Source organism: Dermacentor silvarum, chromosome 8 (genome assembly GCF_013339745.2).
Source record: "Dermacentor silvarum isolate Dsil-2018 chromosome 8, BIME_Dsil_1.4, whole genome shotgun sequence".
In the NCBI taxonomy this organism is placed as follows: domain Eukaryota; kingdom Metazoa; phylum Arthropoda; class Arachnida; order Ixodida; family Ixodidae; genus Dermacentor; species Dermacentor silvarum.
This window is the reverse complement of record NC_051161.1, coordinates 152,739,990-152,999,194: the sequence shown is the minus strand read 5'-3', so window position 1 is coordinate 152,999,194 and position 259,205 is coordinate 152,739,990. Positions and strand designations below refer to the sequence as shown.

Sequence of the window (259,205 nt, the reverse complement as noted above, 5' to 3'; positions counted from 1 at the left end):
GACCGAGTTGTCTACTATAGGCTAGACAGCATCCAGCAGCAAGTCATTTATTTGGGGCAGATACCAAATGGCCCATGCTGTGTGCTCGCAATAGGACGGATAGGTGGTCTAGTGGTGTTATTGCATTCTCGTAAAAAGTCTAGAACTTGTAAAACGCAGAATTGTTATGTCGTGCCTATGCTTGGGGGGCTTTTGGGAGAAAAAATGCATGAGCCATTTCACTCTGTGAAGGTGGATGATCAGCGAAGCTGTTTAGCGCACGACAAAGAGGTGACACAAAATTTGAACAAAGGTACCAAGAAATTTATTGTCTTGATCGGTGGTCATCGGGACTATAGGTACGCACACAAGATTCGCGTATCACCTCTGTTATTAAATCGGTCCGTCACGTAAGACAATGAATGGCTCATACCACCGTAAACGGGGCCTCCCCATTACGACGATAAAAGAGAAGTGAAATTATACGGTGGAATGATCAGCGGCATAAGCTCTGTAAGGAGACGACGACGACGAATGCGTGAGCAGTGGCACGAGCGCATTCGCGCGGTTGCGCCGAGGGACGCCAGCGAGCCATTTCGCGGGTTGTTCACGGACGACGATTTTGCCATATACAGCCTCACGGTAAAAAGTTTCATGCATCAGGTGAGCACTAGTTTCGAAATGCAAGTAGATCGCTTAAAGTCTGCGGGGTGTACTGTGCCCCTCATCACATCGTTTTGTGAGCAGCTCATGCGAATTGTAAATAAAAAACTGTCAGCCCTTCACAGGGGTGGAGATGGAAGACCAGCAAGCTGTACTATGGTGGGCATTATGTATTTCCTAGTTATGACTATTAAGATGTGATGGTGTAATTGGTTATTTGAACTATTAAATAATGAGAAATATATATGACCCGGTGGTTTTCATTTATTTAGTGACCACAGGGACCATGGGCTTATGGTCGCGACGGTACACCGCCATAGGGTGTACGGCAAAAGTTGGCACGTTCTTCATAAACACGTCACCAACGCCGCGCGCGTTCAGTGCGAACGCGGGCAAAACGCCGCCGCCGTCGACAACAGTTCTGCGCATTGTTGTGTGACAGCACACGAACCGCTGTCAAAACGCTGGCGTGAGCAAGCGCGCCAGCTGCAGCGAGCGAAGGTTAATCCGGGTCTATCGTTCAACGGAACTGAGCGGCGAAAGCACAGCGCATGCAAGGTTAGGAGCTGTTGTTGCAGATCGCTTTGAAGATACGGTGCGCTCGACCCGCGCGGCGCCGCGCAAGTACAGTTCTCGCGGAGCGGAAGCCGCCACCCCTCCCTCCCACGCTGCCTTCCCGCTGTCCCCCTTTCGCGTGGGAGATTGAGTCGCCAGTTCCTCTTGCGCCCGGTCGCAAGATACGCATTTGGTGCCGCAGCAAAACGTCGCCTCCCCTCCCTCCCGTCCCCCCCAGCCTTTCCCGCGACGGAAGAAGGCGTGTTTGCTCTCCACCGTGCGTTCGCTCCCAGTGAAAGCGCGCGTCCCTCGCGCGTTTTCACTCGCACATACAGCATACGGCCAATGGGAGTTTTCTTCTACATCCGGACGCGACCATCGAAGGCAGGTTCCCTTAAAAGCTTCGCTGACCATTCTGAACTGACAAGTGCAGTGCATACAATACGCGCTAGGGATCGTGTCTGCTAAGTATTACATCAATGGGCGCCGCGGAAAGAGCTTAAATTTCAAACCAAACGCCGTTTGCCCTTCTCGCGGTTGCCGCGCTCCCGGCCGGAGAGCCGACGTCAGTCAGTCGCACAAGTGCCCCTACGTACATGGCAGTGCTGTGACGTCACCCAGAGTGACACGTGACTTCAAGAATTATAATTGATGGCCCCATATCAGTTATTGTTTAATCTGTTGCTTCAATAGACCAATTATAGTTTGAAGAAATAATAAAACATGCAAAACCGAATGTCAGCGTGTTTCTGTTTTACTTCGCACCATAAGAAGAGAGATGTACACGTACTTCCGTTTCGTCTGTATGTTCCCACGCTTGCGCACAGAGAACGGAACTATGCCATTTTCTACCGTGTTGGCGGCGCCGCGATCATGCTCTTTCATCCTCTCGCGTGTGACTGTGGCAGTGACGTCTACCGCTAATCAGGTGTTCTCGTGCATAGCTTGAAAAATCGTCCGCTGCACGAAAGAAGACAAACCTAACAGCTCGCGCGTGAAATGTGCCACTCAGCAAAAACGCAAAAAAAAGAAAAAAAAAAGAAGGCGGGGCCCATGACGTAACCGTCTCGCGATCCTCCGGTTCTGTTATGGGAGAACGCTGAGAAGGAATTTCGCTTGCGGAGGCTAGACGGGGAAAGTGGAGAGAGTGTCTGTGCTGGCGGTGATGCTCGCCTCCTTAAATCATGGGGTCACGGCACTTCAATGCCAATTATAGTACAATACAGCATATCTCGAACAAAACCGATGAAGTCATTAGGTTACTAAGGAGAATTACCAACAGACACAGAGGCTTGGGGGAAGACAGTGCTTTGAGGCTAATACATTCTTTTGCTTTGTGTCACTTCACTTACGTGGCCGGATTATTCAAATGGAAACAGGCAGAACTTTACAAACTCAATGTCATGATCAGGAAACTTGTTAAAATAGCCCTAGGGATACCGAGTACCGCTGCAACTGACAAGCTCATGAGTCTAGGAGTCCACAACACAATGGAAGAAATCGCTGAGGCGCAACAGCTAGCGCAACACGAAAGATTGAAAAAAAAAAACACGAGCAGGCAGAAAGATATTACAGACAATAGGTGTAGAACCTAATAGATCAAGGAGCCCAATAGAGGCTGAGGTGGAATTAAATACTGAAGTTAGGGATAGGATCAGAACCAACCCTCTACCCAGAAACATGCATCCAGAATAATATCAAAAGGAGAAAGGCAAGAGCTAAAGCACTCTTGCAGGAGATAGAACAGCAGAACCAACTGGCAGCTATAGTAGATGCTGCCTGGGTGAAAGGTAACGAAGCCTATACGGCCATTGTATCAAATTCGCAAGGAAAGGTGCAAGACGCTATCACTATTTTTACCAAGGAACCCATGGTAGCGGAACAAGTGGCAATTGCTCTAGCCATCAGGAGTAATAAGTGGGCCTTCATTTACAGTGATTCAAAAGCCGCTATAAAAAGTTTTGATAAAGGCTACGTAGCTGGAGTTGCAGCTAAACTATTTGAAAACATTAGGATTAGGAGAACAGAAATCCAATGGTTTCCTGCACATATGGAGAAAGCTGACGAGACTCGGGTAAACCTCAACGTTGTTGCGCATGAGTTGGCACGAGGACTTGCTAACCGTGACAGTCATAACCGAGTCGTTCACCATCAGGCCGGGGAATATAGAGATCATTTAATAACTTATAATGAGATAACCAAACACTGCTATCTAGGACGCAGGCAATTACCATTGCCACACTCAAAGCTAAACAGGGCTCAGGCAGTCTCACTGCGCTTATTGCAAACGGGTACATACCCCACGCCGTACCACATTACCAAAATATATCCAGAGAGGGAGATTAGGAAGGAATGTAATGATTGTAATGGAATCATTGAAATCAAACATATGCTCGCGGGGTGCCCCGAAACTCTTCCGAGCCTCCTGGAAGAATGGACTCGATGGCAAAAAAGAATCCAAAGCCCATTGCTTCAAGACCAACTATGGGCTGTCCAGGGGGCTCATGATGTCGCTGAAGGGCTTGGCCTGACAGTGCCAACGTGGGAGCGGCCCGCCTCGGCTTAAGTCGAGCCTCCGGACCTCTTTAAATAAAGTTTACACACACACACACGGCACTTCAAATATTTCTATATCTGCTATTAAAGAACTAACTTGAGAAATTCTTCCGGTAAAACGCTCCTTAGAGAGCACGTAACAACTTCCATCTTAATTTGCTATAAACTATAATTTGCTGCGTGCATTGGTAAGTTAGGTTTTCGAGTGTCGTGGTGGAGTCGCACCACAGACATCTATGGTGGGACTCCACTGCGAGAAAATCTTGTAGAATCCATGTTAGTGTGGGTAGGTGTTTGTCTATGAAAGCGGTTTGGCGTGCGGGTGGTATTTTCTGCTTCCCACAAACCCAGCCGCATCTCTTCCCTCGTGCACAGAAGGGCACAGCGCACGCCAGTGGGTAATGGGAAATATCGCCTAAAGCATGTAAATTGTGTTGTCGAGTTAAACTCAGGAGTCGTCTATAAAATTCGCCTTTCCTGTGGACGTATGTGCACGGGCCAAATAGGTCGATGTTTTAATATATGCCCCAGATAACGTCTAAATTAATTAAATAACGTACCCTGCTCTCAGCTTGCGCCACGTTACCAATCATGACATTTTAAACGCCTGCTCAAAACCAGAATAATTTTGTTCCAGCACCCCGACCAGGCCACGAAACAAATCTCCGAGACCCGTCATATCCCCGAGAATGCCGTTCTATGCGTAAGCCTGCAGTCACCTTTGTTAGTACATGACAGATAATTCAACTTCACTGATCAATGCTACACACTTGCCTTTCATGTTTGTTTGTTTTGTAGCGTTAGCTACACTGGCCTAGCCAAGCCCGTTTCGCGTGGCACATCAAGAGCCTTGCTGCGCATGCGCAAGGATCAGTGATGTCACACGGCTTGCGCATCACCGGAGCCACCGGCCGGCACCTCTCGCGCACTCCGCCGCCGCCGCGCGCGACTCACCGTCGCCGGTCTGCGCATTCCAGAGGAGTGACGTCGTAGCCGTGGTAGACGCACTGGCGCCGGCGCGCGTTCGCTCGCTGTGCAGTCGCCGTCTGACACTGCGCTGGAGCCGCTGCGCTTCTGACTGGCGTTTGCCAGTGTGGTATAGCCATGGAGAAGGAGAGCGCAAATGCTGCTCAACAGCGCAGAAGAACGGAGAAGCTTGACTCATCGGATCCCGAAGTAGTTGCCTGGCAATTAGCGGTTGAGCGTAGGAGGAATGAATACATGTGCCACATAATACGTATACCGCGTGTGTGTCATTGGAGCAGCAGTAAGCATGACAATCAAGCTAATGCCTTGACAATCTAGGCAACCAGGAAAGCTAAGAATAATCAGCTGAACCTTTGCTAACGCTACGTATATCCTGGCATAGCCGAGCTAAGCCACTGCAACTTTTTTTAGCTCGGTGTATCTGTGTAATACATTTTCTCGTTGGCGCAGTAAAAAAATTCGTGGGGCCACAACATCCATATGGGGACCGATTTCCAGCGAATCTGTTTTGGCTGCATACATGGGCTGCATACATGGGCTGCATACTTTATGAAATAATCCATTTTTTTTTTTTCATACGGCACCACACTACGCCGACGCAAGCGCCACCGTGGTCACCGCACCTCCCATGCATCTGCTGCAACCGTTGCTGCACACACGCCTGCACCTGGGAGTCTCGGACGCGCATGACGTTATAACCACAGAAGCGCAGGCCTCGTGGTAGGTAAGTGGTTCTTGAGGGAAAGGGAAAGGTTGGCGCTATCTTCTGCAGCCCTTGAGGGAGCACGGCTCAGCGCCAACGGGGAGGGGTAAGTGGGAGCGAAAGAAGGGATAGAGTGGAGACGCCATGGCTGGGCGAAGCAAAACCGGCAGGCATAGGCGGCACGTATCAGGCCGAGATGGAAGGCCTTGGCGTGCTGCAGAGTCTGCAGGGGTGTTGTGCCAGGCCGGTCAGGCCCGGGGTGGAGTGGGAGGCCGTGAGGCCTTCCCGCTTGTAGAAATGTCCTTAGAGGCGTGCGGAGAGCCCTGACGAGTCAAGGAACTCCACGACGCCTCGAAGTGCAGAAAGGTGGTGTCGGCCGGGGAAGAGGAGATCTTCCTCCTTGCCACAGGGGAGGCCCAGGCGGCGGAACTCCTGCAGGAGTGGGCCCCGCTGCTGGAGGTACGCCGGGCAGGCCAGCAGGAGATGTTCGATCGTCTCCGGCTCCCCGCAGGAGCTGCAGGCCGGGGACGTCGCTCGTCCCAGTCGGTAGCTGCGTGCTGCCGTCCAGCTGCAGCCGATGCGGAGCCGGAGAAGGAGCGAGGTCTCCCTGCGAGCCAGGCCTCGCTGGGGGAGTGGTCGTGGGGGGCATCCCAGTGCCACCCGTTTGTCTGGGTGGTGGGTCGCCAGGTGTCGCCGCAGCCTCAGTCCTGTGAAGTCGCCCTCCGTCACGGCCCGACTGAGGGGCACAGTGGTGTGGTGGGCGTCCTTCGCCAGGGTGTCGGCTGCCTCGTTGCCCGGGATCCCTACGTGGGCGGGGATCCAGTGCAGGGACACCGGGTGGCCTGCGTCCTGCAGCGCTGTCAGCCGGGTAGACAGCAGTGCGACTCCAAGGCTGGCGCTTTCTGGCCTCTGCAGGCCGAGGAGGGCTGCCCTGGAGTCGCAGAGGATGGCCGCTGGTACCCCAGGAAGCTCCTCAGAGAGTAGGTCGACGGCCAGGTGGAGGCCTGCCACCTCCGCTGCAGTCGAGCTGGCGTGTCTGGGCAGTCGACACTGCCTGCTCTTCTGCAGGGCTGGTGCCGTGCAGGCCGCCGTGGCAGAGCCGGTGTCCGGTACCACCGAACCGTCGACGTACACCAGGAGGTGGTCTCCGAGGGTCTCGTCCAGGAGGCAGGCGGCCGTCTGCTGCAGGGCGCAAGCGGGTGAGCGCCTCTTCGAAATCCCGGGCAGCTCCGTGGCGATGGGGACAGGAGGCCTCTGCGGTGGGGGCAGCTGTACCGCATTCGGCGGTGGGTTGCCAACCACCTCCTCGTAGAGGCGGCACAGCTGACCCATCCTTGAGGAAGGCCGGGACTGGAGGCGACGCAGCAGGCCTCTGCCATCAGGAGCATGGTGGAGGCGGTCGACGTGCCTCAGCCCCTGCTGCAGGAAGAGGAGCGACAGGGGCCATGCTCCAGCCTCCGCAAGGGTAGCGGCAATCTGGGAGCTCCGGGGGACGCCCAGGCAGAGTCGGATGGCCGCCCGGTGCTGCAGCTCCAACTTTTCGAGGCGGCGTGGCGGCAGCGCCACCAGCGGGAGGGCGTACCGCAGGCGTGATGTGGCCGCCGCCTCGTAGAGCCGCAGGGCCCACTTCACCGAGCAGCCCTCTCCATGAGCAAGGAGCTGCGACACGGCCTTGCGGACCCTGATGGTCTGGGTCTGCATGGCCCCGACTGCCGGTCGCCAGGTTAGCCGGTGGTCGATGCGCAGCCCAAGGTACGACACAGTCGTACTCCATGGGATGCGCACGCCTTCCAGCTGCAGCCGGGGAGCTGAGCGCCGTGCCGCTGCTCTCGGGTGGACGAGGAGGGCCACCGTCTTCCCCGTCGAAACCGAGAGTCCGATGCTTCCCAGGTAGGCGGCCGTGGTGTCTAGGGCTCTCTGGAGGGCCAGGCACACGTGGCGGCTTGACTGTGGCGGTCCCCGCACCCACAGGGCGATGTCATCCGCGTAGATGGAGCACTCCACCTTGTAGTGAGGGTCGGTCGGCAGTGCAGCAGGCAACCGGGCCAGGGCGAGGTTGAAGAGAAACGGGCTCACCACTGACCCTTGTGGTACGCCTGCTGCGACCGGACGGGGAGTGCTCCTTGCATGGCCCACGCGGACCCTGAGGGTGCGGTCGTTCAGGAACGATGACAGGAACCGCCGCAGGTTGCCGCCAATGCCCAGGAGGTCCAGAGCCTGCTGGACGACCGCATGTGGGAGGCCATCGAACGCCCCCTTGACGTCGATGAGGAGGAGCATGGCGAGGTCTCCGCTGGCCCTGGCGTCCTCCAGGGTGGAGACGACGTCTGCGATGGAGTCCGCAGTGCACCTTCGGCGCCGGAAGCCTGTCTGCTGGTCCGCGAGGAACCCGCAGGCGCGGGCCACCCATTCGAGCCGTGCCAGAGCAATGGCCTCCATCACCTTGCAGGCAGCGGAGGTGAGAGAGACCGGTCGGTATGAGGACAGCTCGTTAGCCGGCTTATTGCTCTTCAGAATGGGGGCCACGATGGCTGTGCGCCAGGCCTCCGGCACCTGTCCTGACCACCAGATGTTGTTGTAGCAGTCGAGCAGGCGTCGTTGCTCACTGGTGGCCAGGTTGCGGAGCATCTGGAGTGTCACTCCGTCTGCTCCCGGTGCACTGCGACGCTTGCCCCTCCTCAGGGCCATCTGCAGCTCGTGGAGAGTCAGTGGGTCCTGGCAGATGGCCGCGATCTGGCTGGTCGCCCATTCCGGATGCAGCTCCAGCAGGCAGGTAGGCGGATTGGCAGGGGGAAGTCCGACCGGCAGGATGGCCGCAGCGAGGGCAGCCGGGGGGGCGAAGTGGTCCGCTAGCAACTCCGCCAGGGCCGCCTCGCTGATGCCCAGCGAGATAGCCACCGCGAGGACGGGGTGGCGGTTGACCTTCCTGCTGGTCAGGGACTTTAGGAGGCGCCAGGCCAGGGGGCCCTTGGAGCGGTTCTCGATGGTGGCGCAGAGGCTCCCCCAGCTCTGGCTCCTTCTGCGCCTGGCCTGTCGTCTGCAGCGGGCATCCGCTCTCCTGTATTCGGTCCAGTGCTCTGCATTGCCCGTCCGGATTGCTCGGCGCTCCACGCGTCGCCTGGACGCACGGAGGTTGAGCAGGAGCAGATCCGGGGCAGGAGTATCGGGCAGAGCAGAGCACTGGACTGTGGCTGCCTGGGCGCACTCCATGATGGCACTCAGGAGGTCACAGCCATCTTCCAACTCACTGCAGCGCTTCCTGAACAGGGACCAGTCTGTGACGTGGTATGTTCGTGACCTCGGCCTTCTCCCACACCCGGGGGTGATCAAGATGGGGAAGTGATCAGATCCCCAAGTGTCGGGAGTTGTAGCCCAGTCATAGGAGCGCTGCTCGGTGGTGAGGGAGAGGTCGATGGCTGTGCTCACCCCACGGCGGACGTACGTGGGTCCTCCTTTGTTGAGTACCACCAGGCCTGCTCGGCTGATGGCGTTGCAGAGGTCCCTGCCTCGGCGGGTGCACCTGCGGCTGCCCCAGTCGGTGTGGTGGGCGTTGAAGTCACCGCACAGGACTGCATGTCCGCCGAGGCGTGCTGCAAGCCGCACCAGGCTGGAGGGGTCCCACTGTTGTCCAGGACGAACGTAGACGCTCGCCACAGTCGTGTCCTGTCTGTCAAGGGCCTCGTGCACAGACGCCGCCACCCTACTCTTTCCCTCTCTCATTGTTCGTCAAACAGGATTTACAACAAATAAAGCGCATGGAGGCCAACTTGCTACACTATGTGCACTTTTTATCGACAAGGTGTTTCAGCAAACACTTTCAAAAAATTTTAACGGTTGCCTGTGGCAGATAGCACAATTCTAGTTCATGAGTGGGTCTACTCGAAGAGGTGGACATTACTTGCACAAAAAATTGAAATGCATAATCTACTAACTAACAAATATTCACTAATTAAGCTTTTAACTAATCATCTTATGACCCATATTGCAATATACAAATTCTAGCCGTTGAGTTCGCAAGGCGGATCCACTTGAAACGAATTCTCAAGACGACACCGGTTTCGAGATATCAATTCCCGAACTTTGCGGAGAAATGTATTGGCGTTCCAGTCACTAAGTTCTTAACAAAACGTAGTTTTATGCATCGAAGCACAAAAGTAACTGGAACGCCAATACATTTATCCACAAAGTTCGGGAGTTAATATAGGCTCCTATAAATCTTTGAAAAGTATCTACTGCTGCCGGCAGTGTCTCCTGGGCCGGGATTTTGTAGCGATGCCTTTCCGGTAATAATGCCTTTTCGCGCTTATCGCGCTTTGTTAGTGGTCAGAGCGACGGTCCTCTCGCATTATCAACGGAATCAGCAGGCCGTGAGCGGTGGATGATAAGACTAGTATATGGAATAAGTCATAAGTCATCGCTACAAAATCGCGGCCCTGGTTTGTGCTACGAGAAAAAAAAATAACAAAAAAAGAAAAGATAGGATTTTCGTGCAACTGTCGCGCCGGTTACCTTGAGCCGTACGTGTAACATTAGGCGGCTAATCCTGGAATGCGGCGTCGTTTTTCAAAGCCGTTTGCTCTTTCGCGTTTGCGAGATCAAGTGTAGAACCCGCGGCAACTGCAAATTCAGTTATCGTCGCGAGCGATATCTCGATATCCTGCGATATCGCGGCACGTACCTGCGCGCGGCTTGAGAACAGAGGACGATGCGCGCGATGCGTGCGTCATCTGCTATCATATCATGGCCTAAGCCAGGCGGTGCGCGGCAGTTATCGTACAATCGAGTCGCTCAGCGGCGAGATCAAAGCCTAGCTACTTTTCAAAGATCCATGGGCTTTAAACCGCACGGCATGTCAGTGTGTTATAACGGCGGGATCGGCGATAGCATTTATGGTATGCGCAAGCGCGAAAAGCAATTTTCAATGTAAGTGCAATTGATCTGCTAGGCTGTTCGCTTCAGGAGTGCACTCACCGTGCCTTTGTTGCAAACGACGCGCCATCGCGCACCGCCACAAACAGACAGGCCACGCAGTTAAAAATATTTGCAGTCACCGCTTGCGTTCTTTTTTCCTTTTTATATTTAGGACAATACTTTCCCGGTGCTCATAAATTTCCTTTCTTCGTTTATCTTTATACCCTGGCGGATGTGCGGGTTATACGAAGAGAACAATGGAAAGCGCATCGCAGGTGAAACATCTTAATCTACATCTATTCTTCCACCTGCTTTTCACAAACAGAACTGTACTGATAACACTGGCAGGGCGTTCTATAGAACAGAATTGGAAGAAGTAGCAGGAAACTCAGCGGGGAAACTTGTGATATACCTTCGACTGGTTCCTACCATGTTACGACACCATTCACACGGTTGCGGAGACCTTTCAGCATTAACGCAAGAGAAAACATGCCCAAGATTCAACTCAAGTTTAGCTCCTCCAAAAGCAATCGGAGGAGCCACGTGGTGGCAATTCTTTGTTTTTTTTTTTTTGTATCTCGCTTGCGCTCCCAACCTGAAGCTGAGAGAGCATCGAAGCACTGTGAGCTGGCGCGCGGCGCTCTGAAAGAACCAGCTGAATGCATTTGAAGGACTCGATTTTGTAAAACTACTCGATTTTACATTCGACGAAGGACTCGTCATATGTAAACTGTCCCGCGAGAGTACTATACACCTACACCACGGTGCTATGTCACGAAAATGCAGTGGCGCTGTCGTCGGAATTTAGCTTCGCATGGTAGGCCCTCCGCCGCCGAGCCGCCGCTGGGTTTCGCGGGATGTTATGTGGTTCCATCTGTGAAGTCTTTATTCTATGATTTTACAACGAAGGAAACGCAGTATGTAGACTAGCTGAGTAGCGTCGAAATACGCAAGAGCCCAAAGTTTTCACAGGTTTCCTGTTGACGAAAACCGGCGCAAGCGGGCCGCCGCGGTTAAAAACGAAAGTTGGATTTCGATACCAGATCGAGATCATCCATTATGCGCAAAACATTTCGTAACCACTAAGCCTCTCCTATATTTTGAGTGGCGTGCATTAGCCAACCTATGACCTTAGGATCGTTATTATTGTGTCATTACAATTTCTTGCAGCACTGTGGAAAAGCTAGATTAGGATTAGCCTTGAATGTAGGCCGACCGTAGTAGGCCCCACAATGCACGTCACATTCAAATTTATTTTAATCTCAAAGAATTGAGCCACCTGCAGTGTAGATATCCTACCACACGTTCACATACGCAGGCAGCATGGTCACAGCTGCGTTAATTGCAGTGTGGATTAGAGCACTGCACGGGCTCGGGCTTACCCGAAAGCGCGGGTTCGGCCCGGCCCGTGGGCCGGGCCGGGCCGGGTAGAACAGTTTTTTCATGGGCTCGGGCCGCTCTCGGGCTTTCTGGTGATGTGCATGTAACGTGCAGCGAGTTATTCTCGTGCGTCTCAACTCTGAAAAACATTATTTTTCGGTCTCGGGCCGGGTTCGGGCCGGTTTCGAGTCGGGCTCGGGCCGGGCTCGCGCCTAAGGTAAAGGGGTGGCGGGCCGGGTCGGGCGGGTAACGTAGATTATTTCCGGGCCCGGGCCGGGCCCGGGACTCGCCATAAATGTTTTGATCGGGCTCGGGCGGGCAGCCCAACGTAAAAACGGGCCCGGGCCGGGCCGGGCTGAAAAAATTGGCCCGTGCAGTGCTCTAGTGTGGATGTCATAAACGCGCCTAAATGTGTCAATCAAATTTCGAGCGCGAAATAAAATGTACAATGTTAGTACAGAGTTGGAGCGATCGGACGGCCGTGGCCAACAGCTCAGATTGCGCGGGCCTACACAGGTGGCGTCGCCGTAGGGCCGGTATAAAACGGGGCCGGCCGTACCTCGCCTGCCCGATCACCGAGGCGATCGCTTCTATCGCCGCTCACGGCGACGTAGAAGTCGGCTACAGCTTGTTATTAACATGAAATAGTGCTTAATAGAAAAAAATATATCGAATTCGCACGTGTGAAGCAGCGCCCAGTACTAAACCACTGGCGCGATCGGGAGCAACGACCCGACGGCATTTCGTCTCGCAAACGGAAACCATGGCACCGGCTGTCTCAGCGAGGCGGCTCGGCTGGCTTGCAAGTACTACGTTTCGTTTGCTATTTTCACCAACGACAGCGACAAAAGCGATTTATGTAAGCCCACGTTAATCGTGTTGGCAAAAATAAGCGCACTATGATGAGCTGCAGGCCAGGTCGCGAGCGGTGTCAGCCGTCACTGCGGCGGTCAGCGAGCTAGGCTTAGCGTCTCGTTCGACTGCATTCCGATGGGGGCGAAATACAAGAACGTGTACTGGGTATCTCACGTAGTGAAATCCTGCGCCCCCACTACCGTGTGCTTCATAATGAAATCATGATTTTAGCACCCCCCACCGTCATCCAATAAAAAAAAAGGAAAAAAAAAATGCGCCATCCGCGCATGCAAGCGGAGGCGGCGAACGTGGGCAGAGCCTACGCGACGTTGCTATATATAGGGCCTAAAATATATCAATGGTGCCTACCCCTGTTCACAAACATGGTGTAGGTCTATAGAGCGCTTGAAAGGGACCAATAGAGAGTTTTGTAGCGAAAGCTACACGGCCGCATTCTCGCCGTTTCGCTGTGGCCGGTGCAGCGCCGCGCGAGCTGAGCCGTTGCCTATAGCAACCACCGCAGCTGGCAGCGTTTCTTTCTCTGTGGTCTGACCACCCCGCGGAGTCTTACCGGCATCTGACCAAGTCGCAAGCGGCGTGTGTCTTTCGCCCGGCGAACTGCTTCAGTCGAAAGTGTCCGGAATGCCAAGCAAGCGAAGCTAGCGTCGGAGACTGAGGAAGAGCTAGCCGTTTGGCTCGCAAAACGCTTGGACTTGTCGGCTTATAATTTATACTTGGCTTATAGCGATGAGTGTATACCTAAGTATAATAATTACTGCTAAATCAAAGGCTAACCAAGTGAAACGAAGACCTAACCAGGCTAAACCAAGCTTTCGCTTTGCATATCCAGGGTTAGCTGAGCTAAGGCGCAGCCAATTTTTGTTGTTTAAGAAGGCACATAGTTGAATAGAGTGTATACTATTAGTCATTGACATAAGGACCAAGTACTTGTTGTAGCATTCCTAACTAGACCGGCTATACAAAAGACATAATCTCAGTGAGACGGGTGTCGTCCGCTATTTAATCTCACTTCTTTATCCTCACTTCTCCCCTAGCCCCCCTCTTGGTCTTCTTTCATGCATCCAGCGCAGACCGATTCACTATTCCGGACTTCTTAAAAAATTATGGGGTTTTACGTGCCAAAACTCCGGACTTCTTTTGACTGGTGTAATACTTGAATGTGTTTCCAATAGAGACGCACTCCATTTGACTCGATGCTTCAGTGTACCACACGTTCTTCAACATTCTATTCTGGGATGCGGTCTTAACCACTTGAAATGGTCTGTAAAATTTGGAGTTTGAAGGTACAGCTCATTTCCCTACAAAGACGTAGTCTCCAGGTTGTATGTCAGGTATCCCGCAGTTGTGCCTTTGAGGTACTTGTAGACCTCATGCGGCACTTGTAGACCTCCTGTTCTTTTACAGGAGGTCTACAAGTGCCATAGACCTCCTGACTTCAGTGAGGTTGAGGTTTTCTAGGAGGCCTAGCTCACTATCTGCAGGAAGTATGGGCGCTGTGTCCGAAGAGGCAAAATGAGAACTGCAGCCTAAGCCAGTGGTGAACGATCTGTTGTGATGTTTCGCAGCGACCTCGAGGCAGTCCTTCCAGCCGCCTGCAAAGCCTGAATACATCTTCAGAAATTGAAGTCTCGTATGGCCGCTAGGCCGTTTTCTGCCGGGTGGTATGGAGTAGGATACTTGATCGTTATCCCGTGCTCTTGTGCCCACTTTGATAACTTCGCACTCCAGAAAGCCGGCACGTTGTCGCAGACTGTCGTCTTTGTGTGTTTAAAACATTCAGCCTTCAGGATATCGATAACGCTGTTTACATCTTTACCAGCTTTAGCCGAAATCGTCCTTGAGCAGTCATCTAAGGAAAGCAGGAAGGCTTGCGTTTCTTTGACTCCTTCCCCCTTCGTCTTGAGCTCCGCGAAGTCCAAATGAATTCCAAGTGAATGAGAAGAAAAAAAATTGCCTTCACTTACCATATATTTTCACTGTAAGAGAGAAAGAGAGCGTGCACGGCTCATTTCTCTCATGTAGAAAAAGAGAATTTATTACATCGGAGCCAATCGAACCTGTATCACTCGTAGTCGCTTTCATAGGCGTTTTTTGTCGATGACAACAGCCCAGAGCATCTCATTTTCTGTGCCGTCCATTGCGCTCGAGATGCCGCATGTCTTAAAAAGGCCTGCAGACCATTACATCCTAACGAGCCTACAGAACGGCCACAAGCAATGTCGCATCAACCACGACTCCTGCCATTGCAGCCGACGTGTTCATTGGATTGGATATTTGTAATGACAATTGATTGTCAGTATTTTCAGTTTGTAACTCTATTCTAACACGCATGTCATATTTTAAAGAAAAACTGTCAGCCCTTCCACTGGGGTGGAGATGGAAGACCAGCGAAGCTGTACTATAGTGGGAATTATGGATTTCCAATTATGACTATTAAGATGTGATGGTGTAATTGGTTATTTGAACTATTAAAGAAGGAGAAATATATGTGATCCGGTGGTATTAATTTATTTAGAGACCGCAGGGACCATGACCTTATGGTCGCTACGGTACACCGCCATAGGGTGTACGGCAAAGGTTGGCACGTTCTTCATAAACACGTCACCAACGCCACGCGCGATCTGTGCGAACGCGTGCAAAATGCCGCCGCCGTCGACAACAGTTGTGCGCGTTGTCTGTGTGACCGCACACAGCCGCTGTCAAAACTCTGGCTACGTGACGGAACGGCTAAACGCCATTGTTGACACTTTAAGGGCCGTTTAGAGTCCGAAGTAGCGCACACGTTCTTCTTCTTCTTTCTGGGGTTTTACGTGCGAAAACCAGTTCTGATTATGAGGCACGCCGTAGTGGAGGGTTCCGGATTAATTTTGACCACCTGGGGTTCTTTAACGTGCCCTACAACGCAAGCACACGGGCGCTTTTGCTTTTCGCCTCCATCGAAATGCGGCCGCCGCGGCCGGGATTCGATCCCGCGACCTCGTGCTGAGCAGCGCAGCGCAACGCCTTAGCTGACTGAGCCACCTCGGCGGGTCGTAACGCACGCTGCGTCACGTTGGCGAAAACGACCCCTCTACAGTCGGGCGCACCGACGCCGCCAACGCTACCGGCGGCTTCCTACGCACCCCGACGGGCCCGGCGCCGAAATGGCTCCGGAGCTATTCGCGCGCCTTGCAAAGGAAATGGTTATGCGCAAACAAAACACGGACACAGTAATGGACGCGGAAGAGCGCAAAGTATGAACCAACTCGCCCAGCAGAAAGTTTTACTATTCGTGCGTCGGAGGTGACGGCACCGTCAGCCCACAATGCATCGCGCTCAAAGAAAATGGCCGCTGCCTGTGACAGAGGAGCGATTAGCGCGAGCGGTACAAACGTGATGTCTGACCCCGACAACAATGTTGAGCGGCTGCCAGAAGCCATTAAACAACACTCTTGTGTGTATGACACAAAACGGCTAGATTTCCGCGACCAGCAGCGCAAGGCAAACGCTTGGGAGGAGATCAGGCAGAGCAGCGGTCTCGCCACAGGTGAGCTGTTTACGACTGCTTGTGTTCGCCTTTGCACGTTTCGCGCCCAAAGCGAGTTTTCTTGCGGCATGCACCGTCATGTTTGCTTTTTTAGGGGCGAAGCTCCTTATAGCGGCACCCGTTCGTCCCCGTCGTCGTAGTAGTAGTGTGTAACCAGTCCGAGAAAAATGAGAAAAAAAATTCCTAAGTTGTGTCCGTAGCACGGAATCGAACCAGGGACCCCTCGCTTCCAAGCGCGCGGCGTTAGCCCACTACGCCACGAAGCGGACATGGGCACACGCACCACGATGGCAATAAATACCCAACATTAACGAAAGGCCGCGTTTCTAGCGCGTTTCTAACGCGTTTGTGCTAGCGCGTTACGGCCCGTGTAAGAAGCTGGTGTAAGACGCTGTGGCCTCTCCGCCTTACCTTCAACGCGTTTCGAACGCGCTGCCCAAAGCGGTGGCAAGTCAAGTTCAAGTCGAGGAGCGTTTATGAATACGGGGGGTATACTCTCTCAGCAGTCATGTGATGGCGTCGGCAAACGCGGTGCACGTTCCGGCATGTGTAAATGGCTGCGTAAGACGCTGTGGCCGCTCCCCCTTACTAGAGAGTACTGCACGTTTCTAACGCGTTTGTGCTAGCGTCCCCTTAAGCGGGAGATCCGATGATTCCCTCCGGAGCTTCGCCCACTCATCATCATTCACCCCGTGGATATGCTGTGATTTTTTTTTTTTGTGTCCCCGTTGCGGTTTGTAGTGGAAGAATGCCACAAGCTGTGGAAGCGGTTGAGGGACCGGTTCACCCGCGAGCTCAACGTAATCGAGCTCGCGACGAGGAGTGGCAGCGGATACGTACCGAGGCAAACGTGATAGTTCGCCACTACCATGGAATTTTACAAGAAGTGTGGTCGTCCTTGAAAGTGAGTAGTTGTTGGATGTGCCAGCTACGTTAGGGTGGCTGGAATTCCAGCCACCCTAGCTACGTGGAGTTACCGGCCAGTGTTGCCACTGAGTTTGAAGTCAATGTTGCCAGACGACGAACAATACGTCGACAAAAGTAGCCATTTTTTAAAAATTTCGCCAGAAACGTCGCCACACTAGATATGTACGGCAATGGGCGTCTTGCGCTGGAGTTTGAGGCATAGTAGCGGCGCCTAGTGGCGGCGAAAAACGTCATCTGGGTAGTACCAGCTTGGGTAGTATTGAGCCCTGGCTGTGGCGAAGCACGTTTCTAGCCGGAGTTTTGGGTCGATTCGCACTTCTTTCTGCCCTGTTGCGAGTGCGAAAAGGCTCGTCACTTCTCACAGACCACGGCGACCACGCTGCGAGCTGGCCACAGCCTATAGTTTAACGAAAACGGACTCTCCGTGTGCCGTGGGACGTAATGTTTGAAGCAGACGAAATCGGCGACACCGATCCGGAGAGACCTAGCTCAGCCTCGAAAACGCGTCATGGCAGCGTACTTCTGCGTCGTACGCTGCCATGTACAAGAAGGCCTGATTCTACCGTTTTCCTTCAAGGCCCCACGAAGCGGAGCTTCGGGCGCGCTGGATAACTGCAGTTCGTCGCGCTGGATGAAGTGGTGAAGTGACCAGGTGTGTGCAAATGACCACAAATGGTCGGGCTTGATTCGGTGATAATTCACTATCCTACTACGAGCAGCACAGGTTAGAGAGTTAAATGTGCTCATCCTTGACCTCAAGCCAGCACGTTGAGGCAGCGCAGCAAGGTAGTATTGATTACAGCACGTCGATGTTCGAGCGCTGTCATTAAAAGCTACATCAAGCGAGTAGCGCACGAGCTCGCGTTAAAGCGCGATTCGCATGTACGTTACTGCGAGGTCATATGCATTGCATCACTTATATATTTATCACTTGCTAAAGGGACAGATGGCCGCTACTACAGCGCAGGCGTAATTACTTGTCAAGCGGCATGCAGTACAAAGAGTGCAGGAGGCCCGCGGTTTCGCGGCATGTCGAAAGACCGCTGCCGTCGCGGCGCGTACGATCGTGCGCTCGAGCAGTTCCGTATACATGATGTCTGCTTATCGCTGCTGTGAATTCATTCATAACAAGAATTTCCTCGCGTTTGTGCGCCTGAATCTAGCAGCGTGCAAACCTTAGCCGATGTTCAACTTCGTACGTGACTCGCTTCACTTGCGATTGACATCGCACTAAAACTTCGCCGCTAATTTCTTGAACGGCTACACGTATTCGGCGTTGCATAATTTCTAGCCTTTACGCAGCGTGCCACCCCTGAAAAAATCTTCGGCGCCCGATATTCGCTGCAAGCCGTGGTACAACACAACCGAAAGTGGCAGGTCCATATTGTAAACGTGCTTTCCGAAGCAGACGACCGAGCTTGGAACTACCCAGTTTAGGACAGAGGGCGCTTCTTAGCACCATTTTAGCAGTGGCTCCTGGGCAACGCTGGAGCCCCATACCTAGTAATAAATGCTTCCAATTTTGTATAACCCCGTAGAATACAGTACCACCCAAAACCGTAAAATTACATTGACGTTTTTCAGTGCCAGTTGCATCGCCCGCTTCACAATGGGAGTGCTCGGTACGCCTGGTTCGCCGACTAACCGTTAGATGACGCCGTAATGCCACGACATGTGTATGGCTTAGAGCATAGAGTTTCTAAATTTATGGCTTAGAGTTACTGTATACGGCTCGAGTAACTCTAAGAACATGGAAGGACGTGTCCACCCGTTTCAAAGGGAGAAGCCCCATCACCATCGGCTCCACCGTGCTAAAATCTCCATGAAATCTCCACTGGCCATTTATTAATGTCACAAATATCTCCATGCGTCTATCTGATGCGTCTGAGGCATATAATAAATGAACAGGTTAACAATGTAAATTGTCTTAAGCAATTGTTTTATTGCACACACGCAACGTAAAGAATTGAGAACGTCTTAAGCAATTACTTTTATTGCACACCACCACAGCGTGTATCAGCCTCTCGGCCGTAAATATCCGCCCGTGACCGCGAAGCGCTTTCGCAGTTTCATGGGAGGAACTAAGCCCCATAATAGTTTGCAGTCATTTTGCAAAGCACTTCCTCCGAAACCCGTAGTTTGACGATGTCCTTTGCTTCAGACGAAGGCCAAACTTGATCTTTAAGATGGACTCCAAAAGGTCCATCTTCATCTTATCACGAAGTTCCGTTTAGATTACATGAGAAAGGACTCTCCGCTTCGGCATTTGAGACCGGAACTGTCAGGATCCTAGCTAATGGCTCCAGCGGCGCATTCTGGGAAGTGACATACACCAGCAGCGTTTACTGGTGAATCTGAAACCATGAAAACTAGAGAAAATGTTGTCGCCCGTTTGTTTGGAAAACACTGAGCTTAGAACCCATAACTCAACCGAGACCTTAGCCGAAAATTGCAAAAATTCGCCACGTTGCCATTCATAATTTTTGGTCGCCACGTGCCCCTCAAGTTCGCCAATTTGGCGAAAAGTAGCCACCAATGGCAACCCTGGTAATACTGGCACGCGCTGGTATTACCAGCGCGTGCCAGTATGCGTGCGTGCGTGTGTGTTACGTGCGCGTGTGTGTGTTGCGTGTGTATGCGTGTGCGTGTCTGTGTTGCATGCGCTTGTGTTTGTGCGTGTGTGTGTTGCGTGTGCGTGTTTGTGCGTGCGCGTGAGTGTTGCGTGCGTGTGTGTGTGCGTGCGCGCGCCGAGGCACGAAGCTCACGCGCTTGCTGCCGAGAAGCATACATTTCACGGGTCCTATGCTCTTCGCGCGCGCCGAAAATAATCTGGCGCTGCTTATTATATTCAGACGCTGTGGCGCCTTCGTAACAGCGCATGAGGCCTTCGCCTACAATTTGTTTCGCTCCTTGCAATTGCTGCGCTTTATTACAATTAGCACTAGGAGAAAGCTGTCGACATTGCTCGCCTTTTTTTTGGGGGGAAATTTCATAGCTTTTATGCAGCTGTTATTGGGGAGACCACATCAATAGTGTAATCGGATTAAACTTAAAAACGTTTTATCTAGTACGTAATGCTAAAGCTATACCAACAATGTCATAGAACAAACTTGTGGGACTTTCAGACATCTGGTGCGTGAATTCTGCAGCTTTTGATGCTTAGACAATTGTGCTGTTGCGTGTGATTTTGTGGGTGGATTTTTGGATCTTGTGGTGAGGTAGCCGGTGCTTCTGGATGATGGAGGCTTTACTCACCGAGGCTTCATGGAGGCAGCACCAATATTTTCGCTTTGTGACAAGGGTGATCATGTGGAGGGTTCGGCTAGTTGGTTCATCATTTTGTGGATTCGAACAGCTCTACTCACAGGGATGATGACAAACTAAATGCATGCATGCTGTCAGTTGAATTTGAAACATCAGTTGAAATTCAGCACCTGTATGTTTGTCTTGCTTTCGTCTTCGTCCCTTTGTGTAGCACTGTTCCACTTGACAAAAAGGCACTGGCACTTTTTTTCCCAGTACAATAAATAAAGTGAGAAAGAAGACAAGACGCAAATTAACTCAATTCAATCGACAGTTTTTTTTAGAACAACCAGCAACGTGGGCTCAGCAGGCCTACCAGGAGAGGAAGATAGTGCCTCCACTCCAGAGGCAATTTTTAATACATTGCAAGATGGAACGACAACGCCACCACCCACCGACAGCAACGACATTAGCCTGGAAGCCCCAGCAGCAAATCCTTGGGAACCTGCTTGCCAGGGAGATCGCACGGTGGGCGAGCCACCCTCAAAACGACCCAAAAAAGTCGCAAAGTTGCGACTATACTTTGAGCAGCAACTCCTCTCCCAACTTGGCAAGCAGATGACTGAAAATGAAGCATTTGCGCAGTCTATAGCGATGAGCCTTGACAGAATGGCAAGGGGTGTTGCTTCTAGGTGCAAGGCAAGAATAATGGCGCTCATCGCCTAATTTGATGAGTTTTAGTTTTAAACCATGCCTTTTTGTGCTGCAACGAAGTCATTTGCACTGTTCGTTTCTTTTCATATCCTGGAAGGTATTAGTGAAGGAGCATCACAAGGGACAAGAGAAAAGGACTGAAACATTGAGACACATGGGCCCATGTGTGTCTTTCCATGTCTCAGTCCTTTTGTGTTGTTTTTTTCGATGTTCCTGTACCAATTCCCTCCAGGCTGCGAAAGAGAACAAAAAGTGCAGATGAATTCGTTGCCCTTCACCACATAGAACCAACTAGCCCTGTCAAATCGATCTTGCGGATCTCTGCAAGGCCGATTTGCTTTTGTGATACCTTGCATACAGTGGCGTAGCCAGAAATTTTGTTCGGGGGGAGGGGCTCAGGTGGCTGCGCAGCCTCCTCCTTGTAGAATTTGTCGAGGGATCAAATACATTAATAATAACTGCGTTGCCAATGCCATTGTATATTAGATGCTGCAAACGAATTATTGAACGCTATGCACTGTCAAGTAAAATATGTATTTTTTCATAGAAGAATATATTGGTATGGCCCAAAGATTGTTGCAGAAACAACTGATATCACTGCTGCCGCATTTTTTTGTCTATTTAATAAGTAAAGAAAATATCACACGAACTTTAGAACTATATCAGTTCGAAATCAGCAAAGCAGTGCATGCAGCTGATAACAAAAACGTAAAAGCCATGAAATCAATAAGTTGAAGACAAATATTTTGATGAATCTTCGTCATTCAAGAACCTTGTTTACATTTTTGCACATATGCAACTGCCAGGAAAAAACCTCATTGACGCTGTCCTTCGTTGCAATAGATTGCGTAGGAGCAGCTGTCACCGGTCGTGTATTGTAATTACACCGAGATTATAGTCGCAACAGTGAGTATAATTAAAAGCAGGATTTCTGCGAAATATACATTAGAAATGCGAAGATAGAATGGAATTTACAAATGCGAAGATACAACTTGATAAAGGGCAAAAAAAAGAGTCGGTGGAAAGAAAATTCACTGCTTGTATACACAAACCCTCGCAACAAGACATTTAAATATACGTATAAGTCTCCAATAAATCTACGTATTTAAGCAACCGTCACTGTATGTACGTCACATCTGTCACCGATTCGCAGTCGGCGCGAAGTCGATCGACGGGGTATACAAGCTGGTTGGTCGTTCCGTACTCAAGCGAACACAGTGAAAAGAGTCAGAGTCGGGAGTAAACAAAAAACAAGATATTTACCTGCTGATAAATATGCACAAATGAATAAAATAAAATAATAAAAACACAAGACAGACTAACACACCTGAACTTAATTCAACACAATGATGAAGAAGAGCAATTAACAGTAGATATAAAAATGTAACAATGCGAGGATCAAATACACAAGAATACACTTAACAGTATTTCACTAAAACAAAGTTCAAAAGAAATCAAAGTTCAAAAGAAAACAAACGAAGTCATACGCGTGGCCGGGCAGCAGCAGCAAGTCCATAAACCATGAAGTCGACGCGCAGAGCTTTCCCGAAGAATGCTGGCAGGCCGATCTTGTTGAGGTGGATGCGAATTGCTGGGCTGGGTTTCCCGGGAGTCTAGATTTGACGTCTTCTCTCAAGCAGGTGGAGCTAACATAAGGCGAACTACCGTGAGCTTCGTTGCAGACGCTGGTTTGACGTCTCGTACGTCAAGTTCCTCAGAGTTTCGACGTGGCCAGGCGGCCCAGGCGATACTGGACGGCACTGTAATGCGTCAAAAAAGACAAATAAACTTGTTGCGCAGTCACAGATAGTAAGCTTTACGCACAGAAAGACAGACGATCCAGGCAAGAACAAAAATATGATCGCAGAAATCATGACATGTACTTGGGCCATGCAGCGGTTGTGACAGCACCATAAGGGTAGAATAATAGAGAAATAATGCAGAAATCATTACGAAAATGTGTAATTTAACTACCTGCACAGCGGAAACAATTATTCTGCACCAAAAATTAAAGAAGGGTATTGCTTCGTTTCAAAAAAGAATCAAAAGCAGGTAGCTAAAAAAGGAAGAAAAGGCCAAACGAAAGCCACAGATGATGCGGCAAGTTGAACTACCAATATCCGAGTGTGTTTTTGGCAAACGCCGCGTGGGCCGGGCTTTCAATGACCAGGTCGGTCAAAATTGGTTATTGATGTCCTCGTAATTTTCGTATTCGCATGATAATTTGTATTCGCATGATGCATTGTGAATGGCATTTGGTTCAAGGAGAAAAAAAAAACGGAAAAAAAAGATTGCAATGCTGAAGTTCCCAGCATGTATTTATTCAGGGAGCACACATTCATTCACATATCAAACATCCGGTGCGATATAGTCCGCATCACCTTCATGTGTTCAAACGAAACATTAAACTTGAAAGCAAGTCTTTAAAGGGGTAGAGACAAAATTTTTCTTTATATATTCCTGCTTTATAATTATGCGTAGGGCATGGGCCATCTCATAATCGGCTGTGGTCAGTAACTAATTTACAATTGAATTTCTTCTCCCATGCGGTTTCGGTGCCAGATTGCCGAACGATGTTTCTGAAGTCACAAGCGAGTATGAGATCATGTGAGGCGCACAAAAAAGTGGAATAGCTGTTTGCCCAGTCACTGTCATTTCGACTTCTAGAAAAGTTTAATGCAAGCGTTGGTATGAATTAAAACTACAAAGCAGCCAATATATGAAATGCGAAGCATTTCTTGGCGAACATTTGCTACTTTGACATTATCTATCTATATAGCCGTCTACGTCTTTGTGCTCTCATGGTCGTTTCGTCAACTTGGTATCTACCAAAATTGGCATACTATGAAAAGAGCACATATCGAAAATATATGATATGTCATGACATGCGTGTCATGTAGGTCATGAAACAGCCGCTTACGTCTTGGTGCGCTCATGGTCGTTTCGTTAACTTGGTAGGTACCAAAATTGACATAGTACGACAGGAGGGTATGACGAACATAATAGGTCATGACATAAACATGCGTGTCATGTAGGTCATGACAATGACCAATCGAAAAAGATTAACTCTCAGAAACCACTGAAATGGGTTCTTACGGGGGTACTAAGTGAAGGAAACACTAAAGGATGGTGGTAGAAGTCATGGTCATGAGCATGACTCTGCAGAAATGCCAATGACTCAGCGACAAAAGATTAACACTCAGAAACCACTGAAATGGGTTCTTACATGGGTACTAAGTGAAGGAAAAAGCTAAAGGTTGATGGTCGAAGTCATAGTCATAAGCATAACTAAGGCTTTCGCCTTAAGGTCTCTTAGGTGTAGTTAAAGGGACTCATGACATGAATGTCATGAGATGCGTGTCATGTAGATCATGAAAGAGCCACCTACGTCTTGGTGCTCTCATGGTCATTTCATTAAATTGGTAGGCTGCCAGCACACTGCTTCGCATAACATCAATTCCCACAGGGCGTGGGATGTGCCGGCTTTTTCATTTTTGTACGTATCCCGTGATCACATACTCACTTGGGACATCACAACCATCGTTTAGCAACCTGAAACTGAAGCTGTATAGATGAAATTAAACTGTAAATAATTTACTAACTGGAGGCTAATTTCACGTGGGGATACGTGTTCACTGATTTCTTACACAAAATTATTAAGCAGGAATGTACTGAGAAAAAATTTTGTGTCAATCCGTTTATTATGGTGTACAAAACGAATACACACCTTCTCGTGGTATGCTTCTACAGAAAGCAGATGTGCAATGACCTAGCATGAAGGAACACAAGTGTTGCAAGAACGCCCACCCTTTGTAAAAAGTTTAGAGCCTGAAGGGTTTGTTTGTAAGCAGTGTGGTGGGGCTGCTGCAGCACTCGTGGAAGACCTACACAGTGGAACTGGCAGGACTAAATATCTTCTTATCTCCACGAGATTTGGAATGCAGGGGATACACCATGAGTCACATAGTGTGCCGCAGAAGGAAACCCCTGGGGTCTGAACTTTCGACGAAGGCTGTATATGTGATATGTCGCTAGTGCAATACAGCTGAATCTCGTAAATACAGTGATCACCAGATTGTTAATAAATGTTCATATTTGACCTGACTTGCGATTTTTGCCTACATTGAAGGGAAAAGAAATAAGCTTGCAGACAGAGAGTTAACAAGTTCATACTATGCATTAGCACCGCATGACCACTATCAGCTGCCATGGTAAGGAACCTGTTGGCGACATGAACTAATCTGCCAAGGTGTCCCGGGTTTGCGTGGCGTCTGCAGCAGAGCGGCTGCCATTGCCAGCACTCTAATGGTTTACATGCGCTATGGTCTGCCTCCAGCCGTCTTCTTGGATTCTATCACCAGCAACCCTGTCACCATAGTCATTTGGGCAGTAGGCATTGTCAGACAGCAGAAAGTTGTGCAGGCAAACCACCGCCTTAACCATGTCTGTGAGCAACTCTACGTCACCGCTGACAGTTCCGAGGAAGCAGTGCCATCGAGACACTAAAATTCCAAACGCGTTTTCGACGCAGCGACGTGCAAGTGACAACCTATAATTAAACACTTTTCTCGTTTCATTCAACTGTCTGCCGGGGTAGAGGCGCATTAAGTAGGGCCTTAGTGGAAATGCTGCGTCTCCAACGATGCAGAGCGGCAGACCATTATGACCCGAAGGCAAGACAAGCGTGTCATTTTCAAAATTTTTTCTGATATCACCTTTTCTGAAGAAAGAGCCATCAGACAGTTGGCCCTGGGCACCAATGTCAACCAATATTCCGTAGCGTTTAGACGCAACCAAGGACGGAAAAAAATCAGGACAGGAAAGAGCGTCACTTGCAACTAATTTATTGAAAGCAGACAAGGGTCAAATTTAAAGGAGAAGATGACCTTGTGCGAACGAACATTTGCGCACGTAATTCAAAGTTTGCATCGTTACCCAATCATATAGTGCAGAAACTGGCGTTCAGTGCTGCGTAAAGCCACAGACGTACACTCTAAGAACAGTTGCACCTATTGGGGTGCATTTTTGCCACACAACAATAATCGTCATCTGTCTTGCTTGCGTTTCCTACCTTGAAAACTCTGCACTTGCTACTTTCCTGTCGAGAACGCTGTGTCACGCTGATAACGCTCTTGTCGTTCGTGACCGAGAAGTGCCGGGCACACAGCGTTAAAGAAAGGAAAGCCACGCAAGTCAGATGACGATTATTGTTCTGCGGCAAAAATACGCCCCAAAGGGTGCAACTGTTTTTAGAGTGTATCGCTGACACAGATGTCACGTTTCATAGCGATTTCCTGTCCTGATTTTTTTTCGTCCTTGGTTGCGTCTAAACACTACAGAATAAGATGAACCAACTAGCCCAGCAACAAGTCCTGATAAGATCAACCAATATGAAGCGATAGTGTGCGTCTGCAAGAGCCAACATGATCAATGGAGAAAAGCCCTTATATTGTCAAACTCTGAACCACTGCCATCAGGGCAAGTAATAGCAAACTGTTTGCCGTCTATACACCCCACAGCATTCGGAAAGTTCCACTTGGAATTGAAGTCCTTTCTAATGACCTCCCATTCATCTTTGGTTGGCTGAGTACAACTGGGGAAAGGCAGTTCCAAATAGCAGGTAAACTTTCCTTCAGGATCCCGGACACTATGGACACATGCATGCGGTAACTGAAAGCTATTTCCAGCATGGATGCGCCGGTTGTCAGAAACCTGTGAAGAATAAGCAAAATTGAAGTTACAATTATGGATGCGATTTGGGCAAGTGGGCACTTATTTATGTTTGTAACAGCGTGGAAAAAAAGCATGCCGGACGAAGAGCACACAACACAAGTGCTGACTCGCAACACCCATTTTTATTCAGAGAAACAACACTTAAATGTTTCTCTGTTATAATGGAACATTGCTGTTCATTTGAAGAAGCACAACTCTTGAGGATGGTAGCACGATTGTAAACTGCGACTCAGTTGACATATATAGTTTGTTGATATACAATCGGGATGGCTCAGCACTTCAATTAGGTTCAACTGTGGAATCGTTTGCAGATCGTTTAGACAAGACTTGAGCGTAACGTGTAACATGCAGGTGGTAAGAAAAAAAGTACGAACTACGCAAGTCAACTAAAGAACAGACAACTGGGCTAACCGGTCAGAGTGCATTTAGAAAGATCAGTGCTACAAGTGGAGAAACTGCACAGAGTCGTCTTTCCCAGCTACTGTGCTGGATAAGGAAAGAACATTCGAAAAAAAAAATCCTAAACCTTAACTGTGTCTGTCTTCGGCTTGGTTAAAAGTCAAAGCAACACACTGCGGTGACCCCGTAGGTCGAGCGTCATGCCAGATAAGACGCTCAACGGTGAGTACTGTGACTGAACGCAAATGAAATCCCGAATATTTACCGTATCGTAACTGCTAGCCTTTCTGCTGGGCAGATTGGGTTCCTGTAGTTTGGCGGATCGATGATGCGGTCGTAGTTCAAAAATTTGTCAAAAGAGGCCTTGGTCATCCTCCGGGGAAAGTGATTTGAAGTTAACATTTTTTGAAAATAACGCTAAGCAGGTTCAGAAGAGTACCGAATCTCATTTGAACAGGTTGTAGTACAGCAAAATTTAACAAATGGAGAACAAAACAACACGACGGAGTGTGAACACACTCGGTGATGCAAAGCATAATACGCAGTCATTTTTTTCGTGCATTTTGATAAAATTCTCGTGCGCAAACTACTGGCCTAATCGGGCGCTAACACTGCTCATATTTAAGGTAGCATATTATGATCTGTGTTTGAGATGTAATTTCACATCGGTACTTGCCTATGTTTTCTGATTAAAAAAATTAAGGTGAGAGTAAACTTTATTGTTCTGATAAAAGAGGTTGTTGGGGTTTTTAGTCCAGTACCCCTGCGGCCCGAGCTATCAGCTAGGCCCGGTTGACGAACTTTCGTTAATTGAATCGTTAATTACAGAACATCCAGGCACGTACCGATGGTGAACGATATCTGAAAGAATGTAGACAATAGTATGCTATTTTATGAGCGGTGTTCGCTCTCCAATAGGCCGGTAGTTAGCGCAGATGATTTTTTTATTGTTTGAAGTCCGGCACCCAAATACGGTAATCTCAAACAATGAAAAGAGCGGCTCACATACTTCACAGCGAGCTACAAGGGGACATGCAATCTCAACAATAATAAAACACACCCTTTGTGCGAAGTGCGGCTACTTGAAATATTTGAGATGGTACTCAGGGTCTTTCTGCCGCAGTTCTTGAACTAGCTGGTGGTAATCGCCGACGGTTCGCCTTTTCTCGAAAATTTCGCGAGCGTACTATCGCGATGGAAAGAAACGCGAACAAGGGAACGCATGGCCGAAGCATAACTGAAGGTATAGTGCGCGCCGTCCTGTCATCATCATTGACAGGCGGGCACATCAGGTTTTATCGCGCTGTGCGATTGCGCGCCCCCTACCCTGCAATATTTTTGTTTCTGTTCTGCTTCTCTTTTATTTGAAAACGAGGAAAGGTGACGGCACAGTAATGATGACAGCGCAAACTGTACTATCGCGATGAAAAGAAACGCGAACCGCGGAAAGCGTGGCTTTTGGCACGGAATATTGGCAAGGAAAGCTTATCATCTGCCAGTCATATCTGACACTCGGAACGCACACGCGGTGCGATATCGCCAGCCGGAACAAGATCCTAGCGCTACTGTGGCGCCCGCTGACAGCAGCGACAGCCAAAGCGTATGGGAGCTGGACCCATATGCTCGCACTAGCGCTGACTGTGTTCAGAAGAGTACCAAATCTCATTTGAACAGGTTGTAGTACAGCAATGATGAGGACAGGACGGCGCGCACTATGCCTTCACTTATGCTTCGGCGACGCGCTCCGCTGTTCGCGTTTCTTTCCATCTCGATAGTATATGGAGCGCCTGTGCTTCCGTCGCAGATGGTGCATTAATAACGCAAGGGCAAGCTTCTGTCGCGCGGAATATCGCCAAGCCATGTTTCGTTCGACAGGCGCGAAACTGATCCGACTGCGAAGAAAAAGGCGTAAACGCAACTTCGCAGACGGCTTTTGCGGGCCGCGCGCGAGTTGGCGATCGTTCTGCGCATGTTCCGAAGACAGCAGCCGATGGCGCGCGCGTTGGAGTATAGAGGGGATGGCATCTCGGCTGGCGCAGCGCAACCGACGTAGCGTGACTGGCTTCAAACTACTACTGTGCTACTACTACTACTACTACTACTACTACTTCAAACGACGCTGGCCCGCGCGCCGGTAACGTCGGACTATAAACGGGCCTTAAGGGGAGAGGCGGGCGCGAATACCCAGAGAGAGTCGGCGGCACAGGCCGGCAGGGCTGCGCGCATGCGCCGCAGTGGAGGAGCGGGCACACACATGCAGAGTCTGCCTCACGGTGTAAGAATAAGTTGAAGAGGGTGACGCAGGACTTGGTCAGCAATGGCTACCCCCACCAGTTTATGAAGACTGAAGAAAAGCGTGCCGCTGAACCCCTATCAGGCCGATGAGAACAAGGAAACGGGCGTCTCTCCCCTATGCACGAGGCGTGAGCGAGTCAATGTCAAGAATTTTCAAAGATTATGATGTACAAATCTGCCACGTCCCTTCAAGCACACTGAAACAACAACTCGTCCGAGTCAAAGACAGCCTCGAAAAAGAAAAATATCCCGGCGTCATCTACAAAATTCCTTGCCAGGGCTGCCAGGCGTGCTACGTAGGCGAGACGGGAAACTTGAAAAGAAGGCTACAGCAGCACCGCAATGATGTAGCCAAAGGACACACGGTTTCCAGCGCCCTAGCAGAGCATCACGAGAAGACTGGTCACAGTATTAACTGGCATTCGGCTTCCATCATCGAAAGAGAGAAGAAATTATCATCGCGATTGCTTCTCGAATCATTTTGCATACAATCTACGACTATCACAATAAACCGGACACGGGGCCCCCTCCCTGAGTTGTACGCAAGCGCCTTAAGTCTACCGCCGCATATATAATAAAGATCACCATGCATTCGTTCATTGTGAACAAGGCAACCGTACTGGGCGCCGAAACGTCAATCTGGGGCGCGATCTTGTACGTCGAGCCACACACGATTGGTCAACTTGAACGTCGCGGTTGAAATTGACCAATCGTGTGCGGCTCGATGGAACGGAACGCCTCCGTTCCATTTTGGAACGCGTACAAGATCGCGCCCCTGTTGTTTTTGTGTTCTTCAGTTGGTGAGTGTACGTTTATACAGCCAAGAATAATCAAGAGTCTGCCTCGATACCCTCCTCGCCCACCGCTCGCCTTCCACTGGGAAGTCGCGTTTAGCCTGCCGGTTTTGCTTCGCCCAGCCATGGTGACTCCACTCTATCCCTTCTTTCGCTCCCACTTACCCCTCCCCGTTGGCGCTGAGCCGTGCTCCCTTAAGGGCTGCAGAAGATAGCGCCAACCTTTCCCTTTCCCAACGAACCACTTACTACTACTACGTTTGCTATCCGCCGTGCGCTCGCTTCACGTGAAAGCACGCGTCCCTCGCCCTCGCGCGCTTTCACTCGCACGTAAGTCGCGTTTGCTCCAAACAAACAAACAAACAAACAAACAAACAAACAAACAAACAAACAAACAAACAAACAAACAAACAAACAAACAAACAAACAAACAAACAAACACCTTCGTTAGAATGTGGTAAATATGAGCCGGTATTTTGTAGCGATGCCTTTCCGGTGCTAATGCCTTTTCGCGCTTATCGCTCTTTGTCAGTGGTCAGAGCGACGGTCCTCTCGCGTTATCAACGGGATCAGCCGGCCGTGAGCGGTGGATGATAAGAATAGTATAGAATAAGGCATAAGGCATCGCTACAAAATACCGGCCATGAAATGTACTGGAATGGGCTCGGTTCCTTGCGCCACTTTTGAGGAAGGTCTACTTGCGTGAGAGATAGAAAAATGAGATGCGAAAGGCTGGGAAGGTTAACAAAAGGCAAACATCCGGTTTGCTACCCAGCACTGGGGACAGGTACGGCGAGACAGAAAGATGGAAAAGCCCCCGCCCAGAGAGTGAGAAATAAGGAAGACATATACACACGCACAGACATAGAACAAGAACTAGAGAGTGTTACAATGGTTACAACAATGTCGCTTGAACAAAGGAACTTCAGTAGTGCCATCATCGCTTTCTGGTGCGAAGACTAACAAGCCGGTATTCCAAGCTTATCTGCTCAGCAAACAGCCCGTCGTAGAGGCGCCACAGCGCTACATGTCGCAAGCCAATGTCTCTGAGAAGGCCTGCTTTGTTGCTATAAATGGTCATTAGTCACTGCTGTTTGTTTTGCCGCCTAAATGGGAGTAAAGAGTACAGAAAATAGGTGTAATGCATGCTGAGACTATAGGGAAAGGAAGAGATACAGAATCAATCAGCGCTCGTCGGGGCCGTCGGTGCTGTGTCTGAAAGAATTTACATGTACGTAGATACTTAGACACTGTACGCATCTTGTACCAGATACAAGATGAATTGTTTTGTTCGTTTGGTTGAGGTAATTAGATGCCGCTTTCCAGAAACCAGCCAGTACGTTCGATTCCTTGTCAGTAGAAGAACCCGCCTCGGGTGTCAGTACGCTCAAATGGTCGGCGTCAATGCAGAGGTTCGTCACGAAACCGTTTCTTCCCACAGTTTGAGGGAGAATACAAGACTAAATAACATCTGTGTTTTATCATGACTGAGATTTACAGGGGCTAATTAGTGTGATTCCACACTGTGAACTTACAGCGCAAGGAACATGGACAAAGATTGTTGTCTGTCAGTGTTCGTAGTCTTTTCATTTTTGTCCGTCTTATTTTATGCTGTTATGTCACAGCACGGAACTTCTGTGTTGTCATCACTTTTTACTGCGAACCTCCAGTTACGCGGCCAGTGCGGGGCAGAGTTGGGGAGGGCGCACTAAGTCTAGTCGCGTCATGGTGCCTTCTCTTATGCCCTAATGTCCAACACTTCTACTATCACTCTTCTTATTCCATTTAAAGAAAGCGACAAACGCTTTCTTTATACTTCGGCAACATTCGAGAGCTGCAAAACAGGGTTTGTTCTGCCCATCCATCCGTGCGTACTCTGCGAGATGTGTCGTCGTGCTCTGGTCCAAACATAGTTTCATGAATATGCATACACATACGAATACCATATGCAACAATTCGCTGCGACAGAGCTTGTTCCGTCCATCCCGTGAGTCGGCGGGGTGTTTCGTCGTGCCGTTACCGTATGGTGATGCTGCTGTCACCATCATGTTGTCGTTGCATACAGTATAGGGCGTTTTCACAGTATTGCAGTTAGTGTGGTCAAAGTTGGGACTGAATCGAGAGTATCACTGCTCTCGTAGCAATTTAGTTAACAGTCGTAGGAATTACTTAAACCAGCCGATGTCTATTTTATTGTGATAGCGATTATATGGACGCTCCAAGCGAAGGTTCCGTATAGAATCCAACGGCGATGAAATCGTCGCCGCGCGCCGTATGCTGTATGTGCGAGTGAAAAGCGCGCGAGTGATCGCGCGCTTTCACGGGGAGCGAACGCACGGCGGAGAGCAAACGTGACTTCTTCCGCCGCGAAAAAGGCCGTGGGGGGACGGGAGGAAGGGAGCGGAGGCGACGTTTAGCTGCGGCACCGAATGCGTATATATATATATATATATATATATATATATATATATATATATATATATAAACGTTGCGATGCGAGAATGTGGTAAAGATTTCCGATGCTGCTCGACGAGTATCCCGTTCTGATCTCGTCGAAAACCTCCGAGCCGCCCCCCGAGGCACCGGCAACAGTCACCAACGCCGCGCGCGTTCGGTGCGAATTCGGGCAAAACGCCGACGGCGTCGACAACAGTTCTGCGCGTTGCTGGTGCTGCCGCATGTCGAAGTTTATATACAGCTGATAAACCTACTATCCTTACTCCGTATAGCTCTCTACTAATTTGCTATCGCAATTGATGCTTCGCCTTTCGGGTGAAACTGCGACATTTTTTATCCGCTGACACTGCATGCTGGCCGGATTCCCCTCAAAAGCTACAAGTTGCACGCTGAGCTGTCCCGTCCTTGTCTCAGCGAAAACAGCACAAAGCGATGCCTTTGACCGCTTGGCTGCAGACCAGCACGAAATACGATATCCCCGGCGACCTGCGTTTGGCTGGCGTTGGCAAGTCTGGCTTTTACCACTGCCGATTAGGCACGCTCTTCTCTTCAGTCCCGAAGGTTAATCGGGAAGGGGCCGAGGCGCGTCGCGCGTTTCACTGCCAGGCTAATATAAGAATAAAAAGATGTAAAGGCTATGCGGATAGCATAAAGAGAAGCGTCGTGTGCATATCGCGTAACATCCGTTTCGCATTATATCGATCTTCACGGCGTATGTGGCCTCACAAGTGGAGGCTGCACTTTGTGTGATCCGGTTTTGCACCGCACACACGAAAGTAAATATGCTCGTGCCCCACTGTTTGAGGCGCTGTCTGCCGCCCTCCTTTCGTACATTTCTTCCCTCGCTACGGCTGCCATAGCTACCTGGTCCGGGCTCGTCGGTGCTGTCATACAGGTTGTCCCAACTATCATGCAGTAAGATTGAAAAATATGCAAATGCCAAGTAGCTGGACAGAACCAAGGTAATGTTGTTTGCCATGACCTGGGGATGCTCAGAATAATTTCATGCCTTCCACCTAATTACATGTTTAGTCTTAATTAATTCTCGAACATTATATGATTAGATGAAAAGCGTTAATGAGAAAATTGCAGAGCAAGATGGAAAAGTCCCCGATACTGCTTTCTGTTGCTCAATACGTGTTACATAGAGGTGTTTTCCCAGCGTGAAAGAAGCCCGCGAATACACGCAAAGTGCCTCGAGCGGCCAGTCGCACGGCAATTCTGCGTGTATTTGCGGGCTTCTCTCACGCTCGGAGAAACACTTTTATGTAGCACGTATTGAGCAACAGAAAGCTTTATCGGTAGTTGTGCAGAGCCGCAAAGCGAAGAGAAGGAACACTAGGACGTCTTCATCGTCAAGTACGGAAACAGTAAGACAGACGCAAAGGCCGGACGCCAATACCATCATATTTGTGCCCGTGCTTCCTACCGCTAACATGAACCTACTCAACAGACAATCTGCATCGATGTTACTGCAAGCCTTGGTGCCCAATGAAATATCGGACATTCGAGTGAACACCCGAAAAAATCTACTAGCGGTCGATGTCCAGCACGCGGGTGCTTTGACCACTCTACACAGCGTAACCGACCTTGATGGCATTCAGGTGCGCTCCTACATCCCTCTGGGATTTGATATAGTCATTGGCGTTATTTACGACGTCGACGTGGCCATCCTTAACCACGACTTGCCAATTCTTGTCAAGCCAGCTAACGACGAGGTCATTGTTGATGTTATTCGGACAGGCAGTTCACGCTGCGTGAAGGTTGCATTCAAGGGTGACCATCTACCCTCGCATGTTAAGGTGGGACACTTCAGACATGCTGTGCGGCCTTTCATACCGAAGCCTCTTCAATGCCGCAAATGCATGAAACTGGGGCACGTGAGCAGTGTCTGTGAAAACCAGGCAACATGCCCCCGCTGCGCGGAGCCCCACGATGCAGATAAATGTGGCGCCACTGTAATGAAGTGTTCGAACTGCAGTGGGTCACATGAGGCTTCATCGAAGAATTGCCCACATATTAAAACGGAAATGACCATCTTGAAAGAAATGGTCAGAGATCATTCAACTCACCGAGAAGCCGCCGCTAAGATCAGGAGGCAACGTTCCCGTCGCCGACGTTCTTCAAGGAAGGCTGTTGCCTCTACGGCGCGCTAGCCACTTACTATGACATCACCTCCTCCTCTGCCGCCCAGACCATACAATGCGGAAAGGAACACGAAGGACAAGGCCACTGAGAAGACGACATCTGCCGAATCTTGGCCGGCTCTACCAAAACGACAGCAAGCACCAACAGGATCGCGGCAAACTTCTGAAGGACAACCCTCGGCGTCTACTGTCGGTGATTTGTCCCACCAGGACAGGCAAGTGACTGTAATGCTGCAGTCGCTAATTAATTCAATCCGGATAATCCTGAACAAGCTACAAACACCGCAGCTCTAAGTGCTCTGCAAATACTGGATGCACTAAATCCAGTGCTTGCTAGCATCGTCTAAGCACCATGGCTCGACCGATAGTCGCCTTCCGCACTGAAGTTAAAGGTGCGTCGATCTTCCAGTGGAATGCCAGAGGTCTCAGGACCCGCATAGCAGACTTTCGCCAATTCGGTTTTACAAATCGCTTCCCCATACTGGTCATATGCGAACCAAATACATCGACTCCACTCAGACTGTCTGGTTACGAACCTTTCACCTCGTCCACATGCGGACCATGAAGCAAAGTAATCGTCTACATCCGCACTGATCTTACGTATGTCGCTCACGTGGTAGAGTCACATGATGACAATCAATATGTCGGCCTGCATGTAAAAAAGAAGACTGTGTCATTTACACTTATTGCAGCCTACATATCCCCAGCGGGTCACTTTGATGGCAAAAGGCTCAAGAAAATATTGCAAATGAGCAATGGCCCCTGGGTTATCACAGGTGACTTTAACGCGCATCACCAGCTATGGGGAAGCACTAAAATTGATTCCAGAGGCAGGAGTCTTGACTCCTTTGCTGCCGACCATGATAGGTGCTGTGTGAATGATGACAGCTCTACATTTCTGCGAGGCATGCACGACCTATAGTAGCTGCTTAGACTTGACTTTGGTGTAACGCGGCTTCGACTGACATAGAGACACATGGAGGCGACCATATTCCATCATACATCAAGATTAGTGAAGTTGGGCAATGCTCCTCTACACTCTTGCGTACAGTTGAGTGGTCAAGGTTTAAGGACCATATGGATGACGCATGTCGGGAAGGCCTTTCACACAATATAGAAGACGAAATCGCGGACTCACTGAAAGCATTCATGTGCTCGCTCACAAGGTCAGCGAGGAGAACACACTTCGACACAGAACTGGAGAAGCTGCGTGCGGAATGCCGACAGGCGGAAAGAAGGTATCGGCGCACGATATCTGTTCTAGACCTGAGGGCTTCACGACGCATACAAAAGAAAGTTCGGCGTCGTATGGATAAATTGGAAGACAAGCGATGGAAATATTTCTGTCAGACGCTTGATCCCCGAAGATCGCTCTCACACGTATGGAGAACGGTTAGGGGTCTTCTCTCATGCCCGCATCAAAGGAAGCCCTTTGCTGCTCTGGCCCTCTACCAACACCGCTCGCAGTTCGAAGTGGCTGAAGAGTTCTGTGTGCGGGTTGCTGGATCCGTGATCATCCCTACTGACGCGGCACTGAATGGCGTCCCTGAGGCACGTGTACCAGAAATGAACGTGCCATTTTCACCTGAAGAGCTCGACGCTGCGTTAGCGACCTGCAGGCGTTCTTCGTCACCAGGACCAGATGGCATCACGTACGCTGCCCTATGCCACCTTGGACATGACGCACGTAGTGAGCTGCTAAACTACTACAATGAGTCTTGGCGAAACGGCGTTGTTCCTAAACAATGGAAATCGAGCCGCTTGATCCCCATTCTTAATCCTGGAAAGTCTCCGCTTGATTTATCATCATATCGTCCGATTGCGCTTTCGAGCTGCGTCGGCAAAGTGATGGAAAGAATGATTCTTGCTCGCTTGGAATGGTACCTCGAGCGATTCAACATCTATCCGAATGCCATGGCTGGCTTTCGTCGAGGTCGCTCGTCCATCGACAATGTTATTGACCTCGTTACCTGGGTCCAAGAACAGAAAATCCTCAAGCGCCTACCAGTTGCACTTTTTCTCGATGTCAAAGGAGCATACGACAACGTCGCCCATGAGGCCATACTGAACTCACTTGAGGCTGTGGGAGTTGGTGGCCGGATGTATCAATGAATTCGGGACTATTTGACCGAGAGGTGCTTTTTCTTACAGACTGAAGACGGCCCAACTTTGGAACATTACATCTGCCGTGGTGTGCCGCAGGGTGGAGTGCTGAGCCCTATATTGTTGAACCTCGTCTTGGTAGGACTTGTTTAGTATTTACCGCGGACAGTTCATGTCTCCATAGACGTCGACGACATTTGCATCTGGGCTTCTGTAGTGATTCGGCCTCAGGTGCGGGCCAGGCTTCAGTGGGCGGCAGCCATGACGGCGTCTTATCTACGAGAACAAGGCCTCAATGTGTCTACAGAAAAGTGCGCATTGGTTGGCTTTACGCGCAAACAAATGTCACTGTATCCCGTTTCAATCAATGGTCAAGCTGTGTCCTATGTTAAGACGCATCGCTTTCTGGGTGTCATCATCGACCGTAACCTCTCGTGGACCCCTCACTGCGTCTACCTGAAGAAGTTATTTGCTATTGCTCAGGTATTTAAATTTCTCTGCGGGAAAACTGGGGTGCACCAGTCCATTCTATGCTGCAGCTGTACAGGGTACTGTTCCTGGGACTCCTTCGTTACAGTCTGCCAGTTTTGTCAAATACCTGCAAGACGAACATTCGCGCTCTGGAGAGCATACAAGGTCAAGCCCTACGCACGTGTTTAGGGCTGCCTCGGTGCACCTCAACAACAGCAACAATAGCCATCGCGAGAGACCATACGATCCAGACACACGTAGCTGGCGACTCCCTCAGAGCACACATTCTTCATCTGTCAAGGATCCCCGACCATCACTTAGCTTCCCTACCAGCGGAGAGACCTCAAGCGACCTTTTCAAAAGTGATTAGCGCCCATCAAAAGTGTATACCGTCATCTTTTACACCGGCGTCGAAGCCTTCATCTCCCCTGTGGTGCCTGAGACAGCCTCGAGTGAATTTTACTATTCCTGGAATCACCAAGAAAGCCAATCATCCATCGCTGGCTCTGAAGCAACTGACGCTCCTATTAGTGCACCAGACATATCATGACTACATACATATATATACCGACGGTTCGACCTCATCTACCAGCTCAACTGCCGCATTCGTCGTTCCAGCCAAGCAAGTTGCAGCTAAATTCAAATTGTCACATATGACTACATCTACGTCGGCAGAACTTGCAGCCGTCCATGCAGCTGTGACCTATGTCGCAGAAGAGCCGGCACAGAAATGGGTCATATTCTGTGACTCTAAGGCAGCCCTTCACAGTATCAAGTCAGCCTTACATCACAGAACTTACGAGCAGATGATATCCGACATCAGGGAAGTCCATCACCATGCTCTGGAAACAGGGCACAGCATAGTCTTCCAGTGGATTCCTGCTCACTGTGGCATCATCGTCAACGACATTGCTGACAGGGCTGCCCAATCTGCGCACGAAGACACCCAGATGCGTACAATACCTTTGGTGAGGACGGACTGCCAGGGAACTTCGTCTGCTTGCACGCAAAACGTCACAAGTTTTATGGAATTCAAGTGCCTTCAATTGCCGATTGTATAAGTTGAACCCCTTGCTACGTCTACAGCTGCCATCTAGCTTTTCCCGCGGCGAAGCAACCTTGCTGTGCCGCTTCTGGCTGGGAGTGGCGTTCACGAACGCTTACTCACATCGTATGGGAATGGCCGAGAGCCCGATGTGCGACTACTGTATGTGCGAGGAAACCATCGAGCACCTATTGTGTACCTGTCCTCGCTACGACGTACAACGCCTCTCTCTCAGGACAACTTTAAACCAGCTGGACTCGAGACCGTTCTCTGAGTCAAAGATACTCGGACCGTGGCTACACCCGTCACTGGCACAAAAAGCGTTGCGTGCATTATTACAGTATTTGAAGTGCACCGGTTTAAAGACCTCCTATAGTGTCCCTGTACATCGTCCCACGTGTACTCAGTGCTCATTCTCTCCCTATTTTTCTTTTTCTATTTCCTCTTTCCCTTACCCCTAGTGCAGGGTAGCAAACCGGATGCTCTTCTGGTTGACTTCCCTGCCTTTCCTCTCCTTGCTCTCTCTCTCTCTTTATCGGTAGTTTTTCATGTTGCTCTGCAATTTTTTCATTAATACTTTTCATCTACTTATAATATTTGAGAAGTTGATTAATTAAGAGTAAACGTGTAATTAGGCGGAATGCAAAATAGTAATCTTAGTATCTCCAAGCGACGGCAAACAACCTTACCTTGGTTCTGTGCAGATACATGGCATTTGCATATTTTAAAATTTTAGTGCATGATAGTTGGGACACACCTGTATGTACTGTCATCTTCACTGTCGCAGTGCGTTCCGCATTCGCGACAGTGAAGATGCACGGGAAGAGCATTTTCCGTTTGTGAAAACACTTCAGATCACGAACGAGGGTCTTTAATTAGAGTCATTGACCTGTGCTCAACGCTACTTGACAAGCGCCAGCGGGATCAAAACTATAGGCAATAATTATTATAGCTACTTCAACTTAAAAAAAGAAAAACTAGGTGGTCATAGAGAACTAAAAGATGAGACAGTAGCATTTTACAAGGCCCAGGAGAGATCACCTGATAACAGCTGCATAACACGTAGTAAGACCATGACTAGCAAGTTGAAATTATGTCGAAGTTTGTATCGAGTAATTGAGGAGGAATAGCAAGAAAGACAGGGATGTGAACCAGAAAATTCGCCTCATTAGATACGAGTATATGCTCTACGCTGGCGGAAAGGAAAAGGGGAACAGAATTTCTTTATTCCTTTTTAATTTGTTTCTTTTTATTCATTTGGTTTTAATACTGCGAACCTCCAGGGTCCAAGCTGGAGGGGGTACACAGCATTGCAGAACACACAAATACAGAAAAAATGGCACATAGCATTAATACATGCAGTAAGAGGAAAGTATACCACAAATTTAATTGGGTTCATAATGGCAGGTAATACACAATAAATGGAATAATGTTAGGCGGGACAACATAAACAACATGAGTTAGTAAGGGTGAATTGTGTGGCAAGGAATTCCAATCGGCTAAAGTCCGTGTAAAAATAGAATTTGTACACGTTTGTGCGTGCAAATACAGGTTTAATGCCCAGGCCATGTTTATGACGGAGCGGCCTAGTTGAGTCTGTAACGATAAAATCCTCCGGATGAATAACTAATTATGAAAAATCAAGGGAATACGAGAATTTTTACGAAGCAGCATTTGCGCCAAACACTCAAGATTTGCCAATACCAACATACAGGTGGGGGAATCTCGACTTTTAAGCCGATTATAAATAAACCGAGCGGCCAGTCGCTGCAGTTTTTCAATTTCATCTAGACATCTGCTGCTGTGTGCGGCTCCCGCACAATAGTGGCGTATTCCGGAGGTCTAACTATAGATTTGTAGGCCTTCAAACGTAATGTTGGGGAGGAACTGCGTAACTTGTGTTTTATGTACCCCAGTTTTTTCTAAAGTTGAAGCAGACATTACTTATAAGTTCTGACCATTTTATTCGTGAGGTTATAGTTACATCAAAATATTAATGCTCGTCGACTTGTTTGAGAACTGTTCCACGGATTTCGTAGCTATGCATCACTTTTTTCATTTTTGCTCGTGATGCACAAGTAAATAGTTCTAAGTTTATTACCTTACACCACTATGCTTCACGCCAGTGTGCCAGGAGCTGAAGGTTTTTGTTTAAAGTAAGCTGATCCTCTGTGGAATTAACGTGATGTAAAATCACGCAAGATGAGAGAGAAAGTGGAGAAAACACGCATTGAATTCGCACACGTGCTCGGACGATACGCCGCGTCGTCCAAGGCGTTCTCACGAATCAGCAATTTTGTAAAGGCACGAAATTACCTTGACGGCCTTGTGGTCCGACGAGCGATGGGGATGGGATTCGCATTGGGCCTGCACAGGACCTACCCGTGAAAAAATAGCGCGAAATAAACGCGCGCAAGGGAGGCACACAGAAAAAGCGCTGTCTTTGCTTCCAACTACACTTAGGGTTATTGTGCAAATACACAAATATATCTTGCAGCTTGCAGCTGCGCATGCGCCAAGTGAGCTCGTCAGAATGAAACTAAAATAGGTATCTAACTGCATGGACAGTGGCCAATCGTGCAGTCGTCGCATGGCGTTGGAGAGTGGTTGTCTTTCTCATTTAAATCAAGGACAGTGACACAGTGAATGTTCGATGCTGTCTTCGTACACGCAGACGTCGCACGCAGCACTGTACACTAGAACACCAATTTGAATTGGTGTTCTAGTGTAAGCCTTCTGAAGCCACCTTCAGAGCGCTGTAGTGCTCACTCACTAGCGCTAAGAAAATGCACTCAGTGTATGTCCTATGTCTAGGTTTTTTGGAGCCCTTGCTTTGAACCATGGAATATCACCAAGCCCAGACGTCCACACTCGTGAGCATCTCCTAACCACAACCGACACAGAGGTGATGTCTTACATTGGTGAAGAAGAGGAGAAGGTGGCGGAGTTGCGCAGTGAAGGGTTTGGTTTTTGCAGTGGGGAGCGCCATACATTGAACGTTTGATCCTTTAACAGCTAGTGACTGAGATACAAAAATGAACTGCTACCAACTACAGGAACAAAAAATATCAAGCGCAATACACACGAGATGTATGCAATACAAAAGGTGTTTCCCACGGTTCGGTCAAAGATGGCCGGCGTTTGAGCTATACTGCCGTTGTTAACCCTACGTAACCTCATCGTTGTGATGTAGATGCTGAGCCGGCTACTGCTGTTTAGTGCGGCACTTAACGTTCTATTGCCAGTGGCACGCTACATATATTGTTTCGTTATCTATGCCTTTAAGAATGCCCAGAGTAAACAATGTGTGGGAGACAATCAATTCATAACGTGCATGAGCAGGTGCAAACTTGCAAAAGATAGCCAACCTTATCAGCTCAGGCTTGTTGAAGCCTTGTCTCAGCGCTTTAGAGAAGCACCGATAATGACGCGTTCGTCACTTATGCATATCGCACAGTGCCGAGGCCACTTCCGAGATAGCTTTGTTGATGTTGTCAACTTGATAAATTCCCCAGTGGGTTAATTATGCGGAACACCGTGGTGGGGGGCTCTGAAACATGTTTGACAAGCTTGAAGTTTTTAACATGCATCCATGCATGGCACAGGAGCGTTCTTACATCCCGCGACCGTCGGAATGCGGCGGGGAAACTAACCCACCGCCTCTGTGCTCGGCAGCGCGACGTCGTAGCCACTGAATCACCGCTGCGGCCAACAGATGTGGTGGTAAGAGGACTTCTCGTGCGTCCATGAGTGTGTCCACATCTGTGTGTCAGAGAGGTGCATGAACTCGGCAAAGGACCAGAAACCGTACGAAAAACCGCAGGGGTGGCTCAGTGGACACTGACGCTAGCTCTGATGCTGAAGGCGAGGTAGCGGGGTCGATCGATGAGGTAGACGACGTAGCGGGGCGGCCATATTCCAATGGGAGTGACACAAAAAGAAAGAAACTTCATCTGCCCAACTTGGCGTGCACGCTAAGGAATTCTCGGCGGTGAGAGGTGATGTCGATACCTACACTATATGTAGCTTTCGGATGTCACAATCTCAATAGACCTCTGCTGGGGTACGTCACATCGCACCGGCGACGTCACAGCGTGACGTCACCGGCACACGTGCGGTGACCCTGGTTGGCAAAAAAAAAAAAAAAAACAGCCGCTGCCGGCTTTCTGCGCGGTGCAGTCGTGCTTTAGTTGGTGTAGGTGGGCGCCACGTGGACGCGGGAGCAGTGGCACGAGTGCGTGCCGAGCACGAGCGCAACCCGAGGGGCGCCAACGAGCCAGTTGCTGAAGAAGACGACCACGCTCGAGCCAATGCTAGTTGATGATAGTTTTCTGCACACAGTCGACGGACAGACGGTTTTTCGTTTCGCCTAGCCGTATAAAGCGTGGCTTTATTAAAAAAAGCATTGAATTCAATTCAATTATTGTGTGACAAAACAGGCGTACAACGCTAGTCTTGAAGTGGTGCTACCACTGCTGCGTAGAATGGCTGTCCCTGAGAAGCGACCCTTCATGCAGCAAAGTGAGCTACCACATGTGCCACATTATCTCCTGTCTTGCTTTCTCTTTCTGCATGCTCCTGCAAGCAGTCATTCACGCAACGTTACAGTGTGCCCAATGTACACCCTAACGGGATAGCGCAAACTACTAGTCGGGAACACGGAGCCCATGGATAGCGATAGATGGAGATACAAACCTTAAGGATATGCCTGAGATTTTAGCCTGGCTGATCGCACGTGACATGCTACTGCAGGCGCCGGGCGGTTATTACGATGCACAAATTCATCACATAAACACACAAGCAACCCTCACAGTCACAGGTGCACACACACACACAATAATGCTATTCACAATTTGCCACATATAAAAACGCCAGCAGCACTTTCCTGGCGCAGGTGACGCTATTCAACGGGCCAAGAATGTACCGCGGTTCAAAGGTCGAGTCACGCTGCAAATGTGGCGCAAGTTGTATATACTGACCCTTCCCGCTAATTAACGGTTGAGAATATTTACAAAGGCTGAGACCTACAGGTCGTGAACGGGGTAAAGCAAGACGGCTGTTCGGAGGAGGATCACAAAGATACGATTCCACACCTAATGAAACGTGAATAAATACGAATTAAACGCCCGCTACATCATTAACTGCGGCGTTATAGCTTGTATCACCAGTGCCCGTGACGGGGCCGCAGGAGGATAATAAGTGGGAGGGAATGGAACGGCCCGCGTCCATGCCCTGCCCCACATTTTGTGATTCAAGAGAGTAAAATGGACTACTCTATCATTTAATGAGCGACAACAACAACAATAATATTAATAATAATCAATCAGTCAATCATTCATTCATTTGCCTGTATTTGTTGTGTGAAAGTCATGACTTTGGTCTTAGCAGCAGTCAAGGTTAGATTATTATCTGTGCACGACTTAGAAAAAGAAAACAGGTCAGACTGCAGGATGCGACAGTCATCAACGGTTGCATCATATTGTTACGCGAAGGACGAGTCAGTAAGACTACCAACTATTTACACGTTGTATTTACAACAGCGGTTGCAGCGCTGACCGCTTAGACTCACAGCGCGAGCCCAGCTCCTTCTTTCTCTTCTTTTCTCGAGTGATGGCGCCCGCGCGCATCGTTCAAACAACCAAATACCACACGCGCGTAGCATAATCCCCCGGCGGCAGAAGCGACGCCCCGGAGCGTCTAAATGTCATCAGTGGGGGGGGGGGGGGGGGGGACCGTGATACTGCTTCAGTCGTGTAACGTGCACGATATCACTGGACTGGGAAGCAGATGGGGCGTCAGGGGCGATCTCGTAGGTGACGGGAGTCACGGCACGAAGCACTCGGTAGGGGCCTGTGTAACGAGACAGCAGTTTTTCTGACAGGCCGACCTGACGCGACGGAGACCATAGAAGCACCAAAGAACCAGGCGGGAAGTGCACGTCGCGGTGTCGCTGGTCGTACAAACGCCTTTGACTGTCTTGGGAGTGCAGAAGGCGGTCACGGGCAATTTCCCTTGCGTGGGCAGCGCGGGCGACGGCATCAAGTGCATATTCACTGGTGGGCGCTGCGTGAACAGGGAGGGTTGTGTCGAGGGGCAGTGCTGGTTCTCGGCCGAACAGAAGGAAAAATGGCGAATAACCGGCTGTGTTGTGGCGCGAGATATTATACGCAAAGGTGACAAACGGTAGAGCGAGGTCCCAGTCAGTGTGGTCGGAAGAGACATACTTCGCGAGCATGTCTGTGAGAGTGCGATTAAGACGCTCCGTGAGGCCATTCGTTTGCGGATGGTATGACGTGGATAGCTTATGCCTCGTGGCACAGGACTGCAGGATGTCCGCGATAACTTTTGACAGGAATGTCCGGCCACGGTCTGTGAGAAGTTGTCGCGGAGCTCCATGTAATAAAATCACGTCGCGGAGAAGAAAATCGGCAACATCTGTGGCGCAGCTTGTAGGGAGCGCTCGGGTGATGGCGTAGCGCGTGGCGTAATCTGTGGCCACAGCGACCCACCTGTTCCCAGAGGTAGAAAGAGGAAAAGGACCAAGTAAATCTAAACCAACCCGAAAGAATGGTTCCACGGGAATTTCAATTGGTTGAAGGTACCCAGCAGGGAGCGTCGATGGTGTCTTGCGTCGCTGGCATTTCTCACACGCTGCTACGTATATTCGAACGGAGCGAGCAAGCCCTGGCCAAAAGAAGCGTCGGCGGAGCCGGTCGTAAGTACGAGACACCCCGAGGTGACCGGCAGTGGGGAGGTCGTGAAGTTCATGGAGAACAGCCGAGCGAAGATGTTTAGGGATCACAAGGAGTAATGCTGTGCCGTCGGGGTGAACGTTGTGGCGGTAGAGTACGCCATCTTGAAGTGTGAATAAGCGAAGGGAGCGGTCGGCAAGTGACGATTCCAGGCGGTCAATGATGATACGCAAGGACGGGTCACGGCGCTGCTCGTCAGCGACATGGACCAGTGGAAAAACAGAGAGAACGCAGGCGTCGGTGTCAGGTTCAGACGTAGAGGTCGGGTCTTGGACTGGGTAGCGAGATAGGCAATCTGCGTCCTGGTGTTGGCGTCCCGACTTGTACGTCACTGTGTAGGGATATTCTTGTAGTCGGAGAGCCCAACGAGCGAGCCTGCCTGTAGGATCCTTGAGCGACGAAAGCCAACACAGCGCATGATATTCTGTGATTACTGAGAAGGGCTTGCCATATAAATATGGGCGGAACTTTGAAACAGCCCAGACGAGAGCAAGACATTCGCGCTCGGTAATCGAATAGTTGCGCTCTGCAGCTGTCAGGAGCCGGCTAGCGTAGGCTATAACACGGTCGTGTCCGTGTTGCCGTTGCGCTAAGACTGCGCCGATCCTATAACCACTCGCATCGGTTCGGACCTCTGTAGGTGCGGACGGGTCAAAGTGGGCCAAGATCGGTGGATTGGTCAGAATCGTGATAAGGCGTGAAAATGCGGCAGCCTGAGGGGAACCCCACGTAAAAGACACGTCTTTCTTCAGAAGTGCAGTGAGTGGACGAGCGATTGCTGCGAAATCTTTCACAAACCGTCTGAAATAAGAGCAGAGCCCCACAAAACTCCGGACGTCTTTGACAGAGTGAGGTACAGGAAAAGCTGTTACTGCTCGAACCTTCTCCGGGTCGGGTTGTACTCCGGAAGCATCGAAGAGATGGCCGAGCACTGTAATCTGTCGGCGCCCGAAGTGGCACTTCGATGAGTTTAATTGGAGCCCAGACTTGCGGAAGACGTCAAGGATAGCTGCGACGCGCTCAAGGTGCGTCTCAAACGTAGGAGAAAACACAAGGACGTCGTCAAGGTAACAAAGGCAAGTTGACCATTTGAAACCTTGAAGCAGAGAGTCCATCATTCGTTCGAACGTGGCGGGGGCATTGCATAAACCAAATGGCATAACCTTAAATTGGTAGAGGCCATCTAGAGTGACGAAAGCGGTCTTTTCTTGGTCTCGCTCATCGGCGGAAATCTGCCAATAACCAGATCGAAGGTCAATGGACGAAAAGTATTTGGCACCGTGAAGACAATCAAGAGCGTCGTCAATTCTTGGTAACGGGTAAACGTCCTTTTTAGTGATTCGGTTTAGGTGGCGGTAATCAACGCAGAAACGCCACGTGCCATCTTTTTGACGAGCACGACCGGCGACGCCCAAGGGCTCGACGAGGGCTCAACAATGCCTTTGGCGAGCATCTTGTTGACTTCCTGCTGAATAACTTGCCGCTCTGCCGTGGACACGCGATACGGTCGGCGATGAATGGGAACAGCATCACCAGTGTTTATCCGATGCTTAAACAGGGACGTCTGACCAAGTGGGCGATTGTCAGTGTCAAATATGTCGCGGTACGAAAGCAAAAGGCGATATAGGGCGGCTGCTTGGCCAGGGGCGAGGTCCGGAGCGACCATTGGACGTAATGGGCCGTCGAGGTTCAAGGCATCCTGCGGGTAATCAGGAGGACCTGGAGACGCGTCGGCTGCAAAAGCAGTGACGTGGTCGTCTGACACTGACCGGAGCGAGGCCACCGCTATGCCTTCAGGTAACACTTGCTTCGTCAAACCAAAATTGACAACCGGGAGGCACATCCGATTAGCGGCAAGGGTAACGATGGAGTGTGGCACAGAGATGTCGCGCGCCAGGAGGACATCACGAATAGGGGCGACGACATAGTAGCCATGAGGCACGGGTGCCGTTGAGGCCAATTCGACGAAGGTTAGGGCTTTGGGAGGTAAGCGAACAAACGCTGTAGTGCATAGGGTGTTCGGTTGTGCGGGGCGAACGTCGGAAAGAAGAGGAAGCTCGAGACACAGCGTACCGGTGGAACCGTCGATGAGGGCAGAATGCGTCGTCAGAAAGTCGAGCCCGAAGATTAGGTCATGAGGGCAACTGGTCAGCACGGAGAACAGGACGGGAACTTGGCCTCCTACGCGAGCAGTGCACATACCACAGACGGCAACAGTGGCGCCATTGGCGACGCGTACGGTTCGAGTGACGGCAGGCGTAAGAACTTTTTGGAGGCGATGACATAGGTTAGCACTCATTATGGACACTTGAGCTCCAGTATCAATCAATGCCGTCAACGGGACACCATCTACGTCTACTTCAATGAGGTTCGTGTGCGGGAGGAGCGGCAACGGAGGATTTGGACAGGACGAACGTGATGCAGCACTACCTCCAAGAGCTGCATGGCCTAGTTTTCCGTCCGGCGGTTGGACGAGGAAAAGCGGCGAGGTTGGGGTAACGGGGAGCGACGGCGTTGAGGCGACGTCGATTGTCCGGAGGAGCGGCTGTCATGGGCATCAGAAGTAGGGTACGGACGGCGAGGTGAGTAACGGCGAGCGTCGGCGTATGGGCGAGGAGCAGGGAATGAGCTCCAGGACGGCGGCATCCAGGTGGTGCGGCAGTGGCGGGAGATGTGACCAACTCGGTGGCAGCGGAAGCAGATCGGTTTGTCGTCAGGTGTTCGCCATTCAGCAGGATTGCGTGATCTGGGAGCGAAATACTGTCCATTAAAGGTTGAGGACATAGGAGAGGGTGCCGAATCAGGTCGGGAGACAGAGCAGGCGGTAGGGATGCCAAGGTTTGCCATTTCTTGCCGCCGAACCGCTTGGATAACGGAAATAGTAGGGGCCGCTGGGTCAAAGGTACCGTTGAGGGGTCGAGGATGAAGGGGGGCCGGACTCGCCGCTTCAATCTCACGGCGAACGATACGCGTGACGTTCTCTTAAAATGGTCGTGTTGGAGGAAGAGCGGAGCAAGAGGACGTGGCTGGGGTGTTTGGGAGCCGGGAAAACTGTGGGACGACGCGGCGGCTTTTGGCTACCTCGAAGCGGCGGCATTCTTTGACGATGGCTTCGACAGTAGAAACGTCATGATAGACGAGCAAATTGAAGGCGTCGTCCACGATGCCTTTTAGGATATGGCCCACCTTGTCAACCTCGGTCATGTGCTCGTCGACTTTGCGGCAAAGCGCGAGCACTTCCTGTATGTAGGCGACATACGATTCTGGGGACAACTGGACACGGGAAGCAAGCTCTTGTCGCGCAGCCTGTTGGCGACCTGACGGGTTGCCAAATAGGTCACGAAGCCTCTCTTTGAAAGTGTCCCAGCTGGATATCTCAACCTCATGGTTGCGAAACCAGACACGCGGTGTCCCGTCCAGATAAAATAGCACATTGGCAAGCATGATGGTAGGGTCCCAGTGGTGGCTTCGGCTAACACGCTCATACATGCTGAGCCAGTCGTCGACGTGAACGCCATTTTGGGCGGAGAATGTCCCAGGATCACGGAGACTAGGAACCGTAACGTACGTTGTGGTTGGCGCCGCAGGTGTAGGTGGCGACGAGGTGTTTCCATCGGAAGCCATGGCCGAGAAGACGACGGTGCGGCCGCTTCGGAGCTCCGTGGCGAGGACGGGGAACGTTCCACCTCCACCAGAATGTTACGCGAAGGACGAGTCAGTAAGACTACCAACTATTTACACGTTGTATTTACAACAGCGGTTGCAGCGCTGACCGGTTAGACTCACAGCGCGAGCCCAGCTCCTTCTTTCTCTTCTTTTCTCGAGTGATGGCGCCCGCGCGCATCGTTCAAACAACCAAATACCACACGCGCGTAGCAATATAATAATAATAATAATAATAATAATAATAATAATAATAATAATAATAATAATAATAATAATAATAATAATAATAATAATAATAATAATCAATCAATCAATCAATCAATCATGTTTATTTAACGTGCCCAGGAACAACCCTAAGGTCTGAGTGCTGGCGCACGCATACATTACAAAGCAAAGACAAGACACTCAGGGAAAAATCATTAAAAAATAAATGAATAAAAATAAAAATTCTGAAAAGAAGAGAGTACGGACAACAAAGCGCAAAGTAAATACAAAAGAAAAAGGAGGAGAAGGGCGCTTGAACAATACATGAAATTATAATACAAGGCAAAGCTCGGAAAAGAACGATGACAAGGAATTATGAAAGATATCAAGTTCACGAAAGTAAGCGTTATAAAGATTCTGTATTCTGTGGACAGTTGAGTGTAATAATAATAATAATAATAATAATAATAATAATAATAATAATAATAATAATAATAATAATAATAATAATAATACTAATACTACTAATAATAATAATAATAATAATAATAATAATAATAATAATAATAATAATAATAATAATAATAATAATAATAATAATAATAATAATAATAATAATAATAGCCTTTATTGCGAGTTCTTTGGTACATGAATTTTTTGTGAGGTCTGCCGAAGCCTTCCAAGGGCTTGTGTGGCAGAGACCTGACAGTCGCGGCAAAATCACTGAGTATGTAGTATTATTATTAATAATAATAATAATAATAATAATAATAATAATAATAATAATAATAATAATAATAATAATAATAATCTTTATTATCAATCAATTTGTACATATCATTGTGCGAGGTTTGCCGAAGCCTTCCGTGGGCTTGTATGGCAGGAACCTATAATAATAATAATAATAATAATAATAATAATAATAATAATAATAATAATAATAATAATAATAATAATAATAATAATAATAATAATAATAATAATACTTTATTTATGCACAACTAAAAGAAATGCATGGCAGGCGGGCCTTTCGAAGCCTGAATGGCTTGTGTGACTAGGCTCGGCAGCATCGGCAACAACGATAAGGTCGGAGTGTATACAGGCGTCGCCCCAGTGCAGTCAAGACGTTATGCAAAAAAATTATAGATGTTGATCCAACGTAGAGCGAACATTTTTTCACGCGTATATAAACATACAAGTCAGGGCAAATAAAAAACATCAAATAATAAATACACATGTAACATACAAATGAAAACCTCAAATAATAATAATAATAATAATAATTTTTATTTATACACCACAAGAAGCAACACACAGGAACGCGCCTGTCTAATTCTACAAAGATTTGTGTTGACTGGGCCCGACAGAGTTGGCTGCAGTGGTGTGGTTATATAGTGAAATAGAAGAAAAAAAATTACAACGCTCAGACAAGACATTCCTAACAGCGCATTAACATGCAACGGAACAAAGAAAAGTAGAAAGAGAAATTAAGCAACTCTACCAAACAATAGCCAACTCAAACGTAATTCATAAAGTAGCCAACATCTTCTTCAACTGCTTTTTTAACTCACCGAAAATATATCTCGTTATAAATCGTCACACACTTTAGGAATAAGCACGCATCTCGCTCCAGCGAGTAGAGAGCAGGGCACTGCGAGACGCCATTTACGCCTCAACCGGTCGCGGAGCAACATAGGCAACATCAGTACTCCAACAGAGGCGAAGAATTACAGTGCTGCAATGCAGAAAGTCCTAGTTTATGAGAAACGTTATTTGCATGTCGTATGCTCCCATGAACAACACTTTTTAAAGCGAAGCTTTCTCTGGCTGTTACTTCTACTTTTACACTGCTGCTGCTGTCGTGGTCTTGTACGCCACGTCGGTAGGTGGTTCAGGTGAGCATGGCAGAGAAGAAAGGCGACGCGAGAAACTCGTTCGGACATTTCCATCGTGTCGAATGTGCACAATGCCCTCTGGAGCTTTCCGCGCGTCGCCACAATACCACTTTGAAAGCTGTAATTACCCATGACTCTTCGCTAAAGCATTGCAGAAACTGCAGCGCTTACCCTTCTGTTAACCTGCAACAGCCCCGAGAGGAGGTAAAGAGAATCGTAGAAAGCTGGGAGGGAGGGCGGGAGCCGGAAACGGCGACGTCACAAGGCATGCAGACGCTACTACTAGATATGACCGCGCTTGCAGAGAAACTGGATGAATTTAAGTTAAGGTACGGTACTGTAAGTTCTTGTTATTTCTGAAAAATAAACACTGTGCAGTATTCCCAAGCGGACAACTGACACAGGGCCTGCGGAAGCAGTTTAGTAGTGTGGCTGCAGTGGTGTCTCCCTGGTTTGCTGTGCCAGTTGGTGCATGAGGACAATTTCTCATCAAACATCTTATAAAAAACTGTTGAAAAAACATCTGTAAACTCTCTCCTAGTAGGGCAGCATGCTGCCTGCAGTCTGGTGCAAAAAAAAAAAAAAGTAGCGGGCTCCAACAATTACAGATGCGAGCACAAGAAAAAGAATACAACTGTGCGTTTCTTTTTCTTGTGCTCGCGTCTGTAATTGCTGGAACCCCCTATACTGCAGAAGCGAAGCCGTATTAAATCGCACCGTATAGGGTCTAGGTGACCCTACGGAAGCGGTCGCACGTCAAATACACACTTCTGTGCCCGCCGCGGTAGCTTTGCAGCTATGGCGTTGCTCGAGGTCGCGGGTTCCATGCCAACCGCGGCAGCCATATTTCGATGGGGGCGAAATACAAAAACGCTCGTGTACTTGGATTTATTTATTTATTTATTTATTTATTTATTTATTTATTTATTTATTTATTTATTTATTTATTTATTTATTTATTTAACATACCCTCAGGGCCAGAGGCATTAGAGAGGGGTGTGGGTTACATGTGAAATAGTATACATATATACATAACAAAGAATGAGCAAGCACATAAAATTCTAATTATACAATGTTAGCTAGGGTGTTCTTGAATAGGTGGTGATTTCTGATGCTGATTACATCAGAAGGAAGGTGATTCCACTCTTCGGATGTCCGTGGTAAGAATGACTGAAAAAAAGCGTCAGTTCTGCAAAAAGGAATTCGAACTTTTTGTGCGTGATTTAAGCGAGATGAAACATACTGAGGAGGTGATATAAGCTCATGGTGGAGCTGAGGATGATGAAATATGGAGTGGAAAAGGTTCAAACGAAACAACTTACGACGGGATGCAAGGGTTGAAAGGTCAAGACTTAATTTCATGGCATATATGCTTGCTGTTCTGTTGTAGTTAGAAAGAATGAAACGCGTGGAGTAATTTTGAACCATTTCTAGTGACCGAATTAGGTTTTCATGGCTTGGATCCCAGACGGAGGCAGCATATTCTAGTTTTGGGCGAATGAGCGTTTTGTACATGGTTAATTTTATGGATGAATATACTTGTGCGAAGTTACGACGGAGGTACCACAAAATTCGATTAGCATTGCTAATTACATACGAAATGTGGTCTGCCCAAGAAAGGTTTGATGTAATGTGAATGCCAAGGTATTTGTATGAGGACACGGTCTCCAAAGAAGTACTAGCGATGTGGTAAATGGACGAAACAGATGATGTTCGAGATATGCGCATATGCTTGCATTTCCTTATGTTAAGTTCCATCAACCAAATGTTGCACCATTTGTTAATAGCATCAAGGTCGGACTGAAGGGCTTTAGTATCATCAACGCAGGTTATTTCGCGATAGACAACACAATCATCGGCAAAGAGGTTAATATACGAGGAAACACACGAAGGTAAGTCATTAATGTAAATAAGAAAGAGTCGAGGACCCAATACCGTCCCTTGAAGAACCCCAGATTGAACAGCAGTGTGCTCTGAATTTACGTTATTTGTCGACACAAACTGAGAACGGTTAGTAAGAAAGATTTCTAGCCAAAAGAGCAGTTTAGTGTCTATGTTAAGCTGACGTAGTTTGTAGAGAAGCAGTTTATGACATACCTTGTCAAACGCTTTAGAAAAATCTAGGAAAATGCAGTCAATAAGAGAAGAACGATCAAGGATGGCATGAAGTTTGTGAGTGAAAGATATTAGTCGGGTTTCACAAGAATATGATTTCCGAAAACCATGTTGTGATGGCGAAAAAAAATGAGTTTGATTCGAGAAAGTTAGCAAGGTTTGAAAACAAAATATGCTGAAATATTTTGCAGAGAATGATTGTGAGGGAAGTGGGCCGGTAATGATTTCGGAATGATTTAGGTGCACTCCGGAATAATTTCGACCCCAGGGGGTCGAAATTATTCCGGAGTCTGCACTACGCCATGCCTCATGATCCGATCGTGGTTATGGCACGTGCCGCCCCAGTTAAAGTTTAACACTTCTGCCACGATGCGATGTGCCGTGTGAGGCAATGGCTATGCAAACTTTCTCGGAGCTTATGAACAATGGCGCACGACAACGCCTCAAGCAAGCACGTCTCCCTGTGTGTTCTGTGTACTACGCAGACAAACAGCAGTGGCGCATGCATGGTAACGTTTAACATCAATTCACCACTCTCGTATTGGACTAAACATTGAACATTCGCCATCAACATCACCGCTGATTATCGTCAATAAAAGCAAACAGCACAAAAAGCTTTGCTTACATAGATTCCCACAGCGCGTGGGACCCGAATTATGCTTTAATATACTTTTTTAGTAAATCTTAAATTTGTTTTTTTCAGCGCTCTGAGCAGAAGGCGAAAACCGTAATGCTGTATCTAAGCACATTGTATGCTTGTGCATGTACAATAAATTTCTTTACTGAGAGGGGCACCAGACAGACCTTTGATGTTAAAGAAAGAGAGAGAGAGAAACAGAAGAGAGGAAAGGCAGGGAGTTTAACCAGATTTTGGGTTAAGATGCAGCCATACGGCACTCACAGCTTTCCACAAATAAAAACCATGCTACTGTCGAAATGTACGAGGTGCTACCCAAAAGTTCCGGGAATTCAGTCGTAAAAAATGGTTTCACCATAACGCCTAATCAGCACTGTCTCATTAAAAGTAGTCCCCTTGAGCATGTTTACAGTGATCCTAGCGTTTCTTCCACGATTCCATGCATTCATGGAACTCTCCAGGCGACAGTGTGTTGAGGACTGCCTGCGATTGCGACTCGATCTCTTCAACAGCGTGAAACCAACGTCCTTTCAGCCTCAACCTCAACTTTGCGAACAAGAAAAAGTCACCAAGGGTGAGGTCAGCTGAATAGCGGGAGGGAGAACGCGGAAGTACAGTGATCTGTTTGGAAGTCAGGAACTGTCGAACAACGAGTGATGTGTGAGCGTGCGCGTTGTCGTGATGAAGAAGCCAGCTGTTCTTCCACTTCTCCGGACGTTTGCGACGAATGCTCTCTCTTAAACACCTCAAAACGTCACAGTAAAGCTTGCTATTCACGGTTTGTCCCGGACGTACAAATTGCTTTTGGAGAATTCCATGGAGGTGCAAAAAAAAAAGAAAAAAAAAACACAAGAAAAAAAAAAAAAAAACGACGAGCATGGAGTTCAGATTGCCGCGAACTTGACGCGCCTTTTTAGGCCGCGGGGAATTTGGCGATTTCCATTGCGACTCATCATCATCATCATCATCATCATCATCATCATCATCATCATCATCATTTATTAACCCTTAAGGACCCTTTACAAGGCATTACATAAGGGGGAGGGGGACAGTATTGAAATGACATATAATGGAGCGAATGCTATTTCACAAAGGATAAACTACGTTACAAGTACAGAGCGCGCACACACACACAAAAAATCTTTTGCCATTTTGTTCACTTATAATGGAGTACGGTAATGAGAAGTGGAAAACACAAGGCAAAAAAGAGATCAAACACAAGGATGGGATTGAGCAAGTAAATAGTAATAAGCTAACAAATGAAGAGATACATTATAGTATGAGATTAACACCCAACCGGACATTTAAATGCAAGTCAAAGTGTCCAAAGCAAAATGGAAATCAATATCTTTTATTGGACAACGCCTGTAACACAAATGGTGCGAGAAAACAAAGAATGCGTAGTTCAAGTTATTTAACAAGGTAGTTAAGGACTGCCTGAATGTTTCTGGATTTCTCTCAAGAGAAATCAAGATGCTTCGGGTAGGCAATTCCAGTCTTCAATGGCTGCGGGAAGAAACGATTTGTTGAATGCAACAGTCGAACCACGAAGGCGTTGGATGCTGTTAGAGTTGAACAGGCGGCGAAAAGTTCGAGCGGGTGGCAGTAACAGTGTACCATGCAGGTGAGAAAAGTTGTGATATAGCTTATGGAACAGACTGAGTCGTGAGATTCTGCGTCTGACTGCTAAAGAGATGATTTAATGTGGGTTACGCTGACGTGTGTATTATAGTTTGATGAAATAAATCGGGCAGCACGAATTTCAGACCGACTCGAAAGAGGTAATTAAATAATCTTGGTAGGGGCTCCAAATGGGAGAAGCATATTCGAGTTTGCTCCTAACGAAGGTTTCATAGGCTATTTTTCTAACTTCCGGGGGGGGGGGGGGGGGGGGGGGTAGACGTAGTGTTCTTTTTAAGTAGCCTAGTGACCTTGAGGTATCAGTTACAACATTCGAGATATGCTCCGACCATGTCAGTTTACTGTTAATGAGAACGCCTAGGTATAGGTAAGAGCTAGCATGTGCTAAAGCTGTAGAATTCAGGGAATACTGACTGGTCAGATTAGTTTTTTTTTGCGTGAAACCACCATGTATTTTCACTTTAACGTGTTAGGCTCCATCAACCAGCGTGAGCACCACGTTTCGATTAGGTTTAGGTCACGTTGTAATAATGATTGATCACTACTGTTTGAGATTCGACGATATACAACGCAATCATCCGCAAAGAGGCGAATAGATGACGTTATTCCAGATGACAAGTCATTTATGAAGATAAGAAAGAGAAGCGGACCATGAACTGATCCCTGAGGGACGCCGCCGGATACTACTGTTGATAGCTGTTGATGTTGCTGTTGATAGCTTACCGCCAATGACTGTGAACTGAGATCGTGCTGTTAGAAAGCTTTTGATTCATGACAAGGTAAGCGGGTCAAGATTAAGACAACTGAGTTTGGCCATGAGACGACGATGAGCTACGCGATCAAATGCCTTTGAAAAATCAATGTAAATGACATCGGTCTGACAAGACGAATCCAAGTTCAAGTTTGGTCTGTAGTGAATTCGAATTATTGTGTTTCACATAATTTCACTGCTTTTTTGTTTCAGGATCGTAGCCATAAAACCATGTCTCATCCCCGGTTATTACACTGGAGAGGAATGTGACATCTAAGCTGCCTACCATCAAACAACTATATATCTTCACTGATTCTTTAGCGGCTATTCAGGAACTGAAGAAGGTTGACAAGGCGATGGAAATCTGCGAGACAATACACACTATGACTAGAAAAACAGCTACTTGCGTCAAGGTACACTGGATTCAAGGCTATGCAGCGAACCCTCACAACATTGCTGCTGACCAGCAGGCACATTGCCCTCCTAATCCAGACCTTCCGTCTATTCCCCTCCCACCTCAACCCCTTAACTCGCTCCGAGCCCATAAAAATTTTCTCCGGCAGGACACACGCGCTCTTATCCCCCCGTGTGTCTGCTCCCTCTCCCTTCACCTTACTAGGGCGGAGAAAGTTGTGCTTATGAGGCTTCGGGCCGGGGTGGCCCTTACACCGGCTGTGATCTCAAGGTGGAACTGGTCGCATTTACCACTGGGTGCTACGTGTCCGTACTGCTCCGTCCCTGTGATGGAAGCAGATGCATACCATCTAATATGGACATGTACTGGTTTACAATCGGAACGCTCGCGTCTCCTACTACAAGCCGGCCTCCGCTACAGTGTGACAACCAGCTATGACCGCTGGATACACGATAACAAATTCCACAAAACACTGCTTCAATTTATACAAACACAGGCCTCACAGCACACATATAATACACATACATATCAAGAATTATGCCTTAACGGAAAGTCTTTATCGCAAAAAAAAGAGAGAGAGAGATCGTCTGTGACTTGTTGCTTCAGTTCCGTACAGACAGAAACATGGTGTTCGTCACTGAGCAGTCTTGGAGCGAATTTTGCAGAAATGCGCCTCATGTTCAAAACATCCGACAAAATTCGCTGAACTGTGCCGTACGATTATCCTACAATGTCGCAGACATCCTTTATAGTTAGCCTGCGATTTCCGAGGATAGCCTTACGAACTTCCGCTATCGTTTCCGGTGTTGTGCTCGTTGACGGGCGTCCACAACGTTCATCGTCGTAAACACACATTAGACCGTAAAAGTACTGAAAGTTGGGCGAGTTGGTAGATATTCATCTTGAAACTGCAGCGCGCACAAAATAAACGAGGATAATAAGGCAAAGGTAACAAACAGCGCCTGTCTGTTACCTTTGCCTTATTGTCCTCGTTTCTTGTGTGCGCGCTGCAGTTCCAAGATGAACACATTCGACCCTCTTTGAAGCGTTTATGCCATAAAAACATCCTAATTTGCCTCACGTCGTCCTCATGGCGTCGACTCCAAAAGCGTCCTCTAGCAAACGATGAGTTTCTGTGGCAGTATCGCCAAGTTTAAAAGAAAATTTGACGCAAATACTTTGCCCCTTGAGGTCTGTCATATTGGCACTAAGAAATGTGCCAAATCGGTGGAACGTTGCGTTGCAAAACAACACTTCGCAAAATAATACTTCTCCTTAGATGCAAGTCGTTCAACACACAGATCCATAAGGCATACTGTTAGCTATAGCTAGCGGCGGATATATGTACCACACTCAGTTTGCCCGGGCTTTTCAAAATCCCGGAACTTTTGGGTACCACCTCATATACGAAGGTATCATGATAGTTTCCAAATATTCAACTGCAGTACATTTACATGTAGCGTACTGCTCATCACGCATAAATATTTTAAAATTTATTGTTTGGATCTTCAATCAAGGGAAAACTCAAAAGAAAACGTTTTTTTCAGAAAAACTTAATGATTTGCAGTTTCAAAAGCGTTTTCCTTATTTAAGAAGAGAGCACAAGTAAACCGATTCTTTTCACACACTGAGTATACTTCATCGGCAAATTCTATATTTCAATTATCAACAAATGGAAATCACCTTGATGTTAGAACCCAAAATTTGTGCAAAAATGATGTCATGCATTGAAGTAGAAATTTTTCAAAAATCTTGGACAATATGGGCAAAATAAAATGGGCATGTAATTTTCAATATTATTGTTTGACCTCCTTTGCATAGCGACTTCACAATAGCCGTCTTAAATGCTTCCGGAATCAATGTGGTAGTTGGAAAACCGATCAATATTAAAATCAGTATGTCTGCTACTGCATTAAATTTCTTCGCAGTGCACAAACAGGTAATCCTGGCTGCCTTGCTGATGTTACGTATTCGGCGGCTCGACGCCGAGAGCGGCAGGACGACCGGCCCAAGGAACAGACGACCCACGCAGTGCCAGGAAGACAATCACGTTTATTCTTTCAGCGACGCGCTTTTTGTGCGCTACGTAGCCAATCGGGGTGTGGCAAAAATAAAAAGAAAAGATATCGCGGCAAGCGGGGCAATCTTATCTGCAGGCCCGAACGTAGAGTGCGACCAGCACTGCGAATGTTACGCTGAGTCGAAAACAAAAAAAATTATCCTACTCAGGTTTTCTTTTGATAGCGTAGGCGAAAAAGCAGTAGGGACAAATTGCTTTCAAGCAATTGAGCCGTAAATGCAGCTAATTATTAGAAGCATGTGTGAAGAAGCCGTTGACGTTGTAAACCACCGAAGCTGGCTTTTTCAGAGGAGTCCGCTCGTTTACCCCTGATATTGTTTATTATTAACAAAGTCTTCGCCGAGTATTTATACGACTGGTTAAAATTGTACAGAGTGTCGCCGTTTCGCTGATCTTAGAAAGGCAACGACCCTATTCCTCGCAATTTTGTGTTAGGTACTCAAATCTTGATTTAGGTGCGTTTGCACCTTTACCACAACCAGCATCTTTAAGAAATAGCTCTCATATCGGCAGTGAACGACGAATATTTTTTAAACATGTTTCAATTACAGTGTACTGTACGTTTATGAGCGTTCAAACTTCAAGCTTTTGCAGACTTTGGAATAGGCCGCTCCCCCAATCACTCGCACTCAATCAGACTGTGCGACCGAAACTGATCAAACATTTTTGTGCTGGTGATCCTAACTTCATGCCGGTTGTTGTTATTTACTTTTTCAGCATCATTTTTGTTTCGGAGAGGGCAAGGATATGCTAAGGCGGCATGCCAAAGAATAAGGATTGGCTATCTTTTGGCTGCACGATAACACAAATGAATAAGGAATAATTCGGTGCGCTTATTGAAATGTCGTCAAAACAGGATCGACGATACAGGTGTGTCCTGTATGAGCTCTTCCATAGTGGGGGCGTTTATAGTAGTCTGTATACGACGCACGTTGACAAAATTGACAGATAATCCGATACATTAAATGTTGTATTGTATGGTATATTGATGTTTAGGTCTCCTGCCAAGTATATCTGATTCACTGAGACATGCCGTTCTAACAGTTCCTCCATTTCAAACAAAACTCATGCCACTTGGAGGATGATATTGCTACACGCTTGTGGTATTTGGTTGTCTTCCGACCACACTGACTGGGACCTCGCTCTACCGTTTGTCACCTTTGCGTATAATTCCTCGCGCCACGACACAGCCGGTTATTCGCCATTTTTCCTTCTGTTCGGCCGAGAACCAGCACTGCCCCTCGACACAAGCCTCCCCGTTCACGCAGCACCCACCAGTGAATATGCACTTGACGCCGTCGCCCGCGCTGCCCACGCAAGGGAAATTGCCCGTGGCCGCCTTCTGCACTCCCAAGAGAGTCAACGGCGTTTGTACGACCAGCGACACCGCGACGTGCACTTCCCGCCTGGTTCTTTGGTGCTCCTATGGTCTCCGTCGCGTCAGGTCGGCCTGTCAGAAAAACTGCTGTCTCGTTACACAGGCCCCTACCGAGTGATTCGTGCCGTGACTCCCGTCACCTATACGAGATCGCCTCTGACGCCCCATCTGCTTCCCAGTCCAGTGATATCGTGCACTTTACACGACTGAAGCAGTATCACCCTCCCAGTGATGACATTTAAACGCTCCGGGACGTCGCTTCTGCCGCCGGGGGATTATGCTACACGCGTGTGGTATTTGGTTGTTTGAACGAGGCGCGCGGGCGCCTAGACGAAGAAGACGAACTGCTCTGGGCTCTCGAGCTATCGGCTGATCTGGCCAGCGCTGCAGCTATCATTTGTAAATATACTTGTAAATAGTCTCCTGTACTTAGTCCTTCGTTCGCGTAACAATATAGAGCTATCATAAGTAGGTCAGTGTTCGGAAGCGTTATTTTCACTTGTAGGCATTCAGCATGTCCAAAGGAAATCAGCATTAGAAAAGCGTAAAATCTTGTTCTAACAAACACGCTATCCAGCCTCCCCGTTTTTTCGGCCGCGATAGATATTAGGATCGGTAACCATCTAATACAAACGTGTCAGAGCTGCAATCTGATGCATTTGTTTCTACTATAATAAATTAATCGACGGATTTTGAGGCAGATTCAGCCATTTCCCTGAACTCGATCCTTACAGTATTAACGCAGGCTTCTATTATCGATGCTAACTATGATGAAGGTTGACAGCAAATGAATCTTTAAGGTCACTGAAATTTGGGACCGAATTAAAATTATCCGCCGTAGTTCTTAAGCAATCTTAGCAATAGCCGCTAGACTAGTCACTCGGATGAGGAGCACATTTTCGTCCATGGCGAAAGTTTTCCCGATCTTCACTCATGCAAATTTGCAGCCCTTTTCTTTTGATGCTGTTCTTGCTCGTTAGAACAAATTTCAGTTTAATCCTGTCACATTTTAATTAAAGAAAATTTTCGGCAGCTGCCCATTTTGTTGCAAGCGTGTCAGGCTTCCACGTGCATCAAACCACGCCTCCCTTGTAGTCACAGAAATAAAACGAACTAGAACCGATGAATGATATGGTTGTTCGGCAAGCGATGCCCAGCCTCAGTATCGGAGCTTGAAAATTCTGATAGCCCCAATTTACTTGCCACGTCTGATAAGATTTGTTTGAAGTTGTTCTCGTGTTCGACCGGTAGCACTTCAATTTCCATGCTCGCCTTTCTGCTAGTACTGTTCGCTATCGTTTAGTTCTGTTGAGACCGAACTACTTGCGCTTCAAGCTGCGTTTTCAAGTCAGCAATTTGTGCTTCACGCGCAGCTTCCCGTTCTTTATTACTGGCCGACAGCTGTTCTATCCACCACGTTGTACGACTTTGACATGAATGATACTGCCTCTTCTAGATCCTTAACTGTCATGGTTAACTTCATGAACTCAGTCTTCAGGGGAAGCAAATAATCCCATTTTCCGTGTAAGGTCAGCAATCATATTATAATATAATTAATATTCGTGAGCTGAGACATTAGCGGAACATCTAAAGAAACTTCTGCCATCGGAGTACCTGCCGACTTCGAGGCTGACCCAACACGCTGCCTCGTTGTACGGCAAGTTCTGCACCACCAGGTTTCTGGCTTACATTCTGGGAATGTAAAAGTTTTTTTTTCGTGCCACACCTGAGCACTGCTGTCCCAAATGATAATCATTTCCGCAATATACGCATGCTAAAAAAACGACTACCGCGACTATCATCAGGCAACCGTTCGAGACGAGCAGTACACATATCCATAATGCTGAGCGACAGAAACACTCTGCAGTTGGCGGCAAATCAGGCATCAAACCGTCAGAGTTGGGCCATTGAAACGCCGCCGGCTGCAGATTGTCCGATGATGCGCGCTTATCAAGTAGGCATTCTCTCTGTCAGGGCTTTCAGAAAAAGCTGGTTTTGCCTCGAATTCTTGCGCAATGACGTGGCCAACGGCTATGGCCCGCACCAACCAACGACGATTCCGTGTACCGCGCGCCGAGAGGCCCAGAGGTAGACAAGGGATTCTGGGATTTTACGTGCCAAACCACGATTAGATTATGGGGCACGCCATAGTGGGGGACTCCGGATTAATTTTTACCACCAGGGGATGTTTAATGTGCCCCCAATGCACGGCACATGGGCGCTTTTGCATTTCGCCACCATCGAAATGCGGCTGCAGCTCCCGGCGATTTGATCCCGTGACGTCGTGCTTAGTGCCGCAACATAGGCGCTAAGTCACCGCGCGGGTGCCCGGAGGTAGAGAGCACGAGCCTCAAAGATATACAGCGGAAGAGCTTTGCTGTTGAGTTGCCACCGACTCCATAGTAGTGCTAGTAATAATAGTATTAATAAGTGATACAGTTTTATTTCTCACATATCTGTGGCGTTTTTTAAGTATGAAGCACACCTTCAAACATTTCAATTCCCCAGGATTGCATGGTTGAATCATGAAGATTACGCAGCTGATGAAAATCATTAACTTATGCTCGTTGCAATATGGGGTGCGATCGAGCAAACAGCTCGCTTTTCCGTTCCTTCGCTTGCCTTCTAGGTCAGACTTATGATTGCGTCAGCGGCCGTCAGAGACAGCGGGGCGGTTGCGCAGCTTTGCCACTTTGTGACGTAGCAGTCAAACCGAACGTGCGGAAAGCGACCTGTTTGCGCTATCGCACCCTTGGTCGCTATATGAACAGTGAATATTTTATATACTTTATTTTTGCACATTTTCACTGGGCAAGTTCACTGCAATTTAATAGATTTGACTAATGCAATGTGAATAATGTTGATAAAAGAAAAGAGCTGCGGCCTATAGATAATTTTACATAAGCGTTAGGTTGCCGCCATCTTGGGCTGTTAACGCTGCTATTTTCTGTTTTTAACGACGAAGTGTACGTTACTACAGCCGATTCGCAAGCATAAAAATAGTTGTATAAATGCGTTCAGCGTTTCATGACCATGTTACATCACTTCGCTTCTCATAAAACTTGAAAATTGTTTATGTAACAGCCCAATATGGCGGCGGCCGTGAATCGAATATAAAGTAGTCCATTGGAGGGCATCTGTTGCTTCAAGGCCCTGCAACGTTGATAGGAAAGAAACGGCGGGGTCACAGGAGTTCCGATCCGTAGTCACGCCACCCATACTGTCTCTGCGGATTTCACCAGAAACAAAGGGAATAATCTCGTCGCGACCAACTCTGTTTGTGCACTTGGGCACGCAGCACGTTGGCTGACTATTGTAGCTCTGGACCATCGCACTAGCAAAAGGGGAAGACAAATGCCCTCGGCACGGCAGGTGTTGGTAGGGTGTCTCGATGTACTCCTGGCTCACCGAGCGGGTGAGGAGGAGCGCACACCCTAGGCGCTTGCACAGCCGCCCATTTGGCGCTAAGCCGCGCTCCCTCAAGGGCTGCATAAGATAGCGCCAATCTTTCCTTTTCTCATAACGAAACACTTAGTAGTAGCCGCCCGGACCCGCCACGTGGAAACGTGGCCGTACCGCGTGGTCATCAGCTGATTGTCCTCGTGGCGTATCTCTGCTTGATCCCTGCATGGCGCTACCGTCTACGGACAAAGCGATGCCACTCGTGTTATCTTATACAAGACCGTAAATATCAGGTTCTTCCCCTCGTACGGAGACGGCGAGCTCTGCTCACTGCTGTTGATGTGGGAGGGCGTTGTTTTGCTGTCGAGCAATTTGTTCGGGAAGCACGACACTACCATGACTTCTTTATGTACAGTAGTTGTACTTATTAATATTACATTTAAATGTCTCATTTACGTCAAGGTAAGGCATTTACAGATGTTGAATTCCGAGCGGATAGACTAACCAACCGCTAGACCAAAGCCAATCTTTATCCTCCAAGAAATGCCTGCGGTTTGGCCCATTCGTCACGGCCTCCCCACGTACGCGACACATCGCTTAAGGCGTTGCAGGCCAATATATTTCAGGCAAAGGCGTAAACACGTGAACCCGCCATGGTTAGGCGCACAAAGGTCAAAAGCTTTTTTCTCAAGCGCATTCCTCGTAGGGGTGGGGAAGACATTTCCTTCGTCTATCCTTTTTAGGTGTGCCCAGGCCGAGAGAAGGCCTCACACTAGCTAAACAGTTTGTCAAACTGCTAAAACAAAACAAACTAGCTGAACAGTTTGTCATCCTTATGAAAAGCAAGCTCGTCCCGGAGAGCTTTTTTTAGACAGGAATGGACGGGCTCTGCGCTCGGCCAAAGTCGCGACCCTCTCGCTTTTGTCCATTTCGTGATGTGTCTCACGCGTCGCGCGCTGGTTGGGGCCGCCGCTGGTGTTGAAATCCAATCTGGCGGCTGAAGCCACTTTCGTTGATGGGCGCGCATTCTCCCTTCCCGCCGCATCAACGGCAGCTTTCGTCACGTCTGCAGGACGGCAGATCTGGTTTCAGTGTGGCGTAGCTCGCGTCGGCGGCATACATTTGCTCAGCTACGCTCTTATCTGACAGGGACATCCCTTCCGATAGACGACGATCGGAGCTCGTGACGTTGAGTTGATGCGGTGAGTGAGGGGGGGGAGTATAGATAGCGTGACGCGCCTGTTTTCGACCTCGTGGGTCGTGCGTGTCTGTGCGAGGCCCAATCGCTGAGCTGACGAGCCCCCCCCCCCCCTCCCCCCCCCTTCCCCACTGAGTGCGACGGCACAGCAGCTGTCAAGAGGCGTTTATTTGTCAGGAGGAACCTCTTCAGGACTACAAGAAAGGCGCCTCTCGAAAAGCACGGTCGCTGCACTATCGTTCGCGCTTACAGGTGATACAGCCTTATCTCGACGATTGATCACGAAACTGAGCTTACAGGTGAGTATTATTTCGTTTTGTTCCTAATTCTGGCAGCGGACCTACTATATCGCCCATCTGTGTCCACAATATGAAATATTACTCATTATTATGTAAGCTTAGAGGCATCCACATTTCAGTTTGGAGCGCTTCGGCAATGCAGTGGTGAAAAATAAAAAGCATGCAAAAGAAATTAGTGTTAAAAGAATGATGATGTTCAGGACTATTCTTTATACGAAGAGAGAAAGGAAAATGCTAGCCACAGTAATGAAGGCCAACCTGATAGCAGTCAAAGACAGAGCGGAACAATTCCCGCTAGAGTTAAGGAACTAATAGGATTTGGCTTAGAGGTCACGATTAGGACTTTAGCGGAAATAACTTCAGAAAAGGCAATCAAAGTCGCAAGTAAGACACAAAGACAAGAAACGGGCAAGCTCTCTCAAAATGCGAAAGACCTCATTAAAAAAAGTGACTGAGCTTAAGTCTGCAACTCCAGAAATCGCGTCAAATTGGACGAAATATCAGAGCTAATCATCAAGCGGAAAAGTAGTTACCTTCAAATTTATCAGGTTCGAAGGAATAAGGAAGCAGTATAGAGTGGGGCAAGAAGCACATGCTCTGGCTGTTTAATTTCTCTCTCTTCAAAAAAAAAAAAAAAAAAAAAAAAAGCCATCATGCAGCGTATTCCACGCTCGGCGGCAACCGGTAGGCGCGCAGCTGATTTTATGTAGATGCTGGTGTAAATTAAAATGTGTTGGCTACGTGACTACGTTATTGTAGACACTACGTGACGTCTTGTAGATGCTGTGTTGATGTAATGCATGTGCTCACATTGTTTGTGTTGAGGTAATACACTAAAATGAATTAATTTGGCCTACCGATCATTTAAACAAAGTAAATAATGGTCACTGCTTCACATGCGACCACATCTATATATACAGGCAACGGCTTCCATCAGAGTTGGTCTTGTGGTGCAGATATAATAGTATATTGCAGTGTACGTGTTGAAAAAAATACGATACGCAATGTTAAACGGTTAACGCGTCTACACAAACGCGTCGATTTCGCCTCCCTATCGAGACGTTGGCAATTGGCCTTTGGGGTTGTACTGAATTGCACGAACAACATTTGTGGCGTGTACAAGCCAGCGGCACGACGCAAGCGCTTTCTGTTGAAACTTCTCCGCGCTAACGTCATAGTAGAGTTAGCGTGGATGCCTTTATGGGAAAATATGTGGCCGGTGCATTTTGTTGCAAGTGAGGGGACTAATAGATAAGAACTAGAGCTATTCTTCGAATTGCTGCTAAATGGAAATGCTTCGGGTGCAGGCGACCCTTAAATAAGCAATTGCAGAAAGTTTGGCAATGTTGACAATTAAAGTTAGTTCTGTTAGTGATTCTCGCAGAATCTTTCAAATTCCTGACTACTACAAATCTTGGGCGACAAAAAAAAAAAGAAAAACATTTTGCCTCAAATCTCTTGTCCTTAATTCTTTATGACAGCGACATCGTCGGTGAAAACAATCAGCACATTTCAACGAAAAGCCTGCGTATAGGTTCCATTCGCCCTACTTGTGTTTCTGTCTTTCGTGATTGTCATTTCTTTAGATATGCACAAAACACCCGTCACGGTTACTGAGTGGTTACGGCGTTCTGCTGGTTAGCACGACGTCGTGGTCGGCTGAGCACCGGCTGCGGCGGCGGCATTTACATGGAAGAGAAACGAATAAACACTTGGTGCACGTCAATTTAGGTCCTTGTTAAAAAGACCGTTGTGTTCGTCTCCTCCTATCCCCGTCTTTAGGGTCGCATTCCTGACCGTCACGATGCGCCGGCCTCGAGCAAATGAAGAGAAAGCGATTTTAGTTGTTGTTGCGAGAACAAAACAACGAGGGAACTTCTGCTGGCCGGACCTTAACTGCCGTGCAGTGAGCCAGTAGCTAAACACAGGCCAACAAGGGGATAGGGTAAGCAATGGACAGCCTGAGAGAGAACAACACAAGAGAAAAGAAGCTATGTAAAGTGTTCGTATGTTTATAAATGTTGTAAAATGGCCGACAGCTGGGCGAGTAATTTAGTAAGGCAAAAGGAAGAGCGCGCCAGGACGTCACGGAGAGATGAGCGCCATATCCAACATAGGGACGAGCTTGTGCCGTGTAAGATGGGCGTAGTTTATCACGTGCCCTAAACGTGTGGCAAAAGATATATCGGGGATAGCGGGATGTGTATTAACGTGAGATTAAGGGAGCATGAGGGATCGCTTTCCAACAGCCCAGGTTTACATTTTCCGATGCACTGCCGCGAGTGCGGTTGCATAGGCCTGTTTTCGAGGACGCGGAAGTTATTTCCAGGGAAAGCCGATTCATCGGCAGTAAGATAATAGAGGCTTTCCATATCATGACAATGGGAGGTCGTTGTATTAGCCACCCGTCGATTAACCCTTTGTTTCCCACGGACATTGCACATAGTGCACGTAACCAAAACTGATATTTTTAGGTTGTTTTTGTCGAAGTATCAATCAGAAAAAAACACGCAAGAGAATACATATACATTTTATTGAAGTTTTGTTACTGCCACAAACGTGGCACTCAGGAATGAGAAGGTGAAAATAGGAAAACAGGTATTGATTTCTGGCGGCTCTTAGGAAGTGTGGAAAACTTGAAACTAGTTGATCTTTTCAGTATCTACGCATACATCAAATCAAATCAAAATTTATTCCAACATAAAACTGATGTTGAGGACCGTGGACAAAAAGCCAGCAAGGCTTGACGTGGTCCATGGCACTGTTTTAAAGGCAGCAAAAAAAATCAAAGGATAAACACAGTTTAACACAAAATAAAAAAAACACAGTTTAGCACAAAATAGACCAAGCATTTCTTGCAAAAGAATTGGGTGCGCCTTTTGCATGAGCTCAACTTGCACATGGGGGCATTTTTTTAGCCACTTTCACCGGCCAGTGGCCAACTATGTGACGCCTCACAGACAACTCTACATAGTATGCTCTTTTCGATACTTCGGCGTTACCTGAGACTGATGCCTCTGGTAAAGACGCCTCTGAAGAAACCATGACGGGTAAAAGTTCAGTACACTCATTGTTCGATTCACGCATGCCTTCTAACGAGTATTTACATTGGAAGGACGCAACTGCGCTTTTCTTGTACCCTACGTCTGTTTGACCCAAAAGGGAGAAACTCAATCATGACCTGATCAACAAGCTTCAGAAACATATTCAAAGGGCTTCTCACTTTCTCCAAGCGATCTGTTGGCCTCAGGAAGATATTATTCACCGCAGTTAATGTTGATGTCCTTTTTTACCCAGTGCCATATTTTTTTTTTCGCTGGTTCGTCTGAGTCGATGTTACCTGCATTTCTTGTTCACTGTCTGTAAAGCTTTCGCTGTCACTGCGTGACCGTCTTTGCTACAGAGTGTACTGTTCGTCGCAATCATTTCCCTCCAAGTTTTCATCGGCGCTTCCACTTGGATATTCAGACGGAAAAAGAATTGCTTGGATTTGTTCCTCTGTAAGGCGCTGCCTGCATAGTCCACAACAATTTTTTTTTCATACGTCAACGTAAAATAGACTGACAGCGAACAACAAGCGCGGAAGTTATTTGACGGCAAACGAACGAAAAAAAAAAAAAAAACATTATTGCAGAGCCCTAGACACGGCGTTACACTTATCGCCGTTTATCCGCAAAACAGGACCGCATGGTCCTGAGTGCCACAAACGTGTATGCAAACCAAAACTATACTAAAATAAGCGACAACGAGTGATACTTTAATAAAACTGCTTAGGCGCGTTCCGCAGACATTGTACAAGAAGATGTCGGTGTTTTCAACTTTATATTCCAGAAAGTAAACACAGAGAAGCAAGAAAAAGCAGCACACTCACTGTCTTTGCCGGCCGCACGTGGAAGCAATGTTTGCAAAACAAGAAACGCCCTTCTGTGGTAACCGTAGCGTCATCTAGAGATCGCAAGTGGAAGCATCGGCATCCACATTTGTGGTAGCTACGAATTAGGGGCTATGCGATTGAATTTTTTAGATAAAAATTTTTCGAGAAAACTGCCACAAACGTGGCACCTGGGATACAAAGGGTTAATCTATCTGACACAAAGTAGGCGCATCCAAGTTATACGTACTACCATTGACTCCCGCGGCCTTCCACGTGTCAGCAGTTCTTTTTCTTTTTTTAAAGGTTTTATCTAAAGGTTTTTCTTGCTACGTTGTTAACATTGATGGTGACGCGCCACCTAGGCTGGGCACTATTTAAGGTGGATTACGTGCTTTCAATAAGTCAGATTTTAGTCTGCACTCGTCTGTCTCCCTTCTTTCCTCGTGTCCCGTCCCACCGCGAAGTTTGTTAAAATATACAGGGTGTCCCAGCTATCACGCAGCACGATTTAAAAAAAGAGGAACGGCATTACGCGAAGCAAACCTAGTGCGTATTGTTTCCAGTACAGTGGAGCAGCCGCCAGTAATTTTTTCGTTACTGAGATTTAATTAGGTACCTGTAATTAATTATCTAACTCGAGAAGTACTCTCCTAATTATCAAAGTGTCAATGAGAAAGTTGTAGAGCACATGAAAAACTATTCAGTTATGAGGCACACCGTACTGGGGGCCTCCTGGTTAATTCTGACCACTAGGGGATCTTTAACCTGCACCCAATGCATGGGACACGGCCGTTTTTGTATTTCACCCCTATCGAAATGCAGTCGGGATTTCATCCCGCGACTTCATGCTAGCAGAGCAACACCGTAAGCCAGCGCGGCGGGTGTGCGGTATTCGCACATTCTCACCTCGACACTGCAAAGGAAGGACAATAATGAACGTTTCGATTAGAAATGTACCAGGCATGTAGCAAGGATTTTTGTTCGGAGGGGGCGCTATTGTTTTTCCTTTTCGTGTTGTATCTGTAGCATTGGGACAATGCTTTTTTAAAAGGGGGATTAACACAGTCAACCACAAAAGTTCATGGACCACGAGATCCCAGGAAACGTTCAATTTCCAAGCAGCCTGTAACAGTAGTCTGTAAAACCGAACATCACAATGTTATACATGTACAGGGTGTCCGAGCTATCATGCACCAAGATTTAAAAATATGCAAATGATACGTAGTGGGCCAGAACCAAGGTACTATTCTTTGCCTTCGCTTGGAGATTCTCAGATTATTTTTTGCATTCCGCCTAATTACATAATTAGACCTAATGAAATATTCAACTTCTCAAATATTACAATTATATGAAAAGTGTAAATGAGAAAATGGTACAACAACATGAAAAAATTGGTCGGCCTTTTCACTCCGTGATGATGTTTAACCAGCGAAGCTGAAACGTGCGGCCCCGGTGTTTATCACTGGGTTAACCCGAGGGTTCATTAAAGTATTTCTCAAATATGAGGTTACACACACGTTCGGCTGCTACGAGAGAACGACGTCACTGACGGTATGCCCGCAGTTCGGAGTTGTCGCTTGCGTTCGATGTCTCGAGTTTGCTCGGCGGCGTGGTTAGCAGCATTCGCCCGCCATTGCCGCTTGGGATTCTTCGCAATTAAGTTGCTTCAAAATTAAATCTGTCCGCTACGTAAGACAAAGAATGGCTCATACCCGTGTTTACACGGCCTCCGCATTACGACGACAGAGAAGAAGTGAAATTCCACGCTTGAATAAGGGCGCCAACGAACCAGCTGTGGAAGAAAATGACGACGCTCGAGCCAGTGCTGACGACAATAGTTTTCTGTACACAGGCGATTCCGCCTAGCCATATACGATTTCGCCTAGGCATATAAAGCTTCGCTTTAAAAACTCCCGGCACAGCTTCCTGCTGCTCAATACGTGCTGCACGAAAGTGTTTTTCTGAGCGTGAAAGAAGCCCGCGAATACATGCAAAGTGCCTCAAACGGCCAGTCTCGAGGTAATTTGGTCCAGGCATATACATATGTTGACGGTGAGCGACCACAATGGCACAAAGCAGGGCACGAAACTATTTATTGGGCCCTGAACTTGATCCCAGCTAAGCGAGTAAAACTCAACACAACAATAGCGGCGAGAACACTCGACGATCGCCGAAAACCTGATCAGTGGGTCAGACGACGTCGACTAGTTATACTTGACTCGCGGAATGTTCCAGCGCAATCGCTGGCGCGCACACAAGTTCTAGAATGCGCAACGCTATTCACGTCACTCGTGCAATCTGATTACAAAAGGTTAAGCGACAACACAGACAGCAGATAGAATCGACCACAAGAATCGAGAATGCTCTGATATACATGCAGGTACGTCCTGCGCTGAGCGGTAACGTTTAACATTTTTTAGCCGGTGAAAAATCTGTCACCAGAAAAAGATAAACAAGTACACGTGCCAATATACATATTAGTCATGAATGGGACGAGTGGCGCATCGGATCGCTTTTCTCGCGCATCGCCTTTGTGTAAACGGCGGTGATGTGACAGGAGAGGGTAGTTCCAGACGGGTTAAGCGACAGGTCTTCTGTCGCGGTGCATGTAAATGTTGGCGTGTCGCATTGACGGAGAGAGATGGCTGCCGCCGTGTGCTGGTCCCCACTCGCCGTCTGAATCGCCTGAAACAGGTTTCGGACGAGGGTGGATGCACCACATGTAAACGCTCTCGCGTAGCTATTGCCGTGATGCGCTAAAGAATGCGACACGCTACTGTCGCATTTATGTAAGCGTAGCTATAAAGCCAACGGGCCTTTGCTTGCTGCACAACTTATTTAAGAAAAGAAGGCATGGCCCATTGAAACGTTGCGTTGCTCGACGTCTGGACCGGAGGACCGGCTTTTTTCAAAAGTGTAGATGAGGTTACATGAGGACATTACTTATACAGTTTTAGCTGTGGGCGGAGCCAGTACACATCATCAGTCATGTTTGAGATCGTGAAATAAATGAAGAAGGTGCTTACGACGATAGTTGAATAAGATGGAAAAAATGAGAAAAGTGTACTAACAGGAGAAAAAAAAACTGAACAAGAAAGGTCGATCAAGCAACCGTTGCCTTCAAGGACCGTGGCTTTGAGTTCAAGGAACGGGAAACATGAGTGCGTTGCAGTACGGCTAACCGCGCCGGAGCGCAGAAAGGAAAGCAGGAGCGGACTCTTGTTCTGACGCAGCGTGGTATGCACGGTGTGCAAGCTGCATTGTGTTGGGATTTCTTGACGCTTCACGGCTCATTTCTGTTCGTCAGTATTTCAAGGCTCTACAGAGTGCCAGAGTTTTTGTTCGAGCCTGCCTTGAGAGTGTTAAAATTAAAGAAGTAGGATTCTGCTTATAAATCTTTACACCGGAAAGGACTGGCTCGGAGGCCTATACAGGGGAGTGGGGTAAATAAAAGCGGAAGATCACATACGAAGGTCAATCCCGGCCTCGTGTGCAAAGTCCCAGAGGGACAGCAGCGTTGTGCGAGCTCGACCGTCACTACTGTGTAATGTATAATTTGTCTGTATATACACGGCGGTTCCTTTTGTTAGGTGCACCAAATTTTCGAAAATTGCCCGTGGCCGATCGCCCAATTGTAACCCTTGATTTAAATAATTCTTTGAAGCGACCATTGCTTCTAAGAAATATCAAAATGTTTGATTAAATAATTAACATAGCTGTGCTAATTACTGTATTAATTATTCACTTCACGGCACATATTTCGATCAATGAATTGTCCCTAGTCACTATGCGAGGCATATGGGCATAGAATGAATACTGCCTATTGCATCTGTTTCGAGATATGCAGCATGAAACTTGCGCTAAACCGCACGGTTGCTCAAATTACTTTTTGTAGCGTTAGCTACACTGGCCTAGCCAAGCCCGTTTCGCGCGGCACATCAAGAGCCGTGCTGCGCATGCGCAAGGATCAGTGATGTCACACGGCTTGCGCACCGGAGCCACCGGAGCCGGCACCTCTCGCGCACTCCGCCGCCGCCGCGCGCGACTCACCGCCGCCGGTCTGCGCATTCCAGAGGAGTGACGTCGTAGCCGTGGTAGACGCACTGGCGCCGGCGCGCGCTCGGTGTGCAGTCGCCGTCTGACACTGCGCTGGAGCCGCTGCGCTTCTGACTGGCGTTTGCCAGTGTGGTATAGCCATGGAGAAGGAGAGCGCAAATGCTGCTCTCAAGCTAATCCTTGACAATCTAGACAACCAGGAAAGCTAAGAATAATCAGCTGAACCTTTGCTAACGCTACGTATATCCTGGCATAGCCGAGCTAAGCCACTGCAACTTTTTTGATAAAACGCCGTTTTATGCAGTGAAGCACCAACCTAACTGGAATGCCAATGCATTTAGTCAGACATTTTGAAAATGAATATCGCGAAACTGGCGTACATCTGAGAAGTCACTCTAAAGCAATGTGCCGTAAAGTAATTAGTGAAAAAGTTGGTGCAGTCATGTTAATTATTCAATTCACCATTTTAATGTCTGATGCTCCTTACCAAATCTGGCAAGGAACATCTTACATAGATTGCATAATTATTTGCACCTGTGGTTTGTCGTTCTGTTGATAGCTTTGTTTTTGACGCACCAGAAAAACTCGAAATGTACAGAGGGGTCCACTGTTAAAGGGAACACCGGAGCGCGTGGCGTCTGCTGGGCGCCACCACCGGCTGGCGGCTGCAACAAGTTTCGCGCAGGCGCAGCGAGTTTCGCGCAGACGCCGTGAGCACTGTGGGCGGTGCTCTTTTGTCGTCTGCTACCGTCGGCTGCCGCGCTTCGGATAGTAGCGAAGCAAGCCGAGCACGCCTTTTTAATGTTGGCCGGTGAGTGCATGGTCGCACACTGATAGCCAGCCGTTGCAAAGGCGAAAGAAAATTAGACGAGGCAAAATATTGACACGCAGGTATATTCGCCGTTTCAACTTACAAGACAAACGTGATAATTTTTTTACGGACGTCTCTTTGTGGCACAGCTATATAAGAGAATACTCCTCCATGTGTAGAGGCCATCTCATTTGTGCTACTGCATATTCGAGTCGCTGCAGTGCAGTGCGTAGACTGCAAAAAGAATCCACAAGCGCCTTTAACGAGCATATTAAGTTATAAAAAGCTATCAGACGAGTTATCATTGAATCATGGGAATCGACGTGCACAGTAAAAAAGTTGGCGCAGTTTCACCCGAAAGGCGAAGCATCAATTGCGATAGCAACTTAGTAGAGAGCTATACGGAGTAAGGATAGTAGTTTTATCCGCTGTACAAACTTGGACATGCAGCAGCACCGGCAACACACAGCACTGTTGTCGACGCCGTCGGCGTTTTGCCCGCGTTCGCACAAAATGCGTGCGGCGTTGGTGACTGTTGCCGGACCCTCTGATATAAATAGGCACTTGGTGCCGCAGCTAAACGTCGCCTCCCTTCCCTGCCCCCCCCCCCCCCCCCCCCCCCCCCCCCGTGGCCTTTCGTGCGTCAGAAGAAGGCGCGTTTGCTCTACATATATGGTGATTGTAAAGGAGGAAAGAGACGCCTACTTCTGCAGCCCTTAAGGGAGCACGGCACAGAACGCGCGTTTGTTCTCCGCCGTGCGTTCACTCCCCGTGAAAGCGCGCGTCCCTCGCGCCCTTTCACTCGCACATACAGCGTTCGGCGGCGCGCGGCGATGATTTCATCTCCATTGACGTCATACGGAACCTCACGGCGACGGCAACGGCGACGGCGACGCCGACGGCAGAAATCTGCTTTGGAGTGTCCATATAATTGCTATCGCAATAAAATTTTTTGAAGCGGGCAAATCTTTATGAAACGAGACAGCGAAGAAAAGACGGCACGGTCACTGTTGCTGATGTTTAGGTCATTTATCTGATAATACATATATTCAGTCACTTTGCTTCCAGCTGGAAGGAATGGGCCTGCGTTCAAACAGAGATTACGCAAGCCGCTTGCTTCGCGACGATCCGAAGCGCGGCAGCTGACGGTAGCAGACGACGAAAGAGCACCGCCCACAGTGCTCACTGCGTCTGCGCGACACTCATTGCGGCCGTCGACCGGCGGTGGCGCAGAGCAGACGCCACGTGCTCCGGTGTTCCCTTTACCAGTGGACCCCAATGTACAACAGGTTGGTGAAACGTGGAGCAACAGGACGTAACGACAGCCATAGATGTGGGTTCAAGCTCCACTATACATACATAGTACTTTATTGAGCGATGCGGCAACGTATACACTTGCAGATTTAGGAAGCATACGATTATTCAATGAGAAGACGGAATGGTGATTGTATTGCGCCAAGCCGTCTCCTACCTACGTGTTTTTAAAAGTAATAATAATAATAATAACACTGATTTTAATACAGTTCCTTTTTTGTCAAAGATGTCGTTTTGTCCCTGGTTCGAATATTTGCTTCACACCGCGATTTGATATTCGTACGCCGGGGCTTCTCCCTAAACACGGAGATAACTCCGTCGAGGCTGGCTGGCACCCGGTGAATGCTTCATGAGATCCAGCTGATTAAGCCACTCTTAAGCCGTCATGTTCCGCAAATATGTCTTTACTCGCATCAGTGTCGACCACTGTCAATATTTTGACGCGTGTGCGAACTTTTGGGGGCAGGTCTCCCACACATTCAACTCGAGCGTCCGTGGCATGGGAGTAGAGCTGCAAAACCAGAAGCAACTTTTAAATTCAAAAGAGTAGCGTGGGAGCTTTTTGCAGGGCCTGCCATTGGGACTTCCATATAGCACTTTATTTTTGAGATAGGGACACGTGACCTCAAAGGATAACTGTGCAGACTTAAGGTTACCTGGCGACGTGCCTTGGCAGGACTAATTACAAGCTCTGTATATATAATGTTGCTGTCCTATGTCCAGTGGTTTGCAAAACGGCGCTTTAGAGAGGCTCACAGATTGTCGATATAGGAGATGTACGATGCTCGCCTGTTGTGTTCCTATGCAGAACTAGAAGAATGATTGGCCCGATATTTATATGCGTGCCGACTGCGCACCCGAGGTACTTCACAGTTCCCTCCGAACCCGGCCACTCTGCATGGATCCCAAGTGAAATTGCCCTTCTTGTATCGAGGGGAAAAAGAAACCGCGAGACTGACATTAGACTCTCTTGCCCGAGTGGGAGCAACGACCTTAGAGATAATGTTTATGCCTGCCTATGACAATACGTTGGAGAAGTTGGCTTATTTGCAAGTGACCAGTTGCTTATCTCTTGCGGGAAAGAAATGGTGGGATCACTGCTTGTACATGTATTCCGCTTTCGCTTGCGAAAATGGACGGAGAGTTTAGTTTCAGCGAAAGGGGGGTAGGGGGGGAGGTGTGGCCCTGGGCCCTTCCTTGAATACGTAACTTAAATGTACCTTATTAGAGATGCCAAAACGTTGTAAAATTGTACATACACACCTCCTCCTCTTATCATTATCATCCATCAGCCCTTTTCCTCCCCGTCCCTTCTCCCCAGTGTAGAGTAGCAGGCCAGAGCAAGTTACAGCTCAGGCCGACCTCTCTGCCTTTCTGTAAATAAATTTCTCTCTCTCTTTTAAATGTACCTTATGACATTACCAGACCCCCGTCTCTAAAAATGGCACGTGTAACAGACGGAGTGGAAATTTAGGCAGCATTTTACTTTTTTTTTCTCTCCCAGGACGTCGAATTTAGCTCTTCAAGTCTGTGTGCCCAAACGACGGAAAACCAAACTGATGTCCACCAAGAAATTGATAGTACAGAGCACATATAGTAAGCATTAATATTTATTTTAAGTTGGGTCAATGCTGGTAGCTCAAAAATCTGAGTAGCGACAATCAGGCAGCCAAGCAATACACGATATCACCAGGCCTTCTGCGCCTGCGTACGCTTTTCTTAAGTTTCCTTTCCGCCGGTGTTCGAACACAACGGAAAGGCCTTGCGCGATGTTTGTCGATTTGGCCTCTTCGCCAATAGAAGTTTTGTGGAAGCACTGGGGAGGGCCCCGTAATGGAGTGCCTAGTGAATGATTCAATATTTAATTATGAGGTTTTACGCGCCTCATAATTTTACGCTGTAGTGGGGGACTGCGGAATAATTTCGACCACCTGGAGTTCTTCAACGTGCACCTAAATCTAAGCACACGGGTGTTTTCGCATTTCGCCCTCATCGAAATGCGGCCGCCGTGGCCGGGATTTCATCCCGCGAAGTCGTGCTTAGCAGCCCAACACCGTATATCCACTAAGCAACCACGGCGGGTGATTAAATCTTCTCCCCGGTTGAGGTGCTGCAGACGTGAAAAAGTTTATTTCACGATGTTAACGGCGCGCTTTCTTGAAAACCTGCATTTGTTATCATCATCAACATCATCATCAGCCTACATTTATGTCCACTGCAGGACGAAGGCTGTGATCTCTGTGATCTCCAATTACCCCTGTCTTGCGCTAGATGATTCCAACTTGCGCCTGCGAATTTGCCAACTTCATCACCCCACCTAGTTTTCTGCCGTCCTCGACTGCGCTTATTTTCTCTTGGTATTCGTTCTGTAACTCTAATGGTCCAGCGGTTATCCATCCTACGCATTACATGGGCTGCCCAGCTCCATTTTTTCCGCTTAATGTCAACTAGAATATCGGCTATCCCCGTTTGCTCTCTGATGCACACCGCTCTGTTCCTGTCTCTTAACGTTATGCCTAACATATTTTGTTCCGTTCGGCCGAACATATGTCGTACCGTACCTTGAACCCGTGTGAGCAAAGAGGTGGCACGAATGTTATTCACTCGCTTCGCGACTGCGTCGGTTCTACCCATTTTACACCTCCTCGCCCCCCTCCTCTCTACCATTCTATCAAACTTCCTTCTGAACTTGCACGTTAGTAGAAAGGCAAGCGCTGCAACTTCTCCAGTGCTATTGAGGGAGGTCCCGGATACTTACAGCTGTCAAGAGGCTGTCAAAAGGCTTACAGCTGTCAATATAGTGATGCCCGGGAAGCTCCAGAGGGCGTTTTGCGCATTCGACACGGTGCAATGGTCCAAAAGAGTTTCTCGCATCGCCTTTCGTCTCTGTCCCTCATGTCACGTGTACACACGCTCTGAAACAATCCACAACGCGGTGTGCCAGACAGCAAGAAGGGTGACCGCCTCCTTCCTGTTCGTTTCTGTGTGTCTTGCCTCACGATTTTTCTAGCTATTGTTTCCGTTTGCTGGCATACCCTTACCATATCTCGAAACACTCTCGACCCTAACTTGCGACTTTGCCTGCCACCTGGACTCTCCTGTCTCGAAACAACTTTAATGCGTCGCGCGTGGTCGGGTGTCGCATTTCCAAATTCTTATAGTCATTCCTAATACGAATGGCCAACAGCACGGCGTGCAATTTCAGCGGGTGCGATGAGACTCGCGCGTAGCTTCTGTGTCGTTGCCCAAACTTTGACGCTAAACGACTTACTGCACAAGCTAAACTCAGCCTATTAGATGATAGAGTGTTTGCTCTCGGAGGAAAAGATCCTGGGACCATTACCTATGCATTCTTGCATGCGAAAGGCCACGAAAGCCCTTCTGCACTTCTTGAAGGTGACAGGGCTGTATGAGCGCTTGTGACAGTCGACATTCTTCTGCGGCTGGCTCTGTGAATGACTGACTCTTTAATATTAATATTATTCTCGCTCCTTCTTATCTATTCTTCTCCTTTCCCCCTCCCCAAGCGTAGGGTAGCCAACCGGGCACGTCCTTGGGTTAACCTCCTTACCTTTCCCGGTTCGTTTAAATCTCTCTTTGTGCGAACCTCAGAATTCATTCAAGGTAGATATGCCTTGCAAGCTCACCCGCTACAATTCGTGAATGACAATACGTGCCCTAAATCAATTAAGTAAAACGTTAATTACCGATTTTTTTGTGAATTAGTCTATTATGCGTTTAGATTTCTCGTGCAAATTATGTCCACCTCTTGAGTAATCCAGCTCTAGGACTGTAATTACGCCATCTACCACATGCAATCTTTAAAAATTCTGAATGATCTAAAAAAAAAAAAATAAAACACCCTGTATAGGCCAAGCGCTGTTGCGTATAATTTTGCTGATCAGCAAGCCAGAAGTTCAAGTAAACTGCCCGATCTAGAGATTACTACGATTTGGCTATATTTTCTACGCTTGGATATGTGGTTAGCGCTATCAGCAGCAAACGAGTGCAGGCAATCAGGCCAAGCAACACGTGTTCGTTCTTTTTTACGAGAGCGCAGACTGGCCGCGGGATCAGCAGATTAGATTGAACGCTCGCGTGTCTTGAGTGTCTGAACATTATCTGTTATTTGAGACGTCAAATTTGTGGCTTGCGCGTTCTTTGTTTCAAACGATTCTTATTGCTCCAGGAAGTGATGCACACTCGAAGATTCATATATTCTCGGTAAATAATTTAATATCGCATTATTTATGTGAAGGATTTTCGGTTACTGGGCGCCGAGTTCGACAGTGACGTCACTGTCTAGGAAGCTTGGTCACGTGGGCCCCCAAAGCTGTGACGCACGCACTATTGCATCGTCTACTCGCACGCACGTTCTGTACCAGCGCAGGCAAATAAAACCACGCCGACAGTTGTCATGGCTAGCTGCGGCAGCTCCGATACCGACTTCGTCTGCGTCCGATTCGGTTCACTGCACTCTAGACTCGAGGTTATCTAGGCTTGTCCGGTTTGGTGGGTTAGCGCTCATTGTACGTCACTCTAATGCGGTATGACGTCAAGAAAACTGTCGTTACGCTTCCAACACAGTGACGTCGGTGTCAATGGCGCTAGCGATGGGTCTCGATTGGGAAAACGAGAATTTAGGCACTCTTTGGAAGCGAATTAAAATGTATTTTAAACGTATGCTGTGTTGACTGTGCTGTGCTGCGTTTGCTGTGCTGACTTCGTGTTGACTGTCCTTGCATACAGAGGAAGCCTACAGCAGGCTTTTTATAGCCTAAACATTTGGTGTCTGTACCCCTTGTACTTCAAAGCCACCTAACTCACTTGAAAATACTGCTAAGAATTCACTGCACACGAGAGGGCGGCAGAGATATCATTGAAATCACTACCCGCCGCTACACAGCCGAGTGGTGGCGTTGCGCTGGCGTTGCGATGCGGAGGTTGTGGGTACGGATCCCACCGACTGCAAGTTATCGTGCACTTTAATTTCCCCCTTTTCCTCATTATTTTCTGCATTTCAGTTTAAACGATAGCTGATTTTTCGTATGCTTCCCTTGGCCTTATGTAGCTCTGACGCGCACGAATTTCGGATGCATTTACCGCTTATGTGAAATCATTACGCTGTGTGCAAGTGTTTTGTAAATATGCTACTCACAATTTATTGGCATATTTCAAGGTGGTGCATAATGTATCGAGTTCGTCTGCTTTAGATATATTTTTAGATGCAGTTTAACCAACTGTGCTATTGTTTTTCATTGCAGAGTTAGAGCTAAACTTGTCAGCGGTGTTTTCTTTCTTTTTATTTTGCATTTTTCAAGAATGCTAGTAAGATAACCGACGATCTAAATAAAACATCTGCTTCGCAGGGTCTCAAGATTTCTTTCTCTTTTATTTGCAACAAATCTCACCAAAACGGATGCATTGGTTGCTGAGAGAAACGCTTCCTCGTTTCCCATGTGCTTAGATAGGAGCCTCCTAGCTAATGATAGTAAACAAAGCGCTTGCCGGGGTTGGGCCTGTGATTAGCTGGGACATATTCTTCTTGCACTTTAATTTCAACGAAAGTTACTGCCACCTAGTGAATATTCACTCGCACTTATAGTGCCGTTGTGCTTGTTGCAGTGTTCGCGTGCCCGACCAGCGAGGGACCATGAAGTTGTCCCCGCTGACACTGATGCTCCTCGGTGCCTGCTTCTTTGTACCGAGCCACCGAAGCGCACCCACGCACCTTCGCTGGGGCGCGCTGAGGAAATTCCGGGGAGGCGAGTTTCTGAAAACTGAATGGCTTACCCAGCACCTTGAGCAGGTAAGCATGGGTGTCCAACCACCGTTGTGGGTCAGTCACCATTTTCACATTTGGCTGGCGGAAGTTCTGGCTGGATTGTAGCTTATACTGGGTTATCGGTCGGCGCAGGACGCACGTACTCCATAAAAAATTTCTGCGATAATTTCGCTAATTACACAGCATAAGAAACTTACTTATTCAGATTGTAATCCCCATGCGGGTTGTACATTCTCGACTGCCGGGTCACCAGCGATTACTTTCAAATGTACAGCATTATGATACGTGTATGAGTAGCGGACATACTTCATACGTGAGCTGAGACTTAAAAACTGTGATCGACGCTATCATTGTCATTTTAGTTTTATTTATGTTTTTGGGCACCAATTACGTTCGTCACTTCCTAACCGACAGAAAGGCAAAGATCACCGTGGCGGACCTCATCTCGGAAGAGATTGAGATTGGTAGCGCTGGCACACCACAGGGGTCCGTGATATCGCCGATGCTATTTAATCTGGCATTAATCGGATTACCAGCAAAACTACAAGAAATTGGGGGCCTTAACCATACTATATATGCCGATAACATTGTCCCATGGAGGAAGGAGGGTAATGATGGGCAGTTAGAACAGACACTCCAAAGCGCGATTGAAACAGTCAAACGATACCTAGAGGGAGCCGGATTGGTTTACTCGGCGGAAAAATCAAAATTATTATTGTACAGGCCGACTCGCAGGGTCCGTAAACCAAACAGCTACAGGGGGCCGACAATCTAGAAACGGACATACAATTGAAGACTGCCGATAATGAACCCACACCTAAGGTTGATAATATCATAGTTTTGGGACTGCTCATTGAAACAAAAGGCAATAATGGAGAAACCATTAGGAAGTTGGAAGGGACAGTATCTCAAGTTATGAGGTTGATCAAAAGGATAGCCAATAGACACAGTGGAATGAAGGAAGGAAACATGATCAGACTGGTACAGGCGTTCGTTATCAGCAGGATCGTATACGTCGTACTCTACCTTAGATTGTACGCTGCAGAAAAGATTAAATTAGAATGCCTCATTAGGAAAATTTATAAACAAGCCATAGGACTACCAATCAGCACTAGTACTGACATGCTATTAGAATTGGCTGTATAAACGTGCACTCGCCCACTGAAGAACACAAAAACAACAGATTGACGTTTCGGTGCCCAGTACGGGTGCCTTGTTCACAATGAACGAATGCATGGTTAATGCATAGTGATATATGCGTCGGTAGACGTAAGGCGCTTGCGTACAACGCCGGGAGGGGGCTCCGTGTCCGGGGCCCCCTCCCTAAGTTGTAGTAGGCCTGCCCAACACAAAGACGAGCTCATAGAGGCTCAGCGAGCGGATAGTGCAGTACGAACGCCTTTCTAAGACCAAGACAGCAAGACATATACTAGAAAGACTAGGTATTGGGTACCATACTCAACACGGAACCAAAGTGAACATCCCGAATGGTGTCAGGGATACGATAACCATTCCCTCATTACCAAAGAACATGCATCCCGTGTGCCATAAAGGCAGAAGAGAACGCGCAATGGTCATACAAAAGACATTTGGGAATAGTAAAGACTCAGTATTTGTAGACGCTGCTAGATACAAGCACAGGCGCGGCTTTACAGCCGTCGTAATTGATCACGAAAAGAAGTGCAAAACATGCGTTACGGCAAGCACAGCAAACATCTACACTGCGGAGGAGATAGCTATTCCGCTAGAACTATCACAGACCGAAGCGGACGTAATAGTCAATGACTGTCAGGGTCAGGGTCTCAGGGTCAAAGTGTCTGTGCGTGAAGTGAGGGAAACCGGTCACGTGGTAGAGGTAGAGGGCATGAGAGAGCTTAGAAAAGCGTATATATATATATATATATATATATATATATATATATATATATATATATTGTGAGCGCATTTTGCGCATATCGTCGTCGTCATCTGTACAAACGACTCATCATCTTGTGTGAGCGCTATTTGTGCATATCGTCGTTGTCATCTGTACATACGACTCATCATCATCTTTTGTCTCGTGCGGTGCTTCGTCTCTGACTCGGGCGACTGCTCGGAAATAAAGGCATCGCATAGGTCGACGTCTCACAAGTGGTGGAGCGTGCTTCGATTCCCACGTCCTCTTACTTTCCCGATTCCCCTGGAGCTCCGGTCCGGTCGTCGTTTGCTCTCGCCTACCAGGGTGATGGCAGAAACCAACCCATCCACCAGTGCTGCTACCACCTCTGCTCAGCCAGCTGGGCCTACCTGGACGGTGAACACCACACACCGCGATCCTCCCGTCTTTGCGGGCCTCCGCGGCGACGACGTGGACGATTGGCTCGATCACTACAACAGAGCCAGCGACGCCAACCATTGGGACGACACGCACAAATTGCGGTATGTCTCCTTTTACCTAACCGAAGTTGCGAAGACGTGGTTTTTTAACCACGAAAGTGACTTTTCGGACTGGCCATCGTTCACCCAGCAATTTCGCCAGATATTCGGCATGTCGTCTGGACGCTCCGCAATCGCGAAACAGAGGCTGGCAACACGCGTACAAGACAAGGACGACTCCTATACATCCTACATTGAGGACGTCCTCGCTCTCTGCCGCCGTGCACAGAGTGACATGGCGGAAGCTGAACGCGTTCACCACATACTCAAGGGCATCAACACAGTCGCCTTTAATGCTCTCGTCATGCAGAGCCCAAACTGCGTTGGTGATATTATCACAGCATGCCAACGTCTAGACACGCTCCAGTCTATTCGCCTGCCACGCGCCTCTTGCGACCCTCGTCTCAACGGTGATGCTGAGTTGCGATCCCTGATACGCACGCTCATCAGGGAGGAACTTCACGGACATCTTTAGGGACCTGCGACGCTTGCGACCGTTCGCCCCGCTCCTTCTGGACTGCGTGACATCATCAAGGACGAACTGGCGTCGATGACAAACGCCCAAATGGACAAGTCTACTGGACCATGTCGTCCAAGTTATGCCGAAATTGCCTCCCGGCCTACTTCGGCCGTTCAGTCTCCACCTGCCGAAGGTTACCGCGACCCCCTAGCTTCGCTGGCAGCGAATACTCCTGCACAGCCGTACTACTCTCCGTGGCGGTCGTCGCGCCCGGTTTGTTTCTACTGCGGTATTCGCGGCCACATTTCTCGCTACTGCCGTCGGCGTCAGCAGGATGAAAGGCGGGGCTATGCTACCTTTGAGCGAGACAGCGCACCTAGGTTTGATTACTACGTTCCCGGGCGTCACCCAGGTGAAAGGCGAGGCTACGCCAACTGTGAGCGAGACAGGACACCAGGGCCAGATTCCTACGTTCCCGGACCGTACACAACCTCCTCTGGTCGCTCTCCTTCACCTTCCCAGGACATGGCTCGAGCATCCCGCTCGCCCCGGCGTCGCTCTCCTTCACCTTACCGCCGTTCCTCATCCCCCTTGCGCGCTGCTTCCCATGTTGTGGACACCCGCTCGGAAAACTAGAGGCTGCAGTTTTTGGAGGAGAAACTGCATCGTGTCGGACTGGCTTAATTCCTCCTGCTCGCCCCGCCAATTTGCTCTCGGTTTGTTTGGAAGATGTTTCCGTTGACGCCCTAGTAGATACTGGAGCCGCTATTTCTGTTATACATCGTGAACTGTGCTTTCCTCTGCGAAAAGTGCAAACGCCGTATGTTGGTCCGGTCCTATGTGGTGCCAATGACGTTCCCATCGTTCCTACCGGACAGTGCACAGCTCGCGTTCTGATAGACGGTATTCGTCATCATGTGCAACTTGCGGTGCTTTCGACGTGCGCTCATCAGATTATACTAGGATGGGACTTTCTGTCCGCTGCTTCTGCACTAATTTCGTGCGGCGACCCAAGGATTCACATCAGCGACACCGAGACTTATCCAGTTTTCGATTCCCCGTGTCCCAACCTTACTGCAGCAGCGGATTTTCTTATCCCACCAGACGATGAACGTATTCTTACCGTTGGGTCAACAGGCATTGTCGACGGAGACGCAGTGGTTGTACCTTCTCAGCGTTGCATTTCTCGAGGACTCGCGATCGCTTCTTGCTTGGTCCGGTTCTCGAGTGACTATGCCAGCCTCTACTACTGCCGAAAGGGTCTACCGTCGCCAAGCTCGCCGACGCTGCGCCGGTATGTGTCGTCAGTGTTTCGCCTGCCACATCTTCCGCGCATTGTACGCCCGCAGAAGGCCACACTAGTGCTATTAAGGCCACCTTGAGTGCAGATCTCAATCCGGCCCAGACCAATGCACTCCTCACCATTTTAATGAAGCATGAAGCTCGTTTTGACGTTTCTTCGCGAGGCCTGGGTCAGACCACTGTAACTACTCATCGAATTGAAACGGACGGCTCTCGCATCATTCGCCGTCGCCCGTACCATGTGTCACCTTCGGAGCGAAAAGTTATAGAAGAACATGCTGACACGCAACATTATCAGGCCTTCAGCAAGCCCTTGGTCTTCTCCTGTTGTGCTTGTTAAAAAAAGGATGGTTCTGTGCGCTTTTGCATCGATTATAGGGCGCTAAACAAGATTACCCGTAAGGATGTTTATCCAATGCCTCGTATTGACGATGCTTTGGATACCTTACAAGGTGCCGAGTATTTCTAGAGCCTCGACTTGCGCTCCGGATATTGGCAGATTGCCATGCATGAGCCAGATAAAGAAAAGACTGCGTTTGCTACACCTGATGGCCTTTTCGAATTTAACGTGATGCCTTTTGGACTGTGCAATGCACCAGCTACGTTTGAACGTATGATAGATACAGTACTCCGTGGCTTAAAATGGAAGACCTGCCTTTGTTACTTGGACGACATTGTCATCTTTTCGTCGAGTTTCTCCCAGCACCTACAACGTCTAGACCAAGTTCTCGCGTGTCTAGCAAAAGCTGGTCCCCAACTCAATACTAAAAAGTGTCGCTTTGCAAGCCGAAGCATTAAAGTATTGGGCCACATCGTCAGTAAGCATGGCATCCAGCCTGATCCCGATAAAATCGCTGCAGTACTGCAATTTCCGACACCAACCACACTTAAAGAACTTCGCAGCTTTCTAGGACTGGCGTCCTACTTCCGCCGCTTTGTCCGTGACTTCGCCACCATCGCCGCTCCTCTACAAAAACTTCTGACTTCGAGCGCGTCCTTTGTGTGGTCGAACGACTGTGAAGCCGCCTTTCAGACCCTCAAACGAGTTCTCACGTCAGGGCCCGTGCTCCGTCATTTCGATGCAACGGCCCCGACTATTCTACACACTGATGCCAGTGGGCATGGAATTGGCGCTGTCCTGCTGCAGCGGAATCAGAAGTCCGAAGAGCAAGTCGTGGCTTATGCAAGTCGTGCTCTTTCTCCTGCTGAGCGCAACTACACGATTACAGAACAGGAATGCCTCGCCATCGTGTGGTCAATAAAAAATTTCGTCCCCATCTCTACGGCCGCCATTTCACAGTTGTGACCGACCATCATGCTCTTTGTTGGTTGTCGTCGCTGAAAAACTTGTCTGGACGCCTCGGCCGTTGGGTACTGCGCTTACAGGAATATGACTTCACTGTCACGTATAGGTCCGGCAAACAACATCAAGATGCCGACGCTTTGTCGCGCTGCCCGCTGTCACCAAACGCCCATGCTTCACCTTCGGTATCCACGTCACCATCTAGCCACACGTCTCAGCATACGCCCAGTAGCCCGGGACAGTCAGTTGCCTCAGTTGACTTTCTTCTGTCTACTGACCTCGTCTCACTCCAACGTACTGACCCATACTGCCGTACGCTGATCGACCGACTTACTGGCTTGGCACGACCCCCCAACAGTCGCTTAAGTCGACAACTTTCGCGTTTTAAGCTTCAAGGTGGAGCGTTATTTCGATCAATCTACCATCCTTCCGGTAACCGATGGGTACCAGTCATACCTCGCTCACTTCGACTCCAAGTATTAGAAGCATTTCACGACGACGCGACGGCTGGCCACTTGGGCTTTCATAACACCTACGACCGCATCAAAACGCGTTGTTTCTGGCCGGGCCTTTCCACCTCTGTCGCCAAATACCTTGGATCCTGCGCGTCATGCCAACACACAAAACGCTCGACATATTGTCACGTAGTAGTGACGCTGAAGAAAACAGTCGTAAAACTGTGTACAACGAAACTGGTTGTTTATTGGGCGAACCTGTGCCCACAAAAGCAAGGTACACTCAAAGCACAACGATAACGGCGAACACAGTCGGCGATCGTCGAAAATCTGATCAGCGGCGAAACGCGTCGGCTTTTATACCTGAGTCATCGAAGGTTCTAGATTAATCCCTGATGCCCGCGTGTCTTCCAGAAAGTTCTAGAGAATTCGCGTCAATCATGCAATCAGATAACATAAGCGTCGGTGAAAACAGGCAATGGAAAGAAGCATCGATAACGTTCTAGAAACTTCCGATACAGGCGCGTCCTGCGCCGAGCGATAACGTTTAACATTTGTTAGCCGGTGGAAAGCGGCCACCGGTGAAAGATAAACATCTATACGTGTCAATACCCTCCCCTTAAAAAGCATCGTCCCGATGCTACAAACAAATGTGAAAGCGAAAACAAAACCACACGTAATAAAAAAAATAAAGTAACAAAGTACCTAAGTTCGTCAGCGGGCGTAGAAAGGCTTACGACGCACCACATGGACGACTTCGGGTCGTGCGCGGCGCCGCTGTGATTGCGAAATGCCGTCTGGCACGACCTCATAGTCCAGTGCGCCAATACGTCGGATGATCTTATATGGTCCGAAATAGCGACGTAAGAGTTTTTCGCTAAGTCCTCGTCGGCGTATCGGAGTCCAGACCCAAACACGGTCTCCGGGCTGGTACTCGACGTAGCGTCGTCGAAGATTGTAGTGTCGGCTGTCGGTCCTCTGCTGGTTCTTGATGCGCAGGCGGGCGAGCTGTCGACCTTCTTCGGCACGCTGCAAATAGGTGGCAACGTCTAGATTTTCCTCATCGGTGACGTCCGGTAGCATGGCGTCAAGCGTCGTTGCCGGGTTCCTTCCGTAGACCAGGTTGAACGGCGCCATGTGCGTCGTTTCTTGCACGGCCGTGTTGTATGCGAAGGTCACGTACGGAAGGATGGCATCCCACGTCTTGTGTTCGACGTCGACGTACATTGCCAGCATGTCGGCGATGGTCTTATTTAGGCGCTCGGTGAGGCCATTCGTCTGCGGGTGGTAGGCGGTGGTCCGGCGATGGCTTGTCTGGCTGTATCGCAGGATGGCTTGAGTTAGTTCTGCCGTAAAGGCCGTGCCTCTGTCGGTGATGAGGACTTCTGGAGCACCGTGACGCAGGAGAATGTTCTCAACGAAGAATCGGGCTACCTCGGCGGCACTGCCTTTGGGCAAGGCTTTTGTTTCGGCGTAGCGGGTGAGGTAGTCCGTAGCTACGACGATCCATTTATTCCCGGACGTCGACGTCGGAAAAGGCCCAAGTAAGTCCATCCCGATCTGCTGGAATGGTCGGCGAGGTGGTTCGATCGGCTGTAGAAGTCCGGCTGGCCTTGTCGGCGGTGTTTTGCGTCGCTGACAGTCTCGACATGTCCTTACGTAATGGGCGACGTCGGCAGAGAGGCGAGGCCAGTAGTATTTTTCTTGTATCCTCGCGAGCGTGCGGGAAAAACCGAGATGTCCAGCCGTTGGGTCGTCATGGAGAGCTTGCAGAACCTCTGGACGCAACGCTGAGGGCACCACGAGGAGGTAGTTGGCTCGGAGAGGCGAAAAGTTCTTCTTTAGGAGAATATCGTTTTGCAAGAAAAACGACGCCAATCCTCGTCTGAACACCTTCGGCACAGTGACGGTCTTGCCTTCTAGGTAGTCTACAAGGCTCCTTAGTTCCGGGTCGGCTCGCTGTTGTTCAGCGAATTCGTCGGCACTGATGGGTCCCAAGAAAGTGTCGTCATCCTGGTCGTCCTGTGGCGGCGGTTCGACGGGGGCGCGAGATAAGCAGTCGGCGTCAGAATGCTTTCGGCCGGACTTGTAGACGACGGTGATGTCGAATTCTTGAAGTCTCAGACTCCATCGTGCGAGGCGACCTGAAGGATCCTTCAAGTTAGCTAGCCAACACAAGGCGTGGTGGTCGCTTACAACTTTGAAGGGCCTGCCATAGAGGTAGGGGCGAAACTTTGATGTAGCCCAGATGATGGCGAGGCACTCCTTTTCTGTTGTGGAATAATTTGATTCCGCCTTCGATAGCGACCGGCTAGCGTAACTTACAACCCGTTCTATTCCGTCAGTCCTCTGCACAAGCACGGCGCCGAGTCCTACGCTGCTTGCGTCGGTGTGGACTTCGGTATCGGCGTTTTCGTCGAAATGCGCAAGAATGGGCGGCGATTGCAGGCGTCGCTTCAGTTCTTCAAATGCTTCGATTTGCGGCGTCTCCCACTTGAACTCGACGTCGGCCTTCGTGAGGTATGTCAGTGGCTCGGCGATCCGTGAAAAGTCCTTGACGAAGCGCCTGTAATAGGCGCACAGGCCAAGAAATCTACGCACTGCCTTCTTGTCGGCGGGCGGAGGAAAGTCAGTGATGGCCGCCGTTTTCTGTGGGTCAGGGCACACTCCAGACTTGTTGATGACATGGCCCAAAAACAAGAGCTCCTCGTATGCGAAGCGGCACTTTTCTGGCTTCAACGTGAGTCCGGAGGTCTTGATAGCTTGAAGAACTGTTTCAAGGCGCCGGAGGTGTTCCTCGAAGCTTGAGGCAAACACAACGACGTCGTCCAAATAGACGAGGCAAGTCTGCCACTTCAAGCCTGCCAGTACTGTATCCATGACCCGTTGGAAAGTCGCAGGTGCCGAACAAAGACCAAACGGCATGACCTTGAACTCGAACAGTCCGTCTGGTGTTATAAAGGCAGTCTTCTCCCGGTCTCTCTCGTCGACTTCGATTTGCCAGTAGCCGGTTTTGAGGTCCATCGACGAAAAATACTTTGCGTTGTAGAGTCGATCCAAGGCGTCGTCAATCCGTGGGAGAGGGTATACGTCCTTCTTCGTGATCTTGTTGAGGCGACGATAATCGACGCAGAAACGTAGGGTTCCATCCTTCTTCTTCACTAACACCACGGGGGACGCCCACGGACTCTTGGACGGCTGGACGATGTCGTCGCGTAGCATTTCGTCGACTTGTTGCCTTATGGCCTCGCGTTCGCGCGCCGAAACTCGGTACGGGCTCTGACGGAGTGGGCGGACATATTCGTCGGTTATGATGCGGTGCTTGGCGACCGGGGTTTGTCGAACTTTTGACGACGACGAGAAGCAGTCCTTGTATTGCAGGAGCAGAGCTTTTAGCTGTTCTTTCTTATGCCAAGGAAGGTTCTGATTGACGTCGAAAGTTGGTTCAAGTACTACAGTCTTCGTTGCAGGTGCACTAGAATCCGTGAAGGCAAAAGCACTGCCGGCTTGTACTATTTCGTCGATGTAGGCGACCGTTGTGCCTTTGTTAATGTGCTTGTATTCGTCGCTGAAGTTCGTGAGCATCACTCTTGCTTTCCCTTCACGTAGCTTAGCTATGCCTCTAGCGACGCAAATTTCACGATCGAGCAGTAAGTGATGATCGCCCTCGATGACGCCCTCCATATCTGCAGGCACTTCGGCACCGACGAAAATCATTACACTGGAGCGAGGCGGAACGGTGACTTGTTCTTCTAGCACATTCAAGGCATGGTAACTGATGTCTGTATCCGGTGGTATCGCGTTGTCCGTTGAAAGCGTTATTGACTTGGACCTTAAATCGATGACTGCACCATGTTGGTTTAGAAAGTCCATGCCTAGGATGACGTCCCTGGAGCAGTGCTCCATGATTACGAAGCTCGCCGGGTAAGTGCGATTGTTAACCGTGACTCGCGCTGTGCAGATTCCAGCCGGCGTTATTAGGTGGCCTCCCGCTGTCCGGATATCAGGTCCTTGCCAGGCCGTCCTCACCTTCTTCAACTTGGCGGCGAACGGGCCACTGAAGACGGAATAGTCAGCTCCAGTGTCGACGAGAGCGGTGACGCTATGACCATCGATTACCACGTCTAAGTCGGTAGACCGTCGTCTGGCGTTGCGGTTAAGTCGTGGCGTCGGATCACGGCTACGTCGGCTTGCTTCGCTGCTGCTACGTCGCGTCGGTAGGTCTTCTTTCGGCGGCGAAGTGTTGTCGTCAAGGCTCTTGCTAGGCGGTGTGCTGGTACCTCGTTGTGATGATGCGTCGTTGTGATGATGCGTGAGATCTTCGGTATTGCGTCGTACAGCAACCGCACCTCCATCGGTTGCTGCCTTTAGTTTCCCGGATAGGGGCTCACGGACCGGCCCCGCGCTGGACCAGTGTATGGTCGGCGCTGCGGCGACAGGTAACGTCCTGGTGACGGCGAGCGTGAGGGTCGTCGTGGTTGGAACTGGGCTCCGGCGAGGTAGTCAGCGATGTCGCGTGGTCGCTCGCCAAGCTGTGGACGTGGCGCGTTGACGGCGAACCCTCGTAGGCCCATCTCGCGGTATGGGCATCGGCGGTAGACATGGCCGACTTCCCCGCAGTGATAGCAGAGCGGGCGGTGGTCGGGGGCGCGCCAAATGTCCGTCTTCCGCTGGTAGCTGCGCTGGGCGACGGGCGGGCGTGCTGGCGGCGGCGGCGGCGGTGGACGACGGAACTGCGGCGTTACGGGGCCCTGGCGCGAGCGCGGAGGGGGGCCGTGACGACGGGCGACGGCGGCGTAGGTCAACGCTTGCGGCTGTAGTCGAGGCGATGCCGGAGCTTCTGGCACTTCCAGAGATCGCTGAACCTCTTCTTTAACTATGTCGGCGATTGAAGTCACCTGAGGCTGCGACCTTGGGAATAATTTCTGTAGTTCTTCCCGTACAACAGCTCTGATCGTCTCGTGCAGGTCATCGGCGCCTAGAGCTTGAGCTTCGGCGTAGTTTGTCAGCGCACGGCGGTTGTATTGTCTGGCTCGCATTTCAAGCGTCTTCTCGATGGTTGTCGCCTCCGAAACAAATTCTGCCACAGTCTTGGGCGGGTTGCGCATCAATCCAGTGAATAGATGCTCTTTGACGCCCCGCATCAAGAACCTAACTTTCTTTTCTTCAGACATGTCGGGGTCGGCGTGGCCGAAGAGGCGAGTCATCTCCTCCGTGAAGATCGCGATGCTCTCGTTCGGCAATTGAACTCTGGTTTCCAGGAGAACTTCAGCCCTTTCTTTTCGTACGACACTCGTGAAGGTCCTCACGAAGTTCTCGCGAAATAGGTCCCAAGTCACCAGGGTGGTCTCCCTGTTCTCAAACCATGTCCGAGCAGCGTCATCCAACGAAAAATAGACATGGCGCAGCTTGTCATCGTCGCTCCATTTGTTGAATGTCGCGGTCCTCTCGTACGTCTCCAGCCATGTTTCAGGGTCTTCAGCTGATGAACCACGGAAGGTCGGTGGCTCCCGAGGTTGCTGCAGCAGGATGGGGGACGCTGGGGCTGCCATTGAGGTCGTTGACTTGGCCTTGATCGCTGTGGTCTTCTCGGGAAGAAGTCCGTATTCTGGCAAAAGACCTTGCTGCCTACGGCTAGCTCGCTGGTCCTTGGCGATGTTGGTCTCGTCCTCCGGTTTCGGGCTTGGGTCGCGGCTTTGCGGGGGTGTCCGCTGCATGGACACAAAAGCACCTCCACCAGATGTCACGTAGTAGTGACGCTGAAGAAAACAGTCGTAAAACTGTGTACAACGAAACTGGTTGTTTATTGGGCGAACCTGTGCCCACAAAAGCAAGGTACACTCAAAGCACAACGATAACGGCGAACACAGTCGGCGATCGTCGAAAATCTGATCAGCGGCGAAACGCGTCGGCTTTTATACCTGAGTCATCGAAGGTTCTAGATTAATCCCTGATGCCCGCGTGTCTTCCAGAAAGTTCTAGAGAATTCGCGTCAATCATGCAATCAGATAACATAAGCGTCGGTGAAAACAGGCAATGGAAAGAAGCATCGATAACGTTCTAGAAACTTCCGATACAGGCGCGTCCTGCGCCGAGCGATAACGTTTAACATTTGTTAGCCGGTGGAAAGCGGCCACCGGTGAAAGATAAACATCTATACGTGTCAATATCTTCCAGCCGGTCCTCTGCAGCCTCTACCATGCCCGTCCGCCCCCTTCGAAATTGTGGACATCGACTTGTACGGGTCCCTCCCACTCACACCCGCTGGTCACCGCTGGATCGTTACCGCAGTGGATCATCTAACGCGGTAGGCTGAGACAGCTGCTCTTTGCTCTGGTACTGCCTCCGAAGTCGCCGAGTTTTTCGTGCACAGTATTGTTTTGCGCCACGGCGCACCTCGTGTCCTCCTGACTTACCGTGGCAAGAAGTTCCTATCGCATGTCCTACGTGAAGTCCTCCAGGCCTCGGACACCGCCCATAAGACCACATCATCGTACCATCAGCAAACAAATGGTCTTACGGAGCGTTCTCATCGAACTTTGTCTGACATGATGTCAATGTATGTTCGACCCGATCACACCAACTGGAACACCATCCTACCTTTTGTGACGTTTGCGTATAATACTGCCGTCCAACGTACAACCAATTACAGTCCCTTTTTCCTTGTGTATGGTCGTGCGCCGTCTTTCGTCTTGGACACTACACTCCTTTCCGCACCTGCTGCTCCATCCGCGTCTCTTCCTGAAGAATTTGCAGCTCGCATCTCCCGGTGCCGTGAAATTGCCCGCGCCAACAGCGCTACCATCCAGGACAAAAGAAAACTTCGCTATGATGCGACGCGTCACGTTGCTTCGTTCCGCACAGGCGACGAAGATCTTTTGTGGACACCTGTACGCGCACCGGATCTCTGTGAAAAATTTCTCCACAGATATCTCGGCCCCTACACCGTTTTGCAACGAACTTCTGCGGTTAACTACCGCGTCACTCCTGTCAGCTCAGCTAGTGACCGCCGCCGCCGCACTACGGAAATCGTTCATGTATCTCACCTGAAACCCTACATGCGCCGTACCTACCCTTTCTAGCCTGCGGTCTTGCTGACCGCTTTCCTGAAGGGGGGGAAGTTATTGTGAGCGCATTTTGCGCATATCGTCGTCGTCATCTGTACAAACGACTCATCATCTTGTGTGAGTGCTATTTGTGCATATCGTCATTGTCATCTGTACATACGACTCATCATCATCTTTTGTCTCGTGCGGTGCTTCGTCTCTGACTCGGGCGACTGCTCGGAAGTAAAGGCATCGCATCGGTCGACGTCTCACAATATATATATTAAATGGACGGAACCAGACCAAATGCTGACATTAGGTGAGGCCACCGATAGGACCCGCCAAGAAGAAGATCCGGGATGATGATGATTAGATGAAAACGATTAAGGGTGCTAAAAGCGCTGACTAATATATATATATATATATATATATATATATATATATATATTGTGACGCAAAAGCTACGGAAGGACAGAAGAGGAGAACGAAGTGCGCTTATCTTTGGAGCGGCTCGGTGTCGGCGCGGCAACCTTTTGCCCCTTTTCATCGATTCATCATTAAATAAACGCAGCCCATCGTAACAGTTTTAGTGAAGGTGCGGGGTAAAACAACGGTGCCCCCGAAGAACGACAACGAACCGACCGCTGAGGCGCAATCCGTGGAGCTTCGACGAAGTCGCAGAATTGCCGGTCTGCCACCAGAGATGGCTTCTGACGGCGACAATCCGCCACCTTCTACCAGCGTTTCATGGCAGCCCTACATCGAGCCACGCACCTTCGCTGGGAAAGACGGAGAAGACGTGGACGGATGGCTCAGCTTCTACCAACGAGCAAGTCGGTTCAACGGCTGGAATACCACCGCCCAGCTTAACAACGTCGCCTTCTTCCTCAAGGGAACATCGTCTGTGTGGCTTGAAAACCATGAAGATAGCTTGACAACTTAGGAGAAGTTCGTAGACGAAATTAAGAAGTATTTTGGAGATCCGACAGCTAAAAAGAAGCGTGCAGAGCAAATGCTAATGCAGCGAGCTCAAGTCCCCGGCGAAACTTGCACTACGTACATCGAGGAAGTGCTTAAGTTGTGCAAGGCCTTGGACCCTCAGATGTCAGAAGAGGATAAAGTTGGCCATCTGCTGAAAGGGATCGCTGAGGACGTGTACCAGTTCCTCATAGGAAAGGACCGTCTGGAATCCGTAACGGACGTCGTTCTGCACTGCCGCACATTTGAAGCGCTCAAAGCACGGCGTATCACACCGAAGTTCGGTCGCCTGGCCAACGTGACTAACGTCGCCACTGTTGACGTGGTCCCAGCTCCATCCGACCTCGCCTCAATGATTCGGCAAGTGGTGCGGGAAGAGCTTGACCGACGCCAGGCGGTTTCCCTCTCGACTCCTCGGGTTCGAGAGCCTTTCTCTTCCGGCGACTTTGGTGAGACGTCCATTACCGCCGCCTCCGTAGATGCCTACAACTTCGCGCCTCATCCAGGAGTGTCAAACCATAGTACGAACGCGCATCCCAGTTACCAGTTTCACAACGGTTACTCACGCAGACCACCTGCAGTTCCTCAAGAGTCGGACGGCCGTGCCAGTTATCCTCCTACTGACAATTTCAGTGCGTCCCGGGAACGCCCCATCTGCTTCCAATGCGGCATTCGCGGTCACGTCGCCCGATTTTGTCCTCACCGCCGTCGCACGTCACCACCGTCCTATGAACGACCGCGTACTTTTTATCAGCGGGGCAACCGACAAGGTGACGAGACACGTTGGTCCTCTGATTCTGATAGCAGGACGCTCTACCAGGCGAATTACCGTAGCGACTCACCAGCTTCTGTGCGGAGCTTGACGACGCCGCCTTCACGCCAGCGCAGGTCGCCATCTCCGCGACGGCGTCTCACGTCACCGCCGCCGGGAAACTAGGCGGCGCGACCAATGGAGGTGCGGTCGCTAGTCATCTTCAGCTACATGCCCCTATGCCTCCGCCAGTCGCCATGTGTCATAATAAGATTCGTGTTTTAGTGGACAATGTTACTACTATGGCCTTAGTGGACACAGGAGCGAGTGTCTCCGTTATCAGCCAACATTTCAAAACCCGACTAGGCCGTAAAGTGATGTTTCGCTGGGACACCTCTAATACTTTTCGTGCTGTGAGTGGCGAGTTGCTCCGTCCTATTGGTGTGTGCACCGCGAACGTTTACTTCTCCGATAACGTGTATCAAGCCGAATTCGCAGTGCTTGCTAAATCCACTCACGACGTAATTCTTGGCCTCGATTTCCTACAACAGTGTGGTGCCACTGTTGACTGCGGTACCGGCGAGTTTTTCCTCTCTCCTCTTGCTGACCAACCTGCTACATGTTCACGCACTCTCGCCGTCATTGAAGATACTGTCTTACCGGCCCGTTCCTTATCCAAAGTACGAGTTGCGGCTTGTGGTGTCGACGCCGATACATTTGATGCAATTGTTGAGCCTGTGCCTTCGATGGTTGTGAAGAAAAGTGTGCTCGTACCTCGATGCGTCCTCTCTATGGCCTGCGGAACAACTACACTGTGGGTGTCAAATTTAGCCTCCCAGTCTGTTGTGCTACCCAGCGGTATCCGACTTGCCTCTTTTGAAGTGGATACCAGTCTCAGCATAGGCGCTTTAACTGATGACACGTCCCATGAATCCCAAGAGCACGGTGCTGAAGACTCGTTGCCGTTTCTAAAAATGATCAACAAGTCATTGTCGTCAGAGAAGAGTCAAGCCCTGGTCAGCGTCCTTCGAAAGCATGCGTCATTGTTTGATTTCGCGCAGAACGCTAACAAAGTTCGCGTTCCAACTACGCGGGCTCGCCACAGGATCGACACAGGGCACGCGCATCCCATAAGGCAGAAGCCTTACCGCGTGTCCGCGTCAGAGCGCAAGATCATCGCTCAACAGGTCGACGACATGCTAGCCAAGGGCGTCATACAAGATTCCTCTAGCCCTTGGGCTGCGCCGGTCATCCTCGTGAAAAAGAAAGATGGGTCCTGGAGGTTTTGTGTCGACTACCGGCGTCTCAATTCTGTGACGAAAAAGGATGTGTATCCACTTCCCCGGATCGATGACGTTATCGACTGTCTTCATTCCGCATCCTACTTTTCATCTGTAGACCTCAGATCGGGCTACTGGCAGATACCCATGCATTCAACTGACAAAGAGAAAACCGCTTTTGTGACCCCAGACGGCTTGTTTGAATTCAACGTCATGCCGTTTGGTTCGTGCAACGCGCCTGCAACATTTGAACGGTTTATGGACACGGTACTGCGCGGCCTGAAATGGGAGATTTGTTTATGTTATCTTGACGACGTCGTCATTTTTGGCCGCACCTTTGCAGAGCACAACCATCGACTGGACGTTGTTCTGACGTGCCTTGAACAAGCTGCCCTTACCCTCAACTCAAAGAAATGTCACTTTGGCCAACGAGAGGCGCTAGTACTTGGACATCTAGTGGACAAGCAAGGGGTGCGACCAGACCCACAGAAGGTCGCTGCAGTTACCGGCTTTAAACAACCGCAGTCACAACGCGAGCTGAGGAGCTTCTAGGGTCTTTGCTCGTACTTTCGACGTTTTGTGCCCAACTTTGCCGATACTGCCTACCCTCTGACTTCATTGCTGCGCAAGGATAACCCTTTCACCTGGACAGCAGATTGCGATTCCTCGTTTCGTCAACTGAAGTTCCTGCTCTCTTCCGGACCAATCCTTCGCCATTTTGACCCCTCTGCCTCAACAGAATTGCACACCGACGCGAGTGGAATCGGCCTCGGCGCCGTCCTCGTACAGTGTTTTGGTGACGCCGAGCATGCCATTGCCTACGCCAGCCGTTCTTTGAGCAAGGCCGAACAGAATTACACCGTCACTGAGCAAGAGTGCCTCGCTGTCGTCTTTGCAGTCCAGAAGTTCCGGCCATATCTCTACGGGCGCCGCTTTACGATCGTTACTGATCACCATTCACTATGTTGGTTGGTTGGTCTCCGCGATCCGTCTGGCCGCCTTGCTCGATGGGCGCTACGTTTGCAGGAATTTGACTTTGCAGTCCGTTTCAAGAGTGGCCGGCATCATGCGGACGCCGACTGTCTTTCGAGGCTCCCTCTAACGACAAGTGAATGTGACGCCGACAATTTCGATGAGTTTCTGGCCGCCATCGACGACATTCTTTTTCCCGATCTGGCCACCTTCCGGGAAGAGCAGCGTAACGACTGGATGGCCTCTTTGCCTCAGCTGCTCAGCCAACAGGTAAAAATGGCTTCGTCAACCAAGATGACCTGCTCTACAAGAAGAACTACGCGGCTGAGGGTGCCCGTCTCCTCTTAGTGGTCCCTAAGAATTTGAGAAACCACGTACTCCGTGCTATGCACGACGACTCCACCGCTGGACACCTGGGTTTTACCAGAACATACCACCGCATTCAGGGTCGATTCTATTGGATTGCTATGCGACGCGATATAGAAAAGTATGTGGCCAGTTGTAACAAGTGCCAGCAATTCAAGCGCCCTAATACTGCGCCGGTCGGACTCCTTCACCCTGTGGCGCCAGCATCATCTCCTTTCGAAATGGTTGGAGTTGATCTTCTCGGCCCATTCCCACGCTCACCCAATGACAACCGCTGAATTATAGTCTGCGTCGACCACCTGACGCGTTATGCGGAAATCGCAGCGATGCCAACGGCCACGGCTCTTGATGTTTCGAGCTTCCTCCTGTCCTCCGTTATACTGCGTCATGGACCCCCTCGTGTTATTGTGAGCGATCGCGGTCGCCAGTTCGTGGACGACGTAGTCGAAGAGCTGTTGCGTCTCTGTGCTTGCCAGTTTCGCCACGCGACCCCGTATCATCCGCAGACAAATGGTCTCGTCGAGCGCACTAACAGAAATTTGACCAACATGCTTTCGATGTACGTGGATTCCAGGCACAAAAATTGGGATGACATCTTGCCTTTTCTCACATACGCCTACAACACCGCAAAGCATGAAACTACAGGCTACAGCCCTTTCTATCTTCTTTATGTTAGACCACCCCGCAACTTCATTGACACCATTCTACCTTTTACTCCTCATGCGGACTCTTCTCTTGCCCAGACTCTCTGCCGCGCTGAGGAAGCACGCCGCATAGCTCAGCTCCGTACGTTGGCACCCCAGGACCACTCCAAGATCCGCTATGATGCACGACATAAGAATGTGTCATACGAGAAAGGGGACATAGTATGGCTTTGGACACCACTTCGCATGCGCGGCCTGTGCCAGAAGTTTCTGGTTCGTTACACCGGGCCTTTCGTCATCACCGAGCGCCTCAGTGATGTAACCTACTTGATTGCTCGCCTCGTGTCCAATGGCTACCGGTCTAAGAAGACGCAGCTTGCTCACGTCGCTCGCCTAAAACGCTGTCATCCACGTGACTCAGAGTGGACGTAACAGTTACTCGCCCAGCGGGCTTCGTCTGTGAAGGGAGGAATGTTACGCAAAAGCTACGGAAGGACAGAAGAGGAGAACGAAGTGCGCTTGTCTTTGAAGCGGCTCGGTGTCGGCGCGGCAACCCTTTGCCCCTTTTCATCGATTCATCTTTAAATAAACGCACCCCATCGTAACAATATGTATTGCGACTGAAGGTGATCTGCTTCGGACCACATTCAGTTGCACTTCACTCCTAGAAGATGTGGGACATTTGTTCAGTAAGCTCCTGAACAACACTTTGCAATATGGTGAACGCGCTTTACATCGTGGATACGGGCGTTAAAGCGGTTCACCTTAATGGCAGTGCATTTCTCTCGCATTTACCGCTAAATCTGCATCGAATCTTTGCAGACGTTTTAGCCGCATTGAAGTGTAAAACGCTGAGGGCCAGGAGAAATTACAAGGCGCTTTTTCGACGGCGCACGCGTTTACAAGCGCTCTCAATGCGAAGCATTTTGGGATAAATCTCCATGTTTCTACATCTGTAAGGCCGGATGGTGTGGTTCAATGTGGACCGATAAATCAGTGTTAGTGAGCGCGTCTGTTCTATCCGTAATCAAGCAGCAAATCACACCATAAAAACCACCAGCTACAGATACCTATCACGCCAGCTAATACGTATCTCCAAGACACACAGACGTCTTAACGGAACAGCTCATGGTATTTAACGGCTTCTTTGATTAACCCAAATTACGTATATTTGGGCCACCCGATTCTTGAGTCACTGCTGTGTGCTGCTGGATATATGAGCCCCAGTGCTGTCCGGGCTCACACACTGGGCCATTCTCACTAGTCCTCCAGATTGAGCTTGTACCTGGTGACAAAAGGGGCATAGAACGCTGAGATAAAATTATGTATATGTTGCACTCAGCAGTCAGAACTGGAATAAGCTGTGCGACCAACTTCAAGGCACACTCAGCACAAAGACGACCTGGCATATACTGCGAGCCCTTCTAGCTACCACCAAAACCAAGACACAACAAAGACATGACCTCAAGAAAATCATTCACTGCCATCCAGGAACTGAGAAACAAATTTTGGAAGAAATCAAGCGTAAGCTTGTCGGAGACGATTCGCCCAAGATCCCGCATCCCCGACCGTACAAAGGCGAACCAAACCTGATCCTCGACAGCCCTTTTACGCTTCCTGAACTCCACGCCGCTCTTGCCAAATTGACCCGTAACACGTCGCCAGGAAATGACAAGGTGACCAGCAGGATCCTACGAAACCTCCCGGACAAGACCCTAAATGGACTCCTAGACTACATGAATAACTACTGGGAAGGAGGTGAGCTCCCGGCAGAATGGAAGCACGCAGAAGTCTTTATGATTCCAAAACCCAACAAGCCACTACAAATCAGCAACTTAGGCCCATCTCCCTGACTTCCAGGGCTGGAAAGCTTCTCGAACACATGGTTCACGATCGCCTCACCGCATACCTTGAAGATTCAGGACTCATGTGTGACACAATGTTTGGCTTCCGACAGCTCCTCTCAGCACAAGATATACCCTTACAGCTCAACGAAGACCTCTTAGACTACCTAGAGCGCCACAAAAAAGTTCTCTATCTTAGCAATAGATGTAAAAGGAGCCTTAGATAATGTGAAGCATGATGCAATCCTCCAGATTCTCCAAGACACAAACTGCGGAATCCGGACCTACCAATACGTACAGGACTTTCTCAAGGATCTCACGGCTACGGTGGGAATCGGCAACATCCGAAGCGACAAATTCTAAATGCCCAACAAAGGCACTCCACAAGGGCCAGTCATTTCACCTTTGCTGTTCAGCCTCGTTATGATTAAGCTCCCGCAACAACTCGATGACATCGAAGGTTTAAGCCATGCAATATACGCCGACGATATAACGTTATGGACAAAAGCGTCGACAACCGGCCGACAGCAAACTATCCTCCAAGAGGCAATTGATCTGATAGAACAGTACCTATCAAGATGCAGGTCTCCAGTGCGCCCCCGAAAAATCAGAGCTACTTATACTTAAGGCAAGAACCCGGGCAAGACCACCAGCCTACGTCGACCCAGATCCCAACGTCACACTAAATGGAATCGATATACCTCAAGTTGACTCCCTCCGCGTCCTTGGCCTCACACTACATAAAGATGGTTCTGATGCAGCTACACTTCCGAAGCTTCAGGAGACCCTAACACAACCAACTCATCTCATTAGGCGTATACGCACTCAAAGAAGAGGACTTAAAGAGCAAGAAATCTTCCAAATTATCCAAGCACTCCTTATAAGCCGGATCGCATATGGCACCCCGTATCTACTCCTCAAGAAAGCTGAAATTGAAAAACTCAACATCGTCATCAGAAAGGCAATCAAGAGCGCACTAGGACTTCCCAGTACGACCTCAACCACGACAATACTCAAACTTGGCCTTCATAACACCTGGGAAGAAATGAGTGAAGCGCACAGGGCCAGCCAGCTGGAACGTCTTAAGCTGAATCAAACAGGAAGAGCAGTACTTTGCAAACTCGCATACAGCGAAAACTTTACAGCAGACTCAGACGTGAAAGCCCTATTGCCGCCACTTTTCCGTGACTCTATCTCAGTCGCTCCAATACTTCGAAACATGCATGCACCACAAAGACAGAACATGCACCAGAAATACGGAAGACAAGCAAGAGTTCGAGCGCTAAGCAAGAAATACTCAAGGAACCCCAACACGAGATATACAGATGCGGCAAAATACCCAGGTAGAAGAGCCTACGCAATTACCGTGACCAACAACAAAGGGAATGAGCTTGTCGCTGCACCATATCGGCCAGAAATCCAGAAACGGCGGAGGAAGTGGCCATCATCCTCGGCATCGCCACATGCAAGGACACAGCAATCATCTTGAGCGACTCGCAAACGGCATGTAGAAACTTACAAAAAGGCCGAATCTCTGCCGCAGCCATGAAAATTCTAAAAGAGCTATCAAGACGCCAAGAACTGCCCGAAACCTACGTCGTATGGACCCCAGGCCACGAACACCTGGCAGGAAACGAAGCAGCACATGCTGTCTCTCGAGAGCATACCAGCCGGGATTTCCTGCCGCAAGGGATCCAGAAATCGACGACGGTGGAGGACATTCCCATCAACTACGCCGCAATACTGCAACATTACCGACTTGAAAGAAGAGAATATCCTTTACCACATCCAAGATTAAGCAAGTAAGAAGCCACCGCCCTCTGCAGACTACAAACGAATATATATGTCCATGGAATTATCATGCACCGGATGCACCGCACTAAATTCCCATACCTATGCCGATACTGTGATGTACCAGACACCCTCCAACACATGGTGTTGGTGTGCCCACACCGCGAGAAAAACAGTCAAGACGATGCCTCAGAACCGATACAAACCACCGAAGAAACGTGGGAGGCAATGTTAACGGCACAGAGCCTGGAGGATCAGCGAAGTCTGTTGGACCGGGCCCGGGCTGCGGCATTAGCCAACGGCTTTCTGGACTCAGAGAGCCGCCCACCTAGGGCGAGGAAATAACACTTTCTCGCTGTTTCTAGCAATAAACGTTCATTCCTCCTCCTTGTACTTCTTCATGCTCACACCTCTCATCCACCGCCATTATTTCCCTAAACAACGCTCATTTATAGCCTTAGTGCTGCTTCGACGTCTCACGCTGTGGATTCATTTTACCTGGTGTTTTCATTTCGACACACCTATGCGAACTGTGTACTGCATCAACAAAAACATAAACCAGCGCGGCACAACACCATAACGTTTCATAGCCGTAGTGCAACAAATGATTCGCCATGCCGTCCTTGTCTTGCTGGTTTCGTCTGACACATGCTCGCGTCGGACACATTTTCGCTCCCATTGCGCAAACAAGCTCGTATGTCTGGTAACGCCATGCAGAACCGAAATGAAGTTGCATAGCCAGATACCTTCAAAATGTTTGTCACATTAGATTGGTTGCCAGATTGCGTAATTTTTTTTTTTGTTATGGACCCAAAGCTTGGTGGCGTACTTGATTTAGGAAGTCTAAGTAATGGCCACTGTCCTATTGCAAGAAGAAACTCACATGCCGCATAATCGGAATTTTGAATAATGTCACATGTATATTAGGTCATGCGCTACCGATAAATGAGAATCGCACAATTTACAATGCGTTCAACCTTCCTGATTTACGTACTGCTGCTTCGTCTGGTCAAGAACTACACAAAAAAAGTTAAGGTCTCTTCAAACACTTCGAAGCCGTGCACTGCGCGCAATGGGAAACTTAAGACTTACTGAGTCTACTAAACCACAGTATAACAAATAAAATGTACTAACAATGTCAAAAATTCGCACTCAGGAAAAAATATTTCTGGAAATTTTGCAGCAATTTCGGGCAGAGAAATATGTTTTCCAAAGCAAAGTAAATATCATGGTAAAATGACTGGCTACTACATTAAAAAATCATGATAGTTAAACCACAATCCAGAACAACATGCGGTGATCAGAAAATGAATACCCCATACTATTGGACCTTCTACATTTTGGATTTTCTAGGCAACATTTTAGAAAGACTAGAGAGAGAGGAATAAATGAAGTTTTAATGAAAAGGATAGCTCAGTGACCTAAGCAGGGGCTAGTGGGGGGGGGGGGGGGTCATGAAATAAACTGAGAAATATAAATGAAACTAAACGTCTATAACCTGCCGGTCAAGCCGGCCTCTCACACAAACTGCCTTAAAGAGTTGACAGTTCGCCGGGCATCGGCCTGAGAGGGTGGCGTGGCCCATGCCTCCAGTGAGGTAATGCCACGTCCCTTGTGTTTCTTTCTTAATATCGCGAAACCATGACGGTCCCACAATAGGTGCCTGACTGTCGGACGAGCACTGATGTATATAAAAGAACTGTAGTTATCAAAAGGCTGATACAAATGCTAACCTACGACTATAAAATGTTTCATATGTGTTTCATTTGAGTGTCAACTCCTTAGCACACTATATCAGGAAAGCTTTTTTTTTTCCTTTCTGTTTTTCGTGTGCGATGTATTGAAATATTTAGAGACATTTGTTCTAAGTTAAGTTTCATTTGTGCTTTGCTGAGTGTCTTTCTGCCGCTTTGCCATACTGCTGCTACTGTACGGGTAGCACCGCCCCTTCGGGAAAGTGTTTCTCTGTATCCGTGTCACCTATAAGTCAATCTGTAATACTACCTTAGATAAATCAACAAAGTAATAAATAAATAAATAAATAAATAAATAAATAAATAAATAAATAAATAAATAAATAAATAAATAAATAAATAAATAAATATGTCGTGTAGGCACTCCGCTTTTGCTTTCATTTAAGTTTCTTCCCAGTCCCTCAATATCATGTGTATATCATGTATTTATAATCAAACATGGGGTTATACGTAGCATTTTGTATGGTCATATGCCGTGAATCGATGTAAAGGTTCCAATGCACATGTTTTCCCCCTTTTAATGGTTTTTCAGGCTTTTTAAAGTAAACCGATCACTGCAATGACTCTCTGGTTGCTTGATCTCAGTACTACGAAGAACAACTGTGCTGACCACCTCTTTAAGTGGTCTTCCTACTTGCCATTTCATCTGTCTCCCTCTTTTTATTGTGAGCCCACGTTATCTCCGATGCAACTCTTCTCTGTAGCCAATCAGGATTGTGTGCTATGTTTAATCGACGGTATTCGCTACACTACTGCACAAAAACTAACGTTTACTGATCTAATAACTTTGCTGATTCTGACAATGTACGAAAAGTAGGAGGATGATTTAACAATGCGCACCATTTTCTTGTGGTATTCGGAACAACAGACTTTCATGATTATCGTTGGTGCGCTCATTTATAACAAGCGCTTGAGGTCCAGCATAACGGCAACATTCTTGATCAAAAGGCCTGAATACTGAACATGGTCAGAGAACGTATATTTTCCGAGCATAAGGTAATGAAACTCTGACCTAATACGTTGTTTTATTCGTCATGTAAGTCACAACGAATGCAAATGATGTAGACAGGGACATCGGTATTGCAGAGCGACAAGCAAGCATTGCCTCGTTGGCGTAAAATAAAATTTGCTGGCGTGATGGACTGAATAGTAACTTTACGATTGTGATTTCTCTGTCGTTGGCTCTCTTTCTGCTTTGGGCGTGTGAAGGAGCAGATGAACTGGAATACCTGCCTACCACGCTGTACTGTGTACTTATTCCACAGAAAAATGATGCAACTAAATTGGCAGATAAAGGAGGCGGCCCAATATTACCTTGCATCGCTGTCAATAATAAAAAAAAAAAATCCCAGGACACCTAAGCACTCCTTATGCGTTCTTTATTTGCAACACATTTTACAAAATACGAAAGCATTACTGGACCCATAGCCATTGGATAGTCCCAGGTCCATAGAAAACTTAGGGTATAAAATGCAGCACGCGAGCAAACAGAAACAGCAGACATAATACATAATAGTAATATTAACATACATAACTCATACTCGAAGGTAGATATAAACTCAGTGTTCTTTTATCCTTCACGCACGCGAGCAAACAAAACAGACAAAATACATAAAAATTAAACTGAGCAACAACTTAAAGGGAAGCTAAAGGGCATATACTAAGTCAAGCTAAAATAATGTATTAATGCTCGAGTATCTCTAAGGTGTCAATATTATCACGAACAGAGCCTTAGTAATAGAGAAATTGAGGTAAATGCAGAACACGATTAGAGACTGCCCCGGGACATTTAAGTACTCGCCCGATGACGAAGGCACTCATTTAAATTCTGTCTCTAGTACTGAGCCACTCGTTATAAAATCATTCATTGTATTCTATTATAAGAAGAAAGAAAATACTACTTCACCAGTTCTATTTCCCTTTTACAAAAAAAGAACTCACTGACATTACACCGTTGACAACGACGCGAGCGGTCAAAAGGTTTCGCTTTCGCTCGACTCTGCGCCGCTCGCGCTTTCGCGTTTCAGTTGTTCTGTTATCGTGTAGTGCTGTGCAGGTTTTTCTGGCTCGCGAACCTCGCACTAACTGCAAGTAGCAGAGAATCCGCCTTTTTCACGGCCCGACGGCGCATGTGCCCTGCCCTGGCGGATTAGTCGCGAAACGTTTTGGAAGGGTTGCGCGCGCGGCCGTGCGGCCCCATTTCTGGGAAACGTCTCCCGGAAAAAAAAAAAAAAGCACTCGGACGCGCGCTACTGACAACTCGTGCCGTGTACCGCGTTGAAACTCCACTGGTAGCTCGACGTCAGTGCAGTACTGAAAGTGTGCGTAGCGTAAGACTGACTTTGGAAATGTGACGGGCTTTCTGGTCGACGGCACCGATAAAATCACCGTGCCTATACCATTGTTCGACCGAAACCCGCGCGATAGGCCGTTGAACCGATAACGCGATAGCCGCAACGACTTCGCTGGTATATATAAATAATCGCGCTCAAAGTGAGTCAAAACATGCCTACGAAGTTGAAAGGTTGAAATGCGCAAGGCTTCGACCCTCTCAAGCCGTGCACATGAAGATTGAGCCAATGTTGATTTCAGCGAAGCTCCGTCGAGTTCGTGCACCCGCTACCGGCGGACCTGTACTGAAAAGTAAGCAAGTTAGGACGAAAGAAACTGCTTTTATAGTTCAGTTCTAGCCTTAGCGATTTGGAATTAACCACTCTTCGCTTCGCACGGCACGTACACAATAATCTGCAAGCGGCGACACAGCGCTGTGCCCAACGGCTGTGCCAACATACGTAGGTCACCGTTCCCGTAGGCTGTCGCTCGTATTCGCAACGTAGATGGGTCGGTTTGTACGTGTTGGTATGCTCACGCATTTCTTAATTCCTGAGATGTACTGTTTATCTCTGCGCCAAACGCGAAGAAAGAGACGGTACATTCGGTACAGCAGCATAAACAGCCGCCTCGCTCATTTATATAACATCGGTGTCAGCGATGGCATCCGCGTTTTTGCGGGAGAACAACACGGCCTTTAAATGAGCGCTTATGTGAGCACATTTTCCTCTAATTATGATTTATTACACGCGCAAACTAAGTATAATGAAGTTAAATAAAAGCGAGAATCAGTAATAAATAAACAGCCCAATATTTGTAATTAAGTCGCCGTTGTAAGTGGCTCAACCGCTCATACTGACTCGTCTCACGGTGGAACAACGCGGCTCATATGAGCAGGTATGTTTGTTTTATTCGACATTTTGACATTTTTTTTTCTGTGGCTGTTTTTCAGTGGCGATCTGTGGCTGTAGATGTCGATGTAAACAAGCGCACCACTTTCCTAAATCCGACGCGGAAGGCTGCGCGCTCGAAAATTTCTTATTTATGCAAAATGTCTAAAGAATGTGCAAAAAGAATTGAAAGAAAAGCGAGGTGCAAGTGCAGGAGTCAGCGACAACAAACTCCCAAGCAGCCGCGCCGGCAGAGGGTACTCAGCGTACATTTATAGGTCACACTATAAACAAAGCAGCGCTATCACGCCTGCTCACCCTATATATATAGTTGGTGAGTGCTACATGGCTTCCAGGAACGACATGCTGCCCCGCAGAAGCCATTAATAATTATTCGCGATCCACGAAATGCACAACCGATGCGCACTCAACAAGGGCGCAGGTTCACAAATCAACCGGCGAAAGCGCCGGCACCCTACCAAAACGTTTCCGGTGGCGTGCGGCAGAGGGCAGCACAGGAAAATGAAAAAGGCGGATTCCACTTCCATGTGACGTCGCAGAATGACCGAACGGTCTACGGCGCTCGACCAAAATCAGCTGCAGCGGCGCACCGTACCGCCGTCTGTCGGGCGCCGTTTCACTGTGGTGGTGACAAACGCTTGCCCTGCGTCAAAAGGGATCAGGACCACTCACTCACTTACTTACTTACTTACCTACTTACTCATTAACGGCAGCAAAGGGCGGCAATGGCGTATGCAACGTCACCACTCCTCTGTTAGCTTGGCGGGAGAATTGAATTGCCGTAAAGGTATTTTGACCCTTCAGATGCAATTTTCTCGTAAACTAAATCTTTTCTTTGCGTGAGACAAGCGTATCGAGGTTTTTGGAAAGGTATTTAAACAGTCCACGTCGACTTAGTATTTGCCTTTAGTGTCCCTTTAAGCAATTGACATGCACAACTTAGGAATGCGTTAGCATTAATCTCTAGCTTAACGCCACTGAGCGGTCCTTCCAGTTATGAACTCTTCGTAGGCAAGCGAGCGCGTTGAGACGCTCCTAGATAGCACAGGGCCGGTGCACTTTGATCCGTGACGTCATCCTACCTTGCCCGACTGCCACAGAATCTAACGGGGACTCTCCCGAGTAAGCTGCCGTAATTTTGACGTCACCGCTGTCGTCACGTCCGGCATGGCAATCGAAATTTCGATCCAAGTGGCATGATGTCATAAACTAGAGGCGCTGGTTTAGCCCAGTCGGTAAGACACAAGGATTGTGAGCGTGGGTACGTAGGTTCGATATTCACAACCGCCGGCGTTCTTCCTTTCGAATTTATTCTGTTTTTCTTTTATACGTAAATTTCCTTGTAGCGATTACCGAGGCAAAATTAGAACGCAGGGGAGAGTTTGCGCGGATAACACAGACTCGCGACAGCGAGGGTGACGTGGCGTCGTGGCGATGCCCTCTCCCCTCACGCAACACCTGGCGCGTTAACGATCCAGCTGTTGTCGCCTTTCGCCCGCTCTGCTCCATCGAGGTGCGCACGTGACGTGGCGTCGCAGTCAATGAGAATTTCGAACCAGGTGCCGCGTCACTGCTAGAGACGCCGTTTTTTTTCGCGCAGTGGGCGTCTTGCGCTGGAGTTTGAGGTATTGTAGCGGCGCCTGGTGGCGGCGAAAAACATCATCTGGGTAGTACCAGCTTGGATAGTATTGAGCCCTGGCTGTGGCGAAGCACGTTTCTAGCCCGCGTTTTGAGTCGATTCGTACTTTCTCCTGCCCTGTTTCGAGCGCGAAAAGGCTCGTAACTTCTCACAGACCATGGCGACCAGGCTGCGAGCTGGCCGCAGCCTATAGTTTTACGAAAACGGACTCTCCGTGTGCACGCCGTGGGACGTAATGCTGGAAGCAGAAGACATCGGCGACGCCGATCCGGAGAGACCTAGCTCAGCCTCGAAAAAGCGTCACCGTCGTTACTGCTGCGTCGTGGGCTGCCAGGAACACGAAGGCCTGAATCCCAACATCAGATTGTACCGTTTTCTTTCAAGGCCTCACGCTGCGGAGCGTCGGGCGCGCTGGATAACTGCAGTTCGTCGCGCTGGGTAAGCGAAATGGAAGACCGACATAGCAGCAGGCATGGCTGGTGATTCACGATTCGAGACCCGGCCACAGCGACAATTAACAATTCGACCGGTGAGAAGTGGTGAAGTGACTAGGTGTGTGTGCAAATGACTACAAATGGTCGGACTGATTCGGTGACAATTCACTACCCCACTACGAGCAGCACAGGTTAGAGAGTTGAATGTGCTGATTCTTGACCTCAAGCCAGCACGCTGAGGCAACACAGCAAGGTAGTATTGATTACAGCACATCGATGTTCGAGCGCTGTCATTAAAAGCTACATCAAGCGAGCAGTGCACGAGGCCGCGCTGCAGTGCGATAAGCTCGCAGTAATAAGCTCGCAGTAACGTACGTTACTGCGAGCTTATTTATCAATTGCTAGACAGATGGCCGCTACTACAGCGCAGGCATAACTACTTGTCTAGCGGCATGCAGTCAACAAAGATTGCAGGAGACCCGCCGTTTCGCGGCATGTCGAAAGACCACTGCCGTCGCGGCGCTTACCGTCGTGCACTCGAGCAGTTCCGTACACATGTCTGCTTATCGCTGCTGTGAATTCATTTATAGAAAGCATTTCGTCGTGTTTGTGCGCCTGAATCTAGCAGCGTGCAAACCTAACCTGAAGTTCAACTTCGCACGTGCGTGACTCGCTTCACTTGCGATTGACACCGCGCGAAAACTTTGCCGCTTATTTCTTGAACGGCGTACAGGTATTCGGCGTTGCATAATTTCTTGCCTTTACGCAGCATGCCACCCATGGAAAAATCTTCGGCGCCCGATATTCGCTGCAAGCCGTGGTACAACACAACCGAAAGTGTCCATATTGTAAACGTGCTTCCAGAAGCAGACGACCGAGCTTGGTACTACTACCCAGTTTCGGATTGAAGTCGCTTTTTAGCACCATTTTTTCAGCGCCCCCTGGGCAACGCAAGAGCCCCATGGGCCATGCGACGCTTTCTCATCACTGATGCGAATATATTAAGCATCTTCAGGCTTTCGAGTTGTGAACTCTTTGCGGGCAAGCGAGCACATTGAGGCGCTTGGCCACCTGGGGTTCTTTAACGTGCCCTACAACGCAAGCACACGGGCGTTTTTATATTTAACCTTCAGCGAAATGGGCCGCCGCGGCCGGGATTCGATCCCGCGACCTCGTGCTCAGCAGTGCACCGCCTTCGCGAACTGAGCCACCGCGGCGGGTCTGTCAGCTCTCGAGGTATAAGAACTTGTAGCGGCAGCAGCATCGGCGTCTCATGAGAATTACGTAGACGCTAGGATATCTGTAATGCAGTGATTTGGGCTTGTTGGTATGACATCGTGAGGCTTATAGCGCATGAAAAGACAAGGACGAACGAATAGCGCCTGTGTGTGTCACCTCTTCGTTCGTCCTTGTCTTTTCATGCGCTATAAGCCTCACGCTAGGATATCGAGTGTCGGATTTAGGGGCGAAGCTCCTTAGGGTCGAGCCTTGTCCGCCGTCGCGCCGTTGTAGCCACGCTGGTACTCGGCGCTCCCGCTAGAGGCGCAGCTGTGCTCTCTTTCTCTTTCTCTCTCGTTGCCAACGCGCGCGCTCTCTCTCGTCCGTAGGTAGGGGCGCTGCTCTCTTTCTCTCTCGTTGCTGACGCGCGCTCTCTCTCTCTTCCGTAGCCAGGGGCGCTGCGGTGAACAAGGGCATTCGTTCCCGACACGCGCTCTCTTTCTCTCTCGTCCGTAGCTAGGGGCGCTGCGGTACACAAGAGCGTTCGTTCCCGACGCACGCTCTCTTTCTCTCTCGTACGTAGCTCTGGTTTACCCGAATGATCCCCTGGGGCTTCGCCCACTCAATATCATTCACGTCGTGGATATGCGGTGATTTTTTTGTTCTCCCGTGAGAGCCCGCGACTTTACCGGTCTACGTGATCGCTCGTCGCCACAAACTGATCATTAATACGACTCACCAAGGCTAAATATATTAACAGCGAAGCTGTTTGAGCCAGCCGTAATTTGTGGTGCGTGCCAAGAAACTGCCGCGCCGTAGCCAAGGCAACCCGGAAAATGAGGAGGAGGAGACCGCGTGCATGCGCGCGCGGCCTCCTCCTCGCCAGCTCCCTGCCTTCCCGACCCCGCCTCTCTTCTCTCCGCGGTGCGCTGAGCCAGGAGAAAAAAAAAAGCTGGCCGTTTGATATCGAGCGGCTAGCCTCCAACGTGTTCGGCGCCGGCAAGCAACAGCGTTCTTGGTTAGCCTGCCTGCGTTTATGGCATGCCAGGAACGCTGTCGCTCGTAGGCGCCGACGCATCCAGCGCTACTCACGCGAAATGTCGCCAACGCGGTTGGCGTCGGCAAGCAACAGCTTGTTGGCTCTGTGACAACCTTGGTTAGCCTGCCTGCGTTTGTGGCATGCCAGGAACGCTGTCGCTCGTAGGCGCCGACGCGTCCAGCGCTAGTCACGCGAAATGTCGCGAAAGGGAAGGTACCTCCGAATACGTCCTACATGCGTAGTTAAGGTAAACCAAGTTAAGACCTAGCAGCAGTGAAGTTAATACCTAGCAATTGCAGCCAGTAAGAGTTGAGGATCGACAGTTTCTCTGTGCCTAAGCTTTGCACGACGGAGTGCAAACTTGGCCGTTTTTTTTTTCATGGTTGTCTGTCCGAACACACTTATCTGGGGGCATCGATGAGGCAAAGTGTTCATTCCTCCTCTTATCATTTTTGTGATTGAAAGCCTTACGCGCAGTTTCTGAAAGATCCCAACTTTCATCGACTTATTATTCCAACAAATGGAGATTGACGTTCCCGCATGTATACTGACGACGTAGTCATTCCTGTGAATACAAGAAAAACGTAGAGGCCGCCGTATTGATTACTCAACCATATCGTGCGGTTTCTAGATCGAATATCAATATATAGAACAGCTCGGCGTTCTACGGTGATCTACGGTGCATGAAGTAAACCAGTATTTCACGTATCCTGTAAAGCGAGGGTCTCAGGTAGCTATAGACGCAAAGCCTTTGTCAAAAGTATACGGGATACTCTCTGTGCCTAAACTATATCTTTGGTTCGGCTGTGTGGTACAGTTCCAGTGGCGCTCTTAACACTCCAGATCTCTGTATGGTGAGCATGCAAATTCCTTTAAATTCCCAGGTACGTTGGGACTGACGACACACCAAAGGAACTCCCTTAAGCAACCTGTAGTCTGCGGTAACGCAGCCCGTATATACTTTTGACAAAGAAAGTGCCTTTCTCTCAGTGCTGAAAAGTCGAGTCTCATGTGGTAAGCGGTATCTGCAAAACAACGCCTGGAAGTGGCGGCCCTTGTGCAAATTACACTGTGTCTAACTTGATCGTAATATTTTCGAGATTATAATGGCTTTAATTAGTAATACTACGCTGACAACCCTCCGCAGGATCGGGCGCCGCTGAAAACTGGCAGTCGCATTCCGTACTGCAGCGCCTGCAAGCTATCGACAGCCGTGGTGCGGGAGTACTTGCAAGCAGGCTTGCCGGAGTCTATCATCATCACCTTCCTGCAGGGAGCTTGCCACAATCTGAGCATCGAAACTCCTCGCGTCTGTGCCGGACTCGTCGAGCGTTTCAAGGTAGTGTATATAGGGAGAATACGACAACAACACTGTTCTGTGTCTTGCGACAGTGGTGCACTAGATGTGCTCTTATCGGACGATCTGGGTGTCCTTGAGCGTGATTTGAGTAGTGAAGCAAGGCGCTCAACCTCTAAATAACGTTTTCAATTCCAGCGCCTGTCACGCCTACATCGTGCTCTGCTGCATTTCTTGTTCGCATTTTTTGATGAACTACCTTAGCATAAACATTCACGAGGCCAGGGAAACATTAGCGAAAGTATAGTTCGTCTACGATATGTGAAGTTGAGAAATATTGCGCGGTGGTATAATAGAGTGTTTTAGTTGAGCGTCTTTACGGTCTGCTCCGCTCAGAGTTGCCCCGCTAAGCCATAGCGGAGCGGCAGGCGATTTTAATGTTTTAGTTATGCGTGTAGCGTAGCGGAGCGTACCTTTCGTAGTTGCAGCGCCCTCTGGCCAAATTCAGGGTAGTGAAACAAAATAAAAAAAAACTGTTTTGTCACTTTTACAAAGTACAACGAATATATATAACTTATTTGTTCATGAAGTATCTAGACGGGTGCTTGTAATGCGTTACCGGTCCATTTTATCGAGTGGAAAATGAAGCTTCGACTTGGTGAACCCCACGTGATAGCCAGCAAGGTTGCACTTCGAATCCAATCCGATCCTTTGTGGCACCAATGCGCAGGCGACGTTTTTTGCTAGCTGTGCGGTTCACTTTATTTCCTTAAAGAACAAGTTGGAGGTGTATTACACAAGTTATTCGCGCTCGCCCGACTGGTGCATCGATGTAAGGTGCTTCGTTGCACGCGCGAGAGAGGGCGCGTGCATCGCCCACCCTCGCTAGCGAAAGACGGCAGCAACGCTCGCCGCTCCACTTAGGCAGCTTGTAAGCGGACCGTAATTCCCTCTCCGCTAGCCCGCTTGCGGCTAAGCGGAGAGCGCATGCGAATTCGTGCTTCCGCTCCGCTCAGCAGCTAAGCGGAGCGTAAAAACGCTAAACTAAAACTGTCTAATATTTGGATTTCTTGATGTTCGTGACAAAAATCCCCATTGCAATTTAATTACAAAATTGGACTTAAGGAAATTCGACGAACCATGAAGATGAAATATCTGGGTGTTACCATCACACATAATTTAAGCTGGAACGAACATGTTGCTAACATTTGTGGATCAGCACAGCGAAAGCTGGGAATGCTTCGGCGGAAATTAAAGCAAGCGTCCCCTGACGTAAAGCTGAAGGCTTACACTACGATTGTTCGACCTACCCTGGAGTACGCGAGTATAGTGTGGGACCCGTATCGACGAACTCTAATAAATCAGATCGAGCGTATACAGAGTCTTGCTGTGCGCTTTATTTTTTCTAAGTACGAGAGAACTGAATCTGTTACCGCATTGATTGATAAGGCAAACCTTCCAGATTTAGCTTCACGAAGGAAAATAGCCAGGCTAAAATTTTTTTATCAATTGTACAATGGCATGTTAAACCTAAATCCCGGACTCTACTTGCGGCCTCCTGGCAGAGTGTCACCTCGGTCCTGTCACCCATACGTTGTTAGACCTTAAGTGCCTAGAGTCGATGTTTACAAACATTCGTTTCTGGTCAGAACTATAGAAGAGTGGAACCAACTTAACTCAGAAATATTTGATGGTATGAATTCGCTTGCGAATTTTGAGACAAACCTAGAATCATTATATGTTTAAATTGAATGTTTTTTGGCATTGTACTGCGAAATTTCTGCTGCTGTTTTGTTTATGCTATTGTATGGTGTTTATACATTTTTACTTTCAGTTTTCATTGTGTTGCTTGTATTACACTGTTTGTATATTCGCTCTTAGTATTGTGAATTATCCCACCCTGTAACAGCCCGATAGGGCTCACAGTATTGAAAATAAATAAATAAAGAGGGAAAAAAATTCGGCAGAACCCAACTCATGATGACTGTGGACGGTAATGCGTTAGCATTGAATCATTATAGTCATGCAGCGTATTGCCACCATCGAAACGAGTTATGCATGAGGCGCGTAAAGCAGCGGGACTCCTCTTTCGCGCTTCCCTAAGAGCAATAAGCGGTATTCTAGCGCCACCGCTGTGAAGCCTGGGGTGGCATCCGAAATGCATTGCGCGCCAGTGCGTGCGAACGCTGAGAAACGCGTCATGTGGCAACTGGGCTGCTCTCTCTCGCTTCTTTCTGAATACGCTACGCCATCTGGTGGCACTGCCCAGAAGTCAGTGTGTAGCCTCCGAGACGGGAAGCGCCGCTGCCTGCAAACGCTGACGACTGTTCCCTCCTTGCCGTACACTCAATGGCACATACTTAGTGACCCAACTTGGCGAGAAGTTCATTGAAGAGCGTCGCATACAGAGTGCATTTGTGGCGTAACAGTGCTAATGCGTCAGGTTGATGTCCTTGAGGATCCATTGTGACTTCGACTCGATTCCGCTCAGCATCGGAGATATTTAAGGGGATAGTTTTCGTCATTGTAGAGTCGCACATACCTGATAACACATACCCAGTTACCCGAGTCTACATCAAAGAGTTTCTTCGAACAGCGGTGCCCACCCCGTCCTGCATCTACAGTGACCCATATCCGCGTGAAAGGGGTTCGTCGAAGACCGGCACATATCTCGCCGCATACTCAGTGAACCCAAGGTGGTTCGACGGTTGGTGTCTGTTCGCTCAGCACAGCAGCCCGACGCGCTACCCATTCGACCACGGACTACCGAGTGAGCCAGGTAGGCGGGAAAACGGTTAGATACAAACAAACAAACAAAGAAACAAACAAACAAACAAACAAACAAACAAACAAAAACAAACATACAAAGATAGCCCCGGAAAGTGCTTGAAAGAGCTTAATTAGTGCTAAGTGCATTAAAAAACATTCAGGATAGTAAAGACGACGTGGTCTAAACACGAGTATACTTCACGTATGGTGTTTTCGACCAATAAAGGTACCACAGCGGCAGTCATGTTTATGTCTTTCTCGGCCGCGGCAGTGTTCTAGTGGTAGAGCGTCCGCCGCGTATGCGGCAGGTACTTGGTTCAAGTCATGGTACCGCTTGCTAAACACAGGTTTTTCTAATGGGTACAGTTATCTCCCGGTCTGGTTCTCGGCTACTTGTGGGGTTCTCATCTCGAAAGGGATTTCTATAGCGATTTCAACGCATGGTGTCTGGATGCCCTTGTCCAGCAACAGGCAGCCTTGTTGTAAAGTTTGTATGTTTCGGGTTTATCTTGACCACAAGAAATATTCGTTATAACTGTTATCCTAAATATTGGCTATCTGTCTTGTGTGTCTTTCTTTTCTTTAACACGGGACGTCCGGTACTTTCAGGTCACGAATGGCATGCCTTATCAGGGTGAGACAGCATTCTTTACAGGAAAGTCGCGAGCGCTGAGTTTTCGAGAAAGGAAACTCAAGCAAGACCAATGATGATTATTTTTTGGGGACAAGGTACGAATGTCCCAAAAGGTGTTGTTGTTGTTGGAAGATTTTTTTTCAATTTCGAAAGCTTGCCCTTAGGCATAATACAAAGCATGTCAAAAATACACGAACATACTTAACTCATGCCAAAAATCTAGAAATGAACGATGATATGGTCCATGAATCCAACATTCAAGGTCGGGTGGGCGGCCAGACCGAAGACCTATTGCCTGTAGGTGGCATAGACGGCTTAGATGAAGTCGGGGGCACGTCCATAATCCGTCGTCACTGTCACATTTTGAATTGTCGTGTCACAAAATGGGCATGATGTATCATAGGGACCGTGGTACTGTTCTGCCCAGAGAGCGGTCACAGACGGGGTGAACGCGACCCCGACACGCAGCCTCCGTAACGTAACCTCCTCTTGGCGAGTTAATCCACCAGGGAGGTCTGATCCACACGGAGTTATAAGAGCTCGTGTGGTACGTCGTAGGTTTTCTTTTTCCCGGAGCAGTTGTCCGCAGGTGTCTTCAGGAAAATGCAGAAGTGGGTACGTTGTGTTCTCTGGGTGGGTTGCCGAATGTGCTTCAAGTAGACCCGGCAGGGCTGCTCGAGGCACCCACTGGACGCGTATCACTAAATTCGCAGTGGTAGCCATACGGTGAATTGCTATCCGAGAGAAGAGAGGGCCGAGATACTCTACGTATGTCGTGGATGGCTTGAGTCGAGTCCGTGTGAATGATGAGCTGAGAATATCGAGCAGCTTGAACAAAAGGGAGCAACGGGGGCAAGCTCGGCAAGATAAGCCAACGGTGCAGGATCGGCAACATACGAGCACGTCTGGCCGGCCTCTGGTATCAATGGGCACACGAGAGCTGTGTGAATCATTGTACCATTAACACTGGCATCAGTGTATGCTACGAGTGTCGCAGCGTCTTGATTATCATCGGTGTGACGAAGTATGAAAACTTGAGCGTTCGCCGGGCGAGGAACCGGGCTATGCAGACGACCAAGAGACTTATTGTCACTTAAATGTACCCTGTTCCACGGAGCTACATCGGGTGTTGTAGAAGCTGGATTGTCTATTTCATGTCAGATGTAGCGGGCCAGTGCAGCAGCCGAGCATAGCTTCGATGGCTTAAGGGTGCGCGCCCATCGACGTTGGCGCACCAGTTCTTCAAGAGTGTTGTGTTGGGACTCGGCCTGTAAGGTTGGCAGTGGAGTTAGACGTGGTAGTCCCGTTATGGCCCGCATTGCTTCCTGATTAATGATCTGAAGGCGAGCCCATTCTGTCTTGGTGAAGTGTTGAAACTGGGCTCTGTAGACGAGTCGTGGTCGCAGTACGGAACGGACAAGAAGGCGAGCCATGTCGGTGCGCGCTCCGTCAGATTTCTTCGCAATCCGACGTATCAACTGTATCGTTTCTGCGGTTTGTTGCTTTACCTTCTTGACCCATGGTCCCACAGATCCGCAGGCATCCATTTTAAGGCCGAGTGCAAGGAGAGTTGAAGCCTCGTGTAGTGGCTGCTGATCCACATTTAACAGAAGTGGCTGGAGTACCAGTAGACGGCGCCCATACTTGTTCGCTACTGACACGTAGGTTGTCTTGTCCTTGGAAATTTCAAGCCCTATCTGAGCACACCAGCCGTGTGTTACGTTCAGGGACTCTTGAAGCGCTTGTTCTTGGCGGCAGATTTCAGGATGAACTGACCAAACTGTGATGTCATCTGCATACATTATGTATTGTGCGTTACGTATCATCGCTAGCTTCCAAGCTAGAGGAAGGAGGGCGATGTTGAAAAGGACTGGTGCGAGTGCAGATCCCTGTGGGACACCCCGATGGGCGACAAACTGACCTGCTGCGTGGCCAGCCAGGCGAATGGAGAAGGTGCGAGCGTGCAGGAAGGCGTCGACGAATGAGCAGACACGGCTAGGGAACTGAAGCCAATGGAGAAGTCAAACAATTGCTTTGTGACTGAGATGGTCATACGCTTTGCGGATGTCCATGGCCAGAATAGTGCGAATTCTTCGGGAGCGGCCGCCGATGAGAACCATAGAAGAAAGGAACTCGGTGCCCAGATAAGGACGGAACCCAATTTGGCTATGATGATACCAGGAGTATCGCTCAAGTCACCATGTAATACGTGTCGCGAGCATACGCTCCATCAGCTTGCCTAACGTTGAGGTTAGCGCTATTGGGCGCATATAAGCGATATTGTCCTGGAGCTTTCCGGGTTTGAGAATAGGGACCATTTCTGCATGACGCCAAGAATCAGGAATGGCTCCAGTAGCCCAAGCTTCGTTTATGGCACCTAACAGCACATCGAGAACCTTGCCTTCCATGTTTTTATACAGTTCATACGGTATGCCATGCGGTCCTGGTGCCTTGCCTGGCTTCGACAGGTCTATTGCCGCTAAACATTCCCCCATAGTGAAGGCAGCTTGTATACCCTTGATGGCGGCGAGCGTAGGCGGCGTGCTTGCGTCCGTGAGAAGGCTGTTTTGAACAACGAAAGGAGGTGGTGCTGTGTCCAAAGCAGGAAAAAAGCTGTGGGTGACCGTTTCGGCGAATACTGCTGGTGTCTGGCCAGATGCTAACAGCGCGCAGGCTGCAAGTTCTGGAGGGCGCCGACCGCGTTCTATTACACAGAAGGTGCGCCAAATAGAAGCATTGGACGACGAAGAGCCGAGGGAAGAGCACCAGTCTATCCAGCAGCCCCGTTCTAAGCGGTGTTCATGGCGCCGAGCTACTGCAGTAAAGCGTTGGGCTTCCAACCGGAGGGAATTTGATGAAGGGTCACGTTCTTTTGCAAGTTCTGCTTGGCGGCGCGACACGCAGAGACGCAGAAGTTGCTAATCTGGAGCGGTTCGCGATTCATCAACCCACGAAGCACGGGTTGCTTCAACTAGTGAATAACCATAAGTTTCCGCCCCCAGGAAGTGGATCCATCAGGCCGGGGGAGGAGTAAAGGAGGAGGTTAGTTCAAATATTAAATATTATTGATCATTTTAGAGTCTTGTAGAAATTGAAGTAATGACTCAGATATCAGGCGCCGTCTCTCGGGGGGACCAGTGGGAAGGTGCCAGGCGTTCAAATCCTGAGGCCTCAGAGTAGGGGGTAGGGTGGCTATCGCTCTTCTCTGGTGTTCGACGAGAGCCGAGCAGCCCCAGAGTATATGTTGCTGATCCAGCAGCTGGTTCCCTGGACAGGAGCGGCACGTGTCTGATTGCCAGTTCTGGAGGCGCATCCTGGCGCGGCGGACTGGTGTCGCTGCTGTAAAGGTGAAAACATTCCTTAGAGCGTATGGCACCCACCGCGGTTGTGGGAATCAGACCAGACCTACAACGGAGTACCTACCTTACACTAGGAAAGGGGTGTATCTCCCATACCCGAGGACGTCCTCACGTAATACGTGCTTTGGGACGTCACATGGGAAATTGCTGCCATGTCGCAGGCTCTTTTTATAGCGTTTTATTGTGCTCACAGAGTTCGACGGCACTTGCAAAGCGCGGGACCCTTCCCCAGGACAGGTCAGTCCTAGAGAAAGCCGAGAAGTCGGGCCGAGGACGCCTGTGCCCATTTGGGTAACCGTCGACAGCCTTGTTTTTCACAGCGAAGCTGTTTACCTCAAGCCTGGAGGAAGGAAAAAAACTGAGGAGAGGCCCTACCCTCTCCGCGCGCTAGCAGAAAAGTGTGGATGGAGTCACGTGGTATATTTTTGCTGTAGCGGCCATGCTCTCGGTCCACAATGGCGGCTTTGTAATGGTTGTGTGCGGTCACACTTGTTGCTCCGTAGGGTTCGTACCACGGCAAAGGCGTCGTGCGTGCAGGAATTCGTTATTCTCATGTTTTGTTACGCTGTGTTATCTAAACCGGGCTCTCCCAGCTGTTGTTAGGGCCAGGTGGGACTGGAAGAAGTAAAAAGCGAGAAAGGAGCACGCATGCGACGCCGTACACCGCGTACCATGGACGCCACGGACGAAGGACGACCTGGGAATATATTTGCCGTCTTCGGTGGATTCATGGTAACGTGTCATCACACACTGAAACAGCTGTGCTTCAGAATATGTACGAACGATGAACTCCTTGCACGTCAGAGACAGCTGTGTCGTGTTCCTGCTTTTGACAGCGGACGGCATCGTCCGCTGTTTGTGGCACGTAAAACAGCCATGTGGACGATGGGAAAGAACGGGCTGCTGTGAGTAACAAAGGGACGAATTCCCTTTACAGCAGTAATCTTATCTGTGTGCTCGAGGGGTGCAGGGGAGTCAAGGTTGGCGGATGCGGTGTAAGAGTGAACAAGGCTCGACATAAGAACGCACGCCTGTGCGCACATCAAACGGCTGATGGTCGCCCGCAGGTGCAGTCAACCCACTAGGCGCACGCACACATGCTCACTGTTCGGCACCGCAGAACTTTGCGTGAAGCTTCAGTTACCCTGAGAACAATACCTCAGGCCGCAGTCGGTGTATTTAAACGCGTAACGACGTTCTCCTCTGCCGGACTGTTAGTCGGCACGTTGTGGCTCGTCACATCTCCGCGGTGCGTGGCCGCCCGAAACGTGTTCAATAAAGCAAGACGATTCCTATAATGCTATGACCAGCTTATGTGTTTGTTGTTTGTTCCCATAAACTGGAGATGGACTTGCCATAGATCGTATCGCGATGGAATACACCGTGATTGGATCCCTTGGTCCGTAAACGCGAGATGAGAATCTGGCCCGACATGATGGCGGATTACACCGACTTCCGGCGTGACTTAGCTTCACAAAGAGTGACGTCAGAGCCCCTCCTCAGTTTTTACTTCCTCCATGACCTCAAGTCTCCGTGTGCATCCCCTGTATGCGTTCCCAAGGTGAGGGTGGGGATGTACCCTGGGCGGCTTATATACGTATCGGGAATACGGCGCGTGGACAGGAATGGAGACGGGTAGGGGGAGAGGGCGAAACAGTGTGGTGACGGCGCCTGTGCACGTGGCCTGCGCTTATGTGGTTATAATGTCGCGCATGTCGGAGCCGCAGGCGCGGCTGCAGCAGTGGTTGCTGCAGATGCATGGGAGGTGCGGTGACCGCGGCGCCACTTGTGTCGGCGTAGTCGCGTGCCGTAAGAAAAAAATGTATGATTTCATAATGTATGCAGCCCATGTATTCAGCCTAAACAGCTTCGCTCGTAATCCGCCGCCATATGAATGTTGCGGCCCCACGAATTCTTTCGAACCCGCGTTGTCGCGAAGCCGAGGTGGACACTCAACCAACCACGTGGGCACGGCTGCTTTCTCGACTATATGTGCGCATACTTGTATTTCAAGCTCACCTTTAGAGTTTTGGCTAGCGCTGCTCGTACTCGTAAGGCGATGACAGATGTGGAACATTCCTGTAACCGATGACAACACGTAGAACGTGGACCAGTGACCAGTGATAGGATGTTATACGCATGGTAGGAAGGCGGTTGTCCGTGCGATGATTATGTTTAGTTTCAAATTGTTAAGAAATTGATGGCGGCCGTTCCGTAGCGAATCGTTCATGATGATGATGACTGCACAAGTATTGCTGTTAAATTGCGGTGAAAGTACCGCCTCCTAACTTCTGTATGAATATTGCTGGTGTATTTATTAAGAACGTAATATATCTAAATGCAATAAATCTACCAGTGTAGACTGCTATAGTTAGAGTCCGCTGTAGTTCCTTGAAGCGTTTGACATGTTCCCTGTCCAAAATGTTTTCCTCGGCATTATGCATATTGGTTTTTAATATTTATTTTGGTAGAGTGGCGTATTTGGAAAAAAGGACGTTCACACACATTTGAATGATAAGGACGTACACATTCGCTGACTACTATTTAATTTTTTCTACCTACATATTTTACGTGGTTTCCGAATACTCATGGCGCGCCTTTGCTTTTCCTATGTTTTTCGGAGACCTAGCGATTGTTTTTGCTTTCAGTTCTCTGCAAGACTACGTGCTGCGCTTCCACTTTTTCCGTCGATTTCGTGTCTCTTTTTTCCCACGCGCCTTTTCTGAATGCCTTGGTGCTTTTCGACTCCTTTCCTTTTTTCATGAATTCCTCCATGTACTCGGTTTTTTCTTGACTTTCTGCAGGACATTTTGTTTCTCTCACTTACTTTCACAACCCGACCGTTCCTGCGTCCACGACATTGCCAGTGTATTGATGGCTTAGATGATAACAGCTACGCTGGCTGTTCGTTAGTTTTTCAAATGCAATTTGGTGCTTTGTGCGCGTGCGTCTCCTCTTTGTTCTCACAATCGACGCCAAGTGGGCAGACCTTCGTGGTCTGCACATTTTTTAGCTCCTTGTTGGTCTAATAACGCCTTAGACAACCTTATGTGTATTTCTTTCTATATGAAGGCGTATGAATAGGCGACCGCCTCTACTGAGACTACCACATATACATCACATAATGTAGCGTGCGCGCGCATGCATCTCTTGTTCTTACTTTCCTTTTTCTTTTTCGACTCGGTTCTTCTTCCACCAGCATGTAATAAATAGTAAACCAGGTGCAAACCTGGTTAGCTTCCTTGCCTCTTCTTTCTTTTTAACGCGTTAGCGTTATTGGGGCAATTCGCGCACTTTCCAGTGGTCATCTATCTACTTCTGTATCTAACCGTTTTCCCGCCTACCTGGCTCACTCGGTAGTCCGTGGTCGAATGGGTAGCGCGTCGGGCTGCTGTGCTGAGCGAACAGACACCAACCGTCGAACCACCTTGGGTTCACTGAGTATGCGGCGAGATGTGTGCCGGTCTTCGACGAACCCCTTTCACGCGGATATGGGTCACTGTAGATGCAGGACGGGGTGGGCACCGCTGTTCGAAGAAACTCTTTGATGTAGACTCGGGTAACTGGGTATGTGTTATCAGGTATGTGCGACTCTACAATGACGAAAACTATCCCCTTAAATATCTCCGATGCTGAGCGGAATCGAGTCGAAGTCACAATGGATCCTCAAGGACATCAAACCGACGCTTTAGCAGGCGGCGCCATGAATTCACTGAGTATGTGCCGTTCGTCGATGAACATAATTTCCAACGTAGATCACTAGCCTTGCGCCACCTGGTGTGCATCGAGCGAGGGAACAATTCGCAGCGTTGGCATGCATCACGCTCCTCACTTCTGAGGTCATGAGCGGATTTATGGGCTTGTTGTTGGCCCTAACACCATTCGTGTCGCTAAGACTCTGAGTAATGCTTCGTAGTATCTATTGCTTACAGCCACGTCAACCTCCTAATGAAGCTGCCGCTTCGGCTCGGATTCAGCTGCTTACAGCTTTGCTCAGCAAACAGGTGAAATAGACGCCATAGCGAGCGAAGCCATTCCTGAATCCCATACCTCGCAATTTCCTGTTTCTGTTCCCCACTTTGAAGTAACTTGACACGTGAAGGTTAAAAAGTTAAAAACCATTAACAAAAGGGGAAAGAAAGCAACCACAAATGTTCTTGTGTCCTTGTTTTCCAAGTTTAGCTTATTGTGGTATGAAAACTGAAAAGCTTTTGCTCAGTTTGATCTCGTTATTCCGTGTGACCACTCGACGGTAAATAATTTTCGGAGCACGCCTGCGTACAGTGGCTGCAGTAAATGGTACGGAATGATAGTGACTTCTTGAATGCACCACTGGGCCCTGATGTGCTGATTATACAACAATATATAAAAAGTATTATGTTGGAGAATTTTGACAAGCATGAAACTAAAAGAGGGGATCATTGCTGTTAAATGTCATTGAGCTAACTACTTGATGCAAAGGAACATGGTCGTGAAACTTAAGTGGAAGGGCGTGAAGGTTACAAAATTCGCATTTGTTTTTTCTCCTCGGGATCAGTTTATGGTGGCCTTTTAATGGAGACGTTCTATAATATTCACTACGCAGGATGAGTTCTTCTACGTGCTAGGACACACAACAATGAGCCCGGCTGAGATTTGCGGGATAGTCTTGCCGGACGAGTGTCCACCGGCTGGTGTCCTCAACTGGACCGTGCCATTGCCACCGAGCCCCAAGCCCCCCGTCACGCCCGTGCCGCTGCCAAAGGTTTGTATAAACGTTTTTTGGACACGCTCTGGAACAAAGACAGTCCCCTAAAGTGTATTTACGGGTGTGAAGTTAAAAATGAACAATCCTGAAGGCTAATAAAAAATTTCATTCATGGATTTTACTTGCCAAAACCACAATCTGATTATGAGACACGTTATAGTGGGTGCTCCGAAATAACTTTGACTTCGTGGGATTTTGGGACGTGCTTCTAAGTACATGAGCTTTAGTGTATTTTGCACGCATAGAAATGCGGCCGCCGTGGCCTGTATTGAGCTCGCGGCCTTACTTAGGCTCAGTAGTGCAACGTCCTGCCACTGCCTTACAACGACCAGTCAACCCAAGGCTGCACATTGCATAATACGTTTAATATGCACAATACGCTTCATAAGTCACTGTTGTAGTAACTGCATGAAACGGACCCTCGTCAAATTTTATTCCGACATTGAGCGCGTTGAAAAGCAGGAGAAAAAAATGTCTTTTGACTGACGGGGCAACAGATAGGGTGCTACCGGACGCTCCACATAGCCAGGTAAAGGCGGGTGCTAATAATAGACCCCGCGCTGACTCGGTGACTGCTTAGCTGGAGGTCGCCGGTTCTATTCTCAAATACCACAGCTGCGGTCACGGTTGTGCGCAATCCAAGAAAATGTTGTATACTCAAGTTACTTACCATCAGCAGCAGGGCCCCAAACAATCGGTCCCGACTGACATCCGTAGCTGGATCCACACAGACCCAATTCCTAGAAATATGCACCCTGAATATAACAGGGCCCGGTGCCAAGCTCGGGCCGGAGCAATCATAAAAGCCTTTGCTCGTGTACCTGGCGTTACATTTGTTGATGCAGCCCAATGGCACACGATTTGTGGCCGTCGCCACACGCGATGGAGTCCTACACCACGCCTCCAGCGTCATTACTCCCACTGCCGAAACGGCTGAAGAAGTGGCCATCGCCCTGGCCACTCTAGATCCCACCTGTCACACCATCGTGTGTGACTCGCTCAGCCGTCACTAACTTCAGCAAAGGCCGTATTTCTCCTTAAGCTCTTCGTATCCTCCGCCAGGCACCACACTCTAAAGAAAGCATGATCTCCCTGACATGGATCCCGGCCCACGCGGGCCCTGTCCACCCACACCTCCCCAACCTCAACGAGGTCACCCACTCCATTGCGCGAGGACTAGTCAACCGCGCCGGAGACACTGGAGACGAGTTGGACACCAGGGACAGTCTGACTACTTACAACAATCTCGTTAAGGCATTTTACCTTAGTCGCCGAACCTTCCCCCCACCTCACCCCAAGTTCAGCCGGGCGCAGGCTACCACCCTGCGTCTGCTACAAACAAATACGTACCTTTCACCCGCCCGCCTCCACCTTATATTCCCTGAAGTTTACAATACCCCCAACTGCCGGTGCTGTGGCACTCACCCGCCTACGCTTCCGCATATGCTGTGGGAGTGCCCAGCACAGTACACACACATTAACACCACGACCCTCTCGTCGAGGTTGCGTGAGGCTCTGCGGAGCTCCGCCCTCGACGACCAAACCTGGGCGACCCAGCACGCCCGTGAGGCGGCGGCGAGGCAAGCCCTCGACGTCCCCTCATGGGAGGCTTAGGCCCGGCCATCTTAAAGTGCTGGTTCCGCAATAAATGTTTATTCCTCCTCCTCCTCAAGTTATGGGCACGTTGAAGAACACTAAAATAGTCGAATGTAGTCCGCAGCCCACCACTGCCGTGGCATCCACAACCCAGGTGTCGATTATAGGATTCATTCATTCATTCATTCAGTCACCAGATAGTACTGGATGGCTACCTGGGCTAAAAGCTGTGTAGACAGCTTGACAGAGGCCCAGGTAGCTGTTACAAGACATATACGGTGGAACAGCAAAAACAAGATACTTAGCAACAATACATCAAGTGGAAATTTAAGCATATATCATAAACAAAGCCAACAAATAAAAAAGAGTATAGTATCAAAAATAAAAAGGAGTGCGTCATCAATACACAAGAAATAGATATGTGAGGATTATATTAAAAATAAATTCATACAACAAAACATTTATTACAACACTTTTACAAAAATGCTCCGCAACTGCGACTTCGACATGTATTGCGTTTCTTTGTATTTGTTCAGAAGTACAGGAAGGTTGTATTGTCGCAATCAATCCAATCAATCAATCATACAAAATGTCACCGATTGAGCTTTCTGGTGGCGTGCACACTCATGCTTGTAAGCTATCAATCTTTACACGAATGTGTTTTTCGTTATCCATGCTTTCAGTTGAGCCTTCGTTCTGCGCGCCGAGATATCCTTCCTTTCGACAGTGTCGTTGTTCTACATGGGACCAGCCCGCCGTGGTGGCTCAGTCAGCTAAGGCGTTGCGCCGCTGATCACGAGATCGCTCGATCGAATCCCGGCCCCGGCGGCCGCATTTCGATGGAGGCGAAATGTAAAAACGCCCGTGTGCTTGGGTTGTCATCATCATCATCATCATCAGCCTCTATTTATGTCCACTGCAGGGCGAAGGCCTCTCCCTGCGATCTCCAATTACCCCTGTCTTGCGCTAGCGTATTCCAAGTTGCGCCTGCGAATTTCCTAATTTCATCATCCCACCTGACTTTCTGCCGTCCTCGACTACGCTTCCCTTCTCTTGGTATCCATTCTGTAACCCTAATGGTCCACCGGTTATCCATACTACGCATTACATGGCCTGCCGAGCTCCATTTCTTCCGCTTAATGTCAACTAGAATATCGGCTATCCCCGTTTGTTCTCTGATCCACACCGTTCTCTTCCTGTCTCTTAACGTTAGTCCTAAGATTTTTCGTTCCATCGCTCTTTGTGCGGTCCTTAACTTGATCTCCAGTTTCTTTGTTAACCTACAAGTTTCTGCCCCATATGTTAGCACCGGTAGAATGCAATGATTGTACAGTTTTCTTTTCAACGACAGTGGTAAGCTCCCAGTCAGGATTTGGTAATGCCTGCCGTATGCACTCCAACCCAATTTTATTCTTCTGTAAATTTCTTTCTCGTGATCAGGGTCCCCTGTGAGTAATTGACCTAGATAAACGTACTCCTTCACAGACTCTAGAGGCTAACTGGCAATCCTGAATTCTTGTTCCCTTGCCAGGCTATTGAAGATTATCTTTGTGTCTGCATATTCGTCTTCAACTCAATTCTTACACTTTCTCGATCAAGGTCCTCAATCATTTGTTGTAATTCGTCTCCATTGTTGCTCAATAGGACAATATCATCTGCAAACCGAAGGTTGCTGAGATATTCGCCGTCGATCCTCACTCCTAAGCCTTCCCAGTCCAAGAGCTTCAATACTTCTTCTAAGCATGCAGTGAATAGCATTGGAGAGATTGTGTCTCCTTGCCTGACCCCTTTCATGATAGGTAACTTTCTACTTTTCTTGTGGAGAACCAAGGTTGCTGTGGAATCCTTGTAGATATTTGCTAAGATATTCACGTATGCCTCCTGTACTCATTGATTACGCAATGCCTCTATGACTGCTGGTATCCCTACTGAATCGAATACCTTTTCATAATCTATGAAAGCCATATAGAGAGGTTGATTGTACTCCGCAGATTTCTCGATTACCTGATTGATGACATGGATATGATCCATCGTAGAATATCCCTTTCTGAAGCCAGCCTGTTCTCTTGGTTGGCTGAAGTCAAGTGTTGCCCTGATTCTATTGGAAATTATCTTGGTGAATATTTTATATACAACACTGAAAGCAAGCTAATAGGTCTGTAATTCTTCAATTCTTTAACGTCTCCCTTCTTAAGGATAAGTATAATGTTGGCCTTCTTCCAGCTCTCTGGTACACTTGAAGTTGTGAGGCATTGCGTATAAAGGGCCGCAAGCTGTTCAAGAGTGATATCTCCTCCATCTTTGATTAAATCTACTGTTATTCCATCTTCTCCAGGCGCTTTTCCCCTGGTCATGTCTTTCAAGGCCCTTCTAACTTCATCGCTAGTTATAGAAGGAGCTTCTGTATCCGGTGCGCCGAGTGTAATGCCTGCGGTGTCGATGATACTATAGAACACCTGCTATGCTACTGATCACCTTTTCAAAATGAAAGACATGACCTCTGCAACGTTCTCAATAGGTTAGATAGAAGACCGTTCACTTTGAGCAAGATCTTGGGACCATGGCCTCGAATATCACAGCTGCAAAAGGCCACAAAAGCGCTGCTGCGATTTTTAAGAACTACAGGACTGAGTGACCGTCTATGACCCGGGCTGATTGATCATCAGTGATAGAACAGAGACCTGTTGCTACGTCGGCGATATCAACAGTGGACTTTCTATTCTTCTCTTAATCTCTCTCTCCCCTTTTTCCTTCCCCCAGTGTAGGGTAGCCAACCGGGCTCAGTCCTGGTTAACCTCCCTGCCTTTCATTAAATCATTTTCTCTCTCTCTCTTCACTGATTTCTGCTGATTTCTGCTGTCTTACTGATTTCATGCTCCTTGGGTTGTAGTGCACGTTAAAGAACCCCAGGTGGTCAAAATTAATCCGGAGCCCTCCACTACGGCATGCCTCATAATCAGAACTGGTTTTGGCACGTAAAAACCCCAGAAAGAAAGAAGTACATGGGACCAGACATTATTAGCCTTATGAAGTCGTTGTCAGCTACCTAAATTGGGGTGATCGAGTTTCTCGGCAAATCATGATTCTATACTGACGCCTCGATGAGAAACAGCTGCGTTACTTATGAAAAAAAATGTCGCAGTTTCGCCCGAAAGGCGAATCATCAATTGCTAAAGCAAATTACTAGAGAGCTATTCGGAGTAGGGATAGGTAGTTTTATCGGCTGCATAAACTTGGACACATTCGCTTACTAACTCGTAGCCTGGTGTCAGCGCGCACAAGCAAACATGAATAGATCACACTCAATGTCTGCAGACAACCACTGTCAAAACGCTGGCAGCAAGCGCAGCCGCCGCAGCGAGCGAAGGTTCGTGCGGTCTATCACTTCAACGGAAACTGAGCGGCGAATGCACAGCGCATACAAAGGTCAGAGCCGTGTGGAGATCGCTTTTAAGAGATGGTGCGGGCGAGCGCCGCAGCCGGGCAAAGTACAAGCGCAGTTGTTGGCAGAGTAGAAGCTGCGCCCCTTCCCTCCCTCGCTGCCTTCCCGGTTTTCCTCCTCTCGCGTGGAAGATTGTGTGGCCAGTTCCCCTTGAGCCTGGTTGCAAGATACGCATTTGGTGCCGCAGCACAGCGTCGCCCCGCCTCCCTCCCTCCCATACCCCCATGGCCTTCCGCGCGACGGAAGTAGCGTTTGCTTTCCGCCGTGCGTTCGCTCCGTGATAGCGCGCGTCCCACGCTTTCACTCGCGCATACGGTGCGCGGCGACGATTTTATTGCCCTTGGACTTTATGCGCAACCCCACGGCGACGGCAGAAATTTGCTTGAGTACACGTGTGTTTTCGCATTTCTCGCCCATAGAAATGCATCCGCCGTGACCGGGATTCCATCCCGCAACCTCGTGCTTAGCAGCCCAACAACATAGCCACTGAGCAACCACGGCGGGTTGCTATCGCGATAAAAAAATGCAGCTGAGCGAACGAGTTGGAATCTATATACAGCGAAGCTTTGTGTGAATGCATAACGAGTAGAAACACCGAGTACACGCACGCACGCACACACGCACACACACACACACACAAACACACACACACACACGCACACACACGCACACGCGCACACACACACACACACACACACACACACACACACACACACACACGCACACACACGCACACGCGCACACACACACACACACACACACAACACACACACACACACACGCACACACACGCACACGCGCGCACACACACGCACACGCGCACACACACACACACACACACACACAACACACACACACACACGCACACACACGCACACGCCCACACACACACACACGCGCACACACACACACACACACACACACACACACACACACACACACACACACACACACACACACACACACACACACACACACACACACACACACACACACACACGACGGACTCCTTGGCCGCATCATGATTCCAGAGGCAGAATGCGTATACGTACGTAGCGCAATTCGAATCCATTCTAATGCACAAGAAGCGTTTACATCCTCATTACTTTGCAGCCGCAGATGCGCAAAGGCAAACTTTCTGATTATTTCTGTGTCGGTCCCCAGCACGGCCGGCGCCGCCGCTGCCGCAGATGCTAGTAGGCAAGCGCCATCTGGTGCTGGTGCAAGGAACCTAGCGGCGCACGTACTCCACTGCTTCCAGCCAGGCCACAGCCACGGTCATGAAACCCGGCGAGGTTCGCGGAGAAAAGCTTGACTTTTAATACACACAAACACGTGTGGGTCTATATAACATATATATATATATATATATATATATAAAGAGAGAGAGAGAGAAAGCTTGAACCGAGCCAAATTTGTTAAACTGCACGTGCACCTTTGTGGTTCCGAAACAAGTTGCTCGAGCGACTGCGTGTTGACGCCCACTTCCTTTTTTTCGCTGCCGTTTTCACTGCGCGTCCGTCGCGTCTCTGGTGACGTTGTGACCCATCACGCGTGACTGCACAACGGTGGTGGCGCGAACGCACTTCCAGTTTCCATAAAATATTCTGAGTGTCTGTCGCAGTAACAAAGTGCGTTCACCCTTTCGCCCTCGCAGGAAGGGGCGCCGACGCTGCGCGTGCTGCACATCAGCGACACGCACGTGGATCTCGCGTACAGCGAAGGCAGCGAGGCGGACTGCAACGAGCCGCTGTGCTGCCACGCCGGAGACGTGCCCGCGTCCAGCGGAGGGCGACGGAAGGCGGGCCACTGGGGCGCATTCGAAACGTGCGACATCCCACCAAGGACCTTTGAGAACATGCTCAAGACGGTCAGGGACACGCAGAAGGTGAGAGCGCGTGTGCGCACTTATATGAGAGGCATTTTTGAAGTGGACCACGCTGCGGTCTTTGCAACATGCTGTTCGCCTGTGAGCACAACCTTTGTCTACGTGCCGAAGCGTCGTGATGACATAAGCATGCCCACTCAGTCTTTTGGTTTACTAAAATAGAAACCTTATCGGGTAGCGACTCGGTTACGGTAGGACTGATGTACATCGATGTTACAACTTTGCAGGAACAATTACACTACAGGCACACATAAGGCCAAGGTGTATGCGGATGTTCAGTACCATCCATTAAAAAGGGCTCATTGCGTGATCCACGTGAGATATATTGCCCAATTCTCTTGCCCGCGTCAGGTCCTTCGCGGTACTCAGTAGGCTTTATTAATGCTGCTACCGAGCAAATTAACGTGTGGCGCCGAGCGCGAAGCGCTAAACCGAAACTACAGAAACGTACACTGGTGGTGAAAAAACGCAGACGCATCCTGGCCATAGGCATACTTACTGGAGGGGGAGCACTTGGCCCACCACAGCCAAAATTGGACAGGCAAAGTATGCCATTTTGCACACCCTGCCCCCATCCGCCCCACACACGCGCCTTGCTAAGTGGGCTCTTTCGGCAGGGTGCTAGAAAATTTTGCGAAACAGCCTAGGCCAAATTTTCGTTCTCAAACAGTGGTCATGAAAGTAATGCTTTTCTTTATTATGTACCTCCTGGTTGGGCAGCGAGGATGGTCTTTCGTGCCTCGCCGGACGCGCTGTAGCGAACGACGCGCGGGATGTGTCATACACGCTCGCATTGCGGAGAAGGCTGGGGCTCCACAAGAAATTTCACCTTGAGCTTTTTGCATCATGCCGAGGTTTTTTGGGATCGGCTATCATATTTGAAAACACAAAATCAGCTTGCTATATTTAACCTAAGGGTGAGGGTACGGGTCGGGATAAAGTATTATTATTATTATTATTATTATTATTATTATTATTATTATTATTATTATTATTGTGATCGTTTAATTCGGGGTTTCTATGTGCACGCCGTATATGAGGCAAGCCGATTAGTTTTCACCACCTGGGGTTCTTTAACATGCGCGTAATGCACGGTGCACGGGTGTTCTTGCATTGCAAGCGACTCCATGCCGGACAGCCTGAAATAGTTCGATTATGAGACACCGCAAATTTTAAATTGCTGTCCATAGATAGTCAACATAGCGTTGCAGTCTCCGCCTCTTATCACCATCAAAAAACAAACAAACAAATAAAACTACTTACAGTTTTGACTATCCCATTTCATTGTGTTACGAAAACTTATACTAGATGGTGTTGGTGAAAACGAGCGTGTCTAATGTGCTCAAACATTACAATACCGTTATAACACTGACAATAGAACGTTTTAGAATGGGGGACCCAAGTGGTTGAGGACCCAAGAAAACTGCGAGCCGCAAGTGTGCCTGCGCAGAACCCAAACCAGTCCTGGGTTCTTGCGTTCGCGCTGACCCAATACCCAAAAATCTAAAACTAGCGTGGGTCCCCAAGCCCGTGTAGGGTCTTCATAACTTCAGCATACTTAGTTCGTTTTACTAACACAGTGATTACCTTTAGTACATTATAAATTGTTTGCCTTTTTTTTGCTCAAAAATTCATTCTGTGTGTTTCCACTTGTACGAAAAGCTTTTCTTCCTTGCTTTCAAGCACGTTTTTATTTCCCCCACTGCCGTGTCCCGAGCGCTAGACCCAACGATGTCTGCGTTTGACCAAATTCTCAAACTCTTCTGCTCCTGTAAACCCAAGATCAGCCCACCCAACGCGGCTTAGGGGTCCAGAGTCTTGGGTCCCCAATTCTAAAGCTGTGTAGTATTTTCTACAAGCATGTGTCACTTCTGACGGTGTGTGTTCATTTCAATTTTAGGCTGTTTCTACATAAGAGTTATACTAGTATATGTTTTCTGGCAGGAGCAAGAACAGCAGAGTTCTCATATTTTGAGGAAATGGGCCACATCTTGACTGACGTAACCAAAAGGTTGAACTGCGTAGGTTACTTAAGTCCTTTGAAAATAATTACTGAACACTAGTCGCCTTCCCCCAATTTTTATGCATCATACAAAGAATTTTCCCGTTTCATCGGTAACCTAAGTGGAAGGCGCGGTGTTCATGTTTCGTTGAAGTAAGAAATATGTTTTGGGTGACGAGCGATAAGTATTTAAAGTTCGTGGGCTCGATAATAGCAACCTTGTTAGAAATTTATTTATTCAAGTGTTTCATCAAAGTTAGGACAGGTCAAAACCATGTGGACTAAGTCCGCTATGCCATTACAATGCCTAACTTTGATGAGCCAGATAGATGCAGAGAATCCAGGGAGTCCTTGCTACTCAACGAAGAAGAAAATGCTCAACGGTAAGTCATCGGTCTCGCCCTGACCGCCACCGCGTCCCAAGGGATCCCGGTCGACGGTTAGGGAGGATGAGTGTGGGTTCAGGCTGAAGCCTCTACCCCGTCATTTGACGGGTGCAAATAAAGTATCTTCTCTCTCTCTCTTCAAGTGTTTCACGGTGTGATAATAGCACGCTTCGAAATGTTTCCCAGACTCCTACAACAACTCAACGAGATACGGACATCAAATTCTGCGAACATTTGGTTCTCTCTATCTTCCCCCAATTTGATGTTTTTGAATGTATTTAACTGTGTAAAGTTCACGTTCGTGCTTTCAATGAAAGCGTTGCAAATATTTATTGAACCCTTGCTTTTTTCCTATTTTCGCACGTCATACAAAGGCCATGGTTTGTTTCTCCGGTATCCTCAGTGAACTAAACAGGGCACCTTGTTTATTTTTAGGGAAAATTAGGGGCATCATATGGGTAATGTGTAGCAACGTTTCAAATGCCTGGGTAAATGCGCCTTTTGGAATGAATTACGTATGCAAGTGGTCCAGAGCGTTATTAGTGTGTTTTACGAGCGGCGTAAAACTTAGACCGCTGCCCTGGCATACCGAGGCCAAATTTTGCGAAAAAAAGGAAGCGAAAGGGAAAATTTTTGTGCGATGTTAAATGCGTGTTGGTCAAATAGAGCTTCTGCGCAAAAATAAATTCTTAAGCAACAGTTGTTCGAAAGTCGTGTACGCTGCCGTTATCAGCCAAGCTAGTGAAGGACTTAAATAGGTCCATATCATGGCAGTCAGATAAGCACGCCTTCCTCACAGCCAGTGACATGCGAGAGGTAGGCAACACTACGCCACCATTCAGCGAGCACGTCTAGTGCACCACAGAGGCAGCCTTGCTTTTAAAAACTTCGCTATGCTGATGTTATTCCAGTGAACGGAATTCGCAAAACCCCGTAAAACTCGAAGCATACCCATCCACCTGTGGCTGTTCGGCAGACGTAGAAAGCACCATACTCGTCCCCCAATAGTGATTGCAGCTTTCACCAATAGTGGCTGAATGCAAAAATGCTCGTTTGCTAAGATTAAGGGGCACGTTAAAACAGCCCAAGGTGTTCAAAATTATTTCGGAGTCTCCCACCACGGCGCGTTTCTTCCCGGCATCCGCTGCGCCTACAGTGAAGCCAAGATAGCAGGATTGCTCGGGAGAGCGGCGGAAAACCTGCCAATGAGCGCCCCCCTACCCCCTTCCCCTGATTTTTGCTACGGATGCTGCAATCTCACTTGTTTGCTCGGTACTCTCCTTTCTCCCTCTTCAGGCAGTTAATACGCGTGGTTTTATAAACAAAATTGCTCCCTGTCAGTGCTGTTAGGGTGCCTTAATTTTTACAGCAGGAAATTCGCGACAAAATACGGGCACTTCTAACACTGTACTCAATTCAAGGAATGAACTGGTCAGCCGAGTGGTCAAACTACAAGGGAGTTTCAGGAAATAGCGAACATGTAGTGGTAGCGAACATGTAACGCACAGTGATCTCACTGGCTCTCACAAACCTGACAGCGTCTCATCCACGTGCCGCCTTACATGCAGATCGACTACGTCATCTGGACTGGGGACATGGTGGCGCACGACGTGTGGAACACGTCACGGGCGGGCAACCTGGACATCATAGAGTACACGGTCAAGTCTCTCGAGAAGTACCTGCCCGGAGTTCCTATCTACCCGGCGCTGGGCAATCACGAGGGGAACCCAGTGGACAGGTGACGCCCTCACTGCAGAAACTTAAAAATGCAGGCTGGCTGTTGAAGCATTATTGTTACTTTTGTTTTCACGAATGAAAAGTTTTTTTTGTTTGCATTGAGCTGCGTTTTGTTATCTACCAGATGCGTAATTTTGTCGTCAAAACGTTTGCTTGAGAGTACAAGTCACTTATAGCTGCACGGTTGAACTGCGGTACAGTCAGACTGCCCTTGAAGCTCAGCTAGTAGCTTCAGAAAGGCACACAAGGACAGGACGAACATGCCGCAAACTTTAGGGTGCTTATTTCGGGTATCGTGCAGACATTTATGCAAGAATTAATGAAGTGCTCTAAAATGTTACAGCGTGACGTGTGTCAAAGGCAAACACTTGAGACCACCATAACTAAAGATACGACACTGACAAGCGCCGACTTTCACATGTAACCCTTTAAACGAAAGACCAGCTCAGCTTGTCAAGTGCGAACTTGCACAAAACACGACGAGGCCAGGTCTTCAAGCACTTTTTTGTTTTTTATGCAGGCCTGAAGACTATTTGAGCTATTGTATTGCTGCGCGCTTTTTAGGATGACAGGCTTTATTTTGTGCTTGTAAAATACCATCTGATGGCGCAAGGACCTGTTGAACGATGAAGCTGGGAGTGTAGACTCACTTGTGTGCAGTCAAGTTCACCTTCGATACAGTGTAAACGTTTTTAGTAAACGTCACCTTTCTGCCAAAAACGTTTTGCATGGTCCTGCATGGTATCATCAGAATCATTTGCACGTGATGTTGGGAGCATACTCCAACTTGTGTGTAGTGAAGAATACTTTTTCAATAGTGTCACACATTTTTTGCTCCACTAATGTTCCATTTTCTGACAGAAGTTTTGGCATGGCCTTGCTTTATATGATGACCGAACTCATTTGCGTGCAAAAAACGAACCGCGCCTTTTTTGCAAGTTTTCCTATTTTTTCTTACCATCCGTAAAGGGTTAATAATACAAGCGAGAAATATACACGTGTTGAGCAGCGAAAACAATAAACAAAGGAATCAGCAAGGAGCAAGCTCTTTCTTATTCATTGTATTCTACAGCACGTATACATACAGGATGTCCCAACTATCATGCACCAACGTTTAAATTATGCAAATGCCCCGTAGCTGGACAGAACGAAGGTAATGCCGTTTGCCGTCGCTTGGAGATACACAGATACTTTTTTTCATTCCGCCTAATTGCATAATCAGCCTTAATTATTAATTAACTGAAATACTATAATTAGATGCAAAGAGTCAATGGAAATTCTAAAGTAACATGAAAAACTCCCTATACAGCTTTCCGTTACTCAATACGTGCTACATAAAAGTTTTTTTTTTAGCGTGAGAGAAACTCTTGAATATACGCCAAATTGCCGCACGACTGGCCGGTCGAGGCACTTGGGTGTATTCGTGGGCTTCTTTCGCGCTCGGAAAAACGCTTACATGTAGCATGTAATGAGCAATAGAAAGCTGTATCGGGAGTTTTTAATGTTGCTCTAGAATTTTCTCAATAAAAAGGCGCGCACCAGTTCTTCATATGCATGGTCGCACTCGTCGCTCTACACAAAGGGAACTTCCTTTTGAGTGAGCCTTGTAAGACACCTGAATGTCGCTGCAAAGTCTTTAATGAACGCCAAAAAAATGTCGTGCCAATCCTAAGAACACACGCGGGGAGGGAACATCGTAGGACTTATGCATTTCCTTGATTCGTTCTTTTGTCGTCCTCGCGAAGCCGTCCAGGACTCTGTCAAGGAACACTACCTTTCTCTGAAAGAATTCACTTTTCTTCTTGTTTATTTACAATTGTGATTTGCTCAATGCTTCTAGTATTTGAGAGACGTGGGAACAGTGCTCTTCCTCAGTACGGGAGTAAATGATGATGTCATCGACATAAACATTGCAGAAATCTCCAATGAAATGTTTAAGTACCCCGTTCATCATGCGCTGAAACCAAGCACCCGAGTTCTTCGAACAGAATGGAAACGGCTGTATTCATATATATCAAATAGTGTTATAAACGCCGTGTACTTCTTTGATTTTTTCTGGAGAGGTACCTGCCAGTAACCTTTGCACAAATCGATTCGTGAGAGCCATTGGCATCATCCAGTATCATTAATGATGTCGTCAATCAAAGGCATAGGGATACAGTTCTGTTTGGGTGTTGATTTGCCGATAATCAGTACAAAGTCACAGTGAACCATCTTCTTTGGGAACAATAGTTATAGGAGACGCAAAAGGTGACGTTGAGTGCCTTTTTATTCCAGCGTTCAGCATTTGTTGCAGCTCTTGTTGCAGCCATACTTTCTTTTCATGAGAAATCCTGTAGGCTCTCTTCCGTACAATAGTGGTGTCGCAGAATTTGAAAGGCACTTCGGGTACAGAAGCTACAGGTGGATATGTATCCAGGCATATAAGTTCGGGAAAAATTGGCCATATATCATTAGCGCATTTGGCAGTCCTCATCTGTGGCGGTGTCTGGACACTTGAAACCAGGGAGTCTAAAGTCACTTCACCTTTCCAATTAATGTTAATTTGTAGCTTCTTCATGTCCAGTCTTGACAGTATAAACAAGAATTTGACATCACGCATAACCAGTGCTTCTACTGTGAAGTCCTCCCCAGCCGAATGTATACTGACTCTTGTCCAGGTGTGCAGTGTTCGAGATGATCCATCGTAGCTCTTAACCGTTACCACTTTACCTTGTCGCAGGTCATCTGCCTTCACCATGGTTTGATTAATCAGACTTACTGAAGCTCCTGTGTCGACTAGGGCATTTACGTCGTTTTCATTAATAAGAAGTGCCGTTTGTAAAACGTTTGATCGGATCAAGTAGACAGGTGGGGCTGTGCACCCACGTTAATTCGTTTTTTGTCTCTTTGACGCCTCGGTTGCTAGGGAAATAGTCAGAAGCTGCGCTTCTGGTGGATGCTGTCATCGCTGTCGCTGTATTATCAGGATGAACTCTGGCTGGATGGATCCTATTGTGCTATGCAACGGGCCCGGGGGCTTCATGGCAAACGTCCTTAAGACACCCCAGTAGGTCTTCAACTGTCCTAGGCGACCTTATTTGCCCTTGCCTTTGGCATTCCTTTGTCATACCATGTATGAGTAACGGTACAATAGACGAATCAAGCAAAGTAGGATCTGCTAACAGTGACAGCCGTCTTTTCACGTAGAAATAGTCAATTTGTGAACTTGAGCGTTGTTTGAAAAATATAGCTTTGTCCAATCGGTCGACGGGGTTCTGATCAAAAGCTGAGATAAAACTTGCTCTCCAGTGATCCCTGGCGTCGTCCGGATGGTCTGTTATGCGGAGCTCATACCATTTCTTGGAATTGTGTAAAAGAAATAGCGCCATATTTTGCACTTTATCCTGTGACGTCACCCAGCAGTTCTTTTCACAAGGGTATTCAAAGAACTTCAGCCAAGTGGTAGCCGACGCAGTCGTCCCATCGATCATGTCCGTCTTCACTAATTCAGCTTTGGGACCATTGTTAGCGCAGAGTCTCTGTTAGCATAGTAAGCATAGCATGTTGCTCAATTTGAGACGCCTGCACTTTCAAGATCCGCTCCATAAGCATAGCAATGTCCTGGCTATTGTCATTACGAAAGGACTTGCTACTTGATAACTGTCTGAAGTGATTTTCATAGTCGAACATTTTCATATTGATCTTCCAAATACCTCGGCTGACGAGATCCACCTCGGTGACTTTAGCCTTACTTGCGATGAACTGGAGCAGGCTCGGTGACGTCGCTGTCTCTTGGACTTCGACTTGTTCTTGATCTTCGGCTTGGTATGACGTGACGTACGGTTGTCCCGCTGTAGTAGTACCAACTTATACTTCTATCCACATCCTGTCGGGCTGCGCCAAATGTAAAATAAAGGATCCGAGATTGATGATGATGATGATGATGATGATGCCTCAATCAATGGCACAACCCAATGTGGGGGATAGGCCACGAACCGGGTGGTATTATGGTAGAAATATAAAATAAATTAGTTCAGAAATAAATGAGTCAGAAAAATTAAAGGAAAATAAATAAATAATTGAAGATGTGAAACGACTGATAATAAAAGAATTAAGTAGTCTATACTAAGTTAGTCAGCCTTACCTAGATAGGAGTATTAATATGAATTGAATAATTAATTAATTACAGTAAAGGATAGACGCAAATCTTAAATAATAATATTAATACTAATATAATTGTGATATTGTGACGCTACTTTTTGAATTTGATAAATCTATAATTTATTGAAGGATAAGTAAATCAATCATGGAAAGATGGAAAAATATTAATGAGGCAATGTTTTTGTGTCACAAAGAAAATTATAAATTGGTCAGCAAACATTCCCGTGGCCATATCCTAACACCGTGGCTCCAAGTGAGAGTATAACTGGACTGCTCAAAGGCAGTCCTAGATTGCGAAGTGGGCTTTCCAAACATTGTTGTCGATGATTAGAAAAATGCCGACACGATAATAAAAATGGATCGATGGATTCTGCTTCATTGCAGAGGTAGAATAATGGGGATGCCGCCAGACCACATCTGTGCAAGTAAAAATTTAGTTGTGGAATACGGCAACGCAGCCTTGTAAATGTTACTTCAAATTGCCGGTTAGGACACCACTGTCGGTTCCAAGAATAATTTAGATGTATAAAAGCTGTAGATTTTGCTAACGCGAGGCTTTTCTTGTATTCGGTCAAAGAAAACTGTCTATATGTGGCTGCAGTGATACGCGCAGTTGCCGGCAGCACAGCTATCGCCGGACCTTTTAAAGAAGCTCGTGCTAAAGAATCAGCTACTTCATTAAGTTGGATGTCTCGGTGGCCTGGTACCCATACTAAATGAACTAACCTTAAGTGGGGTGGAGCTAATGTGTAAAACGTGTTCAAATTTGCTGTCGAATTTGTAGACGCGTTAAGCGCGCTGCATGCAGAAAGGGAATCTGTGACGATAACAACTTTTGTGACATTTAGCGGTAACTTTCGCAATGCAAGAACTATCGCCAGAATTTCGGACTGAAAAACTGATGCGTAATCTGACAGGCGAAGGGAAAAAGACCAATCGAGGGATGGTGAGTAAATTCACACGCCTGCCTTCTCTTCACACGAGGAAGCATCAGTCGCTATTACATTTAATGGGAAATGAGCCAAATAATCCTGCAAAAGGGCATTCAAATAGGTTGGTGGCAGTAGTTTTGCGTTATTGGGCAAAATGTCTGCAAATTCTATTTTAAGAGACAATGTGGACCTATCAAACGGAATGATTTCCCTAATGCGAAGATTTAAAGGTGATAATTGTGTCTGCACAAATACAACCTGCGGGGTATGTAACCGGGGCTACGTGTTCTCAAAAAATAACTTTGGTTCACTAATAAATATATATTCTGTACGTCTAAGAGGAGATTCATAAGTCCTTAAGTCGGTTTGAACCGTAAGCATGCGGAATCTCGTGTGAAGAGAAGGTAATCGTGCTTTCTGGTATAACACGTTATTAGCAACAAATTTAGGCAGACCTATACATAATCGAAGAGCTTCTCTTTCTAAAAGAAGAAGTGGTCTTATTTTATATTTTGCACTTCCGGAAAACAAAACACAGCCAAATTCTATAATCGGTCGTACATACATACGGTAGATCATAATTAATGTGTCACTTCGCATACCAGATCGCCGGTTACTGATTCTACGTAATAAACCTACAGCTCGTGTCCCTTTCGTTGCAATATTTTCTATGTGAGAACGGCACTTAAGTTTTTAATCATATGTGATACCCAGGTACTTAAGCGACTCTATCTGTCTGTGGGATGGTTCTCTGATCATATACTAATGATAAATGTATCGGTCCGGAAAGCGGAAAGACAAGGACTGCACTTTTGTTTACGTTTAGTGACAGGTGAAGGGTGTGAAGCCACGTCTCTAGCAAACTTAGGTACGTTTTCAAGGACATGTAAAGGAAATTTATGTCTCTTGCTGTCGCGAAAAATGCGATGTCGTCTGTATTGACATAGAGATGAACTTCCCGGCGCAGTGGAATTGAACTCATCAAAAGGTTAAATAGTACAGGAGACAGAACAGCCCCTGGGGCACCCCTCTTGTCTGATCGAACTTTGTTGAAGAAAATCCGTTTTGAAAACAATAAAATTTTCTGTTTCTTAGAAATGCATAAATCCATGTCGTTATATATTTCGGAAAATTGTAGGACTGCAATCTGTCCAGTAGTAGTGGGTACTCGACACTGTCATAAGCTTTCGCCACGTCAAGAGTCACTAAAGCACTCAATTCTTTTCTATTCCGAGCAAGTTGAATACGGCTTTCCAAATCTACATGCGCACACCAAATGGAGAGACCTTGTCGGAAACCTATTTGACTTGGGCTCAGTAACGAATTTTTAGATATATGATCCATCATGCGATCATATAGAACTATTTCAATAAGTTTTACCATATTTGACGTAAAAGAAATAGGCCGATTATCCTCAATATTGTAGCCAGCTCCCTGTTTTTTCAGTAGCAGAATTATTTTGACTGTCCTCCATTCTTGAGGAATCCAAGCATTTTTTAGAGAATAATTTACTGTGTTCAGAAGTTCCTCAGGAGACATTGCAAACAAAATTTTTAGCATGGCATTGGAAATGCCATCAGGACCTGGGGCTGAGGCAGGCAAAGATCTAACAATATTGGAAAGCTCCGACATTGTGACTTCCACAAAGTCATCCGCGATGGGAGGTCTTAATGGCCCATTTGGCAAACATGATGTTAAGCGTTGTGATAAGCCATTTGCTATGAATTCTAATGGAGCAGATATCTCGCGTTGAAAGAATTACCGACGCAATATTCGCTGGTGTTGGTATAAACTTTCTATACCGAAGGAATCTCAATAGAGCTTTTTTGTTGTTAGGCTTAGAGAGGAATGCATGATGTTTTTCATCATATTCGTCTTTGGCATGTGATACTGTTCTCTTGAATGTGGCAGCTGCAAACTTATAATCACTCCAGTTATTTGGAGGCTGATTGTAAAGTAGTTTTTTCCAAGCGGCTTTTCGTCGTCTATAATCCCGCGTGCACTCCGAATTACACCAAGGAGAGTGAGTACTTTTATATTTGGTAACATTAAACTGAGACCTTTTATAGGAACTTTTTAATATAGCGTAAAGGCTCATGGCTTTGATGTCATCCGGCACCGTTATCTGGGAGTTGAGGGTCGCTCTTAAGATACTCTGAAATTGATGTAATTGACAAAAATGCATGCCGGAGACTCTAAAGAAGTAAGAGGGCACACAATATCAAACCGAATGGGTAGATGGTCCCTGTTTGAGGCAGAGTCGACTGTAGAACAGGAAGTGACGGACATCCCAGAACTGGCAAATGCCAGATTCAATGGTGATTTATAAAGGCCTTGAATTAACGTAACTGCTTTCGTATTTAGGCAACAAAAATTTTGATTATTAGCCGAATCCAACAATCTCTTTCCACATGAGTGTGTTCTGAAACCCCAAGCCACATGATGCGAATTAAAGTCTGCCGCTATCACAATTTCTTTCCTACAAGATTTTACAACGGTATCAAGAAATATAATGTCATGCACACCTGCGGGAAAATATAAAATAACCAAAGAAAACGAGGAAAAACCAGGAATAGTTACATCTAATGCTAATATCTGGCACTCCGTAGACATATACTGATATATTGTTACGGTTAATGTTGAACCGGCTTTATTTAAAGAACGAGGTTGATGGTCAAGTGAAGATGGCGTCCAGAGGCTGCGCCAGCTAACGTATTTATCCTCTTCTCCTTGCCCTGCTCATGCCGTAGCAATCCCCGGTTGCCAGACGAAGCCGGCTGGGCAAGTCCAAATCACTCGGAAAGCGTGGGGTGAAACCGCTTGATACGAGCAACATGTACTAACTGGGTCCGGCTAGACCAACGACCAGCTGACGTCAAGCGTGCCACCACGTACGTCAAGTCACTCAAGCGATCTACAACGACGAATGGGCCCGTGTACTGGGGTAAAAACTTTTCGCATAAGCCACGCTTACGTAGCGGGGTCCACAACCACACAAAGTCTCTCTTAGCGTACGAGACAGACTGGTGTAGGCTGTCATAGCGCTCTTTCGATCGGTGTTGCGATGCCACAGTACGAAGACGAGCAATACGCCGAGCTTCTTCGGCAAGACAAAGCGTCTTGGCAACAGAGTACTCGCTGTGAAAGTCAAACGGTAATATAGTGTCAATGCAGCTTAGCGGTGGACCTGCGTAAAGGAGACAAAAAGGACTGTAATCGGTCGTCTCATGCTTTGCAGTATTATAAGCATAGGTGATGAAGGGGAGTACATCATCCCAGTCTCTGTGATCGGAAGATACGTACATGGCCAGCATGTGAGAGTTCTGTTCGTACGTTCTACAAGCCCATTTGTCTGAGGGTGATAAGGCGTTGAATGGCGGAACTGCGAACTACAGAGACGAAGCAGTTCTTCTACGGCGTCCGCAACGAATTGATGACCGCGATCGCTAATGATTACACGGGGGGCACCATGCCGAAGAATAACGAAGCGAAGCAAAAACGTTGCAACGGACGCAGCTGTTCACGATGGTACGGCCGCCGTTTCCGCGTAACGGGTCAGATGGTCGACACATACGATCACCCACCGGTTGTCGTTAGATGATCGGGGAAATGGGCCCAGAAGATCAATACCCACTTGTTCAAATGGCAGGCGAGGCGGCGGCAGAGGTTGGAGAAGACCTGGCGGAGCGGTCGTAGGGCGCTTGTAGCGTTGACATTGCTCGCAACTGGTGACATAGTGCTTGACTGTGTCCCGCATTCTGGGCCAGTAAAAATGCTCCTGTGTCCGGTTCAAAGTTCTGATAAATCCTAGATGGCCAGAAGTCGCATCGTCGTGCATGGCTCTCAGTATGTCCGCTCGCAGACTCTGCGGCACCACCAGAATGAAGCGTGCGCCTTTAGCCGAATAATTCGTCTTGTAAAGCAGGCCGTCACGGACACAAAATCGACCGGTGGCTCCAGGACGTGATGCAGCTACAAATGGAGGTTCCAAACTAATACCACTTTCCTGCTCTGCCTTGAAAGTCATCGAGTCTGGGAATGTAGAAGAAATGAGAGCAAAACAGTCATCAAAACTGTCTTCGTCACACTCCGTCATCGTCAGAGGAAGACGGGAGAGACAGTCCGCATCTGTGTGGCGACGCCCAGACATTTAGGAAATAACGGAGTCGTACTCCTGCATTCGAAGAGCCCAACGTGCCAGTCGTCCACTCGGATCACGAAGATTCACCAACCAGCATAACGCGTGGTGGTCGGCAAAGATAGTGAACGGGCGTCCGTATTTATAGGGCCGAAATTTGTGGACAGAGAAAACAGCTGCCAAGCATTCTTGCTCGGTGACAGTGTAATTGCGTTCCGCCTTAGTCAAAGAGCGACTAGTATAAGCCACAACGTGTTCAGCTTCTTGATGACGTTGCACTAGTAGGGCACCAATGCCGATGCCACTGGCATCAGCGTGCACTTCTGTAGGTGAGGACGCATCGAAGTGACGCAATATGGGCCCTGACGTTAGTAGAAATTTTAGCTGGTGGAACGCGTCGTCGCAAGCGGATGTCCAGTTGAAAGGGACGGCTTTTTGGAGAAGACATGTTAGGGGGTACACCACGTCGGCGAATCTTGGGACGAAGCGACGAAAATATGAACACAGGCCCAAGAAACTCCTCAACTCCCGCACTAACTTCGGTGCTTCGAAGGAGCTGACAGCCTCAATTTTCCGTGAATCTGGCCTCACGCCGTTTTTGTCGACCAGATGCCCAAGTACTAACGTCTCAGTTTGCCCGAAACGACATTTCTTGGAATTCAGGATCAAGCCGGCTTTTTCGACACAATCCAGAACAAGACTGAGACGGCTGTTATGCTCACTCAAAGTGCTGCCAAAAATCACCACATCATCGAGGTAGCACAAACAAATTTCCCATTTAAGTCCTCGGAGGATATTGTCCATAAATCGTTCGATGTTGCTGGCGCGTTGCAAAGGCCGAACGGCATAACGTTAAATTCATAAAGACCGTCTGGTGTCACGAAGGCCGTTTTCTCCTTATCGTCTGGGTGCATGAGTATCTGCCAATACCCTGATCGCAAATCCAGTGATGAAAAGTAGGCAGCGGAATGTAAACAATCAATGACATCGTCAATTCTAGGAAGCGGATACACGTCCTTTTTGGTGACCGCTTTCAGTTTCCTGTAATCAACGCAGAACCGCCACGATCCATCCTTCTTCTTTACTAAGATTACTGGTGCTGCCCACGGACTAGAGGACTCTTGAACAACACTTTTCTGTAGCATGTCTTTCACCTGTTCAGCGATAACTGTCCTCTCTGCGGAAGAAACGCGGTAAGACTTTTGCCGAATGGGGTGCGCAGATCCGGTGTCAATTCTGTGGCGGGCACGAGAACGCGGGAGTGAAGCCTGCTTGTCGCCTTGCGTGAAATCGAACACAGAAAGATGTGCCCACAAAACTTGTGCGAGAGCGTGGCGCTCATGTGAGGCAAGCGCCTTGTTGATCATCCGTAGGATCTGTTCTTCAGAAGTGCTTCGGAGATCGCTAGTATGAGACTGCTCCTCCTCGCTTAGAACTGTAATGGAGCTGTACGTAATCTCGTCAAATTCAGCGAGCTTCATATCACGCGGGAGAACAGCAGGGACGCAAGAACAATTGAAAGCCCACAAATTTGAAGCGCCATTCACTACTATCACGAGAGAGCGTGGCACAAGTACATCTTTCTTTGCGCAGTTCCACGTAAGTGGCTGGACTTGCGCGTCAAACGATGAAAGGTCGGCAGCAGCGACATTTACAGGGACACGTGACAGCGACCAAAGCGGTAGCAGCAAATCGTTCGAAACAACACAATAGTTTTTCTCGGGTAAAGATGTGTCGGCAAGGGTGGCGAGAAGCGTGCTATTCAAGGTAATTTCGCCTGTGCCACAGTTAACGGAAGCACCACAATCCTGAAGGAAGTCAATCCCGAGAATAACATCATGAGTGCGCCGCGGAAGTACGAGAAATTCTGTTTTAAGATCTTCCCCTGCAAATAAAACACTTGCAACACAAATACCAAGGGGAATAAGGCACTCTCCACTGACACCACGAAACGTCACACCATCATTCCACGGGAACATAACTTTCCGACCCAGCCTCTCTTTGAAAGTCACACTCATAACGGAAACGGTAGCACCAGTATCCACTAATGCTGTTGCAGGTATACTATCAATTAACACACGCACTTTGTTCTTCACCATCATAATAGGCAGAGTAGTATTTCGCAGAGACGCAGACTGTCCGGCGACCTTACCTCCATCAGCCGCGCCGGCTAGTTTCCCGACGGCGGTGGTGACGTAGCACGTCGACGTGGTGACGGTGAACGGCGTTGGCGACTGGTTGGGGGCCTCAGGCTGCGGTCTGAAGCTGGCGAGCCACTCCGTCTATTATATTGACGGAAGGTATTCCGGGGTGGCGCGCCTGTGGTGTTTGCAGTATCAGGGTCTGTCGGCCAGCGGTCGTCATAACTGACTTGTTCAAAATTAGGCGAAGCTGGTGGTGGGCCATATGTTGTTGTCTGTCGGCGCCGGCGACAAAAACTAGCAATGTGTTCTGAGGCGCCACAGCTGTAACACACAGGCGATGCGCGACCGACGTTGTAAGCCTCGAGGTCAACCCTGGGACGTTGCGAATAATAAACGCGATCTGCCGAATGCCGATTTGTGGTGGTAGCTCGACGAGTGCGCAGATTGTGCGTCATGTCGTCGGGAGGAGAACGTCGATGCTGTCGCAGCTGATCGACTCGACAGTCTGCAACGCCTGGCATGGCAGACAATGCCGACACAGCAGATGCATGCTCTTGAGGTTGGTTGCAAGCGCAACCAAGCTGTTCGACATCCGCTCCTGTGGTGTGTCGTTCAAGTTGTTCGCGGACAATTTGCCTTATAGTTGCCGCAAGGTCAAATTGAAAATTGCAGTTGTCGTTATCGTCAACGCTTGCCACCGTTGTGACATTCGCTAACCTGCCGAACTTTGGCGTGATACGGCGCAGCTTCAAGGCCTCAAATGTGCGGCAATGCTTGATGAGGTCGGCGAGACTCTCCTTTCCGATTAAATAATTATAAACATCCTCGGCTATGCCTTTGAGAAGATGTCCATCTTTGTCCTCTTCGGACATTCGAGGATTCACCGTTTTGCAAAGCTTCAGGATCGCCTCAATGTACGTACTACAGGTCTCACCTGGGACTTGAGCGCGCTGTAGCACTGTCTGCTCTGCCCGCTTCCTTTTCGTCGTGGAATCGCCAAAGCACTCTGTGAGGTCAGTAACGAAGCTGTCCCACGTTGTGAAGGAATCTTCATGGTTCTCGAACCACACTAGCGCCGTGTCTGTGAGGAACAGAACGACATTGTCGAGCTGAACCGTGGAGTTCCAGCCGTTGTACTTGCTCACACACTTGTAGTGGGTGAGCCATTCCTCCACGTCCTCGCCGAATTTTCCTGAGAAAGGGCGGGGCTCCATCTGTGCATCCAAGTGACGGTTGTTCGCACTGGAGCAGCCAGAGAAGGCTGTTGGTCGCCGCTGTGGGACATCGGAATCTGAAGTGGTGTCGGAGGCAGTCGAGCGAGGCGTCGGCTTCGGCGTGGCACTTGCTGCAGCAGCTGCGTCCTCTTGGTCGAAATACCCAGCACTTCCACCACAAAACTGTTACGGTTAATGTTGAACCGGCTTTATTTAAAGGACGAGGTTGATGGTCAAGTAAAGATGGCTTCCAGAGGCTGCGCCAGCTAACGTCTTTCTCCTCTTCTCCTTGCCCGGCTCATGCCATAGCAATATGTTTGCTTTGTGGCATATTTTAGTTGTTATCAAGAACGCAAGTCCTCCGCCTCTCGATGGACGGTCCAATCTAAATAAACGATAGTTTCTTATGTGGAAATCTTGGCCATTTGAGAGCCAAGTCTCCTGCAAAAGAATAATGTCGGGAGAAAATTGTGAACAAAAATATATTAAATCTTTAGCTGCAGAAATAATGGAACGGCAGTTCCACTGTAATGCCTTTAAAACACCTATAATGAATTAATGCCTACTTTAGAAATCACTTGCTCTAAAATACTGTCTTTTAAAAAATCTCTCTTCGAAAGACTGTCTTACCGTGTTTAGTGGGTTTTGATGAGGGATAGTACTTAAAAAATTAGGGTTAGCATCTGTCTTGGAAAGACTATCTTTAACAACTTTTTTGGTTTTTGAGTGCGGGACAGAGGTGGATGAATTATCATTAGGTGATCTTGTGCGTTTAAGCGTGGGAAGACCCATTTCTACATCCTGGTTGTTTTCCGACACTGATCCAGAGAAGCATCCGTTGTCGGTCTGCTGAGTTGAAGTTGATTGCCTTGTATTTTCAACGTTTTCTGCAATGATTGGCGAGGGATCTATTAGCTGCCCAGCGTTTGATGTAAGGCTGATCCACTGTTTACTGTTTTTATTCGATCATCTTCTTCTTCGTCTCTCTCTTCACTTCCTGTTCTTTTGACCGGGACGTTACAAGTGTCAATGAAAATTCTAAACTAACATGTAAAACTCCCGATACAGCTTTCTGTTACTGAATACGTGCTACATAAAAGTGTTTTTTTGAGCGTGAGAGAAACCCTTGAATATACGCAAAATTGCCGCGCGACTGGCCGGTCGAGGCACTTGCGGGTATTCGCGGGCTTCTTTCGCGCTCGGAAAAACGCTTACATGTAGCACGTATTGAGCAATAGAAAGCTGTATCGGGAGTTTTTCATGTTGCTCTAGAATTTTCTCAATAAGGAGGCGCGATTCCGCTTTCAGATTGTCGTAACAGAGCTTTTAGAAGCAGTCTCAAAAGATCTTACAGCCAGTGCTTGCTCCCGTAATATTCTCGCTGTCATTATAACGTAACACATAACATAGGTGTAGTACGTGCCTGTCTTGCTGAAACAAGCTATTGTCAAATGCTACATGTGTCATGAACACGCATATTTCCTTACAGCTTCCCCATACCAGCAGTGAAAGGCAACCGGTCTGTCGAGTGGCTCTACACAGCACTGGCGTCGCAGTGGTCGCAGTGGCTGCCTGCATCAGCGTCGGTGACCATGCGAAGGTGATTGAATCAAGCAGGTTCAGATGGGCAGGTTCCCACGTTTTATGTTCAACTCGGCATGCGTGGGGATATCTCTGTGACCATAGGTTTTAGAAAGGGAGGTGAGGACTGTGAACGTGCGCGATGGGAAAGAAAATGCGTCGTCTTTCACATCGTTGCGTCCTCTGCGCGGTTTCTTGCCTTTAAGTATGTTCCAAGGTGGTCACGTCGGCACATTTCCGCTGCCAGTGGAAAACTAGCGGCGTGGCCGGAGAAAGGCGGTAGTCTGTCACAGAGCACTCGACAAGGGCACCATTGCTTTGTTCTGATTTCAGATAGCCTGCGCGACGACTTGGGAAGGAATTTACGATCAGCACTTAACGAGGCGGCTCGTAAGGCACCGAATTTATGCTTTCAAGAAAACATATTTTCAGTGGAAGCACGTGCATATTACCACAGTCTCGCCGGTATCTAAAGAACACTGACACGATGAGTTGCATATTGTGCGGTTTTCTAACAATACTGACAGACAGGCAGACAAGTAACTTTATTGTAACAAAACTGAAAGGTTTGCAGCGGAAGAACTGTGAAAATAGGTTAAGCCCTTATATTTCGTAACTTCAGGCATTGCACAGCCATTACGAGTTCTATGTCTGAACATTTGACAGAACTTAAAGCGCCGATATATAGTATAACAGAACGTGGGCTGAGCTTATTGGCGGAGTTTTTCAGTTGCATTTTTGCGATGAAATACGCCTTTAATAGGTGTACATTTCACTCATGATACAGAGGAACCCTTACGGCAGCAGACCGACCAAGTGTAGCCAAGCAGGCCTGTTTGGAGTACTTCCATTATTGGCATAACTCGCACATAGAAGAGTGATAAATGGGAGTTTACCGATAAGCGCTCCTCTGTAGTGCGGCGATAACTGCTATGTACTCGGGTGAATGAGGAAGCGTATGTCGTAATGATTCAATATAATTTTCCTTTATTTGCGCTTTCGCCATTTCGACAAACGGCTCTGCACCACTTTTATCACCTAGATTTGCCGCCAGGCACGACGGCTGATAAGGGAAAAGAATGGAAAGAGAAATATTAATTGTACACACGTTTGCGTTGCGCTGGCCGCGCGATGACCGCTAGGTTTCATAACACATAGGGTACAGAAGAACGGATAAAATGTTAGTATGGCTTTCATGGCTTTAAAACTTCGCAAGAGCCACATTCCACCAATGTTTCTTTTTTTTCCTAAGCGCTCTCGAGCGCCACGGCGAAGCTTCACATGCGCGACACCTGTGCATTGATCCTGGGCGATCTCTGACAAAGTCAGGAACGGGATACGACACTAGGTAAAACACGCAGATTCATCGACATTGTGGACAGGCCTTTCTTTTAAACAACTGCTCGTGCCTCAGACTTTCCATGCGGCTCTAGAAATACTGTCATCGGCCAGTGCCGAACGGAATCAAACTCAGCTCAAAAATGTCCTCACAAAATTTCTAGACGGGCTCTTGAAAGTGAATGTGTTCGATAGCTCATCTGTGCATGCACTTTCGCATTCACTGACAATGACTCCTACTCCCAATAATGGGAGTAGTAATGGAATGGAATTTCTGCTTTTAATTGCTGCTTGCGTACTTTTTAAATTGACGTGCTTGTCACAATAGAACAAACAGCGCGTTCCGCTATTTGTTCACTTTTATCTAGAGGCGCACATTCAATATTATCGGTTAAATAAATGTATGTAGTGTAAGTACGTTTATTACGTTTACAGCGTTTCACTAAGTTGTCAACTTCTCCGGAAGTACACAGAAAAATACGTTTTTAAGCCACTCAATACTTCTGAGCATTTTCTTTCTCTTGGCTGATTGTGTATAGTGCGCTGTTTACCCAGAAGATGTGGAGAGTATATTATAGGAGTTACTAGACATCGGTTGTCACGCAGCGTATAAACAAAGTCTGAAGACAGTAGAGTTGCGGTTACCACCTAAGGTGAAGCCGAATTACATTTTCCTCTTATTTTGTTTTTCTTGTGCCCTGAAGTGCAGCTCTTACTCCCGTCTTAATATGCCTGCACTTGTTGGTGCTAATGCCACAACCTCCATAATTTACTAAAGCATGGTAGCTGAGGGCATGGGGACCCCCCCCCCCCCTCCCAAAAGAAAAAAAAAAAGAAACAACAATTTAAGCATTACCATTCAACATGCGGGAACCTGCTGCAATATGGAGGTCGATGCTGGACAACCAACAAGGATTATGCACGTGTGTTAAGGATATCTACATGATCTCTCTATGATGACGTAAGAGCAATACGAACCTATTACTTTTGTAGGCTTTGCTTGTGTGTTGAAATTCGGGAAGTGTTTCTTTCTTAATTCCTGTCTTGATTATTTCTCTTTTTTTATTCACAGAGGAGCCTACTACGCTGTTACACCATTCCCTGGGTTGAAGATAATTTCTCTCAATATGAATTACTGCAACACACTGAACTGGTAAGTGCGTCATTTTACTGCCAATTTACAGGAACAAGCTAAATGCCTTCGTCTTCTGAAAGCGTGAGTGAATTGGGTTTTAACTCATTACAGTACAGTTTCATAAAGAAAGGTGCAGCCTGATCGAAAGGCAGCTGCTCACTGCATTAAAATATTGTTGCATATTGTAGGAATAAATTGGTGTGTAGAAGAAAAGTACGGTCTATCGACTTTAGCTGAGCAGTTCCTCCGAATATCTACACCATTTCTAAATACACAATTCAGGCGATTTTTTGAGGTCAGCGGATCTGAATGAAACTTGCTGGGTGCGTTCCTCTGCAAACGTCTAGAGGTCGAGCTTTTCCATCGTTGTCAATGTGCATGTTTGCCTCTCCTGAACAAATGTCTAAGGTATTAGATATTGATTTCCATGTAAATTATTACATATCAAGAAATAGGTCCACATGTAGATATAATTAGGTTACCGCAGTATTAAGACGCCTTAATAACATAGCATGTTTCGCAGCTTAGATATACTACTAAAAACTTTAATGAAGTACCATATTTAACGTGAATAAGGCGATCACGAATACAAAGCATGAAGGGCATTCGGTCTGAGGAAAATAATTAACAATATGTATCATAGAAGGACGGGAAGGTGGGCAAGTTGTTTCGGATTCATGCTTATGACTGGGCAGTGCTACTTAACACTTCGAAATTCAGTTGTGAGTGCAGCGAATGTCCTGTCCCTTTTCAACATCTCTACCATCCGTGTTAGACTTCGTTGTCCTGCGATAATCACATGTATATACTACGATTATAACAACAAGAGATTCCTCAAGAAACAGCGAATGAAACGAAACGAAACATAAGAGCGGATGCAACAGTGCATTATTCATAGTTGCTGCAAACCGCCATCGCAAAATAACGTGATGGGAGGATTGCTGATGTCTTTGACACTGCCGGCAAGAATTGCGTGATCCTCCGTGCCGCACAAGGTTATTGGACGAACGACGCTTCAAAATGTCCGTAAAGGCTCATTCCCACTAGGCCGACACGACACCGATTTTGGCCTGCCGACTGTTGGCGACAGCAGTTTACAGGACGGAAAACGCTGTAGCCAACGGTTTAAAGCACGGAAAACGCTTTCACCAACACTCGGCAGACCAAAATCGGTGTCGTGTCGGTCTAGTGTAAATGAGCCTTAACAGAATCGAACACGACAAAGCCTTTCACAGATTGCGTGGTAATGCACCGCATGGCTTCGAATATCGCTCGCCTGACGCACCTGCACAACAGCGCCTTCGCCTTGCTCAAGGTTGTGAATAATACACCCTAAATAAATAAATAAATAAATAAATAAATAAATAAATAAATAAATAAATAAATAAATAAATAAATAAATAAATAAATAAATAAATAAATAAATAAATAAATAAATAAATAAATAAATAAATAAATAAATAAATAACGAGAAAACTGGCGTTATATTCGTGCAAATACGGTAATATGCGTTTGCAAGTTGTATCGTGTCATTGGGCTGTCTGAATCAAAGACATCTAGACACGCTTACAAATATTTATGCACGGGAAACACAAGCGACCTTGAGAATAATAGCGCAAATTCAACAAGCGTGGATATTCAACAAGCCCCAGGTCGAGATGAGGTCGATGGAAGCCGTCGATAGTTGATTGCTCAATGCACCTAAACATCATGGTATGAGGTTCAGGTCTAGTGAGAGCGTCGAATCTTCACGGAAGCACTGGGAGGCGCCATGGCTACCTGTGGTAGCTTCCAAGGAGCGGTTAGCTATCGCGGCGCAGTAGCAGTGAGCTTGCGTGCTGCGTCGCGTGACCATGTCGCTTCTCTTATTGTTCGAATAGGGTACGAGGAGCTCGAGCACAGCAATATATATATATATATATATATATATATATATATATATATTGGGAGCTCGAGCCCAGCAATATATATATTGCTGGGCTCGATCTCCTCGTACCCTATTCGAACAAGACGAGAAGCGACATGATAGGCTGATATATATATATATATACCAGCCTACTTGTCACAATCTTCATGTAGCGTTGTCCCGCTTATGTCTTTTCGAATATATATATATATATATATATATATATATATATATATATATACAGGGTGTTTCAGCGAACACTTTCAAAATTTATTTAAGGTTGCCTGTGGCAGATAGCCCAATTATAGTTAATGAGCTGGTCTACTCGAAGAGGCGGACATTACTTGCGCAAAAAATTGAAATGCATAATCGACTAATTAACAAAAGTTCGCTTTTTAACTAATTACCTGATGACACATATTGCAATTTACAAATTGTAGCCCTGGAGTTCGCAAGGCGGATACGCTTAGAATTAATTCTCAGGATGACACCAGTTTCGAGATATTAATTCCCGAACTTTGCGGAGAAATGCATTGGCGTTCCAGTTATTTTGTGCTTCAATGCATAAAGCGACATTTTGTTAAGAATTTAACTGGAACGCCAATGCATTTCTCCGCAAAGTTCGGGAATTAATATCTCGAAACTGGTGTCATCCTGAGAATTAATTCTAAGTGTATCCGCCTTGCGAACTCCAGGGCTACAATTTGTAAATTGCAATATGTGTCATCAGGTAATTAGTTAAAAAGTGAACTTTTGTTAATTAGTCGATTATGCATTTCAATTTTTTGTGCAAGCAATGTCCACCTCTTCGAGTAGACCAGCTCATTAACTAGAATTGGGCTATCTGCCACAGACAAACTTTAAGAATTTTTGAAAGTGTTCGCTGAAACACCCTGTATATACCGCTGTGAATGTGTCGCCCTTTCGATGAAATTGCCTTTCTTTTTTCAGGTTTTCCATCGGGATGATTTTCTTCATTGTTTTTGTGGAATGACTTTTAAGCTGATGCGAATTGTGTGCATTATCTGTAACTTTCTCGTGGTTAGCTTTGACGTAAAAATCTCATTCCACAGAAAGAGCTTAGTCTATTCAGACACCCAAGTTGGGACTGCCTCGGTGGTTACGCAGCCTAGTAAAACGTTCTCACTGTCAAGTGAGAACGCTACGTAGGACGTGTGTAGGTCACAAATTGTGCGCGGAGACCACCTTTGTGTTTCCTGAGAGGGATTAGGGGGCGTGCGGAAGACATCTTGAGGCGCCGTTAGTCCCTCATTCCAGGTGGCATTGTAAGCCAGCGCCGTGTCGGCGTGTGGTGTTCATGCTGCCTCGTGAGCACCGTTCCCGCGGTGTGAGCTTTATGGAATGGGATGTGGAGTATCCTGACCTGATAGAATTTGAAACCACGTTTGCGCATTACTGCTAAGCAGCTCGGTGTTGTATACACGGCAATGCTTGCGGCCACTTGCGTTGAAAGCGGCGTCTTGCAATGCAGGTGGCTTTTGCTGGATCCCCGAGACCCCGCCGAGCAGCTTGCTTTCCTCGTCAATGAGCTTCAAGAGTCCGAGATCAAAGGCCAGAAGGTGAGGACTGCGCGAGGGACCGTTCCTGTTTCTCAAAACAGTGATTTGGCTGTACCTGCCACAACGACGATCTGATTACAAGGCTCGCCGTAGCGGCCGATTCCCGATTGATTTTGATTCCTCTTTAAGATATTTACGAGCACGTGAATCTCAGTACACGATTGCGTTAATATTTCGCCCAGATCAAAATGCGGCTGCCGCGATCGGGATCGAACCCGAAACCGCGAGCTCAGCAGCGCAGCGAAATAAGTCACTAAACTACCGCTGAGGGTAGTTTGCGTTGATTTCGTCTTGTACAGGCCAATTCATACACATTCGAAGCCGTTTTGCAGCCCGTCGCCAAGATTTTACAGCGCCAGCGAAACACTGCCGCTGCGCAAAGAGCTAAACATTGTCCACAGTGGAATGTTGGTTTGGACTGGTAAGGTAAACGCGTAGTCACCAGCGAAAGCTACTGCTACAGTCTGGACTACAGACAAGTTTGATGCGTGCAGTGAACTATACAGAAGATTATAGGTTATATAGAAGAGAGACAGAGAACGGCTCTTTAATGAATCCTGGAGAGGATTCATTCATGCCTGGTGGCATGAATAGCATGCTGCTCCAGATTGGTACGATGGAAAATGACATAATATGCACAGTGGGCGACCCAAAAACAACACATATAAAACACCACGAAACTCGCCAACCTAAGGTATATCAAGCACACTAGTGTCTCTTAGAAAGTTTAAAGGATCTTCGTTGCACGAGATGCACAAACAGTGCTGTTCCATGGGCTAAGAACGTGTCGTACCTCAAGTGATGATAGCCTTTGATGAATGTTCAGCGCGGACATTAAGGCTTTTTTTTCCCTAGAGTAAATAGTCTGAAAACGCAGATTATGTGCTCTTTGAATTGGCGTACGACTTGGCACAGTGACGACCTTATCTGTTAGACGGTTTGCTTCAGTCTACCGCATTTGCAAAGTGTGATATTTGATGTTACAATATCTCCACCAGTGTCGGCGAGACCTGCCACGACTGTGAACTTAAGCTTTGAATATGAAAATGTAATAAACGTGCAGTGCATGATTTAAAGACTAAAAATGAGAAATGATGAAATTTGCAGGAAATAAGTAAAAAAAAGAAAAACAACGTATCAACGCTTATGTACTTCTGGCTCTTGTGTGCACCTTCGTACGAATAGCAGTGTAACGTCTTAGTAACCTAAAATCTAACAAGCATCAAAACCAGGTGTCTAACGATGGTCAGTGAGCTTGAATTCAAGGACGGTTGTCTAAACAAACAACGGCAGCAAGAATGCCGCTCTATGCTTAGGCTAATCATCCTTGTTCATGAGAAACAATTCACCTTCAGTGATAGTTGGTGATCATTTACGTTCGCTGTCAATTTTGAAGGTATGTTTGCATTCTAGTAGGGCATTCTAGTAGGGCGCATTTGTGTCTTCACGGTGCTTTGGCGTAGATACGCAGTTGTTGAAATTTCTGAACAGAACGAAGTTCCCCATCGATTTCACTCTCTCAGGATGAGGTGAGGTTTATATCCGGAACAACACGCTATAAGGGGTTCCGATTAACGTAGCTAAACGTGATGCGAATGAATCTTTTCTAGTATTAGCAAACGGGTGTTTGCTTTTTCAGTTTGCTTTATAGATTCTTTCGCAAGTTTCTTTTCTTCTCATGGTGCTATCAGTTTACATATAATAAATTTGATTGAGTACAATAAGCGGTTGTGAGTTTGCGAGCTTGTGCTGGTGTCATCGACAACCTTTTCCTTGCGTTATTTTTGCTCAGTTGCGCGTTTAAATGAGCATGCAAATCCACTAGACCACTTTTTTACCTCTTCTTCTATTACTCATAGCTACTCTCGCACTAAAACATAGACCACCTATGACTCCATAATTCGCTTGCGGAAACAACAAGACGATGCGACGGCGAGGCATAATAATATAGTTTGATAACGTGTCCCATGGCTTTTAATAGGTCATAACCATGACAAGCGGGGCCATACTGCAGACCAGGCACCGTCGTGGCAACATAGATTGCGACGCGTTCTTCAAGTATGAACAGGAAGGTTTCATAGGTCGTGGCCCACGCATTAGACTACACAACCTATATATACGACCTTTTCTCGACACACTCAGAAAATTCCTATAATAAGCTGTTTCGCGCATTTAACATTTTTCTTAGGTTTGTAAGAGATAAATCTGCAAACAAAGGATGTACCAGCAGCATATTTTCTACTGACACTTCGGGCATGCGTTGAAGTTAGCCGCGCTAAGTGAACCAGCTTAATTTGGTTTCTCCTCACTGCCACCGTGGCATATATTGAAAATATTGAAGGCATATCGCCTTCGCAACCGCGGTTGAACGCGATTGGCTTAAACGCCGCCGGTGACGCTCGACGTCCTTTGCAACCGCTGTGAGAGTACGCCGCGCCACCTAACGCCTTTTGCGCTAGCATAACCTAACCTAACCTAGCCTATCGTGGGCGTCACGCAAAGGCAATAATCCGAGCGTCGCCGGCGGCGTTTCAGCCTATCGCGTTCAACCGCTGTTGCTAAAGCGCGGCGCTTTCTAGATTTTCAATATACGCGACCCGGTGTGAATATTTGCCACGAAAGAGAAGGAGAGAGAGAGAGATTGTGGTTGTGAAGAGGTCCTAAGGCACTCGCAGACTGGCGCCTGCACACTCTCTGCGCATGCAGCTAGCTGTCTAGCCGCCTCTTCGGGCGTTTATCATTTGTCTCCATGGCGTTTATTGAAGTCTTTCTCGGGACACTTGCAGTATACTTCGAAATTTTCGAAGGTCATCTCGACGTGGTAGAAGTTTACTTTGCTTGAATTGTTTATAAATGGTGAGTATATATAGTGTCAAAGCAATTTTGGCAAAGATGAAGGAGTGGTAATTCTCAAACTTTCTTAATAACAGCCTCTAAATAGCACCCGAGCAGACGACAGGTGCTCTTTGAGGTTACCGGATGTGAAGCAAATCCCAGAACATCACCTCCGTGATTGTCAGCGCACCGCTGGCACCGCCCAATCTTGGAAGTCATGCCAAAGAAACATTTGTAGTGAAGAGGAAGGCACGGCACTGCAGCCACATAACCAGTCGTCCAGGAGGCGCGAGCTCGAGATTGCCTGAGCTGCTCTGGTGGAAACACGCTGCCAACGCTACCTGCTGCTCTCTTGTCTTGTGTTCGCATTATATTGTGGTGGAGGTGCTGTGGTTTTCCCCCAACCTAGAATTACGCACTCGAACTCTGTCGTCCGTCATGCCTGACGACCCCAGGTCGACATCCCCACCGGTTACACCAGCCATCGTATGTGCCGGTCCCCAGCGTCAGCGGGATCCTGACATCTGGAGCGGCACGGATGAGAACGACGTTTAAGATTGGCTGGAATCGTATGAATGAGCTAGCAACACCAACAGATGGGGACGATCCCCTCCAGTTCAGCAACGCGATCTTCTGTTTAACGGGCGTCGCCAAGCTGTGGTTCGAAAATCGCGAAGCCGATCGATCTCTGCACATGGGCTAGCTTCAAAACCAGCAGTTTTCAGCCACCCTGGCGTGCGCAAACATTGCGCTGAACAACGCCTACGAAGCCGATCCCAGCAAACTGCTGAAACGTTCACCAGCAACATAGAAGACATCGTCGACCTCTGCCGGCGTGTCAACCCGACGATGGCAGAGGCGCACAAGGTACGTCACATCATGAAGGGAATTTCCGACGATGCATTTCATATGCTGCTGTCTAAAAGACCAGCCACTGTTTCTCAGGTTATTAAGTTTTGCCAGAGTTTCGACGAGCTCTGCAGACAGCGTCCTCTCACGCGGCACCCGCTGGTGTCCGACGAAACTCTCGCGAGCATGGCCGCGGCCACTGAGATGGATTCCCTGCTTTCCCACATAGAAGAGTTCGTCCGTGCTGAGGTCGCTCGTCAGCTTTCACTGCTGTCCTCAGCCACGCCACCAACCTCGCCTTTGCCGGCCAACATTCGCCAGGTCATTCAAGAGCAAGTTTGCGCAGCTCTCCCTTCTGCCCGCGAGACTCCACCGGCGCAGACTCCCGTTGCTTTTCCCGAGTTGACTGCACCTCTCAGCTATGCCGAGGCTCTCGCACGGCCACCGCCTCAGCCCTTTGCGTTATTCCGATCAGCCGTGCCACTGCTTCCAGCTCCTCACTTCATTCAGCCGCGTTACCCACACAGCAGTGGACAATGGCGCACTCCTGACAACCGGCCAGTATGTTTTGCGTGTGGCCTACCTGCACGATTTTGCCGTTGCCACGCAACATCCTACCCCCATAGTTTCGACACCGAACCATACGTTTCACCTTACCGGTCGTCCTCCGCGTCTCCGAACCCTAGCCAGATGTCTTCTTAGTCGGACCACCGCCCACTTGTTGACCGCTGTTTGCCATCGCCTCGACGCCGCTCGCTTTCGCCGATGCATCGCCGTCCTTCTACGCCGGAACGGGAAAACTAATCGCCGCAGTTCTAGAGGCAAGAACTGCGTCAACTACGAACAGGCCAAGGCATCTCTCTTCTCCGACTAACGTTATTGATGTATATGTGGACGGCATCGCTGCACTCGCCCTCGTTGACACTTGTGCAGCAGTTTCAGTTATTAGTGCCAAACTTTGCCGTTTGCTCAGAAAGGTTTAGACGCCACTGTCAAACTTATCACTTCGTACTGCCAGCGCAGACCGCATCACGCCTGCAGCTGCGTGTACTGCTCGCGTTGTGATCAACGGCCTCCTCTGCATCGTCGAATTTTTGGTGCTGTGTTCTTGTTCCAACAATCTTATTTTGGGCTGGGACTTCCTTTCCGCTAATAAGGCCATCATCGACTGTTCTCGTGCTGAAGTGGAATTTCAAACACTGTGCGATGGCCCGCTCCTTGACGCTCGTGAACCTGAAGATGAAGTATTTGTTGCCGAAGACGTTACAATTTCACCGCACTCCTCCGCCTTTACCACAGTGTCATGCAACATTGTTGCTGATGTCAGCGCCCTTTTTATGCCATCTGCCATTTTCGCTTGTCGCAAATTTTCCCCGCTGTCTTTCACTCTTTTGGACGTTCATGCTGGCGTCAGCAGACTGCTCGTCTCCAACGAATTGTCCTGTCCCCTCACCTTGCTTTGTGGGGAGTGCGTTGGCCGCGTCCAGTGTGTCGACCCTGCTGCCATCATTGATATGCCAACCGGTTCCGTCGCCATACATGAGGTCGCTGGAGTGACCGTAACCCCGCGCAGGAGCCGACTTCGCCCGATGTTCTACATAGCTCCATCGCCGACACGTTGACTGTTTCCCAACGCGCCCAGCTTCTACGCCTTCTCGACAAGTTCCGTTCGTCTTTCGACTGCCAGCATGTTCCCTTGGGCCGCACGTCAACTGTTTGTCATCGCATCGACACGGGTACTAGTGCGCCACTGCGACAAATACCATATCGTGTATCCGCGACAGAGCGCCGTGTTATCGACGACCAAGTAGCTGACATGCTGTAGCGCGGCATCATTTAGCCTTCGGACAGCATCTCCCGTTGTTCTTGTTAAGAAGAAGGATAGATCGATTCCATTCTGTGTCGATTACCGTCGTCTTAACAAAATAACGCGTAAAGATATTTACCGTCTTCCGAGAATTGACGACGCCCTTGACTGTCTTCAAGGCGCGGAGTTCTTCTCTTCTATCGACTTACGCAACGGCTATTGGCAAGTCCCCGTGGCACCCGAAGACCAACCTAAAATGGCCTTTGTAGACACATGGCCTTTGTACCACCAGATGGCCTATATGAATTTTGTGTCATGCCTTTCGGGCTTTGTAACGCCCCCGCAACATTTGAGCGTATGATGGACAACGTTTTGCGTGGTCTCAAGTGGAAAACGTGCCTGTGCTACTACTTAGATGATGTGGTTATTTTTTCGCCTGATTTCCCCACCCATCTCTGTATTCTGGAGAAAGTGTTACAGTGCCTAACTGCCGCCGGCCTTCAGCTCAAACCGAAGAAATGCCACTTTGGCACAAGTCAGCTCACCATCCTTGGCCATGTCGTATCTAAACACGGTATTCTTCCTGACGCCGCCAAGCTCCGTGCAGTTGCTGATTTTCCCAAACCTTCCTCCGTACGAGAACTTCGCAGCTTCCTTGGCCTCTGTTCTTACTTTCGCCGCTTCATTCGGAATTTCGCGTCCATCACCGCTCCCTTGAATCAGCTTCTACGGAGTGACTTGAACAATTACGCCTGGTCGTCTGCTTGTGACGATGCCTTCCGAGAGTTGCCTTGTCTACTAACATCGCCGCCTATATATATTGCGTCACTTCAACCCGACTGCTCCGACCGAAGTACACACCGACGCCAACGGTGTTGGGCTCGGCGCTGTGCGCGCGCAGCGCAAATCTGCATTGGACGAGTACGTCGTTGCATACGTAAGCCGCACCCTCAACAAAGCAGAGACGAATTATTCCGTTACGGAGAAGTAATGTTTGACCATAATCTGGGCACTTGATAAATTTCGACCCTACCTCTATGGCCGATCCTTCGACGTAATTACAGACCACCATGCACTTTGTCGGCTGTCCACGTTGAAGGACCCCTCAGGTTGATTAGCTCGCTGGGCTTTGCGGTTGCAAGATTTCGACGTGCGCGTTGTCTACAGGTCTGGCCGCCGCCACACCGATGCCGACGCGCTTTCCCGTTCATCCGTGTCAACCGAAAGCGATGCCTGCCTCTCTGCCGTTGACCAAGTACTTTCGTTCCCAGCCGGCTGCGACATGGCTTCGGAGCAACGCAAGGATGCCTGGATTAATGCTCGTATCCGCTTCCTTTCAAACGCGTCGACTGTTGTTCCCCCTTCTTAAGCTTTGCGCCGTCAAGCTTCTCGTATCGAAATGCGGGATGGACTTCTCTACCGCCCGAATTCCGTCTCTGACGTCCGCAAGTGGTTGCTGGTCATACCTCGACATCTTCGTGGCGAAATATGTTCTGCCTTCCGCACTGACCCGCAGTGCGCGCATGCGGGTGTCTTCAAGACGTACACCCGGCTTCGCTGCAGGTTTTATTGGCGTGACATGTACACCTTTGTGTGCAAGTACATTTGGTTGTGCCCTCAGTGCGAACATCGCAAGGTTCCTGCTCAGCATGTCTCTGGTCCACTCCAGCCAATCCCGTGTCCTGTCAAGCCCTTTGATCGCATTGGCATTGACCTGTATGGACCCCTTCTGAGCACGGCTTCCGGAAACAGCTGGATAGTCGTCGCCGTCGACCATTTGACGCGATACGCAGAAATAGCCACTCTGCCGGCTGCCACCGCTCATGATATCGCATCCTTCCCTCTGAAAAACTTAATTCTCCGTCACGGTGCACCTCGCGAACTTTTGAGCGATAGAGAACGTGTGTTCCTATCCGAAGTCGTAAACGCGCTCCTTGCTGAGTGTCGCATCGTTCATCGCACCATTACCGCCTACCATCCTCAAACTAATGGTCTGACGGAAAGATTTAACCACACCCTTGGCGACATGCTCATCAAATACGTCGCCTCTGATCACACTGATTGGGACCTCATTTTGCCATTCATCACGTTCGCCTACAACACTGCATCACAGGCGTCCACAAACTTCTCCCCGTTCTTCCTCTTGTATAGCCGCGAACCTTCGACTACCCTCGACGCCATTCTAACGTACAGACCCCATTCACCTGAATGCACGCCCATTTCTGAAGCTACCCGCCGTGCCGAGGAATGCCGTCAGCTCGCCCGTTCCTTTACAGCCGTCGACCAATTGCAACAAAAATCTCGACATGATGATGATCACTCGCATCGTCACTGTCTTCCGGACTCCCTTGTGTGGCTTTGGGTTCCTGCCGTTCCTGCTGGCCTCTCATCCAAGCTTGTCTCCAAATATCAAGGACCCTACCGTGTTGTAGCGCAGACATAGCCTGTGAACTAACTATATTGTCGAGCCTGTCACGCCACCTACGGACCAACGCTGTCGTGGTCGTGAAACCGTCCAAACCGTACAATGCCTGAAGCCGTATTACGACCCCATGATTCTATGTTCAGCACGAGTCGCCAGGATGGCTCCTTTTCGGATGGGGGGGGGGGGGGGGGGGTGATTGTAGTGAAGATGAATGCCTGGCGCTGCAGACACATAGCCAGTCGTCCGGGATGCGCGAGCTCGAGATTGCCTGAGCTGGTCGGGTTGAGACACGCTGCCAACGCTGCCTGCTGCTCTCTTGTCTTGTGTTCGCATTAGACGTGTTTGTTTTCAATTTACTATGTGGTACACCAAGTTTGGCGAGCTATAATGGCTGCGTTATTTGTTTCAGTTTTTGTAGAATAAACGCCTATTTTGGCATGCTTTTCCTTGTATTCGAACAAAAATTTTTGACGGATGCTGCTTTATGTCTACATTATGAAAATTTTCGTTTATATAGATTTTGCTGCAGTGGGAATCTAATGCTAATGCTTCAATGAACCATTGCATGTGCAAGCCCCGTGTCTTTCAGGCTACAAAATCAGAAAGAGGGATGGAAGAAGAGGGTTTCATGGCTGCAGTGGCCACATGTATATGGTGGCCAACTAACAAAAAAAAAAAAAGAAAAGAAAAGAAAAACAGAGCGCGCGGTGGAATGGCTCCTTAAAATGCATTCCAAAAAATATGCGTTGCAGTGTTGTCTGTCTGTCCCTCTCTCCAGGTTGAAGTAGCCTACTTAACAGCCGCCAATTTGTGAAAATTGAAACGTGTCCAGGGTCGAGTAAAGCCCTTCTTGTTCATGCAAAGGCAGACGACGATAACGGCGGTACTTTGTCGAATTTCTAGGAATGTCACGGAAATCAAAGGATAATCTACAGTGCTTTGACTACTAGTGAGGGCCTGAGCTAGTGAAGTACTGCTAGTTAACGCTATATTTAACGATAATTTGTAGCTAAGAGCCGCCGGGAATAGTTAAAGGGAAACTAGTTATTAGTATCTTTCGGTCCGCATATTACACTACGAACGCCAAACACCTCTAGTAGACAAATTTGTTTATGCTTTCCTAATTCTATAACTTTGTGGTAGTGCACCGTTGGCTATGCGAGAAAGCAGCTGCTTGTCGGTACGAATAACACCAACCCTTTTTAACTCGTGATGAACTGATGCTTGTGGCCTGCAGTGCACCCATCGCCTTATTACAATCTGCAGATAAGGCAGACACGCCCTTATCTGCATTGTTCTCAACGTACCTGTAGAATGCCTAGAATTTGTTAGGTTATAATGCTGTATTGTGGGAGGGCATTTGCATCGCAAGGCTATAATTTGTCGGCCACGCAGTAAGCAGTGATTACACGGAATGACCCGTTTCTTCCTACCAGATTAAGGCTGAGTGGTGTTGGTTGCGCTAGCATCATATAAAGCCTAACTAAGATTATAATTAAACACGCATATAGAGTGCTGTACAGCTGCGTAGATTGAGTGGTTAACATCCTTGGCGTACTTACAGGTCCACATCATTGGCCACATCCCGCCTGGACAGGAGGACTGCCTGGAGGTCTGGAGTGACAACTACAACCGTATTATCGAACGGTAGGTAATCTCGCGACGACAGTGTAGAATGCACCTGTAAACCATGCATTATCGGCGGTTGGTCGTGTATTATGCGACCTGTCACAGCGATAAGCAAAAGTATCAGGGCTCCAAAAAGCTGACATTTCTCGTAGAAAAAAAATAACGAAAAAAAGCAAAAAAAGAAATTGAAAAGAAATACGATGAGCGCATTCTGGCCACATCTCGCATTCCGGATTTCTTGTTGGAGCCTATTTGCTGCCACAAGTTTCTATAAAAACTCGGTCGCTTGGCTTTGTAGTAGTCATGCTTTCGTGTCAGTTAATAGATAGGGTCTCTTGTTGGCGGGTTTTATGTTTTTTTTTAATTCAGGGGTACATATCGGGTGTTATTGTTAAAAAGGAAAACTGGAAAGAAATTGTCATTTTTTCTATTTTTTTGGCAGCTCGAACCTCGAGATTGTCTGATAGCAAAGGATTACCAAAAACAAGCGCCTCCTTTTGAACACAAACGTTCATCTTTAACAAGCGAAGTCGCTCACAGGAACATGTAATGTCAAACAAAACTGTTCCCAAATCATATGAGAAAGTCATCTCTAAAATTCCTCGCTGTCAGGGCTTATTACTATATCTGAACAAAATCACATTAGCCGAAACAACAAATAACGACGGGGCCGACAGCCCTGCTTGCAACACCTGTGGCGGCGAGGAGACGATCAAGCACCTCCTCTGTGACTGTCCCTGCTACAATGTGGCAAGTGCTCGCGTCTGACGATTCTGTCTTTACATTGTTCACTGCGCTTTTTATTGCGATGACAATTATATCAACACTATGAGTTGTACAGAATAAATGAATTGTAGGAGTCATGAGGGAAGTAGTGGCCGAATACTGCGCCAGGGAGGCCAGTTCCTGTTCTGGTGAGGGAGTGACTTGGTTGAAGCTTAGTGAGCCTTTCTAATTTGGTTGCCCCTGGACTAGCACAGCCCCACTAGCTCTCGGCAACATTTTTTCTTGCCGGCGCCAGGCACCACTTCATGCCTCAAAATGTAGTGGACTGGAGGAGGATTGGAACTTACGACCTTCAGATTAGAAGCCGGGTGTTCTACCTCTATTCCACGCCACCACCGCAATGCAACCATATGGTTGCCATAAATGCACGTTCTGCAAGCGTGCAAAAAGACAATCAGTAATGCACCATATGATTTGTTTATGTTATTAGGACTGTATTCATTATAGAGAAGCCGAATGATCGACAGACATGCCGAGCCACCTCGCTAGACAAGGTCTGTCTTTCGAGAAGATGCTGCTCAAGTGCGGAGTGTGGGTGCAACCTTTGATCCCGTTCTTGAATGGATTTTGTATCTGGACGTTTGTATTTGCCCGATTTTTGAACTTTCATTGGACTGCCTAGCGTGTGTGAATTTGTTTTTCATGTATGTATAAGTGTAACGTAACTAATTTTCGCATATAACTAATATAAATAATAATTGCATGCAATAAAGAAAAAAAGTGGGTGTATTGCGCAGTGGTTATGACGCTCGCCTTCGGACCGTGGGTACCCGGGTTCGAATCCTCCCTTGCCAATAACGTTTATATTGTTTTGCTTATTTATGATGCAATGGGGATGTTTGCCTAGCAGCACTCGATCTGGCGTTTGAACGGCAGACCGAAACAAGTCAAAGGGAGCTATGGCGAAGCGGGCGAGCAAGCGTTGCTTGCCTTCTTCTTCCTTCACCAGCACCGTGCCTCCCCCCCCCCCCCCCCCCCCCCCCCATTGGCTTCAGTACAATGCATTTATTTCTCTCGGGCGGCGAGTGAGTGAGTGAGTGAAAACTTTATTATTCCACCGAGCTGGGGTGCCCGCCTCTTAACCTACACGTAGGTAGGGGGGGAGGACGAAGCAGTCCCCGCGCGTTGAGGACGGTGAGTCTTCACGGCCTCAACGGCCAGGCGGATTGCTCGACTCTGGTCGTCTTCAGCCTCGCTCTGGAGCAAGGCCTCCCAGGCTTCTCTACTGTCAATGTTTTCTTTGGCCCCTGGGGAACCAGCACACTCCCATATTACATGGTCTAACGTACCTTTCTCCTTACAAATTTTGCAGAGGGCGTCGTTATAGTTCCTCGTCTGAGTTAAGTAGATCCAATATGGTGATGTATAATTGTTTCCCAGGAGGCGCCGCCAAATGCGAGCGTCCTCCAGAGAGAGAGACCGATGCGGAGGCGGAAAGATTTTTCTTTCGGCTTTGTAATGATCGACAATTTCCCTGTACGTGATGATGCTATCTTTGATCCCTGGAACTGGCTGCTCTAGAGTTGCCCGGTGGTAGAGTGCTCGGGCGAGCTCGTGAGCGGCTTCGTTACCTGCGACTTCTTCATGGGCCGGAACCCAAACAAAAGTTATGTCCCTACTAGGAGGGTTTTTGAGTAGAATTTTGAGGGCCTCTTCCGAGATTCGCCCTCTGCTAAAATTTCGGATAGCTAATTTGCTATCGCATAATATGACTCCCGCTTTTGTACCCGCACAAGCGAGCGCTACTGCAACCTCCTCGGCTGTACAGGCGTCCCTCGTACACGTGGAGCACGCTATCTTAACGCACCCGTCGCCATCTACCACGTCGATACCGCAGCCCCGTCTCTGCCGCAAGCGGCGTCCACGTACGCTACTTTATGCGCCGGCGTGTTTTTAAGTTTATTTACTATAGCTTTAGCCCTGTGAGCTCTCCTCTCTTTGTTGTAGATAGGGTGCATATTTTTAGGTAGGGGGGCAATTCGGAAGCGTTTACGCACGTCCAACGGTATGTCCTTCATGCCAGTCGGGGCACCCCTGTCACATTGGATTCCTACCCATTCCATGATTTTTCTCCCTGTTTTGGACTGGCCTAATCTTTCCAACTGAGATACTCGTACTGCCTCGATGAGTTCAACTAGCGTGTTGTGAACCCCCATTTTGAGAAGAAGGTCTGTCGAGGTTGAGTCTGGGAGTCCTAGGGCTCTCTTAACGCTCTTCCTAATAATCGCGTCTATTTTGTCTTTTTCTTCTTGTTTAAAAACAAGATACGGTGTGGCATACGCTATTCGACTAGTAATAAAGGCTTGCATGAGCCTGAGGAGGCTGTTCTCTTTGAGGCCCCTGCCTTTGAGTGCAACTCTCCTAAAGATCCCCGTGACTTGCGCCGCGTATCCTTCTAACTTTTTGATTGTCGTGAGGTTGTATCCATTTCTCTGGATATACATGCCCAGAATTCTGATTTCCTCCACCTTGGGAACCTCCTTTCCGTTTATGAATACATTGATTGGTATGCTGCCCCCAGCGTGTCTCCTTTGATGTTTTGGCTCAATGATTAATAGCTCCGATTTCTGTGGCGAGCACGACAAGCCTCTGCGGGCCGCATACTCTTCCACCATATTTGCCGCTATCTGTAGTTTAAGTTCGATGGCTGCGTCGCTCCCACTGTTAACCCAGATGTTGATATCATCCGCGTACATGCTAAATTTTATCGATTTAATCTTATTGAGTTCCGCTGGGAGACTCCTCATCACTATGTTGAATAGGAAGGGTGATAGCACCGACCCTTGGGGAGTCCCCTTGCTCCCAAGTGTGATGGGAAGGGACTTTACATCCAGAAATTTTATATTCGCCTCCCTCTGTGACAGAAAGTCTTTGACGTATGTATATGCCCTATGACCCACACCTGCCTCTTCGAGGCCTGCCAAGATAGCCTCGTGGCTAACGTTGTCAAATGCCTTGGTGAGGTCGAGGCCTAGGATCGCCCTGGTGTCAGTTGAGTCATATCGGTCTAGGATATCATGCTTTAGTCTGAGCATGACATCTTGTGTACTGAGCCCCGGCCTGAATCCAACCATTTCATGCGGCCAGAGATCGTTCTCCTCCATGTACCTGGTCAGTCTCGTCTGAACAACATGATCCATCAATTGTCCTACACACGAGGTGAGGGAAATTGGTCGCATGTTGTTCAAGCTGGGTACTTTGCCTGGCTTTGGAATAAAGACTACGTCCGCCTGTTTCCATGTCTTTGGGAGCTCTCCTGTCTCCCACACCTGGTTTATGTACTTGGTTAGTGCGATGATAGACTCATCGTCTAGATTCCTGAGAGCTGTGTTCGTTATCCCGTCCGGACCCGGGGCCGATCTCTTTCTGAGGTTATTAATCTCTGCTCTAACCTCTGTCGAGGTGATGGGGGCATCGAGATCTGGGTTGGGAGGTCCCTCGTAGTCCTTAAACACCTCGCTCTCTGTTTTTCCATCTCGGGCGGCGAGCGCAGACGCGCCAGGATGACGTCACGGCGCATGCGCAGTAGCGCGCAGCTGGCAGGAGCTCGGCGGAGCCGTGTCTCTGGGGCGTCGCCTGGTTGCCATGGCTACCGGGCAGCAGTTTCGTGCCACACGCACAAATTACGACTGGCTTAAACTGCGGAAGAGGACGACGATGCTGGAGCCAATGCTGATGATGATAATTTCGTGGCACAGGCACAAATTACGGCTGGCCTAATTATACAGATTCGCAGTTATTTAAAAAATGTCGCAGTTTCACCCGAAAGGCGAAGCATCAATTGCGATAGCAACTTAGCAGAGAGCTATCCGGAGTAAGGATAGTAACTTTATCAGTTGTATAAATTTGGACATGCAGCAGCACCAGCAACGCGCAGAACTGTTGTCGACGCCGTCACCGTTTTGCCCACGTTCGCATTTGTTGCCGCAGCTAAACGTCGCCTCCCTTCCCTCCCTCCCGTCCCCCCACGGCCTTTCGCACGACGGAAGAAGTCGCGTTTGCTCTATATATATGGTGACTGTAAAGGAGGAAAGAGACGCTTAATTCTGCAGCCCTTCAGGGAGCACGGTGCGGAACGCGCGTTTGCTCGCCGACGTGCCTTCGCTCCCCGTGAAAGCGCGCGTCCCTAGCGCCCTTTCAGTCGCACATACAGCGTCCGGCGCGCAGCGACGATTTCATCGCCATTGACGTCATACGGAACCTCACGGCGACGGCGACTGCGACGACGCCGACGACGTCGACGGCAGAAATCCTCCGCCGACGGCAGAACTGGCCCTGTATACCCTGTCTCTATAGCAATAAAAAAGGGGCAGGGTGTACAGGGCCAGTTCCAAGGAGCACTAAGCTGTGATCTTACCAAAGAAAGAAAAGGGGAAAATACGCTAGAAAAAGTAATGTCGACAGAAGAAGAAACTACACATATAATGATAATAACGTGGCGAAATAAGCATGCCAAGAAAAAAAAGATATCGCAGTTTCACCCGACAGACGAAGCATCAATTGCGATAGCAAATTAGTAGAGAGCTATACGGAGTAAGGATAGTAGTTTTTTCAGCTGTATAAACTTGCACATGCAGCAGCACCAGCAACGCGCAGAACTGTTGTCGACGCCATCGGCGTTTTGCCCGCGTTCGCACCGAACGCGTGCGGCGTTTTATACTGTTGCCGGTGCCTCTGGGGGGGTGGGGAGAGGGGGGGCTCGGAGGTTTTCGACGAGATCAGAATGGGGCACTCGTCGAGCAGCGTTGGAAATCTTACCCACTTCTCGCCTCGTAACGTTCTTATATAATTACGCATTTGGTGCCGTCGATAAACGTCGCCTCCCCTCCCTCCCTCCCTCCCTCCCTCCCTCCCCCACGGTCTTTCGCTCGACGGAAGAAGTCGCGTTTGCTTTCTATATATGGTGATTGTAAAGGAGGAAAGAGACGGTTAATTCTTCAGCCCTTCAGGGAGCACGGCGCAGAACGCGCGTTTGCTCGCCGACAAGCGCGCGTCCCTCGCGCCTTTCCACTCGCACATGCAGCGTCCGGGGCGTGGCGACGATTTCATCGCCGTTCACGTCATACGGAACCTCACGGCGACGGCAGAAATCAGCTTTGGAGTGTCCATAGAATTGCTATCGCAATAAAACAAGACGCAATAATGTGGTGGGTCGGTCTGCTCCCCCGGTGGAATAGTGGGTGAGCAGACCCACGTATTTCAACATCACCCGCGTATTTGCTTTGCATATGCGGGGATTGAGTGTTTTAGTTGAGCTTCTTTACGGTCCGTTCCACTCCGAGTTGCTCCGCTAAAGGTGCATTCACACGACGGGACGGAGGAGGAATTTTCGCAGTGGATGGCGTAGCACGTGACGTGCGCGTCATCAAAACGTGCCGCCCTCGCCTAGTCCGGCCTCCTCCGCTCGCGGTGCGGATTGAAAATGCTCGCGAGTATTTCCGTCCGTCCGTTTGGCGGTCGTCTGACCTCAATTTAGCGTAGTAAGCGTCAAATCTGTCAGCATTGGACGCATTGGCGTGGCTACGATGGCGTATTGCTTGAAGCCACGTGTATTTTTGTTGTGCAGCAGTGACCGCATGTGCTTTTGTTGTGGTGCAGCGGGAAAGGCCAGTCGGGGTTGCGCACGCATTTCCATTTGCTCAGACCGCCTAGCCTGCGTGTCCTCAACTTGAGTGATGTGCGCAAGAAAACGCATAAGTGAAGAGACAACCGTCACTTTTTTGGCTCTTGTTGAGGGATTCACAGCGCTGTGGAATATAGAGCACGCCGATTATGCAAACACGCAGTGTTGGAGTCGAGAGTAAGCACGTTGATTCTGCAAACGGCGCTCCGGCGTGTATATCCACCTTAAAGGTGGATACACACGCGAGGGAAAAATCCCGCCTGCTCCGCGGCCGAACAGTCACGTGATCACTTGAATCCGGCGCAGCCGAGTTATGTCGCATTCCCACAGCAGGAGCACCGTTTGCGGAATCCGCGTGCTTACTCTCGACTCCAACGCTTATTAGACAGTTTTAGTTTAGCGTTAGCGTAATAGCGGGGTTACGGGAAATAGAGTTACCGTTCCGCAAACGAACTTTGCAGAAAGAGAGTTTTAATATAGCGTGATAGCGTAGTTTACGTGCGGGACGCTATTCCATTACGCTTTGAATTTCGCATACACAGGGCACCTAATTCTATGTGTGTGTGCGTCCGGAGAGTGCGATAGGCAACTCAATGGAAGCCAGGAGCGCGTTGTATTTTTACTTCACATGTCCGTCGATCTGCAACGAAACAGACAAGCAGTACAAGCTGTCTACCATATCCTCAGAAATCCTCCCATCTCAGAGGCCATATGCCGTCGTTGCGCCTATCTCCCGACTTTAGCGACAGATGGCGCTCGAATCTCAGAAAAAAATTTCTCTCGTTAGGCTTAGGCGCGTTCGAAACGAGAAGCGATCTCGAAAATTCCTCAAGATTAGCCATAACACTCTCTCGGCGAAGCGACATGAGACTAAGCAAAAGCCGTTTACGCAGTCATTTGCTACGAACGAAGTGAATTCTACAAAAACAACGCCAAATTCAGTTCGAAGCGGGCGGCCGGGACCGCCGCCATGTTTTACGTACACTACGTAAACACGCTAATACGGTAACGTTAACTCTGAGAAATAGCGTGCGCACGGTAAACGGTATGGGTCGGTTAGCGTTCTGCGCACGCGCACTTCGATCCCGCTATTCCGGTACGCCCGCTATTCCGGTAACCACGCTAAACTAAAACTGTCTATATTAGCAGCTGCGCGTTTGCATGGGCGGCGTGCTCTATTCCATAGCGCTGTGAATCCCTCAACAAGAGAAAAAAAATGACGATTGCCTCGTCACTTAGCGTTTTCTTGTGCACCTCACTCATATTGAGGTCACGCAGGCTGCGCGGTCAGAGTAAATAGAAATGCGCGCACAACCATGACTCGCCTTTCTCGCTGCACCACAGCAAAACGACGTGCGGTCACTGCTGCACAACAACACACGTGGCTTTAAGCCGACAACACGCCATCGTAGCCACGCCAATATGTCCAATGTTGACAGATTTGACGCTGACTACGCTAAATTGACGTCAGACGACCGCCAAACGGACGGATGGAAATACCGGCGAGCATTTTCAATCCGGGCCGCGAGCGGAGGAGGCCGGACTAGGCGAAGGCGGCACGTTTTGATGACGCGCGCGTCACGTGATTCGCCATCCGCTGCGAAACTTCCTCCTCCGTCCGGTCGTGTGAATGCACCTTAAGCGACAGCGGACCGGCGGGCGATTTTCACGTTTTAGTTATGCGTGTAGAGTAGCGGAGCGGACCTTTCGTAGTTGCAGTGCCCTGAGGACAAACTCAGCGTAGTGAAGCAAAATTAAAAAAAAAAGACGTTCTGTCACTTTTACAAAATAAGACGAAATAATGAACTTGTGCATTTGTTCATGAAGTATCTACACGGGCGCTCGTCATGCGTTACCGATTCATTTTATCGAGTGGAAAATGAAGTGCCGACTTGGTGAACGCCACGTAGCCAGCGAGGTTGCATTCAGAATCCAATCCAATCCTTTCTGACGCCAATGTGCTGACGACGTTGTTGTTAGCTGTGCTGTTCACTTTATTTCCCTAAATAACCAGTTGGAGGTGTATTACACAAGTTATTCGCACTCGCTCGACTATACTCGCGGACAACTTTCTGTGGCAATGAAGCGGAGCCCACAAGTGAGAGCGCTTCTGAAAAGAGTCCCGGGTTTAAATACACGTTAGGTTGGGCTGGAGAAAAGAAAACATTAACACCTCATTAGCAACAGTTAAATAAGACGGAACACACCATTTAAGCCCCAACCAGACGTACGCGTTGGAAAGCGTCCGCACGCGTCGCATCGCGCCTGGCCGCGTATAGGCTGTTTCACATGGCGCGATTGGGGCGAAAAAAATCGTTCTGTCGCGCACGTCGCAGAGCGATTTTCGCTGGCAGCTTTCACATGCGTCTTTGACCGCACGATTTCCGTCGCAGCGACGCCCAAGGTTGCTCCCTGCTCACAAAGTATACATGCCTGCATCGTTAAATAAAAACAACATGGAAACTAGTCAAATATTATAATTTCATATTATTTTTTTGAAAATAGAATAGTACACAATTTTTCAGCCCTTAAACGCGTTGAGACTTTGCGATCGCTTAGTCCGCAGCTGCGGCGAGTGAAAATGCTGCACAAACCGCATAAGCGTGCGGCGTGGTGGGGTGGTCTTGTTTTGTACACTCTAGTTGTGTTGTTGCGGTACGATGGAAGCCACAACTCTTCTCCTGCAGGAGTATTTGCTTCTCCAAAAGAAGCTACTATTAAGTGTGCAAGTGCCTGGCACAATTTCTAGCAATGAAGACGTTGACAACGGCGACGATCATGAGGGTACGTGCCGTATGTTGAAGGCGGCGTCAGCTCCCGACTAGATAGCATGCAGCTTCTGCTTTTAAATGAATTGTGCGAGCTGGAGAAAACAAAAATTGTTGACGAAGCACCTGAGCCACAGGCGCTGGTGGGTACGTATGCTCTGTTAAAACATTGAAACTGGTGCGCGACATTGCTCCGCTGAGATTCCAACACGCGGTAAAACAGGAAAGCGCCTATTTCGACGGCGCTTGCTGTTACGTCACGTTGCTCCGCCCACATCGCGCCGATCGCTGCGACTCAGCGACGGAAATTCCAACATGTTGGAATCCCGTCGCGGAGAGCCCGCGACGTCGCAGCGGTCGCTGAGCGACGTAATTCGCTGTGTCGCTGTGTGAAAATCGCGCCATGTGAAACGGCCTTATGGCGTCAGGCGGGGAGACTACGTCGCGTGTGGACGCGTTGCGGCGTGGACACCTACCACTGCTAGAATTCTTACGCCCGCGCCGGAAGCTGCCACCGCGTCGCCCGCGCGACGCTCCTCACGTGACCACAGAACGCCTATGACGTGACCACGGCGAACCAGCGTAACTTCCGGAACGACTCTTCGCGCGGCGTGCAGGCAAGCCCGGGCAAGCTGCGTGCTTTCATTGCGGTAGCAATTATATGGACACTCAAAAGCAGATTTCTGCCGTCGGCGTCGCCGTCGTCGTCGCCGTGAGGTTCCGTATGACGTCAATGGAGATAAAATCGTCGCCGCGCGCCGAACGCTGTATGTGCGAGTGAAAGGGCGCGAGGGGCGCGCGCTTTCACGGGGAGTGAACGCACGGCGGAGAACAAACGCGCGTTGTGCGCCGTGCTCGCTTAAGGGCTGCAGAAGTAGGCGTCTCTTTCCTCCTTTACAATCACCATATATGTAGAGCAAACGCGCCCGTGGGGGAGAGGGGGAGGGGGAGGGAGGGAGGCGACGTTTAGCTGCGGCACCAAGTGCCTTATTAGATCAGAGGCTCTGCGCTGAGGCCGTGCTCCCTCAAGGGCTGCAGAGATAGCGCCAACCTTTCCTTCCCTCAAGACCAGAGCTCCGGCAACGTCACCAACGGCCGCACGGCATTTGAGCGAACGCGGGGAAAAACGCCGACGGCGTCGACAACAGTTCTGCGTGTTGCCGGTGCTGCTGCATGTCCAAGTTTACACAGCTGATAAAGCTAATATCATTACTCCGTATAGCTCTCTACAAATTCGCTATCGCAATTGATGCTTCGCCTTTCAGGTGAAACTGCGACAACTTTTTATTCGTCGTTCCGAAACGAAACGAAACGCGCAGGGACGCGTGGCAACTCGTGCATCGCTTGGGTGCGTGCCCTCTTCCTCTGTCGGACGCGACGTGACATCGAGTGAGCGCGGCGCGTACGGACGCTTTCCAACGCGTACGTCTGGTTGGGGCTTGAGTGTAAAATTTTGCTTATCTTGCGGGTTTTTCCCTTCCGCGTTTGAGAAAACACACAACCGTCGCACGAACATGCTGCGTCGATTCAGCGTCTGCTCCGAGCAACCAAAAGCACCGTCAAACGCTGCCGGACTACTTGGCGCGGTAACACATGTGCAGCATCCACGCGCCCGTAGCTTCCCCTTCATTGCCACAGAAAGTTGTCCGCGAGTATAGTGCCTCGATGTAAGGTGCACGCACATGAGAGGGTGCGTGCATCGACCACCATCGCTAGCGATAGAAGGCAGCGACGCTCCGGGCTCCGCTTAGGCAGCTTGTAAGCGGACTGTGTTTTTCGCTCCGCTAGCCCGTTTGCGGCTAAGCGGAGTGCGCATGCGCATTCAGCAAAGGACGGTGAAGACGGCAAAGGACGTGCTTGGTTGTTTTTGTGGAAAAGAATAGAAAAACATGCATGCAATGATACATCAAGCCAAAAGGGCGCAGTAGTGGCAGTATTTGACTCATTTTAGACACTGACAGCTTTGCAGTAGCCTTATCGACAACGATACAGGACCAGAAGAAGGCGGAGGCCCATTTTTGTAAACCAAGGAGGACAGGGGGAGAGGAATTACATAAGTAGAAGACCAGGGAGAGGGGCGGAGATAGCGATAGCTACCTTCCCATTGTTACGGTGGAGAGAGAAATGTTCAAAAAAGGCAATGCCGCGTGCAAAAACATGATAAACGCAGAAACACGTCCGTAAAAACAAAGCAAAACAAAACAATGCGCACGCGAGATTTAAATGTACGAGAATGAAGCTTGGTTCATTAAAATAAGCGTGCATTTAAAATACAAGAGTAAAAGCTCAAAAAGTCGACAAAAGACTGGCGGAAGTATTGAAGGACATTTATCATGTGACTGAACTTGTGAGGATTAGTTATAGCAGCGACAAAAGTGGCTAGGTGGATTACCAATCACTTGGGTATGAAGAGTATAAAGTACTGTTATGGTGAGGGCCATGAACTTTGATCAAGACGAGCTGACATGAAATGAGCGAAATGAATCCAGTGGGCTTTTGAGCAGGCGATTCTGTTTGTACATATCTTTTGAAGAAGACATAGATGGGACAGGTTTAGCTTCCTTTGCGCGACTAGGGAAAGAAGGTTAGGGTCAAGTTTCATGGTAGTTACACTGAGTGTTCGGTGATGATTGCTAAGGATGAAAAATGTGGAGCAATTCTGTACAGTCTCCCGCTTTCACAAGCACCAAAATAACCCCCTTTTCACACAGTCGATCGCTACCGATTGCTTATTCGCCATATTGGTACCGACATATATACAGGATCGCGGCGCATACTTTATGCAGCGTGAGAACTGCCCATTGCAGCGTGATATATTTCAGCCCAAAACCATATGAATCACATCCACATTAAAAAAAAAAAGAAGGAAACGTCAACAAGACGCGCAAATTTGGCTTCGTTTTGTTGATTTTTCACTTTTTGAGCATGCCCTGCGAGTCGGTCATTCAAACAACGCTCAGTCTGGCCGATGTAAAACTTCCCGAATTATAACGGAATCGAACACACGGGTCGCATGAAATTCTTGCTGATTGTGCTATCCGTGCTTTCAGCCGGTGAAGATGCGCGTCCACAATTTTTCGGGTTTCTCGAATACAGAAAAAGACAGCGGCACGTCCTGCCTGCTTGCCATCTTGTGAAGAGTGTGGGAGGCCTTACGAATATCAGGCACCGCTATTGGGCCTCAATGTTGAACGCGGCATCGCAGGTGTCTCCCTGTGTGTTGGGTGCGCGCTCTTGGAAGGTGGATGGATGGAACCAGTATGGATTACCAACTAGTACAGCTCCAAGTTCCTCTAACTTCCCGCTTGTTAATCAGAACTACTTGACAGATATCGCATGCAGAGCAAGAATTCTCTACCAGGGGACCAACAGAAGTTACATATTTCAGATTCTTTAATGGCGGATATTCATGACAAAATATACATATAATGTATGAATCCAGGGAAAACGCGGGGAAAGCGCGGGAGATGGAAATTCGAGACGATGATCAACACGAGAACAAGGTGAGAGCCAATGTTTCGACAACTGGACTTGTCGGATATGTCGCCTTGGAAAAGACAGGTTCACTTGTCGAAACATAATGTATGATGTAATTTACGTGAGAGCAGACCTTGACAAGTAGTCGGATAGACGTGCGACGAGACACTTATACGCTTGGACAGATTGCACGGGTGTGCTCTGAAGACAATTAGCTAGCACAATGGAAAAGCTGAGACGAGTTAGTTAGTTAAATTGGATTTATTGGCGCAAAAGCGGCTACGGCTATGCTGCGCCAGACACAGGGTGATAAAATTTCCTTCGTAAATGTAGCGTACACTGTAGTAATTATAGCTTACTTAAAAACCTTGTTTCGTCAAGGAAACTTATCACGTCAGTCAGAGATACCAGTGCATCATCTCCTAACAGCAACATCGGGTGATGTGGAGTGTTTGACTTATACAATACACGGAAGTATTTTTTCCTAAGCATTTAGAGATGTGGACATGTTATTAAAATGTGTATTACTATTGATGGTTGATGGCATTTATCACATGTTGGTTGTTCCTCCTCTGTCAAAACGTAATTATGTGTCATGTGCGTGTGGCCTATCCGAAGTCGACAGAGTATTACTTCGATGAAACTTTCTTGATGATAGCATGTCTTCCACTCTCCAAGGACAGGTTTAATAAGTTGAAGTTTGTTGTTATCTTTCAATTTCCATTCGCGTTGCCAGTTTGAAAGGAGTGCCTTGCGAACTGCTAAAATCCCGTCTCTAGCAGGTATATTAAGTTTTGAAGTATTCATATATTTTGCCGTTGCTGCACATTCATCCGCCTTTTCATTTCCTGGGATCCCAGCATGGCTTGGAACCCAGCAGAAACGAATAGTCTGGCCTTCACTTAAATGTGTTAGTGTGTTTAGGATATTGCCAAGTATTGTGATTGCATATTCAGGGCTTTAAGTGCACTTAAAGAGTCTGTATAAATTACAGATTTTTCGTGTTTGGTGCTTATAATCTTTTGTACTGCCATCCATAAGGCATAACACTCGGCAGAGAAAACTGATACAAACTGTGGTAGTCTAACTGTGTGTTCCCACGTATCTTCAACCACGCTGCTTCCGACATAAATGTGCCATGGGTGTAAAATTCCGTGTAAGTGTCGTACGTGTCCTGCACTGTGCGAAATTCCTGTAGTATAAATTCCCGAGGCATATCTTGTTTTTAGATGCGTTAATGAAAAATCTAGAAATTTTGTGAAATCGTTCCAAGGTGCTAATATGGTTGGTCTTTGCATGACAGAAAGCGTTTCAGTAGGGACATTGTAGTTAAGGACTTTTTCTTCAAATCTAAGTATAAGTGGTTTTATAGCATTTGGCTTGTTCGTGTAGTGTAGTCGTTTCTCGCAGTGTGTGATGATGTTATGGCAAATGTGGTCTGGCGATGAGCGAACTCTTAGAACGTATGTCAACATGAGTTGCGTTCTTTTGTGGTCTAAAGACGGCTCGTTGCTCTCGGAATACAAACTGGGAATGGGTGAGGTCCTATAGGCACCGGTTGCTAAGCGTAGTCCTTTATTATGAACGGGATCTAACCGCTTAAGGTATGATTGTCTGGCTGAACCATATGTTTTGCACCCGTAGTCCAATTTGCTGCGTACCAGCGAACGATAAATATGAAGGAGGCATTTGCAGTCAGAGGCCCAGCGCTTCCGGGACAGAACTTTCAGGATATTAAGTGCTTTATTTGTTTTAACCTTTAGGTTGTTAATGTGTGAGATAAAATTTAGCTTTTTATCGAATATGACCACCAAGAACTTCTGTTCTTGTTTAACTGGCAGTACTATTCCATTTAGTGTTAAGATTGGGTCAGGTTGCACCCCCTCTTCTGAGAAAACACCACAGCAACAGTTTTTTCGGACGAGAAACGGAAGCCGTTTTTGTTAGCCCATATTGTCAATTTGTTTAGGGTGATTTGAATCTGCCGTTCACACATTGTCATGTTAGATGCGCGGAAAGCAATCTGGATGTCATCGACGTAAAGAGAGTGCATAAGGGTGGATGGTATGACTTTGTTAACCGAGTTCATTTTGACAACAAACAGTGTTGTACTTAAAACACAGCCCTGAGGCACACCGTTTTCTTGGGTGAATACGCGTGACAGAACCCTACCAAGACGCACCTGAAATGTTCGATCGGACATAAAATCAGACAGGCGCTTCAGCATTCTGCCCCGAATACCTAAGTCTGCCAAGTCCCTCAAAATACCATATCTCCATGTGGTATCATATGCCTTCTCCAAGTCGAAAAAGACAACTAGGCAGTGTTGTTTGTGTAGAAAAGCATTGCGTATTTCATGTTCAAGTCGGACTAGGTGATCAGTTGTAGAGCAACTCTTTTTGTAACCGCATTGATGTATGTTTAAGGACTTTTCTATTTCGAGGATGAAAGTTAGCCTGGTGTTTACAACACATTCGTATGATTTTGCCAAGCAGCTGGTGAGAGCAATGGGGCGGTAACTGCTGGGGCTGAGACGAAACTCGCGATAATTTGCACTTTTTAGTATTAGGTTCCATTTTCTAAATGTCATATACCAAACAAGCGATGTTATCGGGGCATGATTGTAGGCAGTGCAAGCCAATGTCGTGTTTTGATCGCTCTGTCAGCAACGTTAGTCATATTGCGGTATATAATGGCCGCATTGGATTTTGTTTTTACAGCGAAGCTGTTAAGGGCTTAGTCCGCGTGTAGAAAAAAAAACTGTTATCATCAGCATTGGCTCGAGCGTCGTCGTCTTTCTGGGCGAACGGGCCCGCCTCCCTCCCGGCTGGCTGAGCCCCCGTTATATCACTTCTCTTGCGCCGGTCGACCGTTCCCCCCTGAGTAGAGTTGGGCCCGGCTGCGAGGCTAGCACGGCAAGCCTGTTGGAAGCTGCGCCCGACTACAATAGGTGGATAGCAAAATCTCGGTGGTCACAAGGGATTGTGGGGTACAGCGTATTGAGCTACAACTTCCGGTTCGAGACTACGGCGCCGTCTATGCCGCCGTCACTTCATGTCCATGCTTCACGCGCTTGGTCTTTTATATACTGCGGAACATTGGTGAAAAACCACGGTGCAAGCACCGCTGGGCAGTTACAAAACGTAGGTGTGAGCTATCATTCCTTCGTACTTATGTTGGCGCCCTTAGACTCATGTATTTGTAGGTGGCAGGCATTTCATGCCCTAACGTGTTTGTGTCGCGTCAAATAGTCATATAACGTTTATCAAGCGCAAACGTTTGTCGAGCGCAAATAAACGTTTGTTAACTGAGAAGTAGTTTTTAATAAGTGGTAAGTCAACCTAATAAGTAGCTGTTTGGAACGCTTCCCATAACAAACGGTGCAGTCGATCGCTTCGCCCGCTGTTTTGTCTGCAGCGGTGCCCAGCGCGCGCCATGTCGTCGGCTGCTGTGCCTTCGCAGTCTCCCGTTTTAGGGGTGAAGCTCCTTATAGCAGCACCCGTTCGTCCCCGTCGTAGTAGGTAGCCACGTCTAGTTTTATGAATTGCTCAATAGATGGCGTTGTGTGTCCGTATATGTATGTATACCCATATATACATATATATGTATACGTATAGTATAACCGGAAGCCGACTTCCGCTTTCGGTTCCACTTCCGGTTCCGCTTCCGCTTCCGGAAGCCAGCTTCCTGCTTCCGGAGAACGCTTCCGGCGTTTTATGAAAAAAAAATTGTCGCAGTTTCACCTGAAAGGTGAAGCATCAATTGCGATAGCAAATTTGTAGAGAGATATACGGAGTAATGATATTAGCTTTATCAGCTGTATAAACTTGGACATGCAGCAGCACCGGCAACGCGCCGAACTGTTGTCGACGCCGTCGGCATTTTGCCCGCGTTCGCTCAAAATGCGTGCGGCGTTGGTGACTGTTGCCGGAGCCTCTGATATAAATAGGCACTCGGTGCCGCAGCTAAACGTCGCCTTCCTTCCCTCCCCCTTCCCCCCCTCCCCCAGGGCCTCTCGCGCATCGGAAGAAGGCGCGTTTGCTCTACATATATGGTGATTGTAAAGGAGGAAAGAGACGCCTACTTCTGCAGCCCTTAAGGAAGCACGGCGCAGAACGCGCGTTTGTTCTCCGCCGTGCGTTCACTCCCCGTGAAAGAGCGCGTCCCTCGCGCCCTTTCACTCGCACCTACAGCGTTCGGCGGCGCGCGGCCACGATTTCATCTCCATTGACGTCATACGGAACCTCACGGCGACGGCGACGCCGACGGCAGAAATCTGCTTTTGAGTGTCCATATAATTGCTATCGCAATAAAAAATTCCGAAAGTTGTGTCCGTAGCACGGAATCGAACCAGGGACCCCTCGCTTCCGAACGCGCGGCGCTAACCACTACGCCACGAAGCGCACATAGACACACGCACCACGATGACAATAAATACCCAACATGAACGAAAGGCCGCGTTTCTAGCGCGTTTCTAACGCGTTTGTGCTAGCGCGTTACGGCCCGTGTAAGAAGCTGGTGGACGCTGTGGCCTCTCCGCCTTACCTTCAACGCGTTTCGAACGCGCTGCCCAAAGCGGTGGCAAGTCAAGTCGAGGAGAGTTTATGAATGGCTGCGTAAGACGCTGTGGCCGCTCCCCCTTACTAGAGGGAGGGGGAGCGGCCACAGCGAGTACTGCACGTTTCTAACGCGAGGGAGGGGGAGCGGCCACAGCGAGTACTGCACGTTTCTAACGCGTTTGTGCTAGCGTCCCCTTAAGCGGGAGATCCGATGATTCCCTCCGGAGCTTCGCCCACTCATCATCATTCACCCCGTGGATATGCTGTGATTTTTTTTTCTCAAGAGACGCATGTCGTGTATAACTGCAAAGAGAAAGCACTGATTTAAGTGAAAAGTGCACGAATTATTTTGAAGTTACCTCTCCTCCCTCTTTAGTGCAGCCTCAGTTGCCTCTTCGTTGTACCGGAATGAAGACTGCACATAGTGTGCTGAGGATCCTTGCTGGGTGTACCTGTGTGTATTTAACTGATAGTTAAAAAGAGGGTATTTGTACTAGAACGTTACTAGACGAAGTTATTCGCCAAAACTCTTGCCTGTGACGAACTGAACTTCACATATTATGGCTCCTACGTTCGGTACCCACAGCTCGCCGTTCACGGTCGCTCGTTTGACGGCAACTGCCCATTTACGTTTGTGCGCTTCATTCCATGGAAAACGAAACATTTTTTTTTCCTTTCACGGAAGAGTTGGCGCACCCTAATGCCGACCAGCCAACCATAATCACGTTGCTGAAGCGTGTTTTCTTCGCGAACAGTGAGAAGTCGCACTGTATAAACTGCTGACGAGGCTGAACGAGGCAACAGAAGCGCCAACCCTGGAACCGGAAGTCGCTAGCTGACGACATCGTCATTTTGCCATTCACCTAGTGAGCCCTGCTGGGAGGCTAGCGAGGCTAGGCAGGCAGCGCGCCTCCTGCTGATCTGCGCGCGTCTATCGACAGGGCCGCTGATAAATGGAAGGAACCCAAGAAGGGCGCGGCCCGCCGGCCCAATGGCACGGGAGAGATAGGCGGCTGCCACGCATGACTGTGCGTGTGCGTGCCCGCCCTCCCACTGCGGCGCATGTGCGTAGCCCTGCCGGCCTCTGGCGCCTGTGCCGCCGACTCTCTCCGGCTCTCGCCCGCCTCACCCCACTGTCGACAACGGCGTTTAGCCGTTCCGTGACGTGACCTTCGCGCTAGCGCTCTTATCAGTTGCCTTTACGACTCATGATGGCCCGGCCGCGTGCCGTTCGTTCGGAGGAACAACGCAACGAGCGACTGCGTGCCAGAAGCGCGAATCGGCGCGCAAACGCCTCGAAAGAGCGTACGCAGCAGAACGTACGTCCAGTGGTTCGGAAGTCCTAGTGGAACAAGAGGTCGTTGGCCAAATACGCCGCGAACGCAGCAGAGCCGGCAATGTGATGGGTTATGTTCGACGACGAAGCAGCTATCGTAATGACGGGTGACTTCAACGTTGACATTGCACGCCCGGATGGAAAGTCGTTAACTTCGTTTATGCTCGAGCGCTTCGGGTTGACGTGTGTGAACGAACCAACGGTACTAACTACAACACACCGGACGTGTGTAGACGTCGTGTTTATGAAGAACGTGCCTACCGTTGCCGTACACCCACAGCGACCATAAATCATGGTCACTGTGGTCTCTAAATAAATGAAAACCAGCAGATCATATGTATTTCTCATTCTTTATTAGTTCAAATGACCAATTACACCATCACACCTTAACAGCCATAATTGAAAATACATAATTCCCACCACAGTACGGCGTCGCTGGTCTTCCATCTCCACCCTAGTGGAAGGGATGACACTTTTTGTCATGGATATCTGTATAAAGGCAACAGCTAAATGTCTTGTGGTCCCACCTAAGCAGAATTGGTGCGTGGCGAAAGCAGACAAGAGGTGCACTTGCTTCGCACGTGAGAAAAAAAAATTGCATTCACTGAAGTATCCCTACGAGATTTGAATGCGAAAGTATTATGACTTGTCTAATTGGTTACGTCCATGATACGTGACGTCATACATTGTCACGTGTCCTTCACAACTCTACCTTATTCCACCTTGCTCTAATCTGTAACAACCTTAATCCACTTTATTCCACCGTAATTCACTTTAATTCCTCTTCATTCACTTTACTTCACCTCAATTCACTTTACTCCACCTTAGGTCACCTTACTCTAACTTTATTTCACTTTACTTCACTCTAACTCACCTTACACGACTTTATTTCAATTATTACCCATAATTACTACTAATTACCGTTGTTATACCATTTACTATATTTTGTATTACTACTGACGTCATAGAAGACGCTGATGACGTCACATTGATTTTTTGTACCACTCATTGCGGACAACGCCGACTTTTCTGCCTCATGGGACATACAATGCTTTAGCATTAATAATATTACAGCGAACCCCCGCGCTTCTCATGTTCGCGCGCAGGTTCGAATCGACTGTGCGGGGCCAGTTTTTCGGGCACACGCACAATGACGAACTGGAGCTCTTCTACGAGCACGCCCGTGAGCACCACCGGGGAAGGAGGCCGTTCTCGGTAGCCTACGTGGCGCCCAGCACTACCACGTTCAACTCGGGTCACCCCGCCTACCGTGTGTACGTCGTCGACGGAAACTACGCCAACAGCACGTGGGTAGGTACCACCTTAACACGATAACAGCACAATTATCGCCCATAGTCTCTCAAAATTAAAATAAAAATGTTTGCAGTATCTCTCGGATGAGAAGCCGAAAGGAACGAACAGGGTGTCTGTCGCAAAGCGAGATCGGGAGCCGCGCTGGGAAGTCACCAATCGAATAATATAGCTTCTCGATTAAAATTTTCAGTAGTAGGACCAAAATACGACGTTTCATTAAAGTTGAGATCAATGGCTCTCTCGGACATCCATAACCAATAGCACGCGTAGCGAGGTTAAGCATCCAGCATCTTTATGGGAAACGAAACCATGGCTGGCTGTAGAAGGTAGGTTAAGCATCCAGTCACTTTATGGGAAACGAAGCCATAGCTGGCTGTAGAAAAGCTCCTGCAATAAATTATTTAGAGTGCTTTGAGGCTTTCAGCATTTTTATACAGTTTCAAGGCAAGGTCCAGGACATTCATTTGAGGCAAGAAATTAAGGGTCAGGAATATCATGACATCATTGCTTTAAGGCCCATTCCATTAACAACCGTGAACATTCGAAGCAAGTGTTAGCTTTGTTCATCTGTCGTGCATTCAAGAATTTGCTCAGTATTCTGAGATTTCTGAACGCATAGGAGCTGGCATCGTCGAACGGTGTTTGCGGCAGGCAACTTGATAAGATGTCTTGATACCGGCGCCACCTTATTCTACCGGTGCTAACATGTGGGGCAGAAACTTGGAGGTTAACAAAGAAGCTCGAGAACAAGTTAAGCACCGCACAAAGAGCGATGGAACGAAATATGTTAGGCCTAACGTTAAGAGACAGGAAGAGAGCGGTGTGCATCAGAGAGCAAATGGGGATAGCCGATATTCTAGTTGACATTAAGAGGAAAAATGGAGCTGGGCAGGCCATGTAGTGCGTAGGATGGATAACCGGTGGACCATTAGAGTTGCAGAATGCGTACCAAGAGAAGGGAAGCGCAGTCGAGGATGGCAGAAAACTAGGTGGGGTGATGAAGTTAGGAAATTTGCAGGCGCAAGTTAGAATCAGCTAGCGCAAGACAGGGACAATTGGAGATCGCAGGGCGAGGCATTCGTCCTGCAGTGGACATACACATAGGCTGATAATGATGATGTTGAGTGAACACTATCAGAATAGTTAAGGCAACGCTATATCCATAAATATTTCACTGAAGTTATAAACCGTGGTGGATTTGAACTCGGGCTGCTATCGGAAGTCCACGCAGTGTATTCAATGCACCGCAAAGCTGGCACGTTGGTACCTTTCAGGTGCGAGCAAGGCCACAAAAATTAGCACAAGAGGCATATTATTGCTATTGTTATTTGGCTCTACTGACGCAGTAATAAATAACTGTGGACCTTTAGTGGGCCAACGGCACCTCGAAGTAATAATTATCGCACCAAAATGTATAGAAATGTCGTTGTTATCCAAGCAAACAAATTATATTAAGTTTATTTCTGTCATAAAACTGCTAATTTCATCAGAAATATTCTAACATTCGATGGAAGTGTACCAATTTTTCCGGTATCTCAGGTGATTGTTTCGTCACACTTGAACCCTTTCTTTAACAATCGTATGAATGAAAAGATAGGTTTCAAGGGGCTACGAGCAACATTACGAGTATCCTACATGGACGGCCTTTTTAGCAGGTGCATTCAAAACACCCTCCCTATGGGGTGTAGGAAGTGTGTTTGCCCCCCTTCGCCCTTTGCTCAACGGGGCAAGAGCTATAAATAAAGTAAAACATGTTCAGTACTGTGTTATGGTTGTGAAGTTCGTTTTCTTTACTGGGAGTAGCCAACGTTTAGCTTTGCTTGACCACTTAAAAGTTTACCCGAGGCTGCAGGATGCTTTTGTTGATGCTGTATGAGAAGCATCAATTCTTGTCGATTAAGTATGATTGGAGGGAAAGAAAGTGAGAGCATTCCACCGTCCCCGAATGGCACCTTTAGGGCAGTCGCAAAAGCAACGTAATTCACCCCTTCTACGCCACCATCTTAAAACGAAAGCATGCTATGATGATTATGATTATGGGTTACACGTGCGCGGCACGTGACACCGAGCAAGGTGCTTGGATGAGGCGTAGATACCGCTGGACGAAATTTCGTCTTAATGTGGAGAACTGTGGGCCACATTGCCATCCTCGGTTTCCAATAATGCAAGGTGTAATTGGCGCAGGCTGTGCTGGACCACGAGACGTACTTAATGAACCTGACCGAGGCAAACGTGGACCCAACACGAGAGCCCCGCTGGCATCTGGAGTACGCGGCAAAGGCCGAGTTTGGCATGCAGTCCCTGGAGCCAGCTGAATGGGATGACCTGCTGAACAAAATGGAATTCGACGACAAGCTATTCGACAAGTTCTATAGGTACGTCTACATTGCACACAGCACTATATCTTGCACAACGGAAAACAACGCTACAAAATAAAAATACTAAAATAACAGACGACAACACGACCATCAACGCAAGCTTGCCTGTTACCAGGTGATTTAATGCGAAACATTCTTGACGAGTTAAACCAACACCTACAAGTATTAATCCATAGTCGGGTACAGCTTTAGGAGGCAGTGGCATTTGCCCTTCAAAGGCGGATGCACACGAGCCTCCACCAGTAGGCGCGCACTTCAGGTGACGTCATGAGCCGGACGGCCGGTGACCCCGCCGACGGAGAACATGCCTAACATGGCCGCCCGTTCTTCGAACTGGGCCGAGTCGCGTCAACTGCGTACGTCTTCCTTCGTCACAGTGAATTCGAATTGTTTGTGGTAGTCTGTCATGCCGGAAATATTATTGCGAGCTTACGATGCACAGTTTGTGCCGCGTGCGCTTGTTCTAAGCCGTGAGCCGGCGACGAAAGATTCTAGCGAACATCGGTGACGCTGCGCTGCACTTCGTCTGGAAACAGGATCCCGCGGTGACACACCGCTGCAAACAAACATCGTGCGTGTTAGTTCCATGGTGTTTTGTTTTGCTCCTAAGTGAAGTTACGACAAGGAGAGTTTGCCAAAGTCTGGTACCTACTGTGAGCGGCGGGTGTGTTTGTGTACTGTGCCCCTGCGTTTCTCGCCGGACGTGGGGAAGTGATTGAGCAAAACCATTATCAGGATAAATGAGAAAAGCGTGCCCGGATGAAACCAACCTACGAGTTTCTCAACAGCGAGTTGATTTGCAGCCGCCGTAGGAGGGCTCCCCGAGCGGGGCCAGCGCGGGCCCTTCCGCTGTTAAGCTCCACGGCGGCGTGGCGAAAGCTTCAAATGGCCGAAAAAAAAAAGAAAGACAAACGACCGAAAAATAGCCAAAAGTTGGTCCACTCTCACAAACGTGGTGTCTGCGGGTGCCGCAGAGGTTCCTGGAGAAGATGGTAAAAGGCTTGCAAGGGCAAGAGTTAGCTTATCGCAAACAATTGCGATCTTTCGTGGTGCCGACGTGGTTTGCGACCGTTCCCGTCGCTCCCCGCCGCCGACTTCCGAGTGATGGGAGTTCCATGAGCTCCGAGAACTCGGTAGTTTTCTTCTCGACCGTCAGTATCTCGTTGCCGCGAAAGAAATCGTGCACACATGACCTCAGCGCGCACAACGTCAATCTGTCAAACTTCGCGCTGCGTCTTCTCCGCATTGCGTGGATGCTATTGCGAGGGTGTCGTCAGTTTGCCACCGGAAAAATGCGAAGCTTTAACTTCCTCCCTCACCCTGAACACTGTCCTTTCGCTGACACGGAGCATGTGGGCGAACAACTTGCTCGTGTCCTCCGCTGCGTTCTGGCTCCCTGTTACGCCAAAACGTGTAGCAGTGAAAGATTATGTTGCGTGAATCGCTGTCCAGGATGTGGCCGCTCTTGTTCTTGCCGAGGCTCCTTGGTGGTGTGGTCATCGAGGCGACACAAGGCTCATTCGGCAACAAATGATCGCGTTCCGATGTTACCTCACTGGGTTCCATGGCGGAAAACTGGCACGGAATGCCGTGCGCGAACGTGCGAGAACTCACGAGATAGCAGGTTTGAAACCACAAAAAACAAAACGAAAATAATAATAGTTATAAAATAAGCCTAACACAAAAAATAAGCTTGTGAAAACACACAAAAAGTATATATGAATCTTATGCTGTTAAACCAGCGACTGCTTTACACACCCGGTGCCGTCGATCTTGCTCCATAGCAGACGACGCACAGAGTTGTAGAAGGCATGGAGTTATTTTTCTCTCGCGATCCGACATGTGTTGCAGCATTTCCATCATGATAGTTTTACCAAACCACTCAAAAAAGGGACACAAAAGAGAAACCGGAAGTTGAGCTTTAATGGTAGATTCTGCTATCGCAATCACAGTCATACCATTTTTACGGCGAACAGATGTTTAATAAGCGAAAAAATAGCGAAAAACTGAAGGATAGATGCTGACGCCCCTTCGAATTTCCCGCACTACACGTTCGTGACGTCGGAAATTACAAACGGAGGCCGGTCGCGATTGGTCGAGAGCGATTTATCGCTGTTAATAAAACGCAAAATTAAATACATCTTTAACGTGCATAAACAACATTTTCCAACTTTTTAAACCGTTTCAAGCGAGGAAGTACAAGTTTAGCGCAAAATTAAATAAATAAGAAAAAATGGCATGGCGCAACATCCGGGCGTGGTAGTTTCGTAGTTTCGTTTTTTCTCCATGCGTCATCAGGCGCCCCTGTTCCGCTCTACAGTGTTTGGTTGCGTGGCTCGAAAAATGTTGACTTCGTGGGAAACAGCCAGAAAATGCCTCGTGTGTGTAGTGTTGAGGGCTGTATAAATGGCCCAAGGTGCTTGCTCAGGGGCAGCGGTAGTGTTGACCCGATTGTGTCCTTTCATGTGGTGCCGCGCGATGAGCCCCGGCTCCCCGACGTTCGCAATGGCTCAGTGCTCTGCCGATGATAAAACGGCAAAAGAGCCAGAGAAACCGATGGTGTGCTTTCTGCATTTCTGGCCCTTGGATTATGTTATAATCGTGCTTTTGGAAAGTATCTTGGCGTGCCCCAGAGGCCATTCCTTTCTCGAGCAGCTGTCCCATCAGTGTCGCCTTCATCAAATCCCCTACTTATGAACCTGCAGCAGCAAACTGGCGGGTAGGTGAGTGCTGAATGTCATTAAATAAAGCCACGAAATAACCATACCGAGTACGTGCACAACTTTATACGCTTGTTCTGTCGGGAACATCGTCGCCTGGCGGACCGGACGCCTCGCGTTCCGTCGACGAAAACGAAGCTCTGCTTTCCGCCGGCGCAGCCGGTGGCTCACCGCCCTCGCACGCGGAAACACCTACCGCTCAAGCACGGAGGGTCATTTCGCGCTCCGTTTCACTGAATATCGCTGAAATGCAGTCCTGCTTCTTTGGCGAGGTCTTCGTTGCAAGATTCAGCGGCAGCAACGGCATCCATCGCGGCGAACGCAAACGCAGCGGCCATGCAGCCATAATGCAGCCAGCACCTCGGCCGTTTACGCAAGCGGTGACGTATCATGGCACATTCTGATTCGCTGAGAGCCATGAAATCTGTGACGACACTGCTTCAGCGCCAAATCTGGGTTGAGAGAAATTCAGGAAGACATATTTGGTCTTTGTTTACGAATTCCTCCGCTAATAACTCACATTGTTGCACCCAACAAAAACTGCATGAATTCCTGAAGGTTCCTATTTTATTCCAGCTTAACTTCCTGCTTCTATTTAGTGTCCCTTTAAGATACACAAAGCTTATTTATATCGAGAAATACGCGTTTTAGAAGCAATCACAATTTTTTGAGCAGGACTATTTCTTTAGTCGCGGAGGCATTCGGCTGCTGCGCTTCAGTCATCTGGGCGGGGCCTCTCCTAACTTTTAAAGTTCTAACCGACTCTGGAGGTATTGGTCAAACCCAGTTGTAACGGATATCTGGCCTCCTTCACAAAAGACGAAAATGCGCGATACTTGTGGCTGTCGTCAACTTCCTTGAGATCTACGGGCTGACATTGAAATTTTGAATAAAAAATTCGCACTCGCGAATTGCTTCTGACGGGCGGTTAAATAAGAGTATTTATATGTGTGATAGTGCGAGGGTCCGCGTGAATGGAGTCACTTTCTGCTCGGCTTGCTTCCTGTGACACTGGGTATGTGCACGCACGCACCCGCACACGCACACGCACGCACGCACACACACATCGAATACACACGTCGAAAGAGCAGCAGAAAGCCTGTATGATAAACACAACCATTCTCTACAAAACCAAGCATGCTTCGCGTTACGTAAGTGTCAACTGGAGCTGAGTCTGTTTACAGTTTTTTTGTATTATACAGAAGTAATACAAAATCGCATGTAACAGATAGCAGAATTGAATTCTAGAGCTGGATTACTCGAATAGGCGTACATACCTGCGCAAGAAGCAGTAACACATAATCACCTAATTATCACATTTTCACTAATTCACTAATCACATTTTCAGTGATAATGCTTCCGAAACTGGAGATCAACAAATTCGATGGAAGTGTTGAAAACTGGGGCTCTTTTCGAGATCGGTACGAGTGCTCTATACAGAAAAATGAACATCTGTCCAACGTTGATAAATTGAAGTATTTGAAGAGCTACCTTGTTGACAAGGCAGAAGACAGCATTACTGGCCTCTCTCTCTCATTGACAAGATAGCAATTATGAAATTGCTGTAGATTTGCTCAAAGAACGTTTTGGACGAAAGGAAGTTGCAGTGAGCGATCACATGAGTCGACTGCTTCAGTTATAGCCTGTGGGCTGAGCTGACAACGTGCATGCTTTGCGACTTCTTTATAATGAAATATTCTAGAATGTTCGAAGTCTCGAGGCCCTCGGTGTAAAGCAGGAAGATTACTGCACCCTTTTCAAGTTGCTGTAGAAAGGTGTCTACCACCGAAGATTGCACTTCGCTATTGCCAAAACAAGTCCACCAACATAGACAAAAGTAACAGCTTTTCTGAACTTATCGCGTTTTTGAAGAGGGAATTGACTAGCAGAGAAGAAGCTTTTCAAATTACTCAGAGATGTTCGGGCGTGAAGGAATACAAGGCAAACAAGGCGGAATTGACTCAGCGTCGTGTCGCCTCAGCTGCAGCGTTAACGACAACCTTTGAACCTCATAAGGAAGCTTGCCTTTTCTGCGAGTCAGATCAACATTCCTTTACAAAGTGTTACAAATAAATGTACCTACAAGAGAAGAAAGAAAAGCTCAAACGAAGCGGCCGTTGCTTTCGGTGCTGTAAGAAATATCACCTCGCAAAAGATTGCAGAAACACAAGGTTCTTACGCTGTAACTTATACCAAAAAACACATTTCACGTTTCTTTGTGGGCCTTACTCCAAAAAGTCTATGAGTGATTCAGAGCAGAAAGCAGGGAAAGACGTGCAAGTCGCAAGCGCGCTTTCCAAAACTGATTGGGCGATCTTACTTCGAACGGCTATACTTTGGGCTCGGAGCTCAGGACATCAGTGCCAGGTATGTTGCATTATGAACGGAGGAAGTCAACATACATTCGTCACCGGAGACATGGAGAGAAAACTTACATGCCACTTTTTTGAGAGAAGAGAACGTGACCTTGTCTTCATTTGGCGAAGTTTCCTCCTCTCCCAAGTTACTGCGACTTGTGGAACTTTTTTTAAACAGCCGGTATGACGGAAAGCAGATTCGAGTGGAGGCCTTAGAAGTTCCTAATATCTGTGACGGCACATCGTTCTACCTCCCTGACTCAACGCTTCATGAAATAGACGCCAGTCTTCAACTTGCAGATGATGCCCGCATAAACGACAGCAATGACAGTATAGACGTTCTCATTGGATCTGACTACTATTGGCAGGTTGTTACTAGAAAAATCAGAAGACTAAATAACGGACTGACTGCCATAGAAAGAGTGTTTGGTTGGACCTTGCAGGGTCCTGTAGAAAGTTTTGAAAGTGTCAGAGAAGCTTACACCACCACTGTGATGAACGTTGTTGTACGAACCTGCAGCGTTGATGAAGACATTTCAAAACATATCAAAGCGTTTTGGGATGTGGAGCACATCGGAATACTGCCTGAAAAAGATACTACAACGTCAGACATATTAATTCAAGAATTTACAAGAACTGTCAAGAAAATGGACGGGATTTATGAAGTTCGCTTCCCCTGAAAGGATAACGCTGATGAACTAGACAGCAATATAAAGGAAGCAAAGCACCGATTTGTTAAGCTGACACGAAGACTTCTCAAGAACGAAGAATTGCTGACACGGTATGACAAAGCGATACGAGAATATGAAGAAAATGGCTTTGCAGAACAAGTTCCCATTAACGAAGGTACCGAACCTGTTTACTACTTACTACACGGGCCAGTTATCAACAACAAGAGAGAAACGACACAGACACGGATTGTGTTTGACGACTCTTCGAGCAGCCCTGGCAGACTGTCTTTAAACGATGTTTTGCATGCAGGACCTAATTTGAATTCATCGGTCATCGTGCTTCTTTTAAAGTTCCGAACCTACAACATTGCAGTTACAGCTGACATTGAGAAGACTTTTTTGCAAATTCATCTTCCTGAAGTTGACCGCAATGCACTTCGGTACTTTTGGTACGAAAGTCCTCGGAAACGAGAAAAACAACTGCCAATACAAGTCATATGGAGGATGAATCGTGTACCATTTGGAGCCGCATCAAGCCCGTTTCTTCTTAGTGCCACACTTTATCACCATTTTGAGAATACAAAAGGAGAAGATGAAGGGATGACGAGCCGGCTAAGGAACTAGTTTTATATCGACGACTTTGTGGCAGAAGCAAGCAAGACGGAGACAGCTTTGTTGGTCGGCAATAATGCAGCTAAAGTTATCAATTAAGCGGGAATGCATCTGTGTAAATGGACAACGAATTCCACAAGCACGCATCATCTCAGTGAAGAAAGAGGAGCATACAATAATGACGATATTCGGTTAACGGTTTCTTAAACGAAGGAAATACTACTAGTTGTGTAGTTCCCTTATTATGACATACTGCGCGACCGACGTCGCTCAGTTTCTTTTGCACAACATCATCCTTCATCACAGCGCTCCTCATCAACTTCTTACAGACCGCGGCCGGTATTTCCTCTCCCGAGTTGTGGACGACCTACTCCGTTCCTGCGCCACCAAGCACAAGCTCACTACTGCCTACCATCCGCAGACGAACGGCTTGACTGAGCGCCTTAATCGCACCATCACCAACATGCTATCAATGTACGTTTCCGATGGCCACCGTTATGCCACGTACACACTAGCGGAAAAACGCGCGCGGCGCGCCGCCGGCGGCAAGACGCGCGCCGCGAAAGCAGCCGCGAAACGGGTTTTTGTTGCCGCGGCAGGGATCGCTCCTGGACCGATTTTTTGCGGTTTGCCGCGTGCCGCGGATGAAGGAGACCAATGAGAGCGGCCCGCTTCCTTGACGTGCGCGCGGGAAACTGGTGCCTTGCGGACCCGCCCGACCGCTTGTTTCTCGTTTCGCACTATCATCTGCACGCGTGAGCTCCCGGATAGTTCGAGAAGGGGAGAGGAGTCTAGTCTGTCACGTGATTGCCGCAGCGGCGCGCCGCCGGTTAGTGTGGCCTAAAGTCTCTTGAAGTAGGAAAGTACCGCCACTCTTTGTACTTTGCCGCCGGCGCGCGACCTCCTCGCCTCCTCCTCGCCCCTCGCGAGTCCCCTCCGCGACAGACGGCCTTGGGCGCGTTTTCCTGCACGATGATTGGTCTCCCTGCCGTTGCGCTTGGAAACAAGCGGAGCTTGCGTTTTGCTTGTGTTTTGATTTTTCGTTCGCGCCATTTTGCGCCTCAGCTCGGCTGGCTCGGCGTATAGAGAACGTCGCGCGCTAACATTGCACGCTGTTTCGAGCACTATCTGCTGCCGCTATGCCGTGCTGCTGCGCATATAACTGCAGCAAGAAGCGTGATGATGGCTATGCAGTTTTTATGATACCGCAAGGAAAGTGTGATGGCTTGCGCAAGAAGCAGTGGCAGCACAACATTGGCCGGAAGAACTTTTTCCCGACAAGGAACAGTGTTGTTTGCGAGGTAAGGCGCCTTTCTTATTGCTCGTATCAAAGCATCCCCTAATGCTGCATTCTTTCAATTCTTCCGGCCTGCTCATTCGCGTTTTTGCTGCGGCAATTTGTACGTTGCATAAAAATGGGTTCTCCTCAGTATGCTGAATATTCTGCTGGGACTCCATCACCTCGCACGTCGTCAACTCTTATTCAATCGGAAATGCAGCACTATAGATTCTGCTTTCCACTGAACAGATATACCCGAACACACAGCCTCTCGATCGCACTTTTCGTGATTGTTAGGATCCGTTGCCTGTTTTACTGAAAATCGAAATAGCAGCTTGTAGAGGAGCTATTTACAGCTTACTTCGATGTGTGTGTCAGTCACAAATACAATGAATGCAGGGCCCCAAAAAATATTGGCAAGTATACCCGTGGTATTGCAGGTGATGAGCGCCAGCTAGTCCACATTTTAAGGCGAGACCCTTAGTTGGATATGTTTCAAGGTGAGCGTTTGAGGTACAGAAAGTAACGTGACCTAATGAAGGCCAGAAGCGAGTCAAATCATGTCCAGCCGTGTATAATAAATTATTAATGATTAGCAAAGTAAATTCATGACTGATTAACGATTGTATTAAGGTGTTTAAAGTTGATTAAGGGGGATTAAGGTTAAATAAGGAGGGCCAGGGTCGATTAAGGAGGATTAAGCTGGATTAGGGTGGTTTAGTGTGGATCAAGATATAATAAGGAGGATTAGGGTGGATTAACGTCGATTAACGTGCATGAAGGAATATTAAGATGGATTAAGGTCGATTAAAGTGTATTAAGGAGGATTAGGGTGGTTTAAGGTTGAATAATGTGGATTAAGGACGATTAGGGTGCATTGAGGTGGATTAAGTTCTATCAAGGTGTATTAAGGAGGGTTAGAGTGGGTTAAGGTCGAATAAGGTGCGTGAAGGTGGATTAGTGTAGATTAAGGTGAATTACAGTAGATTTTACAAGACCCGCATTCGAGTCTCTTAGGCGATAGCTAAGGACACCAGGTGATCTTTTTCAGTTCTTGAATTTGCTTTGAACTGGGCTTCCATGCATGCGTGAGTGGGTGACGATTATTATGTGGTTGTCTCACGGATACAGGCAATGTGTAGGAGGTGTTCACATGATCGCGCACCCTTGCTGTTGATATCGACTTCTAGGCGGAGGCCGGGAATCTTTGCTTTAATAGCGAATGCGTTACATCACCTTTCGTCGGTTTTGTTCTGTGGGTAAACCTTTTCCATCCATGTAACTCGAGCCGATGTCATTGTATCAATGCGCTTTGATTACGAAGTTGAGCAATAAATAATGATTATGGTTATGATGTAGCAATGCAGGAAATATTATGTAGGCAATAATGGTTACCACTGCAGTGTATTAGGCACTTGTACTTGTATAAAGGGCGTTTTATTCATCCTGCCTGAGTGATTAACTCTTCGATAAATGTTCTAGCTACATTTCACTGAACACCAATTTGAGCCGCGCATACTACAAGAACCTGCAAAAAAAAAAAAAAAGCTGAAGCCCAACGCAGTTCCAACAATTTTTTCCCGCCGACCTGTCGTGAAGCACAGAAAGCCCCCTCGACAGCGGCATGAACCTCGAACTGACAGTAGTAATTGATTGCTGCTGCTTGCTCCTTGTCCCACCTCTAATAATTTCAGCAATATTGATCTCGGTCGCTTAACGACGCAGCCAACGACACTATGATCCTTTATGCAGAGCCTGTCGCCACCGCACGCTTGCCCGCAATCTACAATACGTCGGCAATAGGGCCCCCCGCTAATCAAAATCACATTGTTTCTCATTCGGAATATTATGATACTCTTCTACGTTATCTGTATCTTGTCAAATAACGTTTTTTGCACGTGCACGAAAATAAAGCATCTTACTGACCATTCTTTTTGTTTTTTGTGTGATAAATGTTTTTCTGATGTCTAATCAAAATCTCAATTTTAACTATCCTACTACATAATTTAACGGTATGTTGATGTGAACTATCAAAATACCTTTTCGAGAGGCGTTTCTTTTGCCTAAAAATATAGAATGCCTTCTCCCATAGGTATACCGAGTATTTTTTTAGCTTTATTGACACCGACGCCTAAAGAGTAATCTGTAAATACCTTTCCTCAGATTCTGTTATTGTGGGTGATGAGTGGCTGCCGGCACCACTTCATCTCACTGAAATCGCCCAACCGTCCTATTCAATGCAGAAATCACAGCGCAAAAGCTACTTTGACATTGAGACAAACACATGGACGGACGACGCAGTCGCCCGTAATTCATTATAAGAAGGCACGCTGAATATAATACCTGCGGTGCACATGCGTGCACATGCAATAAAAAAACTGCGAAACACAGAGCGATTTCCCACAAGGAATACTAGATCAGATGCACAAAGTAAAGCAGCGTATCATGTGGCAGAAAAAATAACTGGAGTATAGAACTCGCCTCAAAGCTCCTTTTACATCAGTGTGTATCATTCATACGGCTTTAAGATGAAACCAACCTCCTCATCAACGTTGCCTTCAGCATTCTCCATGCTGTTATCACCATTTTTCAAAATTTTCTACGCCACTGGGGCGCGCAACTGGCCCAAAATAATGCGCCTCCATCGAATTCTGCAGCCCGTCCGCGGGAGCCCAGGCGCAATAGCGTGCCGTGCGCAGCGCGCGCAGCCGGCGGGTGAGTAGAATTGAGGAGGAAAGCGCGCGCGCGGAGGAGAGTGTCGCTACTTTCAAGATCAAGGGGTTTTAGTGTGGCCGCCCTGGCGGAGGAGGTATCCACAGGAGACTGATCCTCGTTTTCATTGGTCGGTTGAAAGTATCCTCGAAACGCCATTTTCCAGGGAATTCTCCGCTTCAAGGAACAGGGAAAACAAAGCCGCCATAGGCAACGCCGCCCTAGGGTACGCTGTACCTAGAGCTTCGCATGCTGTCGCCCACGTTCGCCGCCGTCACTGCCGCCGTTCGCCGCCGCCTTGCGTACTGAGTTGGACAGCTGTGAAAGCGCTACGCCTAGGACCGCGTTGTCTACTTCGCGCGTCGTGATGCATTGCTGCAAATTTTGTGACAAGTTATATGCACGACGTGGCACGGCGATGGTGGCACGGCGTGCCGCCACAATCACTCTATCGCTGTTTGCATGCTGCAGTGTACGCCACGGAGCAATAAGAATAGCTGTTATTGTTCCGCAACACTCCTGTAGCGCATAACAACTGAAAACGATTGCTTCTAAAGATACCGTAATGCCACAAATGTCGTAAACTAAGCTCCTATGGGATAAATAGTGCTGTGTGTTCTAATATGTTTGTCATGTCAGGATGGCCGAGTGGTTTAAGGCGCTACGCTTAGGTTCGAGTGCGGTATTCTGGGCATATGTTCGAATCCCACCTATTATTATTAATTTTTTTTTCAATTTTGAAACTTGGCATTTTTTTTTTTTGCATTTTGTATCGACTTATTTGTCGTCCGGCCGCCGACGATGCGAGCGTCCGCTCTTGCGCAAGCGGATACTGCTCCAGTCAGGTAGACTGCTCCCTCCCTGATAGTGAGATTATATTTGGATCATCAAAACAGTGATGCGTTTATTTAGGAATAGTACCGATGCCTTCACAGCAGCCACAGTTATGCCATTTTCCACGGAGTAAGCATCCTTCCTCCATGCCATTTTCGAATATCTAAGGGCACCAGTTGTACCTAGGCGTTCCCTATATTTTAGGCAGAAAAATACCTAAGTGCCTAGCCTACTTGGTCACGTGACTTTTGGAACCACGTGACCTGAGGATCGGTCTCCTCTCTTTACCGCGACGCCCGCCCTGGCGCTGCTGCGTTTTGCCGCCGGCGGCGCGCCGCGCGCGTTTTGCCGCTAGTGTGTACGCGCCATTACTGGGACAATGCTCTCCCCTTCGTCACATTCGCGTACAATTCGTCGCGTCACGACACAGCCGGTTACTCACCGTTTTATCTATTGTACGGCCGCGACCCTGTATTGCCTTTCGACACCGTCCTGCCCATCGCTCAGGATTCTACGTCGGAATACGCCCGAGACGTCATTGACACAGCCGAAAGGGCACGTCAAATTGTGCATCGTCGCCTTTCGATTTCGCAGAACAAGCAGAAGATCACATATGACGGTCGCCACCGTGACGCTAATTTCCTTCCCGGGGACTTTGTCCTTCTATGGTCTCTTAGCCGCCGCGTTGGCCTATCAGAAAAGCTAATGTCGCGCTACGCTGGTCCTTACCGGGTCCTCCGCCAGGTGACAGCTGTAACATACGAAATCTCCCCGGTCACGACTCCCGCTTGCTCTGCGCAACCTCCCCGTGACGTCGTGCATGTTGCCCGCCTCAAACGCTACCAGTCTTCGTCTACATAAGACGCACCGGGACGGTGCTTCCACGCCGGCGGGCCATATGTTACAACGCTGGGAACAAGGTGGAAGAAGAAGGGCACGAGCTGGTGTCGGAAGACAACAACGTTAGGGACTTGCCTGCGCTGCCTGTCTCTTGTAATATCACCTGTAAATAGATTTTACTGTTGCTTTCATCCTTGTGTCACAATATTGTTACGGTGAAGGGAAAGAAGAAGGTGACGCGAACGAGAGGAAGACGAAGTCTCTGGCCGTTGCCTGAACGCCATATTTCTTTGCTTGTAAATATACATCCTTCTTTGTTATCTTGTTGAGGTGACGGTAGTCAACGCAGAAGCGCCACGAGTTGTCTTTTTTCTTTACTAAGACAACCAGTGATGCCCACGGGCTACTGGAAGGTTCAATGATGTCCTTGTTCATCATCTTGTCGACCTCTTTCTGGATTATGGCCCTTTCTGTTGCGGAGACACGATATGGCCGCCTATGAATGGGGCTGGCGTCACCGGTGTTGATGCGATGCGTGACAACAGATGTCTGACCAAGTGGACGGTCGTCCAAATCAAAGATATCCCGATAAGATGACAGGAGGTGACGAAGAGCTGTTCTTTGCTCGGAAGGAAGGTCAGGGGCGATCATCTTACAAACATCGTCCGCAGGCGTCGAGCACGAAGGAATGGGTGACATAGGTGCGTTGGTACTCAGGAAGGATTCGGAGGCCAAAGAAGAAATATCAAATTCATCCAAAGGAGTGATAAGTGCGACGGCAATACCGTGTGGCAGCACATGCGTCGAAAATCCAAAATTGAGGATGGGCACCCGAGCGCAGTTTTCGAGGATCCGGATTAAGGTGCTCGGTAGGGCAATATTTCGCGACAAAACCACGTCAGTAAGCGGAGAGACGACGTACTCGCCATCAGGTACGGGAGGACAGGGCGTCAGGAGGACATTGGTAGCCGCCTGTGGAGACAGCCGTGCAAACTCAGCAGAACATAAGCGGGGTGAAGCACAAGTTGTTGCGTCTGCGTCGGCAGGAAGCGGCAGATCCAGCTGTACAACACCTGCGGAGCAGTCAATTTGGGCAGAGTGTTTCGAAAGGAAGTCGAGGCCGAGAATTAGGTCGTGTGGACAGTGCTCGAGGACGATAAATAAAACAACGCTATAATGGCCCGCAATGGTCACGCGTGCTGTGCACATTCCAAGAACAGGTGAAGTACTCCCATCGGCGACTCGCACAGTGCACGGTACGGAGGGAGTCAGAACCTTTTTGAGCCTTCGGCGGAGAGCAGCGCTCATAACTGAAAGCTGCGCTCCTGTGTCAACGAGAGATGTGACAGGAACACCATCAACTTCAATGTCCAGTAGGTTTCCACGTGTAGGCAGGGTCAACAGAGGATTTGTGGGCCGGGTCGGAGTTGCAGCTTCACCTCCGGGAGCTGCACCGCCTAGTTTCCCGAAGGGAAGCGACCGGTTGCAGATGGGGACGAAGAGCGGTGAACGAGCGGCGAACGGGACCGACGGCCTTGCGCAGACGGGGAGCGGCTGGATCTTGGTGGAGCATTGTCGGCGTTGATGTTCCGAGGCGGCGTGTAGGGCGAGAAAGTGCGATTGTCTTGGACTTGGCGGTAGTGACTCGGAGACGACCACCGAGGAGACGACGACCAGCGATTACGGCAATGACGGGCGATGTGTCCAATACCGGAACAATTAAAACAGATGGGTCTGTCATCCGGTGTGCGCCAGTCAGCGGGGTTGCGGCGGAGTGGCGGGAAGCTTTGCGTCTGGGAGCGAGCGGCCGGAGAAATCTGGTAGGTGTTCGTATGGCGGACCGAGCAGAGAGATGGAATGCCCAAACTCGCTATTTCTTCCCGAACGACCGCTTGTATAAGCGAGATAGCGGGCACACTTTCCCGACAGTCGGAACGAATTGGAGCCGGAGCCATGGCCTCAAGCTCACGGCGAACGATACGCGTTAGATCTGATCCTGTCGGCTGAACGAACCGCGGCGGGTCTGCGCACGAAGATGTCGCGGCGGTATTGGGCAGCCTGTCGAAATGTTGAGGGACGCGGCGGCCTTTCGCTTGTTCGAAGCGCCGGCACTCCTTTATAATTGCATCCACAGTGGCACAATCCTTACACATCAGGAGATTGAAGGCGTCGTCTGCAATACCTTTTAGTATGTGACCAATCTTGTCCGCCTCGGCCATGGTGTTATCAGCCTTGCGGCAGAGAGCCAGCACATCCTGTATGTACACGACATAGGATTCTGTGGACGTCTGAGCGCGGCATGCAAGTTCTTTTTTTGCTGCCAACTGACGACCGACAGGTCTGCCAAACAGGTCACGCATTTTTTCTTTGCAGACATCCCAGCTTGTTAGGTCAGCTTCATGCGTATCGTACCATTGCTGCGCAGTTCCTTTCAGATAAAACATGAGGTTTGCTAGCATCATTGTTGGACCCCACCTGTTGTTGTCGCACACTCGTTCGTACATCGCAAGCCAGTCCTCGACGTCGGTGTTGTCCGTGCCACAAGATGTCCCCGGGTCCCGCAGATGAGTGAGGATGACCGTTGGCGTGGACTGCTGAGGCGTTGTCGGTTGTGTCGGTTGATCTGCCATTGTGGCGGCAGGTAGATGACGTCCACTGCGAAGTTCCGTGATTGTACCCAGCACCTTCCACCAAAATGTTGCAGGAAGAAAGCAGGCCCACGAGTGTAGAAGGATCTATATTTACAAGCAAAGAAATATGGCGTTCAGGCAACGGCCAGAGACTTCGTCTTCCTCTCGTTCGCGTCACCTTCTTCTTTCCCTTCACCGTAACAATATGTACGGGTTTGACACTTCCGCAATTATGCAACTCGTGGCGTCTCAGACAACTACAAAAATGAATGTATTAAAGACAGCAGCTCAGATTTATGACCCATACGGCTTTCTTTCTCCGTTCAAAGTGAAAGCCAAATTAATTTCCCAACAGTTGTGAAAAAAAAGCTGCATTGGGACGAACATCTTCTAATTGAAATATGTGACTCTTTGGAAAGATGGTGCAACGATCTTCGTCTTTTGAACATGATACGTGTTCCTCGTACAATCGTACTGCAGAACCGTCGTGCAAACCAACCTTCCATGTTTTTTCAGATGCCAGCAGATTGGCACGTGGAGCTGTAGTTTATGCACGAACAGAGGTAAAGAATTTAGAAGTTACGACAAGACTGATTGTCGCGAAATCAAGAGTGGCATCACTGAAAAAGTTAACGCTTCCGCGATTAGAATTGTTTGGAGCTCTGACGGCAGCAGGGCTCATGCAGACTGTGCAGCGAGGCACATCGACAGACTACAAAACACACTTCTGTTCTGACTCAACAGCAGTTCTTGCATGGATAAATTCAGACACTGAGAAATGGAAGCCTTTCATATCGAACAGGGTAAATGAAGTATGAGCCCTGAGTTTACCAGGTCAGTGTCGATATTGTCAATCAGAACACAACCCAGCAGATCTTTTAACACATGGCCTGACAAGAAAGCGTCTTCAAGAAAGCACACTTTGGTGGAATGGACCTGAGTGGCTGATTAGGAAAGACTTGTTTTGGCCAATTGTACTGTTCAAGGCTCCTGAAAACTGGAGAAGAAACGAGGATATTGCAAGTGACAACCAAGAATACATCTCCTTTGCTAGACCTATCCTGTATTAATAATCTTACCAAGAAGAAGAACAATCTTACCAAGAACAAGTAAAGCTGAAGACAAAGATAGATTTCAAATCAAACCTTTTAAGTATGTTATCGACTTGTTACCTCCAGCGATGACGCACATTTATAGCCTTGCTCTTGGTACAGCAGTTTTTCCCAAAGAAATGCAGGTAGCGAAAGTTACTGTAATTCATAAAGGGGGTGATGCATCAAACTTGTCAAACTTTCGGCCAATCTCGATTCTTCCAGTTCTATCAAAAGGCCTAGAAAACGTGATATATATCAGAATTAATAAGTTCCTAATAAACCATGATGTCTTATCTGATTGTCAATTCGGTTTCCGGCAGAAAATGTCCACAGAAGCAGCATTGATGAAGCAAAAGGACATTATAATTGATGGATTTGAAGCAAAACAATTAGTACTCGAGATATATGTAGACTTTTCGAAAGCGTTTGATCTCCTAAATCATGACCTACTAATACAAAAACTCCAACACTATGGAATAAGAGGAAATAGCGTAAGATTATTGGAGTCCTACCTGAAACACCGAAAACGGATGGTTGTTCACAACCGTGCATTTTCCAGACTAGCACCCATCCGATACGGTGTACCACAAGGAAGCATTTTACGGCCTCTACTGTTCCTTCTTACATTAATGATATTTTTTTGCCCCAGTTTCAGTAAATATCATAGCATACGGTGATGACCTAATCATGGTAGTTTCAGGTAAAACAGAACAAGGTGTATTTAATAAAGGAATTATTTTTTGGAATACTTGCGGCAATGGGCACTCAAAAACTGCTTGAAGATTAATACAAATAAAACTAAAGGCATTTTGTTTAGACCGAAAAACAGAATACATCACTGTAACTTCGATCCTGTTTTAGGGAATAGTACAATTGAGATCGTACCAACTGTAAAAAGCCTAGGTGTGGTTTTTATTGAATCACTTAGTTGGGATGCGCATGTCGATAGCGTAAGGTTAAGAATAAACAGAATAAACGGTATACTAAATCGCCATAGACACGTACTTCCTCAGCAGGCAAAGATCATGATATATAATGCATATATACTACCAATCATTTCCTACTGTTTTACGATATGGGGCAAAATCACGAAACAAAATGAACAAAAAATTATTGTTGCTCAAAAACGAGCAATACGTGTAATCGCGAATGTACAATGGTACACACACACTAACTCGTACTTCACTGCTTTCCATAGCCTCAAAGTCACCGAGTTGTATCCCTACAAGTTACTGATTATGTACAAAACCGCATTTCTGGGTAATAATGACCGACTCTTGTCCTTATTCAAACTAAACTGTCCCATGCCTGCTTACAATACCCGAAATTCTGTCCAATGGTGCCAACCTTTTTTCGCACTACATATCGCCAACAGTCTCCATCACATGCCTTACCGAGGTACCTTATTATTCTCCATGCAAATAACATTTTTGTTTAAAAAATTTCAAAGGGCATGCTGATTAACCACCTTTATATGTTTTAAAATGTTTAGCAATTATTTGTCTGACCTGTCTTAGCTGATGAGTGTTGTACATATCATTTTTTTATTTATTTATACAAATGGTTGTAATCTTGGCCTACTGTTACCAGTACGTTACAGTAGAAGTGTCTGTTAGGTATGTGATTTATAGTTTGCTTGTGTTTTTTTTTCTTTTTGACCGATGCAAGTATATTAAGTATATCAGTGTACTTTAAGTTGTAGTCTGAAACAATCGTTGGTGTTGCTGTTTATTCATTTTGTGCGTACAATGCATGTCTGAATGACGTGTGACCTACGGGCGCAGGGCGTTTCTCAAGCTGCAAAAAAGCAGCTTTTTGCTCGGCGTCCGCTCTTTGTGTTCAACTGTACCACAAAGAGAAATAAACTTGTATTGTATTGTATAAGAGCATGAACATCACTGCTTGGTTATTCCGCTTTGTTCAAAACGTAAGAAATCCGGACGCAAGGATAACAGGACCACTGCTAACGATTGAAACACAAAGAGCAGAGAATTTTGGATCTCGAAGATACAAAAAGTGTCACAGTTTCGCCCTAAGGGCGAAGCAATGAATGCGATAGCAACACAGCAATGTCATACGAAGTAAGGTGAGCGGCTTTGGTAGCAATATGAATTGTAGTAAACATGAGCTGATTAAGTAAGCAGGTGTGTTGCGGCGTAAGTAGACCGAAATGAAGAGAGACTCGATGACCACGAGAAGGCGCGTGTGAAACGGTGGTGTTGATGAGAAGCGCTGCCCATGGGCAGCGCGTGTGAAGAGACACACCTGTAGCGCTGCACTGCCGATCCGGGCAGCATTGCATGTGCTGCGTGCGTTGGAAAATGTGGCCCGACTGTTACTAACTGTGGTGTGAGCGTGCACAAACAAACATGAATAGAACACACTGAATGACTGCAGACAACGACTGTCAAAACGCTGGCAGCAAGCGCATATATACGCCGCAGCGGGCGAAGGTACGTGCGGTCTATCGCTTCAACGGAAACTGAGCGGCGAATGCACAGCGCATAAAGGTCAGAGCCGTGTGGAGATGAGAGACGGTGCGAGCGAGCGACGAGCGCGGTTGTTGGCTGCGTAGAAATGCGCCCCCCCCCCCCCCCGCTCTCTCCGGCGCTCGCTTCCCGCTTCCTTGCTTGCGCGTGGAAGATTGAGTGCGTTCGCTCTCCGTGACAGCGTGAGTCCCCGCACGCTTCCGCTCGGGCATACGGCGCGCGGCGAAGATTTTATCTATACGGAACATCACGGCGACGGCGACGCCGACGGCAGAAATCCGGTGGAAGTGTCCATGTAATTGCTATCGCAATAAAAATTGCGTTTGGCGAAGGTTATGCGTCTAACACTACCCTAATAAAATTTTCTTCTAACAAAGATGAAGACAACTTGATCAGAGTGGGCGGAAGACTTTAGAATTCACCAACAATGAGAAGAATCCTATTCTTCTTCCGGCAGAGCAAGAATTCACCCGACAAGTCATAGAAAGAGTACACCGACGCCTTCTACACTCTGGAATTCTTGGCACACTAACTCAAATAAGACAAAACTAATGAATCATTGGAGGTCGACCAATGGTGAAAAAAATTATTGGAAACTGCAGTGTGTGCAGAAAATTTACAGCTAAACCAATGAGTGAACCGTTTGCACCTCTACCCAAAGAAATTGAGTGACCCAAAGATAGAGTGACCTCAACCACCACCTCAACCCAAAGATAGAGTGACAGAATGCGAACCATTTTTCAGTGCGGGCGTCGACTTTGTGGGTCCAATGTACTACCGTGCGACTACTTCCAGTCCTATGGCTGCATATATCGTTATCTTTACTTGTGCAGGTGTACGTGCAATACACCTCAAGCTTGTGTGCAGCCTCAGTACAGGAGACTATTTAGATGCATTCAAGCGGTTCACAGCAAGACGAGGAGTCTGCAGGACAGTGTGTTCCGACAACTGCCTCACGTTCAAAAGAATATCAAAAGAATTAAAAGGAATGTGGGAGTCAGTTCGAAACGAGCGTGTGCTGCAGTACTTTAGAGAGCATAGAATTAAATGGAAGTTTATAGCGGAACGTTCACCATGGCGGGGCGGTTTCAGGGAACGACTCATACGCAGTCCAGACAGCTCTAGGAAAAGCTTTGAAGACCACTTTTCTGAACTTCGTTGAATTACAGACAGTACTGACAGAAGTTGAATCAGTGGTCAGCACGCCCATTGACAACAATATCGACTCAGCTGGAAGAGCCACCACTTACACCAGCTCATTTTTTGATCGGCCGAAGGCTAATTTCCATTCCTGACGACAATAATGCGGAGAAGGAGCCAAATTCTACAAAGGATGAAGGGAAGAGGTGCTGGAGACGACGACAAGCTTGTCTTGATACCTTCTGGAAGGGATGGCGCAACGAATATATTTTGCGGCTACCATCAGCTCACTACGTGAATGGCACTTCTGGCAATAAATCAAAAGTAGGCGACGTCGTACTTATTATGGACGAAATAACTCCAAGACTTTTGTGGGACCTGGATGTAATCGAAGAGACATTTCCGGGTCGTGATAATCGCGTTCGTCTATGTCTTTTAAAAAGTCTGACGGAAAAAAAAGTTCGGCGAACTGTGCAACATCTCTACCGCTTGGCGGCTTCAAGTTAACCAGTTTGCCGTCAGGAATATGTTGGAGATTTATACGCAGAAGACAAAGAATACTTCTGAATGCTCCTTGCGCACGCCTTTCTTCTTCTTCCTCTTCTTCTTCACTTTTATTGTTCCAATAAACACCGAACGTGGTGTAGACGGGTCTGCGACTTCTGTCATTCCTAAAAACACTGTCAGCTAATTACATCACAGAACATACAGCAATTTTCGAATTCTATCTGTGTGTTCGCAAGACGCGTTTATTTGGAAAGAGGTGAAGTTGGTTTCAAGATATTTCATCCCGAGTTGCACGACGAAATGCACTGAATTTTCCAATATATTTGCGCTTCAATGCATCCAATGACGTTTTGTTAAAAAAAACTAAGTGGAACAAAACTGCATATGTATTTCAAGTTTTATGGCGCACACAATAAAACTGGTGCCTATGTCGGAAACCTCAGAACTGACAGCCTCCAATTTGTAAATTGTAATATAAGCCATAAATAAGTATTCAAACTTTATAACATTTTGTTAATTAGTCAATTATGCACTTCCATTTATAGGAAAGTAATGACGCCTTGTCGAGTAATCCAGTTAGATTATTAGAACTGCGCCCACTGCAATACGTAATTTGTAAAATGTATGTAAAGCAAAAAAAGGAAAACGTGGTGGAGCTTAGAGGTAGTAGCAGCTATGTAGAAAAAGGACGTGAATACGATGGACGAAGACAACATCAGTGCTTGACACAAATTTCAGGGGTGCAACAGCTGCGTCAATTGCGTCATTTCGATAAAATTGCGGATTTCTGTGCCGGAAGTGAGGAAATTTGCTAAAATTGCACCACGTTTCGCCAAAATGCCACGACTACCCACAAAAGTTATCAGTCGCGCGGCCGGTATCACGAACCGATGTCTTAATTTTATCTTTCTTGATAAGCGACGACCGCTGTCAAATCTGTAGCACGAACGATGGCCGCGTCTGATGAGAACAATGAGAACATTAGTCTGTTATATGCGTATGCGGATCCGTTGAAACATTTCTAAGCTCATAAAAGTACTCCTTTCACCTCCCGTCGGCAGCGTTACGCAGACCTAGAACGGGGCTTCCGTGAAAATAGTCCCCGTCTAGATAGACGGAGCTCGGTGAGCATTGCTAGCATCAATGGAATTCGCCATGTTAAGAGTCTCCTTCGGCACTATGACGCTCATGCAACTAAGGTGCCTCTCAGCTTTGACCTATTGCGGGCTGTGAAGCAGTATGGTGCGAGGTATGCACAGAGGATGAGAGCTGAAGAAAGCAAAAGCAAGTGGAAGGCAACAGAAGTGCCTGCCTCGGAGCAGTCAACTCTTGAAGCAGAAACGAGAGATGTAGAGGACGAAGTGGCAGCCTGCAAAGCATTGCTTTCTAGTGCAGAGGAAATTGTCAACTCAGGTGTGAAGCAAGAAGACATGAACAAGGTAGACAGTGGCTCCTAACAAGATATATCAAGGTAGACGAAGGTAGACAGTGGCTCTTAATGAAAGGAAATGCATGCCGTGAGCAGACACCTAAACACTTTGGGAACATGAAAAGAAAATGTTCAAAAAAGCCAAGCATTCATGTTATGTTAATGAAGTCTGTACTAGTCATATATAAGCTGCTAGTTAGCTTACAGTCATATGCAAAAGCAGTACGGCCTGGTCTTACACGAATCTAGTGTAGTCAGATGCTGCTCCGATGGAAGAATTGTTTGATCTACAAATAAGTTTGAGCCATTTAATTATGTACCTCAATTCCCGCCTCGGCTGCGGGAGGCTATGGGTTCGATTCCCACCGCCGCCGGGCACCCACTGGTTCAAATTGGGTACAAGCGCGCCCCGGCCTGGCGTTCGGCTTTCTTCAGGGGTGATGCGCTTGGGAAAGGAGCCTGCGCCCTGAATTCCCGTCGAAACCAACGTGAGCACGGAAAAAAAGTGATGTCTGGGCCGCTCCCATGGCGGTCATTTCCCATGTGGCGCGCCAAGCACCTATTGAGGTGGGGGCACCTTCGGGTTGAGGTCAAACACCCCTTTCCAAGCGTTGAGGTCCCATAATGGCCGAGCCCCAGGCCGGGAGCGCGCTTGTACCTATTTTACCGGTAGGTACCCGGCGGCAGCACTTGCCTCCCACAGCCGCGGCGGATGCTCGTCTACAAGGCCGTCTGTGGTTGGACAAGAGGCGCCCAGAGACAAGAGCTGAAATCTCTATTGGGCCCTCTTTCGAGAGGTGGACCCCGACGACAGCCGAGCACCAAGCCAGGGGACATCTCTACCCTTTAGAAAAACCGGTGGGTTCCCGGCGGCACCGGGATTTGAACTCGGTACCTCCCGCATACGAGGCGGATGCTCTACCGCTAGGCGATCGCTGCGGTAAAACCCCTGTTCTGGGGTTTTAAATGAGGAATGGTTAAGCATACATACAAGCAATTCAACAGCAGGAAAGAAACGCTAATTACAAGAATTCTAAATAAATATGAATAACAGATACGAACAGGCAGTAAATACGGCACATATAGCAGTAAAATAAATAAATGTGTACATGTGTAATATTGAGCACAGTAAAAAAAACAAGAACATTAAAATCTGTGGAATAACGAATCGAAAACTGTCGAGTAGTGCAATCGAATAAATGCGCATGTTTATCGAATACTTTTTGAATACTTCAAAACCGTCAAATGCACCCAAATAAACTTAAAATTGGAGCGAAAGTACCGTAAGCTTTCATCTTCGCAGGCATAGTATAGACATAATACATGAGAACTTGAGTAGTGGGGGAGGTTACGCCACTTGGGTAACCATACTTTACTTGCTGTACACCGATCATTCACACTCTCTGAAGAGCCCTGTGCATGCGAAGAAACTGCTTGTTTGTTTTAGTGCTCCATTTGTGATTTAAGTAAACAGCGCTTCATAACGTACTATGTAATGACAGAAACTTGCTAACTTTAAGTATACTGGGATGTCAACGTCGTTTTGTATTAATTGTGATAACGGCCACTCGTTATTCGAAAACTATTCGATTCGATTCCCTTGTGGCACTATTCCCTTCGTATTCGATTCGGTCTCAATAGTGCGTATTCGCACACCCCTAGCTTTCTCTTTATTATTTGTCTGAAGATAAATGATTATGTGTGCAATGCAATTACGAGTATTATTTATGCAAATGTGTGCAATTTTGATATTATCATTGTAGTATGAATTGCTTTTTGATCACTGAAAATGTTTTTGAAATTCACTCAAGGCATGCAGAAACATTTTACTACTTGAGCTAGATTACTTTCAGGGACAGACATATTTACATGAGAAATCAAAATAGACTTAACTAATTCTCATACTTTTGCTAAATACCTTTTAAACTAAAACCTTTATGGCACTCATCGCAATTGTCAAATTGCAGCCTGTTTCTTCGAAAGTCCTATCCACTTGGAACAAATTTTGAGGATCGCACTAATTTCGGGATATGCGTTCACAAATTTCAGGACGAAATGCATTGCTGTCTCAATAATTTTTTAGCTTCAATGCAGTGAAGGCGTTTTGTTAAAACGTAAGGCAGTGCATTTTTGCCGAAACTTTGACAACGCTTATATCAAAACTGCTCCTCGTTTAAAAGAGTATTCCGAGTTGATGTTCATTGTGAAGTCACTGTCTTCAATTCGTATATTGGAACATGCACGCTAAAGTAATAGTTTAAAATTATTAGAGACAATTCTGTAATTAGTCAATTATGCATTTTGCATTTCAGTGTAAGTAATGTCCGCCCCTTCGAGTGATCTAGCCTGATGGAGAGATTAGCGCTACATGCTCACATGCGTTTTTAAAAGTTCTGTTAACGTTAAAAACATCCGGTTTATATATAAATAAATGAGTATTGCCTTTGAAAAGGGGCGGTGGCACCAATCTTGTTATTTTCCTATTCAGCGCTTATTATCAATAATGCATAAACACCGCGCGCCGTGCCTGTTCTCCCGCAGTCGGTCCGCGTGGTTCATGCTAATTACATATACGGCAAGCGTAACACATATGAAGGCTAAAGTGAACTCCCCCCCCCCCCCCCCCTTTCTCCTCTTAACCCGCAGAAAACAGTCACGCGTATGCTTATTTTATAAGATTTACTACCAGAACGCAGCGCTTCGGTCGGCATGGATTATTCCAGCACTATTCATCTCGCATTGAGATCATAGGCATCAGGTACATGTGCTTCGCTCTAATACAATAACACACTCACAATCATTTTCAGGTGAAACTGGCAACGATGGAACGGTCTGCCAGCCTCTATCGTTAGCATAAGTAATCCTGCTTAAAATAAAGCTGCTTTAGTTAACTAGATCTAATCATAAAACTTGTTAGGATGAATACATCGTGACTTTTTTATTGTATAAGCACGATATTTGCAATTTAGGTATGTATGTATTCATCTATCATCCATAAGTAGTCTATTTTAATGTGTATCATGAGATTTCTCTAGTGAACTGTATTTTTGTACCATTATTCATGGTGTATTTTACAAGTGTTTATTATGATATGTAATTCGGGAGCTAATATAATTTTTATTGTTACTTATATTGTGCCTTTCATGCTGAATATTATTTTGCCCCTTATGTTATGTAGCCTCTCCCCTATAAAATGTATACTTACGCTGAGGGTACGGCAAACAATTGAGTGACACGTCTTCTGGATTGTTTCGGCAGTGACATGAATAATTTAGCGAGAGAGTATTGTTTGAAGGGTAACGCTGTTTGTGATCGCAATTACGCTCCTTCGCATCCTTTTAATCCTTTTATTCTAGCCTCACTTGGTGAAAAAATCTCACAACAGACGTCTGGCATATTTGATGTAAATACCGCCATTTCTTTCTTTTCCACTTAGGTTCTACAGAAAACAGGACCCCACAGCGAAGCCCTGCAACAGCGCCTGTCGGAAGAGCTTCCTTTGCAAGCAACGCATATCCAAGTCGGCCGACTTGAATACCTGTCGATAATGGAAAAGTTGAAGACGTGAACCGATGTTACGGTCCTCAAGTGCATGGAGACATGTGAATCTAAGAAAACTGCTCAACGCGCATAATTATGTGGTTCTGGTGGTCGGACGGGTGCGTCAGTTCACTTTTCTGTATGAGATAACGAGCGTAATTTTCTCCTTTGGTTCCGGCGCAACAAAAACACATATACACGGTTACTTGCAGCATTGTCGTTATGTAGGCCATTACTTCATTTTTTGTCTTATCTTTCAAGAACCGCATAGCAAGTGTGTCTGAAGCAGTAAAAGTGGGGAGCACATGGGAAACAATCGGTGGCAAAAATTACACATCGAACTTTTTTTGTCGTCGAGTACATTGTGACAAAGCACATTATAATACAGAAATTCAAATGTGGAAGTAACATTGCTTTTCGTGTAGTTCAGCATCTTGAAAAAAATCCGTAACCATCGTCATATGTAATTGAAGAGGTGCTCGTTCTTCTTGGGCTTTATTTTGGTGTTGGTGAGATTCGGCATTTGCTAGCATCGTTTCTTGCGTGTCATGGAATATTTCATGCTATAGTCGGGTGCAACTTTAGAGGGCAGTGGCATTTGCCTCCTCAAAGGCGGATGCATACGAGCCTCCACCAATGGGCGCGCACTAAAGACATGTCATGAGCCGGACGGCCGGTGTCCCCGCCGACGGAGAACATGGCAGCCCGCGCTTGAAGCCGGGGCAAGTCGCGTCAGCGGGACTATTTCTTTGGTCGCGGAGGAAATCGGCTGCTGCGCTTCGGTCATCTGGGCGGGGCTTCTCCTGTCTTCTTAAGTTGTACCCGACTATAGTCACCGTGTATAACTACGGAATGGCTGATTGAAAAAACGATTTGTGGAAAAGCGGGTGTTAAAGCAATCAGCACTTTGCACGCCAGAAATTTTCAAAATCTTCGACATTCCATTACTGCATATTAGAATAGAAAACGCTTTCTTCCTGTCCTCCCCCCACGATGTTGCTGAGAGTTTCTGCATAATACCAGGCGATTTTTTAGATTACAACGGGTTTTTAAACGTTACCGGGGGAAATTTCAGAATCCCAATTCATGAGTTGAATTACTCGAGGATGCGAAGATTACACGCAACATAAATTGAAGTGCTTATTGGATTTAATAATAGAATTTTACTGAGTTAGTCTTTATCGTCTTGCATTAAGAGACATATTGCAATATACTAACTGTGACTAGTGAATACACAAGCGTATCTATCCACTTCGCACAAATTCTTAGTATGACACTAGTCTTGAGATAATTCGCAAAGTGTGCGAATAAAACCATTAATGTTCAATGTATTTTGGTGTTTCAGTGCATAAAGGCGCTATGTTGAAAAGTAAGCGCAACGACAGCGCAGTTTTACCGCAATTGCCGTGCCACATATACATCTTAAAACCGGTGCCATGAACAGAATTCGTTCCAGGTTGATAAACATTGGAAACTTACCGGCTACGATTCGTTTAGTAGTATCATGTGCCACAAGATTATTAGTTAACATATGATTGGTGATTTCTTAATTAGTCAAATATGCATTTTAGTAGCTTGTGCAAGTAATGGCTGCCTCTTCGAGCAGTCCAGTTCAAGGTTTAGAGTGGTGCTGTCTGGCACAAGCCATTAAAAAAAATCAATGTATTAAAAACTGTTATCGTGTTGTTCCGGTAAAAACAAGAGGCTGGGTCGTGGCCCAGGGGCTATGATGTTCTGCTTCTGAGCACGGAGTCGAGGGTTGGATTACTTGTGGCCGAATATAAAAAAAGAAAAAAAAAGAACTAGAAAAAAAACGCACACGTATCGTGCTTTGGGTGCTCAATAATTAGCCATGAAGGATGAAAATAATTTGCAGGTGCCTACTGCAGCGTCTCTTGGTCTGTTCGTTGCTGTGGAAACATAAGCGTCATCGATACAACCGAGCCTCGCGTGAACAAAGAGAGCCCACACGAAATTTGGGATGGTGTAACCATGCCTGGCATAATAACCTTGCAAGTGCAATGTCCTATCTTGAAGGTCAGCAGTTACAGGTCGGCAAAAGAAACAATATTTGCATGACTCGCAAGTAGATTTATTCAGTTAGCGATCCCTTTGATTAACCAAAGAGAGACACAGCCTCCCTCATAATGATTCGAAGGCCGACCAGAAATTCGTCTCAGCGGGGCTTACTCGCGCTTAGGCTCACCAAAATTAGACACCACCTGGCTCACTAGAACTTAGACTATGGAGAAACCATACCTGGGCAGGATGACACTATAGAGCACCTTCTGCCGCTCACGAAAAGCTGGTGGAGCTGGACTCACTTGGCTGGTTTGGTAGCAGACTCAGAGAGAGAGAGGGGGAGCGAGAAAGGAGAGGCAGGGAGGTTAACCAGAGGCGAGTTTCCGGTTACTGGGGTGGGCTATATAGGGGTTCGAAAGAGGGCAAAGAGGGAGAGAGAGAGAAACACCAACAGGTAACAGAAAAGGCGTTCCAATCACAGGACGGTCGATCTCAATAAAGTCCCTATATAAGAAAAGTGCCACTATCCTTTGATCAACGCCGCTTCTCTCCTGCATCTCCGATTGGACGATGATAGCGCGCGCTTTCACTTCTTTATATTTTTTTTCGCCTCATAGCCATGTTGAAAGTCGCACGGCGCAGCCGCAGTCACCGGCAGCGGCGGCCGCGCGCGCTTCAGCGTGGACTTTCTAGGGGCGCCACCGTCGAGTTGGTTGCGCAAGTAAAAAGTAAAGAAAAAAACAAACAAAACAACCGCATATCCACGGGGTGAATGATGATGAGTGGGCGAAGCTCCGGAGGGAATCATCGGTAAACCGTGACTCTTCCGTGTAATTCGCCCAGTCTCGCCGCAATAAATCGAACGATTGACTTCCACCAATGACACGCGCCATATGTGACGTCATTCCTATTTTATAACAGCGCCCTTCATTATAATTGCACCATCTCCTGCTTAAGGGGACGCTAGCACAAACTCGTTAGAAACGTGCAGTACTCTCTAGTAAGGGGGAGAGGCCACAGCGTCTTACGCAGCCGTTTACACATGCCGGAACGTGCACCGCGTTTGCCGACGCCATCACATGACTGCTGAGAGAGTATAACCCCCGTATTCATAAACGCTCCTCGACTGGAACTTGACTTGCCACCGCCTTCAACGCGTTTCGAACGCGCTGCCCAATGCGGTGGCAAGTCAAGTTCAAGTCGAGGAGCGTTCTTGAATACGGGGGCAAGGCGGAGAGGCCACAGCGTCTTACACCAGCTTCTTACACGGGCCGTAACGCGCTAGCACAGACGCGTTAGAAACGCGCAGTCTTTCGTTAATGATGGGTATTTATTGTCATCGTGGTGCGTGTGTCCATGTGCGCTTCGTGGCGTAGTGGTTAGCGCCGCGCGTTGGGAAGCGAGGGGTCCCTGGCTCGATTCCGCGCTACGGACACAACTTTCGGAATTTTTTTTCATTAAAATAGACGTGGCTACCTACCACGACTACTACTACTACTACTACTACTACTACTACATACTACAGAGGAGGGACAGACCCACACCCTAAGGAGCTTCGCCCCTAAAAAACAAGCGCTTTAGAAGAGGAGACGGCGGAGGAAAGAGTAGATGGCGGTACTTTTCCTATATAGGGATTTTAGATCTCAGTAAGCGCAGTAGCACTTGCATGGCCTTCTGATGTGATGGTATGTCCCGTCGATGATGCAAAATTATTTGCTTGTCGTCCAACTGGTTCTGCACGACGGAAATCGATTGGTTGTGCACACTGTCTGCGGGCACTGACAAACAACATGTCGAATTGTTTACACGCTGTACCAATCGCTACATGCTGCGGTGTCGGCCATGCCTATGCGGAACGCGTAGGCATTCGTAAACGCGACGCCCAACCATAGCCTACAAGAAAGGGTCGCGTCTCTTCGGGGAAGTCGTGGTGGAAGTCAAAGGCTTAAGGTTGGATCCAGGGTGCATAAACTGGCGTGCATAAAACGTGGTTCATTCCACTCTGATGTAGTGCATTGGCGTGTAAATGGGCGGAGCATCTTTACAGCATATGTCCTAGACAGCGGGATCGATAGGCGGTTGACTTCTGCTTGAGCTGAACGAGCAGCTTGATTGTCATGTTCATTGCCGATGATACTACCGTGACGTGGTAGCCTTTGAAAAATCACCGCCCTTCCACTCCGTGAAGATGGTCGAACAGCGAATCTGTGAACGGGGCTACTTGCGGGGGATGTGACGCGTAGGCGTGCACGGGCGACGGCGTTTCAGCGCGGTCCTTACGCTTTTTCTACGACGTTCCCACACTAGAGTCCTTGACCAAAGCTCCGTATATACAAGCAACGCTAACGCGAACACCTCTTACACTCCACTCCTACGTTGACATACTTTTTTCCTACACCGCCATTGGTTGGCGCGCCTCACGCTCTCCCCCTCCAACGCGAGTATAGGACGGCTTGGCTTACGTCAACCCCCCTCCCCGTTCTCCTTTTCATCTGCACCCTGTCACCGCATTCTCACGGGGGCAAAGTAATCACTCCAACCCCTTTCCCCCTATTGAGATCTTCTTTTCCTCTCCTCTCCCGCTGGGTCACGTGGCCCCTCTTTAGCGCAACGACAATGACGGTACAGGGTCCGCATAAACAGCTGTAAAAATGATTTCATGTCCTTACTTGGTCAGGTGGTGTATGGCCTCTCTTATTTCGAATACAAACTGTTCATGCGGACTGCGCCTTAAGGCTGACTGGAAACACTGCGGTGCCGTCTCCGGGTCGCACAAAATCGACCATTTGTGTGTTGGTTCGTCATTAATAAAGTGTAGTGGGGCTCGAAGAGCTGCGAGTTCTGCTGCCGTGGACGTTGTCAGGTGAGACGTTTTCAACTTGGTAGTGGTGGTTTTTGCTGGAACAACGACAGCAGGGGTAAAACTGTTCGGCAGTACGGAGCCATCGGTGCATATGTGGGTGTAATTCGTGTACTTCTCATATAATAGGAGTAAGGTAAGCTGTTTAAGAGCCGGCGATGGCACATCTGTTTTTTCTCGGACGCCAGGTATTGTCCGGTTGATTTTTAGTTGAATGAGGCACCAAAGAGGAGTCGAAGATCTCGCGGTAGGTGTGAATCAAAATGGTTAGCCTCGCAATTGGCAGATACCGTTCGGCAAAACGAGGCACGTGGTCTCTCCGCAGGTACAGAGGCTAGATTGTGGCAAGGAGTCCGGGCAAGGAGCCTTACGCGCACTCTTAGTGCTTTAACTGCCATGTGGGCCTTAATGAGATAGATGGTCGCTGGCGATTGCAATAGTTTCCGCCGTTGACGCACTTCAAGGAAGACCATGACAAATCCGGAGCGCCTGGGCCTGAACACTTTGTATAGTACGTACGCTTGTTTTACTTGCATTGGTCAATGCTGGCGAGCTGTACTCGAAGAAGCCGAGAAAAATTACTCTATATAGTCGAAGCATAGCGCTTGTCGACATTCCCCAGGTCTTTCCAGCGAAGAACTTGAAAAGGTGACAGATGCCCGTCAACTACTTTTTCATGTGCAATACATGGGGGCTCGATGAGGTGTCTCTGTCGGTTATGCCACACAGGAATTTGTATGACCGTACAAATGGTATCATCTGCCCATTAATTAATATAGTGTAGTGCGTCATGGGCTTACGCGTAAATGTCACAAGGGCACATTTATCAGATAAAGCCTCCAGGCCTTGATTGCGGAGGTAGAGTGTAGTCTGAGTGCAGCACGACTACAATGGAACGACTACGGTGGCATCGCGACTAGGAGCACATACCTAGCGACCCAAGCAGGCTTGGGTCACTGGATCGGCGTGATAGGCTAGATAGATATAAGATATCAAAAAGGTAAACAATGCGTTTTGAATTAATATCTAGGCGTTATAAAGGGCCCAAAAGTTAGCTCGCGCCACCACATCGAACATGTTACGTCTAAGGCAGCAAACTTCACAAACTCCGTCACCGCCATTCTGGGCTACGCTGGGACGCTCTGATAATTTTGGCACGAGCGCACCCGTATTAGAATTTGGGTGTGTTTTATTCTCTGAAGGACCACAATACGCGATTCACTTCCTTGTTCTTCAAGAGCGAGATGCTCGGCGGATTTGTTTTGGTTTGAAAAATTTTGATGCTAACAATTTATTATTTCAAGAAGCCCAATTGGCCACAGTTGATTCCAGATTCCGTATTCTAACAGTAAAAACCTACGTAAACATTTACGAATCTTCATTGAAACAATCGCAGTTTGTATTTATCAAGGAAAAATCTGCACTCTTTGACGAAACATGCAATACGCAGTTTTTTTTGTGCAAGGAGAACTACAGCCATGAAATGTTCAGATACGCGATATCATTCCCCCCAAAAGTGCGTAAATACTATTAAGATTCAATTTAACATTATATTTCCTTGCAATGCTAAACTTCTGTCCACTAGGTATTTTTTTTTGCAGATATTACGAGATAATTTAGCGCAGCTGAAAAAAAAATGTATTAGCGACAGGTGCATCAATGTGTGAAGAGAAATTGGGTGTAGGCAATCTTTTCGAGGCGCTATCCTAATCTTTTTCATTGAGCCTTCCTCAATGAAACTGAGAGGAGGTGCGAGGAGAAGCACCGGGACCGCTCCTTCACCGCCGGGGTCATGTTACCAAACAATGCTCGAGACAACGCTGAGGACAATACAGTAGACGGGACGATGCTCTCTGATGTCGGGCGGAGTGGTTTTGCATCTTGTATGCCTTGTATGCCAGTGGGATCTTTGTAAATATTCTGCAATTATAATTTAAACCTCTCTTTCCCCGTAACAGTATTGAAACAGGCAAAGATATAAGGGTAAATGAGTCTAATGAGACCGTGTTTACCTTGCAGAAGATATGGCCGGTACAACCAGTATGACATGATGTTAGATGATGATGATCATTTCCTCACACTTTGGCTCGTACCCACACTGCTTAGCCCCACTACGTCGTCTTTCGCCTTGTTGGTGATCGTCGTCGCTGTCCCCCTCGTGGCACCGTGACAATATCAATGATATTGTGGAGAACGAAAGGAAAAACGACCGACACGTAAGCTGCAGAACTGATCACTGCAGCCTATGCCCACTACCATCTTTATTTCCTTCGTTGTTCTTGCTGTGAGCACCTCCTGGCATCGTAGAAGATGCGGGCGCCACAGCTCCCCCCCCCCCTGACTACTACACCGTAAGCGTGAAATGAACGCAATGCGGACGGTCATGAGGTTGTAAGGGAAGATAGGGCTCTGGGTAGTCCGTGCACTGGAGTTGCAGATGGGTGATCAGTGTCTCCACGTAGCCGGCTTGAGGCAGTCCGTGCTTTCGCAATGACAATAATAATGTTGGAACGGCACAGAACCGGAAAGGGCCCGTCGTATGCCGGCGTAATAGACGGCCGGGTACCATATCGCCTTAGGAAAACATGGGCGGTGGTCGCGAGGTCCGCGTGTTCAAATATGTGTGGCTTGGCTGACCTAGGCTGTGCGAGCTGTAGGACGCGGAATGAGTCGTGGAGGCGTTCAAGATAGGGTTGATGTTGAGGGGCTGTCTCTTCTGAGGTGCCAAGGTCGCCGGGAAGATGTGGAGGGGCGCCATACACCAGTGCTGCCGTAGGGTACCCAAGGTCGCGGCGGAGGAAAGACCCAAGGCCAAGCATTACCAACGGCAAGGAGTAGGTCCATCCTCACCATCACGACACGCTGTGAGGGCCAACCGGAGGTGCCGATGAAGACACCCGACCATGCCGTTAGCGGACGGATGGTAAGCAGTAGTGCGGCAGTGGTTCACACCCAGAATTCGGCAAAGTACAGCTAATAAAGAAGATTCAAACTGCCGTCCAGGGTCTGTTGTTGCAATGGCTGGGCAGCCGAAACGGTAAACTCATAAAGAAACGAAAGCGCGTGCCAGTATCTCCGCTGTGATGTCGGCGATGTGGACCGCCTCGGGCCACCACACGAAATGGTTCACTATAGTCAAAATGCAATGGTAGCCGCGCGGAAGAGGAAATGGACCAACTATGTCAATATGGACATGGTCGAAACGCTGTTCAGGGGGCAGGAACCGTTGGTGTGGCTGGCGCAATAGTGTGACGGGTCAACTTGTTTGCTTGAAACTAAATACAGGAAGACCCCCGAACATCTGCATTGACACGAGGCCACACATAGCTTTGTGTGACGAGGTGTTGAGTGGCCCGTATGCTAGAATGAGCAATGTCGTGCAGAGAGTGAAAATTAGCCCGCCGGAACGTTGCAGGAATGAAAGGGCGCTGAAGAGGCCCCGACTTATCGCACTACAGGAGAGCATGGTGGTATTGTAAAACATTTATTGAAGGCTATTTACAGGAGAGAGTGGCTACTGACCTTAAGGACCGGCCGCTTGCAAATTCTAGGAGTGGTCCCGGACTACCTATCGCACCACAGAGAGCGCGGTGGTATTCGAAAACATTTATTGGAGGCTATTTACAGGAGAGAGGGGGGGCTGACCTTAATGGCTAGCCGCTTGCAAATTCTAGAAGGTGTCTCAAGTCCGGGACCCCTGTGACTTCCGCGAAAGCTAGGGCCCTAGCCACGAGAACTATTTGGCTATCTAAGGCAGAGCAGCCGAGCAGGGCAGCCTCCCAGCTCTCTCATGTGGGTGAGGAGAAAGGGGGATAAGCGGGGTTAGAGGGGCATGCCCACGCCATGTGGTACACGTCCAAGAACGCGCACCCACATTGCGGGCACTCCCTGTTAATAAGGCTGATTAAAATATTGCAGCACTGCGGGGCAAAGTGTATATTAGTGTATAAGCGAAGGAGATAAATCGCCTCGTTTTTCGTTAGCCCTCTCGCAGAGGGATGAAAGCGGCTATGCTGGGTTTGATATAATTGAACAATGTCTTTGTAAGTGATAGCCGGGTTAGGTTCTGGTGCCTCAGGCGGCGAGTGTCGAAGCGATGCCCGGTGGTTGAGCGCGCGCGCTGAGGCGTCTGCAGCCTCGTTTCCCTCTAATCCTGCATGTGCTCGGGTCCAGATAACGGCACGTGTGTCCGGGCGATCCCGGTACTCATATCTATGTAAACTTTCGGCGGTGCGTTGAGAGATGCGTCTTTTTTCTACATTTCGGCAGGCTCCCCGGGAGTCGGTGATGATAAGCCGCGAGTCTGGGTCTGCAGCGGCGAGTGCTATTGCGACCTGCTCCGCGTGTGTGATGTTTGGGGCACGAAAAGTGAGCTGCTGATTCGTACGTGTTTTCTTGAATTACTGCAGCCGTCTAGACACAGGATGCCATGAAGCTGATAAAGCATGAAATCATCGACCGCAGCACGGGAAATTCCAAGGAGTCATCCTTGGAATAGACCTGGAGAAGGCTTTCGACAATATCTCACTCGAATTCATTCTCCAGACTATTGTCGGCCTCGGGCTTGGGAAGAGGGTCTACGACTTCGTCCGATCATTCCTTAGCCAGAGAACTGCCAAGCTCAAGATCGAAGGATACCTCTCGCAAGAAATCACCCTCGGTTCACGCGGCACGCCTCAGGGCTCAGTCATCTCGCCAACATTATTCAACATCGCAATGATCGGGCTTTCCAAGGTGCTCGCCAAGATACAAGGAATCAACCACACCATCTACGCAGATGACATCACCATCTGGTGGGCTGGCGGGAGCGACGGCCAAGTTGAGGACGCCATGCAGAGCGCCATCGATGCGACCGAGCGCTTCCTCCGCCCCACTGGGCTCAGATGTTCTCCCTCCAAGTCTGAGCTACTTCTCTACAAGAAAAGACCCAGAGGTGGTAGCCATCGGGATTGGAAACCGGTTTCCGAAAGCGAAATACCGCTTTTAACTGGTGAAGGGTCCCCGGTGCCCAGAGTAGACTCGCTCCGAATATTGAAGATTTATATCGAGTCTAACGGTGCCAATGGTACCGAAATCAGAAGGATCATCGTCAAGACGGAGAGTGCTTCCGGCCTCATCCGGAGAATCGCCAACAGGCACCGGGGAATCAAGGAAGACAATCTCATCCGCATTATATATGCTTTTGTGCTCTGCCACCTTTCATACTCGATAGCCATGCATAATTGGCATGTTGCATAGAGGAACAAGTTAAATTCTCTCATCATAAATGTCTTCAAGCTCGCCCTCGGCTTACCTGTAAGCACTCACACCGAAAACCTGTTAAAGCTCGGAGTGCACAACACGCTCGAAGAAATAATAGAGGCGCAAGAGCGTTCACAGCTGCTCAGGCTAGCCGGCACCCCGGCGGGCCGCAAGATTCTCGACGAGATGGGCCTCTACCCTGTCGACTAGTGCCCCAACTCCGTGCGGATTCCCAGTGACATCAGATCTCAACTGCACATCGCTCCCATTCCCCGCAATATGCAGCCCGCACACAACGTCGGCAGACGTCGGGCCAGGGGTAGAGCTCTACTCGAACATGTCCGTAACAAACAACCACATTGAGGCAAGCTTCGTTGATGCCGTGGCATAGGTCCAACAAGAGGCGTTCGCCGTCTCTATCGTCGACTCTAATTTCAGGATCACTTGCTGCGCTACAGTACTCACTTCCAATGCCTTGGTAGCCGAACAGGTTGCAATCGCGCTGGCTGTGCTCGATGGTCGCAGAGAGGCAATACATAGCCATTCCAAAGCGGCCATTAAGGCCTACCAAACCGGGATGGTTTCCCTTCAGGCCCTTCGCATTCTCCAAAGCTTGAAAAGTATCTCTCCGCATTCTCTCATTTGGTTTCCCGCTCACTTGGGGTCGACTGAGGGCTCTCCCTCTAACCCTAACGAGAGCGCGCACGAGGCCGCGCGAGGACTCACTGACCGCGCCGCCTCCGCAGTCCCCCTACCCCGCGGGGAACCATTGATGACGTATAATGAGATCACCAAGCATTATTATCTGTCAAGACGGGTATTCCCCCTCCCGCACCCTGCCTTATGCAGGGTGCGGGTGGTGACCCTTCGACTTTACAAGCTCGTGCGTATCCTAACCTTGCGGTTGTTCACGCTATATACCCTGAAAGGTATCCCAGTGGGGACTGCGCTGCCTGTGGACTAACGGCAACATTGAACCATGTGTTGTGTGAGTGTGAAGGCATCGGCTCTGCCTTCAGCGAGGATAGGTGGGCTGTGCTTTTGGGAAGCCCCGAACTCAACGACCAAACTCTGGCCGTCTAGAGTGCCCGCGATCGGGCCTTTAAGCTCGGCTTGGCGGTCCCTACGTGGGACTAGCCGGATTACACGGGGTCTCCCCTGTGTTTTCTCTGGACCTAAATAAAGTTATTTTACTCACTCACTCACTGCAGCCGTATACCGTCCCCATGGTGTGGGCCAGCATCATCCGTGTAGAAGATTCTGCAGCGAGAGCTGTTTCGGTCGTTAAGAGCAGTCGCGCGCGTGGTTCGACAGTCCTTGTGACTATTCTTTGTCATGTTTTGTGGCAGAGGTTGAAACTGTAGCGCATGGCGCCTGTCCTCTGGAACCTTGATCCTTTGCTCTGTTTGTGCTTTGTAGCCAATGTACAGGCAGTCTAGGAGGCTTTTGCCTGCTGACCATTTGTTGAACCGCAAGTATTGGTTATTTAAGTGCACCTCGCGTTGGTCCCCAAAGGTGTTGGTCATCCCGAGATTGATGAGCCGTTGATTGGACATCGTTATGGGGAGGTAGAGGGCGCGCTTATAGATTTCGCGAAGGGTCACCTCTAGAGACGACGACGCGGGTGGATAGGAAACAAGCTCGAGGTGAAGGGAAGAGGGGCGTTGCCGCAGGGCTTTTAGTTCAGGGTCGTTGCGCTGTGCCACCGATAGCGCGTGCCAGTCGACACCAGTAGAAGTGGAGCCAATCGCGTAAAACGGGAGAGGGCATTGGCTGCTGTGTTGTCGGCTCCCTTTACCTGCCGTATGTCTGTGGTGAACTCGGAGATGCATGCAAGATTCTGTATCTGCAGCGCGACGTACATTGAGGCGTTCGTGTTGAGAACATAAGGCAGACGCTTGTAGTCAGTCCCCACGTAGAACTCGCGTCCTTCCAGAAAGTGGCGCAGGTGCTGAATGATGGCGTAGATGGCCAACAGTTTGCGATCGCACGTAACGTGCATCGGCAGATTTCAGCTTCCGAATGAAACAACCCAAGGGGTGGCATAAGAGCAAATATATATTTGCAACAACACTCCGATGGCCACGCTGGAGGCATCTACCTTTACTCTAGTCGGTGCGTCAAAACGGGAATGTATCAGCACAGTTGCCTCAGCGATGGCTTCTTTAGCAGCCAAAAAGGCCATGTGAGCCTGAGTCGACCATGTTATAGTCGAAGACTGGTTCTGTGGCGCTTTCAATAGGTCGGTGATTGGCTACAGTAAGGCTGGGCAGTGTGGAATAAAACGGCGTGAAAAACTGACGAGGCCCGAGAACTCGCGCAGCTGGCAAAGAGTGTCGGGCACCGGGAAAATACTGACAGCCTCGATGTGGGATGGCAACGGAAGGATTCCGAGTGCCGCAACGTGATGGCCGAATAAATCTAGCTCGGTGGGTCCAAAAACGCACTTCCTCGGGTTCATGACGAGGCCATACTGTTGCAGACGTTGTAAAAGTTCAGGCCACTGACACTCGTGGTCTTCCGGAGTGGCGTCATCAATTAGTATGTCGTCGCTGTACGCGAAGACTGCAGGCAAACCTCCTGTCACCTCAGCGATAAAGCGCTACAATGTTTGTCCGGCGTTGCACAATCCAAAAGGCATTGGCACAAACTCGAATAAACCGAAGGGCGTCGTGATGGAATTTTGGGAATTTTGTTGTGTTCAACTGGTATCTGGTGTACCGCCTTAACCAGATCCACCTTGGTAAAGACGTTGCACCAATTCAAATGAGATGTGAAATCTTGAATATCGGGAAGTGCCTAGCTGTCATGTACGGTTTTAATTCATTCAACGTTGAGGTTGAATGAAGACACATTTCGTTAAGTTGCATAGCCTTTATTTTAGATCATATGGCCGTTGATTACACGCACACACTCGCACTTTCACGGACGACTCTACACTTGCACAGTATTGCCTTGTGATTGCTGTTGTAGACGGTCAGAGGCGCTGCCTTTGCCGCGACACGCACTACAGTTTCCATTCGCAGTTGTACCGATAAGAACAATTGTAACTGCAAAGCCACGCTACCCAGACGAACTGTATATATCTGCATTGCATTACACTCGTCACGCAATGCATTCCCGGCCGTCACCATGCGTAGGCCGCGGGTGCAACGCACGGCAGAAAGAGCTGCCGTACGCGAACCTAAGCGCGAGCGCGATCGTGCCCGCAAGCCCAATCCAGTGTATTGGCGACGGCAGCTCGTCTATACAGTTCACCTGGGTAGTCTGGGGTAGTCTTAGTAGTCTGGGTAGTTCGTCTGGGTAGCGTAGCGTTGCAGTTCCCATTGTTCTTATCGGTACAACTGTGAATGTAAACTGTAGTGTTCTACGATACGTATGTCGGGCTTCGTTGTTCTATTGGGTGCGCAGATGCGCAGCCGTTGTTCTGTTGTGTGCGCAGATGCACAGATAGTTCAGTTGCGTAAATTGGCTTTCCTGCGGTGCATTTTCGGCACTCACGGACGAATTAGTGAGACAGAAAAAGCTTTATTTTTTTCTAAACCTCGCCGCGGTAACAGAAACAGAATATGGCATAACCGACATGACTTGTCAATCTAGGGATGTAAGCGCGAATTTTATAGCCATTTCATTTAAAAACAAACCCCGGTGACTTGGTGCCCATATGAAGCGCACCAGACGTAAGGTCGAAGGAAGTAATGTTTCTAGCACATTCAAAACTTTATCGCATGAGGATGAGTTGAATGCTGTGCACACTGACAATTGCCACTCTTACAGCTGCCGAAAAAATTACAGGAAGTTTTAGAAGAACAAAAGTAATAGCTCAATGAAAGGAGGTGCGTACAAAATCGTAGGCACACTTCTTCAATTTGTCAACGTTGATTACGGTGGCGATGGAGGCAGGGAGGTGGTTCCATTTTTTGCAGATGCGAGGAGTAAACTAGTTCTGGCGAGTGTCAGTGCAGCATAACGAAACCACAACCATAACTGATGGTCGATGCGGGGTGACACGTAGGACAGAGGAAAAAGCAATTGGTTGTTAAGAGTCAACACACAAAGCCGAAAGTGCCTGCGACGAAGAGGAAGGCCGCGAAGGTGACGGGTAATTTTCACGGAATACGCACTTGTAGTTCTTTAGTAGTCAGACAGAATAACGCGGGTGGCATGGTTCCGTATGGATTGAAAAGCGTGTGATAGGATTAGATGACTGGGCTCCCAAACTGTGCATGCATATTGTAGTTGGGGCTGATATATAGTCGCAGGCTGATATATTTATATCAGCCTGCGACTATCATGTTTCCGTCTTAACTGATCCTGCACCGCTTCCTGCCGCTATTGAATCGGACCCCATGACGTTAGATAGCATAACGAAGACGATCGCCACTGACCTTTCGGCCAAACTGCGTCGGATTCACACCATCGATTATAAAACCACACACCGACGTGCCTATCGTGTCTCCTCCGCTGAGCGCGAAGTTATGCAGAAGGAGGTTGACAAAATGCTTGCCCGTGATATCATCGCACCTTCTTCGAGCCCATGGACATCTCCTGTCGTGTTCGTTAGAAAGAAGGACAACAGCTGGCGCTTGTGTATCGACTACCGGAATCTTAACCAAGTATCAAAGATGACGGTACCCCATAGATCCGATAGGTGACGCCCTTGACTGTCTCAGTCATCCCCAGTATTTTTCTTCGATCGACCTTCGATCCGGGTATTGGCAGTTTGCAATTGCGACACTGACCGTGAAAAGACGGCGTTTATTACACCTGATGGGCTCTATCAATTTAAGGCGAAGCCTTTGGGGCTATGCAATGCTGCCGCTACATTCGAACGAATGTTGGACGCCCTCCTTCACGGCTTAAAGTGGTCAATCTGCTTGTGCTACCTCGATGATGTCATTGTCTTTTCGCCGACTTTTGTCACCCACCTCGGGTGTCTCTCGGCAGTTCTTTCAGTGCTCCGTAAGGCGAGACTTCAGCTCAATTCGACGAAATCTCACTTCGGCCCCCGGCAACGTATTGTGCTCGGACACCTCGTCGACCCTTCCGGTGTTCGTCCCAATCCGGAGAAAGTCATCGCAGTCAAGGAATTCCCTGTGCCGACCTGCGCAAACGACGTTCGAAACTTCGTAGGCCTCTGCTCCTACTTAAGCAGATTCGTGCGAAATTTTGATTACATCGCACGCCCTGTAACGGAACTTCTTAAGAAAGACGCGACTTTTGTCTGGGGTCCCGAACAAGCTAGTCCATTCGTTGAGATGACAACGCGACTCACGTCGACACCGATTCTCGGCCACTTTGACGTGGCCGCTCCAACGGAAGTTCGCACCGACGCCAGCGGCCACGGCATCGGCGCTGTTTTTGCACAGCGACAGCACTGTTGCGACGTGTCATTGCGTACGCTAGCCGTCTTCTGTCACCAGCCGAACGCAATTACTCGATCACCGAACGTGCATGCCTCGCACTCGTTTGGGCAGCGGGTAAATTTCGCCTCTACCTGTATATATGGACGGTTATCACCGATCGCCATGCCGTATGCTGGCTTTCGTCCTTAAAAGATCAAGCTGGACGTCTCGATGTGTCGGCTCTACGGCTCCAAGAGTACTCTTACACAGTGGTGTATAAGACAGGCCGCCTCCATGAGGACGCTGATTGCTTGTCACGTCATACAGTAGACCCACCAGACCTTCCTGACACCGGCGAGTCAACTTGCGTCCTCGCGCTTACCGCGTTTCGCGACATCGCCGATGAGCAGCGACGTGACCCTCACCTGAGTGACATCAGTCCCAGCCTGACAGACCTGACAAGTTCCCCCTCTTTCCGTATGTTTGGGCTTCACGATCGCATATTGTACCATTGCAACATGTACCCTGACGGTCCTGAACTGCTGCTGCTCGTTCCCAAGCATATGCGTGGGACTGTATACTCGCACAGTTGCATGCTGTTCGGATCTTCTGGGAGTCTCAAATACCTATATATGACCGTGTTCGGCGCCGTTTCTTTTGGCCCGGTATTTACCGTCCCATTTGTCTCCTGTAAATATTGTCAGCACCGCAAAAAAAAAAAAAAAAAAAGAACAGCGGCCGTACCAGCTGGCCATATTCAGCCCACTGAAATACCATTTGAGCCATTCTTTAGGGTTGGTCTTGATTTACTTGGCCCTTTTCCTCTATCGCTTGGAGGGAACAATTGGATAGCAGTTTCTATGGACTGCACCACCCGGTACGCGACCACGCGGGCTCTCCCTGCCAGTTGTGCAACCGATGTCGCTGACTTTCTTCTGGAAGCTGTAATGCTTCACCACGGCGCTCCCCGACAACTCCTTACCGACCGGCACCGCTACTTTCTCTCACAAGTTGTACAAGACATCTTGCACACCTACATTACAAAGCACAAGTTTACAACGGCGTATCATCCACAGACTAGCGGCCTCACAGAGTGGCTCAATAGAACTATCACAGAAATGCTCGCTATGTACTTACGTCTATACCGACCACCGTGACTGGGATGCCGCTCTGCCATTCCCCACATTCGCCTACAATACCACCCGCCATGGTTCTGCTGGTTGCTGTCCATTGTTCCCTTGCATGGACGAGACCCTATACTACCCTTCGAAACGATCCTCCCAGCCTTTCTCGATACAACGTCAGAATATGCCCGTGATGCCAAATCTAAAGCTGCAGAGGCACGTGAGATTGTACGCCTGCATATGACCACTTCCCGGGAAAAGCAACGACGCATGTACGTTTGCTCGTCACCGTGATGGCCACTTTAATCCTGGTGACATCGTGTTTCTTTGGAAACCGGTACGGCGAGTGGGTCCTTGTGAGAAGCTGGTTTCGCCCTATTCAGGCCCGTACCGTGTCTTGCGTCAAGTGACTAGACGCCACTTGATGAGATACAACCCCTCGATAACTCCACATCCCCATTTCCCTCTGATATTGTTCACGTCGCTTCACTGAAGCGATATCACTTGAACCTACCAAGCGCCGGGACAGCACTTTCGCCGCCGGGGGCGATGCGCTACGAGGCGCTGCAATAGCGAACGATGATGACAGCCGTGACAAAGACCAACGTTCTTGGACTAGTCCAGGAACGTTGACGAAGCCGACGACCGCCGGCAGTCACGCGCAGAGACTTCATCTTGTGTGCCTGTCTTCTGACCGTTGTATATCTTCTTTGTAAATATATTGGCAAACGTCTTTTTGCCCGGTAATATATATATATATATATATATATATATATATATATATATTGTTACGCCCGAGAAAGGCGTTTATTGAACAGCCAGCCAGGCAGAGTTAGTCGCGACGGCCTTGATCAGCTGAGCGCCTGTCGAGATTCAGCTAGCCAGCCGCACGTCGTCTTTCTCTTCACCCGTCTTGGATGCCCCACATTCTGTTAAGGCGTAAACCTCGAAAGCACGTAAAACTGTCACATTTCCCTCCACGCAGACGAAGCCCACCGGGTAAGTCAAACAGGCTGTCGAGAGACGAAAGGCTTTAAACGGGCGACATGCGTAATTTCAGTCTTTGCTGACCGTCGGCCATTTGATGTGAGGCGTGCTTTACGGTAAGTCAATTCGCTTATACGATCCGTGATAACATATGGCCCCACATAGTGGGCCAGTAGCTTTTCACATAACCCACGTTTTCTTGCTGGTTTCCACAGCCACACGAAGTCACCAGGGTCATATATCACGTGTCGGCGTCGGCGGTCGTAGCGTGCCTTCGAGCGGTCTTGTGAAACTAGCGTGCGCAAAGAAGCCAGTCGTCGGGCCTCTTCAGCAAGAGAGACGGTCTCGGATAGACAAAGATTATCGTGGCTTGAAAACGGGAAGATAGTGTCCAATGTATAACGCGGCGGACGAGCATAAAGAAGAAAGAAGGGGCTGTAGCCCGTAGTTTCGTGCTGTGAGGTATTGAATGCGTACGTAATGAAAGGTAGCACGCTGTCCCAGTTCTTATGATCGGACGCGACATACATGGACAGCATGTTAGTGAGGGTTCTGTTGGTGCGCTCCGTAAGGCCGTTTGTTTGTGGATGATACGGGGTGGAATGTCGAAAACTTGAAGCACATAGACGGAGCATCTCTTCGACCACGTCTGCAGTGAACTGGCGCCCACGATCGCTGATGATGACTCTGGGAGGTCCATGTCGCAGAATGACGAAACGCAGCAGAAAAATACACACTTCGGTGGCAGCAGCCGATGGTATAGCAGCTGTCTCACAGTAGCGTGTCAAGTGATCGGCACACACGACAATCCAGCGATTCCCATCAGATGACCGCGGGAATGGACCGAGAAGGTCGATGCCGACTTGCTCGAAAGGAGTGCTTGGGGGTGACACTGGATGTAGTCGACCAGGCGGAGCGCTCGTCGGACGCTTGTGACGTTGGCACTCGTTGCAGCTGGACACGTACTGGTCGATCGTCTGACGCATTTTAGGCCAGTAGAACCTTTCTTGCGTGCGGTAGAGCGTTCGCGCCGATCCCAAATGACCAGAAGTTGGGTCGTCATGCATAGCGCGCAAGATGGAAACACGGAGACTCTCCGGGACCACCAGGAGATATCGTGGGCCTGTAGAAGAATAGTTCTTTTTGTACACTACTCCGTCACGAACGCAGAAACGAGTGGATGGTTCTGATTTCCTGGCAGTAGTGAGCAGTGGCTCTAAAGTTCTGTCCTTTTGCTGCTCGATCTTGAAGGTATTAATATCAGGAAATCCGGGCTCCAATGATGCGATATAGCGATCGAAGTTGTCAGCGTCGCAGTCCGTCGTCGGAAGCGGAAGGCGCGAGAGGCAGTCAGCGTCGGCGTGCCGTCGGCCGCTTTTATAAGAAACGGTAAAATCATACTCTTGTAAACGAAGTGTCCAACGCGCAAGCCGACCTGACGGATCACGGAGATTAACCAGCCAGCAAAGAGAATGATGGTCTGTCACCACAGTGAAGGGGCGTCCGTACAGGTATGACCGGAAGCGCTGTACTGCGAAAATCACTGCGAGACATTCTTGCTCTGTGACTGTGTAGTTGCGCTCGGACTTGCTTAAGGAGCGACTCGCATAGGCAATGACGTGTTCTTTGGCGTCGACGCGTTGAATAAGGACTGCGCCGACTCCAATACCGCTAGCGTCCGTATGAACTTCTGTGGGAACAGCCGGGTCGAAGTGTCGGAGAATGGGATGGGACGTCAGAAGCAACTTCAGCTCCCGAAAACTGGCCTCGCATTCAGGGGACCATTCAAAAGGAACGCCCTTCTGAAGGAGGCATGTCAGCGGATACGCGATGTTGGCAAATCCACGGATAAACCGGCGGAAATACGAGCAAAGGCCCAGGAAACTGCGTAGCTCTTTTACTGAGCCAGGTTGTTTGAAGGCTTCGACAGCAGCAGTCTTCGCTGGATCGGGTCGTATGCCGTCCTTGTCCACTAGATGGCCCAAAACCAGTGTTTGGCGCTCTCCAAAATGGCATTTCTTCGAGTTGAGCACCAAACCTGCTTTTCCCAAGCACTCTAGCACAAGATCGAGGCGTGCGTTGTGCTCACTGAACGTGCGCCCGAAAATCACTACATCGTCTAGGTAGCACATGCACACTTCCCACTTCAAACCACGCAGGATGTTGTCCATGAAGCGCTCGAAAGTTGCAGGTGCATTACGCAGCCCGAACGGCATCACATTAAATTCAAAAAGTCCATCTGGTGTTACAAATGCCGTTTTCTCCTTGTCGGTCTTGTGCATTGGAATCTGCCAGTACCCCGACCTCAAGTCCACAGAGGAAAAGTAAGATGCTGATGAAAGGCAGTCGATAGCATCATCGATACGTGGAAGAGGATACACGTCCTTTTTAGTGATGGTGTTGAGACGCCGGTAGTCTACACAAAATCGCCATGTCCCATCTTTCTTTTTAACCAGAATCACTGGCGCTGCCCACGGACTGCATGATTCTTGGATTACATTCTTGCTTAGCATGTCGCGGACTTGGTCGTTGATCACCTTGCGTTCCGATGGTGAAACTCTATACGGCTTCAGTCGCAAAGGCTGGGCAGATCCCGTATCTATACGATGGTGTATACGAGAAGGAGGAAACGATGGTGGCCCCGCTTGCTGCGAAAAGTCAAACAGTGCGGCATGCTTTAGCAGAATATTCGCCACTTCATGACGCTGTTTAGTGCTCAGCGACTTGTTCACCATAGCTAGAATGGAGGAGTCCACAGCAGGGCATGCATTAACGAAATGGCGTTCATCCGCAGAATCAGGGGCCTCTGTAAAAATGGCGAGTGACAGCACTTGATCTTCATGATAGGCAGCAAGTTTCAGGCCCTGTGGTAGTATTGCAGGTTCACTGGAACAGTTTATAGTCCATAAGCTAGTGCATCCGTGAACAACTGACAGCGTGCAATGCGGTATCAGCACATTCCGCTTGATGCAGCTCAGCCGAACGGGTTCGACGAAAGCGTCAAACGTTCTGTCGGTGGTAGGGAAACAGGAGACTGAAACACAGCTTGCAGATAACGGCGGCACAACTGTATCCCTGGACACACAAAGCACACTTTCGTGATACGGCGGGCTCTCCATAAACGCAGCTGAAAAGCTCGTACCTACAATAATTTCTCCCGTCCCACAGTCGACAGTGGCGCCACACAGTTTCAAAAAATCAAGGCCCAGGATTACGTCATGCGTAGAATGAGGTAGAACAGCGAACTCTGCGTTAAATATTTGACCACCCAAAATAACGTCCACATTGCACACCCCGACGGGATGCAATAAGTCCCCACTCACTCCGCGAAACGTATCGGCACGGTCCCAGCGAAACATCACTTTTCGTCCTAGGAGGCTTTTAAACGCAAGACTCATCACTGAAACGGTAGCTCCCGTGTCCACTAAGGCCATTGTCGAAACTCCGTCAATCAGTACAGACACCTTATTTTTAAACATAGAAATGGGTGGAGGTATCTCAGGCGACATCGAAGATTGTCCAGCGACCTCACCTCCAACGGCCGCGCTGACTAGTTTTCCGGAGGTGGCGACGGGTAGCGACGCCGCGGAGACGGCGACCGGCTTACGCGAGGAGCGGGTGGTGGTGTCAAGCTGCGGTCAGATGCTGGAGAACGGTTCCGCAGCACCTCCGGGCGCTGGTGAGGGATGCGTCCTGGATATGCGTGCGAGGGTGAGTACGTTTCATGTGGAGTGCGGTACCGCCTAGACATCGTCGATCGCTCGAACCTTGGTGGTTGGCGGCAATTGCAGTACCTGGCAATGTGACCTAAGTCGCCGCAGCAATAGCACACAGGTAAACGACGATCGATGAACTGCGCCTCGACGCGCTCAGCCGTGGGGGGGTCGTGTAGCAGAGTGAAGTGGCTGTGCCTGCTGCACAGGAGAGACGGTCGGCCAGTGTGCAAACCTGCTGGGGCGAGGGTGTTCTTCATGTCGTTGATCGGGGGTAAATGCGCCCTGACGTGGCCCTGGAGCTCCTCTGGGGTGGATGTCCGTGACACAGACCGACGGCTGCCACGAAGTGCACGGTGCTGCAGGCGACATGGGTTGCGGGGAGAGGCAACAGGTGGTTGCATGACGTTGCACGCAAGCACCTCGTGTCGCAGCAGTTCTTCACGCACGATCTGCCGTATAGTGGATGAAAGATCGGCGGACGGGCTCTCATCGACGCTGGCAACGGTTGTCACATTTGCCAGTCGTCCAAATTTTGGCGCAATGCGACGTGTCTTCAACGTCTCAAATGTACGACAGTGACGTACGACATCCGAGACGGAATCAACGTGTTCCCTTCCTATCAGGAAATTATAGACATCTTCTGCAATTCCTTTGAGGAGATGTCCAACTCGGTCTTCCTCAGACATCTGGGAGTTTACTATTTTGCACAGCTTGAGGATCTCTTCTATGTATGTCGTGCAAGTTTCTCCGGGAGCTTGAGCTCTTTGAGCTAGTGTTCGCTCCGCGCGCTTCTGTTTGGCGTAGTAGTCGCCGAAACACTTCTTAATTTCTTCAACGAAGCGCTCCCACGTTGTTAGCGAGTCTTCGTGGTTTTCGTACCACATCAGCGCTGTCTCAGTCAGAAACAGTACGACGTATTCAAGCTGAGTGACAGAGTCCCAACGGTTGTATCGGCTCACCCTTGCGTAGTGCGTCAGCCACTCGTCGACATCTTCGCCCGCTTTTCCCGCGAACGAGCGTGGTTCCATGTAGTGCTGCAAAGGTCCAACCGGCGTCGACCTTGGAGCAGGGACAACTAGAGCTGGCGTTTGTCCACTTCCGTCCTGAGCCATGGGGACAGTCGCAGGCAAGAGACCGGCAAGACGGCGGCTCCGGCGAAGTTCTAGGTGTTGCGACTCCGTGGTACGATGTGTCGTACCCCGCACCTCCACCACTTTGTTACGCCCGAGAAAGGCGTTTATTGAACAGCCAGCCAGGCAGAGTTAGTCGCGACGGCCTTGATCAGCTGAGCGCCTGTCGAGATTCAGCTAGCCAGCCGCACGTCGTCTTTCTCTTCACCCGTCTTGGATGCCCCACATTCTGTTAAGGCGTAAACCTCGAAAGCACGTAAAAGTGTCACAATATATATATATATATATATATATATATATATATTGTGACGTCTCGGTTGGAACGACGTTTATTAGGCCCGGGAGCTCGTCAGCGAACCAGCGCAGCACACAGGCGATGATGATGATCACATATACAGGCGAAGAGGAGGATAGGTAAAAGTGCGAGGATGATGATGATAACATACAGATGAGGAAGATGTGCGTAATAAACGCCCACACTAATTTCCCCCCGACGTGAAAGCGGCCATCCTGGCCGGCCGTCAAGGTGTCGAGGCACGCCGCGTGAAGGGCTTCATGCGGGAGACGTGGACAACCTCGGTATTGCGGCAACGGCGGTCTGTGGGGGCGTCTAGAGGAGTAACGCGATAGTTGACAGGCGAAGTCTGTCCAAGGACTATGTACGGCCCGATAAACCGTGGCTGGAATTTTTCGCATAAACCAGGGGTGCGAACAGGAGTCAGGAGCAGGACCTCGTCACCAGGTCGAAAAGATACAACGCGATGGCATTCGTCGTAAATATTTTTCCGGTCTTGTTGTCTGGCCTCTGTGTTCAGGCGAGCAAGCTGGCGACAGTGGTCGAGTCGGGAAATGTACTCTTCGCACGATGATAGAGATGTATTAGCCTTGGAGTTGAAGAATGAAACGTCCAGAAAGAAAGTAGGGGAGCGTCCATAAACGAGGTAAAATGGCGAGTAGCCAGTTGTGCGCTGCACGGCCGTGTTATAGGAGAAAGTGACGAATGGTAAAAGAACATCCCAGTTTTTGTGGTCTGGTTGAATATAAGCGGCGATCATGTCGGCAAGGGTGCGATGAAACCGCTCGGTCAGGCCGTTAGTCTGGGGGTGATATCTAGAAGCTGTCTTGTGGGCTGTGCCGGAGGCTTGAAGAACTTCGTTTAGCAGTTGTGAAAGGAACGCCTTTCCACGGTCACTGAGCAGTACACGAGGAGCACCATGGCGTAGAATAATGGCTTCAAGAACGAAGTGAGCAACTTCCCAAGCAGAGCCAGTAAGCACAGAAGCCGTCTCAGCGTAGCGCGTCAGATGGTCGACGGCAGTCACTATCCATCGATTGCCAGCAGTAGTGACCGGAAGGGGCCCGTAAAGGTCGATCCCAACAACCTCGAACGGGGCTGCAGGGCACGGAAGCGGCTGTAATTGGCCGACAGGAGCAGATGTTGGGAGCTTGCGACGCTGGCAGGGAGAGCAGGAACCGACGTAACTGGCGACGCTAGCAGAAAGGCCAGGCCAATAGAAACGACTTCGAATGCGGTCATAGGTTTTATTGAACCCAAGGTGGCCAGCTGTCAAATCATCGTGAAAGGCGTTAAGGACACGAAGTCGGAGAGAGCGTGGTAGAACTGGCACCCAGCGTTGCCCGTCAGGATGGTAAATACGGCGACACAGCACGCCATCGTCCAGCTTAAAGTGCGCGAGCTGGCGACGGAGGCGCGCGTTAGGTGGACGAGAAGCCCCAGAGAGGTGATCAATGAAGCGTTGACAGTACGGGTCAGCCAGCTGACGAGAGGCGAGTGGCTGATCATCGTCGAAAGGCAGTTCGTACATAGAGGCCAGGGAGGAAACCGTAGCAGTGTCGGTCGAACTGGTGACGTGCGAAGCGATTGCAGAGGCGTCGAGCGGGGCCGCAGGAAGCGGGCAGCGAGAAAGAGCGTCGGCGTCTTGGTGTTTCTTCCCGGACTTGTATATGATTTCGAAATCATACTCTTGGAGGCGTAAAATCCAGCGACCCAGGCGTCCAGACAAGTTCTTGAGCGTGGAAAGCCAGCATAAAGCGTGGTGGTCCGTAACGATGGTGAAATGGCGGCCGTGGAGATAAGGGCGAAACTTCTGTATCGACCAAACAATAGCCAGGCACTCTTGCTCAGTGATCGTATAGTTCTTTTCGGAAGCGCTGACTACACGGCTGGCGTATGCAATGACTCTCTCTCGCGAAGAGTTGTCGCGTTGCAGAAGAACAGCACCTATACCGCGGCCGCTAGCGTCTGTGTGTAGGAGAGTCGGTGCGGCCTCATCAAAATGGCAAAGCACAGGTGCAGAGGTAAGGGCGTCCTTCAAGCGTGCAAATGCCAATTCGCATTCCTGGGACCACAGAAAGGGTACACCGGAAGCTAGTAGCTTGTGTAATGCAGCTGCGATGGAGGCAAAGTTCTGGATAAAGCGACGGAAATAAGAGGCGAGGCCAAGGAAACTGCGCAAGTCTTTGGGTCTGTCAGGACGAGGAAAGCGAAGAACTGCAGCAGTCTTATCAGGGTCCGGCTGAATGCCATCCCTGCTCACGACATGACCCAGGATCTTAATGGCTTTGCTGGCGAAACGGCATTTCTTGGTGTTCAGCTGAAGACCAGCGCGGGCGAGGCACGTCAAAACTTCATCCAAGCGTTGTAGGTGCTGATTAAACGTGGATGAAAAAATGACAATGTCGTCCAGATAACACAGGCAGGTCTTCCACTTCAGGCCACGCAACACGGTGTCAATCATGCGCTCAAAAGTCGCAGGCGCGTTGCAGAGCCCGAAAGGCATTACGTTGAACTCGTACAGTCCATCGGGGGTTGCGAACGCCGTTTTTTTTTATCGTCTTCGTGCATGGAGATTTGCCAATAGCCGGAACGCAGATCCAGGCTGGAAAAGTATTCCGCACCTTGGAGGGAATCAAGGGCGTCATCAATGCGCGGCATAGGGTAGACGTCTTTTCGAGTTATCTTGTTGAGCGCCCGGTAATCGACGCAAAAGCGCACGGAGCCATCTTTTTTGTGGACCAAGACAACAATATATATATATATATATATATATATATATATATATAGTGTAAACACGAAGTGAATTTGGCTGCGGGCGCTGGAAGATAGGACGACGCAGAGAGAATAGAACAGCCGACCCAGGAACGGGTGCTGTCTCTGTGTCTCCCTTGATTCATTACAATGGCGCAGTCTAACAGTCTCTGTTCCTTTACAATGGCGCTGTCTACAGTGAACCTGTCTTAAGGCGTTCCTGCCTTCAGTGTTCCTCGCACGATTCTTTGGCGTGCCGGGTCCCTACTCCTCAGAAACGCCGTTCACACTTCCTCAGGTGTGAATGGAGCCCGCCACCCTACCACCGTCGCAAGTACCCGCTACACCCTCCAGGGACGGCGTCCACGCTTTCTCGGTGGCTCTAGGACAGTGATGTTCGGATACCCTCGTCTACGCCAACGCCGAGCTGACCCAACAGCTCCAGGGTATGACGGCCGCTTTCACGTCCGTCCGCGGTTGCGTCCTGCCTGGGAACGCCGTCCACGCTTCCCTTAAGCCGGCGTCCGTGGAAATACCGACGTTTCGCGTCTTTCAAGACCACCTCACCTTTTGGGTTCGCAACATCAATGCCCTGGGTGATCGTCATGCCTGGCCAGACCGGACAAGATGGCTGGTTGCTGCGAAGCGACTTTGCGGTGCCGCCAACGCATGGGACAACTACGCAAGCATCCAACATGGGTCGTGGCCTGAATGGAGTGCAGCTCTGATGGCTGCTTTCGGCCCGCTTCCTCACGCCTGTGGTGAGTCCGATAAGCGCAGTTCGGCGCCCGACGCGCTGAAGAGCTACCGCTCATATCCTGCGGCAGGTGTGCCCAGCAACGCCTCGACAGGGAGGGCCGCCGGCGGCCCCATCGTAGACACCGGCTCGCCGGGTGTGGCCGTCGGATCTGCCGGGGAAGGTGGGGGGCGCATGGTGACAACCACGCCTGTTTCGACAAGGCCGTCTGCGCGGGCCGATCTTCTGCGACTGTGGCCCCGCGGGGCTCGGGGGCAGCGCCATCTCGCCGCTGCGGCTGCACCCGACGGGTTTTTGGCTGACAGGCTCGCGGCCCGACCTGCTGCGGACTCCTGTTGCGAGCTGCTTTTCCCGTCGCGGGTCTCGGAATCTGCTTTGGCATCCGCCACCACACCATCGCTGCCGGAGCCCGACATGCCATGCCATGCGCTGCTGTTGGCGACGCGGTCTCGGGGCTCCACACTGGAACAGCAGCTCCTGACTTCAGGGAAGCTGTTGGCCGAGTGCTTTCAGGCACCGCTAGGAGGCAGCGGGAGACCCACGTGAGACCAGAGGCCCAGGAGCCATCGCGTTGGCGCGCACACGCCTCTCTACTGTTTCGAGCGTTAATGTACTCGTAACTCCTACTTACGCGGCGCACATCGCGGGCTGGGTGTATCCTTCCGATGGTACGGCTTCTGACCAGGACAGTTCGTCTGCACGCGACTTTTTGCCAAGACCTGTCGGGTCGGGCACCTCGAAGTGCCTTGGTCCGGCGGCTACGGCGCTGCGAGGGCGCGGGTGGCGTCACACGTCGGAATGCAGGCTCGCCCCGTCGTTGCCTCGAATACATGGCAGCCGGCCTGACGCGCTGCAGATGACCCCGACCAGTGCGGCCGTCCCCGGTTGGCGAAACAGCCTGTGTAAGGAAGAATAAGTGCGTTGTGTAGAGCTCCGCAGTGGGATCGCCAGCGCTACTGAAGTGGGGCTCGGGCTCGACGCTGTTCCTGGTGCGCCTGGCTAAGCCTACGCTGTTGTGTCTTCCTGTCGGAGTTCTTCGTGTCGTCCACAGCCGTGCTAGACTTTCTTGTCATAATTGGTGGAGGTGCTGGGTATTACAAGTAGCCATTTGCGGCCGTCGGAACTGTAGTTACGGCGATAGATGACGCCGTCGCGGATGGCGAAGTGCTTTGCCAAATGCACCGGCCATGCTTTGCCAAATGCGACGGGACGGTCATCGGCGAGACATGCGACCCGAACGCAACACACAATGCCGACATCCAGAGCAGCTGGTTGCGCGCTGGACGGCTCTCACCAACGACGACCTCACACCCTGGACAAGCTGGTTTATTGCAAGAGCGCCGGAAACTTGCAGCGTAGCCGACTGTAAAGAGGAAGGGAATTTGGCCGCGGGGACGTTTATCCACTACCCCGTATTGACGACGCGCTAGACTGCCTCCAAGGCGCCGAATTGTTCTCATCTTTAGACTTACGATCCGGGTACTGGCAAGTGCCAGTGGCTGAGTCAGACCGTCCAAAAACGGCCTTCATCATACCTGACGGCCTATTTGAATTCATCGTGATGCCATTTGGCCTGTGTAACGCGCCTGCCACATTTGAAATAACGATGGACAACATATTGCGCGGCCTCAAATGACAAATATGCCTGGACAAATATGCGTGGACGATATCGTTATCTTTTCACCGGACTTTCCTTCCCACTTACTTCGACTTGAACGCGTCCTCAAATGCATCGCCGATGCTGGCCTCCAGCTTAAATTGAAGTGTCGCTTCGCCGCCCGGCAGCTGGTCATCCTCCGCCATGTCGTGTCGAAAGAAGGCGTACTCCCTGCTCCGGCGAAACTACAAGCTGTAGCCCAGTTTCCACGACCACAGACCTTGAAAAAAAACTGCGCAGCTTTATTGGGTTAGCGTCATACTTCCGCCGTTTCATCCGCAATTTCACCAGTATCATAGCACCTGTAACGCAGCTTCTTCGGGGTGGCCACAACCTTTCGACCTGGTCCCCGGATTGCGATGCCGCATTCACAAAGCTGTGTCGTCTCTTGACGTCTCCACCAATTCTGCGCCATTTCGACCCAACCGCTCCAACTGAAATCCAGACGGATGCCAGTGGCGTCGGCCTTGGTGCCATTCTCGCTCAGAGAAAGGCTGGCTTCGATGAGTACGTCGTCGCCTTCGCCAGTCGTGCACTCACTATAGCTGGATCGAACTATTGTGTAACAGAAAAAGAATGCCTCACTATAATTTGGGCCATAACCAAATTCCGTCAGTATCTCTATGGCCGCCCATTTGACATGATAACTGATCAGTTAAAGGAACCATCCGGTCGTCTGGCTCGATGGGCGCTTCGACTGCAGGAGTACGACATTCGAGTGCTGTACCGTTCTGGCCGAAAACACTCCGATGCGGATTCCTTGTCTCGTTGGCCACTAACAGACGAGGTCATTGTCCGAGTCTTCCCTTGCTGCCACGGACATTCTTCTGGAGCAGCAGAAAGATGCATGGATTGTGTCCATGCCGAGTTTCTTATCGACCCCATCGCCACCCACTACCAATCGCGCAATACGTCGCCAAGTACACCACTTCTCCATTCACGACGGGCTCTTATACCATCGTAACTGCCTCCCGGACGGTCGCAAATGGTTGCTTGTCATCCCTCGGCATCTATGTTCGGATAATTGTGTAGCGTTCCACAACGACCCCCAGTGCGCGCATGCAGGTGTGCGGAAGAGATACGCGCGTCTACGCGTTCGTTACTACTGGTGGGGGATGGATCGATTCATCCGTCGTTATGTCCGCTCCTGTCTCGTTTGCCAACGCCGCAAAGATCCTCCTCGTCGTTCAACCGGTCCATTGCAGCCTTTGTCTTGCCCAGCACGTGCTTTTGATCGAGTCGGCATTGACATTTATAGACCTCTGGCAATCTCATCAGACGGCAACCGCTGGGTAATCGTGGCCATCGAACATCTTACGCGCTATACGGAAACTTCCGCTTTCCCCAGCGCTTCTGCACGTGACGTCGCCTGGTTTCTCCTGCGCCGAATCATCCTTCGCCACGAAGCTCCCAGGGAATTACTCAGTCACAGAGGCGGCGTATTCCTCTCCGACGTCATCGAGGCTGTCCTAAAAGAATGCCGCATCATTCATCGCACCACTACTGCATACCATCCGCAGACTAATGGCATGACCGAGTGCTTTAATCGCACTCTCGGTGACATGCTGGCCATGTACGTTGCATTCGACCAAAGCAAATGGGCCCATGTTCTACCATTTCTGACCTACGCTTACAATACCTCCACTCAGACTACCACGGGATTTTTGCCCTTCTTTCTACTGTACGGACGCGAACCTTTTTCCACAATGGATACTATTCTTTCGTACCGCACTGACACCACGGAAACCACTACCTTGTCTGAAGCTGCTGCACACGCATAAGAGTGTCGCAAGCTATTGCGTATCTTTACGTCAGAAGACCAGCAACGCCAGAAGCACCTTCGAGAAACTGCCCATGCTCCTGCATGCTATGCTCCTGGCTCGCTAGTGTGGCTTTGGGTTCCAGCCCCTACCCCTGGACTGTCACCGAAACTCGCGTCGAAGTTCCAGGGCCCAAACCGCGTGATCAACCAATCGTCTCCAGTCACCTATATCGTGGAACCCCTCGAACTACCTTTCGATCGTCACCGTCGAAGACGCGAAATTGTGCATGTCCAGCGTCTCAAGCCGTACTATGATCCGCCTGTGTTGTCGTACCCATAGGTCGCCGGGACGGCTTCCTTTTCCGCGGGGGTATACCTGTACTGTAAAATAAGAAGCATGGGGCTGCGGCTGTAAGAGGGAGAACGACGACGAGGGAGATAAACCTTGTTTTGGTGCTCGATCTGCTGTGGTACCTCTCGCTGCTCTATATGCTAGTCGCGAACGCTTACTTCCAAAGTGGTTCGCGACAATATTGTAACGAATGATACAAGGACTTCTGAGATAGCTATTTATTGGGGGCGAACTTGTGCCCGGCAAGTAAATAAATTAAATAGCTGCAGCGTTCCAAGCAGGAGATCAAGAAGCCTCTTTGTCACGAGCGGCGCTTCACTTCCTCTTCTTTTTGACAACGGTCACATATATCCGAGTGCGTGCGGCCAATGCACGTGCCATTACGTCTTCGTGTTTTTTTGTTCTTACTAATACGCCGTTGTCCTCTTGGAGGGCGCACGAACCTGCGCGCGTTATTTAAAGACGGTTTTTGTCTTGCGTCATTATTCCCCCTCCAAGAACGCATCGGGCGAAACTGGCGAAACTGTTGACAAGCTGTTGTCCATACTAAAGTGGTAAATGGCACTGAGTAGAGGTGTTTCCGAGAACATGCACTGCCTGTCATAATATGGCTTCATTCTGACCACATACACAATTTCTGTGCGACGTCGGCATCGTGATGAGGTCACTTGTCCTTCCGGCGTAACCTCGTAGTTTAAGGGACTAATGCGGCGAAGTACTCGGTATGGGCCGAAATAACGGCGCAGAAGCTTTTTGGAGAGGCCGCGCGTCCGTACAGGAGTCCACACCCATACTCTGTCACCTGGTGCATACTCGACTTCTCTTCGCCGCAAGTTGTACCGGTCGGCGTCAATGCGCTTTCTTTGTTGAATGCGGTGTCGCGCCAGCTGACGTGCTTCTTCGGCCCTCTGTATAAATTCGCTCATTTCAGGGGTTTGTTCTGCACTGTCGTTTACCGGTAACATTGCATCTAAAGGTGTGGTAACTGTTCGGCCAAAAACAAGCTGAAATGGTGTCACTTGAGTGGTCTCTTGCAATGCGGTATTGTAAGCGAATGTTGCATATGGTAGTATCTTGTCCCATGTACGGTGCTCGAAGTCTACGTAAATTGACAACATATCGGCCAGCGTCCTGTTCAGTCGCTCGGTCAACCCATTTGTTTGAGGGTGATAGGCAGTTGTTTTCCTGTGGCTCGTATGAGTTAGTTGCATAACGGACTGCGTCAAATCCGCTGTAAATGCAGTTCCTCGGTCCGTGATAATAACTGCTGGGGCACCATGTCGTAGTACCACGTTGGTGACAAAGAATTCAGCCACTTCAATGGCTTTAGCACTGATTAGAGAGGCTGTCTCGGCATATTGGGTTAGGTAATCAGTCGCTACTACAATCCATCGTTTCCCTGATGACGATGTCGGAAATGGACCAAGCAAGTCCATTCCTACTTGTTCGAACGGGGCTTCTGGGGGTTCTATTGGTTGAAGGAGGCCTGCGGGCTTTAATGGAGGCGTTTTGCGTCTTTGGCAATCCCGACATGTTCTCACATAATGCTGCACCGAACTCAATAGCTTTGGCCAGTAGTACTTGGCAGGAATTCGAGCGAATGTTCTACTCACTCCGAGGTGTCCTGCGGATGGCTCATCGTGACAGGCTTCCAAGATTTCGGATTGCAAAGATGAAGGAACGACGAGTAAGAATTTCTCTGTGCTGTGCTCAAAATTTCTTTTGTAGAGGACGTTATTTCTCATCACATACGATGATAATCCCCGTTTGAAAACTCGCGGAACATGGACGGGGTGTCCTTCCAGGTGCCTGATGAGTAGAAGCATCTCGGCGTCAGACTGTTCATGTGTGGCTATCTCAGACGTGGTCACGGCTCCAAGAAACGGAAAGTTGTGTCCATATTCCACAGCACCAGACTCGATCGGAGCACGTGACAAGCAATCAGCATCACTGTGCTTGCGACCAGATCTATACACGACCGTTATGTCGTATTCCTGCAGCCTCAGACTCCATCTAGCAATTCGACCAGAAGGATCCTTGAGGTTTGCAAGCCAGCACACCGAGTGATGGTCGCTGATTGCTCGGAACGGCCTACCGTATAAGTATGGTCGGAATTTTCCTATGGCCCATATTACTGCAAGACATTCCTTTTCCGTTGCAGAGTAGTTAGTTTCAGCCCTCGAAAGAGTGCGGCTAGCATATGCAATCACTCTTTCCTCTCCGTTTTGCCACTGAACGAGGACGGCACCAAGCCCGAAATTGCTTGCGTCCGTGTGGATGTCTGTTTCCGCTTCGTCATCAAAGTGCGCAAGAACCGGGTGGTCTTGAAGTCGGCGTCGTAGCTCATTGAATGCATCTTCTTGTTCACTTAGCCAAATGAAAGGTACATCTTCTTTTGTCAATCGCGTTAACGGCTCGGCAATCTTTGAAAAATTTTTGACGAAACATCTATAACAGGCACAAAGTCCTAAAAATCGCCTGATGGCCTTTTTATCCGTTGGTCTAGGAAACTTTTGTACTGCTGTGGTCTACTCAGGGTCAGGACGGATGCCTTCAGAACTAATCACATGGCCGAGGAAAAAGAGCTCATGGAAGCCGAAGTGACATTTTTGTGGCTTTATCGTCAGCCCTGCTGAACTAATAGCGTTGAGCACAGTCCTTAGTCGTTCCACATGCTGATCAAAGGTGGTAGAAAAAATCACGACATCGTCAAGATAAACAAGACAGGACTGCCATTTTAACCCGGATAGTACAGTATCCATCATCCGCTGAAATGTGGCAAGTGCGGAACAGAGGCCGAACGGAAGTACCTTGAATTCGTATAACCCGTCTGGTGTGACGAACGCTGTCTTCTCACGATCTCTTTCGTCCACTTTTATCTGCCAGTATCCACTTTTGAGGTCGAGAGAGAAAAAGAATTTCGCATCCCGTAGTCTATCAAGGGTGTCATCGATCCTCGGAAGTGGATAAACATCCCGCTTTGTGACGACGTTCAACTTTTGGTAATCTACGCAGAAGCGCAAGGTCTGGTCCTTTTTCTTTACCAGCACCACCGGCGAAGCCCACGGGCTGGTCGACGGTTGAATTACGTCGTCTCTCAGCATTTCTTCAACTTGGTTTCTGATGATCTCTCTCTCCTTTGGTGCCACTCGGTAGGGATGCTGGCAAATAGGCCTGACAGCTTCGTCAACAATGATACGGTGTTTGGCGATGGATGTTCTCTGGACTTTGGATGACGTTGAGAAACACGTGGCGAATTCTCGTATAAGGCTTTCTATTTGCTGCTTCTGGGTCAGTGATAGTGCTGCCTCGATTTTAATGGATGCGAGTATGGAGTCTACGCTGTCAGACTTGAGTGGTGCAGCCTCGGAAGGGTTCAAATCCATAATCTGGACATAATCATTAAGGCGGGCAATGACAGTTCCCTTCGCAAAGTGCTGGACTTCATTTCCAAAATTAGTCACAAAGACATTCGGACACCCACCACGCAGCTGAACAAGACCTCTGGCCATACAGATCCCTTTTTCGAATAAGAGGCCAATGTTACTGTCTGCAATTCCTTCATAGTCGCTGAATACGTTGCTTCTTACAGCGACAGCTATGCTGGATCTTGGGGGTATCGTGACGTCGTCGTCTATAATCTCGAGCGCATCAAATTGTTCTTCACACTCGAACGTAGCGATGGCGTGCTTCGTTGAGAACGACACACAAGATTCCTGCAAGTTGATTACTGCACCTTTAGCCTGCAAAAAGTCCATTCCAATAATTAAGTCCCTCGAGCATTCTGACAGGACAATGAAAGTAGCGACGTATGTGAAGCCACGAATGCCAATTCTAGAAGTGCACCTGCCCACCGGGTCGATAAGGTGTCCTCCGGCTGTTCGAATTTGCGGTCCTCTCCAAGCAGTCAGCACTTTCTTTAGTCTTCTGGCAATTTCTTTACTCATAACTGAATGGTCTGCGCCTGTGTCTATTAAAGCAGTAATTTCGTAGCCGTCTACAACCACACACAAATCGGAAGTAACGTCACTGTTTCCGCAACTGCTCTCGCGTCTGTCGTTAGATTTCGGAGTCAGCGCTGGAGGCTCTGTTCTTGCGTCGACAGCGGCCTTACCTCCACAGGTCGCCGGTATTAGTTTTCCCGACGCGGGCATTGGGAACTTCGCCTCGGGGAGCTGGAGGATGGACGTGGACTCGGTGATCGATACCGCAGTGGTACTGTTGACCGAGGTTGGTGTTGCTGTGAAGTATGAGGGCTTTGGCGCGTCGACAAATACTCCCGGATTTCAAAAGGGCGCTCGCCGTTTCTTGGGCAAGGAGCGTTTACGGAAAAACCCCGAAGTCCCGCTCTGCGGTACTCGCACATCCGGTAAAGATGATCAGCTTCGCCGCAGTGGTAGCACAGTGGGATTCGATCAGGAGTGCGCCATATGTCAGCCTTCCGCAATCTCGTCTCAGGCGGAGGCGGCGTGAACTGAGGTTCGGGTACATGGGTAGGTGCCGTGACGAAAGTACGTCCAGGCGTTCCTCTGAGTACCTCGGCGTACGATACTGTCGGCCGTACCATTGGTGACGCTTGTGGCTGTGCTTGTGGGTGCTGTTCACGGACTGCTTGTCTCACTTCTTCACGAACCACTTCTGCCAATGAAGAGACCGCTGTAGGGCCATTGTTCAGCTGATGCCTCTGGAGCTCTTCTCGAACCACAGACCTTACGAGTTCTCGTAAGACATCGACGCCGTTCCCGAACACCGTTGATATGGCGTCCACAGATGCGACATTCATATCGCGGTTGTAGAGCCTCGCTCGCTGTTGGAGTGTCCTCTCCATAGTTGTCGCCTCGGCGCGGAATTCGGCAACGGTGCGTGGAGGGCTTCGAACCAAACTGGCAAAAAGCTCCTGCTTCACACCGCGCATCAGATGCCGAAGATTCTTGTCCTCGCTCATGCTCGGATCGGCCCGGCGAAATAAGCGGGACATATCTTCAACATACATTGCCACGCTTTCGTTGCTTCGTTGGCTTCTTGCTTGCAAAGCGGCTTCAGCTCTTTCTCTGCGGTCTGTGCTCGAATACGTAGCCAGCAGCTCTCGTCGGAAGTCATCCCACGACCGGAGGGCAGCTTCATGGTTTTCAAACCACGTTCGTGCAGAATCTTGCAACGCGAAATAAACGTTGCGGCGCTTCCGGTCTTCGTTCCATCCATTGTAGTCCGCCACACGCTCAAAGCCTTCTAACCAGTCCTCGGCGTCTTCAAAAGTGTCGCCGTGGAAAGGCTTAGGCGTCATCGGCTGATCAACGACAACGTGGGTTCAGGCGGTCTGGGACGCCATTTCGGTATTGGCTGCTGCTGCTATTCTAGTTGGCTCCGGCAAAAGAGAAAACTCGGGTCGCTCACCACGTAGGCGACGGCTCGTGCGCTGGTGGACAGGCGTGAGCTCGCTGGGTCCGAGTTGGCGTGGCTCCGGGCTGCTTTCTTCAACTCGAATGGGGCTGGAAATCATACCCAGCACCTCCACCAGAATTGTAACGAATGATACAAGGACTTCTGAGATAGCTATTTATTGGGGGCGAACTTGTGCCCGGCAAGTAAATAAATTAAATAGCTGCAGCGTTCCAAGCAGGAGATCAAGAAGCCTCTTTGTCACGAGCGGCGCTTCACTTCCTCTTCTTTTTGACAACGGTCACATATATCCGAGTGCGTGCGGCCAATGCACGTGCCATTACGTCTTCGTCTTTTTTGTTCTTACTAATACGCCGTTGTCCTCTTGGAGGGCGCACGAACCTGCGCGCGTTATTTAAAGACGGTTTTTGTCTTGCGTCAATATATATATATATATATATATATATATATATATATAGTGAGAGAGCGAGAGAGTTTATGCTGACATTCGGGCTAGCGACCGTCATTAGTAAAGGCCGTTCCCCGCATTGGGCACGAGGTTTTGAATACTATTTTTGTCACCATTGTTTGTTTTTCTGCCATACGTTTACGCGTGCGTGAATTCTGCTTGGTGTGTAGCCATTCTTTGTTGACTTACAATAATGTTTACTTGTATGTTCAGCGCAGTTTGTCGTGGTGTAAGTGTGTGCTTGAGAGTCACCTTGTATGAGTATTACTGAAAGCACCTAATTATTTTACCATCTAAACTTTTCTTAAAGTTATACTTCGCCTTTATTCATAGCTATCTTAATTACTAGCTGCATCTAATAAAGGAGAGACACATCCCCAACTCACTACAATGCATACAGAACCAAGCTATTAAAATACTAACATTGACTAGATACCATTCTAATGTTTCACATTTACTCAAAGCCTAATACTATCTATAGATAAATTAGCGAAGTTTAATATCCTAATTGCCTTCTTCAAATGTATAAATCAGTTAGTTTCATCCCATATTTTATTGGGTAATCGTTTCGTAAATACTAACCGAACCGGATTGACATCCGACAGCAATTTTTTTGTTGCCGGCCGTCATTACACTCGTAGCACGGAAAGCATCCCGCTTATATACCTACGTTATTGTGCAATCACCTCCCACCACAGAATAAACATTCTCCTAATTAGTAATTTTCAAGAAGTTGCTCCCATTTCTAACAATACTTTAATGCTTAGAATTTTTGTAATGTATTGGTTGCTGTAGATTGTCGGGGCTGATGTTTTAACCATGTTTTCTTTTTTGTTCTAACAGTTTGGCTATTTGTATTTTCTAAGGTACTGCTGTGGTACTCCACATTTATTGTTTATATTATTTCGTCACAGCAGGTTCCCATGCAGCCTTGTGCTCTAGGACCTCGTTCTGTAAATTTATCGATTCATTTTTTTCTGTTCATGAAAAAAACACGTTATGATTCAAAGTACGAATACATGAATTTTCACTGATTGATCGAAAGCACGAATACATGAATTTTCCGTGCGGCAGTGTGGAAGGGGATATGAAATGCAGGTTTATTTTTAATGAGACGATTTAACTGGAAGAACACCTGTTTAAGCAGCTGTTTAGGAACACTGAACTCGTTGAGATAGACGAGCCGCTGGAACCACTTCAGTACAAATCCTTCGCTACCATGTATAACCCATGGTTTCCTGAAATACAAGAAAAAAGAAAGATTATTCAGGCTTACACAGTAAAAAAATCAACTATTCTAATAGTACACATTCCTCCAACAAGCGCTTTCAGCTTTGCTTTGAAAACTTAACACTGTTCTGCAATAAAGCATAGGTTTAGGCAATGTCTCAGTAGATTATAAGGAGAATACCACAGCGATTCACTAAAACGGCGCTGCGGACTGTGTCCTGCGGGAAGCACACGAGGGTTGGCTCCGGCGATCAATAATTATAGCAGTTGAAACAGTACAGTGCGACGTGATACGGTGAAACTTCATATATAAATTCACCGTAATGTACTCTCGGAAAACACCGTGACCCGTCGTGTCTTCACTGGTGAACTAGTAATTTCCAGCAACCGCTGCAGGGCACATGCAGGTAAGTTTGTAATGAGCGTTACTTGCTGCGTGCATAAAATATTACAAAAATTGCAGTTCTGCCCGAAAGGCGAAGCAATGATTGCGACAGCAAACTAGTAGACAGCTATAAGATGTAAAGTTAGTAGATTTATCGGCCGCATAAACGTGTAAACATTAGATTACTAACTAAATTACCAAGCATAGTGTTGCTCGCTCACAAGTCAAGAGGAACACATTTCACTCGATGACCGCGGAAACTGGCTGTCAAAACACTGGCCTGAGGAAGTGCGACAGCAGAAGTGAGACAATTTACCTTTGTGCTACCTGTCGATTCAACTCGAACTTAGATGCGAAAACACAGCGCAGTAGAAGCTAAAAGCACTATGCTACGTTTAATACATCAGATCCAACGCTGTGGAAGCTACGCAAGAAGTACGGTCACCAAAATGTATCACTCCGCGCCTTCAGTCTATGCTTCACTGCGTTGCGTTAGCATTGCGTCACACCTCTTTGAGGTGGCTGATCCATGATTTATACAGCGTTCACCTCAACGCAAAGTGTTGTTCAGGAGCTCACTCAACACACGTCCTCTCTCTGCGAGAAGTGAAGTGGAACTGCCGGTGGTCCCTTGTAATGCAGACTTCACCACACCACAATAAGCTTTAGCAACTATTGCAACTGCAGGGGGAACTGGATATGGATGCCATAGGAATCAAGCATAATGTAGCAATTGTATATTAGGCCACATCGTAGTTTGATGGAATTATGGTAATACATTTAACATAACTAATTACAGATATGTCCGATAGCTTGTGTCAGTTAATTAATCCGATATGTCCGATAGCTTGTGTCAGTTAATTAATCCGGAGCCCTCCACTACGGCGTGCCTCATAATCAGAACTGGTTTCGGCACGTAAAACCCCAGAAAGAAAAGAAAAGAAAGAAGCCTGTGTCAGTTAACTTTTTTCTGTTGCCGCGATTTTACGCAGTTGCTTCATTATCTGCGCCCCCACATGGCGCATTAACTGCTCTGACTCTAAACATTTTCACAGTGAGACGTTCTGACTGTGAATTTTGACTGAGAATCCTGAAACAAAGTTGCCTTCAGTGGTTGAGAAAGTTAAGCGGCTGGTGGTGCAACCCACCGCTATATTTCAAAGAGGACGTTCATAACATCCATCCATCCATCCTGTGCTCGAGTAGCTTGACTTCCACTTTGGTGGACGTGCTTTTGGAGTAGCTCGAAGTAAGGGAGCGCATAGAGCAAATTGTGCTTGAGGGTTCCTGAGCGAGGCGAGTCAAAATAAGGCACGTGGGTTTTGCTTGTAACATTTTTGTGTATTTCTTTGTCATTAGCTTTTTTCTTCTTGTGCGGCGGTCATATCTTTGTTAGCTTGAAGTTCGGGCTATTGTGAAGGCTTCGTGAATTCAGGTTACCCGGTGGAACACAGTGCACACGAATATGACCAGCCAAGGAGTAAGACACTAAGATAAAAAAGTTGTCGCAGTTTCACCTGAAAGGCGAAGCATCAATTGCGATAGCAAATTTGTAGAGAGCTATACGGAGTAATGATATTAGCTTTATCAGCTGTATAAATTTGGACATGCAGCAGCACCGGCAACGCGCAGAACTGTTGTCGACGCCGTCGGCGTTTTTCCCGCGTTCGCTCAAAATGCCTGCGGCGTTGGTGACTGTTGCCGGAGCCTCTGATATAAATAGGCATTTGGTGCCGCAGCTAAACGTCGTCTCCCTTCCCTCCCCCTCCCCTCCCCCCCCTCCCCCACGGCCTCTCGCGCGTCGAAAGAAGGCGCGTTTGCTCTACATATATGATGATTGTAAAGGAGGAAAGAGACGCCTACTTCTGCAGCCCTTAAGGAAGCACGGCGCAGAACGCGCGTTTGTTCTCCGCCGTGCGTTCACTCGCCGTGAAAGAGCGCGTCCCTCGCGTCCTTTCACTCGCACATACAGCGTTCGGCGGCGCGCGGCGACGATTTCATCTCGATTGACGTCATACGGAACCTCACGGCGATGCCGACGGCAGAAATCTGCTTTTGAGTGTCCATATAATTGCTATCGCAATAAAAGGCCATATGGCCTAGAGAAGGGAGTTGTAACAGAGAAACAAGAAAAAGAGCAATAAATTAGTACATGACGAAAAAATGAGGGAAGCTTGCACTAGTGGTGCAAGGCTGAAGAAACTGCGTAGCTCGGGGTCCACGAAGGTTTACAATGTTTTGGCGAGTTCTTCCTATGTATTACTATGTTATGCGAAGATTTTACCGAGTTTTAGACAGGTTGACGTGAAACCACAGCCGATCGCAGATGCGGCAGCCGTGACCAAACTCGACGTTCAAGAACTCTCGCTGAAATCGCCAGTTCGCGCCACCCATGGACTTCTAGGTTTGGAGATGGAAGTTGCGCATGACATGGTAGCGAGGATCACTTTCTCGGCGCTTGCGATTATCAGACAAGAGCGTTCCCTGTAAAGGGCGAGGTAATCGGGATCTTCCGGTCTTCGCTGTCGCTTTGACCAGCACGGTATTCCGGGTTTGATCACACACGTTGCATTCGTTCACGAGCAGCGGTGCGACTGGCTTCCCGTCGAGCATCTTCTTCCTCGGGGGTTACGTACTTCTTCAGCCGGCCCTTGTTTTTAGGCCTGCGCAAACAATGTGCTCGGCGCATAGACACTAGGCAATGTGCCGCCGTAGCGGCGTCACGGAGCTTTATACGAACGCCGCGAACAGAGCGGCGCGCAGTGAAGTCATCGCTATTTTTTCGCTGCCTACACGGCTGTGGAAGCTCGCCGATGTACGGGAAGCGGCATTGCATCGTGGCGCGGCCGGGGGCAGACATGCCAGGTGGTTGCTAGGCGACGCATAGTGACGTCAGAGCTAGGCGCAGCGCGACTAGGAGAAGCGATATGGAAGTCGGAGCGGTGTCGTCACGACACCTGTGCGAAGCTCCGCGAAGCCAGGCGCAGCTGTGTCATGTGCTTGCTAGGCAACGCAGTGATGTCGTACCTCGGCGGAGTTTCCAAGGTATAAGTAAACTGGTAACGTAGCTTCCATAGAACCCCACATGTCAAGAAAATAGCAACTCGTTTACATCCGTCGCCACCTACATATCGGGGGCACAACTAACAGCAAGCAAAAAATAAAAAATAAAAAGCGACGTCACCATCGGAAATATCATTGACGTCAAGATTTTATACTGCTTGGCGCGAATGTACGAATTTATTTAGCGTCCACCATTTGATCGCTAGGCCAGCAGTTTTTTTTTTGATGATCAGGCAAGCTTGCGATTCGCTTCAGCTGAAGTGCCAGCGTGTCCTTAAACTATAGGAGCGGCGTACGCCTTAATGTGATTATGATTAGACTATTATTGATGGCTGTAGTGCAAGGACATTATGAGCGTTTATGTGAACGTGGACTGTTGAGAACTCTTGAGAGTTGTGAGTGAAGAAAGAAGAAACAGAAGGCGAGCCAGAGGTAGCTTGCGCGCTTGGCAGCGTTCAAGGAAAGAGGAAGTACGTCTGACGGATTCAGTCCTGATGATGTCGGCAGTCGGCGGTAGATTGTCTGAGCTGTCGCGACGATTTCCGTTGGAGGCGAGCCAGGACACGATGACCGTCGTGGGAGGCGAGCCAAGGCACGATGACGGCACTAGTCATCAGATGAGGCTGGCGACAGCCCACGGCTGCATTACCGTGGCCAGAGCACTCGAACGGCTGTCGGGCGGGTGGCTTCCACCGCCACAACTTCACGTACCACCGCGAGCAAGAGACGGCCTCAAAGCGAAAGCCTCGGTTAGGCCTAGCCTCGGACACGGCCTGAAGCTGCTTCAACAGGTGGCTACGAGCAGGCAACAGCCAGGCCTGCTCCAAACGGCGTCACACCACTCCGCGTCTGCTTCGGCAGGCAGGTGCGTTGTGCTCAGGGCCGCTTCAGGTACCGCAGCAAGAGCTCCCGGAAGCGTATATTGCTTTCCGCGAATGATTGCACACGCGAGAGAGAAAAAAATGAGGGCGAGGAGGATGGCACAACGTTTTTTCGCCGACGACGACGACGCTCGAACGCAATAATTTGGTTTATATGAATGCACGTTTTAGAAGCGTGGCCTTATAGCCTAGTGGTCACGACGCTCGCTCGGGATCGGTGGTACACGGGTTCGTATCCCGCCTCTGCTTTCTTTTCTTGGTATCACCATTTTCTTTTTTTTCCTCACTGTTTGGTGGCGCCGTCGGTTGTGCTCCGGTGCCGCGGCGGAAGCCGCGGTGCCGGGCGCCGACGCGAAGCGGCGGTCGTTGGTGTGTTGCGGAGCGCAGCGTAGCAACACCCCAAATAAAAAAATACTGTACGAGTCTGGTAGACTGCTCCCTCCCTGATAGTGAGATTATATTTGGATCATCAAAACAGTGATGCGTTTATTTAGGAATACCATCGATCCCTTAACAGCTGCCGCAGTTGTGCCTAGTCACAGCAGCCAAGCGTGTTTTCCGTTCCAACGCCGACGGCGTTGCAACGGAGGCGTTCCACCAGTGCCAGCCTCCTCGCCCTCTCTTTTTCTCTCTCGCGTGGCAATCATGCGCGGAATGCAAAATACGCCTCCCGGAACTGCGCAGTGGTCCTGCGTCTTCGAAGTCCTCGTTGTTGTTGTAGCCTAAGACTTAGAGATTGACTCCAACCAAATAAGGAAATTTACTAGCCCGACGTTTCGGAACCAATTCGGCTCCTTCTTCAGGGGGTATTCTTCGGAGGTGGCGGTGTGCCGCTTTTAAAAGATCCATCTTAAGAAAGGAGAGGAAGGGGGTGAGAGCGTATGGTGCGGAACCACTTGACAGGGCACCTGTTCGAGACAGACAACAGAGGGGGGGGGGCTTCGGCGTCGCTGGTCGGCTGGGTTGACCGATGCTGGGCGCCCTTTAGTCGCGGGAATGCGTTGACGAGGGACAGGGGGAAGGGGGACGAGTTGTTTTGGTGTTGCTGACCTAGAGCGGCGGTCCTTTCTTCCCTTCGTTGCGTCTGCAAGGCCATGATCATACAAAGAGGGAAGGATGCCCTTCACGCGGTTTATATTACCCGCCGTGCTCTGAATGTGCCAAGACTCCAGTAGTAGCCTTTTTCGCCAGTTTGTCTCTGCTTGAAGGATTTGGGTTTCTTGGAAAGAAATCTTGTGGTCGGCGTCTTCGGAATGTTCGGCGACGGCGCTGCGTATTCGGTTGAATGTTCTGACGTCATTTTTATGTTGTCTGTTTCTTTCTTTTAGGTTTTTGGTTTCCCCGATGTACGACGCCGGACAGTCGGCAGAGCTGATTTTATAGACGACGTCTTGAGCTTTTTCTTTTGGTGGACGGTCTTTTGGTTTAGGAATGAGGATATTCAAAGTGTTCATCGGTTTATGCGTGACTTTGAGGCCTTCTTTTTTAAACATTCGGCTGAGAGCTTCGCTCGTACCTTTGACGTATGGGACGGACACTCGTTTCTGTGGTCGAGGGGGAGTCAACGGTTGGAGGTCTCGTAGTTTGTTTTTTCTTTTTTGTTGTCGGGTTGTTTTTCGTATGAATTCCGTTGTATAGCCGTTCCTTTTGAGTTCGTTGAGAACCGTTCTCCTTTCTTTCTTTTGATCTGATTCCAATGTGCAATGAGTTTCGACTCTTTTCAATAAAGAATTTACAACCGATGCCTTGTGGTTTGCCGGATGGTTGGATGCGAAGTGTAGGTAGCGGCCTGTGTGTGTTGATTTTCGGTAGACTGAGAATTTTAGATTGCCGTTGGTTCGTGTAACTTGTACATCTAGGAATGGTAACGATCTGTTTTGTTCGCGCTCCGACGTGAACTGTATATCCGGTTCTATGGAATTTAAATGGCTCTGAAGGTTTTCGACTTGCGACTCCTTCACGATACAGAAGCAATCATCCATGTACCTGAGGAAAACTTTGGCTTCGGGGAAAAAGTACTCAGAGCTCTGTCTTCGATATTTTCCATAGTTAGGTTAGCCATGGTGGCGGAAATTGAGGCCCCCATGGGAGTTCCCTTCACCTGCTTGTAGTAGCTGCCTCGGAAGGTGAAGTAGGTATTTGACAGGCATAGCTCGAGAAGGCGGCAGATCTCGTCTACACTCAAGGGGGTTCTCTCGTCGAGAGTGTCGTCGCGTTCCAGGGCATCCCTTGTTGCGGATATAGCTAACTGAATGGGTACTCGGGTGAACAAAGAGATCACATCAAAAGAGACCAGGCATTCATCATCTTCGAGGCATACATTTGATATGAGCTTGATGAAGGGTTCGGGGTGGCGCACGTGGGATGCTGTTCTTCCGGTGAGGGCTGATATAATCTGGTGCAAGTATGTGGATAATGATCGAAGTGGGGAGCACGAAAAGTCTACGATTGGCCGTAAGGGGATTCCGGGTTTATGAAGTTTTGGCAAGCCGTAAAAGGCTGGTGCGGACACGTTCCTGCACATTTATTTTAGATAAAGATTTCGAGAATTTGGGTGGTTTTGGGAACATATGCGAAATATTTTCACAGAATCACTCACAATTCCGTGCGACACGATGCACTCATAGCCAACAGTTACCAGAAAAGACATTATCCCACGTTGTCATTTAGCAAACGTTCGCCTTACTAATTTTCCTGCCCGTCCGACACTCAGAGCCTGTGTTACGGAGAGTGCACGAACATAGGGCGACGCTTCTTCGCGCAGCGTTTGGCATTTATCGTCACGACGAGACACAGCGCGTCAAATGCTGGGGCGTGAATCTGCACTCACACCTTTCGCCAATGAATACCGTGCGCTAGGTCACGCAAATCTGAAGTAAAGCGCACGCCACAGTTTGAACAAACAAGCAAGGAAATAAAACAAAAAACTCGGATGAAACCACCGCCTTCAAGTGAGCAACGCCATTCCGCATGACATAATAGCTGGTTCGCACAGTCTTGCCAAGTCTTGCGCCAGAATCACTGGTTGGTAGGGGTCATCAAGAAAGAACTAAGAACTTGTGAAATAGAAAACCAATTACCATTTGTGGTTTTTGTAGAGCAAAAATATTTGCAACGGAATGTTTACTCGCATGGCAGTATTCTAATTGACTATTTTCGAATTTTTTTTCACATAAGTTTTCTAGTTTCAGTGTTTGTCCCCCCTCCCCCCTCATCTAGTCGCGCTTCAATTGTTCACCACTAACTGATATCTCTGGCGATAGGTTTTTGCACACTTTTCGTTCCAAGCTTCGCGACCTATTTAGATGGACCTTCGAGTTTCTCGGAAGGATTTGTAGCCGAACCTCGAGCGTAAACAGCTACGCTGTTAAAATCACAGGCCTGCGTGGTACAAGCAACACAGTCACCGTAAGCTGGAGGAGCGGCTCCATAGGAGCTCCATTTTCAGCATGACGCACTACAGGGTCTTCGCGGCGAAGTCTTCGCGCGTCGCGTCGTCTTCATGAGAACGATCTGAACTGTCCGCCCGGCGTCGACAGCGTGCTGCGACTTGGGCTGGGCAGAGGTGTGCTGAGCCCTATGTTGCGTGGCTGAACCAGCGCGTGTAGCTCTAGGATTCATTTTTTCAGTAGTGGTTCGTACCTTGCGAGGAGGCGCCGTAAAATTTGTCGAAGAGAAAACACCGGTATCCAGCTACGTGGCGCACATGTCACTTCCCTTGACCCGTGTCACGGTACGTTGCTGTTGATGATGATGGTTTATTGGCATCCCCTACAAAGCGGGTTGGTGGCAAATAGTGCCATAGCCTGCTAGATTTAACCAGGTCCATCTACATGCAGCACGCAACTGCAATATACAAATGCTACATGTTGGAATACCTGGGGGAATATAACGGAACTGCAAGGCAAAGTTTGTACGTATCGACGCTACGAGGCGCGAATATGACATCGCGTCTCAAATATCCCGTCACGATGCTAATGATGATGATGCTGATTTAATGGCATTCCCTTTGAACTGGGATGGGGACAAACAGCCTGTTTGAATTAATCAGATATGCCATACATGGTTTCCTATCATTACATCAATATTTATACATCTCCATAATATTTTTCTTCCTCAAGACTTCTCCATCTACCTCGTACCGATACCTAGGCACCTGCTACATGGCGTGCCACCTTGTGTAATAATATCTAACTGCAATGCAAAGGGCTTGCAAAGGGATGCAATGCAAAAGCCGCAAGACAAGGAGCATGATACAATGATGATGATTATTTATTGGCATATCCTTTGAAACGCACCGGTAGCATAGTCACCAAGCCAGCTTGATTTGACAACTGGCACGATACGATGATAGTGATGGTGATGGTGATGATTAATGGGATCCCCTTTGAAACGCTACGGTGAGATAGTTACCTATCCAGCTTGATTTAATCAGGTATACAATATATACTTTTTCTAGCATTCTGGTATCATCATCATCATTATGAGCCTTTATTTATGTCCACTGCAGGACGAACGCCTCTCCCTGCCATCTCCAATTAACCCTGTCTTGCCCTAGCTAATTCCAAATTGCGCCTGCGAATTTCCTAACTTCATCACTCCACCTAGTTTTCTACCGTCCTCGACTGCGCTTCCCTTCACTTGGTATCCATTCTGTAACTCTAATGGTCCATCGGTTATCCATCCTACGCATTACACGGCCTGCCCAGCTCCATTTTTTCCGCCTAATGTCAACTACAATATAAACAATCACCGTTTGTTCTCTGATCCACACCGCTTTCTTCCTGTCTATTAACGCTAGGCCTGACATTTTTCGTTCCCTCGCTCTTTCTGCGGTCCTTAACTTGTCCTCGAGCTTCTTCGTTAACCTCCAAGTTTCTGCCCCATATGTTAGCACCGGTAGAATGCAATGATTGTACACTTTTCTCTTCAACGGCAGTGGTAAGCTCCCAGCCAGGATTTGGCAATGCCTGCCGTTCGCACGCCAGTCCAATTTTATTTTTCTGTAAATTTTCTTTTGCTGAGCAGGGTCCACTGTGAGTAATTGACTTAGATAAACATAGTTCTTTACAGACTCGAGAGGCTGACTGGCGATCCTGAATTCTTGTTTTCTTGCCAGGCTATTTAACATTATCTTCGTCTTCTGTATATTAATCTTTACCCCACTCTTACACTTTCTCGGTTAAGGTCCCCAATGATTTGTTGCAATTCGTCCCCATTGTTGCTAAATAGGACAGTGTCATCTGCAAACCGAAAGTTACTGTGATATTCGCCGTTGATCCTCACTCCTAAGCCTTCCCAGACTAAGAGCTTGAATACTTCTTCTAAGCATGCAATGAATAGCATTGCAGAGATTGTCTCCTTGCCTAACCCCTTTCTGATAGGTAACTGTCTACTTTTCTTGTGGAGAACCAAGGTAGCTGTGGAATCCTTGTAGATATTTGCCAATGTATTCACGTATGCCTCCTGCAATGCTTAATTACGCAATGCCTCTATGACTGCTGGTATCTCTACTGAA

At 48.6% G+C, this 259,205-nt stretch overlaps 1 protein-coding gene across 3 annotated transcripts; it reads left to right on the top strand.

Annotated features, from left to right (window-relative positions):
* The first annotated feature begins 64,704 nt into the window (after positions 1-64,704).
* On the top strand, positions 64,705-212,750 carry LOC119461771 (sphingomyelin phosphodiesterase-like). Of its 3 annotated transcripts, none has more exons than XM_037723149.2 (13): positions 64,705-64,850; positions 80,578-80,761; positions 112,818-113,009; positions 124,315-124,473; positions 131,172-131,402; positions 135,359-135,528; positions 149,588-149,698; positions 152,090-152,170; positions 155,551-155,638; positions 165,119-165,201; positions 184,839-185,043; positions 187,231-187,421; positions 212,175-212,750. In XM_037723149.2, exons 2-13 carry the CDS (start codon positions 80,606-80,608, stop codon positions 212,284-212,286), a joined length of 1,779 nt encoding a protein of 592 aa, XP_037579077.1. In that variant the 5' UTR covers positions 64,705-64,850; positions 80,578-80,605; the 3' UTR covers positions 212,287-212,750. The 3 variants fall into 3 exon arrangements, with proteins under 3 accessions (XP_037579077.1, XP_049528108.1, XP_049528109.1); XM_049672151.1 differs by having other exon boundaries at positions 64,711-64,897; XM_049672152.1 differs by having other exon boundaries at positions 64,711-64,897; positions 80,558-80,761.
* The last annotated feature ends 46,455 nt before the right edge of the window (positions 212,751-259,205 follow it).

Excerpts from the sequence above, each read along its gene's own strand:
- LOC119461771 (XM_037723149.2), top strand. The coding sequence starts at position 80,606 with ATGAAGTTGTCCCCGCTGACACTGATGCTCCTCGGTGCCTGCTTCTTT. Across the intron at positions 80,762-112,817 it reads TTACCCAGCACCTTGAGCAG|GATCGGGCGCCGCTGAAAAC; the intron begins GTAAGCATGGGT and ends AACCCTCCGCAG. Across the intron at positions 135,529-149,587 it reads GAGGGGAACCCAGTGGACAG|CTTCCCCATACCAGCAGTGA; the intron begins GTGACGCCCTCA and ends ATTTCCTTACAG.